Source organism: Falco biarmicus, chromosome Z (genome assembly GCF_023638135.1).
Source record: "Falco biarmicus isolate bFalBia1 chromosome Z, bFalBia1.pri, whole genome shotgun sequence".
In the NCBI taxonomy this organism is placed as follows: domain Eukaryota; kingdom Metazoa; phylum Chordata; class Aves; order Falconiformes; family Falconidae; genus Falco; species Falco biarmicus.
In genome coordinates this window covers 79,624,694-79,868,486 of record NC_079311.1, presented here as the reverse complement: position 1 = coordinate 79,868,486, position 243,793 = coordinate 79,624,694, and the positions used below count along the sequence as shown (strand labels likewise).

At 43.0% G+C, this 243,793-nt stretch overlaps 2 protein-coding genes across 3 annotated transcripts; both read left to right on the top strand.

Moving 5' to 3' along the window:
• Positions 1-6,831: 6,831 nt before the first annotated feature.
• MYO5B (myosin VB) lies at positions 6,832-154,670 on the top strand. Of its 2 annotated transcripts, XM_056323651.1 has the most exons (39): positions 6,832-7,013; positions 36,217-36,327; positions 39,891-40,059; positions 42,294-42,438; positions 56,127-56,283; positions 59,151-59,294; positions 60,234-60,315; positions 64,288-64,395; positions 66,549-66,658; positions 68,247-68,512; positions 73,456-73,537; positions 75,058-75,198; positions 82,769-82,891; positions 84,179-84,262; positions 89,895-90,044; positions 90,712-90,809; positions 96,234-96,320; positions 104,850-104,961; positions 106,114-106,325; positions 108,882-109,038; positions 111,289-111,528; positions 116,710-116,949; positions 121,652-121,736; positions 123,150-123,298; positions 124,094-124,213; positions 126,271-126,333; positions 132,885-133,136; positions 133,945-134,042; positions 140,175-140,252; positions 143,480-143,678; positions 144,516-144,609; positions 145,842-145,985; positions 147,085-147,236; positions 147,578-147,667; positions 149,654-149,804; positions 150,962-151,247; positions 152,344-152,518; positions 153,487-153,567; positions 154,382-154,670. In XM_056323651.1, exons 1-39 carry the CDS (start codon positions 6,987-6,989, stop codon positions 154,532-154,534), a joined length of 5,415 nt encoding a protein of 1,804 aa, XP_056179626.1. In that variant the 5' UTR covers positions 6,832-6,986; the 3' UTR covers positions 154,535-154,670. The 2 variants fall into 2 exon arrangements, with proteins under 2 accessions (XP_056179626.1, XP_056179625.1); XM_056323650.1 differs by lacking the exon at positions 140,175-140,252 and having other exon boundaries at positions 6,833-7,013.
• A 6,138-nt stretch (positions 154,671-160,808) lies between these two features.
• ACAA2 (acetyl-CoA acyltransferase 2) lies at positions 160,809-179,362 on the top strand. Its single transcript, XM_056323652.1, has 10 exons — positions 160,809-160,952; positions 165,632-165,798; positions 167,813-167,941; positions 169,749-169,865; positions 170,802-170,949; positions 173,374-173,549; positions 174,522-174,651; positions 176,861-176,931; positions 177,572-177,726; positions 178,658-179,362. The coding sequence occupies exons 1-10, from the start codon at positions 160,937-160,939 to the stop codon at positions 178,740-178,742; spliced, it is 1,194 nt and encodes a 397-aa protein (XP_056179627.1). The 5' UTR covers positions 160,809-160,936; the 3' UTR covers positions 178,743-179,362.
• The last annotated feature ends 64,431 nt before the right edge of the window (positions 179,363-243,793 follow it).

The window sequence follows — 243,793 nt, the reverse complement described above, 5'->3', positions numbered from 1 at the left end:
AGTGGGATGAGATGTACAGCAGCTATGGCCAAAAGATGGCAAGAGCCATGCATGTGTGATGTGAGCCCTTGATATGCTGCTAATTTTGGCCAGAAAACCTGATTTCTCTGCATCCTTTTGTAGGAAGAAAATAATGAGCTATCTTGGTTGGTGGGGCCACAGTGGGCTCCAGCTGCTCAGCATGTTGAATTAGTGGCAGAAGCACTCAAATATAAGGCCTTGTTTTGCTGCAGTGACAGCCTTTTCAGCCTGTGATGAACAACCATCATATACCATCTTCTCTGGAGAGAGGCTTTTCTTCTTCCTTCCTTTCACAGCTGACAGTTGCATGGGATTACACAAGGAAAATCTGGAGGCCCATCCAAATAATTTTTAACTGTTTCCAGGAGGGTTGTCTCTTGTTTCTAGACCTCCCTGGGGACTGTTTATCTACATTGAACAGATGGCAGCTGTCCACATGTCCATTTTGCCTTGCCTAGCCTTCCTCACACCTTGCTGTGCCAAATGATTGACTCTTGAGCCCGAGGAGACCTTCTCAGTTGAAGATCCCCAACAGCCACTGCTTTAGGGACTGATGAGTCATCCTTGGTAGAATGCAAATGCTGCCCATCCACAAACACAATTAGGCTCATCAAACTCCTAAAAATATGAGCTACTTGCTCAGGGATGGAATAACTCAAGTATCAATCACCTCCATCAAGCTGAAAAAGTGGATGATTTCTATGTGGACAGCTTGGATCCTCTGTTCATTTGCTTTGTGATATGCCAGGCTCCTGGTGGTTTTATTCCTACAAGAGTGCCAAAAGGCTTTCATCATGGAGAAGGAATTCACATCTCCAGAGGCAAAGGGGCCTGAAGAGATATGGCTGAGAGGCTTTGTTATGAGAGGGAAAGATGGAACTACAGGGATGGAAACAAACCTTTCCAATCCAGAGGCCTGATGCAGAGTCTCCCTCAGGCACTCAGCACATGAAATGCGCATTTCTGTATGTGCGTACGCGCACAGAGGGTCTGTTGTGCCTGGCTGAGCCCAGTTCATGCACATGGCATGTTTCTTTTCACCTTCCACCTCCTGCAACGCTGTTGACTGTTTTAGAGAAGGACTAACCTGGATGACTGGCGGCTTCCCAGCACCCAGCCACTCATGAGCACAGGTCCCTTGCAGAACAGAGCAAAAATGTTTCAGACTGAAACCATTTCCTTCCCTGACTGCATGTTATTGCTCGGCAGGGGAATTTCATCACCTCTGTATGCTCACATGCTCTCTTCCCCACCCCATCTCCTGTTGGCAGTGTGTTTTCACTGTCCTCACATGGGGAGATACAGCACTGAACTTGTGTAGGGCAAGAAGCTTTTTACTGTGGCTCTGTCTTGGGCACTCCTGCTGGCACTCAAGTGGCTAGCAGTGGCCATCAGGATTTAGGGGCAGACAGCATATATTTCTAAAGGAAATTTTTCTTTATTAAATTGTCATTCCAAAACCTATTTCACCCCATCCATCTGACATCAACTCACCCTATGCTTGCTCCAAGAGTAGTAGGGTGACTGCATGGAAACACAGAGGCGCTGCCTGTCCCATCACCCAGTCCTGTTCACAGCCAGATGGTTACTCATCCTGGAGCTCGACCTCCCTTTATAATCAGACCTGGATGAGTTCAAGTTGTTTCACTGATCTCCACTACCCTCCTGAAGTGCCAGCAGGACTAACAGAAATGTCCCAGGATTTTGCAATAGTTACTGCAATAACCACAGAGAAGCAGCCAGCCTGGCACTGCCTGCTCTGTCCCAGAGCCCCATAGCTCACTGCCAGAGGTACAGTGTTCCCAGGGTGTTTGCTAACCTGGCATTGCCCTGCTTGAGCTGAAATGTTGAATGTGCAGCAGAGGAGAAATGGCAGGGGAAAAGAATGTGAACATGGTCGGCATTGCACCCACATTTCATAGTATCACAGAACTGTTCGGGTTGGAAGGGACCTTAAAGATCATCTAGTTCCAACCCCCTGCCATGGGCAGGGACACCTTCCACTAGCCCATATTTCTCCAAGCCCTGTCCAACTGGCCTTGGACACTGCCAGGGAGGGGGCATCCACAGTTTCTCTGGGCAACCTGTGCCAGCACCTCACTATCTTCACAGTGAACAATTTCTTCCAAATATCCAATCTAAATCTCCCCTCTTCCAGTGTAAAGCCATTCCCTCTTGTCCTATCACTACAGGCCCTGGTACAAAGCCCCTCTCCAGCTTCCCTGTCAGCTCCTTTAGGTACTGGAAGGTGCTATCAGGTCTCCCTGGAGCTTTCTCTTCTCCAGGTTAAACAACCCCAACTCTCCCAGCCTGTCCTCACAGGAGAGATGCTCCAGCCTTTGATCATCTTTGTGGCTTCCTCTGGCCTTCCTCAGCAGGTCCATGTCCTTCCTGTTCTGAGGACCCCAGAGCTGGACACAACACTGCGGTTGAGGTCTCATGAGAGTAGAACAGAGGGGTGGAATCCCCTCCCTTGCCCTGCTGGCCATGCTCCTTTTGATACAGCCCAGGATATGGTTGGCTTTCTGGGCTGTGAGTGCACATTGCTGGTTCAAACTGAGCTTCTTGTCCAATGCAAGACCGTCTCCTCAGAGCTGCTCTCAATGCATTCTCTGCCCAGCCCGCATTGATACTGGGGGTTGCCTCGACCCAGGTGCAGGACCTTGCACTTGGCATTTGTCAAGTCAAAAACCAAACTGGTTTGCGTACAGTTAGAAATGTAGACTGGCTCCTTTTAATTAGTTTTAATAAATGCCCAGCTGGTGCCTTGATGGGTTTTTGTTGACGCAGAAGGCTTGGACACAACTTATATGACCAATGTGATCAAGTTAGTGCCACTTGATTAATAGACTCACACCAATTTATACTCTACAGCTAAAAAAAAGCCACACACGCTTTGTTATGTAAAAGGTGATAGGTTAAAACTACTCGTTCACACACTTCCACCTCCTCTATGATTGGTCCCGGCGTGGTGCCCACACACTGCTCCCCCCTTGTGCAGGTATCCTGTTTTTTCTCATCTTTCCGTCCAACTCCCTTATCTCTCTGTGGATACACAGTTTCTTTGTCTCCCTTGGCCTTGCATATGTCTTTCATAACACCTGCAGCTTGTTAGAGCTGCAGCCTGCTATTACAACCAAGTTGTTCGGTCTGGATTGCTCATAATATGCCTGTTTTCTTCCAGCCACTCCACAGGTTTTGGTGGCAGTTATGGAAGGAATTGCCATAACAGCAGCAGTTGAAATGAAACAGTGGTGATGAAAATAATGTTTGGAGCACATACCAAGAAAAACTGTCACTTGAAAGAAAACATCGATAACTGTTTACTGCACTGAGCTTTCAGTGTTTTCTTGTTTAATATGGAAAATAAACTGTTGCTGCATCAGAGGTCAAATGCAAAAATAACATTTCCAGATTGTTTTACCAACACTTTTTGCAGTATCCTCAAGCCATCCACTAGAACTGGAAGAAAGGATGGAAAGAACTGGCAAGGGATGAAAAAGCACCGGCCATGGCAGTGAGACAGGGCATTGCCACCTGCTCATTTCCTCCTGCTCCCCACGCACCCTGGCCAGAGCTGGCACTTGCTAATGGGTGTCTACAGCACTGCGGATGAGGTGGTAGCAGCTTCAGGTGCCCAAGCAGCCTGTGCCGGTGGGGGATGCAAGACAGGGGTGAAGGCTCTGCAGAATTTGAAGATTTTGCATTTTTAGCAGCTGTTTTGTGACAGTGGTTTTAGCCAAGCTGTGAGGTTCAGGCTGCTTCACTGTGGACTGTTTTCATTAGACTTAGCACTAAACTTAGGCTGTTCAAATCAGTTTTATAAACTGTCCTTCTAGCACAGAGCTGTATAGAAATAGGATATCATGAGAAACTCCTTAATCTTCAAAAATAAACCCCAAATGTATCACAGGTTTTCCCTCTGCTATCCGCCATCACAGAGCCAATCCCCCCCACCAGTTATTCTTACCTGCTCCATTCTGCAGACTGGACTATCAAAGTTTTGTTTAATTACTCCATATTTTGCCCAGATATTTATACCACCAGCAGTATGACCTTAGTAGGGATTCCCATGAACATGAGGATAGAGCTAGTGCCCAAGCATTAAGCAGTCATCAGATATGCCCTGAGTGGTTCTCACGCCTGGACACTGAAGCACAGAGAATAAGCAGAGTTCAAATCACACCTTGAAGCACCTTTACATACATCTGTTGCCATTTTCTGGGAGGCATGTTATATTGCTTAAACTTAAAATAAAATACTGTGTGTACACACAAACATTTCATGCAACAGTGACACATCACAGGGGTTAATTCTAATTTTTAGGTATAGTCTGTCCTGTCAAAGATGTACTTGGGTATCTTCACTGAAAAGCTTCATAAAAATTTATAGACTTCCTAAAACACCTGCTTGTTTTCACTGCAGCATCTATCAAAGCAACCCTTTTATCCTTTTGTTGCAATCTATTCTGCTGCAACCCAAGAGCCAGCAGAATTAAGACCCCATGAGAAAAGCTTGCCTTTTTAAGACAGATTCTCCTTTTTTTGATAAATAAAATCATACTCTTTGAATTTATCAACATGATTGTTATAAACCAGCTCCAACAGCAGCCAGATGGCAGTTCAAAACACTGTGGTGAGCATGGACTTGGAAAACGAAGATGCACTTTGAGAGAACTACATTCACTCGAGTATTGTACTACTTCAAAATCAAACTCTGCCTTTGAAAATGTCAAAGGCAACTATTCACGAGCAAACACCATATGGTATATTTGTCCTCTTCAGTTCCTCTTACAATCAATAGGAAAAGAAAAGAACATTTCAGACATGAAATGATTGCATGCCACACTATACAGCGTTCACACAGCAAGCTCTCCAAGGTAGATGGTGACATGAAATTGCTCAAATACATGTTTTCTGGATTTAAAGGGACAGAAATAATCATTAGCAGTCCAGTCTCCAATAGAGGGATTTTGTATGTGGTTTTGGGTTTTTAGTTTCTAACTTTAATTAAAGTTTTAGATTAATGGAAGATCACATATGGCACCAGCCGGTATTTCATGGGAATGGCTGTGCTTTGCCTCTGGGCTATCACTGCTACCTAGGCTTCACTGAAAACTTTGTTCCTGGTTGTGCTGGTACTTCACATTTTGCTTCTACAGTTGATTTAATAAAAGGAGTGGAACAAGTTTTGTTTGCCCAACAAAGCTATCTTGGAGGCTTTGCAGAGATTATGCTGTCAAATGTGTTACCCAGGGTAATTTCCAGACAGGGTGCAGGTTTTTCTCCCCTTCTTTGCTCCATCCCAAATTTCCCCCCCAGTCACCTGCTATTTACTTGGATTCATCAAGAACATCAGAGCTGGAAAATAAAGGTATCTGCACTGTCGGCTGTACTCCCACCAAATCGGTGCTGTTCCCTATCAGGCTTTGGGGTGGCTAAAGGAAATATATGATGAAGGGAGGGTTTCGCTGCCCAAGGGATGAGGAGCAGATGGTGAGATGCCACCTGTGATGACTTTAAAGAAAGGCTGTGTGTGCCCTGCGGGCGGCACAGCCCAAAACCACAGGAAGGATCCCCCCTTAAGGAGTGAATAACTATGGCAGAGAATAAGCCACAGTCTTCAGGATTATGATTCTTTCTGCACAGTCTTTAAGGAACTCAGACATTTTTTGCTTTAGGGCTGGCTTCATTTCATGCTTTGCTATAGCCTTAAGGTGATCCCATGATGCTTTGCACCGTCTTTCCATCTGACATAGAAAAGACATTTTTCTCCAGAAGTGATTTCAGTTTTAGGGAGAAAAAAGTTGATTATTTTTACTGTGCCATGAGTCATGTTTTATGCCTTAGTTAATATGCAGAATACCTTGAATGATAATAAATAGTAATAGTGATTAATAAGGAATACCTTGTAATTTGCATCATCCTTCTTGGGCTCAAAAAGCGCTGTATAAACATGACTTGAAGCACATGGTGGTGACATGGAGTGAGGCAGCGTGGCCACAGACTGACAGGCTGGCGACAATTTTTGGCTGTTTTTGCTGAAGAAACCATCCCAGCCATTGGTGTAGGGTGGAGTGCCTGACACACAAGCAGCACCCAAGAGCACAGTGTTGGTGGGGGAACCCAAACCCACCTCCTGGAAGGAGATGAGAGAGAACACCACATCCCTGGTGCATCGCCAACGGGCTCCCGTGGGCAACGCTGCCAGTCCCAGGCACAGGCGTGCCCTGGCAAAGGGCACCCGTTACAGCCGCTCCTGGCACCCCATACACGGGTGATCCCCAGGCAGGGCCTCAGACCAGCGAGGGGCACCTGCCTCGGGCTTAATTACTCTTCTTGCACGGGAAAGGATGAAAAATAGAAAAATAAAAGGGAAAAAACCCTACTGAAGACCAAATATGGTGTGTTTCAGCAGCTCTGGTGAAGGGAGCAAGGCTGGGAGGGCCCTGCCCGGAGCCTGGTGGGGTCCTGAGGATCCCCCACCGAGAAAAGGAAGGAGAGATAAGTATAAAAAAAGGCTTTAAAAAAATATAACAAAAGCTTACACAAGCCATGAAGAAAAGTGCTGGTCCCGCCGCCCGAGCCCGGTGAGAAGCTGCGCCCGCAGGCACCCAGCAGCGCGGAGCGGGAGGGCCGAAGCGGGCCCGAACCGAGCCGAGCCCTGCCCGAACCGAAAGGAGCCGAGCCGAGCCGAGCCCTGCCCGAACCGAAAGGAGCCGAGCCGAGCCGAGCCCTGCCCGAACCGAAAGGAGCCGAGCCCGAGCCGAGCCGAGCCGCCCCATACCTGAGCGGGGCGCGGCAGAGGCGGAGCCGCGCTGCCTCCTCCTCCCGCTTCTCCCGCCGCGCCGCTCACTCCCGTGCCCCGGCCGGCGGCGGCGAGTGTAAAGGTCGGTCGGTCGGTCCGGCGGCGCCGCTGTCTGCCTGCTGATCCCATGCCCTGCACCTAGCCCGCCCGCCCCGGCCATGTCCGCCGTGCAGCTCTACACCGAGGTGAGCGAAGCGTGTGTGTGTGTGTGTGTGGGGGCTCCTTGTATTTTCGGGCGGTTGTTTCCCAGTCCTGGAGGGACCCACAACTTTCCCCGCACCCCCCGGAACGGCGCTCGTGGAGCGGAAGGGACCCCCCCGGCCGCCCATCGCCTCACGGCGGGCACCGGCCCGCCCTGGCAGCCGGGACGGGTGTGGTGTTGTCGTCGTCGTCCCCTGGGGTGAGCGATCTCTCCCGGGGTTTCACCCGCCCGGGTGGGCGGTGTGGCGGGGGTTCTTCAGGGAAGGGTGAACTTCGCCCCTGGGCTGCGGCTGTGGCAGCGTTGGCTTCTCCTTTGCGGGGTCTGTCACCTCAGGGGGCGAACGCGCAGCTAGAACACGCTCAGCTCCCCCAGATCCTCACAGAAAAATTTCCCCCCCTCATATTATTAAAGCCTTGGTGCGGAGAGAGAGGTGAAAACAGCCCGTACAAGTGCTGTAACTAGCCGAAATGCTCTCAAGGCGCCCGGTTTTGAGAGTCCAGCGTTCTGAACGCGATCCCCGGGTGGGGGCGGGAGCGAGGCGGCCGCGGGCGGTGGCGGGGCAGGTGACATGGCTGGTGGCCTCGCAGGGTGCCGCGCCGCCGGGCCGGGGCGCCCTGTGCCGGCCGGGGGGCAGCCGCCCGCCCTCCCCGTTGCTTCCCGGAGAGAAACCCAGATTTGCTTCTGAAAAGTGTTCCTTGTGGTAATGGGAGGCTCGGGTGGTGATTTTTAAGCAGAGCCTGGGATCTAGGCAAGATACCACTTTTTCAAATTATTTTTTTAAATCATTTTGTGGCTGTGGGATACTGAGGGAGCAGCGGCATTCCTGGCGCTGTTCGGGCTTTTCACCCCTTTCCCAGTGGGAGGTTTGTGTCCGGAGAGATCTTTGCTGGTTGACTTGGCCTGATGAAGGAGCTCCTCGCAGGCACCCGGAGGCCACCCGGTGCGGGCTGGTGCGGAGGGAGCCCTCTCCCCGCGCTCCGCGGCTTCCCGAGGCTACTGGGAGTGCTGCGGGCAGCCGGGATCCAGGGAATGTGCTTAGTAAAAGCCATCAATAACGCTAGGCAGGGGCTCATCGAGAAAAGTGCTTGGCTTCAGAACACTTTTTGCTGAAAGACTGTAAAGTGCCAGCATCATCTACTGTCATAATGAGAATTTTAGTGTTTTAAATTCTTCCTTTGACCATGGTCAGTGTAGAGATGCTGCCAGATTGGCACCAGCCCTCTCAGGAAACTGCTTTTTGTCTCCGTGCCAGTCTTCTGGGCTTAACTTTGCTGCAGATGTCTGCTTCTGTAACTCGTTTCACGGACAGCTTTTATGTAAAATTGGGGGGTGCCACTTTTTTTTTTTGCCATCGAAATCAAACAGATGAAGGATGAATTGTGAATCTGGTAGCCCCTCCTTTGAACCTGTGGGAATTTAAGAAGCCCTGTTGGATTGAGTTGGGCTGTCTGTGAGTGAGCTAACCCTTGTCCTTCTCAGGAGCTCTTCAAAAGCAAAGTGTCAGGTTTGGAAAACGTTTTTCCATGGGATAAGTCTGAAGTGGAGCACGTACAAGCCATGGTTAAACTGCTTAGATGTGCTGACCACAGTGTCTCATTGGATGAATGCGTGGATGCAATGGCAAGTATCCCTGGGGAGGAGGAAGGCTGGCTGCAAGTGCTGTATTACCCCTGTCTGTGGGCTGGTTCTAACAACCAGGTTAATTGATTCTTAACTCAAGAATCAGGTAATTAACCTATGTTGTATTTTTATGCTAACTTGGTTAGGTTTATGTTCCCATTCATCTGTTGAATGGGTATAAGGTGGCTGCTGGGGCACTGCTTGTGATCCTGGCTGCTGTACAGGGACTTTTTGATGAGGCACTTGAGAAGCGATGGGCATTTGGTGACAATCTGTGCATGCTGTTAATTTTTAATTTATTTTGAATAATAAAAAAGACCTTTTGATGAGAGCTGATGTTTCAGTGCTGGCCCTTCTGCTGGTGTCTGTCTGTCATGTGATGACACTTTAGAGACACAGCTGTGGTGGGGCCGTGGATGGTGCCTTAAACCCATATGAGTCTGTCATCTGTGGGGCTGAGTGGTGGTGTTGCGGTGAAATTTAGGGCTGTCGTGCTGGGCTTAGAAGCAGCAGGAAAGTGTTCTCTGTGACTTTGAGTATATAAGAAAAAGAGCACAGAAGGCTTTAAAAAACCCCAACAAACCCAACAGCCTGAAGATGCCGAGTCTGATGATGCCAGTTGCTGACGAAGGTCCTGAAGATGAAGCAGGTAAGTTGCTCTGTAGCCTGCTCTTAGCATTAAGGAAGGTCCCAGTGCTGGCTTGCACGTCACCTCTGTGTGCATGGAGGTGTTTGGCCCTGTGGCCTGTAGCTCTGCTGGGTGCTTACAGCTTGTATATGGTAGAGGCTTCCAAGAGTGTGGTGTGGAGAAGACAACCTGCTGTGGTGGGCTGCCCTGCCCTGATCAGTCGGGTGCTGGTGCACCCTCTGCACATGGCTGCTGGAAGATGCTTTCACGGAGTAGCTGGGCAAGGGAATGAACAGAGGAAAGGAGCGGGGAGGAGCAGGAGAGCTTCAGTGGGGTGTTACCATGCAGGAGATGGCTTTCCGAGTGCAGAGGTAGGGCCTCCTGGATCACCTTGTTGGCAGGATGAGGATAAGTTTTTTTGAGGGAAGGCGGACAATCCGGCTTGCTGGAATCAATACAGCTGTTTTGCCAAAAGCCTATTGATCAGATGTGCAGTGTTGCGTTAGCACAGCCACAGTGGTACCTCCCTTGGAATCCTTCCTTCTCCTGCTTGAACCAGGAGGAGAGAAACTGTTGGGGAGCCACTTCAGAGTGGCTGAGTGAGGTCCTCGCCCCTCTCCTTCCTGCTGGGCTGTTATGTGTTGTGTAGAGAGCCCTTAACTTCCACTTGATGCTTACAGAAGATCTCCAGGGACATGTTGTATTTTCTTGGTGCTTAAGTTCATGTTTGTTAAACCATGCTGATAAATTTGCTGTGTTAGACTCAACGCTGCCCTGAGGAGCACTTAAACTGGAGAGGAACCCATCCTGGAAACACCAGCAGCTGTGAATTGCTGGTGGAAGCCCTTCCCATGTGATGTCCCATCTATGCCCCTTTAAGGGCAGGGATGACTGGTGTTTAATAGCCCCCATCAAATGAGGTAATTAGCAGCTGTACCTAATTACAGGCATGAGAGTAGTTCCAAAACTGCATCAACCTTCAAGCATGTAGGACTCCACTTGGGTAAATAGTTATGGGGAGACCATTGTAATACTCTTCTCACTCCTGATGCAGTACCTGGGGACTTCTGGATTACCTGGCTGTGGATTTCATTCTGTTGCAGAAACAAACAGGAATTTAATGTGACTTGTGTCCCAGCAGAAGAGGAGCTGTATGCTACAGGGTGCAAACCTGGTCCTGGAAGCTGCCAGCACCAGTGCGTGCAAGAGGAGCAGGGGAGGTAGTGGCATTGAGGACTCCTGCTTACAAAATCCTGTTCCAGATAGAGAATTGGTGGAGTTTTGCATAACCTCTGTATCACCTGGTTACCCTGAGCAACCATCTTTCTAAGGCTGTCCTGCTGCTGCCACCATGTTCCCAGGGTTCCTGCTGGAGCATGGTAGCGGTGGAACTTGCCCAGCTGCAGCACTGCCCAGCCAAAGTGGTTGTAGCTGGGCAGGGGAATTTCTCAAACCCTATTTAGCTGAGCCAGGAGGCAGAGGCAGCTCCCTGTGTGCAACGATCTTTCTTTCCTCTCCAGCCGGAGAGCCCTCTAAAGAAACTTGTTGCTGATGCAGCTAAACTACAGTCAAGGTAACTGCAGTCCAATCCCTGTAAGCCTGTGCAGATGCCAGCGTTACTCTGTAATGAGATAACAGGGATGCTCTGCTCCTGTGAGCTGAGTTTTGGGTGGGATGGAGGGAGGACATTGCCCCTGGAAGATGCAGCCTGCAGCAATGGCTTGATTTGCAGCATTAAACTGGAGATTAGACTAGTTTGTGTAGCTAGCCTTCGTTACTATAAGGTGAGGCTCTTCATGTTACTAAAACAAATACAATTGCTTTTGCTTCTGGATGTTCTGCTCTCTTAAAGGCACTTCTTAAAATATGTTAATTGTTAATTTAAGTGTAGCCTCTGAACTTCATGCAAAATAGTGCTTCTGCCAGGCTAGGGAATCACCAGTGCCTTTCTGCTCCTGGGGTGTTATGCAGCTCAAGATATGCTCTTGAGAGCGTTTGCAAGCTCTGGATGAGTAAGAGACCAGGGTATTTTTTTTTTTTTTATTTATTTTGTTTCCTCCTGTTGTGCTAAGTGACTGTTATTTGCCAAGTATTTTTTAATAGATGATAGAACTGAATGCATTAAAAAAATCCTAATGGCTAGTGTTGGGTATAGAAAACGCTCTGGTTTTTACTTAAAGTTGTTGTATTAAATAAAGTAGCTGGAATGACTTGGTGGCTTCTTTCCCTGGGAAGAAAATTTTCAAAAGCGAACAAATATTGCCAGTGTGATCACACACTGATTGAGTCAATGAATTGGCATAAACCTTCTGGCATAAAACCTTTCTGAAAATGATTTATTATTCAAGGCTCGGGGAGGATTCATCCTTAGTGAATGCCTATGTGCTGTTTTGGGGTTGAGGGGCAGCTGGGAAGAAGAGAGAAGATTTTGTGTGTTTTGTGTAGAGAAAAATTTCCAGGAATAAGTATGGGGCAAAGGGGAAGTTTGGGGTTCAGTCCCAGGACATCATGGGACCTTTGGTGCAGAGCTCCTGAACTCCTGCCTCTGCCATTTGCAGCTGCTGGTAGGAAAAGCAGGTTATACTTGAAGGGGATTGGTGGTTTTTTTTCTGTCTTTATTTTAGATTATGAGAACACGTCTCGGTTGTGCCACAAAGGACAAGGACGACTCGGAGACCGTGCTGGGATTTTTATTTAAAGATGGGGCTGTCTTGCTGAAGGAGCCAGATCCATCGGCATCCCTGGGCTCCTCCTGATCATGCCTTATTACTAGCTGCAGTAGCAGAGAGAAAATAATTGAAATGTACAGCAAGATTGCTCCAGCCAGCTCTCTGCACCTGCAGAGCATGCCAAGGGCATGGCCACCTCCACAGCACCTTGGGGACTACCTTCACTTCCCTGGGGACAGCATGGAGGAGAGAAAAGCAGAGCCAAACTTGGGGGGTTAGATGCCATTCAGTCCACCCATTATAACAGCCTTGAGTAGATGCAAGGGAGGTGTGAGATGTGTGTTGGTGTCTTTGTGGGTGTTTCACTCTTCTGAATGCGCAGGAGATGTCCGGAGGTCACCCCATGGTTTCCTGGTGCTGTGCAGATACATACCCTGCTGCAGGGAACGGCGTACCCGTGGCTTTGTGCTGCAAAAATAACTGGTTTTTGTTATTGCAATTGTTCATCTCAGTTGTGCATTTAATAGCGCCTGTGTTGAGGTTAGATTAGAGCCACTGAGCTATAAGAAACATGGAGCTCAGTGCAGGTGCTGGGGCACAGCCCCAGCAATGACTCTGGCAGGCTTAATCAGCTTGATTCCTGCTATATGCCCTCTTGCTGGTAGGGTTTAGGTAACTGCCTTTTAAAAAAATGATCAGGGGAGGAATTCTTAAAAATACTGTTTAAGGGTGTGAAATCGAGGGAGGAGGCTGCAAATCCCAATACACACAAGCCCAAGTTGCAGCAATTTGCTAGTTTAGTTCCTAGGTGAAGGGTGGAAACCTGGGGACTGGTAGGTCCAGAGCCTGAGGTAGTGCATGGCTTGTGCTGGTTCTTATGGGATGAGTTGGTCCTACCCTTTTCTGCCCTGTGGAAAGAGTGTGTTTGTCACAGGCAGCCTGGCTGCTGCTGAGGAGTGCATTTACAAGGTAGGATTTTTGCTCACTTATTCTCTGCTGCCAATACCCAGGTGTAGAAAATGGTGACCCTGAACATGAATGTGCACGTACCTTCTGATGACCATGAAAGAAGGCTATATATGTTTGTATCTATATTTTTTTATATATATACATGTTTGAAGCTGGTTTCAGTTTGCTGTAGGTGCAGTGCAGTTCTAGGCATGTTGGGCTTTTAATTTACACATCAATTGGTTTGTAGCTCTGGCCAAAAAAGGAGTAGTGTACCCTTACTGTGATAGCTGTCTGGCAAGGAAGCCACAGCAGTAGTCTAACTTCAGTGTGAAGGTGGACTTTGCACCTTCTGAGTTAGTCAGCGCTGTAATAAATAGCAGGTAGCGTAGGTGAAGCCCTGGGTTGTTTTTTTGTTTTGTGGTTGGTTTTTTTTTTTTTTTTTAAGGTGGTGTTATTTTCTGCTCTTTGACCTGTTCTGCAAACAGAGGCATTTTGTGGCAGTTAAAGGAATACCAGTATGAACTACAATTCAAGTCAGGAAAATGACTGCTTTTACAGCAGCGAAATCTCAAGCTTTGGCAGGCACTGAAATGTTTGCAAAACATTTTAGTGAAGAATTTGCTATTTAGCGAAACTGAAAAAAATTGCTGTGAATTTTCCGTGTCTTGTATTGGTTGTGTAAAGCAGTTGCCCTTGTATGCCTCTGGCCCACTGAAAGACACATCTCGTGGGGTTGGGTTGGGTTTTGGCTTAGCCTGGTCCTCCAGAAATGAGCAGAGACCTGTCCAGAGATGATGGTGGGACTGGTGAGTAGTGGGCTTCACGTAGCCTTTCTCGTTTGAACAACTCGAGTCATGGTAAACTCATCGGTTTTACTAATGACGCTGTTAAGGATTTGGTACTTCTGCTCTTTGCCTTTCCTGGAGTATTCAGAGGATTTGGAGAGGAACATCCCTGCAGGGAAGAGCTTGCACCTTGGAAATGTGACTTTTCAGCTGTGCTCTCCTCTTGTCCTTGATTTGTCTGTGTCCAAAGTCTTCTCCAGCCAACTGAAACCTGTGAGCCATGGGAATGGGTTAAATGTGTCCAAGGCTGAACTATAGGACTACAAGAACTATAAGCAACGCTGGTCTATAAACTCTTACTATAAGGAATATAAGCCCTTAATTGCAGGGTATGGCCCCGAACCCGCAGCTTGGTGCAGGTCCTCCAGAAGCATGGGCTCCTGCTCCTGACCTGCTGTGCCACCATCCTTCACCGTTGTTGATGAAATCCCATTTGATTTTTTTTAAAAAAATAGATTTATTTTCTCCTCCATGAGAATTTTTTTTTTATACTGGCATTTAGTCCCCTGTACTCGTCCATCTGAAGCTGGTGGTGCTGTTAGGACATTCAGACCCTGCTCTGGCAATTACAGCAGGTCACCAACGATACTGTGTAACGCATCTTGCTGCCCTCCCCAATACTATTTAAGGTGTAGGGCAGGCTGTAGGGGATACCCTGGCCATGTCCTCCTTAATGCATGGCCATCACCACCTCCTTCGGTCCATGTTTCGTGTTCCCATATGGGCATTGGTGGTGGTACCAGTGGGGTGGTTTTGTGTTGGTGTGCTCCGGGTGTTTGGTGCTAATGTGGCTTGGCTCCGCAGGAGGAGGTTTGTGCTGTGTCCACCTGTCCATCCTGATTTTTGGATCTTCCCATTGGCTGTCATGTGTCCTTCTGCCCATGTGTCCCTGTTTACCACATGCTTCCAGCTTAGCTCTCCCTTGAGAATTTCTCTGTGCCTGAGATTGACCTTTCCACCCATGACTGCTTCCCATCCTGCTGAACCTCAGGCAGCCCTGTGGGGCTGGTGGGCTCCATGAGGTGGTAAGTTTCACTTGGTGATTCCACTGAGGTGTGGAGCTGGTGCTTAAACCCAGATAATCCTTACTCTCACCCTTCCCATGAGTCATTGCCCCAGCTGCCTTACAATAGTCTCACCGAGGTGTGAGGTGCTGGTAGGATGTGCTAACCACCATTTACAGGGCTGTTGGAGCAGGTTGTGTTCTGAATGAATCACAGCCACTACTTATCAAAATGACATGTTGCATCTTGGAGATGCATTCTGGAAAGTTACCACTCTTCAAAGTAAAAAGACCCTTAATATATTTAAAGATGGGTTTTTAAAATCATGGGGAATGGTGATGGGAATGTCCGTTTTCTTCTGAAAGCCCTGCAGGGATGATTTTAGGTGGCTCAGGCAAACCTCCAGCTGCCAAATCCCTGAACAGGCTGGACATGGGCAGGCAGCTGGGGCTGCCAACGTGTGTGGTAGCAAATGAGTGTTGAAAACTGTTTTAAAAAAAATAAAATAAAATTTGAATCCCTGTGCATGCTGAGAAGCCGGTCCTTGGTGCTATGCCCCACGTGAGCAGAAAGTCAGCGTAAGCATATCTCAAGGCAGCGAGTGGATGCAGAGATGCAGAGATGATGGAAGCTATAATTTTCAATCTAATTAAGCTGAGTAACTCCCTTGTGTATTTGTGCTTCTTAATTACTTTGAGCTCTAATAACATGGGTGCTGTGGGTATTGCTGTTTCTTGAGCAGTGAGTGTGATGTCCAGCTGGAGTGGAGGAGCAGTACCCACTGAGTGCTTTGGGGATGGCGTGGGTCTCGGTCAAGGACAGTTAATCTCCTGGTGGGGTAGGGATGGGGAGCTGAAGGTGGCTTTCACGTGGCTGTGCTGGCTTACTGTGGTCTTGGATTGGTCCCACATCTCCTGATAGGACTGTGTGTCCTGTTTCAGGGACAAAGTGGAGGTGTAGGAGAAGAAGGTCCTGCCCCAGACCCACACAGACCTCAGCAGGAGGTGGATGTGTGAAATAACAGTGTGGTTCTTGCCAGCCTTTCCCATGGTTGTGGAGAGCCTGTTTCTGGCTCAGCTGATGCCTGGTTTCACCACTACATTCAGTGGCAAGAAATAAAATAACAAAGGAGGTGAAAGACCAGGTGGTCCTCATCCAGTGCTTGGTCAGTGTCTCCTGTCACCGTGCTGTCCCCTTCTTTCCTGTCTCCACCTGCCCTTGTAAGAAATGACTTCTCTGCTGGATAGACCATGAGCACCTACCTGCACTGCCATCTTGTAGCACCAACAAGGCATGTTTTGGCTGAAACAAGAACTTTAATGCTGCTAAAAAGTTGTGGAAGCCACATCTACACAGGGTGTCAGCATTTCACTTTGGGGCTGGTGGAGAGCTGCCCTCAGGGGTGTCTGCCATGTCTTCCCTACTCTTGAGTACTGGGGTTTTCTCCCCCAGGTTCTGGTGTTGCAAGGAAGGAGAAAGAAGGGGTAAAATTTGGATGTCTTAAGCATACAAATCTGAATTCTAGAAAATACTTGTGCTCAATTTTAAAGGGCTGATGCTTTGGGTGCAGCTTGTGGCAGAAACAGCAGTGGATTTCAGCCTCACAGTGCTGCTGCTGCCCTGGGGGTGATTTCTGCTGCCCGGCCCCTCGCCTGCTCACCAGGAGCTGCTTTGAAGCCTTGTGTGCTCTTGCTGTGCCAAAATAAACTCAAAGAGTCGAGGCTGTCGGAGCTAATCTTCATCCTTTTGTGCTTTGCCCTCCCTGGTGCTGTTTTGGTGAGCAGTGGCTGTGCTCACGCCTGCTTGTTTTAGGGAAATCCCTCCCCAGCATGGGAGCATGGGGGCTATCCTTGTGGCAGTAGATGGACGTGAGCAGTGCTGCCCAGCTTTGAAACACCTGAAATATCCACCTGCTTGACCATCACGGTAGGCCTAAATCATCTTTAGTAACAAAACTTGCTTGAATTTGCCTTTCGGCACCTGACACTCCATGCTGGAGAAGATGAGATGGCTGAGGCTGCTTCAGGCTGGGAAACTCCTTGCAGCCCCAAAGAGCAAGCTGTGAGCAGGCTTTTCCTCCCCAAGCACTGCTGCACTGATGGTTACATCCCAGAATTCAGCATCAGGCAGAAAAACTGCTGATGTTACCCAAATGCGGCCTCCTTGAGGCCCCTCTTTTTGTCCAAGGAATAGTGTGGTGCAGAAGGCTGTATTTTTAAATAAAAAAAGTCAATTCTGTTTCTGAGAACATCCTATTTGGCAATGCCAAAAAGTCTGTAGACTCTCCAAGATTTCACTGGGGTTTTTTTGGTTTGGTTTTTTTTTTTTCAATTTTTGGCTGAAAAGGGTGCTGTCTCCTAGCAGTCTTTGCTCTGGTACAAAGTTTCAGCACTGGAAGGCAATGTGAAGTAAATCAGCGGAACGCAGACCCTGCTGTTGCTTGCTAAAGTTTGCCCGGATCTAGTCTAATTGCCAACCTGGTAAGTACTTAGAAACTCCAGCTCTTTTCCTGCAGGGAAGGAGCTCAGCCCAATATCCAATCCCTCTGGCAGTGCTTGTCCCAGCTGAGCATCCTGCTCAGGTCCTGGCATCCTTCTGCTCCAAAAGATGATATTTTTGAATCCTTTGGATATAAATTGTGCCTGAGCAATTTACTTGCTGTTGTATCCCAATTTTAAATGGTATTTTCTTTTTTAAGTAGCAGGTTTATTGTTTTTTTTTTTCCTTCTTTTTCCTTTTAGTCTCAGATGACTCTGCTTTAATATTCATTCATTTGTGAGGTATTACCCAGATTTAGACTGTCATTAATTTACAGCACAATAGTTTTTGGTGTCCCTGCTTGAAGAGCAGACTGGATGCTGTGGCTTACAGAACATCCCTGGGACTTTAGTGTGCAGAATCCTGTGTATCAGACAACACATAAGTTAGCTAGGTTTTAGCCTTTTAGCAACTCTGAAGGCAGTTTCTTGTCTCTCCATATTCAGTACTAAAGGCTGAATGTTTCTAAAGGAAGAACCTTGCAACAAAACAATCTTAATTTTCCTCAGTAATATTTTGGGGACAATCTGTTGGTGACTATTTTATCCAGCATGCCATCTCTTGGCTTATAACCCTTTTTGATGTGGCTCATTCAGGGGAAAAATGGCATTACACACTACCTCAATCACTCAGATGTCAGAGAGGATATCGCGTTTGACTAATCAGGGGAAATTTGGGAAGATTTAGTAATGCCAGGAGACATGACCCACTTTCAGATAAACGCTTTTCAGACAATAGAGGTTGTGCTACATGGTGGGGGAGGGAGAAAAAGTCACAGAGTAGAAATAATTAGTAATTATAATTTTGAAATTTTTATTTTCTTGTGCTGACTCTTTCCCAGGCTTGGGATGCATGTTTGCTTTCTTGTTATGTTGTTCCTCAACCCCCCCTCCACCCCCCCCCCCTTTGGTTATTTTGGGGGGTGTGTGTTGTGTGTGTTTTTTGTTGGTGTTTTGTTGGTGGTTTTTTTGGGAGTGTGTGTGTTGGTGTGTGGTTTTTTTGTTTGTTAGAAAAAGAAAATATTGGTACTAACTGGTTGTCAACAAATATGTGTTATCTGGAGATGGCCGTCTCTGGGCTGCAGATGCCAGTCACCTTTGGGATGCCCCTTTGGGCACAGGAGGTGGCTGATGGCTGTCATGATGGAGGGTGTTGGGAACTGTGGTCTAGCATGATGTGGCTCTGGTCTAGCTGTTGGTGACCAGCATTGACTAGGGATGGGGAACCTGGTGTGGGAGTTTGCCTTGAGTGTCCCAGCTCAGGAGGGTGACCACCCTATAAAGTGTGCCTTAAGTACATAAAGAGAGAAGAATATTAATTTGTAAAGCCAGGTTTCTGTGTTTTCTTCACACCACAAACCTTCTATGTGGTTCATCCCTATACCTGTGTTATTGGGGACTTCTGACCAAAACAGCAACAGAAATTGCAGAGGTGTAGTACTATGATGCCTGTGAGAAAGCCATACCTGATGCTTGAAGTTGTAGTATATAAACTTTTTCTTCAAAGACAATGAGAGAGCATTCTTTAAGTAGTAGCTGCATGATTTTCAGCACTGCAAGTTCTGTCAAGCAGCTTGTTGTGGCTGTTCCTTTGTTCAGGGTTTTATCTTTGCAGCTGTATGAGCTGAACAAAAACAACAAAAAGTCTGCCTAAAACTTACTATAACCTCTTATTAAACATAGTTTTGTAATCCTTCCAGAGTACAGCAACAACACTTCTGTCTTAACTTCATATTGTAGGTAAACTCTGGCAATTTCTTGAAATTTGCCTTGCTGGTGTGAATATCTAACACAAGGGAGCAATGTCAGAGCCCACCTGAAAATGGGAAGATGAGTTGTGCTGCATGGGCAGTGGTTTTTTTGGGGGAAACTCCACCTTAAGGCTGTGCTGGAACTTCTGCTGGCTTCTGGAAGGGGATCCAAGTATTTAAAACTTCTATTGTTATTTTTGAAAACAATCTTTTGTATGATCGTTCAGCTGTGGCTGGTTTTTAATTTTTATTTTTGATTTTATTTTTGCCTGTAGCCGTGACTCTGTTGCTGCTCTTCTACAGTAAAAAAGGTGCTCATTTTCTAAGTGTTGCCCAGATTCTCTTGTTTTGAGAGCCATGCTACAACAAGCTTTAAGCATCTTTACCAAGCAAGTTAGTGCCTTCCTGAAGTTAAAGTCTTGCTTCTTCTGCCTTTAAGCTTCAAAGCTAGTAGACTTAACAGTTTTTTGGGTGCATCTCTGTTGGTAAATGCTGATTTTGTGTGCTGTTGCTGTGATAGCTGCAAGGTGTGTAGCCCTGGTTCTTTTCTAGATAAATCCATTTCCTTTGCACATATCTCTGGGTTGTTTGGTGAATTGATCACTGGGTATTCATGGGGGCTCTGAACTTCAAATTATCGTTGTGTCCCTTGAAATACTTAAGTGCAATTCTGAAGCATTAGCAGCGGATGTTGAAGCCTGGATTGAAGTCATGCGTGATGCTGAGAGCTTGTGTGATCTTTGGATGACTCAGGAGCGATGGTACGTAGTCAGGCAGGAAGGTGGTCTTGCTGCTTCTGTAAGCACCGGTGTTGCTGGTGCCTGCCTGCTCACTCTCATGTGCCTACGAAGCAGATGGAAGGTTGAGAAGAGCTAAAATACATCTGGGATCTGGACAAACCTGTCCTGCAGTCAGGCTAAACTTCAATATAGTTAATTTGTCTGGGAGGGAAGAGCCCGTTTTGGAAGGACTTGGCTCCACTCCTCCTGCTCACACAAAACGTATGTAATTTAGCAAGTCAGGACAGAGCAAAGTGTGGTGGTCAAGGCTTGAAAGAGCCAGCCCAGCAGCTGGATGTGCTGGAAACAAATGCAGGTTTGAACCATGGCTCGTGACTTGAGAGCTGCATAGCTTTTGAAACGCTCCAAGAGACGGAAGGGCCCTGGCTGCATTTGCCTTACCTGCTTTAACCCCATAAACAGCACTGACCCTTGCCTCTTACAGGTTTTTTGTCTGATTTATGTCTGCTTTAAAGCTGACTGCTGTGTTAACACAGTTGTCCAGTGCCCATGATTGAGGCTTGGAGGAGTTTCTTGGGAGTCACAGCACTCATCAAAAGGATTCATGTTAGATGGTTGAGCTGGGTTGTGTTAAGGATGTTTTAAGTTGTTTTATGGAAGCAGGCCAGTTAAAAATGGAGACTTAGCTTTGTTCACCCTTTATTTTCAGGTAGAGCTGAAGAAAAACTAAGCCACCAGAAAGCCATGTGTAGGTCTTGTGCTCTGGTAATACACCTGCAGCGAGGGGGTGGGTGGAGCTTCCTTCATCCCATCAACACTTGATTGCACTGAATGTGGGCAGTCAAGGCAGGTGTGAAAGTATGGTAGTGTCATTTAGCCACTAAATCAGCCTTGAACATTTGTGGGGCTGAAGTGGCATGTGAAATCTCGATCCGTCTCTTCAGGGTTTAGGTGTCTCTTCAGTAACCAAATGCTACTTGTGCTGGTGGCAATGTCTTGCAGCTGCATGCTGGAACAGCATCCTTTTCACCAGCATGAGTCTCACTGAGAGCTTCTCTGGTCCATGAGGATGCTGTGAGCCTGTGGAATTAGAGAGCCCTGAGCTCCCCTGTGTGTGTTTAGAGATTGCTGATCTCTCTACTTATATTGCATGTCCCTTCCACATGCTCAGAGAACTTCCCACTTCAGGAGATTTAAACAGTTTCTGGGGATGTCTCTTGCGGATTGAGCATATGATGCTGGGGATAAATTTGCTGTAGCAATTAAACATGTGTTAGGACCGTTGATAACATTGAACTGCAGCAGTCTGGCTACTGGAGCAGCCCCTACCCTTTCATATCTTGTGATAGGGAGAGACTTGTAACTTGTTTTCCCCTGTGTCGGTGCAAAATGGGATTTGGGCTTTCTTCTGTGCTTGTAAATCCTGAAGGGAGTTCAAAAGTGTAGGAAGAACAAGGAAATCCCAGCTTGTGAGCTTTCCCAGCCAGCATTTCTGGCTGGAAACAGGCAGTGGGAATGCTGAGGTGTGCTGGTTTACTTTCAAACAAAGCCTAGCCTTCTGACAGTGCTTTGCTGGTAGCTGATGGAGAGAAAACCTCTGAGAACAGGCTAAAATATCCTTTAAACAGGTTAAACTGCTTTCCTATGAAAAGAGCTCTTGTGAAAACCACTCCATTGGGTTTCTCAGTGGAATATCAGTGCTGGCAGCCAAAATGAGCTTGGTTCGTGGCTGTGCTGTTCCCATTGGTGATGGCCACTTTGTCCCCTGCTCCTGCATTGCTGTGGCCATTGGTGTCGTCTTTGCAGACATTGCAAAGACTTGGGCAGTGTTGTGTTTTGACTGAGGTGGCTTCTCCAAAACGCGTTAGGCTGGCACTTCGATCCACATTGCTGTGGCTAGAAATGCCAGAAAGAGAGGGAGCATGGAAATGTAGGGATTCTGCACCACCTTTGTAGGGGAATGATTGAAATCATCAAGGAAGATCCAACAGGAGGTGACCAGCAGGTCCCCTGGGCACTGGGTCAGGCTGGTTTTGGTCCGCAGGGCTGCTTGACAGGGGGCTTTCCAGTGTGGTGCAGTTACTGCTGGGAACATCCTTTAGCTTTGCATCTGGAAGTGACCCTGTCTTGCAAATACAATGCAGGGAGGAAAAGGAGGACAATGCAGGAGAGGAGGGGAAAGCAAATATTTGCATTTCTGCTGTTTAATCAATCTTGCTGATGCTTTGGTAGGACCTGTTCCTCTCTCATTCAAGTCTCTGCTCTTACTCAAGTATTTCTGAATGTACTGTTTATTTACAGAAAGTGGGTCTTATCTCCACCGTAGCTGGGAATAAGGAGGCTGTGCTCCAATAGTAGCTTTAATAATGCTCTGATAAGGGCTCAGCACTGGCTTATCGGGGAGCAGCAGGGTGAGAGGTGCCGTGGGGAGAAGGAAAACTGAAATGGTGGCAAAGGCTGGTTGGTATTTGGTAGACAGCTTGGCTGGTGCATGAAGGAGGTGAAGAGTTTGGTCCTAAGTTTGGAAAGCACCTATGCACTGCTTATCTCAATATACTGGGAGGAGCAGAGGCAAGGGCATGATTTCTTTGATAAAAACTGAATCTCAATGACTTTTATGTTTATCAAGTCAGTGGTTTGAGGTTATTTTATTCCTTAAACATCCCATACCCCAATTTGTTATGCCTTACTTTCATGAATTATAGCCCAGTAATTAAGGTAACTTGGGGCTTGCATCTGATGTTCTGAAATTTCTGGGGAAATGGGTATTGATGATACCTCTGTGGCTTTAAGGGGAAAAGGGAGTTGATTCAAGTGGAGAAGTCTGGGATGTGATGGAAACGTACTTTCAGCTGCTAGCTGAGCTTTGGGTAATTCTGCAGTTGGGTTCCTGGTGCTGCCTCAGTGAGGCCACTGTCCCTGTGATAGTCACTGAGCTCTGCCTACCCTCCTGAGGTGGCCTGAAAAGCAGAAAGCTTGAAATTACAGCTCTTCCGACAGGATAAGTTGATGAGAAATTAACTCCAAATTCTGATTCCTACTCTTGTGGCTTCATTTTATAAATATATATTTTTATATATATAAATAACCTTTTTCTTAGAATTTCTACTTAAAACTGCTCTGAGTTCAGCTGAAATTCAACATTTAATACCTTTTGCTTGAGTAAAGGCTTATAATTGTGCTCAAAGCACAGTAATACTTCAGTTACTTCTGATGTCACTTAGGAGAGCTTTCGTGGGATGCGAGTAGTGGAAAAGTGACTCTTATCTGCGCAGCTGTGTCCAGCTGGGGTGGGGGAACCCTTTTCAGTTCCTCTAGGCAGTTTTGACATGGATGGAGAATAACTAAAGTTCAGATCACGACTTTCAGCTTAATCCTGCAGTCAGGCTTGATGCTTGTGTGTATTCTCAGTAGGCTGGGTGATGGGATCACAGCACAGGATGCTTCTACAGGCAAGAGGTGTCTGTGTTGTATGCCTGAAAAACTGTCTTGATTTGGGGCAAGAAGTCAAAAAGTGCCTTTAACTGTCCAAGTTGAAGGTTAAAATACCTTGGACCTTTGCAGCCATGGTGTGAAGCAGGGCTAAGGTTGCTCTGGGAGTTTTAACTCTGTGTTTCTTAAGCTCTGGGAGTTCAGCTATGTGGGTCATGTTTGGCTTGGGGATAACAGCATCATCATCCCTTTCATCTAAATTATTCATTGACTGTAATTGTCTGTGAATGGAGGAGTCATTTATACTCTGCATATATGGAAGACGCTGTCTGCTGGTCCCTCCAAAAAGGACCTGTATTTCATTTATTTATGGACACCAAAAATATACCATGCCTTGGTGATGTCTCTCCTGAGCTGCTTCCCAGTGCCGGCTGTGCTGCTGAAGCCTGTGGAGATGTGGTCCCTTGTCTGGTGCCATTGTGTGCTTGTGCCCTTGGCTTTCAGACAACGCCGAGGCCCCTGCAAAGGGGAGGTCCTGCAAGGGCATCTCCTGCACTGGCATTTGCTTAATGCTTCAGAGCTTGCGTGGCACTTAGCACTAGGTATGTGGGGGAATGGATCTTCAGACAAGATCTAGATCAAGTTCTAGACAGTTGAAGAAAGCTCCTACTAAAAACATACATGAGACATTTCATAGACAGGAAAGAAGCATTACAGCCTACTGCATCACGTTGCATGCCTGAATGTTGCTTGAGGTTTTAGTTATGTTGATACGACTGCTTCTGACTAAACTGTTTAACATCCACGCTTATGCTGAGGCCCTTATGGGATGAGGAACCTTCATCCAGCAAATCCAAAATTGAGAGAAGTGAAAGGCTGGACATGGCATCCACTTGAAGATGCTGGTGGGTGCCTTACCAGCAATGGCTTAACAAGAAATGCCTATGAACAACATAACATAGAGTATTTCTCTAAATTGGATGTTCCTATTGAGGAGGAGGCGGACGAGTGTGATTTCTTTTCTTGCAACCTGTTGAGCTGACAGCCATTGGCTTGCAGCAGCTGGTTTTCCCGTTAGTTGCTGGGAGGGAGCTGGTGTGGATGCATCTCTCTGGGAAAGGCAATAGTATTTCAAAGGCTGACTGCTGTGGAACTTGAAATGCATGTCATTAAGGGGCTATTGGCAAGGCGGGGGTGCTAAAGGCTTTGGAAATTGTTCCTAAAATACACATTTGGACTCATTGCATGCTTACTATTAGGCAGAAAAGTCTTTGCTGATCTGCATATGAGGTTTGAAAAGGCTGGAGCGGTTTGGGCACCATGGTGATGGTGAGGATTGTGCCTTGCCCCCCGTGCCCGCCTGGCTTCCCACCAGGTGTGGGCAGCCCCAACACACTGTGCACCTGGGTTTTTCCCAGGACCAACGTGCTGATATGTGCTTCACAGGTTGGGCGGCTATAAATGATGGCCAGATGCAGTGATCCAAACAGGGATATTTTTTTTTTTTCTTAAGACAGCACTTAAAAATACCTTTTTGAAAATTTACAGCAGACTACAATTTCTCTGTGGTGTTGGACAGGGGAAAACACCTTCTAGCCCAAGGGGGAGATAAAGGGTGGCCAACTGGAAGAAGGAGCAGCTATGAAGGGACATGCATTGCTTCAGCATCTCTCTGCTTTTTGCCCCGTTGTGAGCAGGGTCCTAAATCACTGCTGCCTGCATGGATGTGCAAGACCACTCCTCTTCTGATGCGTTTGGAGGTCCTGTGGGACAAACCCATAATGTGAGTGATGCTGTGGGTTATCTGGGGCCTCATGTGTGCCAGTTTGCCCATGGCAGTGGCTGAAGGTAGCTGCACAAGTTCAGGTGTCCCCATCCAGCCTCTGGCCCATGGGAGTTGCAGGTCTTGGATGGAGTATTTTGTCAGAAAAGGCAGAAGATAGTGGGCATGTATGTTATGAGCCGGGAGCTAGCAGCAGAGTTTGAAAAAGCTTTGCTTTCACAGAAAAGTAAACTGGGTAGCATAATGTTTCTTCAATTCAGTTTAGTTTTTTTCCCCTTGTTTTATTCAGCTGCCTAGCAAAACATGAAGTCATTCCCTAGAGGAGATGTTAACTAGTGCTGCTTGAAACAAGTTGTAGTTCTTAAACTGTGCTGGTGGTACCCGGTGGCTTCAAGGCAAGTGGCACTGGCCAAAGTGTGACCATAAATGCATGTCTTTCCCAAAAGGAAACACATTCCTTGAGTGGGAACTGGGTTTTCCAGTCTTGGAGCAAAACCCTCATAAGCTGGGTGATGTGTAGTGGGATAGAAATCCTGTAGCTGGGATGTCCCTGGGGTGATGTGATGCTGGTGGTGATGATGGGAAGAGCGAGAGCTGGGACTTACCTGCATTGAAACTCTGCACCTGCTGTCCGCTCAGTGCTGCCTGTGCCCAGAGGTAGCGTGTAACTGCTTGGGAGGAATAAAAAAAAAGCTCCTGTAAGACAGGGAGGAATATATAAATGAGTAAATACATCTGCTGGGTTACAGATGTTGTCCCGTGTGTCGATCCAAGAGACACACAACAGAGAGGTTTTGTTGTGGGAATGGGGAAGGAAGAGACAGCACCTGGTGACTGTGATAGCTTTTTTTAACATTTATTTTCTCCTTCGATTTTCGGTGCTTTGCTGTGTGGACACTTTGATGTTTTGTGATAGCTGTGTTTGATCTGCATAGGAGTGTGTGTTTGTGTGCTGCTGTGGGTCATCTGCCCTTGCGAGGGGAAGAGATAACATAACCTTGGATGCGCCTAACACACAGAGGAAGTTTCCAAGTCAGGGGAGAAATTCAAACCAGAAGGTGAAGGCTAGAAAAGACGCATTTAGATTTTAGATTTTATTTTATTTTTTTCATTTTATGTGGGTGCAGTTGCTCTTCTTGCAACCCTCCCTCTACTTAGGCAGTCTTCTGCATTTTGATCTCGAGCCCTTCCTGCAGAACACAAATGCTGTTTTGTTAGCGGCATCACCCCTCAGATCTCCTCCTGCAATTCAGAATTTAGGGGTTGGTGGAGGTGTTTTTTCCTGCATCCTTCCTTATCTCCACTAAATTTGTTAGAGAAAACTGTATGGGATTTAGGGGATTTTTTCCAGGGAGCTGCTGTGTGGTATAAATAAAAGGCTGCAGGGTATCAGTGCTGGAAGTTCTGGAAAGCCAAAATGTCAGTATTGTGGCTGGACAGCTGAAGTTATTAGAAGGAATAGAGAGGAAAACAGGTGACTGTCTAGCCATCCTGTACTTTCTATTTTATTTATTAAAAAGGAAATCACCTTTTGTTTGATTTTTCTTGGAGATGTGATTTGAACCAATTTCAGCTTATGTCTCACTGGGGAGAAGAGGCAAAGTTCATATGCTAATATAGAGTAGCTCATTGCACAGCTGCGCACCTGAGGGTTGGACATGCAGACATCCTGGAAAAAGCAGGGCTGGGTGCAAATAATGTTCCCAAAGACCTGGAAATTACTGCAATGAAATGAAAATGCAAGAGAGTCCTTCGCTCCAGGAGACATTTTCTGTGCCACCGCCATTCCTAAGCAAGTGGGAGTGTGTGTTTGATCACCCCTTCAAATAATTTGATGAAACTTACTTATATCAGCTTCGTGTCTTGATCCCTGGTGCTGTTCTCCAGGTGTCTAATGTGTCCTTGCTAACAAGCCTTATTGCTGGAATTTCTTAATTATAACCAGTAAAATGTTGCTTACTTAAATCCCCAGTAATCAGTTTGTTTTCCTTCAGCTGCTCAGCAATGAAAAGGATGTAGAAAACGGCCTGGGGGTCTTGCAGCACACCCCTCTGGTTAGAAAGTACTGAAGAAATGCCCCATAAATAAAACTATAGGTCAAAACTCCTTTGAATTAAGCATGCATGGAGTGATGCTCCAAGAGGGTTTTTTAACACATGAGTTCTAGAGAGGTGAGGGATAACTATATAGGTTGATTAATCCAATTACTTCTTTCTAATAAGCTTGAAAATCCGGTCTGATGGAGAGGTTGCCTTGCAATTAAATGTAGATTTTGGTGGTGCTGTTTGGGCATAGCAGTGCTTGGTAGGGAGGATAGCTGAGCACTCAAGTGAGGGCTGAGGTGACTTGTACCCTGAGTTTTGGAAGATGCTTGTGACACCGTAAATGCCATGTGTGTTACTGCAATTACAGCCTAGAGTCGGCCACGTTTTTTAACGTTTCCAGTGGAAAATGTGTCCCCTGACTGCATCTTGTGGCCAGGGCTGCCCTGTGCCACTGAGCCAGGCTCTTCACAGAACTGTTTTCATATAAAATCATATAATGGAGGGTGGTCACTGCACTGGGGAATGAACATGCTTATGAGTTTCCCTAAAGCATCATGAGGCTATGTTATAGATGGAAGACTGTGAAAACCCGGAGTGAAAGGCCATTTTTAACTACTTAATTGAAACCCAGAGGCCGTTTTAAAACTACTTTATTAGTGGTCAAATGTATATGGTGTATATCGAGCATGTTTTGGATCCAGTATATGTTCATCAGGGTGCTTAGGTGGAGTTCAGATGGAAAAGGGAGCTGGGAAGACAAGATTATACCACAGCACTACTCAAAGTTTTGATTAATTGAGAATTATATGAGAGAAGGGTAATTAATGCCAATCAACAGGGATTTGCACAAAGTAGCCTGGAAGGATTTAACTTTTGCAATATGACAAGCTGTTTGGTAGAAGTCATGCTAGGGAGACGCTTGACCCCTGTGTGGGGTTTTTAATTAAAAAAGCAAAAAAAGAGAAAGTCTGTAAACCCCCAGTAACCCTTAATGGAATAAAGAAACCTGGCTTGCACAGCTGAGTTAGGACCACAGGTCTCATCCTGATTCCCCTTGGACACTGGGTCAAGGATTTTTTTCTTGATCCTTCATGGTGTGCCAAGTTCTTAATCAGTGGCTTGGAAGAAGAGGTAAGGAGCACTGGAGGAGCAGGGTTGGGTGGGTGGTGCTGGAGCGTGGCTGTGAGTGCCCCGTGGGTGCCAGACCCAGGGGAGGTGCTTGGGAAAGGGGTGTTGAGCCGCCTGCTCCAAACTGCTGCTGCCCTGATGCCTGCAGCTCTTTCACAATGAGCTGCAAGTCAAGTGCATGATTATTTGGAGTGGCTTTATCGCCAGACCTTTTGTGCTTCCCCAGCGACTCTGTAGTGATTTAGGGGGGTTGCAGAGCATTCCTCTTTCTGGCAGTGGGGCAGAGGTGATGGTCAGCGTCTTGTAGAGCAAGTGGTGAGTGTCTCGCAGGGCTGCACTGGGCCTGATAGAAGAGAACCTTGGTGCTTTCTGTGGCTCACTGGGGTGGTGATCCCCTCTCCTGGCGCTACTCCTGGGACATGACCTGGGGTGAAGTCTCCCACCCAGCAGACCAGTTGCTGGCATCTCTTGGTGCAGCTCTCTAATGCTAGTGAATATTAAGTTTTGTGGGGGCTTTGCCAGGCTTTGTAGCAAATTTTCCTGTGCAGCATGTGCTTTAAATCCAGGCTTAGACATCCAGAGGGGCAGCCCTGCCTCGTACCCCATGTTTTCATCAGGCTCCTGGCTGCGTCCTTGCAGCCAGGCAGCAGCCTACCTGTCCTGCTGGCAGCTCTCAGCCTTTGCTATGCTAATGCTGCTTCAGAGCAACCAAAGATGAAGGGCTCCTGTGCTCAACCTGATGCAAGGCTGGAAAGGCAGTGCTGCAGAAGGAGATGGACAGCGAGACCCCAAGTGCTGCCAGCTCCAGCTAAACAGGCACAGTGCTCCTCCTGTAGCATCTCAAGCTGCTGTGAGATGGTTCGTTAGCGGCAATGCAGGTGATAATGCACATCCCCTGTGGGTGAAGTCTTGTTGACCCTGGCAGAGAGGTTTGGTTTTGTTGTTTCTTAAAGAGTAGAGGAGCAAAGTAAAAATACAAGAGTTGTTGCAGTGCCTGGAGCAAATCCTGGTCTTGCAGCCTACAAGGGGATCACTTCCCAGCCCAGGAAAGGGACTGCTTTTCCCCCAAAATTAAAACAGAATGGTTTGTTTGCACTGTCCCAAAGCACCTAGGGATCTCTCTGGTTTTGCAGCATCTAATGACTTAATGCACGAGGGGTCTTACGTTTCAGCCCATTGCTGCAGTGAGAGCAGGGCTGTGTGTGTGCCTGAGACCTTGGCTCTGAACTTGTCAGTCTTAATTAAGCCTGAAGTAATGAGCACCGCTGAGACACTGTGGAGGAAATGGTAGGGGAAAGGATGGGAAGACTGTTGGTTACATGAGACACTTGCTTAGCCCTGGAAATTGTCCTGGAAATCATGTATTAAGTAAAGCAAAGCCTTCAAGGGTACCCCCAGTATTTCTATCCTGGTGTCAGGGCTTGCCTGCAGCCCTGCTCTGCTCAGTGCCAGTTTTACCTCTGCTGGTGGTGAGGTGAAGGCAGTGCAGTGATGAACTGAGGACTTTTAAATGCCCCTTTATTGGAAATGCTGCTAACGAGCCAGTGGATAAATGCTGCAGAGGCTGCTTGTCCGAGCAGCTGAGTACTGCTCAGCTGCTGTGACACTTCATGCAAATCATCATCTTGAGTTAATTTGGGCAGGGGAATAAAATTCAGCAAAGAGAAATAGAGCAGATTTAGTGCTGGTGGGAGACGTGGAGCCATCCATCAGTGTGACAGCTCTTTGGGGGAAGGAAAATAGCCCTGTACCTAGGAGACATCAGCGAAGTGTGTGCATTGCTAGCTCAAATCCAGCGACCCCTACAGTGCTGTGGGATGAACAGAGATGCTTCCCAAAATTCAGGAGCCCTGCCTTGATGTGGCCATGGTCTGGGTGTGCATTTACGTGCTTTCCCTGGGTCCGTCTCTGCACTGATAGCACAAGTAGGATGGGGAGTTTGAGGCAAGATGTACATATGCTTATCGGCCTTGGCTTGACTGTTTGGATTTGTGCATTTTTATCAGTCCTGGAAATACACAAATTGCCTGTTCTCACGCTGAGGAACCAGAGATGTTTCTGCAGCGTGCTGTTGCCTTCCCTTTGCATTTGACACTCTCAGCAAGTTAGTGTTTGCATTCTGTAGCTCAAAATGAGGTGTTTTTTGTTTTTAACAAGTAAACCACTATTATTTTTTTTCCCTGCTCCTTGAGCATGATGTTGGGGTAGTGTGTGTTCCTTGCTGTGTGTTGAAATGCTGATTTGGTAGTCATGACCTCTCCTTTCAGCCTTTTTGGGTTCTTATGGTGAGGAAGAAGTGGGTCTTTTCCTGTTAGAGGTCTTTGTTATGAGCAGATGCCCTCTGACTGTGCTGGGGGTGCTGGGCTCATGTGTGGTGTCCCACCATTATGTACTGGTGTAGAAATGGCAGTGGAGAGGAGTACAACATGAGTGTCCCTGCCTGCTCTGTACCAAACGGTGAAACTCTCTGCCATCCCCTCCTGACCCTTGTGAGGGTTTGCCGGCCAGTGGTACCTGACAGCAAATGAAGAAGCCAGCCTGGGGTGAGATGCAGGGGTCAGTGGGTCCTCGAGTCGTGGTGCAGCTTGGGGAGCTCTGACCTAAATATGGGCTTTGCTTGTCTGTCGGGCAGGGGAGAAATCACTCCTGGGATGAAAAGTCTTGTTCGGAGGATTGGAAAGGGAGGATTATGGTTTGCCATCTGCCCTGATGTTCAATATTGTGAATAATAATAAAAAAGTTAATGATCCACAAGTCCCTTACCAGAGAGGTTTTTGCTCTGCTGCTGAAGAACTTGCCTGTGCCTTGCTGTGTCACAGGCAAAGCAGATTTTTCTCCTGAGGATCTGCCAAGTGGGGTAGAATGGATTTTTAAGGCTGCAAGGCACCCAGGAGAGCCCTGGAGCTGATGCCTTTCCATGCCCTCCTGCTGACAGCACCCATCGAGCGGCTTTTCCTAGCACCAGCAAGCATGGTGGTTTGCACAAGCACATTTAGCACAACTAAACAACTCCATAACCACCTGTTAATCACAAGGGATGTGGGATCCCGCTGCAGTAGGCATAATGCCAGTGGATGGACAAAAACACATGTGGCGGTGACCCCAATTCAGCCCAGGACTGCACACCCAGTGCAAATTAATGAAGAGAAGTTTGTTTGCTTTAGTGCAGAGCTAGAAGCAGGTCTGTTAGCATCCATGTACAGTGGCTGCAAGGAGAGTCCTGTTTTTTTGCTGCAAGAGTCTCTTAAAGATAACTCCACAGAGATCATTTAAATAGTGGTTTAAAAACAAATAGGGAAAAGAAAAATTATATCCAAACCCTGAGTTGTGCTGCTTGATATGATCACTTTGAGGTAGAGTGTGTATTTTGCTTTTTTACTTGGGAAAAGCAAAGTTGGGGAAAACTTTTAATTTTAAGTAATAGGTGGCTTGTAAGAGCTGCAGGGTGATGGTTGGACTGTTTCAAAGCAAGCTGCTTAACCATTCACATGCTGTATGTATAAATGCCAGTATTCTGGGGAAACCAGGACTGAAGCTCATGCTGGTTTTTCTTTCGTATGTTTTTGTCCTCTTCAGGAGCATACAGTAATACTGGACCATGTTATTTCTTTTAAGAGTGTAAAATAAGGTTGACAATAAGCCTGAGCAAAGGGGAAAAAGTAGGAGTGTGCTTGCTTTATGAAGAAAAATATCTAGGTAATTTTCCTAATCTTCACATCTTTCTTAGTTCACATTTGTGTGTTCACCTTTGATTTTTCTAAGGTGCACATCACTGTCTCTGGTTGCTACTGAAGTCCTTTTGTAAGTTTTCCTTAACCTATGTGGAAGAACCTTAGTCATGAGACACTGTATCTTAATCTTTGTTACTGAATTCCTAATAGCACAGGAGGTTGGTGTTGTTGTATTGACAGTATTGTGGGTTTTCTGTCGTGCCCTCCCTCTTGCTGCAGTCCTGTTGGAAGGATGCTCCTGGAAAAGTGCCCTTGACCCAGGAGCAGTGAAAACTTCTCAGGGTCAGCTGTGAGTATTGCCATTCCTGAAATAACTCAGGGGATTAAAATCCAATAATAATAAAGACGGATTTGCTGACTTCCAACTTGCCACGAAGACTTGCAGCCACCAAACAGGCTAAACTGAGATAGCTAATTTTTAAGCATTTTTCTTTTCTTAATTTAATGGAAGGTTATACTCTTTCAGTTTAATGGAAGATTATACTCGGTTCATACAGACGTGTCTCCTTCCATGCACACCAGCATCCCTTCCTGATGTGGTGGAGCATCCACCAAACACATCACCCAGAGTTTGTTGGGAGTGCCTTTGGCTAGCACCAATGGCTTTTGAACAGCAAAACAAAACCTGCCTCTTCTAATTTAATGTTTGTTTTAATCTGCATCCACAGCAGCATCCTGCTAAAATCTAAATCAAATCAGAAGGTGGGGACTGAATTTATTAAGCTTCTGCTTAAGCTGGGTGGAATAATGCAAGAGGCTTCAAGAGCACCAAATCACTTTGGTTTTATTTGGAATCTGGTTTAAAAAAAAAACAAAAACAAATGCAGATTTTATTTTTTTCTTGAGAGGCTGGACATGCTGAACTGTTTCTGGTTAATGCTAACACATCATTCAAACATGTCCTGCAGGATTAAAGAAATGCTTTTCTTTCTGTCCTCCTGGATGGAGACACTGGAGTATCGGGAGGTTAAGTGGTCTAGCCAGGGTTGTGTCTCCTGAGCCCGAAGTCCAGCTAATTCTCTGGTCCAAGGACTTCCAGATAGACCCACTTGCCCTTTCCCTTTATAACAAGCTCCTCCAGAAGTTAAATGGTTAAAGCTAATGAAGCCAGGACATGGCATATAAAGTGGAGTAATTACTCTAGAGGTGATATTATGGAAGTGGAGGTTCACAGAGATTCTCTGTTCCTGCCTGGATGGGTACCTGCCTGGGGACATGGTTTTGGTGGCCTGGTGGCTTTCATCCATGTGAATTTAATTGGCTAATGTATGGTGAGTGAAGTCGCTTTGGAGGGAGCAGGTTACAGAAGTCAAGAGTCAGGGAAGGCAGGCAATGATAGCATGGGGCTCCAGCATGCCCCCAACATGGGCTGCCTCCAAGGCCTGTCGGGTTTTAATTAAAGCTTGCCTTGTAAAGATCTACGAATGACAAAGTGCTCTTATTTCAGCGGTCTATGGTTTAATATATGTGGGATTTATGGAGGAAAGGGAAGGGTTGGGTGCGGGTTTGTGTAGCCACCTGCCCTGCCTGCAGGGCTGAGCACTTGTATCTCTGCTGGAGCTCTCTCAGCAAGGAGGGGAGGATGGTGAAAACACAGGCCAAAAAAAAAAGGGCTCCTTGTTTTGGATGTATGTGTGCATGCACGCACGAGATGACAGCATTATAGCTGCTTGGGGAAATGCATTCATAACAGCCTGTTCTAACAGCCTGCAGCTACTTAGGAGGATGGGAAGTGCTCGGTGCGGGGAGTGTTTTTGCTGGAGCTGCAATTGCATTTGGGATCTCCCAGCTGGGGAACAATTTACCCCAGGGCTCCTGAGACCTGACAAACACTTCGGTCTTACTGCCTTCTGTACTGTGTGGTCCTCTGCCCCTGTGTGTGTGTACAGAGAGTTTTGAAAAATCAGTTTTATCATTAAAATTCTGTAGTTTTCTGGTCGGGGCGGCTGATGGGATGTGAAATCTTCCACACCACGTTGTAAGTCCATCCCTGGGCAGTGAGTGCTGAGAGCTACTACCCTCCACCAGCAGTGGCAGAGCCTTGCATCTCACCCGGGTGTTAGGTGGCTCTTGGCCATGGTTGGTGATGAGTTGCCGAGAGGGGCCGATGTGACCTCTTACTGCTGCTGGAGGTCAACCCAGATTTTATCCACCAAAGTGTGCGCAGGCATCATCATGGCGTTTGGGTTGCTTTGGCGTCAGCGTGCTGCACTCTGCATCCCTCTGTCCAGGCAGGTCCATGGCTCAGCCCAGCCCTGCGCACAGGTGGTGAATTTGCATGACTCCAGTCAAGACCAGCAACATCTTGTTTTTGAAGCTGCCTTGGGCCAGGTACATCCTGTTCCTTGGCTATTTTGGGCAGTTCTAGAACGTGTTTGATAGCTCTTCTGCCAGGAGAGAACTGGCACTGGATGAAACCATAGGGATGGGGATGAAAAGGCAAGCAAGGCACTTTGCAGGAGGGATGAGAGCTGCAGCAGTGGTCTGTGAAGCCCTTCCCGTTGGAGCCTGGAGAAACTGGGGTGAGGAAAGCTGAGTGATGCATTGCCATCTTGCCAGCTGCACCTGCTCCTTTTATGGTCCAGCCAAAGATGGGGCTTCTGGCTATGCTGCAGGGATGTTTTGTTTCTTGCAACACTGCTTGCTGGAGGGGGCAGGGGCGATTGGGCTGGGGGTCTCAAACTGGCCCCTTCCTTGTGGCAGGGAAAACACTGAAGGCTCATGGGGTGAGAGGTGATATGCTAAGAAAAATCTATTTATTTATTTATTTATTTATTTTCCCTTCTATGATAAAACTGCTGTTGTAGCAATGCATCTGTGGAGCTCCATTAACATCTAAAGGTTCCTGCTGCTGTAGCTATTGAGCAGCTCTAAAAATAATCACATGCGATACATATAAAAATCTATTGCTCTTCAGCTGCAGAGCGGGCTGCTGCTTCTGCTTTAACTCTTGGGTTGCTATGAGAGTTATTTGGCTGTAGTGTGCTGGGGTTTTGGTTTTAAGATGAGGGCCAAACCCATCTTTGGTGCTATGGTACTGGTGTTGCTTGGATTTGCTAGGATTTCCCCCAATGCTTTGTGTTTTGTGTAACAGTAAGTTTATATAGTTCTTGCTGCAATCAGCAGGACGAGTTGGGAGGAGACATGCCACCCCAAATACCAATAAATAAGTGATTGTTGAAGGGTTCCTGTTGACTGTGTTGGCTGGCTGAGTCCAGCATCAGGCTGGCTTTTATGGGTCCATGTCTAGCAACAAAAGCCTGGCTTAAGGTGACTCCCTGCAGAGATGGAGCAGTTTTGCCTTCCTTGTTGGTCAGGATCTTGCCCTGGCAGCCTCATGAGCAGGGAATCTGGTGCCTGCTCTGGCAAAAAGAAAGGTAGAGGGTGAGGGAAACACATGGATGGAGGTTGCAGGGTTACTGCTGGGTCTGCAGTGCATTTGTCCCAGCTCCTGAGGGTTGTACTGGAGGTCTTGGCACAGCAACAGTTCCTTGCTCTGCATGGGGGGGGGGGGACGCTTTTATGCAGTCTGGGCAGAGTATTTATCTCTGCATCATAAAAGCAATTAAATCTCATTAGCAGGAAGTGTTGCGGCTCTTGAGTAACGCCATAATCTTGTTACATGTGAGTGGTGCTACTTGCTTTTGGATTTTGTCCCTTCATGGACAGTTTGGCTGGGCTGTACAGGTCTGCCTTTGGGATTTCTCCTTGAAGGCATAACGGTGGCCCTAACTTCGGAGATGCTAAAAAGGTTGAACATTGCACCTAAACATTTTCCTGGAACCTTGAAGCCTGTTTGCAGCTTTGCCTCCAACTGAAGAAATTGGCTTTAGTGTTGTCTTTTGCCTGCTTAGCTCCACAGCAGTAGGATTGGGTTAGGGCTTGCTGTGCGGAGAGCAACCTGTTGTTGTTTTGTGCAAAAGAAATACGCTTTGGTGTACGGTCTGCTGGGGGTGAATTGTGTAACTTCATAAAGGCCTCTGGAAGGCTGTTCTGTTTAATTTTTTTCCCAGGGAAATTAAATTCCACATTTACCTTGAGACTCTATGTTACTTTGTTAGATCGATTAGAAGCCAGTGTACCCCTTGTCCGGGAGAAGCCTGATTGAATATCAGACTTCTGGTCTATAATTTGCCCCCAAACCTAAAATGAGAATATTTTTTTTTTGGCCTGAAATAAATGGTTTAGCTGCGCTGACATTACAATGAGTGTGAAATTGTATCCGTGGTGAATTATTTATTTCTGATTTAATTTCTTGAGGTTTTCTTGTGTTTAAGTTTTTTTTTCTTTCTTTCTCTGCCCCCCCTCCTCCCTATCCCCAGAACACTAAGGTTTGGATTCCCGACCCTGATGAAGTTTGGAGATCGGCAGAAATTATCAAGGATTACAAAGAAGGAGATAAAAGCCTCCATCTGAAACTTGAAGATGAAACTGTAAGCTTTTGAACATCATTATTCTTTTCAGTAATTTAAAGCTTTGAATTGATGTGTGAAGAAGACTGAGCCATCTCATATTTTTTAGGAAGTATTTTAAAATATGTTTTATTGCCTTAGCACTTCCAGCTTTTCCTTGCCTGCTGCCTCCCCAGACGCTTGTGTTATAGTAGGTTATGAGAAAAGCCCTTGACCTCCCTCATCTGTCTTCATCCCCTGGCAAAGCTGTAATAGTCTGTGATATCAGAATGAATTATTTTTTTTTTTTAATAGCAGCGGTATGTTAGAAATATCAGTTTGTGCTTTTTACTGCTGAACAAATTGGAAAGAGCAGGGCTGGTAGCATCTACTCAAACTTGGGTACCAATGGAAAAAAATCACATAGAGCGCAGAAGTGACTGCTGTGCAACAGCTTTCTCTACACCTTAGTTTTTCCTCTTTAAGTATAATCTTATTTAAACCCCTTTTTTCTCTATTTTTTAAAAAATTAAAAACTCTAAAAGACAGATATGAGAAAACTCATTTAAATGTAGATGTTTTTTAGCAAGTGCTGCTTTCAAATGCACCAGCAGCCACGGCTCATGGCATGTGTGCAGCCAGTGATAAATCATTTCCAAAGCATGACGGAGGCTGGGGAAGAGCAGTTGCTTTCTGTCCTGCACAAAAACCTCACGTGGTGGGATGTTAGGTTAACGGTGGGGGATTGCAGATGTAGTTAACCATGGCATTTGCATTGGCTGCAAAATTTGGGTGGCTTATGGGTGGGGAGCAGCCGTGCTGCATACCCACCACGAGGTGCATTTCCCATGTGTGGTGCCTGGTGTAGCGAAGAATAAATATATTTTTCACGAAGAATTCCACCTAAGCCAGCTCTCTTCACTGAGCAGGTACGGCTTTCTTTATTATCTAGAGCGTGGTCTGGTCTGTTGCTTGGAAGAGTTAGTAGAAGCCACTTTCTCCAATTTGAAAAGACTCTGAGGAGAGTGAGTAATTCACATCCCCTGCCAGCCAACCATTTTGATGCTGTGGGGAGTATTTTCACCATATTACTTAATGAGAAGATGGAGAACAGGAATGAGAGATGCTTGATTAGACTGTTCATCAAAAGAATTCTTTCAGAGCAGCAAAGCATGGGCTGTATGCAATATGTGAATGTGCCAGGTTTGCAAAGAAAGTCATTCGTGTTGAAATCTGCACCCAGTGCACGGTGCTGTTGGCTATTCCCAGGTCAGCCTCGACTGGATTTGATGTCCTCCTCAGTTTGTCCTTCCAGCACAGGGCAGCTTTCCGAGGAGGGTGTAGAGTGTGGATGGTGCTGCTCTTGAAGATGCTCTTTTCCCCTCCATGGTAATAAATCTAGATGAGGAGATTCACAGATACCACCTCACTGTCCCTTGGAAACAGCAGGCAGTTCTTGTAGGACCATGAGTCACTGCCCCTTGGTTCTTGGTGGGCTCCCTGTCCAGTAGCCCTGTGGCTGGACCTCGTGGACCATCCTGTGTCTGTTACTTCCTGTTCGAAGTCATATCAATCATCATTTGACCATATCTTTTTCTTCAGTGACATGATGCTTATGATGGGCATGCTTCCATCATTCCAGTCAATGCACACAGCAGCTTGTTTCTGCCTTCCAGTGGCATCAGATACCACAGGGATTACCCTTGTGGCAGGTTTTTACATATTTTTTTCTTGGCCTTGAGGCAAGAAGATAGAACCCTTGGAGAAACCAAGCACAAATGCTTAAGGCTTTGCAAGAAACTTATGAAGGGTGTGAAAAGCACTACGGGCTTTGACTCTGAGGCAGGTTTCATGAGCAGCCCTAATGGGTGCCCAGCAGAGATGGGTGCCTGGGTGCAGGTGGGTGCCCATCTCATCCGCAGCAGCTCTTACCTACCACTTGCTGTGCTCAGGCTGCCAAAGTACATCTGCATGTATTGCTGAGTACTGCACCCTCCATCCTTCTTTTCTGGTTGAGATGTTTAGCAGTTCTAGTACTTGAGAGGCAGGATAGGTCTTTACCTTTTTTCCTCTTTAATCTGGATATCTCCCCAGAAACCAAAGGGGCTAAGAAGTCCTGCAAGATCTGGCCTTTTTGTACAGCAGAGTTTAGGGTCAGCAACATGAAAGAACAAGTTGATTAAAGGATTACTAGGTGTTGTAGATAGTAGCTTAATAAGCATGTCGCTGTCATGGTGAAACACGGGAATGGCTCATTTTGAGGTTGTGCAAGAGAGCACGGCTTAGTGTGGGTGCTCCCAGAGACTTGTGTGATGCTTTTCAGTATTAAACCCTGCCTGAACCCAAATCATGTTGGGCTGAAAATATTTAGCAAAGAGGAATGGCGCACATGTGCATCAGATGGAGATACTGAGCATATGTATCTTCGGGGGATTTGAAGCTGTTGAAAGCCTTTTATTCCTGACAGCCAACGTGCATTACCCAACTGTTTAGTGCTTCTCCTTTGTCCTTGTGCTTTAAGTGAATTTTCATGGTTTTTGTCATTTCTGACTGTACCCTGTATGCAAGAGTACTCTCTCTGAATGAAGAGCTGATTTTTAAATACCACAAGGGATCCCTGGTGTGTTTTCCATTAAGATGCGAGACTGAGTGCAGACTCTTGAAAATTGGCATGGGCAACATGGAATTGGAGTATAAAAGAAGCCTGAGGTTGTCAGAAGCTCTTGAGCCTGTTCTTGTGGACTTGGGTGGGTTTTTCTTGGTCTGTTTGCATGGGCAGCGATCCAGTGCAAGTGCAATGGTAGTGATGCCCTTTTGCTTGCACACTGGGATTCCTCCCTTCTTCTGGGAGCTGAGCATTGGGATCCCTTCCTGAGACACCCTGTGGGAAGCAGTATTATAGGCCATTTCTGTTTTCCTTTACTGTAAAGGAAGAAAATTACGCTTTTTCTTTAGCTTTTGGGTCTGCTGTTCATTTGGGGATGAGTCAAAAATTGTTAGCATATGGGCAGCCATATGTTTCAAGAGCATAACCTGGCTCTTCAGATATTGAAGCAGCAGGGGCTCTGTGCTTCTCCATGTCCTCTGCCTGAAGGGGTGTAGGATTTTGAGTATAAAAGTAACTTGAATTAAAAATGAGTTGAGAAATTGCTCTGATGGGAAGAATATGGTGTAGTTTGAAATGAAGCTGCTTTTCAAAGAGTGTGAAGATGCTTAGGTCAGATGAAACTGTGATTTTCTATATGGTACCTATTACTGCTCAGAGCTGGCTAAAGGCTATTTGCCCCAAGGCTGACCTGAAAACAACTCGGGTATGCTCAGGTTGATGCTTGCGGACCATCAGTGTCCACCAGGACTGTCTGTTGGCCAGCTCAAAGCCTAGGGTAAATACCAAGGGGATGATCTGTTACCTGGTAGCATGTCAGCCAGGTCCCTATAGCATTTAGCTCAAAGGGGCTTTCATTCCATTTAGAGTGGGAGGTGTAAGTATTTTATAGTATCAGGATGGAGTTATGCTTGGATAAGTTAAGTTATGAATAGGTTGTAAGACATTGAAGGGGCTGTTACTTTTTGTGTTCTCATGTTCCTCGCGTGTGTCTTTTCAGCTCTATGAATATCCTATTGACCAAGGAAATGAGCTGCCTTTCCTGCGCAATCCAGATATCCTGGTGGGAGAGAATGACCTAACGGCCCTGAGCTACCTGCACGAGCCTGCAGTCCTCCACAACCTCAAAGTCAGGTTCCTTGAGTCCAACCACATCTACACATACTGTGGTGAGTGTCCAGGCCACACGTTCAGCTCCTGGGAAGCAGTAGGTTAGAGCATGTCCACAAAGAAACCCCTTGAGACCACAAGCCAGGGGCTGTGAGTTTGGGGCATGTGGGACAACATGAGTGTGTGCCAATAAGCTTTAGGTTGGAAAACCAGAGGTGGGTTTTGAGGGTGGGTGCATTGTGAACTTCCTGAGCCTTATGATCCATGTATGTAACTCTTGGTGGTAACGTGTTGTCAGATGAGTTTGAGGCCAACTTTGTGTGTGCTTGCCAGCCTGGGGGGGGGAAAAAGTTGGACCTAGCAAACCACAGGAGAACAGCAGTGTGCCAGAAAGGTGTGATCAGACTGAAGAATGTCCACAGCAGGTTTTCTTTCTGAAAGGCTGCAAAAAAAGCCCCTTGCTGCGCTGCTGTTTCTTTCTTTTTCATGATGACTTTGGGCGTCATCTAACAAATTCAAAGCAGGAGGGCAGGCAGCTGTGAACTTGGGTTTGTCATTGTCATTCCCCAGGAAAGGTGGCCTGCCAAAGCCAGTCAAGACAGCAGTTACCTGTAAAGGGATGAAAATAAATTGCAACCTGGAAAAAAAAAAAAAAAAAAAAGAAAGAGGAAAAAAGGTGATTCAGCCACTTTTATTCAGTTACATTGAAGAATATTGAACCCTCTTGCTGGCACTCCAGATGACCTTGTTAGCAGTGGTATAGACTTAATGATTCTCTAAGTGATGAGTTGCAAGATTTCAGCAAAACGCATGGGACTATTTGCGTAGCAGGGTTAAGGCTGGTGTGTGCAGCTATGATTAAGTGTTGCAATTTAGGGTTGTTGAAGAAAAGCTTGGCGGGATCTGACTTCTTAAAGTAGTGCCCTTGAAATACGTGGCCTCAGTGGCTGGTAAGCGGTGACTTTGCTTTTCATATTTAATGATACGTAATGTTAGACTATGGGCATGACTTGCAGCCTTTTGCAGGTACATGTGTGCTCCCAGTGAGCTGCCAGCCTGCCCTCACCCAAAATCAGTGAGGTTTCTTTAGTGCAGCTTTTTGTGAAGGTTTATGATAATCTTGAGCACAGCATTGAGCTAATGAAGATACATGAGTTTAGGCTTAGCTGTTTGGGCTTAGCTAGTGTAGATTTAGCTACAAAACTCTGTGTTGGTGCAGCATACCTTGTGCTTTGGTTATAAAGTAGTTGAGAAAAGGCGAAAAGTGCTTATCAGGCAGCCAGTGCTGAGGCAACTACAGCCCTTCAGCTTGACTTGCGTTGTGGCTGCAGGTGTGTTTTTGGTTACTAAGGGAAAGTGATGCATGACCCTAAAAGAACCGAGCAGCAAACAGGAGCAGGGCACAGTGAGGTGAAGCTGTTGGGTTAATATCCCACAGAGGCAGGTAATGTGACTTAGCTGAACTTTGCCTTTCGTTGCGCTTTAACTCATGTATCCTGTGATTTGCTGTAACTTCAACGTGGCTGTGCTGGGAACGCAGCACCCACTCCCACCGGCCACGTGCTTTCCAGAGCTCCTTACAGTAACATTTTAAACTAGCAAAACCTGAAGGTACTTTGGAGGTGGAACTTGTAGTGCCTCAGTTTTTCAGGGTGCAGACCAGCTCTCTTGAGCGTACAGGTAGCACCACGAGTGGCTTTGCCCCTCAGTAAGTCCTGGGCTCACTGCCTCTTCTGGGCGGGCATGGCATTCCCAGAGCTGAAGAGGAAGACATTAAAGCTTTAATGCAGGCTCTGGCATTCCTTTCCTGTGATTTATGCATTTCATTTTGATTTGAGTACCTCCTTTGTTATGAGCTTTTTCTCAGAATTTAAGCTGAGGAAAATCCAGGATATCTGTTTGGGTCTAGCAGAGCTTTGGTTGCATAGGTACTGCTTTTCTGAAGTGGTGGCTCAGGCACTGTTAGCTCTTCTCACTCCCCTGCAAAGTCTGGTTCCACACAATGTAGGTTATATATTTGCTCTTTTCAACAGTTTTGTATGCCGCCTCTGTAGCTGTACGGGAGCTGATTGCCTTGCTATCGAAGCATAGCACTTTGAAGGAAATGCTGAGATGAGAATTGGGAGTCTATCCCCATTCCTTTGTCCTCCTTATTTTTTTCTTCTTTGTTTCCTCCAGTCATCATGTTTAAGAAAACGACAAATATTGATCAAAAAAACTAACGCAGTTCCTGAAAAGCCTGAAGTAGTAACTCTGTGCTTGGTTTGTAACATGTCTATTTATCTCTTTGAAGGTATTGTACTAGTTGCCATCAATCCATATGAACAGATGCCAATCTATGAACAAGATGTCATCTATGCGTACAGAGACCAAAACACGGGGGATATGGATCCTCACATCTTTGCGGTGGCAGAGGAAGCCTATAAGCAGATGTCAAGGTGAGTGGGTGCACAGGCATTGGGATCGGATCGAACTGTTGGATCAAAAGCAGGTAAATATGCAGTTAAATACTGCAAATATGCAGTTAAAGTGAAGTTGTGGAGAGGAGTATGAAACTTCCAGATTTTCATCTCTGCTGAGAACAGGGAGTCTGCTATCATGCTTTTATATCCCTAGATTGGTATGACATCTCCCCATCATGGTGGCTGTCTTCACCCATGGGTGCTGTAGCTCACTCCCTTTTCTGTGAGATGCAAGACTTGGTTCTTGCAGCAGCCTTGCTTGCATGGTGCAGAACTGCTTTACACTGAAATCTTTTTGAGGTCAGGTATTTCTAATTAATTCTGTTTAATGGGCTGCTGAGACTGCTCGGGATCTCTGTGGTCCTTGGTAGCTCATGGGCTTGGTGCAACTGTGATTCAGATAGGGAATCTTCTGTTCCTGCTTGGATAAGTTTCCTGGAAGAAATTCAAACCACTCTGCAAATGTCATATTTAATATCTTGGAGGAAACCACATTTCAGATAATTTGGCGAGATAATCAGACTAAACCCAGGAGCTTAATGTTAGTCATTTTTATGGGGACGCTGTGATTTTGAGTTAGGAGGTGACTGGCAGATATTTGTAGATACTTAAATCCTTTGTAGATACTTGGATCCTTCAAAGCAGTGTCTTCACCAGATGAATTAGTATGACTTGACTTTATTTCTGTCTGTGGTGTTGCTGAGGACAGATGCAGGATTTTGTTCTTACTAGGTAAGCCACGATCTAAAAGAGAATTTGAGAGGAAGCTGAAAGTTGTTGCATCAGGGATCGTTTTATTACAGTTTTCTGGACTTGCACACTGTTTAGATTTGCTTGTGGGTTAGCTGTGATTTTTATACGGCCCTGGCTTTTAATAGCAAGAGTCAGCACTGAACTGTTTACCAAGGGCTGCAGCCTGTTTTCTGCTGTGTCTTGGCTTTAAGTAGTGAGTTAGGATGCATTTCTACTCAAGTATGAGCCAGAGTTCAATCCAGAGGTGACCTGGAGGAGCACTGCCATGGGTGGAGATCAGATGGATTGTACCCAAACGGACTCTGGCTTGCGGTTCAGACCACCTGCAAGTGTTTGCGCTTTCAGCAAAACCGCTTGAGAAGAATTTAGAAATGTGGTGAGCTGTCTGTAGAAGAGAAGGACTTAGGACTGTGTCCTTTTTACGTGGCTCAGCAGCAAGCTGCATAGTTGTTTTTAGAAGATGTCAAGGTTTTGCTGACCGGCGTGGACAGGACCCATGGATTTTCCTGGGCATGTTTCTTAAATACAAGGCAATTACTTGCTTTTCTGCTGAAGTCTGTGCTGGGGAAGACTTGGTGGTTTCTGGCATTCCTGTGTAATTTTGCAGGCAGTCTGCTAACAGACAGCTCTAGCCAGAGATGCTCATGTCTGCTCTCCTCCTTATCAGAGTAAATCTACTCTTGACAGCCACCTGTAATTGGTAACTGCTGTCTCTGAATGGTTAGGACGCCTCTCTTTGCAGGGGGATGTGGAAATAACCACCTTCAAAGCTCTTAAACAAGATGCTTGCTGTTCACTGCTGCTCTTGTGCTTTTTGTCTTGGGATGATACTATGGTAATTGCAGGCTCGGGTACAAAAGAGGGATTCAAATGGGGTTGAGAGGAGATTGGAATGTGGATTATAGGAATCTGCCTGGTTATTTGTAAAGTGCCTTAAAATGTAGCACACTATTTTCAATCTGAAAGCTTCTGGGTGGACATTGTGTTCTCCGGAGTTTGATTTGGGCTTTTCCCTCTACAGTGCCACAGTGAGGGTGGTGGAGCTGCTCAGGCAGGGTGTGTGGACGGCCTGTCCCATGAGTGATGGATGTAGTGCATTGGAAAGTACTTTTTTCTTTTTCATTTTCACTGAATTACTGACTCTGTGGGGTGTGTTGTCTGATCTCTGCTTTAGGCAGTTGTGGTGCACGTGAGCATGGTGGGGCATGGGTACTTGGGCAGTTCAGCCATCAGGATGGAGGTCTGTGAGCATGTTAAACCTAAACTGGTGCAAAAACATCACTTGTTTTGCATTGTCTTGGCTTTTAAAAAATTGTATTATGTCTGGTGCATCCGATAGACCAGGAATAAAACTCAAACCTTCAATCTCAGAAGGTCAAACTTGCAATGTGACTGAGTGCAGGCAAGCAGGTCTCTAGCTAGCCTTCTGTTTTGCTTTCTTTATGCAAGTGTGTACTTGTGTATGTATATGCACATATAGGCTTATATTTTTTTTTAAATGGAATTATTCTAATATTAAATGCAAATCACATCATAGAAGAAAGATTAATAATGTAGATGTGCATTGTTTGAATTTCTCTGGTTTTCTTTGAATGATAGTGTCTTCAGTGTAAGTAAGAAAATCAAACAAGTGAAACAAGCTTTCTTCATGGAAGGCTGCTTGGAAAGAGCTGATGTTATTTGCAGCATCACTGAGCAAAAAAGGTGCTGAGTAAATACCTTGCTGGAGCCATCAAGCAGTTGTTGCCGTGTGAGCTTGTCTGGTCTTTGGAGTGTCATCTCCAAGTTTTGTAATGAGTGGCTTCTTCATTTTCATATATGTCCGTAGGATAATACTCGTGTGGTTTGAGTGGCAAAGCAGAATTTCATTAGTTGACTCTCAGTGAACTGCTTCCTTCCTATCAAACACTGCACTGGGCTAATAAACGCTTCAAAAAAAAAATATTGCTGAAATCACGCTCAAGACTTCTTTTGGGGCCACAGGCAAATAGTGTGAACTTGGAGCAAGTGCCTGTGAGTGGGCTGATGGTGCCGTCTTCTCCCGTGCTGTGGGGAAGTTGCAGTGGTAAGGGTAAACTCCAAGGGTAAACTCTTTGTCCTTTTCATGAAGACCTGGATAAGGAAGGCTGCAAGGTGTGACATGTTTTTATAGAACAAACAGGGCAAGGACATAATCAGGAACCATGCAGGCACCTTGAAGAGCTCTTTTCCAGTACAGAAGGCAAGGTCATATATATAAAAAATAAATAATAAACATACATATATAATTACATAAAATGCATAATAGATATATGTATATTTTAGCTTTATTAGTGGCCTAGAGCACACTGGGAAGATGTAACGGAGATGACTGAATGGCATTGCATAGATGGCAAGGAAAAGGGGCACAAAGTCCAAGATTAATTGTTAAATGAGGGAAGTTGGAGACAATTAGATTTTTACTTCTCTGGGCTTCTGGTGTACCGTTGCTATGTAGGTACAGGGTGTCAGGGCAGAGTTTAAGACATTTGCTGGTGTACAAGTGTTAGTGAAGTTGTCCTGTGCTTTCTTACCTCCCGCAAGCCAACAGTATCCAGAAGATTGGACTGGAGGAATCTTCACAGGTGGCTGTAAAGCTCTGCTGGGTCCTATGTCTGGTGTTGTCCTGTCATCAGGAAAAGCCAATTTAAAAGGAGGAGGGGGGGGGGGGGGGGGGGAGGGGGGGGAAGGATAAAAAGCCATGGGTGGGCTGGACAAGTGGCTGCAGAGAATGTATAACAACATCTGATCCCTTTTTTGGGACAAAATAGTTCACAAAGCATCTGAACACCTACTATGATTTGGGCATGTGTTAAAACTCTCCTCTAAATGAAGGATTTTCCCAAAGAGGGTGCTTTGCAGAGAGTTGCTTTGCAGTACTTGATGTAAAACAGCTTGAAAAAAGGCAAGTGCTTAAAATTCATATGTGACAGCCTCTAATTTTTGCAGTGACCAGCTCTTTAGATAAACTCCCTGCGTATTCGGTAGGAGACTGAGCATGCTTGGGTCATTGAAACAATACCGGTTTAGGCAAAATACACAGCATAGAGTTAATTTGCTCCATGTGCTGCTACCAGAGGTGGCAGAGTCAGGTGTTGGGGTGGTGGAAGGATGGATTACTTAGTGATTGCTAATAGCTGGCGGTGTGGGGTTTGAAGTAATTTGTGCTTTGGGACACACATTTTCTGCAGGGCAATGCAACTGTCTCCTCCTGTGGTCTTTGTCTCTGTCCTCCTAATGCTACCTGGTGAGGTGTGTTGGGTGTTAGTGCCTTTTACACCTTTGGGTGCTGTGGAAGGCATTTGTGCTCCGGAAAGCATACTGTTTGGGGGAACATCCAGGACTGCTTGGAGAGCCAGAACAGCCGCCAGTGCCCTGGCTGATTGCTTCTTGCTGTTTTTACAGAAGAACAAAAGAACCCTTGTGTGCCTAAATCCCAGCAAGCGGCTCTAATTCCTTGTGTATCATTGCTGTGGGCAGAACCCTGGAGTTCAGCAAGAATTACGCTTGAAACTTTATTTCTGCTGAAGTCAGCCTGACCAGCAGCTTTCCGTGCACGAGCAGGGATTGTTCCTCACTTCTTGCCCTGACCTACGTTCCTCTTGATGATACATCCCATTAGTTAGTGCCAGCTCCATGGAGGCACCTGAATTTTGCATGGTGACAGTGTAACACCAGCTTCCTATTCCCAGCCTTTGGGGGCTTTAGTTAGATATTCCCCTTTGTGTCTGCAGCCCCATTTTCCTTCTCCCCAGCTATCCTCAGCCAGCTTGGCTTGTCAGTGCAGACACAGCGTTGTCTCCTGGTGCTGAGCTGAGTCTGTTGGGAAGATCTCTGCAGTGTGCCATAGTAGTGATTATATTTGTGTGGCTTTTCTGTCTTTGGCCCCTGTCTCTCCCTTTTGTACCATAGGGTTCACTTTGGACACGGGCCAGGACTTGCTAGTCCAAGTGAGGGTTTTAGTGTCTTTTTTTTAAAGTCACACGTTATAGTTAATAAAATGCAAAATTGAACAGCACTAGGGGATAAAGATACGTGATTGTGAATAATAATGCTATGGGTGATAGGGCAGGAGAAAGGCAGGAGAACCTTCCTAAGGCTGTCAAATACCTTTCAAAAGCAGGGAGCAGGTAGTGAAGGTGGCTTTTGCTCAAATCATAAATCAAATGTCAAAAGCATCCTAACCCCCTTGCTTGTATATTCTATGTGTTTTCCAGTTATCATGGCAAGATCCAGATGTGCTATCAACATTATATCCCATATGTGGGCCTGTTAACTGACATGACGTGGCAGCAGTCCATGTCAGCTGATAAATACAAAACAAGTGCAATGTTCAGATCGTACAGTGAAAAAGATCTTGGGTAATAAAGGACTTGCAAAAGCCTCTGAAGAAGTGCATGGACTCTGTGAAGTGCCACGCTCTTTATTCACTTGTGTATCCATCAGGCTGATGCTTTCACAGATGCATGATGTGTGCAAAGCTGTTTCATGTGGTCAGACAAAAATATCTTGATCTGATCCATGTATAACTGCTAAATTGGAAATGTGGACCATTTCAGCATTCTGCCAGGAACGTGAAAGGGCTCTGCAGACCTTAAATGACCCTTGCAACACTGGTGGGCGAGCAAGTATTCTGGTAAACTGTTGGTTAGACTGGAGTTTCCTTCTTCTCAGCGTGAGGTTCTCATCACAGTGTTGTTGATAGCTCTTGCAGAAGAAATAAAATAAGAAATGCAAGAGTGATTTGGTGGAATTGTTCAGCTTCTGTGTATCTGGACTGCTGGTCTCACCTGCAGCTCAGTGGGTACTGGATAACCCCTGGTGTGTGCAATTCAAACCAGGGTCAGAAGCTACTGTGTGATACCTAAATTATAAGTTACATGGAAATAGCATGTCTTCCCTTTTCAGCCCTGCTGCTGGCATGCTGTTTCTGGCACAAAATGCTCAAACACCTGGAGTGCAGATGGGTAACTACTTAGTAGTGGCTTTCCATTTTTGTGGGAAGTCAGTGCGCCCAAGTCTTGCATTGCACTGGCAAAAGCATATGTCAAAGTGTAAAAATCACTGCTTGGCTACATCAGCATGCGACACAGATGGTCTGTGTCTTGCAGAAATACAGGTGCTGGTGGAGCTGTGCATGGCCATGACTGCTGCCTTTTCTGCTGTGGGGTGTGATGCTGGAGCTGGAAAAGAGCAAAAATTGCAGCATTGACCCTGCCCATAACCTAATAGAGGCGGGGAGAGGTATGGGCGTGGTTGGGGGTGTCCTTTGATAGCAATTCAAATGTAAAGCTTTACAAGAGGATTTAAAACCATACAATGAGAGAGCGGGTAGGAGTTAAAAGAGAGATTAACCCCCGACAGAGATGCAAGAGGAATCAGACTGGCTCAATAAATAAGGCTGAATGCTGTGCTATATTAATGGCAGGGAAGGGTTTAGGTCTCCTGGTGAATGAGGCTGGGTCGGGGGTTTGCACCGAGCTGCAGGGCTGATCTGTGCTGAAGCTCAGCAGGGCTTTACAGCAGGTACCGTCTCAAAACTGGAGCCCTAGCCTAAAGAAAGGGTCAGGAGGAGAAACAGTGAACCTCAATAACCTGAATTTAGGAAGGGGAGAAACTTGAGGGGCATCTCTTCTGTTTAGTTAGAAGTGGGAAGGGGAGGAGGAGAGGTGGTTTTGGAAGTGCAGTGCCGTAAACATGCTGATGGTAGACCAAAAGCAGCTGGATGCAACTTCTCCAGAGGTGGCATAAAGAAAATAGGAGAGATTCCCAAGGACTGGAGGAGAGACCCTCTTGTCTTACTAGCCCTGCTATGGGAGGGGACAGAGATGCTCTGAGGTTAAGTGGTAAGTGGCCAACTAAATGATCTCCCCCCCCCCCTTTTTTTTTTTAAGTTTCTTGGTTTTTTCTTTTTGGCAATTTGGAATGAGAATGATGCTAATTCCTAGCAGCTTTAATCATAAATGAGACATCTCTTACAGGAAAATCATAAATACTTACAATGGGACAGCACTAGCATAGGAGAGCCTAAGATACAGAAAGGTCAGTACTTGACTAAGAGTAATGATTGTGCGTGTGAAGTATCACCAGCTTGGATGGAGTTGTAATAGGCTACATCAGACACGTAATTACTGCCGTGATGCAGGAGAACTGTTCAAGCTCTGAGGTGTGAAAGCTGTGACGCTATCGTTAAACATTCAAAAAAAGTGTTTACAAGCTTCATAATTGCATCAGAGCACAAAGACTTAGGATTGCCCTTGCCCACCTTGTGTTCAGTGATTGCTGTCCCACATACTTGGTGGAAGTGTTGGAGACTTCAGGATGGAGAACCTAGAGCGTGCACTCAAAAGTCAATGGTCCTGCTGGTTTCTGAAAATCTTTTTGCGGTTTTCTTGATGTGTATAAACTGTAATTAATTAGATGGTAGTGTAAGAGTTCTACAAGCATCAGTGGTTGATGATGGTTGAAGTGATGAGGTCTGTAGGAAGGACTTTCTTTCTGGGACTGCCATGGGGTGGAAGAACAACTGACTTGTGCTGGTGCCAGCGGAGCTGAACTTCCAGGCGTAGCATCTCACAAGCTTGGTGGGAAGAAAGTCTGCTTGAATCATGCCCCTGTGTGATGCCTTTTGGGAGGGGACAGTACAAAACCTCCTCCATCTGCAGTGCTCTACGGGGGCCAGCTGCTTGCAGGTGGTTTGGGCCAGAGCCAGTGACACTCTGTAGTGTGATCCCAGTGCAGAAAAGAGCATCAGGGTGCCAGAGAGCTAATAAAATTGGCTGGGTGCATGTTTTGCTCTCGTTAGAAACAGAGCACAAAAGAATTGCTGACCTCGTTTTAGCGTAGCTGAGGAGCTTGTATTTTTCCCCAATGGGGTATGCAAAGCATAAATCCTGGGAGAAGGTCGTCCTTCCTGCCTGCCCTCAGGAATAGGTGGAAGGACTGGAGACAGCACAGCGTTTTCCAGAAGCTTTGAGTATGCAGGATTTTCCTTGCTATTGAAGGGGCATTTCCAGCTGGATGCACAAAGCAGTCTGGGGAGAAAGTACCTTAATGAGCCGAGTCCAGTGGGACTCCCACCTCTCTCACAGGAGGAGTAACTGGTTTGCAGGAGCATCGCATAAAAGGTGTCTGACCTCTGCAAAGACATCTTAATTTGCACCGTGGTATTTGATCTCAGCTTAGAAACGTAGATTGATAGGCATGTTAACTAATGGTGTATGGAGGGAAGGTAATGCTTTGTGCTGCTGGTGAGTGCCACAAAAGATAAGGTTGATTTGCATATTCCTTGTTCTTTGAGCATCATGCCACATGCTCATCCTTTCCTGTTCAGGGCCAAACTGGTACTTTTAGGCTTTTCCACAGCACTGGGAGATTCAAGCCTGTATTTTCTCTCTGGCTTCTTGCTGAAACCCAGGGGTGTGTGAACAAATTGTCTCCAAAGCTGCACAGGATGGATGCTGAGGAGTACATCATCCCTGATGCATCTTCTCGACGAAGACCCTGGGTGGGCTGTGCATGATCTAACATCCTCAGGGACACCTGCAACAACTGAGTGAGGTTACACCAGGCTTTGGCGTTGCTGAAATCGGATATTGCTGTTTTCTTTCTCTAGTTCGTTGCATTAAGGTGCAGCATTACCTTTACAGTTGCAATGGTACCAGGATGGAGAAGGGTTACAGCAGCTCTGGAGTGGTTCTGGCCAAAACGTGGTTTTGAGCTGTGATGTAGTCCATGTGGGTGTAGGTTGCTGGTGAGAAAACTCACTCTCACCCATTCAGTATAAGCTACTGTATAAAACGTATCATAGAATCATTTAGGTTGGAAAAGACCTTTAAGATCAAGTCCAACTGTTAACGCAGCACTGCCAAGCCTACCACCAGACTGTGTCCCTAAGCACTACTTCTACACATCTTATAAATACCTCCAAAGATGGTGAGTTATCTCCAAAAGAAAAAAAAAGAAAAAGCAGTTTATAGGGTAATCCATGCTATTTATGAAACATACAGTGCAAAAAAACCACCCGGATGAATATATAGCCCTTGAAAAGCTGTCCTTATGTCGCTGCTGACTTCAGCAGCTGCAGCATAAAACAAGCATTTGCAGCCGAAGTTTGATAATGCAAACAGAAAGTATGCCCTTAAACAGTCTTGTTTGCCTGGATGATGAATTAATATCTTCAGGTTCCCTGAGGGGAAAGTCTGACTACCCCAAAGTTCTGTCCTCATATTTGCATTGAGTGACAATGCCAGGCGTGGTATTCAGAAAAACCCAAGTTAAAACCAACAAGAATACCTGCTGCCACTCTCAGTAGTGATGCTGCTCCAAATTCCAGTTATCCTGCTGAAATGGGATCAATTCCTGGTGTCAGAGGGTGTTTCAGTGGCAGCTCTTCCCGTTGTTACAGTGCTACAACACTCTGATTTTTATCTTCACAGTGTACAACTTCTGTTTATTCCTTTCAAGGCTGTGTTAGACAGCCCCAATTTTTCATCACTGTAATTACCGTTGGATTGCATCCCTCCAAGTGCTAATGAAATTATTGCATTTTTATGTTTCGCTAACAATGCAGTACAATAGCCATGTTCGTTTTTAGCTTGCCCAGCTCTGTCAATACAGAAGTGTATTAGAGCCTGCTGTGCTTTGGGGCTTTGTGGGTGTTCTTGTTGTGGTCAGGCTAAATTCAAACTATGGTACTTAAAGCATTTTTAATCTTCAGATTGCTTTATGGACACTAATCCTCCAAGCATCCTGAAAGAAGTAGGTTAAATATGATTTCCATGGTGGAGGGACTTGTTCCACGGTGTGGAGAATTAGTGTCAGACCCGAGATTAGAGCTGGCGTGACCCCTGGTAATTATTCACAGGGTCTGGCTCAGCCTTCTTTTGCTTCGGGTATTTTTCGGATATTTTTCTCTCAGTTGAGCCATGTTTTCAGTGCAATTGGTTTTGCTCTCACCATTGGGATGAAGATGAAATTGCACCATGGTTTGCTTAAGCTGCTGGTGATGTTTTTGGAAGAGATGACTATGAAAACAAGTCCTATAAGTTCTGGGTCCCTTCTTGTGCTTTAGATTACTGCTTTAAAGAAAGCTGACTTTGGAAAAACTCTGAATTAGGTCTGGAGAACATTTGGGGTATGTTTGTCTTCAAATTCTCTTGCTTTCAGGCAGTGTTAGTGAAGGCTAGGGATCTTGGATGTATACGTGTGTGCTATGTCCCCTATCTCTTCCTGATAGATGGAGGTGGTGGGAACTGGTGGTGGGAACCATCGCTGTCCTTGTGTTCAACGCCTTTGCTGTTGCTGTGGCTTGACCATCCATTTTCCTGCGTTGAGGGCTTCCAGGGATGTTCAGCCCTGACTAATCAGGTAAATGAATGGGAAATCATGTATTACAGTGACTAGTGACGTTTCCAGGCTGAGAACCACGTATTGAAATACGGAGCAGTGTCTCATCTCTGATTGCTCTGATGCAACCAGAAAGGGGGCAGCTTTTAGTACAGTTGGAGAGCTATGTCCAGCTGGGCGGGCTTGAAGTTTGGACTTTTATACACACCTTTCCCAGGCTGTTTGGAGGCACCTCCAAGGGTAGCAGTATTCTTTGCATTGCTGCAGATGAAGGACTGACTGCTTAAACAAGCAGGGAAATCCATTTCCTCCATGTAAAGGCTGGTAATTAGCAGCTAGTCCTAATCAGCACAGGTATCTGTTTGAAGTGTCCTTCCTCTTCATAGACAGCTGATTTTATTGCCCCAGGCAATTAATAAAAAAACCTGGTATCTACTAGACTTTCGTACTAAATAGAAGGAAGAAATGTTTTACGCTGAGGGTGGTGAGACACTGGCACAGGCGGCCCAGAGAGGTGCCCGACGGCCCATCCCTGGGAACATCCAAGGCCAGGCTGGACGGGCTCTGAGCAACCTGATCCAGCTGAAGGTGTCCCTGCCCATGGCAGGGGGCTGGGCTGGAGGGACTTTGAAGACAGGTTACAAAATACTATCTTGTAGCAATGCTGACTGCATGCCAGGTAATGCGTAGTTCCTCTTTTTTGAGCTCTGTTGGCTTCATTGGGGCTGTCTAACACAGCCTTGAAAGGAATAAACAGAAGTTGTACACTGTGAAGATAAAAATCAGACTGTTGTAGCACTGTAATGCTGGCTTCATTCAACTGGACAGTCTCTCCCAGGCTGGTGTAGTTTTCATTTTCTGGCTTAAAGAAAAAAGTGGTAGCGAAATGTATTCTGAAATGTGCCACTTTGACAGTACCTGTCATGCTGAGAAGGGTAAGAAGCAATAATTCTCAAGTAACTTTTAGGCAAGTGTAGCTCTAAGCCAAGCCACCTTTTGCAGAGTTCCATTTGCTGGGCCAGCGCTTGCTGGCAGAGGTCTTGGTTGTCACATCTTCCTTCTGCATTTCCCTCACATCTGATGAAGGATAATCTGTTTATCTGCGCTTGCAGCCCATGCCAAAGCCTCTGTCTGCCCCTTTCTTTTAGCCAACATGAGTTTTATGTGTTGTATGCTACTGATGACCAGCATGGGATGTTCCTGCTCGAGCTCGGCAAGTGGTTGTCCATGAAGATGATCAAAGTGGAGGTGAAGCTTCTCAGCCTCAGAGCTGGAGAGGTTGGAGGTTCCTGTTTCCTTCCGGCTGGTTCATGCCCAGGAGAGCGGTGGAGCTGTCTTGGGGATGTACTTTGTCAGTAGGTGCCTGAAAAATATAAACAGAACTGGAAATCAGCTTGCCAGTCCTTTCCTGCTGGAAGTGTTGCAAAATTGTGGTCTGCACCATAATGTTACATGTTTAACTTGACTGAGTTTTTTTCCCCTAAACCAATTATCTTGAGCCTAGAAAGAATTAAGAAGTGTATGCCTGACGGCGGAGGAAAGTAATGGTGTGATGTTGCAGCACATTTGTATTTTTGTTGAAAATGTGAAGTTGGTATATGGCAATTATTTAGTCTTTGTTTTCATCTCTTGCTGGTATAAACTTGAAGTGAGTATCTTAAATTGAAATGCATTTTTATGGTCTTTCTTGATGTCAAGAAAAATGCAAGGTGTAAATTTATTGTTGCACTCGTATATAGGATTTTGTGTGCTTGCATTCAGCTGTAATTCATGAAAGCCAGGCAGAGTCTGGGCAGTTTAATTTGATCTTATTTAAAAACACACTCAATAATGTACTTACAGCTTACCCCAATAGCTCTGGTATTTTGGGAGCTTATATGAAGTCCTGTAGTGAAAACTCTCTCCTTCCCAAAGCCCATGGTCAAATTGCTGAGGTGCTGGGTTTGCCATGTGCCAGTGATGCTCTGGGGAATGCATCCCACTGCAGCAGAGGTACTTGCTCCCACTGCTGGCAGATCTTTGCCTAGAGAGGTGTAGCTCTCCTGGAAATGAGCTCCTCTTACTGCCTTGGCCCTTCATCTGCCTTGTGGCTCAAGCATGTTAAGCTGGTTAACTGTTGGGATGTATTTAGTGGGTACCATCTTGTACACCTGTGATGGGAAGGGCTGGGTATTTAATATAGCCACGATGACTTGTGCAATGTTTTTTTGTGTTTAAATGATTAATTTTGCAAGTAGGAAAAGGTATTTGAATGAGTCTTGTGCTCTGTGCAAGGCTCAAAAGCTACGTGAGGTGGCACACCCTCAACTTTTCCATGCAAAGTCCTGTGCCCTGGAGCTATCGGGTGGTCTTCTCTGGCTCTGATGGCATGAGCAGCCCGGAGAGGCAGAGCTGCTCCCGTGACCCAGCACCAGCCCAGGGATGGGGCAGTGGCATCTGCTTCCATCACAGCCAGAGAAGGGTTTGCACCAGCCCCTCGGTGCTGGGATAATGCTTCCTACTCCTGCAAAGCATTTTCATATGTGCAGATAAAACTGGTGTGTATTTGCTTGGATTTTGTTACCCTGGTGCTGGCACACCTCTGTCTATCTGTCTGTAAGCAAATTTGGTGTGTGCTTGGAGAGGGCAAGGCTGCCTGATCCCTCTGTTAATAAATGAGTCCCTCTTAGAAACTACTTTGTTTTGCAGGGCTTCAGGAGCTGAACAAACTTGACCTAGTGCAGTCTACCAGGAATTGCTTTTAAACTCTTTATTCTCTTTTTCTTACCCCTTGGTCCCAGACGTACCTCTGTGTTTTGGAGCAGTGACTCAAGGTTCAGGGGTGAATAGACGGTGCGAGTCTGATGTCGGAGAATGCTTTGTATTATTGTTGTCAAAGTTTTAACCAGATGTTGGGTTCATTTAATTGCATAGGGAATCAAATGACTTCTGCTATTTCCTAATTTCAGGGTGCTTGATTTCACAACTTCAATATTTTTAACATATTTTGAGCATTAGAGGAACCTTTCTGGGTATCTATGTTTTAATAGCTCAGCAATACTCTACTTAAGTGAATTTCACAACTAGTTGCCCTTTTTGTTGAGCAAAGTTTCAAATGCCTGAGTGAAGACCTTGGAGGGGAAAATTAAGTATATAATATTAGAAGCTGATATTCAGCCAATGCCTGTTAATAGTTGTCCAGACAAATGTCAAGCAGCAGAGGTTTTGTTATTGCAGCATGTAAGCAGTGGACTTCCTAACGCTGGGCTATGTGCTCCAGGGGTGAAGAAAGCACCAGTGCTTCATGCAGGGGTTCATCTCCCGCTGCCTTGGCAAGCCCTTGGAGATGTTCAGTGTCCTTTATGTTTTAGCTGAGATGTGTCACGATAGTGTGTTATTCACTGTTAACCTGGTAGAGTCCAGAATAAATCCACCATCCATAATGTAGGTGGCAACAAGGCAAGGGAGGCAGACATATGAAGATGGAAGATTGTTACATGATGCAAATGAACTGTTAACAAGAGAACAAATTAATTTACAGAAGCTTTTCTTCTGTGTCATGACAGGGATGAGAAGAACCAGTCCATCATCGTGAGTGGAGAGTCGGGTGCTGGAAAGACAGTCTCTGCCAAATATGCCATGCGCTTCTTTGCAACTGTTGGTGGTTCTGCCAGCGAGACCAACATTGAAGCCAAAGTCCTTGCATCAAACCCAATTATGGAGGTAAAAGCTGCATAATTTCCTTTGTCCTGCTTGCAATGATCACTGTTTCTCTCCAGAAGTCACAAAAACAGTGAGAGCCATAGGGGCTTGTGAGCCAGACCCGATTTGCAGCCTCACAGCAGCCCTGAGCTGGAATGAAAATGCAGAAATACGTTGGTAGCCTCCATTTAGCCCACCCCAATTGCTCCTCTATTTGATGGTCTTAAAGCTGAGCCTGTCCATCCCCAGCATGGCTCCAGGAGCCAGGCTTTGAGCGGGCTTCAGAGTCGAGAGCCTGAGCAGTGCTGCCGGACGATTAGTATTTTATAGTCTTCCTTGTTCTTTTGCCACCACGTGGTACCTTCTAATCTTCTTTAATTATACAGATCTGAAATAGAAAAGAAAGGGATTAATCTGAGATATTTCAACAGTTTTATTTTTGTTAATTTTTTGTTGCTATCCATCATGTAGGAGAATAACAAGTCCCGTTAGAGGGAAATCCCTGCTCTGATGGAAAAAAATTCCTTTTATAAATATAAAAGAAAGGGAGAAAGCAGCTTTGTTTCATTGCACTGTGATCAGATGGTGAAAACAAATTTTTGAGTGCCTAAACCCCATTTTTCCAAACAGATTTTGGAGTCTGAGTGCCTTCATTTGCAAAATATCCAAGTCAGCATGAAGACAAGATTTGGGCTTTTCCAAAGTCCATTAAACACTTCAGACCTGTATGACTAGCAGTGCTGCTGTAGCAGAGCGTAACATTGTCCTGTGCTTAATCTTAGGCTTGGCTTAACCTCCAGGGAGGCTTCCTCAGTGCCTTGTGGCCAAATTGTCTGATAGACATGGAGGTAGTGGCTGATCCAGGACAAAAACCCAGCCCAAGAGGCAGCACGCACGGTCTAGCGCTGTGCTGCCTGATGTGGAGTACAAGCTGGAAGGATAAAACAAGTGATGGTGCAGATGAGCAGTAAGAAAAGCCACACAGGTGTATGGCTGGCAGAGAACAAGGATACTTGATCTGCTGCAGTGCGGGCTTCACGCTGTTTTACTCCTTTCCTTGCTCATCTCCTGTGCCTCTGTGAAATGGCTGCAATACCTGGGAACACTTAAAAGCATCCTAGGAAAAATTCATAGTGCATGCTATTTTTCTGTATGACCCCATAATTTTATTGCTCTAGTTTTTTTGCCTGTGTTCAGTTCTGGATGTAATTTCCAAGTGCTGGGGACAGGGAACCTGTTTGTCTTTATTGGAAATAGATGAGAATGTTGCCCACACAAAAACAATGAAAAAGAACTGCCTGGTTTGCAAAACCCCCTGAAGTTACCACGTGAAGATGGAGTAGAGCAGGTGTGTGTCATGAAGGAGTTCTTACTACTGAGGTGCACTGTGTTTGTGTGGGGTGCATGTCCCTGCTGAGAGATGGGGCAGGTATCTCTGCTTTATAGACACGGAATTGAAGCACACAAGATGATGATGATATTCTGGATGCTCAATTCAGCATGGAAAATATCTATTGCAGTGTTTGTTGTAGCAGTTTGTGAACCCCTTTATTTCTGGGGAATCAGCACTGGGCTCTAGGCAGAAATGCAGTGTGTGTGCTCTGCCTTGCTGTTTTTATGTATGGTCTGGGATGCGTGCTGGAGGGTTGGAGGTGGGAACTGGGGGCTGTGAGTCTGGAAGCACTAAACGATGGGAAGGGTGAGCTGCGGTAAAAGGGTACATAAGTGGGCTTTGGGGAAAGGAGGTGCATTGGCTAGTGGAGGAGTTGGGCTGGTGGTGGATGGATAGGGCAGGGAGCAGGCAGGGCTCGCTCTAGGTGTGATGCTTTAATGGAGAGGTGGAGTGGCCAAAGGGGCAGGCAGCAAACAGCAGCTTTGCGTGTGCAGCAGCCTTGGTGTAGACAGCACCGTGCTGCACAGAGTCATTCCCTGGGGGTGGGGTGTCCACTACATGCAACTTGAGGTATCAGGTCCTACAATCAAAAGTTTCGGGTGATGTCAACGTGATGCTGTAGGTAATACTGTGATTCTTGCTAAGTGTGCATGCTTGACATGTTCCCCAAGAGCTGTGCTGTAGGTAGAGGTGGTCTGCAAGGAGAGTCTGGGAAATGCAGCCAGCCTTCAAGAGGTGCCCGAGGGCTTTTTCTTGTACATGTCCATTCCCTTCCATCACTTCTCCTGTGCCTGCTTGAGGCTCATCATCTCAGGACAGGGGAATGGTGGTAGAAAATAAGGCTAGTGTAGCTATGAAGTAGAACATTGTCTTTCTCTGGCCTTCTTGCATCACCACGAGTTGCTCCTTTGGCTGCTTGATGGTTTCCCATGTTTGCAGTGCTGCACCCCTGATGTTTGCATGTCGCCTGGTTTCTTTCTGCTTCCTTCTGCCACTGTGTGTGTCAGCATTACATGACCATGAGGTGACAGGTAGGTGCTGGAGAGCCACAGAGGGACTCTGGCCCCATCACCAAATCCATGGACCAAAGCCCAAGCATCTGGTGACATATTGCAACTGGTTCCCTCCCTCTCGCAGGGCTTCATTGCCCATGTCCCCTCGAGGAAACCTGCCAGTGTTGACTGTGAACAAAGGTGGGGGCATCCTAAAAAAGAAAACAGGAGTACTGTGGCTATTGGTGTGTAGATGGTCTAATTGCTGCACAGATTCTCATTGCTGTTTATATGGGTTTTTCTTCCATAAAAATCCTGGAGACACCATGTTTTCAGTGAAGAGTCCTCCCCAAAGTCACATTGTTGCTCTGCCTTCTGCACCTGGGAAGGGGTTTCCCTCAAATTCTCCCATGACTGTTTACATAAAACTGATTACAGACTTAAATATTTAAAAACTTTTAAAAATTAAATTTAAAATTAATGTTTAATTTTGTTTTATGCAGGCAATCGGAAATGCTAAAACAACGAGGAATAACAACAGCAGTCGCTTTGGGAAATACATTCAGATCGGCTTTGATAAGAGAAGCCACATCACTGGTGCCAACATGAGGACATATCTGTTGGAAAAATCACGAGTTGTATTCCAGGTGAGGAGTTGTGCTTTTTTCCTTCTTTTCTTTCTTTTGGGTGCTGTACTCCAGGAATTTCATAGTCAAGGTCTTCTCCATAGATAAATTACTTCAAAAGTAGCTTTCCTGGTGGACATGGCTTCCAGAGATCTTTCAGGCTTAGTTTTTTGCAGTTGTTCTTGATGATCCCAACCTGATGACCTCATTCTGGAGGAATATGTATCTGAGAGACTTGTTAGTTGGCCTCTGGTTGTTCCCTACATCTGCCGGAAGCTGGAGCCCTGATGAGGGACTGTTGCTTCTGGCCTGGATGCTCAGCCCAGATGGAAAGCTTTTCTGTGGGCAGCTGCTGAGATCTCTACTGCACCTTGTAAAAACCCAGGAAGAATAAATTGCAGGCAACAGTCTTCAGGTTTGAAGACAGAGGAGAGGCAGGAAAAAGGCTGAGGAGGCTGATGTATCTGCTGCAGCATATCCCATGGATTTTTTTATGCTTAGAGTCCATAGGGCTCAGCTCAGGCTCTGCTGGTTTGTGCTTGAGATACAGCTCAAAAGGACCTGCAAACATTTTGTCCTTGCACAGAAAAAAGCAAACAACCCAACTACAAAAATCCTAAAAACGAACAACGCTGGGAAGCCGCAAGTATAGGCCACTTCTTTTTACATTACTGTCGGTTTGCAGTGCCGTGCTTGCTAGCTAACTTAAGGCATGGAAGGTAGTAAAGCTGTATATTACATTTGCAAGATGGACAATGTACATTGATCAGGGCAAAGCTTAGCACCTCTGTTCTCCTAGGTGGATAGAGGTCCCAGTCTTTTTGCTGGCACTGAGGGAGTCTTGATGGTGGGACGCAGGGGATGGGGTCAGGGTGGCCCTGGGCTCATCTGGCACTGGGCTGAGGGTGGGAGCACTGCTGTAACCTCTTTGTGCCTCTGGTAACGGTGCTTTCCCCGTAGGCAGAGGCTGAGCGCAACTACCACATCTTCTATCAACTTTGTGCCTCGGCAAGTCTTCCAGAATTCAAAGACCTTGGACTAAGTAAGTACTTCAACCTCCCTGTGCTCCTAGTTGTGATGGCAACAGGAAATTGTGGTGGGGTTGGAAATGCAGGTCAGTGATGGGGTCGTGTGTGCCTGTTCAGTGGGAGGAGGTAAAAGGAGATGTGTTTGAAGGGCTGCTTCTCCCCTGTGGTGCCAAGGTTTGCTTGTGCCGTCTTTGGGGATGTGACACCTTGGATGAGACACCAGTGCTTATCACCTCTGTTGTGCAGCAGCATGCTGCATAAAGTGCATGATGTTTGTGTTGCACTGGTCAGCACTGTTAGGCTACTCCAAGTGCTGCTGGTAGGCAGGAGCTGTTGCTGGAGGTTAACCGTGGTGGGAGAAGGGAGTAAACCTGTGTGTTTTCTAGAAGCTACCTGCAGAGCCACGGTGCAACCACGTGTGATAGATGCCAGATGATGCAGGGAGAGCATGTGTTAATATTGTACGAAACTTACCTAAAGATGTGTATTTTATATCAAGTGTGAGTGTGGGTTGATCTGGCCAGAGTCTTGGCAGGAGCAGTTGTGTCCTTTGAATCAGTTACGTTTTTTCAGTGGTTAACTCCTGGGTTGTATCCAGAGTTGTGTTTTTTTTCCCCAGACTTGGCAGCAAAATCTCTGTAAGACATCTGATTAAGAGGGTTTGCACTTGCAGCAGGGGGTGCAGAGATGTTTTGTAATTTATTTATCTTCAATATCTGCTGTTGCTTAAAAGAAGTAAGGCTTAAAACATGCTTTTAAGCATTTAAAATGGTGAGCAAGGCAGGTTGTGATCCCAATGCAGAGCATCTTGCTGCTACAGTCTCACGGAGACTATGTGGCTATAGAGGAGTGGCTGGTCAGCTGGTCAAGAGAGAGGCTTTCAGTTTCTGGGTAATTCTGGGTTTGTCTTTGACTTTTGGGTTGCCATAGGCACGTTGGTCACAATTACTGAGTATCGGTGCTGAAATGGAAGCGTTCCTGTTGTCATCCTGTTGTCACCGGTAAACCTCAGCATATTACCAAACTGCAGTCCATACTCTTCCCCAGTGACACCAGACCAGATAACCACATCCAGGAGTTTGCTAAGGCATAACATAACTTCTGAGACTGTCTAGATGTAAACCTTAATGTCTGTCCCAGGACACCTGGGTGGGATGTGAAGGTTTTGTGTGATTCACTGGGCACTAGCCATAGTATAAAACCTGGCTTGTGATGGACCTGAGGCTCCTTTCAGTCTGTAGGGGTCCCAAAACGAAGTTCTGACAGTGGCTTCCCAGCTACAGTCAAAGAGCCTGTGTTTGGTCCTCTTGCATGCTTGTATGACCCCAGAGCACATCTTTTGGCCACTTCCAAAAGTTTCTGCTGTGGGCTTACATGCTTCATTTTTGCAAAGATACTTTGAGTATTGATGATGTTGTCTGCTGGCATCTTAAAATTCAGGCACAAATTATTTCAACCCAGTCTGGCAGATGAGCTGATGTGGCAGAGCTCTAGCTGTGAAACCACCTTTCTCTTCTTGGGAACATGTGGATCAGAGGAAATACCAGTCTTGTTCAACATGGCTCTCTAAAAGCATCATCTGTATTTGAGGTGACTGTAATAGTGAAGGTTGAGAGCTCTGCGCTCCTGGTGCATCACCCAGGACATCTTTGTGCTGTTGTGATTGTGGTTCTCAACTTCAGTGTCTCAAGCTGGCGGTGTAGGAGGTGGTGGGTACCAGTGTCGTTAGCCCACAAAGAAGTCCTCTTAGGTAATTTCTAATCAAAATTTGATGTGTTGGTGCATGTCAGTCTGCAGCTGCACTTTTCTGTAGTGCCTGTGCATTTCCTGTGTCGCGGCGTGTACATGTATCCACTCAACCCACTGCTTGTGCATTCAGGTGAAATGCAACAAGGGAAAAAGAAGTCATGCTCTCCAAAATGAAAGCTGTGTGTCTTTGGTGTTTCCTGCACTGTCACCTTGCAAAAGCTTAAAACTCCCTGAAGTGTTTTCGTAGCTGGCAGATGCAGTGTTGCTCACATTGCTCAGTGGGGATGGCTTCTGGGGCATGTGGATGCCATGAGCTGCTTTTGTTGGACTGAACAAGGCTCTGCTTTGACCTGTTGAGTTACTAGTGCTGTGAGTGCAGAAGTGCATAATTCACTTACTTTCCTTTCTTTTGAGGGATCTTTTTCATTGCCACCTTCACTTCAGATTTACTAGCCTGTATCTTGAGATGGTTAGTCAAAACTCAAACTTACTTTGTCATGTAAGCTGTATCTTATCTGTCAACCTTGTCTTCCCAAGGCTTATACAGAACAAGAGGTGCCTTGATGTGGAAATCCACTTTTTATTAGACAGAGGAGGGTGTCTATTTTTCCATATCAAAAGTAGGAGCTGTTGCTTCTCCCTTGGGTGTTGTGCATAGAAAGAATTGTTGTTACTTTCTTTTGTATTGCAAAATGCTGGAAAATAGAGTCTCTAAAATTATGTGAGCCAGCAGAGCAAACCAGTAAATGTTGGCTCCTCAGTCAGAGTGATCCAAAAGGGTTGATTTTAAACGAGAAAGTAAATATTTGACTTAAGATGTGGGAGCCTGTGTGTAACACAGTGCCTTTTGAAGTGTGGTGTCTAACTTAACGATGCCTGGGCAGCAGCGCAAAGCAGGAATACATTTTATTTGCTTGCAGTGAATCAAAGGGTTTCTGTGGTTGTTAAAATTATTGCACACATATTGAAATATAAATATTGGAGTCAGTTATATTGGCGTCAGGGATGACTTGAGGCAGAAACGGATCCCATTGTGGATGATTAAAATTGGAGGCTGATGTCTTGGTCCTATCAACCACTGCCAGACCTGGATGCACCTTGCAGGGCAACATGCAGCAACATCAAGCTGTTAATGCCACACGCTCTGTTGTGAGCTGCTGTTGTGCTAGCAGGACCAGGATGGACGTTGGCTCTCTGATCCCAGTCAGAATTTTCTGCCCCTTATTCCTGATGCTCCAGCAATGAGCAGAGTTGCTGAAACCTCTGGGTCCCAGGGCTTTGTATGCCAAAAAGAATTAAATGTTTTTCTTAGAGCCTGAAAGTACAGCTAATGCAAAAGCCTGTGAGAGGGCTGGGAAGGGTTGGGGACTTTCTGGTAGCACTGTGAGTCAAAAAAAGTGCAGATTGTAGTGATTTTAAAGATTACCAGCAGGCTGATGTGGAACACACAGTAGGCTGTTTTTCTCATTATTTTTGTGATACTTGGGAAATGTGTTTCTGAGTGTTAACAGTCTTTCTGAGTTTTTCTTGGCAAGTCACTCCTACCCATTTTGAAATGAGCTAAAGCTGGTGCTGAGAACGGATTCTGGGTGGGATGGGGCAGCTGTCCACTCCTCGGCTACCCCAGCCATCCCTGGGACCAAGCCTTAACATATCTTAATGGTTTTGGCCTCAAGTAAGCACTTGTTTGAAGGGGAGGCAATTGTACGTGCAGCTTTAAGTGGATATAAATCCTGCGACCTCTTCTTGTATCTGTGTTTGCATGCCTCTTGGTTTCCGTAGGTTTTAGCTTTGTGTCATCCTGAAATAACTTTGCTAAAGCACGGACGCTTAAATGGAGCTATGCTTCATTCACTTTGCTCCCTGGGTTTAAAGTGGTAGGTGAGAAAGGTGTTAAAGTGTCTGCACTGGTCATGGGTATGTAAAACAGGATAAAATCCCCTAAAAGTAGTAACCTCAGTATTTGAAATAGCCTGCACCCATACAATGAAGCAGTTATTTGAATCCCAAATATACTATAGCTCTGGGGAAGGGTTTCATCACTACAAGAAGTAGTTAAACGGTCACTTACCAAGGTTATACTTCATTTCTAAGTAAACTATCGTTCAAAGGAAACAGGTGCCCTTTGAGGTTGGGCAGGATGGGGGACGGGGAGCACCCCAGTGCATGCCTCAGGGAGTGGCTGCAGCAGGTGAGTGCTGCTTGCTGATGTATTTCTTCTCTCTTTTCTCTCCTAGCATGTGCTGAAGACTTTTTCTACACTTCTCAGGGAGACTACACATCTATTGGTGGTGTGGACGATGCTGATGACTTTGAGAAAACCAGACATGCCTTCACTCTGCTTGGTAAGGGGTTGCTCTTCTTGGAACCTTCCCAGCAGAAGTCTCTTGCAAATGCTTTCAGAATTCTGTCTGAATTACATGGCTCTCCTGTAACACTAAGAGGTATAAATCCATGTTCCTATTGACTGGGTTGACTTTACCTTGTTCTTTCATATGAGCTGCAGAAGTGTTTTTTACAGCTGTCTGCAAAGCAGCAGTGAAATGGAGGACACTGAATTCAAGAGACACCTAAACAAACCATTCTGGAGTCAAAGCTGTGCTGCAGCTTTGACTTGTTATTTTTTACCCTATTTACAAGCAGGAAAAGAGCTATTTTTCTGCAATTCAGTCTGTATTTTGGTTGAGGGTGACATCACTTCTCAGACCATCACAGTATTGTATTGAGTAGCTGATTCCTGGGAATAATGAGTCCGAGTAGATCCCTGCTGTGCAGAGTCTGCATTTGCATGGCCAGCTGCAAAATCTATTGCTGCAACAACCATCTGTGCATGCTGCAGTTGAGCAGTGCCATAGCCTGCCTGCAGCAGCAAATGTTTGAAAAGAAAAACAATTTTTGCAGGGAAAAGCTTTCCCAGTTTATTAGTATTCATCTGAAACCAGTTTTTAAAATCCTGGTAAGTCTTGGTGTCTCTGCTGCATTTTATATGTTGGGAGAGGAGCTCATGGTGTTCACAGCCAGTTGTGAAATCCCCCCGAACGCTGTATCGCATCCACTGTACTGTGCCAGCAGCAAGCGTGGGGAATCATTTCAAGTTTTGTAACTGCAGGTGTTTCCCCCAGATTTATCCTCTTTGTGTTTTAGATGGGCTTGATCTCTTTTTTGAGGGGGTGATAGTGGGGTCTTGTGTTTATCCTTCTCTAGTCTGGCTTGTGTGACTTCTAACTGTTAACTACTCAAAGAGAGACTCCACTGGTTGCTCCAGACTTGCCTACAGGTCTGTAATCACCCAGGAACACTCTCCTTATCTTCTTGCCAGGGTCAAGTCTTTCTTTGTCCCCTTCTCTGCCTCCCCAAGCAGACTCCTTGTCTCCTTTCCCTGTGAAGCACTGTGTGAGCATCTTTGCTGCCAATTTGATGACGTTTTTCTGCTCTTCACATGCTTCCTCTGGCTCTGCCTTTCCCTGTTTTCCTTCAATGTTTCCCAGCTTTGTCTGCTTCTGTTCAGGGCCTGGTGAAATTGCTGCTACACTTTCTAGTCTTGCCTTTATGTGTAACAAGGAGAAATCAGATGTGTTTTTAAATCTCCACCCTAGCCAGGCTTAACTCTAATTAGGAGAGCCAAGTAACAGCAGAGCATTGCTCCTTTTAGTAACCTTGAAACGTTTTTCACTGTGCTGATAACAGAAAAGTCTGGAGAGAGAAGAGGAAGCTCTTGGTAATCAAAAAGCCAGCAGGTGATGCCTCAGACTTTGGGTGGATAATTAGGGCACCAGTACTGAACACAAAAGGGACACACAAACCCAAATGGGATGTAAAAATGCAAGGTATGGCAAGAAAGCCCTGTGCGGGCTGCTGCTGAGCAAAGCTTCTGCTGGGAAGGCCTGCAAAAGTCTGCCAGAAAAAATATGTAAAGAAATAACATCTCACACCCCCAGCAAAGACCCACAACTTGTGGCTCCTGTTGAGACACTGGGGGGACAGTAAGGCAGAGCTCCACATCACCTCCCTGGTGACTGGCTGCACCCAGCTGTAGCACTGGTCTGGAGGCGTTGTGCATCACCTGCATGGCTTTAATTTTCTCTCCTGTTTGTGGGGCACTGGGAATAAGTTGTGATTTTTGTGCTTCAGTTGTCAGCTAGATCTCACTGTTGGACTATGATTGTAGAGAAGCAACTCCTTGTTCTAAAGAAGCTGCAGAGTCCTTATAGCTCTAATCCTGTTTGATCATTACGGAGTAGCATCCTTGGTTTCATGCATGTTCGCAATAGTACTAAACCTGTCTGTGATAAAATGGCAAGCAACAGGGGTAAAGAAATTACATGAGCTCCTCTCACAGTCTCTGCTGTCATTTTTTACTTTACTGAGAGTTTATGATGTGTTTACTAGCAGAGGTCTCTCTACCTACAGCCTGGGAAGGAAATCGAACACTGCAAGCATTTTCAGTGAAGACTGTTTGTGTTCTGTTGTGACAGTCAGCTCTCAATTGTTCTCATAGGAGTGAAGGAGTCTCATCAGACAACCATTTTTAGGATAATTGCTGCCATTCTGCACCTAGGGAACGTGGAAATCCAAGTGGAACAAGATGGCGATGCCTGTAGCATATCGGTATGTCACCAGCAAGAGTGGGGCATGTGGGGAGCTTTGTATGCTCATAAATTAAGCCACATTGGGTGTGCTGGGCTTCACAGCAGTGTCCTTTGATGGAAAGCCCTTTTTTCCCCCTGGTTTTCTTTTCTTTTTTTGAAAACACAGTGTAATTTCCTGGTTGCTTGGTTTTTCCTGGAAGATAGTGTATTATTTCTCTGCTCTAGCCATTCGATAAGCGAGATGATTCAAAGGTTGCTTGCCACCTTTCATCCCAACCCATCTTTTAACTTTTCCCGCTTTCTTGAAAGACTTGATACACATTGGGGGACCTTGGGGGAACAGTGACTCCCCCAGGAGAAGGTGAGATGCCCTACAACCACTTTCCTATAGGCAAAGCCATGTAGCTGCTGCTTTTAATCTGGCCATGCAGTATGCAAAGAAGGACTGCACAGTTAATTAGCCGGAATAAATAAGACCAAAGATGCCTTAGTGGTGTTTTTTCTCTTTCTGTGTTTGTTCAGGGAGGGCAAAAATAAAGGCAGTTATATGGAAAATACTGTCTGTCCTATCAATTATCACCGCAACCTAGACTGGGTCGTTTGTTCCTAATTAAAGTATTTAAATGAGTTCTGCACACACTTTTAGTGTTGCCCTTGACATAATGGAGTGCTCAATTAGTTAGATGCTGGGGGTAATTTACTTGATATTTGGAAACACAGATATGTGAAAGTCGCGTGCTCCGACAATGTTGAGTTCTGTAATGGTGTTCACGTTGTTTAATTACTTTCAGATGTAATTGCAAGGTATTAAATCAATCCTGTTATGACTTTGAATCCGTGGTCAAAAAGATGTCATAGTAATAAAGCATCCTAGAGGTCTTCTAAAAGGCATTTTTCTCTCCATCCCCAAACCCATGCAGCTTCTGTGCATGCTCGTATCTAACTGGAAACAATTTACTTCCTTTAGACATGTATTATTACACTGAGAAAAGGGAAATTGATTTCTCATTGTCCAAGAGGCAGTGCCTGCTATCTTAGCATAATAGAGACTCAGAACTGCCTTGTCTGTCTTTGAGGGGGGAAAAATACAATGCACTAGAAAAAATGAAGTTCATTTTATTGATTATGCAAAACACGAGCCCTTCTGGTAATGCACATTTTGCAACTTTGTGATTCGAATTAAGTTGGTTTGTAAAAGGCATGATGTAATGGCATGCCCTAAGCTTTAACTTAAGGCTTATTCAAGGTTGCTCTGAAGGAATGTGTAGTTGCAGCTCAAGGAGGGGTAGAGTGCTTTCTCCTGTTGCCAGTCATTGTGGAAATCTGCTCTTTCTGAAAATCAAAACCTTAAGAACAGCCGGAGCAAAGCCATATGTGTACCACTGTTCAGAGCTCTCTGTAAGCAGTGTTACCCATGTCCATGAAAAGTAGTGCAACTGGATGAGTGCTCATTGCTTTTTTTGTTTCTTACCAACCAGAGGAACAGAGTATTTCCCTAGATAGTTAAGAAATACTGCTAACTTCTTGTGCTGATCTGGGAACTCAGTATTTAAACTGCAGTTTTGGAGTGTCACCAACTTGCTGACTTTGCTTCTTGTTACCCCTAGAGCGAGGATGAACACTTGAACAAATTCTGCAGCTTGCTGGGTGTGGAGTGCAGCCAGATGCAGCACTGGCTTTGCCATTACAAGCTCGTCACCATGGCAGAGACCTACATAAAGAGCATGTCTGTGCAGCAAGTGGTGAATGCCAGGAATGCCCTGGCCAAACACATCTATGCTCAACTCTTCAGTTGGATTGTGCAGCATGTCAACAAGGCCATGCACACCACCGTCAAGCAGCACTCCTTCATTGGTGTGCTCGATATATATGGGTATGCATATTTTTTGCTTTTAAGGCTGTTTAATTAGTCCTTTCTGATTTGTCTCACCCTTGTGGCAACACATGCTTGACCTTGGCTTGCAGCAGGTGATGGGAATAATAGAAAGGAGTGCAAAACAGTGCAGTTGTGTGTGTTTTTCAGTTTTGATCCTCCTTTAGGTTGCACAACCCTGACCTTGAAACAGCGCGTACAGATCTGTTTGATGTTTGCTTTTGGGATTTAGTTCCTGTGCCATCACCATTCAGGATTTGTATTCTCCATGCTGTTGAAAGCATCGAGCTTAAAGATAAGCAAGGAGTAAAGGTGCTGATGTGGAGACCAAAGACTGTGCTAGGCTCTGCTTGGGGTTGCTGTGGGATTTGAGGAAACTATTTTGCTTCTTCAGCTGTGAAACTGTTGCTGCAGGGCCCTTGTGCACCAAGAGCTTTCAGAGCACTTTGGGAGCCTGTGGCAGGGAGTAAGGTGCAGAAGGCTCTGCCATAACTGAAGGCAAGGCTTGCAGCCTGCAATCTCTTTAAATTCAGACTGGGTACCAGTTACCGTCCAGTCTTTCATCCTGGCACCTGAGCATTGGTAGAAGAGGGATGCAAGAGTTGGCTGTGAAGAATTCATTTTAACTGAAGAAGAATTCATTTTAACTGAAGAAGCAGAAGATGTAGTAGAAAGGAAGGGATTCTGTCAGTGGGAATGGAAAGAGGTTTTCTGGGTTTGGATTTTCACCTCCCCTCTTTCAACACCATCCCTTTTCTGTCTCTCTGGGGAGCAAGGACAAGAGAGAAGTCACAGGCTGCACAGAGAGGTGCCCGATGCCCCATCCCTGGCAACATCCAAGGTCAGATGGGACGGGGCTCTGAGCAACCTGATCCAGCTGAGGATGTCCCTGCTGGTGGCAGGGCGTTGTACCTGATGGTCTTTAAAGGTCCCTTCCAATCCAAACCATTCTGTGAGTCTAAGTGGGACAGCAGTGACCTGCTGTGCTCCCTTAATACATTAAGATTCTCAGTTGCTCCTGTTTCGGAGGTGGGATGGATCAGTTGTAGATGTACCAGGAACCAGCCCCTGACCCAGTGCAGTTGCTGTCCTTGCTGAATCCCAAATCCCGTGTAATGGCAGACTCCTTGTAAGGTGTGTCAGATCTAGATGGACCTGAAACTCAGCATGAGATCCTGCCGAAGCAGCTCTGGGTCAGCTGCAGAAAGCTTTGATATCTATAATACTTACACGGTTGCTGGAATTGGATCTTGTGTATAAAACCTCCCAGGGAAGGTTCTACAGCTCCTGGTGTTTGGGATGTTGATTTTAACATCCACTGGACAGCCATGACAGCAGAAAGGATACCAGAAATTGCTGGAGCATCAGCATAGCCCACTGCCTGCTCATCTCCATCAGTGATTGCTGCCTATGGCAGGGTTTACAGGAACACTTGTGTCAAGTATGGTAAGAATACAGTCCTCTGGTTTTGGGGTTTCAGTGGGAGGGGTTGAGATGGTGAGATGGCCCTCAGAGGTTTGCAAGTGTCTGGGCTTGGTAGATAGCATGGGACCTGGAATATCTTAAATAACCAGATGGTATTGGCACAGTCTGGTTTGAAGACTGTATGACATGGAAAAGCTGTTTCCCATCAGTGTCCCTACAAATAGAGATTTCTGCAGGCTGGGATATGATAACTAAAGCTTTGAGATGGAGCCATGTGAGTGATGGTGGGTCAGCACAGAAAATTGGATGTCTGAGTTAAAAAATCAGATGTGGCCTTGCAGAAACCTGAATAAAAGGAGACTTGAGGATAACAGTCATGAAAGATTAAGCTGGACTTGAAAACCTGTTAGAGTGGAAGAAAATCCTCCCTTAGCTGCAGGTCTCCTACATCACATCCAGTGTGTGAGCTAGCAGGTGCTTTTACAGCACCAGTGTCACCGTGGGGTACAGCAGGGGTTTTTCACAGGTACTGGCAGGTCCTGTAGAAATAGGCAGGTTTGCAGGGGAAGGGTTTCTGCTCTGTGGGCTGTAATACTTGTGTGAGAGTCCGGCCTCCTCAAGAGACCATAAATCCCTTTCAGAAGGGGGTTTTGCTGTGTAAATGCCAAGTAACTAACAATACAGGGACTTTGGGGACTGACAACCTGACTCTCTGCAGTCCTGGACAGTGGTTTGTTCCCCAGGCTCGGGTTATTTGGGAGTTTCAACGCATTCTGCCGAATACTGGAAATTAGTTTGGTTTTTTTCCCTAAATGCTTGTTGGTTTTCCTCTAGGAGAGGAATTAAGCTAGAAAGGCAGGGAGCCTGCAAGCAGCCTTCACCACACATCCCTAACATCCTGAGAGCACCTCTGTCCTGGTGCTCCTGGGGGAGGACTGTCCCCATGGGTGGGATTTCTAGGGACAAAGTCCAAATGGAGATGGTCTAGAGGCTGTGGAGTTTCTTTCCGAATTCTCTAATACTTAACTCCACATCCTTAATTCTCTGTTAACACTGAGGTGAGAGGGTGCCACACTAAAAGCCTTTATGCTTTTATTGAAATCATGTCATTTACTATACTAGCAATACCCCAGTCCATCTGAAGAGTGCGTTCACGTGGCATTCCTGGACTTGGTGGGGATGGCTTGTTTTTCCTCTGTTTGCCATGTGAAGAGAAGTGTGAACATCCAGGCATCCAGCTGTATGCTGGACTTATTTATGAAGTTTAAATATTTTAGTATAAACCCTGGTGCTGCAGCAGATTTAGGAGATACCAGTCGCACAGCAGAAAAGGGAACAGAAGAAAAACCAAAATGCAACATTTGCTCCCAACATCTGCTCACAGGAGCTGTCCCCAAGCCTTCCCGGGAGTCATGATGGTGGGTTGGAGCAGTGAATATGCTTATTTTTTGCACCAAAATATAGTGCCCTAAAATGAATAGAAACCAAAATGGCCATTGGTTTCCTTTTCCCAATAGGATGTCATTTTAGTGCAGTCACTGTGTGCAGGTAGGACCTCCTGGTGAATGTGCATGAGGAACTGGTGATCAAACTGCTCTGTCAATGAGCAAATTGCACTGGCAGAGTCCCGTAATCAAAAACTTCACAAAATCTCCCTTGGAGTTGATATTGTACAGCTGCTCTGCCCCCGGCTGGCCCGCACTGAAGAGGGTTCGTAAATCACATCTGGTGTTTCTCAAGTGGAAAAAGTTTCCACTCTGATATCTTTTCCTCTTGTACCCTCGCTCTCATTGCGTTTTCCCACCTAGCTCATTGTGCCTCTCCATCTCTGTTTTAATTAAGTCTTTCCTTGCCCTGTGGCTCTAATCATGAACCTGCAGGACTGGGATTTCTGAGGAGTACTGGGAAAGTAGAGTCCCTTTAATTGCAAGAGCTGAAGGCAGGGATCTGCTCGGTGTGATGGCTGTTGCAACCAAGATCCAAGCGCAGCAGCAGCTCTTCAAGGACACATTCATCATGGAGGCTCTGGCGACGTGTTTAATATAAACATTTGTGTGTCCCAGCCACCAGATTTTGCTGCATTAAAGATTGTAAAGCTTGGTTCCTGGCATGGGGATGGATTGAGAATCCTCTGCTCAGCATGGGCTGCAGTGGCTCTGGGAGCAATGCCAACCTTGGGTCAGGCAGAGGGGGAACAGTCCTGGCTTTCCTGGAGAGCTGTGGGGCTGATAAAAGCACCAAAATGACACCTTTTTCCTATGCCCCCTTTTCCTTTAGCTTTTTTGTATTGCCTTTCCTCAAGGGCTGAGGCATTTTGTATCGTGAGGGCTTTACTGCATGGCACTACCTGGGGAATAACTGCATCGTGTAGATAACAGCCAGGTAGTCCTCAGAAAGTACAAGAAATGCTGATTTTAATTTATTTTTTCTTTTGAGGGAAGGGGGAAAAGGCTTCACTTGTTTAGCGCTTTGAGACTGTACGGCCAGCTCGTACAGCACCTATTACCTGAGTAAATATTTTGCCACGCATTTATCATTACAGCAGCCCTTGCCGCTTTTTCCCTTAGTTTAATCCTTACAGTCATGTGTCAAAGACTTTTTTTCCCCCTCTCCCTTCCAACTGTGCCTTAAAAATAGAAATCACATAATTCCCTGTGGTAGCTGAATTTTTTTTTTTTCTCTTTTAAGAGTAAGCCCAGCTCCCTGTGCCTGTTCCTGGACATTGCGTGCTTCAGCCCTGACCACCTCTGGGGCTGTGCTGGCTCTCTGCTGCTTGCCTGTAGTTTGTGTTATTAAAACTGCATTTTTAAAATTTTTTTTTTTCCTAATTGTGACTAGGAAGCCAGTATTGAGCTCAGTTTGGAGTTGGCCTGCAGAGGGGTGGGATAATATTTTGGCGAGGGGAGCTTTGGAAGCCCTAGTGAAGAGGGGGAATCACAGAGACTAACACCAACCTCCCTCTAAGGAATGTGTTGGAATCAGAGCTGAAAGCACCATTTCTCTCTCTGCCTCCAGAAGTCACTTGCTTGCATGTATCTAATTTTTGTGCTATCAGGGATGCAATACAGAGACTATAATTATGAATTTAATACCTTCTTTTTCTGCTCTATTGAATTGCTTTAAAAATACCACGTTGGGTCTTTTAAGACAGCAGTTAACTGTTTCTCCATCACCTTTGCAGTGAATGTATTTGGACTTGGTATTTCATAATATTTTTCCCCAAGAGAGGCTGTTACATTTCGTGCCTTAGACAGCACTTCTGCCTGATGGGCAGGAAGCTACAGTCACGCTGAATATCTCATCTGTGTAGCAGAGAGACCTCTTGAATCCCTTGAGTTGTTGCGAGGAAAGATACCTGTTTTGGGGAATGAGGAATAAAGTGTAGATCTAGGATAGGAGGAATGCGAAGACACCGTGTAATAAGTGGTGTTATCCATCACACAGATGACGTGGTTGCAAACAGAAGTTGATTTTGAGACTAAGCAAGGCTTAATGCTATTTTATTCATTGCTTTGCAGGTTTGAAACTTTCGAAGTGAATAGCTTTGAACAGTTTTGTATCAACTATGCCAACGAAAAGCTCCAGCAGCAGTTCAACTTGGTAAGGTCAGCTTGGAAATGTTCTATAAAACATAGCAGAAAATGTGTCAAAGTGGGATTATTTTATGTTTGGTGCCATTTACCTGCAGCCTGGCCAGATCATGTGGCCAGCATGAATGGGATACAGTCTCTCCCAGGTAACGATTATGCATTGCAATTGTGCTAAATATTCATATGAAGTTGAAAATGTTGCTTAGTTGACTTATAAGGTCAATACTGGAAGCAGGTTTGCAAATGGTTTATGCAAAGGTTCACTGGTGATTTTGAGTAAGTAGATAGTTTGCCAATATATTTTTTTTTTCATAGTTTCAAACTGAAACCTGGATGATCTTGTGCAGAGTCCTGATTTCCAGTGTGAGAGAAAGCCTGGGTAGAAACCTGCCTATTAAGTGTGGCTTAAGCCTCTGCAACAAAAACTGTGTTATAAATAGCAGGATTGGACACGCTCCCCATTTTTCACTTGGATGTGCCCCTCAAAAACCTGGGATTCTTGTATTTTATTAGATATAAGTGCTTGCCTGCGTTGGAAGTGTAACCAGTAAGGGGCCGTTTCCTGCTTTTGTGGTAAGCAGGGGAAAAATTACTGTTAGTTTCAGGATACAAGAGAAAACTTGTTAAATTTGATCAGCTAAGTACTGCAGAGTAGTTTGGCACTTTGAAACAGTTTTATATGCATAGACGTGAACATTTGCAGTATATCTAATATATCAGATCACTGCTACTAAAAATGAAAAGTAAATTATGGATGGTATTTGCACTATTCATATCTTACTTAGTATGTCCAACTATCACTTCTGAAGCTTATAAATTCAAACTCTGAGATGATGTGTTTGAAGAGATTTTAAAAAGCTATCTTTGAAGAAAAAAGTGCATTTGAAAAATCATTTTTTAATATGCTTAGAGTATCTCAGAAATAGTCAGAGACAATTTATCTGCTTGGGCAGAGGTCTGAAATACATAAGCCATGCAAAGATTTTTTTTTTTTCTTTTTTAATAGGATGTTTAGTTTTTTTTTAAAATAGTAATTTGCAATAGAAGTGTTCCTGAGTCAGTCAGATACTACTGCTGATATCCCTTCTAGGATGATGGGTGCTCTTTGTGAAGCACAGATGGGGGCACCTGCACTCAGCTTCCAGCGTATGAACCTGCTACAGGTCACTAGTTTAATCAGCAGAGTGCTAAAGGAGAAGAGGGATTTTTGTCAGCCCAAGAGATAAGTGCCATTTCAGTGTATGGCTTCCACCAAGGTGTAGTGACAGTTTCAGTCATTTTCCAGTGAAAGTAATTTAAAGCCTTTTTTTCTTTTCCCATGGTGTCCTACTGTAATACTTTAATTTTCCTTGCCAGAAGTTAGATTGTATAAGTGGTAGAGGCTGTACAAAACTGCACGTGAGGGCATCTAAAGCTTCTATGGCTTCTGGATGTGCTGATGGAATACTCTGCTCCAGCAGGGACAAGTGGGTGAATGGGGAAGGGGCTGGTTAAGGTCACAGTCAGTAACTGCTGTTTTTCCACTCTCAGCATGTGTTTAAGCTGGAACAAGAAGAGTACATGAAGGAGGGAATCCCTTGGACTCTCATAGACTTCTGCGATAACCAACCCTGCATAGACCTTATAGAGATGAAACTTGGTATCTTGGACCTACTGGATGAAGAATGCAAGGTAAAGAGGATGACCCACCTTTTCACTGGTATTTTTATTTTCATAAAAGATTAAAAGAGCCGGCTTTGACCTGTGGTAGCTTGCAAGAGGGTAAACATCTCCTTTCACATGCATTGCTGGGCTGCTCATGGCTAGGGTAGGCTTTTGACATTTGCTTTGCTCTAGGATGATTGAGAACCTCCTTGGCAGATGTTGGCTGCCAGCCTGGGTACCTGATCTCACCATGTGTTACTGGACATCATGTTTCTGACCTGGGTGTACTTAGGAACAGCTGTTGCTTGTGACTCTTGATTTCTTCAGTGTTACCCAGGAGCTGGAATTCCTCCCTGTCTCAAGCTTTATTTTGTCTTGAGGGAAACCTGTGTCGTCTTGTGGTAGCTATTTGGTGTAAAGTCGATTGCATTTAGTGTACAGACTTCAGGTGCTTGTAATGTTGGGAGAGTAGTTTGCTGTCTTGTACCCTCTCTCTCTCATACCAGCCTAAATTTAAATCTTGCTTAAAAGTTGAGAAGAAAGGCCAGAACCACAGACCTTTATGAGAGTCCATAAGAAAGGCTGGACTCCCAGTTCAGTCATGAATTAAGAGCATCTAGGAACAGGAAATTTAAGATGGGAGATTTTTCTTGAGAAGTTGGGATGCCTGTTTTGAAGGTCTTTGGTGCAAAGAGTACGTGGAAGGTCTAGGGTCTTCAGGTATGGTCATCTTGACAGCAGAGCTCGGTGTGATGCTGTGGTGAAAAAGCCTCTTAGGCTGGGCAGAGCAGCTCGTATCTCTTGATTTCTGGTGTCTGCACCGCAATGATGACAAGGAAATACTTGAGAGAGTGTTACCAGAAGAGGGCTATAAAACATTATGATACTGAGGATAAAGAAACTTGAGTGATACACAGGAGCGATTGTAAGTCATAGTGAATGGGAGGGTGTTCAGACCCTTCAGTACAAAAAAGCCTCTAGTGTGTAACAGCTAAAAGTTGGACAGATTCAACCATGAAATAAGCCTTTTTAATACAGAGAACAGCCTAGTGGAAGAGCATGGTGACTGCCTTCCTGCTGGATGAGGCTGCCATGTGGAGCCTCAGACTGGTTTTGCTATGGTGTGATCAACAAGTTGTCCTTGGGAAGAGCTTCCATCAAGATCTGGATGTGTTCTGTGTCAGGAAATGTCTTACTGATTGTGGAAGGGCTTTTGAGTGTTTTTGAACGAGGGCAGGGAAGGATGAGGCAAGGGGATGGTGGGAGAGCTGAAGCCGGGAAGAGTCCCCCCCACCAGGATAGCCAAGGTGATACAGAAGGACACAACAGATTCTTGTTGGCTCTGTGGAATCCATGGGCATGGAGTGCAGATGCCGTGGCCCAAGGGCAGGAGTGTCCTGTTGCATTAGAGGGAAAAGTTTGGACCCATTATTTAGACTAGTGTCCCTGTTGGGATTTAAGGAGATGTGTGACCTGTCCGTGTCTGGGAGAGAGGTGACCTGTCAAGTGACTGCTCTCTTCCTGACAGGGCTCCCTTCCCAGGCATGACGGCACTGCCCCAGCTTGCATGTCTCACGAGCTCAAACCTTGTCTGGGGTACAGGCACTCTGACTATCCCTTTGTGATGAGCTGGAGTCGGGGTTTTGTCCTTCTTCAATCTGGTTTCAGGAAGACTTCTTAAAAATGAGAACAAATGAAACTTAACTTGATTCCCTTAAGAACAGCATCATAGCCAGTGCTGGCTCATAAGGAGGTCAGATTATTTCTTTGATATTCAGTACCATTTAATTTGGTCTCTGCGCTATTAAGCCTGTTAAATTCTTTAGGCTCGAGCTGGCTCCTAGGTGTTGAGGACCGTTGTGGGAAGTTTCCTTCATGCCATATTGACTGTAATGCTCTTTGCTTCTCCCTGAAACACCTGGTACTGGTTGCTGCTGGTGACTTTGCATTAGACAGTGACTCATGCACCAGCAGTAATTTGGGCTACTTTTTTCATTCATGCTTTTTTTTTTTTTTTTTACCACAAAAATGAAATGCAGGATCTGTTCCCCCCACCACATCAAATGCCAATTATCTGGGTATTTACCTGTCAGTGGGGAATGCTGTCATTAGTCACAGGCCCTTATTATGGGCCCTGTAATTGACTCTTTTATAATAAAGCCGGAGAATGTTTCCAGTTTATGAAAATTTCAGCAGAGCCTGTCAACTGAAAGCATCGGTTTATGGGTGAAAACCTTTACCCCTGCAGCAGCATTTCAGCTCTCAGGGGGAGCTGGCCATGATGGGCGCAGGACCACGATAGGGTAATTGCAAGCCATCTCATTAGCACGTACAACAGCAGATAAATATACTCTGGGACTTGAAGTGTCATCGAGGGGGTCCTGCCAACGTAATGGAACAACAATGCAAATGCAGAGGGTTTGTCGCTAATGTTCTTGCTTCACAGTATGGATTTTATTTTTGTTAAATCTTTAATGTGAGGTTGAGGAGGGGGTGTCTGGGTATGTGCTGAAGCAGTTCAGCTAAAAAAGGTCATATGAGAGTCTTGCTGCCGTTTAGAGAAGGAGGGGGAGCAGACAGGGTTGAAATAGGAATTGACAATTAAAAAGAGGGCTCTTGAATTGAGTTCAGAATTTTAAGGACTAAACCTGTCTCATGGAAGCAAATAATAAAACCCCTAGCTCTGAAAAAAGAGGGCTTTATGATATGTTTGGGTCTGGAGTTTCTTAAACAGCTTTGAGGTCTTAGGAATTGGAAGCTGTTGTAGAATTAAGTTGGAAGCAGGCTTCTGGAGGTCATCTGGTCCAACCTCCAGGTATGTCCCTGGTCTGCCTAGAGGAAGCCTTCTAATTTCCATGGGACTGTGACCTGATGTTCTCTTCTAAGTGACCTTGGAGTCCTCTAGGTGCCTTTTCCCTGCTTCCTGCACTAGAGTGTCATTTGCCCAGATTGGGAGCTTTTAGGACCTCTTGATTTTTGTTTTGACCTAAAAAGATGCCAGAGGGACAGCAAGAGTTTGTCACACAGACAGAAATGGCCTTGGCTAGAAACCATGGCCATGTCAAGGCTACCATGGTGTGCACAACATTGAAGTCCTGTAGCACAAACTGATAAGCCTGAAGAGAATTGGAGAAGGGCATCCAGGAGAACCTCCCTGCTGGTGAGCTGTGACGTGTGCATGGAGTGACTGTAAGGCCAGCGGTGGTAGGAAATAATCTGGGATAAGGGCGGAGTCCTTGAGGAGAGCAAGAAGACAAATGTAGAGCCTATGAGAAGAGACGGGTGTTAAAGAGGGAGGCTGTCCCCTGCAAATGCAGTTGTGGAAAGTTGGGAGGACATGTGGAAGATTGCTTGGATGTCTGGGATGGCTTTAGGGTGTGGTTGGCCTTCTTGTGGAGGGAATTACTTTGGTGGAAGGGACAGCGGACTTTCTAGGAAGATTTTAAAGGCTTTGAGGGAACGTGAAGAGTGACTTCTGCACTCTGAAGAGGAGCAGCCATTCAGGATTGATGTTTCAAGAGACTTAAATAATGTTCAAAGAAAGGTGAAAACTCCTAGAAATGTTGTCAAGTCTCTGTGTCAAAGCTGGATCAAGTGTCCTGCTTTTCAGGCTGAAACTACTTGCTCTGCTTGTCTTCCATATGCTTCCCAAGTGCCATTTGGGAGGACAGTCAGAAGTTTCTATGGATGTCCAGGATTCTCTGTAAGGTATCCTGCTGCCTGGCTGCTTTCTTGCTTTTGCCTATGCCATTGGAATGGGAGCAGGAACGGAAAAATTAATGACAATTTTTTTTGCCATTAGCATGAAGTGCATCTAAAAGGGTTTGACCCAGAATGGGCTGGTTGGAAGAGTTGATGTATCAATCTCGGCATTGTTGTCCAAGATTTATTAGGGATCTTAGTGAAGTTCTTTCTGCTGAGGAGGAAAGTGACCCCAAGGCTGCCAAAGGGGGGAAGTGTCCAGCCAAACCCACAAACTCCCTCATGTTCTCGAACTCTCTCGTGGCTCAGTTTTGTGTTTTATGGCACGTTGCCATCATGTTAGGCTGTTACTGTGCCAAACGCATTTTCTAACGCTGTTCAAAAGATGCTCTTTAACCTTTCCTGTGTCTTTCTGTCAAGTGCTAGAAATGTTGAAGTCGGCTTCTAGCAGACCTGTTTTCAGTCCTGCTTGTCCCTGTGCATCACTGTGAACTTGGGTATCTGAACAAATGTGTGTTCCTTGTCTGGACTTGTTAGTTTTTTGAACATTAGAAATTAACATGCTGCCTTCCTGTGCCGCCTTGTCCTGTCGAGGGGGCTTTCAGCTCCACGAGCAGATACATGGAGGTTGGACCGCTGGGCTTTCCTTTCGGGCAGACCACCTGATTTGATGGCAGAATAACCTTGCCTACATCATGGTTTCAGCTTTTATGACTTTTAAAGTCAGGCAGATCACTTGTAGTGGAATGTGTCTCTGCAGCGTGGAGGAGGCCCAGGCTCTTCTCAGGCTTTAGTATGTGTTGGAGTGATAAGGACAAAGGAAATAAAATGTAAATAGCTCCCACTGTGTTTTCAGAGGGTTGACATTTGGGTCATTACATTTTAATGGACCTTTGTTGCTTTTATCCATTTAACTGTCCTTCTGCTGGAGGTGATGGTGGTGGGAATCTCACCCTTTAGTCCAAGCAGCTCTTAACATTTCCTCAGCTGTCTGGTGGTTCTTGAAGAACAGGGTGGGTTCTTGGCCATGGGATGCTTCTGATACAAAAGTAGCAGACTGGAGCCTGGGGGCTGACCCTGGCTGAGCTGGGTGGGTTTGATTCCAGTTGCAGTAGTTCCTGGCAGCTCAGAGGGCAGTGTATGAAAATGGGAGATGACACTGGCCAGAATTACACTGCCTGACCGATTTTATCCAGAGTGATGGGCAGAGGGATGGTGAGGGCAGACAAGCAGAAGCAATGACTTTGTGTAATTAGTGGATGAAGGTTTTTCCTGTTAAGAGACTTCCAAGCAATACTTGCATCGGTTTTCTTCTTCCCCATCCCCTAAAGAACATCTTGCACTGATGAGTGAGTCTCAAATAACTTCCTCAGTGGCTCTGAAGGCCTTAAGCTGCCAAGCCAATACCAAAAGCTGTTACAATAGTACAGATAATGGCCCTGTTAGTTTAGTTTTTATCTCTGAGACTTGGTCCCTATCAGGTGCTTCTCAGGCAGCTAAAAATACCCAGGCTGCAAAACGGTGAGCAGGGAGCAGCGCGGGTACAGTGAAACCCTCTTTCTGGGAGGCAGGAGTGATACCTTTGAAGTTCAGCTCTGAGATAAGCAGGTTTTTCAGAAAAGTGAATCGCCTAAAAGAGCGCTGGTGCAGGACAAATCTGCTCTCTGCAGCACCTGGCAGTTCAGGTTTCTGCAGTGCTCCTGCTCTGTACCCACAGCTCAGTCCTGAGCAGGAAATGCCTAATGGTACCTCCAGAAAGGATGTTGTTTTGCATATAAATATTAAATATAACTGATGAAAAGAAACCCATCTGCATTTATATAACTCCATAGCTGGAACATGCATGTCTGTCTTGCATAATAAAATATATCTATAATTGCATAAATAAATGACTTCTAATATTTATATATAATCTGTTATTTCTATGTGTATCCATAATTGACTACACTTGCACCTGTAATATTACAGCTGTAAATATAATTTATAAATATAAAACATCTGACGTAGCATGGCTTGCATGAGTGGCTGCTGTGTTTAGTTAATCCACATTTTCCAGTTAATGGGGGTGGGCAGGAGATGCTTGTCCCAGTGTCCAGAACCCTTCTGGCATGTTTTGGCTTGCTGTCATGAAATCAAAGGCTGTTTCAGAGGAGTGTAAAGAAATACTGCTCTTCTGTCTCAAGTTTTCCTTCTTACTGTTTGCTGTTCCTATTCCGCTGTCACCTTTCTTATAAAGGTCTATGAAAAGACCTGATGGATTACCCAGAGTTTTCCCTGATGCTGCACAATTGTTCCGTGATTTCTCGGCTTTCAGCCACCTGATTTTAAATATTGCCTAACACTTTTCTCCTGACTCCTCTTTTTCTAACCCAAATAATCCGATCAGCCATTTTTTGTTTAGAAATTATTTATGTGTATATATGTGCAACCATTGGTGTTCTGTTGGGAGTGATGGAGAGTCCACCATCCCCTGCCTTTTCCATCCCCGGCAGGCAGGCAGGAGGGATGAGGACGAGTCCCATTTACTGTGGGGCTCACAGCTCTCAAGTGTAACTACTTCACTCCTTGTTTCGTTTGGTTTTCAAGAATTTTGCTTTATGGCAAACTTGTGCTGGAAAAGTACAAAATAAAAGATATTTACAACCATGGTGCTTTCCTCAAATGCCCTTATGTTTTTTGGAAAGGTTTGGGGGTTTGGCTGGTTAGCCTTAGAGGGACCTAAACATACCCTAAAAAAAAAAAAAAAAAAAAAAAAAAGAATCTTTACGGGAAGTGTAATCATGAGAGCATTGAGCATTGGAATTTACAATATATTGTTACATACTGCTATACAGCTATACGCTTGCAAAATAATCAAAACCAGAATTATTTTTTTCTCTCTAATCTTGGCAGTGTATTGCTTTAAGTGAAGAAATTTATGATTATTTAGTGGGTAAAAACTGCAGGTGCTGGGTGGGAAAGCAAGCTCAAGCCCTCCTTATAACTGCTGATTTGTGAGAGGTAGCCCGTTCCCTTGCTGCACAGGTGGTGTTGTGAGGTATTTTTACTCATGGCAGTTGTTTAGGATTTCTTCATTCTCTGCCCCATCCTACCAAAACAATGTCTTGGGCAACACCTGATATCTTGGTGTACTGTGGTCAAATTCTTTCAACGGCAGGTCTGCATAGGACTTGGACCCTGATTTTTGTGTAAATAGGGTGCAGGAGGAGGGCTTGGCATCCAGGAGGTTTGTGGTCCAGGAGGCTGGGTGTGTGGGAGGGGGATGTGGGAATCATTCAGCTGCGGTTGGACAGGTGTGTGGGGCTGAAGTCCCAACTCTGTGTGCAAATGGACTTAATCATCCTGTGTTTGGGATCCAAGTGACCCCACCCCAAGCCTACTGAGAGGCAGAAGTTTCTTAAGAATTACCGGTTTTATTATTAACGTTATTTATTATAATATTACTTTTTAATATTTTAATATACTATTGTATTATCATTATTATTTTAAATTAGTCTCCCACATGTTATGTTGGATGGCAGTTCGTGAAATTATTTGGTCACCAAAAGTTGCTTTAAGAAAGTAATGTTGGTGTCTCAGCAATTACTGTAACTTAAATGCAAAAATACTTCTTTAAATTTTTTTTTTCCTGCAAGAGTTGTTCTGGCTGTTGGAGCAGAACCAGCATCTGGGTGTTTTTCACTGGAAATGAAATTCTAGCATATCTGTCAAGTATATACATGAAAATAAAATAACACATGCTCCTAGAACTAGAGGGTGGACTGCTTTTTCTCAAATATTCCTGTAGCTCATGTGGACTACAGAAGGCCCGTAAGGAGGGTTTCTCCAATACCTCTGCACACCCCCTTTGCATGCCTGACCTTGACTTTTTCTGGTCCATTTTCTCCCCATCCAGGTTCCCAAAGGCACTGACCAGAACTGGATGCAGAAGCTGTACGAGCAGCACGCTGGCAGCCAGCACTTCCAGAAGCCCCGCATGTCCAACTCCTCCTTCATCATCCTGCATTTCGCTGATAAGGTAACCAGGCGTGTGTTGCATGCGCTGGGACTTGAATGCAGAAATGGGAAATGTATGGAGAGGAAAAAAGAACTTCACAAAGGAAAACTAGTTTATAGCACCGCTGAGATGCTTTTTTGGTGATAGGGATGCTTGGTTGGCAGTAATCTTGGTTCATGCTGCAATCTAGATCAGCTTGGAGGACTTCAGCCTCCAAACTATCGTGCTAAGCTTTAAATAGTTATGTTTTCTAGAGGAGAGAAAATCCTTTTTCTCAAAGCTGCAGCAAAATGAATTTCTGTAAAGGGCAGTTTGACTGAAAATGAAAAATTTTCCAGTAAAGGGAATTATTTTTCAAGAGCAGGAGCTGTGAGCATCAGCAAGGTACAGTGGGGAGGAGCATGTGAGAGGTGACCCTGGGCTGATCTCACCCTTCCAAGGGAGAAGATGCCAACTGTGGGACTCTGAATCCCACTGTCTGGTGCTGTAGGGTCTTGTCCATGGGCTCCAGCTTCACTGAAACCCTGATGTGACAGGTGTTACTCACAGCAAATAAGAATCTTAAGAGCTTGCAGTTATCCAAAACACATGTTTGTTAGAAAGAAAAATGTAAAACCAGCCTGGAGATGTGTCTGCAGAGCCAGATGACTGCAGGTGCTGTGATCCCACACAGGTGCTTCTTCTAACCAGGTTTGCCTTGGATGCGAGTGACACTTTTCATGGCAAAGGATGATGCTTCCCTTTCCTCAGGCCTGTGATTCTGCACATGCATACTTCGCAAATGATGTCTCTTTGCGAGTTTTCCTTTTTTTTTGGTGTGTATATGGTCAGTTATTTTAGCCAACTTCAAATGTAAAACATAACATAAAATTTTCTCCCCTCTGAATTCTTCCTTTGCATCCCAACCCTCCGCAATTTGAAAAACAAGAGACATACAGGGGATGTAGCCAGGGTGTCTTTTGAGATTTGTTGATTACCTTACAAGTTATTCAGGAGTGGACAAAAGAGCATATAGAGGTACTGATGATTGTTGCATTTTTACCCCTGTTTCCGTGGAAGTGTGGTTGGGTCCCATACAGAGCAATTTAAGGACTAAGAAGCAATCTGTGTTTGCAGTAAGGATTTTTGCTTTAATTTAATTAACTTTCTTTGATAAAAAGTGACCTTTAAATTCCAGTTGTTCCCCCATCCTCCTCCCTCTCAGATTTTTCAGGTGAACTCCTGACACTGGGGGAGTGGTGGGACACAGCACCTTGTCCCTGTGTGGTTGTGCTTTACCCTCTGGGCTCTTCCTTTGTCTCCTGTTAGGTGGAATACCAGAGTGAGGGATTTCTGGAGAAGAACAGGGATACCGTGTATGAGGAACAGATCCACATCCTGAAAGCCAGCAAGGTAAAAGCTAAATTGGCGCTGCCACTCTCCAAAACGTGGGCTCTGTACATGCATCCCTGTGCCGTGACACAGCATACTGTGTATGTGAGCATGCAGGTGCCTCCAACAGCTAACAGCAGTGAAAGAGGCAAATAAACAGTGTGTGGAGGAGGGAGTAAAGGGGCAGAGGAGGGTGCTGGGGGTTATGGTTGCACCCAAGTGTGGATGTGCATGGTCCTCTGCTCTCCTCCACCCTGGTGCTGGTATCCTGTCAAGATGCATCACAAAAATCCTCTCCAAACCTGCTGATGGTCTTCTTTCTTGGTCACAGCAAAAATTTGGAACAGCCAGTTATGGGGCATTGTAAATCCCATTTAACTCTTGTTCAGAGCTCCCCGCCCATCACCTGGGCACTGAAGGTGTTCTTAAAGACATGTGGAGCCACAGGGAATCCTGGGGTTAAAAGCCATGATCAGCAGTGTAGTTTGTGGTGCTCTGTATTTGTATATTGTATATGCTGACCCTACCACCCTTCTGTATAAAATCGGCTGTTACCCTTACTGTAGTCCATCATACTTGGCCCTGCAACTTTTAATTACTTTAATAATTAGTATGCAAAAAAAATAGAGTCAATATATGATTCTGGAAATGTAACATGAACTCTGAGACATTCTCACTGCTGTAGAGGTATTTTACACTACTGCCAGTATGTAATATTAACAAATTAACACATATTGATGGCCATGCTCACTGTCATTTCTGTATTACAAGATTTTGTGCCATGTACCTTTGCTCTCCTGAGTATTGTGCAACCGATTTGTTGACTTGTCATTGCATCAAGTGCCAGCGGAGACGTATTGACTGATCTCAAATACCAAGTCTCCTGGTAAAGAGCTTTTTGGCACCTGGGGTTTAAAGTCTCTGTTAGTCCTGAGGGCTGTGAACTCAGTGGGCTGTTGGAAGCAGAAAAGGAGTGGCTGCGGGGCTCTGCAGGCTTTGGCATGGGTCGTGCCTGCAGTAAGTGAAGTGAGCACTTGGCAAGTGGGCTTCGCGTTGGAGACCTTACAGTTGCTTGTATGACCTGAGCAGATTTTACATTGACTTCCTTACATGGCACTCTTCTCCATGAGCACTTGGGTGCTCCATCTGCGCTTGAGGTTGGGTTAAAAGTGTCAGTAACACAGACATCTAAGGAATTTAAAGTCCTTGTTGTTTAAAAGCAGACCAAAAGTTCCTCCCTGCAACCTTGAGTCTTTCATTGTCAATTAATGAGTTGAGACTTCAAACAACATTAACCCTTCCGGGGGCAGCTCTCTAACTTTTTAGGAAGTTAATATGAAAATCCAGCCCCGTGGAGTCCAGCACACCATCCAGCAGCCAGAATCAATACTGCATGACTTTGGGGCACCCTTGTTTCCACCAGACCTTGTCTGTGTTGTAGGGAAGGAATATATCTGCTTTTCTCCAAACCATTTCAAAGCCTCACCCAGCATGGGCCAGCTTGTTAACTTGCATTGATTATTTTTTAATTATTTTTTTTTTGCAGTACAAATTTTGAATCCCCTCTGCATGTTGCAAGCAGATGTCTTGTGTATCCAGATTTCTTCTCTTCTTGTCACTCTCCCTTGAGTTTACTGCTGGCTGTGACCTTCCACATGCCATCCTAAACAAGGAGCGTGATGAGGGGAGATGGAAGTACTACTTTTAGGAGCATTTTAAATGGGAGTTTGTTCCTGTCAAAGTTATGAGAGATGAGAATCGGAAATTAATTGAGTATTGTCAGTGGCTTTCCCTTGTCTCAGCAGTGAATTCATATGAAGATGGCAAGATATGCAGTTTTCTCATCTCTGGGGGTAGTTGGGAGTCTAATAACTGTGGAGCTGGGCTTTCATAACACCCAAATCAAGATCTCTGTGCATTTGGGAAGCTCACAGCTTTCCTAGGGTAAAAACTGGGCATGATTAGAGCTTATTAGAAATGCCAGGTAACCTGCAGGAATAATTGATGCTGTACAATTAATTATTTAGCCAGTGCTGAACATGCTGTTGGGGGTAGTGCTGCAGAACTGGCGGTGCCTGGTAGGGATTTCAGTTTGACTTCTCTGCAGGGGTGCAGAGGGGAGCTGTAGCTCACTGGAGTGGTGTGTTGTAGAGTGGTAGGGACGGTGCTATTCCTTAAAAAAAGAAATGGAAAAAAAAAATACTGACATGGGTATCTCACTTAGGGACCATAATATAATATCACAGCAGGCTGGGTTTCAGTTTAATTAAAAAAAAAAACAACAAAACCCAAACCCAGCTCCTTGCAACTGGCTTGCCTGACCTAGAGAGCCATTAACGCGTGTGCCTCAGGATCAAAGATCTGGGTTTACGTGGCCTACAAACTAAGCTAGTGCTCCTTGGGACCAGGCGTTAGGACCTTCTGGATTCACAGTGGTGGCTCTGTAGGTGACACCAACATCTGCATATGTGATCCAGCTTAAAAAACTCTCAAATGCACTTGGTTTGAGAGTTTTTGGTTTTTGTTTGATGAACTTCTGCCTTTGAACCATTTCCTTAATGATGTGGAAGCGGTGGCTGTTGTCAGCCTGTGGCAATGCTGTGCTGTCCTGGAGGGAAGGGCAGTGCTTCCCTTGCCAGTAGCATCCTCATCCTCTTCATCTTCCTGCAAAACTTCCAAAACCTGATCCTCTGCTCTTGCTTTCCCTAGCCCCGTTGGCCAGTAGATTGAGTTAGTGTGGGGTTTTTTTTTCTCTCATCTATCATGTGCCCTCCAGGTGATAAAGAAATAAGAGATTTTTTTATTTTGCTGTAAAAAGCAACCTGGTTTCTCTGAACCAAAAAAAGTGGCAGTGCCAGTGCTGAGTCTGCTGCTCAGATGTGCTAATTTGACTAAAACTTAAACATCTGCTGCAAAAGGCTGTGCCACAAGGACTTTGTCCTGTACTCAGGATCAGGCCTGCATACAGTATTCACTGCCACCTTCTTTATATTCCCATTAAAACAGTACACAGAGGAAGGGGAACACTCCGTTTAACATGGCAAGGACTTAAAGTGCATTGCTGATGAAGTGTTCTTCCACCAAGGCAGAATTGCTTTCTGCTAATTAGAATGCAATTACTGCCATTAACAAGATTGTGAAAGAGACTTTATAAAAATAGCAAATTAGTTTTGTTAGGGCTGGTCAGCTAAAAGAGTTGAGAGTTGATGTTCTTTGAATTAAGAAAACTGATTTGAATACTGATCAAAACTACACAGGCATGCTGTCAAGATAACATATTCCAGTTCTCTATAATGCGAATAATGCACCAATGGTTTCAACTCCGAGTTGGGAAGGAGGGATCCATCCTTCTTGCTTGTCCCCCTGCATCTGTGGAATAGATCCTGGGCTGCTAAAGATGCAAAACTGGTGTAACTGGGATCATTACACAAGGTGAAAGCTCACCTCTGCCAATCTTGTGGAGCGTTTGCCTGGAGGCAAGCACTGCTATTATTAATAGCAAGTGGATGGAGGGGTCGATGGCACTTCCAGCTATGTGCTGAGAAGATATTTTGAAACCTGAAATTACAGCTGGGATTTTGCTGCGTTATCAAGTGTGAGATAGTAGCGTGTGGAGGCTGTTGGATGACTTCCAGCATCAAGCATGTGCCCCCCAAACATCCCATGTTTGCAGGAGTCAAAGCACCCAAGACAGTGACATGTCATTGAAATACAGCAGCTGTCAGAATGTTTTTTTTGGAGGGGGTGTAGAGGGTTAAGCAAAGAATGCACAAGCCTTTATTCTGGTGGGAGTTGAGTGAGCTGCAGAGATAAAAATAAAAGCTGTGAGTTTGAAGGAGATCTTTAGTAGGTGCTGTCCTAGAGTCTGCAAGCAATTTGCTAATGCAATGCAAACAGTTTCCTTCCCACAGTGTTATTTAGGCTGCTGTTCTAGGGAGCTGTGTGAACAGCCTGCAGGGCTGGGGCTGGAAGCATTCCTGTCGTAGGCCAGGGATGTGGCAGAGCGCCAGGCAGCTCTTCACAGCAGGCTGTCTGTTAATGTCTACAAAACATTAAAACACTACAAAAAACCTGCAAGCCATTAATGGAAATACAATCAAGTCTGGCTTTTGTAAAAGCCTGGGACGGAGGCAAGAGCACTGTGCAGCACACTGCTGCGTCATGTCAGTGGTTTTGCATGGAAGTTTTGGGCATAGCATGCCATGGACAAGGGAAAGGTGATGCTGATGCCCTCTCCTACAGATGCTCCAGAGTGTGTGTTGCTGGTGGTGCATGTGCCACTGGTGTGGCACTGGGCTGGAGCCCTGCTCAGCTTGGTAAGAAATGAAGTTCTACCTGGTGAGAGTGGTTTTTCTTACATTTCACAGAACCATAGAATGGTTTGGGTTGGAAGGGACCTTAAAGGCTAGCTAGTTCCGAGCCCCTGCCCTGGGCAGGGGTGCCTTCCACCAGCCCAGGTTGCTCCAAGCCCTGTCCAACCTGGCCTTGAAGGCTTCCAGGGATGGGGCTTCTCTGTGTAACCTGTGCCAGCACCTCGCCACCCTCACAGTAAGGAATTTCTTCCTAATATGTAATCTAAATCTACCCTTTTTAAAGTTTAAAACCATTAGCCCTGATCCTATCACTACAGGCCTTACTAAGAAGTTTGTTCCCTACTTTCTTCTAAGCCCCCGTTAGGTACCGAAAGGCTGCAGTAAGGTCTCCTCAGAGCTTTCACTTCTCCAGGCTGGACAACCCCAGTTCTTTCAGCCTTTCTTCACAGCAGAGGTGCCCCAGCCTCTGATCATCTTTGTGGCCTCCTCTGGCCCCGCTCCAACAGGCCCATGAATTAAGAATTTAAGAATTTACTGTTTGTATGTTAGCGCAGCTGTGGCGGGAGCCAGTGTGGGTGCATAGATGGATTAGAGATGTGAAAATTTAACAGCCTTGCTGAACAGATCAGGTTTATTGTGACTTAGTATTTATGTTCCCCATGCTAGTGCAAAATTGAATATCTTATCCTTTACAAAACAAAACAACAAAAAAAAAAGCATCACTGCATTTGCCAGCTCACCTGTTCTCCCATTTATGAAGTGGAAATGCTGTTGCTGGCTTGCCAGAAATCCCAGACTTCAGGGATCTGAGGCGCTAAATGTAGTGTTTCCAGGGCTGCAGAATGGTGGTCCTGCTGTCACCTTGCTCATTCATGCTGAAATGCAGGTAATTAGTGTGGAAGTGCTGGTGTCTCTTAACTGGAAAAGCAAGGGTGCCTCTGGGGTCCGTGGTGGGAGTGGGTGCTGCCTGTCCTCACGTGGAGACCCCTGTTCCTGGGGCGTGCACTGTGCTGGCAGCATCCTTGCTGTGGTCAGGACTGGATCAGTACTTTGAAACGAAACCTGGGAGCAAGAGTCACCTTGCGTTCATGAGGTTTTGTGTCTTGGACAACACCTCATCCTCTTTTTACTTTTTTTTTCTTGTTTGAACTACAAAACAGAATGTCCAGTGGTCCTGCTGATGTGGTTTATATAGGCAACGCTTCTTCCTTTCGCTTTTATTTTCTTTTTCCCCTTCCTGGTTGAAGATGGGCAAAAAATGACCGGAGCAATGTGACTTGGGTGGGTTCATTCAGCAAAGCACAGGGCCAGAGGTGCTCAGGCATTGTCTTTTGTTTTAGGATCAGATGGTAGCAGACTTATTTCAAGATGAGAAGGATGCTGCACCCACCACTTCCATGGGAACGGGAACATCCAAAATCAGTGTCCGTTCTGCCAGACCAGTGATCAAAGCTGCCAGTAAGAAGCACAAGAAAACGGTGGGGCACCAGGTAACGTATGACTTCAGTGGGGTCAGTTAACAGCAGGAGAGCTGGGCAGGGGATCCAGATAGATTTTTACAGTTAAGATCTCATTTCTTCAGTGTGAAACAGATAAATAAAAAGTTGTTTGGGGGTGGGGAGCAAGGAGGCTTTCCTGTGACCTGTCTTGTAGGGTAGGGACAATTTGGCTGTGGCATTTTGGGCACCTTCTAGCAGTGCCTCTGGAAGAGCAAGCTTGAGTAGTCTTGACTGGAAGCAATTGAAACTAAGGAGGGTGGAAGCCACTTTGGGATTCACCGGACGGTATCCCAGTGCACTATGGTGCTCATAAATCAAAACAATTTGAGAAAAAGAGCGTTTTTCCCCCTGTGTGGAGAGTCAAGCAGTGTAACAGAGACCCAGATAGGTTGTGCAGTCTCCACCCTTGGAGATTTTTTAGGACCCAACTGGGTAAAGTCCCAAGCAAATGCTTATTGCTTGTACCTCATTGAGCTGGAAGCCCTCAACCCGCCAGGGTCTTCTCTGAATTGTTCCTGTATATGCTGGGCTGATGGGGAGGTTCACGCTGTGTCACGTCCAGAGGCTTGCACCGCAGGTGGCTTGCAGCGCCTGCCAACTTGGGTTGCATGGTACGGCACCTTCATGCCTCCTCAAAACGAGTGGTTTTGTCTTTCAGTTCCGCAACTCCCTGCATTTGCTCATGGAGACTCTGAATGCGACCACGCCGCACTATGTGCGCTGCATCAAGCCGAATGATGAGAAGCTCCCCTTTAAGTGAGTGGGCTTTCAGATAAGCAAATGTGTTCAGCCTTGTAGCAAGAGTGTGCTTTGGACCTTTCCTCTTGCCAGAGTTTTCCCGCTTGTAAAGTTGTTCCCGTAACTGGAAGGTCCCTGTAGTTTGCTGGAGTTAGTTCTCTTGGGTTTCATTCATTTTATCATTATATCATTATTATATATTTATTTATATATTTAATTTATGCAATAAGAACTAATGCAGGTCCTAGTAATTCATAGATACACTCTGCTAATTCTGAGCATCCTTGCTTTGCAGTAATAGGGTCTTTGTACAATTTCATCATAGAATCACTTTGATTTAAATAGTTAGAGTACTAAACCGTGAAAAGTAGTAGAGAAAGGTGTGAAAGAGTGGAGATAAGTAGTGTGCTTGCAAAATGGCTTGTAAAATTTATTAAAAATGTCTTGGTGCTTCCAAAATAAATGTGGGAAAAGTAAAGATGTGACTTGTATCAACTTCAGGCAGGTTTCCAGATGAGTGAACAGCTGAAGCAAAAAGCTAGTCTTGATCTTCCTCTGTAGTTCAGAGCTGTATTGCAAGCTGCAAACACTGTGGTCAAGTAGCTGTTAGCCTTTTTTGACTTCTTGGCAATGTATTTTTACCCAGTTTTGTGCCCTGTAACTCCAAAAAAGCTTGGCCATTAGTATGCAGGGACCTCAAAGATCTCATTGTGATGTCTTCTAAAGACCCTGGCATAAACTGCAGGTGGTGACATTTAAGAAAGTGTTATGATTGTAACTTGTAAGCAGTGAGGCATTGCCCTCCAGCTGATCCAATGCAACCTGAGTGCTCCCAGTGAGCATGATGCCACCTCAGAGTGAAGAGACGGCTCCAGCATTGTCCTGCAAAGCAGGACTAAGCATCCCTGAACAGGCTTACCCTTGGCCATGACATGCTGGTGGGTATGTATCCTCCAGGAAGCTTCCCTGGCTCCATGCTTCTCCTGCTGCAAACAGCAAAGCAGAGGGTATTAATAGTTAGAAGAGATTCAGGAACTGGCTTGCAATTAACTGATTCATTAGATGATTAGTTAACAGCTCTGGAGAAGGCTGGCAGTGCTGGGATGGTGGTTTCTGTGGTCTGTTGTATCAGTTTCATGTACCATTTTGTAGATATTGGAGAAGCTTAGGGCCTTAGTCTCATGTTGCCTATTGCAGAGGTTGTCCACTTAAATGAAATTCAGCATTACACTTTTTGTTTGATTGCTTTCTTTAGATAAAGCACAAAAGTATTTTCTAACTTTCTGTAGTGGGAAGTGTGGTAGATGCTCTGCATGGTGAAATGGCTTCACCTTTCCAAAGGGTGTTTCCAAGACTCCGTGTCCCAAACTCAGTTCTACCTTCAGCCCATCCTTCTTCACTTCTTTGCCTTTAACTTTGCAGTTCAGTTTTTCATGTGATGCTCAGGATACAGTGAACATAATTTTATAAATTTGCAACCTCCTGCTTGTCAAGGTGCAGTAATTACCTAAATTAACAAAGTTGTACTTCTAAGATGTTATGGGTAGCAAATACCAGGAGGGTAATTCTGCTTGCGTCTGCTCGCAGTCTGTGGTAACTTGGTCCAGTGCGATGCTCCCCACTGGCAAATGTCAGGATTTGGGGAACAAATAGCAAACAAAAATAGACCTAAGAATGGTCTGGAGGTGCAGTATGTAGGTGCCTAGCCAGCAGCATTGCAGGAGTCACTGTGGTCTGGAAACTACGCAAGAGTGCTTTGGGTTGGGGTGGTGGTGTCACATCCCCATCTACAAGCCAGAAAGCACTGGTTTAGGTGTCTTGTACTGGGGGCATTTCTGCAAGAGGTTATCTCCCTCCTCACTCATCATGGACTGCTTAATTGAAATTATGATATAGAAATCTTGCTCAATGTTGATCTTGCTGCCACCAGCTTTGAGGAATTTGTATCCTTAGCATGGTGTAGAATTGTACGGCACAGGGACAGTGGGTTTTGACATTGATGATGTGCAGTTTTGGCCTTGCTTCGGCAATGTGCAGCTGAGATCCTGCAGCAAAGAGTTAAATAACTTTGAGGGAGTACAAGAAGAAACTAGGATGAGACAGAAACAAAGCAGGAATGTGATCTCGCCTCTAGAAGATAAGGAAGCAGCATGAGCAGTAGAGAGTAGCCTATAGTGAACAGCGCTAAGGGAAGCATTGTGTGAATTTGACTGATTACTCAAACTCTATTCATAAGCAGCTTGCTGAGTTGAGAAAAAATGTACAGGCCATAAAGACTGAGAACGGGTTAACGGACTGGCTTTTAAGCCTTGGGTTAGGGGTCTGGTTACAAACCATAATCGAAGGAACATTGATGGTATTGACAGTATTGTTAGTATTATTTGTTCCTTGTTTGTTTCAATGTTTACAACAAGTGATGAGTAACTTGATCAAACGCATGTTTAAAACAAACAGGATTTGGATTGCTCAAAAACAAGAAGGGGGAGATGCAGGAGGGGGTCTGGGAAGCAGGACCACAAGTAACAATCAGTTAGTTGAAAGGAATGTGCTTGAGCTTGTGGGCCGCAAGCCCTGGTGATAAGGGACGTGAGAAATTACTGAAGGGTATAGAAACAGGGACTAAGTATCAAGTTGAGACTATACAAGGAATAAGGCGGTTGGTTTGTCAGCTCGCTCAAGGACGTGGCGCAAGAACAGCAGAATTGTTGTCTTTAACTATTGCTGAATTGCTAAATACCTAGCGTGAGATCCTTGCGGGAGTTGCCACACAGTTATAGAATAAGCAAGTTTTTGAACCGATCAAAATAAGATGTAACAATTGCTTGTGTGTATATGATCATGATATTAAGCTAATTAAAGTGACATTTGCTTGCATCAAGCTGTGTCCTGTCTCTCAATCACGGCAGCGTGGCTCCAGTAAAGTCTATTTGTTTATATGTACAATTCAGAGAATATGGGGCTGGCTGTGAATGAGTCTGCATTTCAGAGGCACTTGTGCTGAAAAATACACGATGCTAGGAGGCATTAGTGAAGAAACATCAGTGGCACTGCTCTAGGTTAGCACTGAAGTATCTTGTAGCATGCAGAACAGTTGGTATTATGTTCACTGTTCAGTAAAAAAAAACAAATACCTTTTTCTTTTTCTAAAACATAACATTTTTCAGCTCACAAGAGCATTAAGGTTTTGCTAAAATGAGATTTAGCCCAAGAAGAGATGGGACCTAACAGCAGCCTTCTGGTACCTACAGGAGCTACCAAGAGGATGAAACCATGCCCTTCACTGTGGTCTGTGGTGGGAGGACGGGAATGGATAGCTACAAATTGACATGAGAGGTTCAGATGGAGATAGGGAAACTTTTTTTTTTTTTGCCTCCGTGAGGACAGTCTATCAGTGGAGCAGGCTGCCTGGAGAGGTTGTGCAGCCTCCATCTTGGGAGGTTTTCAGTCTTTGACTGGATAAAGCCCTGAGCTATAGGTCTGCCTCTTAACTGCCCCAGCTTTTGAATATAGGAGGTTGGACTAGAGACCTCCTAAGGTCCCTTGCACCCTGTATTACTCTCATTCCAACTTTAAATCTTGGTGCAAATGTAAGCTTTGTTTTGTAGGAAGGTGAGGGCTATCAGAACTCCAGCCTGGAGGAAGGATTAGCACCACACAGTGGCATTTGCTGCATCTCACTGCAGGCTGGCTGCGTCTGAGGTTGATCCCTTGTGGAGGGAGAAGACTTCAAAGAGAGAGGTGCAAGGGGAATGCCTGACTTCAGCTTGTACCTTTGACAATTTTCCTCCCAAATTCTGTTTCAGGCAGGGTTTATGATCTCTTACTTGGGTTTCCAGGCCAAAAGCAACTTGTCACGTGCTTCTGTCTGCCATGGCAAGGAAAAGGCGTTCATAATAATGTGTATTGTCCTTTTAAACTCTTTTTTCAGCTTTAGTCTGTAGCTGGAGTTGTGGCTAGAGAAGGTCTTGGCTTTCTGTGCTGATAAATGACTGCAGCCGCTCTGGTTACTGCATTTCACCCCACTGAGCAGGGCTTGGCTGTGTTGCGGAGAGCTCCCCTTGTGTACAGTACAGATTGCCCTGGGATCTTCCAGGACTGAAGCTTCTCCATCCATCTACCAGTCCTGTTTCTTATTTATTGTTATGGAAACTGTACCCTTGTGGGTTCTTCCTTGAAGTGAGTGACAGCCAAAACTGATTTTCCACTCTGTGTCACGTTTGTGGTGTTGTAGTGAATAACTTACTGTAGACTTGACAGATCCAGGGAATTTGGAAATGCACGAAGTAGCAGGGGACTGTTTCTTATGCTGCTTTTGCACAGCAGAGGCTGGGCAGAACTATTCATTCAGGTTGGGCTTTCAGGAAAGGACAAGCAGGTACCCAAGATGCTTTTGTTCCTCACCTTTGTTCTGGAAATCTGACACAGTTACGGACATCTGCATCATATGAATCTAAGCTTGATCCATCAACCTCTTCCAGGGTCCAACATCTCGAGCTGAAGAGCTGGGACCTCTTTGTGCCTTCGATGTCAGGGGTGGAAGGGCGGATAAGTGATGGGGGATGCTGGTACTTGGACTCACTCACTCTCTGCAAAGATAGGCTGATCTGAAAGTGGGTTCATGCCAGGAACCAGAGAGAGCACAGCTCAAGTACTCAGCTGGAAGTTGGCACAAAGTTTGTTGGCACAAATTGCTGATGGAAATGAGATGCCAGTGGTAAGGGGTTGTGCCAGCTAAAAAGAGGAGGGCAGGCAGCTGGGAGCAGAAATACCTTGAATTTCCACATGATGTCTACTGAAACATTTAGTCTGGAACATGAATGCTGCTGTTCTTGGTAAACTTAAAGATTGCAAATCTGTGGGATCTGTTAATTACTCTGTTTTGGTGGAAATGTAATAGGTCAGATTTATTTTGCTGTTGAATGTGATTTTATTCTGGAAATATATTGTTGCCCTTATAGCTGCAAAAGTAATACTGTCTTGCTCGTCAAGCAGCTTGTGGTGGGGTAACCTCTTCCCTCCTTAATCATAATTGTGTTGCTGTACACAGCTGGGTAGATTATGGCTGTAGAGACTTAATTGTAACAAACTGTTCTCTCATCCCAAGAGTACCACTTGGCATTGATAATAGGGCAATAGCGAGGTCTGTTGCACTTGAAAAGCACAATGTCTTGTGACATGGAGTGAAAATGTGTGACATCTGTGCAGCCTGTACCCAAAGCAAGGCATGGGGTTTGTGGTTATGCTGAGGTTTGCAAGGGAATGGCTGTGGACAAAAGCTATCCATGGATGTGTGGTTTCTGCAGCCCCTGTACTAATGGTGAGGACAGAGCTCTCTACCACAAATCAGAAAACAGTTCCTGTCCCCAGAAGAATCATTATCAGCTTGGTGGTTGACGTGGTTCCTTCTCACTGTGTTAACCTCTATCCTAAATATAATTGCAGGTTTGATCCGGTGAGAGTGGTACAGCAGCTGAGAGCTTGTGGAGTGCTGGAGACCATCCACATCAGCGCAGCTGGCTTCCCGTCCAGGTACTGTGCTGGGATTTGGTGAGGCGTGCTACTGGTGTGCTTTACTCGGCAGGTTCACTCGTTATCTGGGGAGAGGGAGGGAAAAGAAAACACTAGTGTTTTCAGGACAAACAGGTTTTATTTACATTGGTTTATATCCAGTATAGATTTTTCCCTTTTTAGTATTTTTTCTCGTTTTGCAAGACCCCCATTAAGTCCTGGGTTCCTCAAGTCAAAGAGATTTGTTATCAAGTGATGAGCTGCAGAGTGAGGCTGCTGGAGGGTTTGTTGTGTTGTGTCCAGCGCTTCAGCTGGTGCTTTCAGTTTGGTCCTCAGAAGTAATTTGCTGTGGTGAAATCTCTGAAAACACTGGTGCATGGCAGATAAAGGAATCCAGCCGTGATCCCATATGGAGGGGGACAGCAAGAAGCAAAATAACAGCTCTATATCCTCTGCACTCATCTTCCCTGGAAGCAAATATTGCCCTAGAAGACTTCTTCACTGCTTGCCTGAAGCTCCCCATACATAAGCTCTTTGCAGTGTACAGTTTGCTTTCCTTTCTGTGGTTTGGTTTTGGTTTTTTTTCCCTGGCTTTGGACACCTGCTGCAATAATCATTTCAGCCAAAAAAAATTTCATTATATTTGCAGAGAAGGAAAATAAGGGTTGTAAATTATTATTGGAGACTTTCACTCTGCACATCCAAAATACATCAGGTTTCAGACTCTTGCATCTCAAATGGAAAGGTTATAGGTGGTGTGGCTCTTGCTGATCGCGATACAAAATTCAAAAGAGGTTTTTAGGGCCTAATAAATCAGAAAACAAACTATAAATAAGCCCTGAAGATGACAGGGACAAATAATTCTAAAAAAAAATAATGCATCAATTGCATTTTAGTGCAGGCAGCTTTGTGTTAATGTCAGCATAGCCATCGGCCTTTTTATAAGGAACAAAGGAGTTATAAATATGCTCAGTAAAGAGTTGGCTAAGTGTGATGCTGAACCTCATGAGAAACTCCCTGCCCTGGTTTTTGGGCAGGTGTGTGCTGCCTTACCAGTTACTCTCATCTCCAGCGCAGCTGCAAAGATCCTCTGACAATTGATGGCAGCTTCTGCGCATTGACATGAGGTGGCTTTGCTGCACCAAACCTCTGTTGGCCAGTGACCTCCATGGATGGGCAAAAACTGGTGATGGGGATCTCCTTAGCCAGCTGAGCTCAATGCCTGAAAAAGAAAAAAAGGGGGAAACAAAAAATAAAAAGTTTAATGGAAACCAATTTCTTTCTCTCCTCTGCCAGCGTGGGAGGGTGGCAGAGGTGCGTGGAGATTTGCATCCTCATGTTGGAGGTCTGGCCCTGTTAGAGGACCCAGCACCGCCTTTGGCTCCCACCTCTGCAGTCTTCAGGGCATTTGCGGAAGTAACAAAGAAAAAGATGCTCTTAAGTTCCACGGCAAAGTAGTAAAAACCAGCCCATGGGCTGGGTCTTCTGTTATCTCTATTGGAGTAGCTGCAGGGCCGGATCTGTTTGCCTACTTGCAGTAAAAGCCCTAAAGCAGTGCAACAGCTGTGGTTTCATTTGGAAGAGGCCACAGAAAGGCAGTTTTGTGCTCACTAAGCCAAGTGGTCATGTTCCCCTGGTGCAGTCTGCACTCCTGGCTCTGTGGCGGTGGGTCCTGGGGAGATAGGGGGAGCTCCGGCTTGAGGGTTGTCTCTAGGTTTTGCTGCTGGTTTTAGCATACCTGCAGGGATACCCTCTGTTCCTCTCCATTCATTGTTTTCCTACAGACTTGCAGCATTTTCCCGTATCTGCTCACCTAACTGTATTTTAGACCCTACAGTACTAAAATCGACATGTAATTAGTAACTGGGGAGGGGGAGCAGAGAGGAGGAACCACTGCAGCACCTGGAGACCAGACAAGATCTATTTATGGCAAATAATTGACTGGTACAAAGACTGCTTCATCCTGAAAAATGCAAAAGTGATGCTTTCAGCTCTGCTTGCACATGCTTTTGGTTATGAGATCTTTTTCCCAGGACACTAAGAATAACAGAACTCTTCCATCACCGCAACTTGTCAGCTTTCTTCCTCCAGGGCTAAAAAAAAAAAGGGTGCAAACAGCTATTTGAGCCTTTGAGAGTGACCTTCTCCAATTCAGTGTTTGGGATGCTTCAAGGAGAGGTTTGGGTTTTTTTTCGTGGGTTTGTTTTTTGGGTTTTTTTGTTTGTTTTTAGTTTTAGTGTTCCTAGAAGATAATTTTATTCAGGAACAATTCTGCACTAAATAAGATACTCACTTTGGGTTCAGGTATTCTTTTACCCTCTTGGTCATAGAATTCCAGTCTTGAAAATCCAGACCTAGGAGATGGACAACTTCATTGAAAGATTCTGAATACTTGGTATATTTGAATTTGCTTTATAAACCAGCTTGGGAAAACCTGCTTCCACAGGATCTTATTTAGTGGGAAATGTAATAGATGTTTTAGTTCCTTCTGCATTTTTACATCCATGCAATCTGTCTCAGTTTTCGTCACAGTGAGCATTGATTATTCCTCTGTATTTCCTTATATTTTACAGATAAGTCAGATTATCATGATTGATTAAGGATAAAACCAAAAAGGAGGGTCACTGCTTTAAATTTTAACCATGCATGAAGGCTGTAAATTTAAACCACTTCAAATAATAATGGGAAACTTAACCTTTGTGAGTTTTGTTTCACTTCAGTGTAAGCAATTCACCTGTAGAGAAACGAGGATTTTTCAAAATGTTTTATCTCAAGAGGAGGTTTTTTTTTTACGGAAATAGGAGAAAATGTTCACTTTCATCCTGTAGTATTTACATCTAAATATTTTCCAGCATACTGTCACTCTGAGTTACTCTTCTCAGATGTGGCCTTGGGTCAGACATGTCTGGGTAAAGCCACCTTCTGCTGTTACTTCATGCTTCTCCATCACAGTTACTTTATGACTTGAGGAACTGAGTGTTTTGAGGCTTTGGTAATTTTTATCTTTTTTTACCTGGTTCCTTTAAGAAAAAAAAAAGTTTTAATATAATTTTTAGTGTCCTTCAACCCATGTAAGTCATGATGTATTCCCACTGAAAGATGAAGCCTCACACTCTGCACTTCGGGTATGCCTGGCTTTATTTTATCATTTCCATGGTATGCTGTGCTTTGCCGCTATCTCAAGTAAATGGGAATGAAAACGTATCATTTGGTTTGAAATGTATTTGTTCGCGTGTACGTAAATGACTGTGATGAATGGACTGTCTCAGATGTGTAGATAGTAAATCTGTCAGCTTGCATGGGTAAAGTATGGAAGATGTCTCTGTACTATAAAACCATTCATCTTCTTTATAGAAACTGGCTACGTAAGGATTAGTCTATAGAGAATTGACTGGTGTAGATTGCCATTAGTAACAAAATATTCTTTAAAACAAGGTTTTAACTTGCATTTTGTCAAAACTCTCTGGTTCTGATGGTTTCCAGTCAATGGTACCACATCACTAGACTCCCACTGTGCTGTCACTCTCAGTAATGTGGTCTTTGCAGTCTTGCTGAAACACTCTTATTGTAGTTGTTATGTATGAAATTTATTGTTGAAGTATTCTTGGCCTTTGGCTGCTTCCTGTGGTTGCTGGAGCTGACTGTCAGATGCAGCATCTTTGTATCAATTCCATATAAAATCACAGCTGTTAAACTCTATAAACATTAAACATTCGTAATTGAGATGTATCGTGGGCATCCTTGGATATAAATTTATTTTTTGATAATGTGTGTTTAGCTGTTGTGCAATTATTTCAGGGAAATACAAACTATAAATGACTGGCTACTAGCAGTTCTGTTTACCCACTCCCCCCACTCGCAACAAAGGTGTAATATGTAAATAGCAGGTTTTTCCCCCCTCATTCAGCTCTTTGAATATATTCCAGCTAATTTCAAGCCATGCCAGTGTGCATGTTTCAGAGCTAATTGAAAGGCAAATCTGTTCTGCTGCAGTAAACAAGGCAAGAGACATTTTCTCTATGAACCACAGATTCTAAAATAATTTAATGTCAAATCTTGGCTCAGATATTCAACCTGTGTGCCCCCAAATAGGCCTTGGCTCCTATAGAATGACCCATAAAGCCCAGCTCCTTACGGAGATTACTAAAATATTGATCCCTTCAGAGGAAAGTACCACGTGATGCTGGTGGGATTTCTTAACGAAGCCAGGTTTGCTCAGCACACAGTTGCTAAGATGATCTTGGGTGATGGGGGGCAATGGATTTATTTTCCCTTAATGGGAAAATTCTGCATTCAGTTATTTTAGGCCAACGAAAAAAGCCATATTATGGTGAAGTCATAAAAGTGTCAGACTCTTACTATATTCCTTTCAGCTCTTCATTCAGTGCCGCTGAAATAATGTTACTGTAATCACCCTAAAACAATAGGTTGGAGATGTTTTGGGCAGTTTCTGACTGCTTGGAGAGGTGCTTTTCAGAGGCTTCCTTGGGAGTCAGAATTTCACCCTGTTTCTTACTCAAGCCCTCCCTTTAATTGCATGGTTGTATTAAATCCAGCTGGCTCTACAGCACGAGAGCTGCTCTTGGGTTCGTAGCCCTGTGATTTTGGGCAGGAGCAGCTTGTTTGCTTTGTACCCGGTTGTGGCTTTGTGTAAAGCATCCAAATCTTGTTTTTCAAACTGCAGATAAAAGGCTTAATCTGTGGGATGTGTTACGGTTTATTCCCTCTGTCTAATTCCTAGAGATGACACAGAAGTAGGTGAGCTGACCAAGTCTGCTGCTCCTGCCCAAGCCCTCAAGCATCCTGCTTGCTGCTCAAGCCCAGGGAGGTGGTTTTTTCCACAGGCATAAGTTATTTTCCTGTGTCCTTCCATTCCTTATATTGCCTTTTCCCTTTAGTGACCTGTGCTGACTTCAAAGCAAACAGTGTTTGAGTTTGACAGTGCTTGACCTTAGCTCTGAGATTATTATTATTTTTTTTTTCCTCTTGGGAAAGTTGAGTAGTATCTGTCTCATCTTTCGTGCGTCTTTCTTCCTCTTAGTTGCACAGGTACGAAAATTCTCCTGTTTACAGCCCTTTGCCTACCTGTCTGGATCTTATAACTTGATAATTACAAGGTATTGTATTTATTTAGTGGTCCTTGGTGGTTTCTGGCCTCCCAGTACCTAAAGGGGGCTTAGGAGAAAGATGGGGACAGATTTTTTTAGTAAGGCCTGTAGCAATAGGACAAGGGGGATGGTTTTAAACTCAAAGAGGGGAGATTTAGATTAGCTATTAGGAACAAATTCTTCATTGTGAGAGCGGCAAGGCACTGGCAGAGGCTGCCCGGGGCAGCTGTGGGTGCCCTGTCCCCGGCAGTGCCCACGGCCAGGCTGGGGCTGGGACCCACCTGGGCTGGGGGGAGGTGCAGGGGGTGGCCGGGGGGGCTTTAGGGTCCCTCCAACACAAACCATGCTGTGATTCCAACTCCTAGCAATGAGAGGTGCCCATGCTGTGTGTTTTGTGGCAGCATCCTGAAAACCTAGTTTCTGCTTTTAATTTAATACCTGTCATCGAGTTGAACCAAGGTGTAACCTTCCTGTAATCTCTCCTGACCTGCTAAGTGCTAGGGTAATGTGGCACATCTTCTGTCTCATGCTAGGAATCACTTTGTGAACAAGCAGGAGGGAAATATATTTTCTTCTTTTTTCCTTTTTTTTGTTGTTGAAGATGTGGATGTTGAACCTTTAAAAAAAAAAAAAAAGTCATGTATGCAGAAGAATGGGGGGGGGGGGGGGGGGAAAGCGTGTGTACCAAAGCATTCAGCTTTGGTATTTCTGCATTAGAGAGATCTCCTGTGTAGGGTTGGGGGATCATGTTTGTTTTTCTCAAAGCACGTAGTTGTAAGGTAATTTTATACTGCTTTGAACCTGAAGTTGTTTAACCAGGCATGTTATATTAAACCTGAGTGCTTTAATTGTTCCTTTCTCTGGGAGGGATCCTGTAACAGCACCTATGAACCCATGCAGTTTTCTTTTGCTTGTGAACTGGGACTGCAAATATTCAGTGAAACTCCTGAGCCCCCATGTAGCAGAGCTTTTGTCTTGATGTTCTGTGGACAGTAATACAAGCAATGTGATCTATCTCAGGACTGTCTTCTGCTAAATCAGTGAGAATGGTGAGAGCAGCAAAACAGCCTGACAGCAATCAGTGAGCTTATTCCCTGCCACTTCCAATGTCTTGTGTGAGACCTAATCCTAATAAGTGAGTTATTTATATTAAAGATGGACTCAGATAGAAACAAGTAGAAAATCAGTTTTTACCACCTTGTGAAATGAGAACAGGCTCCGAAGAAAGGCCCTCTGTGTAGTGACTTATGATCTGTTTTTAAGGAACTTCTGCAGGTGTCTGATTCTTGTTTGAAGCAGCTGCAGGATTTTGCCACCTCTGTCTTGGGGCAGGAAGGTGATGGATTTCGATGCTTTCTGCCCAGCTTGGACCTGTGTCCTCAGTTACATGTTGCCTACCCACCATCTGCTCTTTGCTGGAGGAGCCTGGGTGGCACTGCAGGATGGTTTCTTCCTCTGAATAGCATCAGTTAGGAATATCAGTCCCTAAACTGACTCTTGCAGGTTAATGGGAATACCCCTTCCTGGCGTTTTTTTCCTCCCTGCCTGAAGCTCTCCCTGGCCTGAGTAATACCTAAGCCAGGCAGGAGGTCTCCAGCATCGCGTGCTTGGCTGCGTGCCTCGGGAACTGTGTGGTTCGCTTCTCCCATTTCATTTGGGTTTGACTTGGAGCTGCGTAAGCCTCAGATGTGCTTAAAATGAACGTGGGTTTTATTTGCACAGTGCGAAAGGATGAGGTTGCAGGTACAAAATGGGAAATGTAATTACAAATCCAAGGCACCTAGAAGCAAAGAGAAAGCACATTAAAGCTTAAACCCTACATGCCACAAGCCTGTAGTCTTGCATGTAATCTTTGTGCTTAGTTTTTCTGTACCTCTCCCCAGAGAGAGCTCCCCCTTGCAGGTTTTTGTTGGGTTTTTCAGGGTGATAATCCAGTACTTTTAGTTATTTGAAGGGTGGGTAGCCTTGGCTGTCCAGCCCCAGGGCTAGCCCATGTAGACAGGGGTGAAATCATCACTAAATCTGGCTACTTGGGAGCTACTCTGACCATGGGAAGTCCTCTGATTACAGTTTTGTCCTTGCTCCTGTCTCCAGGAGCCCTCCACCTTACCTTGCATTGCTTCAAGTGCAATGCTAAGGACTCTTTCTAGTCTTTGCCATTCCCATATATCTTTGCAAGTGGTGTCCTGGGTGCTGTGTGTCCATGCAGGAATTGTGTGGTACTTCCCAATTCTTAGCAGTTGGGGTTTTTTATTTTTTTCTTTGTTCGGGTGGTGTGACATCTCACCCAGCCCCACCACTGCAAACTAGGCAAGTGTAAGGACCCATTACAAGCATCACTGTGGCCCATTGCAATTTGTTTTGTCTTTCTTTACCCTCTCTGTCTCTGGAAGTGGAAGAATTGGTTTAATAACACAAAAATAAAGGCATGTGTGGGGCTGCTGGGCAGAGGATGACATGTTTCTATGGCTCCTTTTCATACAGTTTTGGCTGCCAGAACATCCATGTGGGTGAGGATCAGGCTCACAGATGGTTTAGTTGAGTGAAGGCAGAAGTAAAAATATTTGTAATCTTCTTCTGTCTTCCTCTGACATTTGTTCTGTGTGTTTTTTTGAAATAACAGTGGCCGTACTTGACATTGCTGGACATGGCTAGTGTTTTAATTAAAAACTCAGGGTTTTGAGGGGTTCATAACTCACTGTGTTCATTTGGAGGAGGTTGAAACTTGGCAGATGCTGAACCAATTTCAGGATCTGGTCTGCAGGCTCCACATCTAACAGTAGCAGCAGGAGATGATATTTCCTAGCAATACTCCAATTCCTGCAAGTACTGTTGTGTGTTTGGAAGCTTGACTACTGGTGATGGTGAGGCATCTTCCAGGTAGCTGCTTTGTCTTTTCGGAGTCTTGGTTTTTAAGGGTGTCAGCGACAGACCTCAGCATGGAGTGATTAGTGAATTAATTGATTCAGATTAATATTCAGCAGAGTTTGGAAAAGCAAAACAAGGAAGAGTTTCTATTTGATCCATTCTCTATCATCTTATCAAAATTTCTTTTAAAATTTTATTTGCCATCTCAGGAGATCCGTGATATCTTCAATTTAGCATATCCTTTCTGAAGGGAACAGCGTTGTTGCATTTGACTGGTAAAATGCAGCAGCCTGGGAAGGACATCAGGAGTGAAAACAAGGTGGTCTGTGGCCTTTCTGTTCCAGGCTAGAAATGCACTGATAAGGTCACTTGGTGGCAGGGGAGGGCTGAGACTGGGGGCAGCTTTTGGGTGACCAGACTTCTTTCAGGTGGCTTTGTTCCATACTGAGGGTGGTGGTGAGAGATCCCTCAGTATATGAGTTTCATATTTTGAGTCCTCTGTGACTCCAAATGCTTTATTTTAAGGAAATAATGCCCAGCATGCAGACTAATCCTGTGTATTCTTTGCTTTCAGATGGTCCTACCATGACTTTTTCAATAGGTACCGTGTTCTGATGAAAGAGAGAGACCTCTCTAAGAATGACAAGAAGCAGATCTGCCAGACCCTGTTGGAAGACCTCATTACGGTGAGCTGGGACCAGATCTTTGGCAATGATTCTTACAGCATGGAAGCTTGTGGCATTGATGTGATCTGAATTGCTCTTCCTGCTCCTGCTTTACCTGCTACTTGTGCAGGTGTTTCTTCAGTGTAGGCAGCTTGGGGCTTTTTCCAAAGTGAGATAGTCTTGTAAGGGTGTAGCCGAGAGGAAGCATGACATGGGTTCTCTTGATTGCAGTCAAGCTGAGTGTGCCATTTCAGTGCTGGAGAAGTCCAGAACTATCACTGACTGTATGTGAACAACGGGCCACATTTAGAAAATACATCCCCCCAACCCCTCCTTCTGGTTTTGGCTAGCTGGAGCTGGAGCACATTTTAGAGGTCCAGCTTTGGACAAAACCAGGAACCTTAGTCAGTCATTAAATGGCTCTTTGCACAAATGAGTAAGAGAAAAAAGCAATAAATGCCCTATCTTGATATGTGGGAGACTTTTAATAGCTATTAATGTGCAGAAAAAGCATCCCATAGATTGGGACTTTTTTTCCCTTAAGCAAATAAGGAGTCTTTGCCACCTCTCCTCAGCAAAACCTTACTGCTCAGACTTGTGCATTATTTTAAAATTGCAAATATGCATACAAAAGTTTCTCGCTGTTGACCAGCCCAGAATGCGCACAGCACTTTAGCCAGGTTGTAATTTTTGATTTCTTGTTCTCCTTGTGGGATTTTGAGGAATTTACTCAATTGAGTTCCTCTGCAAAAGTCGTTCTCTGTATGCACCAAGTGTTTCCCTTAGCTACAGAGCCAGAGTGCTTGTATGATTTTGGAGATGTAAGCCTTAATCTTTTTGAGAAAGAACTATCTGGCATCACATTGCTCTATTTAACTAAAAAAAAACAACCCAACAAAAAATCCCAAACCCCCAAAAACATTCAAAATTTGTCTAAGTGTATCAAACTTAAGACTGAATCCTAGTGCTGCATTCCTCAGTTGGTATATAGAAGCTTAAGTTGTTTGGAATCTAATAATATCTTCATCACCTAATTAAGAAGAGATGTGAGCTGAGCTGATAAATTTGGTTCAAAGTGTTTTTTTTTAATATGTGTCTACTGAGCAGCATAGACTGAAAAAAAAATAAATGTTTGCCTTAATTAAATTTAGTTTCCTTTATGTTTTTGAAAAGGATCCAGACAAGTTCCAGTTTGGACGTACCAAGATCTTTTTCCGTGCAGGCCAGGTGGCATATCTGGAGAAACTTCGAGCAGTTAAGTTCAGGGCTGCCACAATCATGATTCAGAAGACGGTGAGGGGCTGGCTGCAGAGGGTCAAGTACAAAAGGCTGAGACAAGCTGCAATCGTCATCCAGTGCTACACGCGTGGGCACCTGGCACGGAGGTGGGTCCTGGGAAGCCCTCTGAGGAAGAGCTAGCTCGGAGGTCAAGTGGAAAAATGCTTTTGGGTACTTTGTGTTTTCAATCTGTTCCATCTCATAGACTTTAAACTTAAGGTTTCATGTGAGAAGCATTGAAAATGCTCTGCATGGGGTGTTGCCTTTCAGCCCTGTGAAAACAAGACCCATATTGTGCATGTAGGTACTACTGTGGTGGAAGTTTCTGTGCTGAAGTCGGGACTCGTTCCTGACCACTCTCTCCAGCTTTATTTGGGGGCAAAAGATGAAATTTCTTTGCCTCAAACTGATTTCATATTGGTATTAATTTAATTTCTAGGTGCTGGGCCAGGGTTATAACATAGGCAACTAGGTTATAATCAGATGACTAAAGTACTCTGAGGAGTTTAGGTGAAAGAGTTTCACAGAACTGATATTTTTCTGGGACTTCCTTTGGCAAAGGGTGTTTGGATCAGCCAGGGAGCAGTTTGCCTAGTTGGTATGTGTTCCTCTTCTGCAAGGACCAAGTTTGTGCCTCCTTGGTATCCCAGGGGAGTTCTCAGAACTGATTTACTGTATTCTTTGTAACGAGAAAAATCAGTCCAAATTGCTGGCGATGGGGCTATTTACAGTACAGAGTAATAGAGCTCGATGTTTAACTCTCTGTGTGCAGGAACCTGAAGCTACCTTGTGTCAGTGGCTCATTGGGATTTCTGTAGAGAGTGCTGTACTGGAGAGTGCTACTGCTAGTAGGAGATGTGGGGTTGGTGTAATGTAATAGCATCCCAACACACAGCTCACCTTGCATCTTGTGCCCCATATTGGTGTCAAACACTGCCGTTCTCTTGCATCTAGCCAGGCTGGCTTTGGGCAATTCACAGGTAGGAGTAGATGTGGGTCCTTTCAGATTTGTTTCCCTTCTTGTTTTCTGCTCAAAGAAGCTGTGGTGTGTGAGCTATGTTGTTTGGTTTTGAACAGCAATGTTCTCCCTTGCTCTGAGTCAGCATCTGCCCATCAGAAGTACTTCTGCCTGATCTGCAAGCCCAATTAACTCTGCTTGCACGTGGGCAATAACAGGTGCTGCCACTATGCTACAAGGCTCCTGCACAGTCACTTCTTCACTCCTGATTGCTGAATGAATATCTATTTCTATCAATTATTGAAGCGACTAAAGGTGAAGAACTTCCATGTTCTTCCAAAATACAGTACGATTTAGAGGAAATCCTTGGAATGAACATCAGAGATGCTAGCTGGATTTTTGGTGTTGTGCTTGTGAAGGAATTCAGGGATGTGAAGATCTCAAATAAGCAAAGCTTATTTGACACAAATAAGCACAGGGTTTTCTTGTCCTTGGAAGTTTAGGTACTTCTCTAGGCTGGTGGCTGCAGGTCCCTCTCGCAGTCTTATAGCTGACTTGAAGATAAGGCAGGTGATACCTAAGCCGTGAGAGGATGGTTAAGAAAAAGGGAGAGTCGGTGATTAACTGCCCCTCCCGTGGGCTCTCCACGCATACTTACAGGCTTGGACTCTATATTTGACTTCGCATCAGCCATCCATCCTTCTAAGGAGGGGAGGAGGAATCCCTGGTGATGCTGAAGTGATGGTGTACGAGCTAAAAGAGTGGTTGGAAACAGATGTGCCAAAACCACGTGCTGCAGTGTTTCTTCAGTGTGATTTTTTTCAGTTCTCATCTTTGTGCGGGTTTTGTAGGGATGGATGTCATCTAAATAACTGCTTTCTCCTCTTTTTGGAAACAGACCATCGCTTGTCCTCTTCTGTAAGCTCTAGTTCAGTGGGTTCTAATGAGAAACCATTAGCCTTGACAATAAGAATATATAAACCAATCCTATATGGCTCTTTAGTTTTGATCGAGGTGGATCAAGTATCTATATGATGCCTCATGCTGAGAGCAGTAAATGAATCATAAATTCAGCAAAATGAGCTAATTACCAAATCAAATGGAGGTTTTATGGACATATATTAACTAGTGTAACAGCAAATTGAACATGAATTCAGTTGGAGAATGGGGAGCAACATGGCATGGAATTGACCACATCCCTTATTATTTACTCTGTCGAGTTGCTTCAGGCTCTGCTCATGAATGTTGCCAAACCAGTGCACACTGGTTTAAATGTCAAATCAATTTGCTGCCGTTTTCACTGAGTTGGTAGATACCCTGCGTGATGCTTGCTTTTTATAGTTAGGGAAGTGATGGAGCCAACCTGGACACTGTTTGGCTGAAGCATGTAAGGCAGAGAGATCAAACCAAGAGAAAAGTGGGGAAATATTTGGGTTTAATGCTGTTTAGGAGTCATGAGGTGTGTTGATTTCTGATCCCAGTGCTCCTGGGTGCCATGGACGCTGATTGCATGCGTGTTCCCATAATTCTGGCAGACATGCTATCAGCTGCTCTTTTCTCAACCCTGTTGCTGGGATGGTCTGTTTTGAATACTGTCAAGCTACTTCTGGGCAAAAGGTTTTTCTTTCTGCCCAGTTTAAAACTTACTACAACGGAAAGAAGGGGAGTTTAGTTTTACCCCTAATCTCTTTTCTGTGCTTTGCAGACTGGCTGAGCACCTGAGAAGGACGAGAGCTGCCATCATTTTCCAGAAGCAGTACCGAATGCTGCAGATCCTCCGAGCTTTCCAGAGGGTCCGCACTGCAACCATCACCATTCAGGCTTTTGCTCGGGGCATGTTTGTCAGGAGGATTTATCACAAGGTACAACTCCATGGAGCATCTTTGCGTTAGAGAAGGGTAGGAAGAGCCTTTATATTTACCTCCACTGGCATAGCACGGTGGTGTATTTATTGCGGCTGTTTTGATGTTTTACAAAGCCGACAGCCCTCTGGTGTTTCTGGAGAGCACGTGGTGACGGCAAGCATTGCCATTTAAAGCAGTGCAAGAAAAAAAGATTTTGGCAGCAGCACCTCAGTGGAGCAGCTAAATTAAATTAGTCATTCGGCTGCCAGGAGGCACTGTGCAAATCTGGAAATGTCATTTGATCTAACTCATACTCAGCAAAAACCTCCTTGGTAACCCCAATTTGTGTCTGAGCTGTGCTGCCAGTGCTGTTTCTAGTATGGTGGGAAGACCAGTAGGGCCTGTCATGGAAGGTATCAAGTTATTTATTGATATAAATCCCTTTTTAATTAGTTCTAACCACTTAGTATTCTGTGTTGGACCAGGAGCTGAAAGCAAGGAATTAAAGGTTGATGACAGCAAGTGATACAGTGAGAAACTGCCTGTCAGGAAAATGAAAACAGCTTTGGGGAACCTTCTGTCTACTCCTCAGGTCCAGCCTTGTTTTGGTAGTTACCTGAATTTCTGCCTAGATGTAGTCACGAGAATACTCAGAGAATATCAGAGGCACAATGAGCCGAGAGCCTGTTCCTGGAGATGATGGAGGTTACCTGGACTCCATGTAACCCATCAGAGAGAACAAGGTTGTCCTCTGAAACAGTGCATCTGGATACTGCTGATCAGGAATTAGTGCTGCTGCTGCTTTTTCAGCATCTGTTTTTCAAATCGGAAGCCTCTGCAGGGGAGACAGCCGGTCCAGCATTTAAACTGTCTAAGGCAATGCAAAATCTTAACGAGGTGTAGAAGTTGGCTGAAGTTCAGGCCTCTCAAATCTGAACATCCTTAATCTCCGGAGCACCCAGATACAGGTGTTGGACATTGGTGTTGGTTCACGTGCATGCTCAGCAACAGATGCAGGGCTGCAGGTGATGCTCCGTGGGGTCAGGGCATGCCTTGTGCCCACCAAGACTTTGCTGTAAGGCTGCAGTCGGCCTCAAGGCAATTCAGTAGGGTTTCTTCTAGCTCTTTGGGTACCCCCAGTGTTTTCCATCTAAGACTGCCAGGGCTGGAGACATATGAAGCTCGTTACAGAGTAACTCCTAGTGCATCCTGAGTTCACAAAATCCCTTTATTCTGAACTAAAATTTGTAAGTGCAAAGAAAACCTTAGGGTGAAACAAAGGATTTGTAAGAGAAGCTGATATGTTATCTTTTTTGAGACAACTTATTCCAAACTTACAACAGCAAAGTGTCTGGTAATCCGTAAATTCTCCTGCGATTTCTTTCCTCACAATACTGCAGCATAAATCAACTTAAAATTATTAGCAGCATGCTGGTTGTATCTCTTAATATTCAGCCTTCAGTTTTAGAGGAAGGAATTAAACCACCACCTACTGAAAAGATTGCTGTAAATTTTTGGGGAGAAATTGAATGCAAAAGTACCAGCCTTTTCACAAAACCAGATAAAAGTCTGTAGAAATTGAATCATGCAAGAGAACTGGCTGCAGACTGTAGTGAAAGGACAGGACTTGAGGATTTTATTTGGAGGTTATTTGCATGGTAAGAAATCCCACTGGGGCAGTGTTTATCTGCAGTACAAATTATCATAATACAGGGGTGCGACACAGGGGAAAAAAATCTACAAACCTGTTCTGGTTTGAGTTATATCTGATGCTGAAGGGACAGTAAACTTATTGCTAAGTGTTGGTGCATCTGTTAATGGCTATTTATTCTGCTAGCTGTGGATCTCATGGGTCTGAGTACTGGTCCCACTTGAGCCAAGATGTCCCCCATCCCCATTGAGTCTTCTGCTTGCCAGCCAGGCTCATATCCCCCATTTCTCTGGCCTGACTCTAAAAAGAGCAGCATGGCTCCTAAGGGAGGACTGGATGTGTCTTGCCTGCATCAGTTGAGCACAGTGACTAGAGAAACCCCCCAGGAGTGGGGTTTGAAGCAGTTCTTCCCATCTATGAAAGAGGATGTGAAAGAACAGTCTCTATCTCCCGCCGTCGCCCCCTGTACCTACCAGGACATTCCTTCTTGGAGGAGAAGCCCTTTCAAAGGCAGATTGGGAAGTGCTGAGTGCCACGTCGCAACCAAGCTAGGGCTGCTGCTACCTTTACAGGTGACTTTTTCCTTTGATTGTCCCGTTTCTACCTGTGTTTTGTAGATCCTCGCAGAGCACAAAGCCACCATCCTCCAGAAGTACACCCGTGGCTGGCTGGCCCGCACTCGCTTCCGCCGGGTCAGGGATGCTACCATTGTTCTGCAGTGCTACTACCGGCGCATGAAGGCCAGGCGGGAGCTAAAGGCGCTGAAGATTGAGGCCCGATCAGCCCAGCACCTGAAGAAGCTCAACATTGGCATGGAGAACAAGGTGGTCCAGCTTCAAAGGAAGATCGAAGAGCAGGTACGTCCTGAGCTGTGCTGGGACAAGCATGCTCCTGCTTCAGCTTTGCCTCTCTTCTGTTGTCCTTCTCAGGAAGGATTTTATCTTCCTATGATGTCTAGGAAGGATGTCATGGTAGCCTTCTGCTACTGCTGGCCAGCCATTTGTAAGGGACACTGCCGTGGAAGTGCAGATGCACTTGGATCTTGGGTCTCCACCTTGTCTGAAGAGCTTGCTCAGTAAGCTGCAAGCGCTGCATTGTAATTGTTGTGAGAACTGCCCAGAAGAACTCAGAAGAGGAAGGTAAAATGGCAGTTTTGAAAGGTGTTGCTTCAAAACCCAGGCCAGCTCCATGTGAGATCCCAATGTCAAACAAGCTTTGGGCTGGATTGTTCCATTGTGCTTTCTGCTTTGCAAGCACTGAGGATGCAGTGTCTGCCACAGTTTTTTTCTTTTACTGAACTGTATGTCTTAGGAGTCATGTTACTTAGAAGGTCAGCAGTAAATTGGGGGAATACTCGCTTTGCAAAGTAGTTTGAGCATATTTGTGTTACTAGACATAACAACTGTGCAGAAGTAAGCCTTGATCAGGGGTGAGATGGTACCATGGAAGCGACAGATGCCTGTGCGAGTGACTTGATGGTCTTACTGTGACTACTTGACCACAGAGAGGTCTTCATCAATTGCTGCTTGTCATTAATGAGCTGCAGAATAATAGTTTGATTACACATGTAGGAGGGTTTTCCCACCTACTAACGTGTACAAGTTACTCTGATAAATACCCTCTATATTCCTTCCCAGTGCTGTACAAAGATTTCAGGGATGAGTATAAGAAAAGCTGAATAGGGCCCCATTGTATCCACCAGTATCAGTGGGGAAATTCATATCCACCTGTATCCTTAAACAGCCTTTTTACGGGCAAGAGAAACGTTCTCTGTAAGTCAGGAGACCTAGTTATCTGTAATACCAGTTATTGGCAATCGTAGTTTACCAGTCTATATGGGATGTTGACAGGGATGCTTATATATCACACTTGGTTTCCTTGCTGCCTTAAATCTCTCCCATCCCTATGTGTATGTATGACACAAGAGTTCCTGCCGTGAAAATGATGAGAAATGACTCTGCGTTGGCTCAGATACTGCAGAGTCAAGACACCCAGGGATTTGCATTACTGCTGGCTGCTTTCATTGCTGTATTAATTGGCTGCAAAGTGTGTACCGCAGTAGAGTCTGACTTTGAAACCGCAGTGTTTCAATTTAAAATGCCTGATTGCATCCTTAGATTTTGCAGACAAGCCATAGCTTAGGAATGGAAAATGTTGAGCGTAAGGTTTTCTTTATATATTAGAAACCTGTTTGATATGACCCTTCATCTGGAGGGTATTCGGTTGGATTAATTGGGATGAGTCATTTCAGGTCCAGGTATTTGAGCTGAAGTCATGCAATGAGCGTGAGCATCAGTGTTAGGTCTGCTGTCTGCTGGAATTGGCAGTGGAGCAGCAGTATTAATTTTTTTGATCGCCCCCCCCCCCCCCCCCCCCCCCCCCAATTCCTTGCCATTTACTGATTTACTGCTAGGAAAAGTGCAGGGGTGGAACAATAAAGAAAAAACAATCTTTGGTTAATGTTGGCTTTCCTGTTGGGACTTACGAAAGCAGCAGAAAGCTCTACTTTAGGGAAGGAGGCATCAAGAGCTTTTAAGTAGGCAGAAATAATGGGCTGGAGCTTGTCTTGATCTCTGCACAGACCATTTTAAAGGAGTTTGCTGCTTTGTGTGTAACTTCTGCAGGAAAGAATTACTGCTCTGTATTACTCGCTGTAGTCTGTCCAGTGAGATAATTTCAACCCTTGTTTCAAGACTGACAGGTTTCCCTGGGATGCTTTGGAAGTGCTAATAAGAAGTGCTGTTCTAGTGGAATTTCCTTTCAGTACACTGAGTTTTTTTCTGGCAGCAGTGAATTTGTTGCACCGTCATTTCCCAGAAATATCTTTATTTCAGTCCTCACTAATCCATAAACACAACCTTTCAAAATGCCAGTGAAATTTGTAAGAAAAAAAAATCTGCAGGTAACCTGGAGAGCAGCAGTTGTATCGTTTTCTGACTAGCCATGAAAGAAATGCTTCCATTGCAGCTGCTTTAACTCATGCGTGAGTAGAGAGATGCGATACTCCCTGTGCCCCTGGGGAAGAGAAGATCTTTCTTTAAAAAGATTAAAACCTATTATTGTATGTCAGCTTCATGCACTCTAGTATCCGTAACTGGGCCTATTTAATGCAGTTTCTGAATCAGGTGATGTATTTTTTGCACACACGAGAAAGGTTTAAATCTGTTTTGCTGCAAAATATCCATACTGGACCACTTTTATCTATCCATGTTGGGCCACTTTTTTCTTTTTTCCTCTTTTCAGTTAAGTGAGTTTCTGTGAATGTGTGTGTTGTAGCTGTGTGAGACGCTTTTAAGGCTGTTACCTAATTTAGTGTTGTGTTCACGCAGCCAATAATTAGACTCACAGTGAGCTCCCCACACTGTCTCTGCAAGCGGCAGTATCTCTGGGAGTGTTTATTGTGACTAAAGCTAGTTTGGGTACCAGCAGTGATGAAGTTGTTGTCTCTGCAAAATAAACTCTAGATTGCTTCGCAGAGCCTGGGTTGGAACCGGGACTGTCATAGCTGTGCTAGGCTGGATAATGATTTAAGATAAAGCAAGTTCAGGTTTAGTGGAGTCTGTGGAGCAACCTCCAGCTGCAATGGAGACCAGCCATTTTGGTATGAGACACTAAATGCTCTCTCCTGTCTCTAGCAGCCTATAACAAGAAAAAATATTCCTGTGCATTTGTCTTGTATCTGGGTTGAAATCTCAGTTGGCTGATGCTTAAAATTATATACATAAACCTTGGGACACAAAGCCATGAAACGTTGTGTGTCGGAAAATGAGCAGAGACTGGGGGAAGCAGCAGAGTTTCATGAACCAGAATGATTATTGCCATTCTCTATAAAGCTTTTCTCTCTGAATGGTTCTCTTTGGAAATGTCTTCAGTCATGCAGAAATACTAAGTCCTTAATACTGTATGAATGCTGAATTTTTATGTTCACTAATAATTCTTTACAAGGAGCAAAGGAAAAGATGTTAATATCCCTTATTTACTTGTTTTTCCATTTGAGATGTCTTTATCTTGCTTCAGAGTGCTGAGACTGCAGGGAGAGTGGTGTGCTTCGGGAGGTCACCTGTAGAGGGGCCACAAGGATGGTCAGTGTGGTAGTAGAAGAAATAGTCCTGTGAGCCACATTAGGAATCTAAGAGACTAATCCAGAGTATGGGTGGGGATTTTGGTATTTGCCCACTCACCATGCATTTGTACAGGGGCCTGTCTGGTCTGGAAGAAGCTGTGTAGACCTAGAAGATAAAATTATCTACTTTCATGGGGTTTTTTTCTTTTTTTTTTCTAGGCTATAAAATTCTTTGAAAACTAACTCTGTTGTACAGGAGCTATTGGGAGCCTTTGACCCTATCACAGAGATAGATCATACCTTTTTTTTTTTTTTTTCATTGAAACTTTCTCTTGCTTACTTGACTCCGGTGAACGTCTTGGAGGAAGAAGCTGCATCTCAGGATGTGTGACTTTGCACCTTTTCTGCTCATCCTGACCAGTCAAAAGCTATAAATGAGGACTTCCCTAGTCCATTGACTTTTTAAAATGATACATTTGTGTCTTAAGACTTTTGACTTCTGGCTTATTCACTTCAGCTTATCTTGGCCTCCACATCAGCTAAAAACTTCAGGACGGAAGGAGCATTTTCACATGAGCTGGTGTAACAATGCTGGTTACTAGAGCTCTGAGAAACAGTGAAAGGCTGAGTTCATAGACTCACCGAATGGTTTGGGTTGGAAGGGACCTTAAAGCCCACCCAGTCCCACCCCCTGCCCCGGGCAGGGCCACCTCCCCCCAGCCCAGGTGGGTCCCAGCCCCAGCCTGGCCGTGGGCACTGCCGGGGACGGGGCACCCACAGCTGCCCCGGGCAGCCTCTGCCGGCGCCTCCCACCCTCACAGGGAGCAATTCCTTCCCAGTACCCAGGATAAATCTTCCTTTTTTCAGTTGAAAACCATTCCCCCTTGTCTTATTGCTACATGCCCTTGTAAAAAGTCACTTGTTAAAAAAAAAAAAAAAAAAAAAAAAAAGTTAACAGACTACTGTGACACTTACCTGGTCTGAACAATGAACTCTTGTCAAATGTTTTCCAGCAAGACCAAGAAAGGCCCAAACTGGTATCTGTGATACATAAGTAAAGTATCTACCAAAGCCCCATTCAAGAAAGGAAAGCCTTTTGAATCTGTTGTACAGTGAGTGATAGGAGCCCCGATCTTTAAAGCTGTATTAAAAGCTTTCAGAAAGGGAACTCTAAAAACCAGACTATACGTTGCAAAACACTTCATTTGCTCTCATGATTGTCTCCCTAAAGTTATCAAAGCTATGTCGTAGGCTCTTTACTGAAGCTCTTGGTCTGTTGTGAATGTCGTTTCTGGGGCTGGTTAATAATGATGCTGTTTTATTAGTCACTGTGTAGTCCCCATTGACTTTGATTTGAACCACAGAAAAATCAAATGAGGCTGCTGAATTTTAAGGTCTCAAACCTTGGGAGCAAATCCTTGCTAAGTGCTTTAAAAGGGAAAATCTGAGCAAATAAAGAGGTGATTGAGCTGGCACATGGCTTAAAGCTGGGATTTAGGGAGCTTTTTGTGCTCGAGGCTGCAATTATGCTACAACTCATTGTCACCCCAGGTTCCTGCAGGCCTAGGAGACAGGAATAAAAGGATAAGCTGCAAACCTGACGTTACAGACAAAAAAAAATTGCAAACCAATTGCATTAAGCAACATTGTGTGGAAGCTGTAATATAAGTAGGATTTTTGGTTTGGTTGCCAGCCGCTACCAAGCATTGTTTGCCTTTGCTTCAAGGTTTATTTAAAATTTAAATTAACATCAATTTAACAAATGCTTGTATAATTGTTACCAAAATATTATTGAGCTTTTGTCACAGTTTGGAATTGTCTTGAGCTTTTAGCATTTTCCTGGAAATGTTTGTTATTGGAAGTTTATTACCCACCATGTTCAAGGATTTTTAACAGTTACTTTTGTAGTGCATCAGGTGCATGCATTGATCTTGCTTATGGTATGTCTTTCTTCTTTTGGGGATGTTGGCTGCAGAACAAGGAATACAAACTTCTGAATGAACAGCTCTCTACGCTTATGTCATCCTACTCCTCTGAGGTGGAAAAGCTGAAGAAGGAACTGGCACAATATCAGCAGAGCCAGTGGGGTGACAGCAGCCAGCTTGTGAGCTTGCAAGAAGAGGTGGGGCACCTCCGGCTGAAGCTTGAGAAAGCCAACAGTGAGAGGATGGTTATGGAAGACAGCTACATTAAGGAGCAAGACCTATTGAGAAGGGTATGTCTGTTTGTCACATCTCATGTTGTGTAGGACTCCTGCAGGTGGTCATACTGGTGAAAGTACATGAAAAAAATAGGTCTGAAGGGGAAAGAATTACTACTCTTTAATTCAGATTTTTTTTTTTCCTTTTTGTTAATGAATGCCCCTAAATTTTGCCTTTGTAGCTAGGTCACAGGGCAGGAAGGGCAGGTGGATATCCCTGCAGGAGCAGCGACTGCCTCATGTCAGGAGGATGCCCCATCTTGATGCCTTTTGTACTGCCAGCCATGAAGAAACTCCACAATTCCAGTCCCATCTGGAAATAAGGGTGGTTAATAAATGTGGATATGCAAGAGCGTTGTGTATGTAGTGATTCCTCACAGTATATAGTACAAAACACTGGAGAAGGCTGTTGCCGATGCTGTAAATATTAGGAAGATGTCATTCCTCAGCCCAGCCTGGTATGGGACGTGAGGGCTTGGTCTCTGTGGTGCAGTCCGTGGCTGTTGCAGCTGGTTGTAGTGGTTGGTGTTGTAGGCGTATGCAGAGTATGACCTGTGTGGGGACCAGCTTGTCCCACCCAAGCAGAGGCACTGCTCGAACACAAGTTAGGCTGGTTGTTGTGAGCCTTTGTAGGGTTTGGAGATGTGATGCAGACTGAAAACTTTTACTTTTTTTTTTCCTCCTTCATGCAAACTTCTATGCTTTCTGGACCTCTTGAGGTGGAGGTGGTCCAGCATTGCCACTGTTGTATGAGAAAGTGCTCTAGTGGAAGAAGCAGGCTTCAGAGTGTGGAGTTTTTTTGCAAGTAGTAAAAATGGACCTTTTACCCTGAACTTCTTTGCTGATCAGGTTCATTCTGAATAACCTTCATGTCCGTTCTCATAACCTAAAGCACTAAGGTATGGGTTTAGTTTTCTGCTGCAAGTGCATGTGACTGCTCAGGTTAAATCTGTGATCTTTCTTGTGCATCAGCAATTGAAATGGTTTCTTTAATCTGCTGTTGGAAAGAATTTAGGGCTTTTCTACTTGATACGTTGCAGAGAAAAAGCTGGTTTGCAGCTGTTACTCTAGAATACGCTTTTTGTGTGACAACCTGAAGATGAGTCACTTCTGGAGATTAGGGAAGAAAAGGTCTTGGATTAGCCATGTTTTTATTATGATGGAAGAATGCCCAGATGGGGCTCTTCTGTGGCACTTCACTCAGCAGCACCTGCCCTGGCCAAGCTCCTCTTGGGATAAGCCACCAGATGGTGGGTTTGGGTGCAAACCTGTGGGAACTGTGTGGTCACGATAACTTAATCTGAATAATTTAGTGCAGCTGAAGTGCATTTTTGTATGTGCTTCTCAAAAGGGCGTTCAGCCTGTACCCATGTTGTCTTCTGGCTGGACCAAGAGCTGTCAGAATAGCAGTTACTCTGCTCTTTGCACCTGTATCGTACCCACACAGAGATGTATGAAATCAGTGATTTTCTTTTCTCCAGCACCAAATTAGAAGATCCTTTTTGGCACAGGGCTCAGTTTATCAGCTGGCTGCAGCACAAGCTTTTAGAGCCTGAAAAGATGCTTTATTTTGAAGGTGATGCAGCTGGGGAAAAACCGCTTCGCTTTGTTCTTGATTGCAAATCCCCTTCGAGCACTCAAAAGAAAGGTTGGCTTAATGACCAAAAAAATGCTTTCAAAAAGCATGAAAATAAAGCAAGAGCTTTCCCTTGTTGTAGAGGTGCCTACAGCAGAGCAAATACTGTGCACTTTACCGTGACAATAAATGGTTTAATTATAAAACATTTCTACTGAGCAGTGGGAGCTCCCGTTGCTGACAGCAACTTTCAGTAGCTCCCTTCAGTTCCTTGTCAGTGGGAAGATGGAGAAGACCTGTTCCCTTCCTTCCTTCCTGTTTAGCCAAAACACTTTCTGAGAAAATTCTGGTAGAGATTTTTGAGGAGTTCTAATAACCACCAAAATCATGGGAAGTGTCACAAAACTGTATTCAAGTGAGAAGCCCTTTTTGCTTTCAATATCAAGATGGCAGTGGCTGTGGTGGGGATGCATTCGCTCTAGAGATGATACCCAAAGTCGTCAGACACTTCTGAGTGAGACAAATGACAGCCTTAAATTTTATCAGCTTCAGCTGGGGCTGCAGCTTCTGCAAATTTGTATTAGTTATGATTTTGTTACTGGAAAAAGTCCTTTAATCTCTTCCTTAAAGCTTTTCTCTCTGACTCCTTAATTTTAGAATAACTCTTCTTATTTTAAAATGTCAGATCTGGGTGAGTACAAGCAGCTCTTCTTAGGGCTTTTAGTAGCACCTAATCTTTTCACTTGGTGAGCTAAGGTGATTCAAAGCCTGGCCAGGAGTTTTATTTGGAAAATCTTAAATGCCGTCATCTTTCCTCACAAGGTTAGGGGGACAACTGGAGCCAAATCTCATAAACAGGTAATTCCAGTGTAACATTTCAAAGGGTTAAAGCCGTCATGAGTGCTCACTCAACACTTTCCATAGAAATCCTTCAAACCAGGTGCTGTTGCATTTGAAGCATCTTCAAAGATCTGTTTCTATGGCAAGGTGAGCAAGGGGTACAGAAGGTACCAGTGTAGGTACCAGAGATGGAGTTTGTGCTGCTTGACTGTTGTGGAACCTGCTCGGCTTGCCTCTACCTGTGTTTAAGGGACTGTTTTCATTTTCATTAGGTTTCTGTTAAACACAAATTTGAATTGCAGCTTGTTTCTGTTTCACTGGAAAGGAATGCGATAAACAAGCTCAACCACTTACAATCACATCTTAAAAACATCTATACCCAATGTGGATTAGAAATTTTTAAAACCTGGGAATAATTGCAGATTCTACCGAGTCTTTCAGTTCTGAAATACCCCCCAACACAGTTGAAAATACTCCAAATTTTTGTCTAGTTTTGTTTTCCAGCCATCATAGCTTTGTCCTTTGGGCTGAAGGGTTCATTATCAGCACCCATTAAAGAGAAGTGGTAAAATAATCCCATTACCTTAACTCATTCCATCAGGGAAAAGATTTGAATTCCTTGCTGTCCCATTGCAGTGCAGGTTTTCCTTCCCTTCTACCACTCTTGTAGCTTTTCACCTATTTTTTAAGAATTCTTCCGAACTCGAAGACACTAGTGCTGATTTAATGGCTGCATATCTACTGCGGTATTTATTTCAGTGATGTACAAATGAGGGAATGTGATTGGTTTTGGTACAGAATATTAAAATCGTAGTTCAGTTCAGAGCATTTAAAAATACCAGTAGCTCTGTATACCTTAAATTGTGTTTTCTTCACTCTAATTGTTATCTCCAGCCTCCAACTTTCCTATTATATATATGAGATGCAGGAGATTATAGTCTTGTGGAGACAGCTGAAGCAAATGAGCAGATCAGAGAGCAAGGGGTAGTGGGGTCTTCCAGTTTCTGTGTGTGGGATATGGCTGCTTCGGTCTTGACTTACAGTAAAATACTTGTTCTGCTTTTATCTTCACCATTTGTATGTATCTGGTACTTGATAAAATTCCTTGATTTGAACACGTTGGTGTGGAAGACTGAAGTCTGTGCTAGGAATGCATGCCAGATGGGCTCCCTCTAAATTTTGTGTAGTGGTGACAGCAAAATTATTACTCTTGAGCACTGAAAACTTTTATTATGGTGTGTACAGTGGTGTTTATCTTTGGCATCTTGAGATTCTTCTGTTGTGTGTACCTGTTTTCTAAGCCATGCCTAGAGGATGTGATGCAGCAGCCGTAGAGATGACATTGTGCTGGGGTGATGTGTCAGTTTGTTCTCCTGTCTGACAGCAGCAGAATCATCCTGCTTCACCGTAGCACCATATTTCACTTGATAATGTGATGTTTTTGTGTTCTGAGATAACACTGTGGAAAACATCAAAATTCCTGAGGATGAACAAAATTATAGGATTGGTTGCTGTCAGCATCAGTCCAGCCTTATAGCTGTAGCAAGTGGCCTTGCTTCCCTTCATCTTTAATAAAGAGGTAGTTAAAAGAGAATAATAGTATTTTGCAGGGTGTAGTTTCTGTTCTCACTAATTTTTGCTAGGCAACTGTTGGTGTTAATTATTACATACGCTCCTGTTTTATTACCAAAGGCCCCAGTACATGCCATGCATCACCATGCTAGAGGTTCTGCAGTAGTGTGAAGCATTACAGTGACAAATCATATTACATTAATTGGGTACAATACACATGAACCTGGAAAAGCCTGAACTATTTAGTGTTGTTGCTGGCATTTGTAGTGTCCACCTTAACTGCTAAGTGCTACGTTGCTCGAAACGATTAGCAGATTGGGTTTTTTCCCCTCCCAACAGCAGTCAGTGCTGTGGTTAAGATAATGATGAAGCCTGTTGAGGTGCGGAAATAAACCTCTGATTTGATGACCTGATCACTTGTAAGAGTTTCATTCCTGCAGATTGTGGTCACCATATCCAGCTGCTCAGTGTTTTACGAGATTCTGTTGAAAACATGAATTTAAGGGAGAAATGCACCCAGGGAAGAGTTAGGCTCTGTTGTTTCAGCACAGTTCTCCTGCTCTTCAGCTCCTGATGTACAAAGAAGAACTGGCAAAGCACAAGGGGATAGATCTTTTAAATGGCAAAGAAAGCCCGAACAAAGCTCCCTGGCTCCAGCCAGGTGAAATGTAATCCCTCTGCAGAGGCTCTGACCTGCAGCAAGCAGTAATTCTTTGTCTTGTTTTGTAGCTCATATCCGACTTGGAAGAAGAAAATGCTCTCCTGAAGCAGGAAAAAGAGGAGCTTGACAGCAGTATCCTGTGTCAATCTGAAAGTAAGAAAAAATGCTTATAGCATCATTATGCCTCCACTGAGCGAGGAGCTTAACTGTTCTCCCTTGAAGGTTGTTTTTCCTGTGTGCTTTTCCTACCTTGAAAAGTGCTAATCTTCCTGCAACCCTTTTCTGGTGGTTTTTGTCACTGTTTTGTTGTGCAGGTAGCTCTGTTCATGCTGTCCTGCTGGTGGATGTTCAGACAGAGGCTGGTTTAATTGGTGAAATATGGAATAAAGTACCTAAAAGGGCTTTTTAGTTTAGCTGTGTTGCAGCACTTGCTGCAGGCGATGTGGGAGGCAGAGGGGGCTGCTGGGAGTGGAGGGTAGAGAATGACAGTGTCCCAAGACTGAATAAAGGATCCAAGGAACTGCACAGTTAACAACACTGAGCTGTGACAAAGGATTTCTGTAACGTGACAGGAGTCTGGGAGTGTTTTTTAAAGCAGACACTTAGATGGTGAGGCGTCTGTAGAGAAAAGCAGTCTGGGAAAATCCCAAGCCACAAAAGAAACTCTCATGCGTGTATTGAGCTTTTGTATTTTTTATCATCCGTTTTGGCTTTGATTTGGTTACAGGATTTACGAAGAACATCATGCATCATTCTGTATTGTGTATCTATCAGTGCTCCGTGGTACTCGTGAAGTACCTCTTGCTCTCAGCCCAATGTAAAGGAATGAAAATAACATGTTAAAAAGAAAATCGCTGCAAATGTTTCTTTGTCTCTTACAGGATGCATTCAGAGCATTGAAGCTTGGGGGAAGCAAGTGGAAGGGTTTGTTTGGTGCTCACCCATTTAAAAGGACGCATGGACTATATTCTCGTGGTTCCTTAGAAAGAGGAGGGACCAGATTTGCTTCCAAAAGGAAGTCTGTAACAAAAAAATTAATTTATTTGGTTGTGAAATATTTCGAACCCCCACTGTCTTAACATGGCAAGTGTTGATGATGACATGAGAAAAAGATGCTGCTGTTGATGGGCTCCTATGCCAGATCTGGTGGTGGGAAGCAGGCAGAGAAGTCTTTAGCTGCAGCAAGTACCACTTCTTACACATGAATGTATTTCCATACTGTGCTGGTCTTTTCTGAAGTGGGTTTATGGCAGGCCCATGGGAGCTGGAGTTGGCACAGCTGAGTTAAGCATAATATGTCTGATGGTCTATAGGTGCTGGAGACCTTTCATTAACTCAAAAGGCAGAGCAGTGTGCTTTCCAGGCAGAACAGCTCAAGCTGTTCCAAGTGGCAAGGAGACAGATCTAGATTATAATAGTCTCTAAATATTAGAGAATGCTTACATGTATTCTAAAGGTTCCTGGCAGAGAGCATTTTGTTAATTACTTGTTGTTATTGCACATATTTACAAAAGTTAATTTTGGCGATGTTGATCACAATTTTTTTTTCTTTTTCATATTTTAAAGATGAATATGCACGAAATACAGTTGAGGAAAATATCCAGATGAGGAAAGAGCTGGAAGAAGAGAGATCTCGTTATCAGAACCTGGTAAAAGAGTATTCAGTGCTGGAGCAGAGATACGACCGCTTGTGGGATGAAATTATTATTATACAGGTAATAAAACTGGAATTACCCCTATTCTGTTGTGTCCTAGACCTGGTGATGATGGCTGGAACACCAGAACACTTAACAGAAGTGATGTTATTGTGCCATTTGTGCTTGATATTTCTAAGACTGAACTTCTGTGCTGAAGCCAAACCATATGTGTGCTTTTAAAAAGAGGCCTGATCTTTCACACTTCTCTGTTAACTACTTAGAGATCTCTGTGAATCTCAGCAAAAGCTGGTTCATGCTTCTTGTTTTGCTTTTTGTTTCAGCAATGTTCTAGTGTGTTTGGTTAAAGAAAATAAAAACAAAAAACCCAACAAACAAAACCATCAACGTGACTTCAGGATTTCAGAAGCTGAAGTTTTTAGGTTCAGCTTTGCTACAGTGGTAGAACTGTTGAAAATTAGATAATTGCTAAAGGGCTACCAGATTAGGTGGAAGGTTGAGCGTTTAGAGGGAGGCCCACAGGGTTCTGTGAACCGTGAGCGTAATTTTGAGCTCAGATTTGCATGTTTGCACTTAACAGGCATCTGGTGTCATGAAGAAACATTTAATTAATGGAGAATTTTTAAACTGAGATTCTGTATCACGTCATGTTTTAAAGTATTCCCTTGTGTTAATGTGAATGTTACACTAGGGCATAAGAACTAGAAACTGGAATTCACTACAAAGTGACAGTCAGGCCTTTCATAAAGGTAACCTTACTATATAGACAAATATTTGCTCTAAGAAACTAATGCTTTGTGAAGGATCCTTCCTTAAACCCTGAATGCTCTACATATCTGCACCGCTCCTTGGCAGGAAGTACCAGGGCACAGAAGAAACTCATCCAACCAGAGCAGCTTGGAGTCAGATTCCAATTATCCATCCATATCAACCTCTGAGATAGAAGACACCGAGGATGGAATACAGCAAGTGGAGGTACAGTACATGGGGCACGCTCAGGGGGAGGTGGAGAGCCCTGCTCTGCAGGGGTGATTGAAGTGGGCCTTGGAGCACATGGGAGGAATGCAGGTGGGATGGTAGGGTGTGATGGATGAAATTGATTTCGTGCTACAGAAATACATTGTTAATTGCATGAGAGGGATTGCAGAGTTGTGGTGCTATGGCAAATGCTTACTTGTTCGTGGTATCAGGCTTAAACAGGGCACTGAAAATAATGAAGCTCCCAGACAGACCCTGAGGGGCTGGAGCGTGCCCAGAGCCGGGCAGGGGGCTGGGGAAGGGGCTGGGGCACAAGTGCTGTGGGGAGCGGCTGGGGGAGCTGGGGGGTCAGCCTGGAGAGGGGGGGCTGAGGGGAGACCTTCTGGCTCCCTGCAACCCCCTGAGAGGGGCTGGAGCCAGGGGGGTCGGGCTCTTCTCCCAGGGAACAGGCGACAGGACGAGAGGGAACGGCCTCACCTTGTGCCGGGGGAGGGTTAGGTTGGGAATGAGGGAAAATCCCGTCACGGAAAGGGTGGCCAAGGCTGGCACAGGCTGCCCGGGGGGCTGGCGGCACCCGCCCTGGGGGGATTTATAACACCTGTAGCTGTGGCGCTCGGGGCCAGGGGTTAGTGGTAGCCCTGGCAGTGCTGGGTTAGCGGTTGGACTTGGTGATCTGGAAGGTCTTTTCCAGTTAAATGATTTTAGGATTCTGTGATTCTGTTTGGAGGATTGCACATGGACATGATGCTGCAGCCTTATGGACACACAGATACCGCCTTTTGGCTGGATCAAACCTAGAGCCATGTCAGTGCTTGGGAGCTGTGTAGGCAAAGGCCCCAGTACCCCACATCTCCAGCAGTCCTTTATTTTGGTTGGTTCAGGTTATTCAAGCATTTCTTTGCAGTCCTGGCTTCCCCTCCATCCATCAATGTGCGGCATGAACTGTTAAATACTTCACAGGCATGTCATGCTTGCATCCTCAGTTTGGTGGTGTTACAATCTGTGTGGTGGGGTTTTTTTCACCCAATAACAATCATATAGGAATGTAGCTTAAAAAACAGTATAATAAATCAAAAATAGCACTATAGCTGTTAGAAGAATGGCTTCTTCTTTTCTTTTGCAGGACAGGGATATTGCTTTGATATATTCTTTATTATTTATGATTATTATTTGATATGTACTACAGTTTGAGTAATTTGCTTGGAAGCAAGTGAAAAAAAAAAAATACTTGAAAAATTCAAGACTACTAACAGCCCAGGTCTGCAGCTAGTCTGGAAATACAGCTCTCTAGCTGCCAGTGAGCTGGTGTTTGGCATGGGGAGCTTTTAGTAGCAGATCTCCTGTATACATTTTAGTCTGCCTTCTGTAACTGAGGCTTTGTGGCTTGTTCAGAGTCCAGAGTGTGGGAGATGATGCATGCCATGAAACAGCAGTGCTGTGTGCATGATGTCATGAAGCAGTAAAGATGCTTTTGTATGAAATGCTGAGCAAATGGCATCACTCTTGGATTTATATTTGAAATTTCTGGGGCTTCTGTTGCTTTGTCTGGGAATTGTTTCATTACTTTCCAGTGTGAGATCTATACATCTTTTGATGAACACAATAAGAGGTTCAACAAAATCATCAACAGTAACTATTTACTTGCTTCACTAGATATTCTTATGAATTGTCTCTAGCAATTTGCGGGAAGCACATGAAGTAGAAATACTCCCCAGGCTCTCCTCCTTGCTGCAGAAGCAGATGGAAAACCTGGTCTCCAACTGCTGTGTTGAGGATTGTTACCCTGATGACTGTCATTGTTTGAAAGCTGCAGCAAGCCACAGTTGTCAAGATACTAATGAGAGATTAAACCATTTTCTCCTTAAGTGACCCCCACCCCACTATGTGTTGCTGGGACTCTGTCTAATGGCAATTAATAACATTATTTCAGTTGAGCTGGCTGGCAGCGCTACAGTGGGGCTGGCTGTAGATGGAGGCATGCCTAGCTATCCTGTGCCATGTGCCTGTTCCTCTGGTTGCTTTTAAATATAAATTTATCTCTTTAATCCATGCAGGAAATCGATGTGAAGACTGAAGTTTCTTCAGACTATGAGGATTTTGCATACAACAGTCTGAAGGTGAGTTCGTACTTGGTCCTGTAACATGCTGCATGGCTCCAAGAGCCCAAAGAATTTGTCTAAATGTGGTAATAACCGCAAGTCTCCTGTAATGTCTCTATTAGAAATGGCAGCTGGAAAGCTGTAGCTCTCCATTGGCTTCTGGGCCTGAGGTGGGCTCACAGGTGTTTCTCTCTGAGTAACATCTGTTCTCTAGTGGGCTACCAGTTTGAGTCATTCGTGGTGGTAACAAGCCCCCTTATGGTGAAGTGTGCTTTTTCCACTGGAACTTTTCTTGGGTTTCCTTTGACATGTGACACTTGGAGGCCTCAGCAGTTTGCTCTGCAGTAGATGTGAATTCTCATGGCTGAAGCCCTTAACGTGTTTCTTATTCCAGGCTCCAATTCTGCCTCTTGTCTGCTTTCCTTACGTTCCCAAAAGTAAAAGTGCCACTCAGGTCAAAACCAAATAAATCTGCATGAGTTGCAGTAACAGCCTCCATCTCCCTGCAGAAGTTCTGACTCACCATAGTCATCTTGTGTCTTCCCAGCTATTGTCCTACCCTACAATTCTTCTTGTCCCTAAGCTCCAGATCCTTACACTTACGCCTCTGTGATTTTCTCCCCATGACATACAGTGTGACTGAAGCCTGCTAGGCTCCTGTTGTGGCTTGTGTGTGTTGTGTCCTCCAGCTCTAACTAGACCCAAATACTTCTGGGCTTGACTTTTAGGCTAATTCTTCTGTCCTGCTCATCCTCAGAAAACCAGTTTCTAGGATGGGCTTTGTAAAGGATTTTTTTTTTATTTATTTGTTTATTTTCAGTGCACAACTACATTTCAGATGTTCATTCTCTCCCTGTTCCCTTAACAAATATGGCAATACAACTGAGAAATCCAGAGGAACCTGCATTACCCAGAATAATATCATACCAAACCATCTGACAGTAGTAATACCAATTTTTGCTGTCATCTCCTCTGAAGGATGCAAAAAAGCAGAAATTAGAGATGGAAAGGAGGTATGTTCAACCCCCACTGAAAGCATACCTCCAGCAAAAGCTTTTTCTGGCACTTAGTCCATGCAATTTTTAGTCTCAAAGCACAGTATTTGTGTTGCATTTGCTAGATGTGCTGTTTGTGATTGAGAGAAACCCTGCTGAGTTTTGTTAGTATCTCTGCACAGCCTGCCGGAGTAGAAGCGTGGCACAAGAAATTTAAGATCATTGCCCAAGTGTCTTCCAGCTGGTTAAATGTGGCTGTGGAAGTTTTAAGTTTCTTGATCTTGTAAAGCAAAGTGAAGTTGCAGTTTGGAATGGGAAGACTCAGCAGATAAGAACTGCCACCTTCTTAGATGGCTTCTGGAGTTCCGACTTCTGTGTGAGTTCACAAATTGTGTTTTCTTTGAGTTTCAACCCAGGAAGTTCAGAATGGAAATACTCATTTTGGATTTTCCTACTTTCTGGTTTCCTAACATAACACACATAGTCCTAAATATCTAACAACCTTAATAATTTCCTACCACTACCATTTCATAACAATAGGTAGCATCTGTTACAAAAAGAGCAGGGTTCATTAACCTTTAGCCTAAAACTAATCTAATTTAACAATTTAAATTAAGTTCATTTAACCTTTAGCATAAAACTTAATTTCATTATCCTAAGGTGGAAAATGAACTTGCAAGGAGACACATCTCAGAGTTAGTTTTTAGTGGCATTGCACCGTAAGGGTTTCTCTTTAAGGATTTTCCAGCACAAGGATCTGGCTGGAACTTCAGGAAAGTGAGCTGAGAGTTGCAACAAGGAACAACGAGGTCTATGAGCTGCTCGGACCAGCTGTAGCATGTGGTGTTTTGGGTACTGGCATGTTGTGTGACTGTCAGTCTAGGAAGAGCTGAGGACCCTGTGAAAAGCAAGGAGCACTTGCTTCCATTGCCAGAGTGAGAGGCAACCCCTAGCCCTAAAGGAAAGGATTTTGCCTTCCTCATAGGTAGGTTGGCCTTAGGAACCACTGAAAAAGAGAGAAATACAACTCACTGATGTTTTCCCCACTTCTGAATATAGGGCACTGCCTGAAGCCTCCCTCTGCAATGAAAGTGACTCACTGCCGATTCTGAGCACTGCTTTTCCCTCCTTCCCCCATGACAGCTGCTTCTGTGACTATAACAAAGCTCTTTCTTCTCTCTATTTATTCTGCAAACTTCTCTCTCAAATATTTGTATGATCTCTGGCTCCTTCAAGAGTCTTGTGCAATTAAATTATTATTTATTTCTTTTTGCCAGCTTAAAAAGTCTTTTATCTTGGGGAACTAGGCTGAGGTGTCTGAAAGCTTACACGTGGCAAACTCTTCCTTTGGATGCTCTTGAATGGTTTATGAGATACTGACAGAGGAGGAAGGAATGTTGGTTTTGATGAACCACTGATACACTATATTTTGGAAACTGAGAATCTTTAGCCAGGTTGGAAGGTCAGAAGGTTTTAGAAAAGGTGGCTGCAGTGTCTTTTCAGAAACCAGTATATTTCCCTGAAATTAACCTGAATTTTGACCTAGGTGAGGTGTGAAGACTGTTGCTGATGCAGCCAAACAGCTCCTCGTGGTGTAGGAGTCTTGCACTGGATGGGGAAAGAGATATTTGGATAAGGTCATGAACAACCCAGAGTTTAGTTTGGTTAAATATGAGTAAAAATATATAAATACAATAAAAATGTAAATGTATTTGTAAGTACATGCATTATTTTAAAATAATGCATACGAACAGCAGTTTAGGTAAATGTAATGAATGTGGTTATTGCTGAAGAGCAGGTTTTATTGGGGGTTAAGGGTGTTTCTGGGTCTTGTTCAGTACTCTGTGTCGTGAGTCTTCACTGCCTTCTGTTTGCTTTTGGGTCCCATTCAAGATCTTTTTGACATGCACAGCCCCTCGGGCAGGATGATACAAGGTGTGATTGTTAGTGGATGGCCATATAGGCTTGTTTTTTTGCAAACAGCACATGATGTGCCACTTCATATTTGTCTGCTGTCATCCAGCTTTGTGTCTCAGTGTAATTGTCCTGTACCATCACAGCACCCACGATGGCAGGGGTTTTGGGATCAGTTTTTGGTGGGGAGCCTGTTCTTGGAGCAGCTTTTGATTGAGATGCGAGTGAGGCACAACCTTTCCTTAGAGAGGCTCATTTGGATAAGGGTGGGTTGTTTGTTCTTCTGACACTGCAAAGAAATGTGAGAAACTTGGGCTAACACTGATATATTTACAGTAGGTATGAATTATGCATCCTTTGTGATGGATACATTGAGTTTGCAGTAGATGCTGTCCCAAAATATGCCCAGCCAGGTGTTTGGTTAGCCGTGATGCAGGGCTGGAAGGGTGTAAAACATCTCCCTGGGAGGACATAAGTCCCCATGTCATGCCTGTATGACAAAGTTCCCCAGTGAAACATTATTTTCCAGCTTGTTTCTTCAGGCTGGGGAAGTGGGAGCAGGAATGAAGGCAGGAAGGAGTCCTTGCCCTGACTCTATGTTCCTTAGCAGGAGCACAATGCAAAATTCAGTTCCTCACTTTTCACGTAGCTGGGATGTTTGTTTCGTCCCTTGGACTTGGAAGCTTACAGGAAATGAGCTTCTAGAGGATTTTATTGTCTTTTCCTATCAAGTACTAGAAATGGAAGAGATGGCAAATTCCCAGCATGGCAGTGCTAACCTCTGATTTACACAGGCTCATACTTTACCCAGTGCTGCTATATAAGCCCCTTCCCAAAGAATGAGGCTATTTCCATCACGGTTAGTGCTTGGGTACCCCTTTCACACCTCCGTAATGCTGTACATGTTGGGGACAAGTGCGAGTTCAAGTTCAGGATGCCCTGACTGGATAATTTGTCAAATAAATAACCGCTATTCGACTATGGCTGAAGAGTGAGCATTTCTTGCAGCACAAGTAGAAATCTCCCTTTCCACATTCAAAGCATTTTATTTAGGCTTCTGTTCTGCCATCGCTGATGCTGGTGCAAAAAGGGCATATGGGCAGGGGACAGTAAATATCTGGCCCATATCTATAGGTATTTTAACATTGCTCCACGAAATGCACCAAGAAAGGAATAGGGAATGGATTTATGTGTGTAAACTCTGAAAAGAGGCAAGGGCATGGGCTCTTGGGATAGGGTTGTTGGTTATTGCTTTTTTCCTGATCTTCCCAACTTTGTTTCTAATCAGAGCACAGCCTGAGGTGACCCGTCCCTGGATTTAGCAGTGTGGCTGACCCTTTCATAAAAACAAAGGAGGAGGAGGAGGAAGGGGAGGGAAAGAAGAGGAAAAGGAGGGAGGGAAAGAAGAGGAAAAGGAGGGAGGGAAAGAAGAGGAAAAGGAGGGAGGGAAAGAAGAGGAAAAGGAGGGAGGGAAAGAAGAGGAAAAGGAGGGAGGGAAAGAAGAGGAAAAGGAGGGAGGGAAAGAAGAGGAAAAGGAGGGAGGGAAAGAAGAGGAAAAGGAGGGAGGGAAAGAAGAGGAAAAGGAGGGAGGGAAAGAAGAGGAAAAGGAGGGAGGGAAAGAAGAGGAAAAGGAGGGAGGGAAAGAAGAGGAAAAGGAGGGAGGGAAAGAAGAGGAAAAGGAGGGAGGGAAAGAAGAGGAAAAGGAGGGAGGGAAAGAAGAGGAAAAGGAGGCAGAAGGAGGGGAAAATAAAAGCAGATGTCTTACCCAGAAATAACAAAAATCACGGTGTCATTGTGTAGAAAAGCTTTCATCTTACCCTTCAGCAGTCTCAGCATGATTAGAGAAAAGTGGAAAGCAAGTCGATGCTCTGGGCACATAGCAAGAAGAGTTAAACCCAGTTTGGTATCTGTTTGACACCATGTGCATGCTTTTCAAACTCTTGTTTTAAAAAACAAATAAAATTAAAAAATAAATAAAAAGGGTTGTCTCTTACAAACTTCCTGTGCTGAGCTGTGATTAGTGTGGATGTGGAGGAATTACTGGGTCTAATGCATTTATTATACTTTTTTTCTCTTAAATGACAGATGGTATAAAGTACCTGAATATGCTCCGTTACTGATGGTGTTTGTTCAGCTAGAAGTATGCTGGCTGTCCACATGCCAGATCAGCTATTCTGTTCACACCTCTGCTGTGATAAGACATGCTATTTATAATTTTTAAGGATTTATAATTATAACACCCATTTCCTATGGAAGCGAGGTTTACACAGCTGTGCTAGCTACACACTGTATAAATTGTGCAAATTGCCCATCCCCCCCGGCCATTTTTAGATTCATTAGCTCACCTCAGCTAAACTGATAATGAAGCAGATCTCCCATAGATGAGAGAGATTGTGCAAGAAAGCTGTGGAAAGGCTCAAAAGGCAGTGGGGGAGAGGGGGAAGCACCTGGATCTCAGTGGGGAAAGAGCTTGTGCTATTTTAGACACTAGAGAATCCACATGGATGGGGGTTGTTCCCTAAGAAAGAGCTTGGCCCCAAGTCAGCCAGGCACCAGACATTGTCAGCTCACTTACAGATGTCTTGTTTTTCCCATGCAGTAGTTGGATATGGATCCTGTTGGGTTTTGGCGTTGTTGGAGAGGTCTAGGTGTGTGGGGACAGGAGGGAGCAGTCCTGGGTGCTACCATGGATGGCACCTGGTGATGGAGGATCTCGTGCAAAGAGAAGGTGGGTTGTTGGGATTCAGGCTGTGAGCAGAACCCCGGGGGTCTGGCTCCCCCCTTGTCCATGACCCAGAGCAAGGACTGCACCATCTGCAGGAGCGAAGCTGCTCTTGATCCAGCTGGGATGCTCCAGGCAGGTTTTGGGTGCTGGTAAAGAGCTGCCTAATGTTCTGTTACCACCTGCAAACAAAGCTTCCTGGTAGAATACTGAAATAAAGGCTGTTGCTGCTGCCAGATTTTTATTCTTCTGTCTTCTACTGTCATACCAAAGCAAATAAGCCCTTCAGTTGTCTTGGCAAACACAGCGATGCTCATGCATCGTTATTCAGGAGAAGCAGTTGCCGTCAAACTTGTACGGTGTTGCCCCTGCCTGTCAAATGCCAGCAGCTGATGAGACATCGGGTGAGAAAATCCTCCAACTGCAAACATAGCACAGGGGTGGGAGAATTATACAATGTATGAGAAAAGAAGCTGTAGTGGGAGTTCACACAGCTGTAGCTCACCTAATGGGATGCCTGCCATGATGAAGGGTAATGCAAATTGGCATCTTTCAGCTTATCTAATGAATATGAAAGTTAAGCTAAACATCATGGGGTTTGTGGTGACTTCTTGATTTAGAAGGAAAAGGGAGGGAGAAAAAACAAACGTGTTTGGCTTCTCTAATGACTTGCTTTTGTGTTTAAAAACAGTGTCACTGAATAAAAAAATCTCCCTGTGTCACCTTGTATTTTGTTACTAAGTAGCAGTAGGCTACTGATTACAGCAAAAATCTCTGAACCACTCATGGCTGGCCTGGCAGCGAAATCCAGATCCTGCAATGAATTGATTGTTCAGCTGTGATCATCAGTAATTGAGTTACCTTACAGGCCTCTCAGAAGAGGATGAGGCTCTGCAAGACAGTTTATCTAAATTGGTTAATGGCTTGGTGTTTTCCAGAGGCAGGAGCTGGAATCAGAGAACAAGAAGCTGAAAAACGAACTCAATGAGCTGAGGAAGGCTATCGCAGACCAAGCAACCCAGAACGACTCATCCAGCGATATTCAGGACAGTTATAACCTCTTACTGAATCAGCTGAAATCGGCCAACGAGGAGTTGGAAGTACGGAAGGAGGAGGTGCTGATCCTGAGGGCACAGATTATGAAGACAGCCCAGCAAAAAGAGATGGCGACAAACTTGGTAACTGAGAGGGTAATGGATTTTGTTTTCCTTTTCCCACTCTTGTTGCTGGGAATTCACAGACTGCCTGAGTGATGCTGTTTCTGCTTTGGTAGGCTCTGGGCAGCAGGATGGCACGGAGAGGTTATAGAAAGTTCTGCCTATGGATGAGTTGTAGTCCATGACATCATTTCAGACAGCTCAGGGCTGTATGTCCCAGGGTGATTTTTACTGCTGTAGGGTGCTGGAGCCCATACCTGATGAGGTCTAGCGAGCCCATGGTAAGGAGCGACTTCTTCAGCCCTGCACCAAGATACGATGGTCTGAGATGTTCCCGGTGATGTTTTGTGACAACTAGCTTATTCTGCAAAGAAATGGGATGGGGGGAGAAGAGCCTCTGGACCAGATTTTGCTCACTTGATGCTGGAGCAACTGTGATATGTTTCTACTGACATGTAGGCAAGAAGAGAGCCTGTCTTACCAGTCATTCAAGGGCCTTTTGCTTAGATTCGTTCAGATGGAAGAGTATGTTTTCTGGAAACTCTCACTTGGGCTTTTTAACTTACTGCCTTGTCATTCCTCGAGGTTTTGGTATGTTTTGTACTTCAGACCACACACCCACTTGATCTCCTTCCCAGGTTCACTGCATCCTCCTTCCATCGCCTAATCTCTGCTACTGTCTGTTTTCATGTGTGTGAATTCATAGAAACTCTCTAGTCAGATGGATGCTCCGAGAAAGCTCTGCTCAGGATTGCTGGGATTTGTTCAGTATCAGGGACTTCGAAAGGCAGGAAGAGATGTGCAGGATGTCACGCTGCTGTGTTTTGCATGTTGAATTTAGGAAAGCATCACTACCAGTGCCAGCTCGCCGAAGAGTGACGGGCACACTGATCAGGAGGATGTGACTGAAGCCTACCAGTGCATGCGCGAGACGAACCGGTAAGCATGGCCCAAGTATTTCCAGCAGCAGGAGGGGCTGACAAAAGTGTGAGGGATGGGATCCAAACTAGAATTAACGACGTGTTTTAGAGAGTTACCAGCTTCTGGATTGTGTTCTGGGCCTGGGGTCAAGAATGGGCCATAAAGATGAGACTGAAGGCGCATGTCTTGTAATGGGTGAGGAGCCCTGCTGGGGGCGGTGTGTCCCCAAAGGGAGGGGAGATACTGGGCAGGTAGAAGAGACACCATGGAGGTGAGCAACACTGGATTTTGACTTTGCTTCCAGTACATATATAGTAGTAGGACTAGGATTTGGGATATATTTAAGAGTTACTTATTTCAATTGAGTCCTTATACTGTGCTGGGAATACAGCTCGGTTCCCTCTTGTTTTCCTGGAGAAAAAGACCGTGGTGGCAAACCAAGCTGATGAACACACACTGTATTCTCTGGCAACACCCACATTCTTGATTTTTCTTGCATCTAAACAGAGAGTTGGGAACATCTGTTTGGTTACAGGTTTACCATAGCGAGGTTTAATATTGTGAACATGTGTCTGTCCTTACAGTAACAATGGGCTAGAGCAATCCCTGCAGCTATCCAGGAGGACATTAAAAAAAAAAATTAGTATCGTGCAAGAAGACAAAATGATATGGCTTAAACCGCAAGATGATATATAAAGCAAATATTTATTTTACCGCAAGGAAATCGAATGTTCATCATCTTTTGTTTTGACAAATACGATGTTTGAGGCTTTTTTCCAAAATAATTTGCATTCAGCAAGGTACTCGGAAGACCTAGCTGTTGTGGATTAAGGGCTTTTGATAATACAGTATACTTTGCCACTTTGGAAACTGGTTGCAGAAGGCTGTTAGCAGACCAGGCTGGGAAAGACCATGACTTAATTAGGATTTTGTTCATGCCAGTACGAATATGAGCAAAGGCATGCATGCGCTCTTTGAATGCAATATGAAAAAACATGAAGAGTTGATTAACCCTTTCAGAACTGGATGGCCAAAAAGGTGCAATGGGAAATCCGCGTGCCTGGATTGATGTGCAAAAATACAACATATATAGCTGTACAGTCAGCTTTGGTCATTGTGCCTGTGCTATATGTCCCCCAAATTCCTGCCATAGTATGGGCTAGATTTTTCTGAATTTTCATCTATTTTACTTCTTGTAAAAGCTCTAGGAAAACCTTGGAGAACTCCTGGTGTATGTGTACAGAGACAGGCTTCCTGGAAGGGCTGGGTTCCACATGCATTGCATTTAAAGATACTTTAAAACCCTGATGGCTGGACTGAGGTGCTGCCCACACTAGTTCCGCCAGCTTTCACTTCTGCCCGGGGACCTGGAGGGGTGGGGATTGTTAGGGTCCAGGGCTCTTGTGGCACTGGGTTCTCACCTGGGCATCATGTCTAGCTGGGTCAGGACTAGTGTTTATTTTTTTTCGACTTGTTGCCATTGAATATTTGCTTTTCTGAAGTGAACTTGCTGATGAAATTTCTGCCCTTCCTGCAGTAGAGGTGATGAGATTGATTTAAACATCACCTTTTTGTCAGTAAACCGATGGAGCTCAGTGTGCTTTGTACTGCAAGGTGTGGGGTTTGGTCACTTAATGAATTCTGTGGATTTCTCCTGTTTCCTTCCAACTTCCTCCTGGAGCTGTGGGCACTGGTATGGGGTGTGAAATCCCACTGTTGGGCACAGCTATAATTACTCCCTTAACTTCATTTTCCAGTGTGCACATCTAGGGATGGTTAGTTTGTGTTCAGGTGTTGGTAAAGGAGCTGGAGTCAAAGTAAGAGTTGCTGCTTCCATAGGGCATGTGTCTGCCCAGGCTGTATCACCAGTCCCCAATAGTAATTGATATTTGGTCATCCTGGAGTACATGTTGTCCACTTTCTCCGAGCCTGCCAGGAGACTCTGGTCCTTCTTCAGGTGTTCTGGTTTCCAGACTTAACAATTACTGCAGGGAGAATTGAATCAAACACAGGAATCATCAAAAACAATCAATCATAAAAAATGTTACAATGATCTAATTTTCCTCAAGAGTACAGCTGTCTCCCTTGCGATTGCGCAGGTGAGTTGCGATTTAAGAAGTTCATGTGATCAGGTCTTGGTGGTTTGTGGCCTCTTGAGATCTGAGAGGGGCAATTTGCGGTTTCCAGGCTGTTCCCTATTAGCTCTCTCATCTGCCTCATATGAAGCTTGGCTGGAGCTTGGCTCCTGTAACACAGTGGCTCTGTGTACTATCAGCCTGATTTTCTGCAGTGATTTATCCAGTGGCTCATTAATCACCACCTGCTTCCCAGTTATATGGTTCCCTGTGCATTTGTTTGTATATTGGATTGGTTTATAAACTGTAGGCTTGAGTTGATGGCAATAAAACAGATGAAAACAAACGCTCAGGGAGCATGGATTATTGTATTTGTGGCTATAAATTAATATGTCCTCCCCCCAGTGCAAGTTTGCATTCATTCTTATGCAGTGCTATACCCAAGTGTGTCAGCATGAGAAATAAAACTGCTTTGTCTTTATAATCTTGATCAATAAATATTTTAATGGAAAGCTTTTCTGGTGGGATTGCAGTTCTGAATTGGGATTAATAAGCAAGAGCCACTTTTTCTCCCACCTGCGCTGCAGGAAGTGCTCTCATCCCTCTTTACCCCGATAGCTCTCATTCCGCGGGCTGTTTCTAACTGAGGTGGATGCTCTTCCACTGGTCCAGTCTGATCAATGCAGTAAAACCATGGTCCACCCATGGGTCACTCCTAACTTGAAGTCATCATGTCTTAGCTATTTAGGCTGGGGAGAAAGCATGGCTTTATTTTGGTGGGAGACAGACCTTTTATTCACTCTTTGTCTAGATATATATATAAAAAGCCAGGACTTTTAATTACAGCAGGAGGAAATCAGGAAAACTGCCAGGTGCCACTAACGCTGCCCACATTGAGATTCTCTTTCTCCACGCTGCTCTCAGAGGAAAGCCCTTCGATGCCAGGTCAAGAGGGAGTTTGAATTAAAAGCAGCCCCTTATAAATGCAGCGAACTCAGCTTGTTTTCTTTTGGTTTTTTTTTTTGTTTGTTTGTTTGTTTTTCCCTGCCGACTTTCAACTGCTAAAGGGAAAAACATGAAGTTTCCAGCTAATTTTCTGCTTCAGTAACTGAATGTAAAGCTCAGTGGGCTTTTTGTTCCCTGTTTCGGTTCTTGGGATCTTTCTTTCAAGCCTGTTTGATCTTGATGGAAACGTAGAGCCAACAAAAGAGCAGGTGGTGATGTTAGAGATAATAACCTGGCAGCTCAAAGCAGATCAGGCTTAGTCTTTGAAATTAATTTCTGTGCTGACTTCCAGGTGATGTCGGTAGAGTGCACGGGGATTTTTGTGCTGCTGGGTAAGTCCCACCTGCAGTGCAAAGTGAAGGGCTGATGCTGGTTTCCCATGGAGGATGCTTTTGCAGCTGGAAGAGGCCATAGCATGGAAAGGGTTCATATCTCTGCTTCCCACTCTCCAATGTGTCTCTTACCGCTGCTTCCCACTCTGTCTTATATCTAATCTGTGGTGTGCATTAGTTTTCCATTTAGTTAAAATAAAAAAAAGCATATCTGTGTTTGAAAATGAAATGCCCCTTCTTTATTAAGAGATGATGATTATCTGAAGATGTTAAAATTAGCATCTCTGGGGTTTGGTGTATGTGCATGTCCTTTAAGCTACTTGCATCAGGCTGCTGGGGGAGGGGAGGGAGGTGTTTGGGCAGGAATTTCTCTTCGATCATGGAGGCACTTTGCCAACGGCAGGTCGCCAGCTGCTCCCCCAGACCTGTACCTCCAAGATAAGGATAAAGGAGAAATGAGGCTTTGCAAGTCATGCCCTTTCAACTCCTTTCAGCCTTATTTGAGAGAAGGTTTTACTCAGCATTTTAGGAAATTATTTTGGCGCATACTAATTAATCTAATTAGCTTGAAAGGACCCCGATTGACTTTTAATGTCTTGGTCAATATGGGCTTCTGGGAGAAGGGGATCTCTGATTTCTGAGGCACTGCTGTGTTGACGGACATGGACCAAATGCTTATTTCCCAGGGCAGTTTTCCCTTAGTATAATGGCACCCCCTTGAGCGGATTTCCTCATTTACCGCAACGCATACAATTAAAAAAGGAAAGAAGGCTATTTTTCAAAGGAGGCTATCCAGGAAAATGCATCTCTCAAAAATCCTGCTCATTGTGTTACTTCCCAGGTCACTGACTTGTAATAAATAGCAAAGGATCCTTCCTGCTTTCTTTCATGGTTCTCAGTACATCTTCTGTTAAGGTTATCTGAACAAACAAACAAAAAAACCCCTTACTAATAAACCGATCCAAATCAGACCAATAAACCCTGTATCTGTCAGCCTACAGACCCTTTTGGAAATGTGCTGCGCATGGGGTAAACCCCAAGGTTTTAATTTAAATTTGTATATACAGCTTTAACAGCTGAATTTTCCAAATGTTAATGCATGAAACTTTTGCTAGTTTTGAGAAATGCTGTGCTCCTACACCAGGATGGAAGGGATGTACAAGCTGTCTGCGGTGGTGAGACATCTCTTGAGCCCTTTGGTGGGAGTGCTGCAGCACCGCACCTCTCACGGCTTTCCTTGTGTGAAGATTTGCTGTAGGAAGTTTGTGTCTTGTGCTTTTCCACTTAAATATGCGGAGCTTTCACTGCCAGTGAATGGCATCTGCTACATCTCTTTACAAAATAGGAGATGTATATTGGCTTGGTGGTTCTTTTTTTTTTTTGTCTGAAAGTTTAATGATCTATTAAGTGATTATTTTTTTTGTGGTTATTTGATTTTTCTATTATTTTTTCCAAAAAAACCCCTATTTTCTAACTGACATCGAAGCCAAGTGAAATCTTACTGTAGCAAGTGTTCCTAGTTAGGCTGACCGCTCATTTTTAATGTGTTCAGCACCTCATTAAAGAAGATAAATAAGCTTCCTGCCTTTTATAACATTTTTTTTTTAAAAAAAAAAAACCAACCTATCAAAAGGAAACTTTTAATATTAAAGTGAGATGAGGCTTTTCTGGGCATTTTTCTGCCTGGATGCATACGGCGGAGATTTGATCTCATATGGATGGAAGGAAACAAACATCCAAGGGGTGTTGGGACCGAAGGTTGCCCTGAGGAAAGGCTCATGTGTTTGACTTAATGGCTGAGGAGAACCTTAACTGAAATAGAAGAAATTTATTTTAAACTGGTGGAAGTTGCTGCAGAAGAAAGAAAATGGAGAAACTGGTCTTTAAAATGTCTTACTGGTGGAATATGCCAGAGCACAGAAGGTCTGGGACGGAACTGTGCCAGGCTATCGGTGTACAACAAAATACGGGGTTGGGTTGTGTTTGCACTGTGAGTTGGAAGTGTCTGGGTGCTGTTCCAGCTCAAAAATAGTTCCTTTTTTTTTTTTTTTTTTTCGGGGCGGGTGGGGAGAGGCAAGAAGACTTTTTTGGAGCTGCTAAGGATCACTCTGTACTTTTCATTTCACACCATCTGTGTTTGGACAGCTTTTCCTTACCCCTCATGCAAACTTCTGCTCTCCTATTTATCCCCCATGGTCCTTGTTTCTCCTCCCTGGGTTTAAGCATAAGGTTTTAATGAGGATCTGAGCTAGCTCGTGTTGCCTGGGCTCACCAGCTTTTCCTTGCTATCATATGGGAAACAGTTTAACCATACAGAATCAAAAACTCGGGCCTTGGCCTCCAGGAGTTGGGCTTTTTGGTAAAACCAGTAACCACTCAGGAATGATGTTAACCTGCCAGGAGGTTGGATTGGGTGATCTGGAATGATCCCTTCTGACCTGCATGATTTGGGGTTCCTATGTTGGCTGCAGTGGGTTGGGGAGGAGAGGGCTGTACGAGGACACATTTCACAGCTGGCAAGGGAGGAGAAGCTCCACTAGCCAGGGGTGTCAGATGGGGCATGACCAGGGCATGGTTCTCCTTCACTGTGGTGGAAAAGTAAATGCATAGTAATGAAAGTGTGCTTTAAAAAATAAAACCGAATTAATAAGGGTTCTGTACCTTCTCCTCTTCCATTGCAATTGACCTTTTGTCTTTCTCTGTCCTCTTTGTTTCCTTTTTCTGTCCTTTATTTCTAGCAAGACTGAGGACTGGGGGTATCTCAATGAAGATGGAGAGCTCGGCTTGGCTTATCAAGGTTTAAAGCAAGTTGCCAGGTCAAACACTTTCTTTTTTTCCCCTGCTGCTTCTCCCTTCTCTTCCTTTCACTTGTCCTTCTTGTTTCTTTCTCTTCCTCTGCTGTTGTTCTCTATAAGACCTGTTGTCCTCTATAGGAGCAGCCAGAGGTAGGATATCCAAACTGGAGGAATTTACATCATAGTGTGGTTTGGGTTGGAAGGGACCATAAAGACCATCTAGTTCCAACCCCTCGCCATGGGCAGGGACACCTTCCACCCGACCAGGTGGCTCCAAGCCCCATCCAGCCTGGCCTTGGGCACTGCCAGGGACGGGGCACCCACAACTCAATAGTTGTGGATGGAATTGAGACCTTCCTCTTAAAATTAGGGAAGTCACTGCAATTCTAATTGGGCATTGCCTGGTGGTAGCTGTTGTGACTAACGTCAGAGCTGTGATTCAGTAAGAATTATGTTAGGTTAATGGGAAATTGTATGATAAAGGTGGCAGGAAGCTGTACTCTCCAGGAAGGCACACACACACACACACACACACCCCCCTTTTTAGATGTGGGGTTTTTTTCCTGAATTACGCTAAGATACGGTACCTCCCTGAACTGTTTTCTCCCAGTCCTTGACATGTCAGAATTGGAGTCCCCATGCTTGTGTTGTGATGCTGTCTTCTTTGCATGCTTCTGGGGATTGTGTGCTCCCATCCATGCATTGTCTATAGGTATAAGGAGGAAGGTGCATGGTGGATGCCACAGTGCCATCCTTCCAAGGCTTTCCCTGTGTCCTGGTCTGGTGGGAAAATATCCCAGCGGGACACACCGGGGCAGTACCTGCAGCCGCTGTACGTCCTGAGGAAGCTGGTGATTCTGTAATGATCTCTCATCTCCAAGCTAATGAACATCTAGAAACACAGCTAGGCAGAAGGACTGCTGGGTTCTTCCCCTGGTTCAGCCTGGTGCTTGGAAGAGCAGATAATTAAATGTTAATCAGCCTGTGTTCTCCTTGCAGGGTGGTTATGAGGTGCCGATGTATATGGTTTTTATAGAGGATGAAATGAGCTGATTAAGGATGCTATGGAGAGGAAAGTTTAAAATATTTTTTATAGTCTAAAGTGGTTGCATCTCAAGATACCAGAGTAAAACCAGACAATAACAGGAAAAATATCAGCGATGATTCATGTGGTTTTTCAAAGCAATGTAGGAACTCCAGTTCATAGAAGGAGCATGTTTTTCTGAGGCTGGCTCATGGCTAATCTGAACTTATATGAAGAAATAAAATGAAAATTAAGTACTTGATGCTTACTTCATGGTAGGCAGGTACTTCCCAAGCCTATTAAGAATATAACTCCTGACATGATTATGAGGCTGTGTGCATTATTTCCCGTGTTTCTGTAGTTGGAAAACATGCTTTTCTGTCTTGCTGGAATGTAGGAGTAGAGATAAAACAACAACAACAAAAACAAAAAACCCCAAAATAAAACAACCCTGGAGAATGATTAATACTATGATTAATACTTTTCATCCTGAAATTTTTCATAGAAGGCATGTGTTCTTTTATGCAAGCCCTGGAAAAAAAAAACAAACCAAAAAAACGACAAAAAAAACCCACAACAGCAACAACAAAAAAATGCTTAATTGTTCCTGCAGGGAGACAGTTCACAGGCATGAATCTCCACGAGTTTCCCAGTGGACCCAAAAGAGTTGTAGCTTTCTCCTCACTGGCACAGCTCTGTGTCTGTGCTTGTCCTGGGTGTCCTGCCAAGCTGTTGACACCAGAGTCTTCCTCGTCTTTAAGGATTGCTGTTTGCATCCGATACTAGAAGAGATGAAGCCCCTGAGCCAGGTGTGTGGCTGCCCGTAGCTCTGCTGAGGAGAGCACATCCATGAGCTACAGCAAGGACATGGGCTTGGTTATCCCCCTGGATCATTCCTCCTCCTTGCCACCATTGCCCAGTGTAATCTGGGAGTAATACTTTGCAGTTTCTGGCTTGATGGCCCTTCCTCTGCGTGTCATACCTTCTGGAGTCACTTATTTTGGTCTTCTTGAAAGAGCAGGTGGAGATTTCTGTTAAGCAGAGGGTAGGAGTTACCCTTAAAAAATTAATTACTGTGTCACTTGCCAGGTTTATCAGCATGCCCATCAGCATGAGTGTGTGCAGGAAAGCAGTTAGCATCTCAGTGATGAATTATTCTTCTGCTGGATTAACAAAGGCATGCTGGTTTAGCAAATGCCTGGGTAATACATTAACTAAATGTCCTAACCCTTTAGGCCAGCGTTTCCCACTCCCCCACCCCCCCAGGGGTTGACCTTGTGCACAGGCTCAGGGCAGGGATGGAGGGAGAGCTGCTGTAGGGGAAAGATGGGTGGGAGAGGATGGTAGGGCAAATTTTTAGAGAAAAAATTGGCTACTCACTGAAAAGTGGGAGAAGGGCTAGTTTTGGTGACTTCTGTCAGCTGTGTATCATGGCATTTGTGTTTGTATATCATGGAGTACAAGGAGAGAAGTCTTCTTTCCTTCTGGTGAAGCCAGCAGCAACAATGAGAGCAGGAACTGATCAAGATGATGGAAAACTGCCCTGTGCATTGTTTTCTGCGGGTAGTTTATGAATGAAAATTGAGAAATACATGAATATACTTCTTTTTAAGCAAAGATAAGTAGCAGCTCTACAAACGACTAGAAGGAATGATGGGTTTCGCCTTCTACCTTTCTTGAAACTCCTAGCAGTAGCAAATGAAGCCTGTGGCAGTCCAATTGAACAGAGTCATTTGCAAGACATACAGTTCAGTTTTCAAGAGTAAGAACTGATGTTTGAAAGGGGGTGAGCACAAGAATAAATGCCCTTCAAGCTGAGCTTTCAAAAAAAAGCCTGTAAGTGTTGATCTGTACCGCTCTCTTGCCATGTATTTGCTTTTTGCTAACGGGAAGAGTAAAGGAACCCAAATTTGTGATACAGTTACAGAAAAAAGGGAGTTCCTGATTTTTTTTTCTCCCTTTTATTTAAAAAAAAAACAACCCCAAAACAAAACCCACAAAATTTTGATCTCATGTCTCTAATTTCAAAACTATTTAATCTGCAGCATAGCAAATGACAGATTAATGTGGCAATAATAGCTGTAGCACCACTTTGTGTCAGTTTTATAGGGAGGTTGACCAGGAGCATCTCCTGAGTTAGCCGACTTAGAAGGATCTAAACCCAAACAACGGTTACTATCATGATGCTGAAATCACAGTCTGATCAATGTGGTCCTTTTCTCAGGTTGCTGGAAATGCAGCTCCAGGATCAGAGAAGAGAGCATGAGCAGGAGGTAGAAGCTCTGAAAAACCAGGTGGATGTAATGAAAGAAGAGCAGGAGAAACAGCAGCAGGCTTTCCTGCAGACCTTGCAGCTGTTACCAGAGGCCCAGGTGGAGTTTGGACTTCAGCAAGAAACTACACGTCTCACCAGTGAAAATCTGGTAAGAGGCTGAACTGAGTGCACAGCCTAAGGAAGAGGGGAAAAAAACCAGGGTGAGAGAAAGGAGATGGGAAGCATGAAGGGAAAGGGGAAGTGCTGGGGTCTCCCCCATCCCTCATAAACTCTCCGCAGAATCCTTCAGCATCTCCCACTGGTGCACTTGGGAGCGCTGGTACTTGGCCTTGAACCATTGTTCAATGGCTGTATGACTCTTCTGACTCCCTAGGTACTTCATTTTTTAAATTTTTTTTTTAAGCCTGTCTACTTTGTGGCATTGCCTACCAAATGAGATTGCTGAGGACCCCCGTACTCTTAATTATGCACAAAAAGACAACATGATCCTTTTTTCTTACTGGGATTTATTGGGAATGTGGAGGGGCGGTTGCCACTCCAAAAAGTTGGCCTGGATGATGATAAATTTTCCCTTTCTCACTCCTGTACCTGTGTGCAAGGTCTGGAATGACTGTTGTTCCCTCCTGAGTTCAGGTTAGGGCTTTTTGCCTTTCTCAACAACTCCGGTCTCTAAATAGTGTTGGAACTGTTTTAAACATCATTAACAGCCAGGAGTAAAATGGATTGGGTGGTGTTTTGTATTGCCTGCTGTAGCCTGCTTCTGGAAAAAGCAGGCAGACGACATCCACAGTCTTTGTGGTTTCGGTGAAGGTCTCTCTGAGTGATCCAGGGCCAACATGGCTTTTCTACCAGGATGCTCACACTGTGCAGTAGCAGTGCATAGACCAGACTGCCAAGTGACCCCAGCCTCAAACTCACCCCAGATGAGTTGGTTTTGGGTTTAGTTATTATTTTTTCTTAACCCAATGCATCTTCTGTTTTTCAGGCTCTTAAAGAATTGCTAGAGAAGTTGGAAAAGAATGAAAAGAAGCTGAGGAAGCAGCTGAAGATTTACCTGAAGAAGGTCCGGGATTTTGAAGGTGACTTGGCTGTGGGTAGACATTGGGGTGGGGGAACAGCACTCTGGTTTTGCTTTGTCAGCCAGCTTTGGAGAGCTGCAGGATTTTTCTTTTTCTTTCTATTAAAGTAAGATTTTTGCTCATTCTGGCACTTAACTTGCACTAAGCTCTGAGCTCATTGTTGGCACGACAGCAGGGACCTGAGAGTCCAGATGAAGCTCCTAGGTCATGCTTCGGCTGCCTTTGAGCAAGTACAGCTGTGCTGCAGTAGCTTTAGCTTGTTGATGGCGTTAAACAAAACATTGGAAGAGGGTCCATGAAGTGATGCAGGGTGAGCGCTTGCTGGAGGTGTTGATCTGATGATTGGCGTACCAGGGTTTGGAGGGTAATTAAAGAAACCTTTTTGCTGTCATTGCTGTTACTGCTTTGACCCAAGCATGCATGTATATGTATGTCATATAGAGAAGGAGACCAGTGGCTAGCAGGCAACTGTTCTGATCTGGCAATTTTTGAGGGGGAATTAAAACCACTTAGGATTAAAATACATATGTATATTCTGCTTGATCAGAAAAAAAATCTTAAATGTCACATCTGTGTTGTATAGAAGGAGCTTCCCATTCACTGGAGATGCCATGATTAATCAGAGAATCCCATTCTCAGGAGCTAATTTTGGAAATCTAGGCATTAAGTGAAATCAAGCTGAATAACTGGAGGATTTCCATGGCTAGCACAGCTGGTCTCTGTCAGCATAATTTGCATGCAAGCAGCCTGCTGCTTACTGCAGTATTTGCATGCTGGTCTCTTCTGTTTTATTAAACTTTTATGGAAGCGCAACGTTTGACGGTGTGTCACCGCAGTTTTTGAGCTTTACAACCAGGCAGAAGATGTGATGCTTAGGTATTTTTTCATTGCCTGGCTACCTTTTTTCTCCTCTGTGAAAATCATACACTAAAAAAGCTTCCTGTAAGGTTACTATCTTCTAGCCTGTGGTTCCTTGGAAAATAAACGACAACTTCATCTTTTCCTCGTTAGGTCCACTTTTTGCATTCTGTCATTCATTCAGAGTCAGAACTACTGCTGACTGGTAATTCAGGACCTGGTTCTTTATATTTTTGTAAGTCTGTCAAAGCTGATAATGTTATTAGGAATTTAATATATAACGCTTTGACCTGGTGTCTGCTCTAAGGCCAATGAAGGGCCTGAATAGTCCTTGATTGCCAGGTGCCACCTTTTGTGCTCTTTTCTTTTCGCAGCAACCCAAGCCATTGTACCGATGAGGGGGAGGTGGCATGAGCATAACATACAAGTTGCTGTCCAGAGAAAGGAGAAAGATTTTCAGGGCATGTTGGAATATCACAAAGAAGATGAGCCACTCCTCATCCAAAACCTTGTTACAGGTGAGGAACTTGCTCTGCTCCTGTTCCTGGCTCCTCCTCCTCTTGCCTGAGAGAGTTTGTAAACTTGAGAGCGCAAGACAGGCAAATAGATTGTGTCAAATTAATCCCTTTGGGGGCTGCCTGTTTTCATTGGAAGTGATTTTGGTATGTAAAGCAGCGCAGCACTAAGCAGATAGACCAGCATGGATATTATCCTTAGGAATAGCAAAAAAATGGAAAATGCAAAAAGGAGGTTGCAGTTTTTACAGCAGGCAGTAACTTGCTGAGCTTGATACAACGTGGTAATAGATGGGGAGGGCACAGCAAGGGATAGACCACAGGGATTTTGCACAGCAATGAAACAAAGGTAGTTGGTTTATGAGATAATAACAGATAATAAACTTGTGAGCTCTTTCACGCTGAAAGTTCTGATCAGAATTGCTGCAGCATTCCCTTACTCAGCGCTATTAGAGAAGTCAGGCTTCCCTGGCTGAGTGTTGGTATTTGCCATCACTCCATAACTGCAGCAGAATCTAGTGAGGATCTAAAAAGTGCTCAAAGAGCAGTGTTAGCCCACTGATGTGGTCTTTGATGTTCCCCTCATCAGACAGGCTTTTTCTTTAGGGGCTGCAAATTCCCACATCAGCCATTAGGATTCAGTAGCTTGAGGGAAAGAGTGATTTTACTATGTTGTGAATTTGGAGGTGGGGGTTTATGACCTGTGAGAGGTATTCCTGAAAGCTTCCTGGAGCTTTTTTCTAAGGTTATTTGTGTGCTGCTTGGGTAGGCTTTTACATGGTAGAGAAGATCTAATGCTACCTGCGCATCCGTAAGGTGTAACAGGACAGTGTCACAAACTTCAGTGCAGACGATGCTACCCTCCTGAGCCTTAGTCCTGCGGCTCTGCTGCTTTGGCTGGCTCCAGCAGGTCCGTCTGTCCTGCAGTTGGGCTTCTGGTTATGTGTCTGTGCTGCAGGGAGGGATGCAAGCTGCAGAGATGAAATCTCATCTTCCACAGGGCTGGGGGGAGAGGGGTTTGCCTGGGTACATCTCCAGCTCTGGTGTTCCCTGCTTCACGTGGCAGTTGGTGAATTTTAAGATACTTTAAAAAAACTTCTAGATCTCAAGCCTGAGGCAGTGTCTGCTACTGTTCCCTGCCTTCCTGCCTACATCCTTTACATGTGCATCAGACACGCAGATTACATCAACGATGACCAGAAAGTGCACTCCTTGCTCACTTCCACTATGAATGGCATTAAGAAGGTGCTGAAGGTAGGTGTCCATCTGTTCTCTCTTGTCTTGGGGTTGAGAATGGTGCAAGATGGTAATAACCATGTCAGAGTATGTGATGTTCAGCTCTTATAGCGATTCCCAAATCAAGTCAGTCTTACGGCTTCACTTTATGTAAGGAGAACTACGATCTCAGCAAGAACATTTTGCATTCACAGATTTTTAAAAAATATTTGCAGGGAACAAATGGCTAATACTGCACATTCTCAGAGAGAGAGCTTCCTGATTCTGGGTGGGGAAACTCAAAAGCACTTTGTCTTGCTATGTCAGCAGCACCTGCTGAAGGGGGGGTGGTCTCACATGTTTTAATTTTGTTCCTCCAGAAAAACAGCAATGATTTTCAGATGACGTCGTTTTGGCTGGCGAATACGTGTCGCCTCCTGCACTGTTTAAAGCAGTACAGTGGAGATGCGGTAAGAAACTCGTTGTTGATCTTGAGTATGTTGGCATTCCTCCAGGAAGGGTCTTCAGGTCTTCTGGGTCTAGTGACTTCCCTCTGGTAACGACATGGGGTCATCTCTGCCTTTTCTCTTTTCGTTAATTTGGATATAACGTGAGGCAGTTCCTAGAATTGTGGTATCACCGAATGGTTTGTGTGGGAAGGGACCTTCAAAGTCCCTCCAGCCCAGCCCCCTGCCATGGGCAGGGACACCTTCAGCTGGATCAGGTTGCTCAGAGCCCGTCCAGCCTGGCCTTGGATGTTCCCAGGGATGGGCCATTGGGCACCTCTCTGGGCCGCCTGTGCCAGTGTCTCACCATCCCTAGCGTAAAACATTTCTTCCTTCTGTCTAGTCTGAGCTAGACTAGAGGTTCATGGGCCATTGCACTGAGACAAGACATTTGAGAGCTGAAACCAAGACCCTTCCAACAGAACATGTACCAGAGTATTTTGAATTTCATAGCCAACCATGCGCCTTGATTTGCCTGAGCAGGGGATTTCCTTCTGGTAGGCTGTTTTGAAGGCTGTTCCCCTGGCTTTAGTAGGTCCCGCAGCTTTTCATTACCCAAGATTTTTAGACAGGTGAAAACTGTTCCAAATTTTGTGATTTTTATTCTGATTGTTTCTACTTGACTTTTTTTTTTCTGTTCAGTTCAACTAGATCAAAATAACCCTTCAAGAGAGCAAAAATGCATAACCACAATGTGTGATTTCAGAAGGAAATACTCTCATTTCTTGCTGCTTCAGTAATATTTCATAAACTGAAATACATTTTGTTACAACTGATCCCTTCCGACAAAATCAGATTATCGTAGTCCTCTTAGTATGTTACGCGCTGTCATCCTTACAGTCATATGTTCTGGGTATCAAAATTTTCAGCAGAGCCAAATTATGTCATTTCTCATTTAGTCTTGATTTGTGTTAGATATAGTAAGCAATCAAGCTTTAAGAATAAGTAAAAAAAATTTCATGGAATCAGTTTAACTACTCAGGTCATTCACAAGATGATGGCTTGTGTGTAAAACCTCAGTGCAGGACCTGAAAAGTTAAATTAAAAAGAAAAGTTATTTAGACAATTCTTACTAATATATATGCTCCTGTTTGCCCTCTTCTGCCTGAGTGACAACATTACATTTAAAGAAAATTACTTACGGAAAACGACAGGGTAAAAAAACCAAAACAACCCAAACTTAAATTTCACATTCTTTGCCATTATTTACTGTGTTAAATGAAGCAGCTATTTACAAATTCAGTTGATAATTTGGTGCAAAAAACCGGGGGTGTGTGTGTGTGTGAATCTTTCTGAGAAGTTTCCAAAATAGTGTTACATTTAGTTTGAAATCCAACCAATTTTTAAGAAAACAGGTTAAAAAGAAAATCCCAAGTCTTGCAGTGCAAAAAGCACTTTTTCATTGGTGAGGTAAATATAGAAATTCTGAAGTCAACTCAAATTATTCATGTTGTATTTTTGCATTTTACTGGTTGGCAAACAACGAAGACGGTTGCAGAGTTCTCATTTTGACACCAAACTGATAACACTGTATGAATAGGCAATTAAAGCGTCTGTGTTAATTACAAAATTAAATCATTGCAACTCACAGGGATAAATAAATAGCTAGAAAAAGTTTTTCAGGGACTGAAATTTTCTAGTTCATATATATATATATTTTGCAGTTAATACAAAGGTTGATCCTTGTGGAAGTTAAAATGAAAAACTTACCGCTTAATGATGCTTTTCTTCAAAAAGCATCCCTCTAATAAAAATTTGTGAACAAATGGCTGAGTAAATCAAAAGTGATTTATGAGTCTTGATCTTTTCCATAATAGAGTAAAAATGTCCTTTGGTAACATACCTGGATATATTGTATATTTTAAGTTGTTTTTTTTTAACTAATACAGTGACTTCACTGGACTAGAAGTGGAGTAATGAAACCGGGTGTTTTAATCTCCTCCTGTTCAGGGTTTCATGACACAAAACACACCGAAGCAGAATGAGCACTGTCTGAAGAACTTTGACCTGACCGAGTACTGCCAGGTGCTGAGCCACCTCTCCGTCCAGATCTACCAGCAGCTCATTAAGATATTAGAGGGCATGCTCCAACCCATGATCGGTAAGTTTGTAGCACATTAGCTTTTAGGAAGGTGTTTTTTTTTAATTACCTACTCAGAGTGTTCTTCAGACCTTTGTAAGGTGCTGGCATGACTTCTCGCTGAAGGAAAAGCCCGCAGCTGCTAGAGAGAAATATGCTACACTAAAAAAAAAAATTTAAAAAAAAATCTTGGTTTGAAGCAGGTCCTGGTGTAAGCAGTGACCTGGAGTTAGGGAAGCAAACCTGGATGAGTTTTTATTTTCCCCCATGATATGCAACTAATAGGGATGAGGCTTATTTCCCCCATGATAGAAAATACCTCCTTCCTTTCTGTGAGGGAAGTGAGGTGGTGCTGGTGGTGTCTCTAGGAACAGTGTTCCCCTCCAGACCAGGTTCATGGTTAAGTTCTTTATGTGGAAGTGTGCATTATGAGGGAGGAGAGAAATGGGAGGAAGAAAAAGCTTAGCAAAGACCTTGTTTTGCAAGGGTGAGTCAGTATAACAAGAGTTACCTCCCCAGCTACATCTGTCCTCCTCCTTGCTAAGCTAATTGAGGGTCTGTCCTCAGTGCTTTGTATTTTCTAACTACTGGTGTTTCCCTTGAGCTCCCAGCCTGGACTCCTGTCTGGGACTGTTTCCCTTTACCCTCCAAATGTCATTGCGCAAATTCTGGCTGCATCTGGTGGCATCACTGCGTGTACCTCCTGCTCCTTGTAGAAAGTTGTCCCATTCCTCTATCAGTCAGGCTGTAAGAATTTTATTACTTTTAATCTATCTTTATTTCTCCCAATCCTTTGAGCTAGTTAATCACTTTGACTGCAGAATTTAAGGCTCTGTGGTGGGTATAGAGGGAGAATTGATTACAACTCAAAGGAGAGCTGTTCCCTGTTTCTGCAGCATGGTAAGTGATTTCTGTGTAGTAACACCAAGGGGCAGGGGGGGAGGCAAGGCATGATCTTACAGATATTTTTGTGTGCTTCAACTGTTTCATATTTTCATAGTAAACTAGTAATCTGTGGATCAGTTCTGCTTTCAGATCTCCCAGTGTCCATCGTGGTGCATCACTGAGGCTGCTGCATGTTTATGACTGCCCACGAAGGGACCAATTCTTACCTCTAGTGACTGTTAGGTGGATGCAGGCTTTTTTAGCTCATTTCCCCCCCCCTCCCCCCTTTTCAGTGTCTGCGGTGCTGGAAAATGAGAGTATCCAGGGGCTTTCGGGTATCAAACCGATGGGCTACAGGAATCGTTCCTCCAGCATGCCAGATGGTGACAGCTCCTACAGCTTAGACGAAATCATTCACCAGCTGAACACATTCCACAGTGTCATGTGTGACCAGGGTCTGGACCCAGAGGTTGTGCAGCAGGTCTTCAAGCAGCTTTTCTACATGATCAATGCTGTCGCCCTGAACAACCTCCTGCTGAGGAAGGATGTCTGCTCGTGGAGCACGGGCATGCAGCTAAGGTGGGACGGGGATGTACCTGCTTAACGAAGTTTTGTTGATTTTATAAGGTAGTGGAAAATAGGAAAATAAAATGCAATAGTGTAAGTGAGGGGAGAAACTGGATTCAGCAGGAGACCGATGCAGTGCCCGTTAAAGCTAACGCCCATTGTGTAATGTCTGTGCAATGCAGTTTGCTGTGCCACTTGTGAGTTAAATGCATGTTACAGTAATTATCTCTGGGGTGGGCTTTCCCCACCCTTGCCTGAGCGGGAAGGCTGCACAAAGACTACACCAGGTGAGGTAGGATGGATTGCACGTGGGATGGAGAAGTCTGTGGTGTTCTCCCACTGCCATGTCCGCGAGTTTCAGGTAACAAGTGCTGTGGTGCCGAAGGCTCCGATTCCGCAAGTGGATCTTAAACAGAAACCCCTGTTGCTGTGCGCCTCTGGCCTCCTGTGAGCTGCCCGCAAGCGGCAGCACAGGCATCTGCTGGGCTGAGATTAGGGGCCTGCCTGCCCCGTCACTGTCTTAGTGTAGTGTTGTAATAAGGATTAAAAATTGAAAGGACAGCTAGCGCAAACCTGCCAGAAAGGGGCAATGAGTATTTGTCAGCCCTGGCATAAATCTATCAACTTACTTCTCGGAGCAAATTATTTAAACCTTCCTTCTGTTGTCCTCTGCCCACAGTGGATCTTTACATGTTCCCCTTGAGCCTGAGAGTGGGCACAGGCAAAGACATGTTTTGTGTAGATGTTTTCAGAGGTCCTTGGGTACCTTGTAGGATTTTGTTAGCATTTAAAAGATTTTTAAAAGTGTAATTTTAGTTGACTTTGGAAATTTGAATGAATCTGAACGCTGTAGAGAAGCGCATCCCTTGTCCTGTTAGCTGTTACATGGCTTGTCTATTTCTAAGGTACACAGAGTATGAATTTTGCCAAGTTGTTGAGTATTAAGCTTTGGTCTGGTTGTCTCTTGCCATGGGTATTGCAAACGTGCATCACAAAAAGCCACGTATACCAGCACTGCTACATACCTTAAGTCTCAGAGAGGATTTTTGAAATGCTACATCTTATTTCTTGACTTTCAGCTCACATCTTGTCTTGTTTTTTCACCCAGGTTTAACATAAGCCAGCTGGAGGAATGGTTGCATGGGAAGAATCTGCAGCAGAGTGGAGCAGCACAAACTTTGGAGCCCTTGATTCAGGCAGCGCAGCTTCTGCAGCTGAAAAAGAAAACCTCAGAAGATGCCGAGGCCATCTGCTCCTTGTGCACATCGCTCACGACCCAGCAGGTAGGGAGCAGGGCAGAGATTTACACCAGAGGGTACTGCTAATTAAAGGAGAGGGAAAGGGTGGTCTCCTGGAGCCAGCTCTTCACTGCCCCAACTCAGTGTGCCATTCGCACAGTGGGGACAGCTTGTCCTTTTCAGGACAGATGTTAGGTACTGAACCCTGTCAGAGATGGTCACCATGGTGGCTCCTCTCTGGCAGCGCCTCTGATGGTGCTGGAGCTCCAGAAGTCGGCAAAGATGAAACCCAGCCCTGAGGAGGTCATGGTATAACTCAGAACTTTGGGATTTTAAACCCACCTGTTGTTTTTTGCCAGGGTCTAACCTGGCTAGGTCTGCAGGATGCCCACCAAGGATTCACATTCGGGGCAGGAGACTGAGAACTGCCCACCTAGGCTGGCTGGCTGGGACCTCAAACTTTGAGACTCTGTTCCAGGAGGATATAAACTCAGGGGTTTTTGCTGCTGGATTGCCTGGCCTTAATTTGATGATGTTGTAGGAAGGGAGAAGTGAGAGGTGTGAGCTGATCTCCAGTGGTTCGTGGAGATCCTTTCTCCTGTATCTCTCATCGCCCTGTCTTGAACATGTGTTCTTGAGAGAAGCCAAGGGGTGGTAGGGGAGGAGCAGGAGTGAGGGAGCATCAGGAGAAGTGTTGTAGAGGTGACATCAGAAGTACTGGGAAGTGGTCAGCTGTGTCACCGTGTGCCAGCCAAGTGGAGTTCCTGTATAAAGCTGTTGTTCAAGTCTATTCCCAATTTACAAACGTTGCTGTAAGAAGTGGCTTTGACAGGTCCACGGAGGCTTACAGCAGGCAAAGGAACACCAGGGTGATACTTGTGCTGCTTCTGCTTCCCAGTAGTGTCATGGGACGCTTGTTATGGCCGTATCAAGACAAAGGGTTGGTGGTGCTTTGTATTCTGAAATAGTTTGGCTTCTCATGACTGTGTGTAATCCTATTTTGTTTTCAACAGATTGTAAAGATACTTAATCTCTACACTCCTGTGAATGAGTTTGAAGAACGTGTGACAGTAGCTTTCATACGAGACATACAGGTAAGTTAAAGGGCTGTAACGTGGAGGAGGTAGTGCTAATGACATCTGTATTAAAATCACTACTAACTCAGGTGTTTTGTAATAAGCATGCTGCTGCATGTTGTCCTGAATTTAGTTCTCTGTATGTGCACACACTTACTTGCAACATAGAGCTGCAGGGATAACCAGGCTGTTAATCACAAAGAGCAATAAGCACCTACGCTCCCAGCTCAGCTAACCAGCTCTTTGGTAGCAAGGTGACTCAGAAGTAAGGTTGCAGCAGTCAGTGAAGCATTGGTGAAATGGAGCTGCTTCTCTGATACAATCAGCTACTAAAGGAAAAATAAATAAATTAAAACATTTTTTAATGCTCTCAAGGAGGAGGCAGGAAAAGGAAACAGAAATGTGTTCAGCTACTCCTGGAATGTGTCCCCATCGCTGAGCGGCTGAATCAAAAGTGGTCTGCGGGTATCATGTTGGTTAATGGTTGGACTTCACGATCTTAAAGGTCTTTTCCAACCTAAACAATTCTATGCTTCTGTGCAGTGCTGCTGCTGCTGTGCAAGGGGATCATGTCATTTCCAAGTCCTGTATCTTGCTTTGTGGTCATGTAGAAAACATAGCCAGGTTCTTCTGAAACAGTTTCTTACCACCTGTGTAGAAGTTGCTGTAAATATTTGCTCAGAGGTAGGCTGCTGCACCAGAGAACAAAATAGTTCTGTTTTTTGCAGTATCTCTAAAATTGTGTACACTTCTCAAACCTTTGATGACATTAAACATGACAAATGCAAAGGCAATAACTGATACTAACTTTTTCTTCTCCCACACCTCATAGAAGCACTTGCAAGAGCGCAATGACCCTCCACAGCTGCTGTTAGACTTCAAGCACATATTCCCAGTTTTGTTCCCGTTCAACCCATCCTCCATAACCATGGACTCTATTCATATCCCTGCTTCCCTCCACTTGGAATTTCTCAAGAAAGTTTAATTAAGCCCATCTGTCATACCCAGAGACCTCCAGCAACAAAAGAAAAGTCATGAAAGGAATTTAAGGAGCTCTTTAAATGTGGACCAAACAGGCTTGCGGAAGAACCAATAAATGGATGTGAAACTGTACAGTAAAAAAAGAGACTGATCTCTATGTGATTTTTTTTTTTTTTTTTTGCTAATTTGCAGCTCAGAAATAAGGATACTTGAAATGTAGATTTATTTTTTACTGCTTGATTTTACATTGACATAGTTCAAAGCCCATAATCACTAACAAAAAAGAATGGTGAGTGGGAGACAGCTTTGATCTTTGCAGGTGTCTATGAAGAAATGAGTTAAATCTAAAATGAAATCTGAAACACCTATGCTGCCTTGAAGGATGTAGTTTGTCTAATAGCTGGGTGGGTTTGGATGTATTAATAATGGGACATGCAATTCTGCCTCCTGTTCTTGCTAGTAACTGCATCATGCTAGTGAGTGGAGAAAGTGAACTGCAGAAGGTGCAAATATGTATTTATCGTGCCATTTAACGTAACGGGCTTGGACGCTGCTTGTTTCCACAGTGTCAAATTTGTCACCAATTCTATGTTTGAGAAATGCTGTTGCTCCTCCTAACTACACTAAGTACATCTGCTTCATAAGAATTTGATTAGATTGGCAGTTCAGACTTTCTTCCTTTACCAGATTTGCATTAGTGACTTGTGAAGGTTTTGTCCTAGTGAAATAGTATGGAGACAAAGGGACTGCCTTAGGCCTCCTGCTTCTAGTGTAGGTGAGTGTCATCCTGATCCCTACTGTTGGCTTTCCCTCTGCTTTCAAAAGTGAAAAACTTTCCTCCAGTGTCTGTCAAGGTTCCTAGACCTCCTGTGTGGCCTGTATCAGAATGTCAGGTGTAGATAAGATGTGCTAAAGCAGCCCAGTTTAATTGTCAGGTCCCTAGTCCTACTTACATTGAGTGGGTTAGTCTTAGCTTATAGCAGTCCATGGAAAAATTCGATTCAGTTCAAAAGCCACCCAAAATTTTACCAGTTGTGAAAATACAGGGCTTATAAGTGAAGAATACTTTAAAAAAGAAAATTTTAAACCAAAAAGAGAATGGATAAGCAACAAAATCTTTTAACAAAGAATGATCTTTTAACAAAATCTTTTAACAAAAGAATGATAATGTGTTAGTAATGTAATCCATTTCTTTAAGTGTGAACACGAACTCCTTGTCTACAACAACCTTCAATGAATAATTGCAAGCAATTCAAATTCTGTTAGGATTTCTTTTTATCTGACTTACAAATAAAAACAAGCCAACCCTTTGACCTTGCTATGCAGCCATGGAAAGGGGGCAGCTACTCACAAGTGCAGTTGCTGATTTTTCTTGGTACTTGCTATGGCATGTTGAATTCTCCATTACAGCAGCACCACTCTCCCTGCCGAGAAGGGGAAAAGGTGGCTTCCCGAGGCTGAGGGATGCTCTACAAGGACCCCAGTGCAGATGCGGCGATGCTGCTGCCGTAGCTCAGCATGCCAAAATGCAGCTAAGATGTTTGTCAGCAGCAAAAGTGCCTCTCGTCTCAGCACTTTGTGATGAGCTTCCTGCCCTTTTGGCTTGCATAACAGTTGTTTCTAAGTAGATCTTAACTCACCTGCTTTTGTGGTTCCTGAAGTCTCAGCAATACCACAGTGATGAAGGAGCATTCAAAAACACCTCTCTGCATCTGACTACTTTTAGTTGTTGTAAAACATATCCAAACAGCAAATTCATGACCAGGTACCCTATCTGGTCTGGGGATTAAAATAGAATGTGGAGTCTTTTAAAAAATAAACTAAATCCCGCCATGCTGCAATCACCTTTTTAGATCAAGGAGTGTGTTTTGATTTAAGCATCATGTATATAATCTATGTATATACCAACTGTAATAGTCCTGTATGTACTATATATGTATATTACTATCCAAAAAGCACATTTTTTTAAGAAAAAGTCAAGTGTTGTGAAGAATTAGATTGGTCTACACCAGTGGGTAAACACCTTGTTTCAGATGGCCCATGGTTTAGCACAGCTGTTACTACTGAAAGACAGACTTGAGGCCGTTCCCTAGGGAAAAGTTCTCTTTTCCTCTAATTGTAGAAGATAAGATTCCCCAGCTAATTATAGAAGATTTATTGCTTGTATAGTACCTGCGCTACCTCCAAGCTAAAGTCCTTGAGTATTTGCATGTACTGCGCATATTCAGTAGTGCCTTCATCTCCTCTTCATGCACAAGAAGGATAACGCCACCGTTTTGCTGTCTGTGCCCAGCGAGCCCACGCTCTTTGGTCACTTGCTCACCTACAATATTTTTATTTATTGTTTCTACCTCTTTTCATGTTTTGCAAATGAATGTTTTTGCAGTGCTCTGAATTTCATCTTTTAGTTGTATCCTATCACTTTTATCCCATGCTACAGTAGTTAATGACAGTTTAAAAATGTAAAAAAAAAAAAATTCCACGCAGAATTCAGTCTTTCGTTTTAACACATAGCTAGTTCTCACAATTCACCTTAGGCCAGCAGTTTCCTCTCAGGCTCTTCATGTCTCTACCTCTTTCTGATGTAAATTATTCAGAGTACAATTCCCAACAGATTGATTAAACCAATGCTTATTGTTCAGACTAATGACAGTTGCTGCTGAATCCTATTCTATGACAGTTTTGTTGCTGATCACAATTACAGAATGTGGTTAACGGTCTTCTAGGGGATAACAGTCTTTCACTGGCTTTTTAAGGATCATCATTTATATATACAACAAAGAGACTTTCTTAAAAACTCTTGATATGTATTAGATGGAAATGGGGATTTAATGTCTTGATCTGTGACAATGCAGTTCCTCCATAAAAATCCATCTGGAAGAGGACTCTGTATGAAATATCTTTAATATATATATTATTTTTTCTGTTAGCAATTTTCTAGATTTGTTTTTAAATGTTAGTTTTGTTAAATTGCTATGCTCAAGCATGCCTTTTTTCCTCAGATCGGCACTTCTTTATCGAAAGAGCCAATTTAACACAAAGCATGGCTTTGAGAAAGCTGGCCGTTTTCCAGATCTGTCATTATTTTTAAATATTGTTTATTAAGTTGAGCATTTTCCCACTGTGTGCCTTTAGCTGTTACTAAGGTAACTGACTTCTCAACCGCTGTTTCTCTGAAACAAGCATTAAAATGTGGGAATATTTTTATTGTTCTCATAAGAAGTTGGCTGTAGATTTATACACCTGCTTATAAAATCTCACTCTGAGGAGGTCTTGCAAAAACACTTTGAAGTTGCTAGAAAGAAAACAAGACTGACCTATACCGATTTTTGTATGTATAATGTATCTCAGAGAGCACTATTGAGAATATTGGAGATAAAAACCACCAATGAAAACCTCCAAAAATGAACTCCCAAAAAACCCAAATCACACAAACCACCACCACTACGCGACCAATGCTTCCAAGTGTGAGTTCAGTCATGTGCTCTCTGACCTATGAGAACATCCACAACAACCTCTATGATTCATTTTACCAGAAACTTGGTTTGATTTTTTTTCCTTCTTTTATTGTTTATTGGTATTTTGTAGCTGAGGTTGCCTGTCTTTGGGCTAGTAAAGCTGTTGTGTAGGAGTTGACTAGAAAAGAACATTAGACCTCAAGACTGAATTTATGCAATCCTATATAATGACTGTATTTTGCTTATGCAATTTATTCCACTATCTGAGAGGACCTCTTCATACAAGCAAGAGTAACAAAACAAGGGCATGTTTCAGAGTTCAAGCCTAGTGGTTATTTTTCCTGATACTGCAACTTAAACACTGAAATCACACCACCACCTAAAGTCTTTGCAAGATATGACCCTCCATTTGTGTGATGTGCAAAAGCCGCACCTGAAACAACACATCATTTTCCTCCATTTTCAATAGTAAATGAGCAAAACTGCAAACTTATTCTTTCAGACCATATTTAACTGAAAAATTAGCATTTTTCCATTGTATATAAATATAATCTAATTAAAATGAATTGCCTAAACAGCCATGAACCTTTTTTACTCCAACTTTATTCATTCACATCTATATTACAGTCATAAATCTTTTTTTTTTTTCTTCTTCTTCTTCTTCTGAAAGAAGTTCTAGCACTGTCGATGTTAGGTAAAACGATCTGGAGGGCATATTCCCCAATGAGTATACAAATTATTTTAAAATGTAAATGCCACTGGGCAAAGACTTTCAAATTAATTTGAAATTAGAAGGAAAAAAATTATCAAAAAATGTGCTACTACAGTGCAATGTCTATTTTGTTTGTTTGGGGGTTTTGGGGGGCTTGTGAGGTCTCATTACCTGAACAAGCAGAAGGTATAGCTGCTGTCAGAGAAGCTGAATGATAATGGGAGTGAATAATGTAGGTGAAATACTACTGCTTATATAAGATTTTTCCATTTTGAACAAATCTGTAAACTACACCTTTGTTTGTAGAAAATGCTTGTAATGGTCACTGTAATATTCAGCTGGGGATAAAAAAAATTGTGAAATAAACACTTCTAAATAAATTGTGACATAAACACTTCTAAATAAATTGTGACTTTTGGTCAAAAATGGGAATGTGGAAAATACATCTTTCAATATTTGCTTCTATATATTGGAAACATCTATTTTCAAATTGCCAAGTACTTTGCAAACACAAATGAACAGTCCCAAAGCTTGTACGGGAAGGTTTGAAAGGTTTAGAAGTTACAATAATTTCAGAGGTACTGAAGTACTGCGAGCTAATTAGAAACCAACTGAGTGTGGAATCCTACGGCCTCGAAGGCCATTGTAAATTGATGGGGAAGAGGGCATGCAGTGCCAGCCCTTCTGCGTGTGCTTAAACGAAGTCAATGGCAGAAAGAGAAAATACAGTGAAACCCTCTGCTTACTTTTAAAGACAAAGTTGCATCTTGCTGTACGTTCACCGACCTATAGATCCAAGAAATCACTAGAATTAATGTGGGAGAAGCAGTTGAAAGTTGTGAGTTTTTTAATAAAAAAAGGGAGTCTTCACAGGAGAACATTCTTCTTCCAGAAAATTTATAAAACTTAAATTGCATTAATGAAAACATATGGCAAATTTTATTTGTACGTGAAATGTTTTTAATGATCCTCTCAGTTTCTGCCAGACAGTGAACGGTTCCACTGAAGTTTTTATACACATAAGTCATGCCTTGAGAGGCGTTTACAACCACCAGAACTTTGAAAGGTTCCTGTTGTGTAGAGCATTCTGTGGATTGGTTTCTGCAGCTAGGGCTGTGCTCCCACTTGGTTTTCAATCAGCTGCAAGATACCACCTACCCTGGCAGGCTCTTGGACATTTTTTTTTTTTTTTTCACCTGGTAGATAGCATACAACACGGTTCCACAGTTCACAGAGCTGTGTTTTGCCAAGTTTAACACACTTACTATGGCTTAATGAGACCACATCCACCTCCAGCTCTACAGAGGAGGATCCTGCACGAGTTGGATCCACTTGCACTCACTCTGTGTTCAGATTTACATGGCATCATATTAGTTGGTTTTGCTCCCACCCTTCATTAGGATAAAAAGCTTCCCCAGTCCGCAGTAGTGCAGCTGAGGCCTCCACCCCCCCTTTCCTGTGTATCATCCGTACAGTGCAAATTATATCGCGTTTCAGGATGATAACAAGCTGCTGGAGTCGTGCCAGTCGCAAACCAACCAGAGCAGCTTTTAATCTCTGCGTAAATAAGAAGAAAACCCGTCTCTGTGCGCGGGGTCCCCTGCCGGCCTCATGGGACCCGCTAACACAAACTGCTGCAAAAGATCCCTGGCACCGAGCCCAGCGTGCAAAACCTGCTGGCTTAGAGCACAGCACCTGCTAGAAAACCTACGGCTGATTAAAAAAAAAATATAAAAATTAGAAATAATCAATGCCAGCCTACAGCGGGGAGGTTTCAGTGCCCGGGGAGACCCGGAGGCAAGCCCCACTCCCCACCCAAGCCACCAACGGCGGCCCCGGCCTCCGGGGGCCCGGCCCTGCCGGGGAGCGCGGCTGCCCCCGGGGCCGCCTGCCGCCGGCCTGCGGTGCCTTCCCCAGCCCAGGCCCCGCTCCCGCGGAGCTGCGCTTGGGCACCGGGGGCTCCGCACGGCCGGGCCGGGGCTGGGCCGGGGCCTGCCCTCCGCCGTTACCAGGGCAACGCGGCGGCGCCATTTCCCCCACCGCCGATTCGCCAAACCCCCGTCGTCCTTTCCAGGCACGGGGCGGGGGATACGGTAAGCAGAAAGAAAATAGGCGCCAAGTGAAACAACAACGTAAAACTCCACAAGCAAACAAAGAAAAAAAAATTTTAAATAGATCCGCCCCCAGCGTGGCGAATGTGCGGCGGCGCAGGCGCGGCGGAGCGGTGTGGTGCGGGATGGCGCTGCTGCGGGGTGAGGCTCCTGGCTGCGCGGGGCTAGCGGGGCCCGTGTCCCCCTGAGGGAGCGGGGTGGCGGTGTCCCGGTGTCCCCCTGAGGGAGCTAGGGAGCGGGGCCTGGGGTCCCCGGCCCGTGTCCCACGGAGGGAGCCGGGTGGCGGGTCTGAGGCGGCGGTGAGGGGCAGGCCCGGCTGCAGGGGCTCGCAGCCCGCCGGCAGCTCCGCTTCTCCATCGAGAATCCGGAGTGGAGCCGGGGAAGCCGTGCCTGTCCCGCCGGGGGGATTTTCCTCAGCTGGAAATAAACGGCGTTAGGTGCAGAGGGGTAGGGAAGGGGCGCGGTGTCGGCCCGTTTTACACAACGGAACGGCCTGTGTGTGGCTCTCTGCGGTGCTTAAGCCGGGTCGGGTGCACGCAGACCCGTAGCAAAGGGTATGCCTGCCCGTCCAGTTCGCCTGCAGTGACCCGGAGTCGCTGGAGGTGCTGCCTGAAGCACCAGCGACTGAAAATTTCTTTTCTCACATCCAACCCCTGCCTGTGTCGGCACTGGCAGTGCAGGCTAAAAAGTCCACAAGCACCGGTGGCTCCCGGAGGTGTTCTGTGTGAAGGGGTGCTTCATGCTCAATGTGGTTTAAATTTTCTCTTAAAAAGGAGATAAACATGCCCTTTGATACCTGTTCTTGTTTAAAAAAAAAATTGAAATTGATTGAAATAGGGCTTTTATCTGTTTGACGGTGCTTTGCTGCTTGACAGACTGTGCCTGTCTTGTGTTGTGGTTTGGGATTTCGGTGCCAAAGCCTGTCTAATCAGTGTCGCAGTAATATTGCATTGCTCTGCCGAGCTGGGTGATACAGAAAGCGGCTTTGCCCATACTCCTTTGTTAGTTTTCTGTGCCTGTTTCAGGATCATCTTTAATCCTTTGCTGCAGTGGTTTTCATACATTGTTGTTGCTCCTTAACTTTTTTGGGGTTAACGATTGTTTTTTAGGTCTTCAAAGTAGGATCTGACTAAGAAATAGTTTCATACAAAGTACATTTGAGAAATGTTGGAGGGTTAGGGTGTATTTCAAACCTATAATAGCAGGTTAACAAAACCAGATTAAAAGCTGTCTTGAGTTGAGTGTTTGATAAGGATTCAGAGTGATCTTTTGCTTTCTAGCCCCAAAAGTTTCCAGATACCTATGCGTTTGGTAGCTCTCATGCAGTGTTTATCACCTTGGAAAACTGCAGAGTCTCTGGAAGTCTTGCCATGGTAATGTTGCACAGTACTAATTAATGGTGACTTGGGAAGAGCTGTCAGAGGCCGTAGAGTTCTTTCTGGCTCAGGGCTCCAGCCATCCCTTGTTGCCCCTCTTGAAATTCTGTGGAGAGAGTAGCACTTGTAGATGTCTCTCCAGTTAGGCAGGCTCTGAAGTAATATCCCTTTAGGGGAATGGCTCTGTGGTCAGATTAACACAGCATAACTCAACAGAGGTTGCACTGCTGCTTCTTTTCCTGGTTCAGTCCAGCCTTCTCTGTTAGTCTTGAATTACTGTGCAGGTTTTTTGAGCAACCAGAAGGTGAGCTCAGGTACAGAACTGATCCAAATGAAAATTAGCCCCTTGTTTTCTGCTGACTCTGGGTTGGTCTTCAGCTGCCTCCCTTACATGGTCTGCTCTGGTTTATGCTTTGGCCCTGCTGTTGGGAAGGAGCGGGAAGCAGTGAGCAGCCCCAGTGAAAGCAAGAGAGGTGTCGTTATTGTGAAAGGAAGGTTTAAGGGCAAAGTTCCATCCTCGCCCCTAGAGTGTTTGTTTGTAAGGCAACCTGGTGTATGTGATTCAGCAAATAACATGAATAACCAGCAACTTGGCCAAAAGGGAGGAGAACGAGTTTTTTTAGCTTGGTCAGGTCCCTGAGCTGATCTGCAGCAAAGCCTTTTCATCAGCGGTTGCGGCACAGTTTTGGAAGGGGCAGAAATCGGTGAGCAGGAGGAGTGGTGGAAGGCAGAGTGTCCAGTCCTGCTTTGCTGAAGGGAAGATAAGCTTAGGAATATGAGATAATCCTTAAAAGAGCTAAGGGTCGTTTTTTTGCAGGTGTTGTTAACATTAAATGAAGACTCAAACTTAACATTCCATAAATTATTGTTAATACAATATATCTTGGCTAGTTAGATGAAAAACTACTGGTCTAAACTTAAATCTGTTACCTGAATACTTAGATCAGGGGTCCTCAAACTACGGCCCCCCAGGGTCCTCAATCCGGCCCCCGGTATTTACAGAACCCCCTGCCCCCCCCTCCCCCGCCGGGACTTGGGGGGGGGAACCAAGCAGCCGCAGATGAATTCCTGCCACTTCATCTGCGCGCCGGTCCCTGTTTAAAAAGTTTGACGACCCCTGGCTTAGAGAGTCCAGGGGCTAATTCTGCAGTAACTCTGTTGAGCACATCTGTTTTCCATAAACATTAATAAGTTAAAATATCCTCACCTTTGTAAAAACAAAACTCGTAGGCGTTCACACCTGGTGTCTGTTAGCAGTTTTCAGCTTTTTTTTTTAAAAAAAAAATGTGTACAACCGATGTAAAAAACATTCAGTCAATGGATTAAGAATTGTTTCAGGTTAAATTGAACTACTTGCTGGTATCAGTTCAGTGGTGGTTAAATCAAGAGTGAAAACCGATGATGGATATGGCGTACACTGTGTGTACAAGGGGTCAGTTCTGAGCATTTGTAACAAACCTGGGCACAAGACCTGTACTGCAGGACCAGCCTTGTTACTTTTCAGACCGCTGGATATACGGAGGCCTCTTGAGATAGGTATTTGTAATGGCTGTGATGTTCCCTCTACACGTGAAGACCTGAAGAGCAGGCTTTTTGGATGTATAATAGTTAGCAGCTGTTTATTCCTTTTGAGGAAATCAGAACTGTGAGAAGCAGAATTTAATAGTTACTGTGTCAGCAGTACATTTTAAGGGAGCAGGAGCAGCAGTAGCATGCTTAGCAAAGACTTCTTTCTAAGGTCTTCTGGGTACCCAGAAAGAAGCCCATGGGTGGCATCCTGCTGCGAGGGTGTTACTCTGTTTTGCTATGAATGTTTTTCACATTCATAGAATCACAGAATGGGTTAGGTTGGAAAAGACCTTTAAGGTCAAGTCCAACTGCTAACCCCTGGCCCCGAGCGCCACAGCTACAGGTGTTATAAATCCCCCCAGGGCGGGTGCCGCCAGCCCCCCGGGCAGCCTGTGCCAGCCTTGGCCACCCTTTCCGTGACGGGATTTTCCCTCATTCCCAACCTAACCCTCCCCCGGCACAAGGTGAGGCCGTTCCCTCTCGTCCTGTCGCCTGTTCCCTGGGAGAAGAGCCCGACCCCCCTGGCTCCAGCCCCTCTCAGGGGGTTGCAGGGAGCCAGAAGGTCTCCCCTCAGCCCCCCCTCTCCAGGCTGACCCCCCAGCTCCCTCAGCTTCTCCTTATCAGATCTGACCCTGTCCTTCAGGCTGCAATTTTTGCTTAGTCTGCTTCAGGGTATTTTGCAGGTGATCTTCTGAGCACATTCATTGCCCAGCCCTGTGTTCAAGGCTCTTGCCAGTGGGGTGAGCCTTGACCTTTGCCACTTTGGAAGGTCCTTTTCTGTGATCACGTAGCTTGGGATCCAAATACATGAGGGGCAGAGGAGCACCTTCTCTCTGACAACCCAGCCAGAGAATACGGCTCTCACTGCCTTGACAGAAAAGTCTGAATGCAGCTTTTGTGAGCAGCTTCATGAAGAGGCATTTTCATTTGCCTTCATCATTGTATCTGTATGTATCATTGCAGTGTTACTTAAAATAAGGGTGGGTGCTGCATGGCAGCTGTAGGAGAGAGGTATGCAAGCTCTGTTGTTCAACTGGAGGAAAGTTCACAGGCTGCCTCCCGCGTGTTCCTGCACACAGAAGCAGAGGCGGCTGTGACAGGCAGTCAGTACGTGTTTGTTTTCGTTCGGACATGGCTTCTCCCAAGCTGGAATTCCTGTATAGACTGCTGCTGGCCAGTGCATGTGTACGTGGACGCTTGCATGCTATCTCCTGTCAGTTGAAAACGGAGTTTGCTTTAGCATCAGTCTACCAGTTTCTGAGAAGTTTAGATGACTTGTAAAATTCTGGAAATAGCATGAAGTTTTTGATTAGGGAGTGGTTTTCCTCTTAAGTTAAAGGAATGAAGATTAAAATGCATATTAAAAGTTTTTTTGTTTTGCTTTATTTTTTTTTCCCTTTGTATAGACTGTTTCAGAGCATAAACCAAAGATCTGCTCACTTTTCTAGGATGAGGGGCTGGCTTCTTTGGTTTTGTTTTTTTGAAGAGCTGTTCCTCATCTGATTATTTCACAGGTATCCACTATGGGATTTCAGGGATGTTGCTTCCATGCTTTTAGTACACCAGCACTGGTGTCTGATGTGGTGTGGCAGCCTCCTTTGCTCGCTATCCAAACTGTTTTTCTCCAGACTTGTTTGTGGAAAGGAAGTATTTCTGAAACATTCCCAGCTTTTCTTTCTGACTGTTAATTCTGCGTGCCTTCCCTGTCTAAAGCATTGCTCCATCCTACATCTCCTTTATCTTGGAACTACGTAGCTTCATACTGCCTATGTTTACAAAGCTTGTGAATTTAGGATGTTACCCAGTTGAGGCTGACTCAGTGGCTTTCTGCCTGTTAGGTTCTGTGCATCTGGATAATTCTTGCTTCTGTTGCAGGTGTATTCATCGTCGCAGCGAAGCGAACTCCTTTCGGGAGCTATGGAGGTTTGCTGAAGGACTTCACAGCCACTGATCTGACCGAACATGCTGCTCGAGCGGCCTTGGCTGCTGGCAAGGTCTCTCCTGAGATCATTGACAGTGTTGTTGTCGGCAGCGTCATGCAGGTTGGTAGCATGGAAAACTTGCTGGTCAGTGATATGATTTCAGTGTGGTCCTATAGATAGTTACCTCTGTTTTGCAGCCAAGAATAAACCAAAGGGGTGGAAACAAAATGGGTAAGTAGCATCTATAGTGTAGTGTTTCCTGTTGGTGTTCAAGGGACATGCCCTGCGTGATTTTGGTATTGTTGGGAGCAAGGCTTAGCTTGCTTTTTTTTTAGTACCAAAGGCAGTTTAAACTAGGACAAGCTGATTTTCCAAAACATGTGGATTCATTAAATGGTTCGTTGCTCATCCCTGGTACATTTTTCGTATTTTAATGACTTGAGCTGCACTCAGTGATTAGTAGGTTTTCACTGGATTGTGTAAATCCCTTTCTTTCTGGAGACTGTAACTGACTTGAGTCCATTTCCCTTGAGTATTTCTGTTCTATTTTCTATGGAACTTTTTCAAGTGGATATGAGTTTACCCTGAGCTGGAAGGATACAAGCCTTGATTGGCAGAGACGTTTGGACAATCGTATCTTTTCCAAAGACCTTGTGATGCAGATGCTATTGTATGTGGGGCACCAGCACTGGAAAACTGGAGTTATCCACATATGTAGATGAAGGTCTTTGTTTTAGGCAAGACAGCAAACGGCATTTCTGGTTTGGTTTTGTTGTGTATTCTGACTTCACTGTTACTAAGGGTAGGCACTCTAATTTTGTACTGAGTGTTTCAAGGGTGCGAAAGAAACAAATAACTGAGAACTTTTGTGATAAGTTAACAAAGGTGCAGTATTCCTTCTTAAGGATTTTTGGCCAAAAGAGTAGCTTTTGATTATTCTGTCTCCTACAGCTACCATCTCAGCTTCTTCTAATAAATATTTTAGGTTTTGTAAGAACTGTTTGCGGCCTAGAAAACAAAAAATTGCTGCATCCAAATCTCTTGTAATGCTTTTGCATAAAAAATAGTATTCTCCTAATAAAATGTCTTTTCATGTTGAAATTACATTTGTTTTCCTTTGCATCATACTCCCCCACTCCAATAGATCTTCTGGGTTTTTGTCCTGGATCTCTTTTAAGTATTACTTGATCAAGTTTAGATAACTATGAATGTATGACCATTTTAAACTCCCCTTCTTCAGCAGAAGTTGCTTGATGAATTTATTTATTTTTTCTGAACTTGCATTGGCACATAGCATTGCGCACATGACTTTGTGTTTGTAATACGTACTGGCTTAGGGCATGATCCCCAGGAGCATAAGTGTTCTCTCTGTTTGGAAAAGATCCATTACAAACTTATAGCAGTGCGCAATTTTTTTTCCTGTACCTGTGTCCATCATCATCTGTTGACTCAGCAGTTGAAACGCAGAAGCTGAATTGTTTTTGTTTCATCTCCTGTTGGACCCGGTTTATTGAAGGAGTGGGTTCTGAAGGGTGTGGCACTTTGCTTTGAAATAGAAATGTGACAGAACTGTCTTTGAAAAGCTTTGGAGGAATGAGATTGCTTTGTTAGAACAGGCCAGTGTCCAATTAGAACGTCACAGTGATGAAATTTCACAAAGTGGATATGAAGCAGCAAAGCAGTCTCATTTTCCACACTGTCTGGTTTTTGGGGGCCCTTCCCCTGGATGTCTGAGCAATTTTAATCTACCTTGAAATAATTGCTGCTTGCCAGTCAGGATGTGGTCTTACAACAGTCTGTTGCCTGTGTGCTGCTTTGAAAATAAGGGATAAGGGAAAATGTAAGACTAGTAAGTTGCCAACTTCAGCTTTAACATCTGTAGTCCTGTTTTTTGCCTAATATCGAGCTTTTATGACACACAGTTTCTTTAAAGTGCACGTTAAAACATTGGCCCTTTTTGGTCATATGGGATGGTGTCATTTTAAAGAGAATCAAAGTGCTCCTTATGACTAGCAGGATTTCTGCTGAATATACACTAACTTTTTTCAGTGATGAGATTACACCATTTCATCAAGACTTTTGCTCTCCAAAGAAAATAAAGTGTAACAAAACCTCCTATTTGTTCTGTCTGCAGAGCTCCGCAGATGCGATTTATATTGCAAGACATGTCGGTTTACGTGTGGGAGTCCCTGTCCCAGTTCCAGCCCTCACTGTCAACAGACTTTGTGGCTCTGGTTTCCAATCCATTGCCAGCGGATGTCAGGTACAAAGCTCTGTATTTCTGGATTAGTCGTAACTTTTATCAGACTGCTAATGTGAGAGATGTGTGTGGAAATGTGTACTTCATGTTTGGGATGAGTCTGAACATGGATTTTTAGCTAGCACTGGTAGAGTCTTCCTGTTGTCCTGCATGGTTTTGTGCAGGAGTTCAGCCTCCACAGTGCCGTATTTTGTGGTTGGTTTTAAAAATCATAATTTTAGCTATTTTTTTATTTAATGTAAGTTTTTAATAAACTTAAAAGTAAGCAGACTTACATTTATTTAATGTAAAAGTTTAATGTAAGGAATGCAACAAGTGTTAGCCAGTGAATAGAGCTCAGCTGTGAATGTGGTTGCATTCTTGTGATCCTGTTTGCATGGATTGGAATTACTGGCCATCCGAATCACTACAGCAGGCTTTCATCTTCTGATTGTTGTTTATATTCTCTATGTAAGCAGCAACCTGTGCTTTTAAGTGTGTTTTTGTTCAAAGATCGAAACCCTTTCATGGGTAAGATAATTTATAGCATCACTTCTTTTAAATTAGAAGAAAATCAACTTCTTTTTGAGCGGCTGGCCAAACCCACTGATTAAAATGGTACAATGAATTTTATTTCATTTGCTCATATGGACCAGTGGTCTACAACTAGCAGTGGTCTAGACTTAACAAAATTAAAGGTTATTTTATGAATAACCTTATTTATGAGCAACCGTGTAATTGGGGTTTGTTTGGTTGGGGTTTTTTGGGGATTGTTGTTTGGGTTTTTTTAGAGTTCCCCTTGACCAGAGAATTGCTTTAGGTCTGATTCCTTAGAAGAAAAGCATGTGGGAGACAATGTAGAGTTAAGGTTACGTGTTTACAATAATACCAATCTGACTGTTTTCTAGCTCTTTCTGCAAAGGCTGTAAGATGTGTTGGTCTACGCAGAAAAAATCTGTTGGAGAATTTGACCACCTGTATCAAAAGTATGGTTGTGAGACCTTTTCCAAAGACAGCATTTCATCAATGCAGTTAATGTTTCTGTATTATTCTGGCACACAACAAAGCTGCAGCTTCTATTCTGAGCTGCTTAAATGTGCACAAAGTTTTTGGTAACTGTAGGAAGCATCTCAGCACATATTACTACAGATCATTCATACTAATTATTAACGAGTTGTCTCAAAGGCATATCATTTCATCTGCTTCCATTCCATTACACAAATAACGTTATCTGTCCAACTGAGTGATTCATTTTAAGGAAGCAGAATTTTTTGAGTGGTCTGATGGCACATTTAGGAATTGGGGCTTTTAGGTTCTGTGTGCTTTGCCAATGATGAATTAGTGTGTTTCGGGGATTTCTTTTGTCAGCTTACCTGGCTAATGTTTTCTGAGATGATGCCTGGTTTTTTTAGAATTGTAAGGTCTAGTTTCAGGCTTTGAAGTTTAATTTGTGTTCCTTTTGAGAAGATTGGGAGCTCAAAACAAAAAAAATAAATAATCTAAACCATCTGTGAACCTAACCACACAAGCATGCAGATGTTTAATGGCTTTGTTCCTCTGTCCTGTCACATGTGTGCACTCTTACTCTCTTCCTCCCTCATTGATATAATCATTCCTGGCTGAAAGAAGGAAGAAGGAACACCTAATGAAAGAGACGGACCCCAATCTTAATAGAAGGCTAAACCCTTCGTAAATGTACACATGGCTGAGCTTGAACTCATTCGGTGTGTGTGGCTTTGTAGGTGATGAAATCTTTTTCTAAAACAGTTGTTATTGCCTTACAAAACCAGCAAACTAAATCCTAGACCTGTTTTATTTTTTCTGTTAACAGGAGATTTGCCTTAATGAATCAGAAGTTGTTCTGTGTGGTGGAGCTGAAAGTATGAGCCAAGCTCCTTATGCAGTTCGAAACATTAGATTTGGAACCAGATTAGGAGCAGAACTCAAGGTCTGGTACTTTTTTTACTTTCCTCTCTGAACAAAGTCACATTTACAGAACAACATAAAGTATCAGGTCTGTAGACGCTGTATCCTTGCAAACGAAATTATTGGAGATCAGATCCAGATTTAGTTGTTCAAAGCATTTATTCAGTATTCAGACATTATCAGAACAGTAGCTTCAGGCAATTTTGTTAGGCATGCTGGTTTTCTAGGTTTTCCAAAACCATGTTTGAATTCTTGTTCCATGTGACACGTTATCAACAAACTCTTAGACACAAAACTTTGTTTGCTTGGTACATTCCATCAGAGCCTGTATATAACATAAAAACTTGTCAGAGGCTGTGAAATAGAGCCTTTTTTTTTTAATGGAAGGCTGGCTGGTAAAGAACATGTATACCTCCAAGTTACAAGCATCTCTCACTTAAAAGTAGGAACATGAAGTTAAATCCATTGACAGACAAGTTATTTTTAAATTTCTGATGATAAATCCTCGGTGAAGTGTGGGAAACCTGCAGCAGGATGCAGTTCAGCCCTGATAATTACAGTTTACTCAGTGGGTCATAACCAACATAAGAATGCTAAATTAGGCTATTTTAGTGCTTCAGTCCTTTGGTTTTTCTATGCTATATTGGACTGACTGATCTTGCCTTTTATCTGGTTAAGTGAAGTTAGATTTGAGTGTTTTCTCACCTGAAATGTTTTACCTACAGAAACCTTTGACTCTAGACACTAGAGTACAATTCTTGATTAAATAAAATAACACATAAGAACTTGCATACTCTTTTGCAGTCTGTTTGTTCTAATTTAAATAAATTATCTGTAGGTAACCTGAGTTAATTTTGACAAAAAGGCATTAGTTTCCAAGAGGTTGCAGAATAATTAGAAGTAGTAAATGTTAATGATGCTGTGCTTCATAATTTTCTTTTCATAATGTTTCTTGCAGTTGGAAGACACATTGTGGGCAGCTCTGACAGATACATATGTTAAAATACCTATGGCAATTACAGCTGAAAATCTGGCTGCAAAATACAATATCACTCGAGAGGACTGTGACCGATACGCATTCAAAACACAACAGAGATGTAAAGCTGGTTAGTAAATTTAGGAATGGAAGTGTTTATATGATACTAGTTTCAAATCTAGTCAGTTTTTAGCATAGAGTCAAAGTATTTTTAAGTTTTGTGTAGCTCTTGGTGTGATTTGCCTTTTGATTTGCAGATACTATAGTTCATGGTTTTGCTTGCCCTGTGATACAAGTAGCCCGTTCCTGGGGGGTTTGGCTTTGAATATACGGAGTCAGGTGTTGTGTTTATCAGCAGGTTAAGTGATGAGCCCCTTTCCACTGGCTTGCTGTGTCTTCCTAGTGGACGTTCAGCAGTCATCCAGGCAGCAAGTGCCATTGGCCTGTCACATGTAACCTCCTGCCTGAACAGCATTCATGTTTATGGATTACTGGAGAGGGGCCAGTGATGGCTACCAAGATGATGAGGGGACTGGAGCATCCCCCTGATGAGGAAGGGCTGAGGGAGCTGGGGCTGTTCAGCCTGGAGAAAAGAAGATTGAGAGGGGAGCTTATCAGTGCATACAAGTACCTTCAGGGCGGGTGCCAGGAGGACGGGGCCAGGGTCTTTCCAGTGGTGGCCAGAGACAGGACAAGGGGCAACGGGCACAAACTGCAGCACAGGCAGTTCCGTCTGAGTATGAGGGAAAACTTCCTCGAGGGTGGCAGAGCCCTGGGACAGGCTGCCCAGAGGGGCTGTGGGGTCTCCTTCTCTGGAGATACTCAAAACCTGTGTGGACACGACTGAGCAACCTGCTGTAGGTGAACCTGCTCTAGCGGGGGGTTGGACTAGATGGTCTCCAGAGGGCCCTTCCCACCCTGACCATTCTCAGATTCTACGAACATGGCTTGTTGGTGCCCCTTTGGTGGGATGCCTTGCCCTTGTCTTGCCTGCGACAGAGCAATGTTGTCCCCAGCGTGCCTCACTCCCCCTATTTCTTTCCTCTCAGCTGCAGAACGGTCCTGTCCCACAGCAACCCCAATCCTTCTTGCATACAAGCATGTGCTATAATTGATCTAAATTATTTTTCTTTTGGAAATCATATGCTATTTGACAACTCTTAAACGATTAGAGCAGATGGAATCTGAAGAGGGGTTATTTGTTGAGGACCTGTGTTTAAACTGTTCTCTGGGTGGTTTAGTGGCCAGAGCCATCAGTGGGAGGCATTGGGTTGCTGTGAAGTTGATGAATAGTGTAAACAGGATGGTACTTCAAAAGACCAGTAGAATGCGTAGGGATCATCCTGGGAGTTCAGCCTCTGCTATAACCCAAAAGTGAACATAAGAGGCAAAAATATAAACATGCTTTTAGATTCTAATGATGGTGCTATTTAACACCTGCTACTCTTGAAGGAAAACTTTATATTTTCTTCTATGGATGAAGCAGTGCTTTTTCTAACTTCTTTTAGTCATGTGTTATCTTCCCTGCTGATCTTGTTAGCTAACTCCTGCAATTCCTGAAGCCTTTGCTAGAAACTGTGCCCCTGAAGAGGCTTTTGCTTCTTTCTTGTTTTCTAGAATTTTTGCCTTGCTGTTTTTATTTCTGCTTGTTATGACCAGGTCATCTTATTCTCAACTAAAGGGAGTCCTGTGGCTAGCAAGGAAAGAAAAACATTTTGTAGAATTTATTGAGAAGTTCAGAGGTAGCTAAACAACATCAGATATGGAAGTTTCAGTGCCTTAGTTTTAAATCCCTTGGAGCTGCATTTGTGGAATGATTTGAAGTGGCTGAGAGTCTTGGTTCAGTTATGTGAGATAGGATACATCTGTGTGTTCACAATAAAACATGGTGGATACAAAAAGTAGCATTTAATTACCTGAATATTGGTGTCTAAGGTTATGGTAGGTGATGTGGCCAGATGCTCTTATGGGCATCTTAAATACCTACAATGTTTTGAATTGTCTCTGGTTATTTAGGCAGCTGAATCCCATTCTGAGTTTGTAACTTGACTGTGAAATCCTGTGGAGGAGCACCTTGGACAGGATTTTAATTGATACACAATAACTTATGCTCGTTATCAACAGAGAAGAAATGGCTCAGCATTTTTTCCATGTTCCTCTGTAAGTGAGATTTAGTTTCTTGGCCCGTTGATAACTGACAGAGCCGTAGAATAAACCAACAGTATAGGGGGATGTGTACCAAACAGAAATCTAGTGGTTAAAAAAAAATAAAATCAGTTATTTAAAGCTGAAATAACACTTCCTATTAGAGACTTTCTTTGCAGGAGTTTGAGAATGTATATTTGTAGAGTTTTTTGCCCAGTTTCTAAAAAAAACAAACAGTAAACACCAACCAGCCTATTTAAGCAAAATAAAACATAAACAGTACTGTCCCTGGACTCTGGTTAAAATAGAGCAAAAAATGTGTGCACATGAAAATAGCATTATTGGTCATGCTGCGCAATCATCTTGATATTTTTATCAAGTTATTTTGTTTTCCTTTTTGTGGTTACAGCTCATGATGCTGGTTACTTCAATGCTGAGATGTCACCAATTGAAGTGAAAACAAAAAAGGGGAAAGAAAGTATGCAAAAGGACGAGCACCCAAAACCCCAGACCACTCTGGAACAATTGGCAAAACTCCCATCTGTCTTTAAAAAGGATGGAACGGTCACGGCTGGGAATGCTTCAGTGAGTATGTCAAAGCCTTGGGTTGTGCACGTGTCACCTCTAAGGTTCTCCAAATGTATTGTTACTGTATTTATGTCTCACTGAGCTGCCTTTGGCTGTCAGCAGTGCCTCCTGATGAAAATGATCTCTCATTCTGCAACAGAGTGCCCCTGGTTGACTGTTCCAGCCCCAAGATGGCAGGGGATCCTTCCGTCTGCTCCCATGTTCTAAAATTTGGTTTTGTGGACTGGCACTGTTCTTTTAGCGAGGCACTGACACTTCCTCCTCAGCCTGCAATTATTCCCGTAGTGGCCGTGTAGAATTAGCCATTCTGCTTTCTTTTGGAGGGCAATGATTACTGAACACTTGCTTTACAAATCATGTATTGCATTAGCAGGCATACTGCTGCCTCTCATCCTTGTACTGCAATTAGTATCCTCTCTAGTCCAAACCACATTTTGCTCTTGCGCAGAGCAGACTTGGTGCTTAGCAGCATGTCATTATGGACTGTTCCTCTTACACTTACTTTCTTAATCAATTGATCCATGTTCTTTGGGCCAGAAGGACCACTGTGATCGTGTAGTCTGAATTCCTGCCTGAAATAGATTGTAAGCACAGTAAGTATGGGTGTCTGTAAAGTATCTTTTTTTAATTAATAGTACATACATTATCCAATATTAATAGTGGTTTTGCAAGTTTACAGAATGACATTTCCAGTGTAAGGGAGACTTTAAGTTGGCAAAGATGTGGTTTACCCTTCTAAAACACTGAAATAAATTGAACAACTATATTTAACTTTCTTTTGCGGTCCACAGAAAAATGAAAGATTGTGGTTTGTTGTTTTGAATTAACACTAATACAATTGTCTGTTAAATGCTAGTAACAGTGTCTGGGACTCAAGGGGTTTTTTTGAGAGGCATATTTAGTTTGAAGTGTGGGGGTTTTTTGTTTGTATTTTCGTGCACTAAGAATGTGTTTCTCTCTTATTGCAAGGGGGTGTGTGATGGAGCTGGTGCAGTCATCATTGCCAGTGAGTCAGCCCTTAAAAAGCACAGTCTCACTCCTCTGGCAAGAGTAGTAGCATATCACTCATCTGGCTGTGACCCCTCCATAATGGGCATTGGTAAGTTGCAATAAAGCATGTTATTTTATAGCATCAAGCAGCATTAAAATACTCATGTGTTGGGCATTCTAGAGCAAAGAGTCTGCAGTGTGCCGAGTCTGGTAGCTCTGAAGACTGTGTGCCTTACTACAGAGAGACTGTCCATCCCATGGTGTCAGTCCATCCCTCTTTAACCAGAGGGGCTGACTCACCCCTCGGTTCAGCTGAAAAGGGCACGTGCAGTGCCTGACCTGTAGCATGAGCACTGAACTGTAGTCCCACAGACACCTCTTTATTTTCCTTTTTTACTCTGTTAGTAAGTCAAGAAAATTGGCACTCTCAGTGTTTTCTAAAACCGATTTTCTCCTGAAATTCAGTTGTTTCCTGTAAGCTTCAAATCCCGTTATTAAATGTGTAACCGAGTTGTCTTCCTTGCCTCTTGCTGAAGGTGTATTGGCTGTGTGTACACCTTTCAGCAGTTACTTAGTTGCCCAAGCTAAGATTGGATTCCAGAATACACATCTATTCAGGTATTATTTTGGCAAACCAGCTACTTCTCTTTTTTTTGTTAGTCCCTTTCTTTATGCTTTCTAATAAAGTAGCTGTTAACACAGACAAACCCTCCAAGCCAATCCAGACACCCCAGGATTTTTCCCTTCTGTTTAGTTTGTAGACAGCATTGTATCCCAGCATCGCTTTTCCTTTCTGCCATTCTGTTCAGAGAAGTCATTGTTGACTGGTTCCATGTGTCAGTAGAAATGCAAATGAAGCATTGTCAGGTTTGTTTTCTTGATCAGACTATCTGACTAACACAACCTTCAAAGCAAATGTAGAGGGAGGCTTTCTTTCACTAGACTTCATGCTGTCATTGTGCTTTCTAAACTAGCCCATTCTTTCTAGGTCAGGCAACTCTTTTAGCTTGTTTAAAAACTTCATAAATCACATGGAGAAACATTTAGTATCCTAACTCCTTACCACCACAGCTTGTCCCCAGCAACTCAAAAAGACCAGATGAGATTCATTGACTTGACAGCAACAGATCTGAGAACAGGAGCTCAGTCTAAGCAACTGCCCTTTCACATACTGATAGTGATGGGGAGTCCTGCCTCACAATATCTAGTGAGAGAAGTCATTGTTTTTAAAAAAAAAGGAGAGAGAGAAAGAGGGGGAAAAAAGTCTACTTGGCTGTCACTAATGGTCTTTGTGTTGTCCACATGAGACCCTCCCATTACTCTCACGCGTAACAGGCATACTAAAATCCGTCTGTAATGAGATGCATTTAGAGTCTAGCATTAAGCTGCCTGAGGCTTTCTAATAATCCACTGAGCTTTGAACTGGGCCCTTCTTTTAATTTTTCTGTCTCTTCAGTCATTTACTTCTCTTTATGGTTGTTTTTTTTATTCTTTGAGCTATGAGTTTTCAAAACCCATCTTTTGGTACTGAGATAGCATTTAGGATTGGGGTTTTTTTTTGTCAGCTACCATCTAACTTCTCAATATCTTTATCCTACAAGCACATATCTAATTAACTGTTTCAAATTCTCTTTGACTGTATTTTCCCTTAGGTAGCTGTGCTTTGAGATTAATCTCCTCTGTAGTGTATTACATTAGGTCATAGAAGTCCGCTTCCTTCAGAGAACAGTTTTACTGCCAAACTCAAATATTCTCCAAAAATAGTTGTCCTGTCTTCAGTCGGCTGGGACCTGGTCCAAGGGAACAGTTTATTGGTTTTTTTACTAGAAGATTTTCAGATAAAGTATATTAAGAACACCAAAACAATACCCTTAACTAAGCACATGACTGGCAAACTCTAGAACTTTTTCTTTTTTGTATACCTGGAGGCAGCAAGTTGTGAGGAAAGAATACACTGAAGCAAGAGTACTGGGAAGGAGAATGCCTCAAAAAGTGTTGTGACATTTTTTTATTTGGCTGGGGACTGTCAGTTCTCTTGACTTGAAAGCTATGTCTGTGTTTGCCAACATAGTTGTGCAGCAGTACTGACACTCTTAACTTTCCCTGGCAGTGTGTTGAGAAGGCTGCCAAATAGTTTTGAGGTTTACGGGTTCTCTTACCACCTAATAAAGCAGGTGAGTGGCATATCCAGAATTCATTGGCTGCACAGAAGCTTGTGGGAGGGGATTTGATGAGACTTTATGAAGCTATCCTATGTGTAACGTGTTTATAAGCCTCTATTTTTTTAATTTAACTAACTACATAAAATTTCCAAATAGGCCCTGTACCTGCAATTACAGAGGTTCTGAAGAAAGCAGGATTGACTCTGAAGGACATGGATTTGGTAGAGGTAAGGAGTTTTAATATAAGCAGTGAAGTTATTCCTGATCTTCATAGCAGAAACATACCACTCATATGTGTAGCTTGCCCTCATGAGGTAAGTGTTTCTGCGTGTCTGGAGCCCACCTGTCTTAGCTTGCCTGTCTGACCTCTGTCCATCCAGCTTCTAACACACAGTTGCACAGTCATCACAAAAATCCAAGGCACGTGGAAATTGGAAACGGCACGATAGCATTCCATGGAACAAATAATACCCTCATGTGACAAGAAATTTTACTCTGTTGGCTGGACTGTTAATGCTTTAAGTTAGTGATACTTCTCCATTTGTGAACAAGGCCCTTTTTTGTCAGAGCTGTAGGCTCTTCACAAACACACGGCATCAGAATATGCCATGCCTGGTTTTATATAAAACATACTACATTCTTGGTTTGTATCACATGTTCTGGAAGGATTTGAATTTGAATTGGGTTGGCATGACAATTTTTATGTTGTCAGAGTATGCTTTTATAAACATAATGTTTAATACTTTTCGCAATCAAAATGACCTAAAGAAGAAGCGCACCTCATTTAATCTTGTGTGCGCACATGCTGCTGAAAGCTTGTGTGGAAAGTCAGACATGAACAGTGGTATTGTTTCTCTGGTGTTGCAGGTGAATGAGGCATTTGCACCTCAGTATCTAGCTGTTGAAAAAGTTCTGGGCCTTGACCCTGAAAAAACCAATGTCAACGGAGGTGCCATTGCTATGGGTCATCCTTTGGGTGCTTCAGGATCACGGATCACAGCTCATCTGGTCCATGAATTAAGGTATGTATGTGGCCGATAGCCGCTGGTAAGTCGATGCAGTGCTGATGTAGTTACACCTGCAAAAGATTTTTGGTCTGGATGCTGCGTGACAAAAATCTTCCAGTTGACTAGCTTTCAACTCTTCTCACTGCAGTGTAGCAGTTCCTGTATGAATTTGTTAACTTTGTGCTGAGCCCAGGTCCTGCACCTTGCCTCATATTCCAGTCTGCTGTCATTACAGGGTTTTTTGCTTCCTCGAGATCTGATCCAAGCCTGCCATAGTCAGTGGGAAGGTTTCCTGTTTTGAAATGGCCTTTGAGCAAAGCCTGTTCCCTTATTAACAAGGTGTATTTAAAAGGTGTTGTCATCACCTTCTTTCGCTTTTAGTCAGTTTTCAGCAGTTTGAAGTCTTTTGGCTTGCTTGATACGCTTAGCCCCATTTCAGTCTGAATTTTCCTTTTTTTTTTTTTTTTTTCTTTTAATGACCCTCGGGGCACGGATCATTCTACCTTTTCGCTTGGACCTGCAGCACGATGTTAGTGTCCAGCCATAAAGCCACAGTTAATTTGCACCTTGTGGAAAGCTGTAGAAAACTTAGCTTTAAAAAACTACCTAGGCAATAAAATTGTATTTTACTTCTGTCGTTTTTATTATGTGGTGAAACCACAAGTATTTCAAATATGTCATTCTTTGCCATTTTGTGTTCGTAAGAACAATATAACCTACTGTCTTTCAGATGGCAAAAGACTCAGACCTGCAACTCCTATTTTTTCTACAGAAGTATTCCAACATCAGTTCAGGCCTCATGATGTTTTTCTAGAAAAAGAACATACACATTGTAGAACATCGTCTTTAGTAGTACCTAATTGATAGCTAGTTTCAGAAAATCAGGACAACAGCTGCTAGGGTTTCATAAATAGAAATAATTCTCCCTGTTGTTTTTTCTGTACAGGCGTCGTGGTGGGAAATATGCTGTTGGGTCAGCTTGCATTGGTGGTGGACAAGGTATTGCTGTTATCATTGAGAACACAGCCTGAGCAATCCTGGGGACTGCGCTCGTCACCCAAATTACTAATTCCTCGAGAAAATTCTGCCTTTTGTGACAATAAAGCATCACTGCCTGCCTTCCTTTTGTGCCATTCCTGCCAGGTAAAGGAACAGCTGAGGAGTCTGAATTCTGAACAAAAAGATTAATTACTATCTTTCTAACTAAAGGAAGTGTAGCATCAATGTAATTGCACACTGATGAAGTATTTTCTAAAAGCCTCTTTTCAATCAAAGTTAATGTATTTCTGTAGCAAAATTCTTTTCATTTCCTGAGGAAACTGCTTGTCAAACTTTCACCAAACCTGCCTTAAAATAGCAGTCAGAGCAGCTTTTTAAGCAAGTATTGCTTAAACTGTTCTTATTTCAGCTACTGCTGGCACATGTGCCTCTTTTATCATTAGGAAATGTGAAAATTTAATTTGAGACCTTCTGAAGTATATACTGATTTTAGATTGGTGGCTATAACCATCTGTTTTACAAGGGAAAAGAAAATAAGCAAAAGTTGAAATTTTCATTGTGCCCCGTAAAAGAAAAATAAATATAACAGGGGAAATAAAAAGGCTTGCTGTTCGTTTGTTTATTTTAAAGTAAATCACTGTGAGAATTGTTACTTTGGGTAAGCCTGTGTTTGTTTTGGAGAGACTGTTTTTCCTGGCTGAGGGCTTACTGGTGTTTACTAGTTAGTTTCTAGATAACTCTACCAAATCTGCTAGCCTTCCAAGAAGGGGGATTGGTGCATCTAACTGTTGCTGCATGGCAAATGTGTATATACAGCAACTCATTACTTAACTGCCTCTGATAGGATCATCTATGTTTCTCAGGTCGCTTAATGCAGGACTGTTGTTAGCTAATTTGAGAATCTGAGCAAGTTGTCTTGCCTCTCCCAGGCAGTGGAGTTCCAGTTATGAATCATTTGATGTAATGTCCGTGACATTTGGCTGAAGTGAGATCTCCGTTGACTGTGCTCACTGAAGTCATGTAGGCTCACTGTACTGTCAAGAGCAACTTGCAGCTTGCTCTGGCATAGATGTCTACATCAGGTACTCAGTTGGACACATCCCATGTCCGAGACAGCACATGCTTCTTCATAGTCTGTACTATGCTACATAGACTAAAATAGCAGCAGACTTCAGCCTTCACTCTTCCTCATCTTCTACCCACTGTCAAAATATTGCTTATCTACAATTTCTTGCCAATCCACTGGCATGAGGTGTGATGATTGTGAAAGACAGGAGGTTATTCAAAACCTGACTGCCTAGCCTAGCAGGAAATTCAGGTCAAGGCAAGTATTAGTGCAACTAGTGGCGAACAGTTGAAGTACACTCATCACTGTTCCTGGGGTTTTATGGTTGTAGGGTCTTTAATTATTGTAGAAATATTTACCGCTGCTTGTGCGGATTGAAAAAACCCCACCCAGCTGCCATAAGGCAGCAAACCACATGTTCATCTAATACAGTATCTCGTTCCCTCTTTCTACTGTATCTTAGTAAGTTAGGATTACTGAGGTTTTGCTGTTGAAGATGCAGTTGCCACATGGATTTTGTAAAGCAGGATGATTTCTATTCTTAGTTCCTTCCCTAACAACCAGTAACTAATTTCTCTTCCTTCTTGACTGTGGATAATCATTGAACTCTTATTTTCAGAGAACTAGCTGCAGTTTTTCCAAGACCTCATCCCTGAGTGATAGCAGTTCTTTCAGAGCTCGTGACTGTGTATGTAAAGAATAATCCCTTTGTGCACTTTATTTTGCACGTAATGTTTCATTTCCCCTTTTTATCACTCAGTTTTTTGAGATCCATGTGTAATTGTAGCTGTCAGAGTTGAATTCGGTCATCCTGAGTAATGGTGTATTTTCTGCAAAATGCATCGTGATGTCCACCTCGTTTTCGAGGTAGCTTATGAACGTTACCAGCACAGATGATTGTATATCCTGCTCATAACCTTTCTTTGCTCTATGAGCCAAGTGCTTATTATCCTGTTCATTTCCTGTAAGAGCCTCTGGTGAGGGGCTTTGTCATACTGAAGTGGAACAGTGAAATCCTTTTCTGTGAAGTTACTGGGACTTAATGTATTGCACTTCTAAGGCATGCAACTTCTTCCATAACTTCCAGATTTTACAGTTCAGTGTCCACTTTTTCAGAGGTGGTAAGTGACAATGCTCTTGTTTTAGGAGTAAATTTAATCTTTCTCTTTTTGCCTGTCTGTGGTCTCAGGCTGCAGTGCCCGGTGGTCTAAACACTCCTTAAGGATGACAAGGTCAGTTTGGTTAGGGAGAATGCAATCCCTTCTCTAGGTTTAAAACCAACCTAGGTGTTCTGTTTAGGCGAGTTATATGTAGGTTATCCAAACATACTTCTGCTCTCTGTTGCCGATTTGAAACATGGCTGCTTTTTTAGGCTGTTGCCAGAAGAAGTACTTTGTGTCATTTAAACGGTTGAACAGTTGACACCATTGACAATCGCTCTGTGTAGAATAGCCATCATCAACTGAGTTGTCAGTGTCTGGGTATCCAGGGGAAAATGCTTCTTCTGAAAGGTGCATAGATAGTCTGGGTTTTGGGGGAATATGCTTCGTTCCTGTTCTGTAGTTCCTCATTTTACTTTTAGGCCCAGAGCATGGTATTCTGAGAAGTGCAAAACCAGGTCCTGTGCTAGGTTGTGCACAAACACAGTTGGCACAGTACTTTGGATTGTCGACTTTTTCTTACTAAGTTACTATTAAAGCTGAGCACAAGCGCTGAGCCAGTTTCCCACAATACATAGGGGTGCTGAGCCTTGAAGATTTGGTCTGAGCCCGTCTTTACTAGCAAATCAAATCATTTATTACAGAATGACAGCAGTAATATCTGATCCTTGTACATCATTCCAAAGTATGTTCTCCAGTTTCCCAGATATAACAATGGTAGAACTGTGCTTTTGCCTTTGGGAAATGAAGGCATCTCTGCTGAGAGTGACTGGGATTAGCGGAATTTAATAGTGTCCTGGAAGGAACAGAAAATATGGGAGAAATGTGCTGGATTTTAGAGGCATAATTATGTACATTGACTGTATCAAGTGCATACTTTTTCTTTAGGCTCAGTTGTGTTCTTTATTTTTGTGTAAGTAATCTTTGTTATACAGGATAATGAAAATGTTGATTTTTGTCTTTCTTGAAATATGTGAGAAAAGAAAGCATTTGAAAAGTATGCATTGCCTGTGAAAAGCGGTGTGATATTTACTCATACATGTAGATGTAGCTTACTACCACTTGGTGGTGTGTTTTAAACACCCTGGAGACCTCACTGTGTTACAAAGGCATTTCTCCTCCTCGTAGTAGCATGGCTTTTCTCTTAAGTGCAGGCTATGTTAACCGTGAAACTGAATCACCTAAAATTTCAAGTCTCTCCTTTTGTGGATTTTAAACAGGCAGGTGCCATGATACCAACACTTCTTTGCTACTGTAGACCCCAGAGTCTTTGGTGCTGCTTGATTTCAAGTGAATTAGAAAGCATTCATTGTTTTGTGGAGTTGATTCCAACTGCAATTTGAGAGGACTTGTTCAATACGATGATGACTGGAGTACTATATCTGGCAGAAGATGAAGAACTGAATAGATTGTGATTCCTTTGTCCAGAAAAAAAAAGCTATTAACCCTTAATTATAAGCAACTGTATGTGAGAGGGAGAAGCTACAGAGACCTGATGGAGATAGATTTACCTGTTGCACTCCTGGATTATACATAAGCAGTTCTGTTATGCTGCTGGTGGAACTCCAGTAATTAGGACGGGACATTGAGTAGCATTCTGTTAAAAAAAACCAAACCCACAAACCTACATCTTGAAGCTCCTAAAGTGCACAATTTCAGGCAAGTCTCACCTCATTATGAGAGTATTTCTAATAAGCTCTTCCTCCATCTGTAAATCCAGATGTTTTCCATCTGGTGTGATGCTATTGAGCTGGGCAGGCCTCTGTCTTGCCTCTCCACCTAGCGAAGTTGTCCGACTGGGTCAGCTGGATGCTGCACAGGGATGCTGAGAAGGGTCAGATGGGAAACTAATCCTGAGAGTTCACGAGCAAGGGTTTAGTAACAGGGGTGCAGTTTCCCTCTTCTGAAAACAGCTACAGGGAACTGGTGCTAGTGATGTCTTTGCTGACTTAGGTACATTTATGTGAAATATTAAATTGAACCCTGAAATGACTTAGCCTGAGTTAAGTCTGAATTACATGTGTGATTATTGGTTTTAGTTTTATAATGAATAAGTATTTCTTATGGAAGGTGAGTTAAGATAGAAAGTAACATTTTTGAACTTATTTAAGGCTGCTGTTTGATAATAAATCCAGCTGTGTAGCCAGTAGTGCCAGGTCAATATGCTTGAATATTTGAATCTCCAAAAGCCATAGGAATTACAGGGGAGATCAGGTGTGAACTCAGGCTACTAATCCACAGCTATTTGGAGTTGTCAGTATGATAAATTCATCCTGGCAGGCATTAAGCCAAAGCAGCTATTGTTTTTCCTCTGGTGGTCATGCTCTTACTGTTACTGAGCAGAAGCAGGGCTGCATGTTCACACCCTACCTGTGCTGAATCTGTTTTCTGAGAGATTAGGTGTTGCCCAAATGTGGCATTAATGATTGTGAAACCACAGCTTTAATCTCTTCGAAAATCAGTGAGACAGTGAGCTGTTGCACAGAAGCTTAAGGCAGCAAGTTCAGGACAGTTAACGTGCCGGTCCACGGAGAGACTGTGGTACATCACCTAGACACCAAGAGCAGGCAGACTGAATTCCTGCCTGTGCTGCGCTGCTGTCAGGCTGGCTGGTCATCGCTGTCCCAGGTGTCACTGCAGGTTTGCTGCATTAGCCCCAGGCCACTTAGATACTTCAGGTTTTTTTTATTATTTTCTGTTGCTTCTGTGAGCCAAAACCTATGAACTATGAGGGTTAAAGAAGCAGGAAAAGGGGAAAGGTTTTGTGCTTTTGTTTCTGTGTTTCTGCTTGATAACTTATGTGAAATGCTTATCATTCCTGTGTACTAACTAATCAGTTAATGAAGCTTGGAAACACCATCTGACTGCACCTCAAAGGACAACTGACCCGAGTCTTACTCTGAGATTTCAAAACATTGGCAGTAAGCTGGAGCTCAGAATTTTTATGGTGTTAGATTCTTCTGCAAGTTCTTTGCAGTACTGTATCCAAACATGTTTCTTCAGTGTTGAGTTAATGTCTTCTATTTCACATGTTTTCTCTAGCAGTGTATTTTTTGTAGCTGTTGCCAGGGAGAAAGAAAAAACCATATCTTAATCCCTCTTTTTAAACATTTATCTCTAGTATAAGATACACATGATAAAGTCATTGGGCTTTTGGTTTTGCTTGTAAGAATATTTTGCAGTACAATGTTTTTCACCTCTGCTTTGGTTATTTATAGAGATTTTTCAGGCCTTGGGAAGGAATTTGCAAAATCTAGTGTGTGAAGCAGAAGACAACATAATTTAAATACAGAAGGGGAAACTTAATGGATGGCGGAATATTGAGAAGTTGTATTTGCTGGACCTCTAATAATTGACTTGACCATTAAACAACTCACTTGCAGGAGTTTTTTCTTACGCTTAAGGCTGAAGTTTCTCACCTACACAAAAATAAAGGTATGCTCTTTTTCTTAAAAAAGTACACTCACCAGACTCAAACTTCTAAATCATATTTTAAGAGATAATAAAACTGAGATTCAGCAAAGTACATTTGGTAGAAGAGTAAAAATGTGACTAATTTAGAGAAAAGTGTGTAAGATTGTGGTGAACAAAAGACAGAACTCAGCATTTGTGACTACTCCAACAGTGGCAAGTGTCAGTCTTCAAATACTTAAGATTCAAGGGAAGGTAGCAAGGAAGTGGAGTATGGAGTAGAGTATGAACTAGACTGAGTATGGAGAAGGTTGAAGTTGAGGGAAAGGAAGGTGTGGTTATGAACCAAGAACTCACTGTGGCAGGTGCTGAACACAGAGCAAAACTACCCTACACAAACACCGGTATTTCTTCATTACTCTTACTAAAAAATAAGTAAAAAAAAAAAGGTGAGGTTCAGGTGCTGTATGCAGGGACCAAGGGTATCCTGTCTCTGGCCTCTGTCCCTAGAGCATTACATCCTGGAGATGAGGAACCCCAGGTGCTCTGTGTGTCAGTCTCTTTGCTTCAGGGGAAAGCTGTGACCAGCTATGTACCTAAGCATAAGCCTAGTTTCAGTGTGATTAGTCCTGTTGAATTTAGTGCGATGGCTTGCCTGCCTGTAGTTAACACGACTTTAGGTCAGTGAATGCAGGCCGGTGTGACCGCCGAATGAACAGCAGCCCATGTCCTTCACTGCGGTACGTCTTTCAGCCTCCCCCAGGTGCCTTCTACCTTAGCAGCATGCACAGCGGGAGTTCCTCTAGGAACTTCTTCCTGTGGTTGCAGTAACATGGTGACCATGCACTAAAGCTGTCAGAAGTCATATTTCTCAAAGCTGATGCTCTTTTAAAATGGCCTCAGATATCTCAGTGGTGGACCTGTGAGTCTTGTACTTCAAAGCAGGTTTGCTCCCTGCTCAGGACTGTTTGTTTTCCGTGCTGGAGGGTTGGTCTCTTCTTTAGCCAACAGTGGCTGCCTTCCCTTGCTCTGCCCAGTGCTGGAGTAGGAGGCGGGGTGATTGAGTGCCATGGAAAAATGCAATTGCAGGCCTAATAATAGATTGCCCAAGAATCATTTTAGAGCAAATCAAACCCAAAGAATTCATGGTATGATGCTGCCACCTGTGTAATTCCACTGTAAATCCCTGGCTTCTGAGGTGGGAAGGATGTCAGTGTGACTCCTGGGAAGGAAGGGGGAGTGTCAGTGACTCCCATCAGTGCACATCTGATAGAGGAGAAGCGTAGAGTTCTTAGCATATAGGGATGTTGTCTTTTTCTTTTCTTTTTTTCCTTTCCTTCCCAGTTTTCCCCTTGTTCACAGTACCGCTTGCTTAGACAGTTGTGCAGTTAGGTGGTTCAGCTTCTGGAGATAGCTAAGTAGCTAAGGTGACAGATGTGACACCACTGGAATGGACCTCTCGAGTTTGCTATAGGTGCAGTGAAGTTGCTCTCATACCTCAGCCTACCTCTCGAGGACTGCCAGCAGAACCAAGATTTTATGTGTCAGGAGATCCTTTGATTTGGTTTGACGTTGCAGGTGGCCCCCTATCACTCTTTCCCATCTCCCATTCATAGATCTGAAGAACATATCGCATAAGTACAAGGGACACTTGGAAGCAAGATGTAAAACTGCAGAGCACAGCATGGCCACCCAAAGGCTGGATTCCAACCTCCCCCCTTCTCACCCCCCCTCCTTCCCACCACCTTCCTCAACCTATTCCCTTGGGCAAAGCTTGAGCTCGAGTCGGTAGGTTGTCTTTGAGTCAAGCCCTGAATAGAATCCAGGAGCTGTCAGGTCAGCTCTTGGCTGAAAGTTGAACAGTAGAAAATTATTCTTCTGTGAAATGAAGTACATTAAAGATCTGAAGTGGCTCCCTGTGTGAGTTGGCTTGTTAAACTGTTATATACCACTGGTGGTGCCAGGATAGATGCCTGATACGATGCTGTAGCACTTTGCGTGAAATAAGTGTCAGAATCCAGCATATTTTAAATAATTAGTCAAAACCTGACTTTCAAATTCATAGCCCCGATCTTATTTTCCATTCCAGCCCTTCTGCTTATTCTGGCACCAGGCTTGCTAGATGGCTGTTTCCCAATGTGGACCTGAGCAGTTGAGCTCTGCTGTTGACATTGGCCAATAGTAAGTTGCAGGTGGGGAGCTCTGTGGTGTGATCCAACATCTGACATTCAAATCGGTCTCATGCAGCATCACCGGCTGAAGCAGCTCCTGATCTGCTTGTGATAAAGGGTTCCAGGCCACCAGAGGAGGTATTTAATGCCCAGGATCCTCAGCTCTCAAAAGTGGGGATGTGGCTCTGCAGTGCAGGTTTAAGAACACCTGTAGGTCCTGAATGTTTTGTGCTACTGCTTGATTCATCCTGACCTGGCACTTGAGCCCTACTGTACTTTGCATAGCACAGCCGCTGTGTGAGCGCCTAGTCTGAATCCCAGATGAGGTAAAATAAGGTTACGTTGGTGTGTGCCATGTTCACCAAGTCTGATTAAGAAATTAGTGTTCTCGGCAGGTGCTGAACAAATGCATTTGTACGGTCTGTTGTTTGTCCTAGGGGAGGTTTTATTTCTTACATAAATTTATGATTTGTGAGCCCTGTTGAGGCTGGTACAGGGACCGGTTTGGTATGTTTTGAAGTGACTATCAGCTGTTTAAAGCATGTGTTTAATAAAAAAAAAAAATCTTCTAGGTCAACAACCACCATAAATAAACTGAAATTTATCAAGGTATTCATTAAAATGCTAGAAAATTTGCCACTGGAGCTCCCTCTGCTCCTTCCTGGCCATGAAAGTTTGTGGTTGAAAACCAAAGGGAGGACTCTTCCTAGGGAAAACAATGTTCTAATAATGGTGGCTATATTTACAAAAACATTTTTTGTGATACATGGTGCTGCTTGTCATGTGTATATACAGTGCTGATAGTTTGATGGCCATGCAGCGTATGAGCTGAGGCATCGCTGGCTCTTGCAGGCTGCTTGGTAGTGTTCTCCAAGTTCTCCTCATGCCGAGAAGGAGTAAAGAAGATGCCCCTCCTCCCATTTCAGGTCTTGACGCCCAGATGATAGAAGCACAATAATGCACGCAGATGAATGTTGTTGCTAAAGATGGTGGGACCCATCCAGTCGCAACCCAAATGCTACACGATGGGAATACAGTTTAGTGCTAGAGTAAGGAAAGCTGTGTATGTTTTTAAAGGACAGTTTAAACAACTAAGCAACTTGCCTGCTCCCTCCTCTTCCAGGGAGATGTCAGAGATGGTGGTTGTACTTGCGGTGTGCCTTAGGATGCGAGCCCTTCCAGCCTGCTGTTAGGGCTAGGGTTAAACCTGCCCATCTTCCTGTGGGACAGCCAAAAACCCAGAGTGTACCCTTTGTGAGGAGTGGAGAAAGAAGAAAGGCTTACTCCTCTCTTTCCTGTGAGACACAGAGTTACACTCCTGTTATACTCAGAGCTGGATTTGTGGTAGTCCCCTCTCGCCTAAGTGTGAATACTAAAGATGGTTGGCGCCATTAGGTTCTTGAGAAGAAAGACGATTCTGCTATCCATGTTAGACCCTCTGCCGTGGCCTAGGATAGAGCTGGGCTGGTTTTACTAGAAATGGAGTCTCCTGGCATGTATACTTTCCTCTGGATAAGCCATTTTGCCTGTGTAGCGTCTCCTAATCCAGTGTCTGTAATGTGCATAGCTTTGAAAAATTGTAAACACTATTTAAAAAAAATCATACACGAAAAAAACCTCCATCAAATTAAACAAACCCAAAACGAACGAACCCCACCAAAAAGCCAAAACCCCCCACAATGCAAGTATAATATAGCTGATGAAAAATGGTGTGTCAGCGTAACTGTCTGTTTTTAAAACTGTTTGCAGTTACTTCTGCACTGTAATAGAGTGTAGGAGATGCACCTATGAGTCCTCTCTCTGCAAGTCTGCTCGAATCTTATCTGGACAGATTCACCCTTTACTTATTTTCCCCAAGGCTTTACGCATGTCTTTGATCCAAATATGCGATCTATTAATGTGAATGAGTATTGTGTGTATTGTCTTTATCCTGCTATTGAAAAAGGCATTGTTTATGAAAACACATAGTGTTCCATGTTTATAGCTCTCTCTCACGTTACAGATTTGGCATGCATCCGCTTCATTGTCTTGGCAAGACAAGAATTAAACAAGAATGCCTGTGCCCCAATGGGGAAAAGGATACATTAATTATTGTAACTGAATGACATTGATTACAGCAATTAAGCTTCTTTTAAAAAAAGAAGAATAGTTCGAGAGCAGAGCAGGAAAGACTAACATCTTCCATTCTGCGTGATTGTGCTAACCCAGTATTTTCTTTGTTTATCTTGATTATAGTGTGTGTGTGGGACAGCCCTCTTTCATGTTCAAATAACATTATTCTCTCTTCGAATAAGTTGTGTGTATAGTGTGGTGTGAGAAATGATAGTCTTAAAATGCACTCACTTTTTTTCATCCTTTTTCCTCTCTCCTCCCTGTTCTTGATTGTCAAAGGGAAAAAAACTAGGTACCTTTTGGAAACTAATAGCAGTCTACAAGCATTTTCTAGATTTAGAAAACTTTAGGAAACAGTCACATTCAGGTTACTTTGGAATACATTATCTGGGCTTCATTATTGGCTGTGGTTTCTGTGTAAGGTTAAATACTCCTAGCAGTGCTTGGTTTTTACTAACAGGAGCTACATTGTGTTGCTCATGGGGGATTCTATATAAAGGAAACCATGTTTCCGTGATAACCTTTAGAATGTGCAGTTGACTAGGTGACAATTTTTAATGTGCTTTTAATAAACCAATTGTGGAAAGAAATAATTTGCTTTATTGTGAATATTCCCTCTCGTGTGCTTCTTAAAATTGAGTTCTGGATTTAAGAACAAACTTGGGTTAAACAGAGTAACATTGCCATAACCTGGCTATAGTGTTGTGTTTATTGCAAGACACATTTATTTGAAAATACAAAATAAACAGGCATTTGGGTAATCATTGTGCTGCAGTGGTGTAATGTCTATCAGGTAATGCAGAGGGAAAAGCTATGCCTGCTCTTAGGCTGGTCAGCACTATAAACCCCTACACTTCTTTGGGCTGTAGGTTTCTCTTTATACATTTATTTTGAAAGTGGAAAAAATCCTGATGAGCCAAGAGACCTGTCTGCTGGTTTTTTAGTATAATATGACAATGTCAAATGGTTTAATAAGTTTTTTCGTCAGTAAGTCTTGCAAGTCTTCTGTTACAGTTGCTTTTAAAAATTGCAGTACTAGTGTGAAATACCACCTGTTTTATCACTTAGAATAGTTGCATTTTTTAAATAATTTTTGATCATCCCATGCATTTTGTCACATTGTGTGTGAGTAGAGAATCATTTCTGCTCACTTTCATGTGCTTTGGAATGTCATGAATCCTTACTTGTCATTTAAATGTGTAATACCTCTTCAATAAATAAATATGTATTCATGAAAAAATAGTGTGTAGATTTAATTGCTTAAGAGCACCAGTGTTGTGTACAGTAGGCTGCATTCATTTGATAGATCACAGTTTAGAATATTGCTCAGCGTATGTTAGACAAATGAAACTGTTTCCTATCTGTCTCTGCTTATTCTTCAGTTGGGGTTAAAAAAAGGGGTTGGAAACTATGCAGAGTGCAGGGAATTTTGAGAAGAGATGTGTGCCAGTGAGAAGTCCCTTGTGATCAGTTCAACTTTAGTAATAAGGCCATTTAATAGGACCTTAGGTAAGTAGTAAAGTAAGGCTTGATGTACTTAATAGCATATTCCTAGTATACCAACATCTCAATCTGTCTAATTGTTACTAGTTATTTGTTTTATATATAAAAGGATGAGCATCATCATTTCCTCTGGTAATAATCCCAAGTGCTTTGTATTTCGGGAAAGAGTGTCATCTCCTTAAGCAAGTAGAATTTCTCTTCTAGTGTTTGTTCCTTAATTAAAATCATCTGGATCTGTGTGATTAAATCTTTGCTTTCTTTCAGTACTTGAAAATCTGGAAAACTTTTGATATGCTTCTTTTCAGGAACAGAGTGTGAAGATCTCATAGAAGAGTTGCTGTGTTGCCTCATCCAGCTCATTGTTGAAATTCCTCTCTTGTGAGTTGGCTTTTTTCTTTCTTTTTTTTTCCCAGCCTCCTTGTATAAACTGAGCGTTTGAGATAATCTAAAACTTAGAGTGATGAGGTTATAATGCTTAAATACTTGATTTGAATGCTCTGCGTGGTGGTACAGTACTGGTAATGAGAACCTGCTGGCAGTAGCAGCCCTGAATATGCTATTGGAAGAAGTACATGATGAGCATCTCACACCCAGTTCAAACCATCAACAGAAGTTACCCTGTTCTGTTTTGTTTTGGGCAACCTGTGTTGGTATTGCTGAGTTTTGGCTGGAAATGGGTTGTGCTAATTGTACAGGGAAAGGTATGCTGTAGTTGTCATTTCACCTCTGGGGAATGCAGCAAGGTGCAAGCAAAAGTTCCTCTTCTGCAGCTCTCTGGGTTCTTGAACTGCATGTGCATTAAATGAGTCACATGGCTTATTTAATACTAATTTCTTAAATACCAGCAAATTGGTGTCTGAGAGAGAAGAGAAATGAACAAGTGCAATGTTTCTGTCGATCTCCAGATTGGTTTACATGGCTTTTTTCATGCATCTGCTGTATTTGGGATATGTTGATTCTGCATCTCATTAGGATGTGTGTCATGAAACATACTTCAGTATTATTTGAGGAGAACTTAGTTCTTGGGGGAAAAATGTTTTTGCACACCTGTCCTGATAAGTTTTAATTTCTTTTCTCCCAAGGTAAACTTTACCAAAGATAGTATTAGCAGTATCTTTTGTCTTAAATTGCATTGTAGCTTGTGCCCAAAAAGTAGTACCCCAGTTAAAGCATCACAGTTTTAAAAGTTTCAGGTTATCTGTTGTCCTGTAGTAAATAGCTCTGATGATGATTCAGTTTCTGTACTTTGGATTGTTCTTTTCATTGGAAAGCTGACAAAGATGCAGTGTTTTTTGAAACATAGAACTCTGTCAACATTACATGAAGGTTTTGTGTAGGTACAGTGTAATGAATTAATGATATGATTTAGAGTGTCATTCTGCAAAGCTTGTCGGGACTTCCTCAAACAGATACACTTTTTGTTTGGAGCAGGTTAGAGGAAGTACAGAGGGGTGAAAGGACTGCGAGATATGGGCAAGTTCATAAATCCTGCAGGGTTTTATTTTTCTTTCTTGGAAGACCCAATGTGTGTGTGTGGAGTCCAGAATCATTTATTCTGTCTTTCTGGCAGAAAAATTTTTATGGTCATGATTATTTTAACCCTTTTCAACAACTGAACCTGGCAGCATCTCTGTTTCTGTGTGAATGTGGTTGCTGGGAATGGAAGCAGCTGTTGAAAGCACTTGCTTTACTCTGTATTGTATTGATAATAATGGCCTATTAAAAAAGAAGTTAAGGCCTGTCTATAATGTCCAGCTGTATCAAAAACATACTCACTTATCATAAGATAAATGTGAAAGGTTTTGGGTTTTTTGTCAAATAAGTTTTCTTAGCTAATTTTTTCCTGAAATAGAATGTTACTGAATTGTTGGTAAGATAATAACATTAAATGATAGTGTATATTACTGTCATCTTTACCAGTATAAGATGTTTAACAATAATGTGATAATGCCTTAACTAGTGATTTTATCCCCATGCCATTGAAGGGGAAGTAGGGTGTGGGAAAGTAGATACAGAAGAACTTGCTTTCTCTAATACAAAATCCATTTCTGTTCTACATAAAGGTATTATAAGGCAGAGGCATTTTTGCTTACTGCGATAATAGGTGGTTTTTTTTCACGAGAATTAGGTTTGTTTTAGTAGTGAGTTTACTTTTTTACTTCCCTCCCTCTCCCTGGTCAGGCTTACACTATAAATTCTTTCCCTACTTTGTATCAAGGGAGTAGTTAATTTCTGTCTTTATCTGAAATAAACCAAGAAAATTACAAGCCTAATATGTGAATTTTGGGAGTAGATGATACATGAAATATTCAAACTTGTAATGATTTCTGTAGCAGGATTTAGGATTGCTTGCCAGAGGATAGGCAGCTTTGGCAGCTTACAGTGGCATTGCTAGCAGAGTGTCTGTCTGTAAAATGGCTGTTAAAGATGAATTTTTGTTGTGACAGACCATTAAAATCTCCATGCTGAGCCTGTCTTTGCTATTCTGAATGACACTTCGAAGTTTTTGTTAGGAGTGTTTAAGAGCCTTAGCAGAGGATTGTCACAATTAGTGTATCCCTTGGGTTCTGCAGATGCAGTTTCATGAGGGAGTGAATACAGCTGGCAGCTGCTGTCTAAATATATTGCTTCCTTACACCCCAGTTTAAACCTTTTTTTTTTTCTCCTTTGTTGAATACTAAGAATAGTTCTAAAGCTTGGAAAACCATCTGCCATGTCCAAAATGCAGGAGCAGAGGTACCTGTGCAACAGTCCTGCACTCTTTGCTTTTGAAATTGTTCTAAATGTTGCATCAGGTGCTTTTTGATGAAAGCACTATGCTTCAGAAGTATAATTTTTGCACCTTTCTCTCTTAATTTCAGATGTACTGTCTTTAATTTTTTTTCTTTGCAAATGTGTTACTGAAGAGTGGACAATGCAAGAGCATTGCTGGATGTTGCTGTGTAGATACTGCTAAGGGAGTAGTGAGAAATTTGCGATCATAACATAGATCCTATTTTTTTTCTGTTGAGTATCGTGTTGTGAAGATGTACAGGTAATGTAAGATGACAAGTACCTTGTTCCAGGCTGACCAAAAGCAAAGTTAAGAGTTTTGCCTTTGCAGGGGCACTGAATTTACAAAGGCTCAAGTCTTTCTTGAGCACAGGCAGAGCTTGTTCACCTCTGAGCTTGTTCTGCTTGAAGCCTTGGCAGAATGAGCTCATGTCTGCCTACAAAATAACCTATGGACAGGCTTAGAAGATGCAGGTGAGCAGTCTAGCTCAAAATCAATCAGGCTGGTGTGAGATGGGGAAGACTACAAATGGCAAGTCTGTAATCACCTCTCTGTATCTCTTACTATGAAATACAACCGAAGAACTAAAATGTGTTGGCTTTTATTGGGAAAGGCTGCAGAGATGTACAGCAAAGCATATCTAGGAGTGTCTCAGAATTGGCTATGATGAATTTAAGAAAATGATTCTCAAAGTTAGTCTGTATTGGGGAAGGCAAATGTGCTTTAAGGCAGTTACACTCAGCATTGCTGAAACAGGTTGTTTAGTAAGGGTCCATGGGACTCTCTAGAGTTGTGACTCCGTATTGTAGAGTTATTAGTAAGATCTTGAGTTACCCTTTTGGAAAACAGGCTCTGCTGTGTTGTACAAAATGCCAAGGAAAAAGGTTTCATGTTTAATTTTAAGACATTTTATAGAAACTACAGCGTTATTATTTTTCAAGAATTAGACTTGTGTAGTCCCTTAAAACACTTGTGTTATGGTATGTTGGCATTTGATTTATGACTCCCTTGGGTATGTTACGGATACTCTGCTTTTTCTTTGGTTTTGTTAATGTTAGCACTCCAGAGTGTACGTTAATGATTAAAACTACACAGTCAGCAAAAAGATGCAACTTCAATATTTAACTGTATGACTTTTATGTAGAAGCTATTGCTAATGTTTTGTTGCAAGATAGAGCTCCCAAAGCTTTAAATTATAAAGGCTTCTTTCAGCAGCTTGTTAAGAGCTGGTATACATGACTGAACATCTGGTTGTTATCAGTATATTTTCACTTCATTAAAAACTATAAATGCATATGGAGGAAAAATGAAATACTGTGATCTACTTGCATCACTGTTAAGTAGCACCCTGTGGTGCCAGTAGAAGTTGATACTTCTATTACATTCCGTTATTTTCTGTAGTTACAATTGTTTTAGGTTGCAATCTTAGTTCGGCATTCAAATGTTAGCAATGATTTCACTCATTTAAGGACATTTCCTGGGAGCTTAAAAGTCAAACACAGGAGGAAGAATGGCAATATAATTGGTTATAAAGCTCTACAGAATCATTGCAATGTAGGAATGATGCCATGTACAGATGATGAGAAACGTGTAGACTTTTTTCCTTCCTAATTTTGAGCAGTGAAGAGGTTGAGAAATGATCTCTCTCCTATTTCAAGAGTGCCATATTTTAATTTTTTTGGTGCTTTCAAAACAATAGGTCAGGATTAGTGCTTTTGTAAAAAGGACTATTCAAAGAGCTTTTGTCAAGGTTGTAGTAGCTTCACTATTTGTAGAGCTATTTGACTTAAACATTTTTGGCAACTTTGTCTAATCATCAAAGGAAAACTTCCATCTGTTGAAACTTAGGTTGAATGTGGCAGAAAGACCCAAACTGACAGATTTGTAGTGCTTCACTTTGAAGATCCTCAAAATTTAAGACTATTGTGCTCTGTGTAGGAGGAATCTGATGAATATAAAGGGTATTTTATTGTACTACTGCACTTTGTGGTGGTGCATCAGATAGAGAATGTTTATTTGGAAGGTATTCATCATCACTTGTATGTTTTTCTCTTGTCTGATGGCAGATATGTAGCTGCTTAAATGTCTGAAGGCCCTAAGCAGGGGAACCTTTCTCTGTATCACATTCTTCTTTCTGTTCTAATTGTATTCTAATTTGTTTTTTATTTTAGACTTAGATTGGTGTTTCTCTAGGACCTGTCTTTTCACTAGGTGAGCTTTAATTTACATTGAACTTGTGTCATACTTTCCAATCTCGGAGCATAGTATCACAGGTCTGTACAGTTTATCATGGAATCATAGAACAGTTGGGTTGGAAGGGACGTCAAAGGCTGTCCAGTTGCATCCCCCTGCCCTGGGCAGGGCCACCTCCCCCCAGCCCAGGTGGGTCCCAGCCCCAGCCTGGCCGTGGGCACTGCCGGGGACGGGGCACCCACAGCTGCCCTGGGCAGCCTCTGCCGGCGCCTCCCACCCTCACAGGAAAGAATTTCTTCCTAATACCTAATCTAAATCTCCCCTCTTCCAGTGTAAAGCCATTCCTCCTTGTCCTGTCACTACAGGCCCTTGTAAAAAGCCCCTCTCCAGCTTTCTTGTCAGTCCCTTAGGCACTGGAAGGCCACAGAGCTGGATGCAGCACTGCAGGGGGCGGGTCTCACCAGAGCAAAGTAGAGGGGTAGAGTCCCCTCCCTTGACCTGCTGGCCATGCTGCTTTTGTTGCTGTCATATGTTGTGCTGTATCCAAGCTCCTAATAATCTGCTTTCTGTTATGGTTTTGGGCCTGTTTTCACAAAAGATATTTGATGTATCTTGACAAACACCCGCTTGGTAGTATTTGGTCTTGTTCTCTGGTCCAGGCAGCAAAGATACATAGACACTGAAGTTGGGCACATCTCTTTTTGACTCCCTAAGAGTCTGCAGACTGTTTCAAATCAGTGACAGCAGCCATGTTGACAGGCATAAGCCTTTTTTGTCTATTGCTTAGACAACCATGAGACCCAAAGAGATTATTGCAGCCCCTACCTCAAGGTGGCTCTGCCTTGAAACCATTGGCTCACATTTGAAAAACGGTGTTCCAGTGGAGCAGGCCTGCATGGCTGGACCAGAGGACGTGATTCTCATGGTCTGGCTCTGACCAGATGTAGGTTAGTGGATATTGCTAACAAGCCTTGATGGGAAGGTAAATACAGAAGATTATAGATTCTTTGTGCAACACTTAATAGTCCTAGCCTTTTTCTAATGATTTTAGTCTGTGGAGGGAAGAACTGAATGTCAGTGAGGTGAAAAATGTACGCAGCCACGTAGTCTCAGATGGTTTAGGAACAGGTCTGGGACTAAAGGATATTGAATCCAACTGTCATTTTAATCCTTTAGATAACTCCCTTTAGAGTAGTTTCATCTCTTCTGTTATCTCACTCTCATTCTGTCTCCCAGTCAAGAATACCCAGTGAGTGGGAGATGCACTAAGAAACGTCAGAGATGCTCTCAGCTTCCAGTTGGTGTTTCCTAAGTGCCCCTTTGGGACATCTCCCAAATGTTTGGAGTTAGCAGTAATGAGTACGGTGCATTATCGGCTGCCACAGCGCGTATGTGCCATCAGTGGGTGTAAAATTGGGAGTGATTCCAAGAGGAAAGATTATGTTCACTTTGAGTTGTTGTACTTGTATCCTGAGACTGATAACCAGATATTCTACTTGCTTTTCAGTTTTCAAAACTGATCCTATTCTCTGTGGTGACTCCTCTTTCACCTTTCTGGTGGGCCCTCAGGAAGCAGGGAAATGAAACCTGGTTCCTGTATGATTTGAGAGTTTTTGTATGAATCAGCCCTTTTGGCAACTCTCCTAAATTAGAAAATAAGTTACCTTTTAACCTTTTGATACGCGGAGTAGACAGCTCTGGCTGGGTGAAAGTTCAGGAAAATATTTAAACAGGGAGGGGGCTTGGTCTAGTGGTGTGAGTTGGAATTCAAGAGTTTTGTTTCTGACTGTTCAGGCTATTTGCTCTGTAGGTGTGAAATCATTTATGAGCTCTCAGCCTCTGTGTGCTAAGATGTAGAAATAGCTGTGTTTCATTGAGTAATTAAAGTGTTTACAACAGCATGTGCCTTCAGAGTGGTAATTGGAGTTTCTAGGTGAGTTTTTTCATAATATATTACCTCTGTACCTCATCTTGGTTCCTCTTTCACAGACCTCTCGCAAAGGCAGAGGTGATGTGAGCACAGAAAGCAGTTGTGAGCGGTGCTTGGCATTGGAGAGAAGCCAGCAGCAGCAGGATGGTGACACATAGGCAGATTGTTGAAGTTCTTGGTAGATGATGCTGATAGAAGGACATACACATGGTTTTGATTGGAAAAAGTGAGTGCTGGGATACTGGAGAGCTGAGGTTTTAACAGAAGTGTAGTTCTTGTTCTGTGGGGGGCATTTAGAAACAGTAGTTAAGCTGATACTTCTCCCCTTACCAACTTACATACATGAAATGCTGCGAGCATCAGGCTCCTGCAATCTGCTCCTGTTGCTTTTATTTGAGTCTGCAGGAGCAGACAAGTGTATTCTGGGTTTTGTATTTTCCTACAGGCTATGGTTGACAGGTGACCTTGCTGTTGTGATCTCCATGTTTTGCTCTGCTTCAGACTCCAGCATTTTTGTTACAGCTCAGAAGAAATCTGCTTTGAAACCTGGTGGTGTGTTATGGTGTGGCATGTGTTTGCTACATGGTACCATTTAGTGCCTGCACTTGGCTGAGGGTGCAAGCAGGTAATGGCAAGTGTTCAAGCTATTGCAGTGCGGAGAGTTACTGCTCAGGCAGGTTGACTTAACTGGCTTCTTGTGCGTGCTCTTCTTGTGTTCCTACCACAAAGAAGATCTTTCATCTTTGTTAAAGATTACTGTTTTGACCATAGACCTTTTTTCAGACATTTGGAACTTTTCAAGTGCAGTTTCAGCTTTGTGATATATTTGAAATAACTGTCTGTAAAAGGCAAGGTGAAATCTTGGTCCAGTTCAAGGAGACTGATCTGTATGAGGGTGTGATATATAGATAGATGGTCTAGCACTGTTCTCCAGCCCCAAACACATGAAGGTTGATAGCGCTGATGGAATTTACAAGTCTGTCACCACAATTAATAAATAAAAAAAGAATCAATAAAAATGTACATTCTTGATTGAAAGCCAGAGGAGAAGTGGTATCCTTCCCAGTTTGGTAGAGTAACTAATTCTTCCAGGATGCAATTTCTTCTAAAGCAGTACTTCTTTAAATCTAAATGCAGCAGTGTTGCTTTAAAGCAGTACTCCCAGGGCCATAGATCTCTCATAAAGGAGCCAGGATCTCTGCTATGTACCTGACAACTGGGATTAAGATGGAGAGTGTCTCTGACTTCCTAGCATTTTTGTTATTTGATTTTAATGAGTTGTCTGAAGTTACCTATAATACAAATTGTACATGATTGTTTAACTTAAAAGCATTTGTTGAAATGATTTGGTATCATTGCTTTTGACAGGAATTCGTTGATGTGTCAACCGTTTCTCATTGAAGTGTAGATAATAAAAGGTGTGTTAAATATGTGCACGCATTTATGTTATGCTAGCATCTAGGAATCTTGTGTTTTGGAGCTCAAGTCAGCATTCTCTGAAGAATTCATAATTTATGATTATCACAGATATGTATGATATGTCTTTACTGTAGAGGCTAAATGTGTATATATAAAGCTTGTTGCCAGGAATCAGTTTTAACTTGGGTGTCACAGGCAGGAACTTTGACCTATTCCATCTGGTTAGAGAAACAGATTCTTGCTTTGTGTCATCATGCAAGAACTGTGATACCAAGGAGGACACCTACTTATAATAGTGAAAGAACCCAAATGCAGGAGAGGAACAATTGCCATGATTTCTAGAGTTCAGTCTGTGTCAGAGTGTTCCCTCATGAAAGAAGTACATCTTAAGAGGGACAAGAGAGTAGTATCGGTTGGTTTGTCTACTGATATGGGAATATATCCTCCAGAGGGAAGGAGGGAGAGAAAAGGAGGAAAAAAATAAAGCGAGGATAACTATTGAAATTTTCAAAAGAGAAAATCCAGAAGGGGTGGGTTAAAAAACCCCAAAACCCAGTGTATGCTTTGGTATGTTGCTCCATGAGGTCCATTTACTTGTTCTGTGGCTTTTTTGTTTGTTTTATAAGACACTTGGGAAGGAAAACAAAACAAAACCCACAGAAACCCAAACCAACATGCAGTTGTTCTGGTTTTCTGAAATAGCTAAATAATTTTGACGTGTAATTGATACCTGTGTTCATTATTTCTAGTTTCCTCCTCATCTGCAAGCAAACAGTTTTCAGAGGAAGTTGGAGATCGGCATAAATTCCATGTAAAGTCATTCTATATGACGGATAGCTTTGAATAAATAAAAAAAAAAAGTTCAAAACCAAAACCCCCTATTCTGTAGTCTCTCAATATAAATAAACAGTATTTTCTTTGAAGTTAAAAGAGGTTCCTAGTAGTGCTTGTGACCCTTTAGAAATGCTTGAGTTTCTGAAGACTGTAGGTTTCACCCTTGGTGGAGAAAATAATTTTGCTCTGAAGCTTTATCATTGTACTTATAAATTAAGGGTGACTGTAGCTGGGGGGTACCCCAGATATCAGGACTCTGGTTGTGTTTATGCCAGGGCAGATTTAATTTGAACAGATTCTACAGGTTGAGTGGAATGTTTCTGCAGTTAAATGTGCCTAACTGGGTTTTGGATAGAAAGAAAATGAGGATAACTCACTAAGTAGAACTGCATGAATTCAGCATTCTTTCTATTTTTTTCTTTTAGAGTTGTATAAGGGTATTGAAATCAGATTTCCACCCCTCCAACCCCACAGAAGAAAATTACTTAGTACATTACAGTAACCTCTTTGTTTATTTCTTTACACTGAGTCTTAGGAAAAAAAAAAAAGTTTTGTAATGTCTCCTCAAATTTGCTGTTCCACTTGTATTGTTTGTCAGAAAAGTAAATGAATGATTGAAGTGCAGAAAAAGTGTACTAACTTTAAAATTTGTTGCATCTCAGCAAAGTGATGCAGTGTGTGTTGTAGTGTCATGAATTATCCTTCTCATTCATTGACCCAGGCTTAGAGACATTATTCTTGTATTCACAGCCTCGGTACTGGTAAGATTTAATTATTTTTTTTCCTGTAGCTAAAAAGTATTTTTTCCAAGCTGTTGTTTTTATTTTGATAGGAAAAAAAAGTTTTACATTTTTTGCTGATGTCTAGACCTCTAATAATTGCTATGTGTAGATCTTCCTTGCTTTGCTTAAGATGAACATGGGTAGTAGATTGCAAATCATCTCTGTTCTGGAGAGGCAGTGGGAGCCGTTCCTAGCTCAGCCTTGCTTCTGGCTGAGATGGATTTGCAGTGGAACCAGATCACAAGTGTAACCTCTGGCCTGATCTAGTTGTCAGCATTTACACTGGCTAACTTCCTCAGTAGTGGGCAAAAAGTCAGGTAACTCACTGATACTAGAAGTAATTAAAACTGTATGATTTTGAGGAAGAATGTTACTCAAGCAGTACGTCTCTTCCTGACCTGTAACTTAAAATGTTACGGTTTCAAATACTTAGATCATGTGAGAGAAAATGAAAACAGAGTTTGCATAACCTCTGCTTTGGAAAACATTTCTGTATCAGAGGTAGTGTGGTTCTGTGGACTGTGATCCAGGAAATTTTGATTCCAGTTTGCTATTGACTTTGAGCAAATAGCTAGCGCGCACTTTTCTCAGAAACTCTGGCCTAGATCTACTGCAGGCGAGCTTAATTTAAGCTGTCTATAAACCATGATGCATGAAACTCTTCTTATGCTTTACAGTAATGCATGTTACTTACAGTATTTCTAGAAGCACGCTTGAGAAAATTAAAGCATTTGAGTGTGCTAAAAATCAGTGATTTCTGCTAAATGAAATCCTGTTCATTTTGGTAAGGACCACACCAGTTCTGATCCTGACACTATGAAGAGTTTTAGTCAAGTCAATCTTTTTTGTGGTTAATATATTTTATTTCAAGAGAGATTGGACTGTAGTATGAGTCATTATTGTGAAAGAGCACTTAGTTTTATCTTTATACTTGTTTTAACTGTTAAGAGTAAAATTTTTGGAAGAAAATTTTGCATTGCTGCTTAAACACATGTTGATGCTGATATTTTTTAAATTATGTATTTCAAATAGAGATACCATAAAACCTTTGAATTTGAGAAGTATAAATATATTTTGAATTTCCAGTAGGTCCCAGGTCAAAAACCTGTGGTAATTGATGCTGGACACCTGTTGTAACTTAATGTTGTTGGGTTGTGGAAATCATATAGTAACAGTGGAAAAAAACATTAAAAATTCTAAATAACAATCTTTCTAATAGATTACAGGATGGTACTGTTGCACCAAAGGAAGTATATCCTTACTTTTGAAGGAGGTAAAAATGGTCTTTGGTTGAAAGCAAGAATTATACTGGTTCGTTTCCAGGCTACTTCATTGTGTTTTACAAAGTTTCTTGTAGTCTGCAGTTTATTGCTGACTAAGGAGACAAATGCTGTTTTTTCTCCCCTTTTTAAAAATAAGTTATATAACAAAGTAATGATAGGCAGAGGTGGGAACAAAAAGCACAAGATGGCCCAAAGAGCACGTTTTTCTCTCATCCATTGTGCTTGGCAGCCTTTCCTAATTAACCTTAACTTCATGAACATTGCTACACTATCTGGTGTCAGTATTTAATCATTGCAGCGCATTCTGTGGGATTGGCTGTAATATCTTGAAACTTTATACTTCACTGTTACCTCAAAAATACTACTTAAAACTGAAAAATTCTGTGTAGTATCCTGATGTCCTGAGCATTTCTGACACTTAAACTATCATTTGTGTATTATATTCCTTTTTTAGGGGTCCCCTTGTCCTGGCAGATGGAGCTGCGTTTGGCTTCGCTGGACATTTCCCTGACTTATCTTGATGGTTTTGTGACAACTTTATTTAACAGGATGAAGGATAAACTTTTGAGATATATTTATTGTTTTTAAAATGAAGTGTAGTCTGAAAATTGCAGCTGGCATGTTCTGAGCAATACCTCAACGTTTTTAGATTGTTTTCTCTCTTGACATATTGAAAAAAAAATGCTTATGTCTAAGAAAACAATCCATTGTTGGTATGAAGTGATTCTGGGTTTTTTGAATTTGTTGTTTACGTATTCCCAATTGAAACTTACTGTGCTAAACCACGTATAACCTCAGGTGAAGCTACCAAGTGTTCTTGGAAGTCAGCTGGTAAACAAATCCAGTAGATTAATCTTTATAAATTTTTCTTTTTTTTCTGCAGAGATATTACATACAGCATTTCTTTGGAAGCTGTGACAACTCTCATTGTCTTCCTCTCCTGCCAATTATTCCACAAAGAAATTCTACGAGAGAGCATCATTCACAAATACCTGATGCATGGTCGATGGTATGTTGTATTCTGGAGTGGTACCTAATGGTAAAGCAAATGCTTCTGATTACTTGTTTAGACTCTTTGTATTTGAAACCAAAAGGTAGAGAAATAAATTTTGATAGAAAACTTGTGTTGCTCAAAAGAAAAAAGAACATAAAAGCAAACATTAGTAAAGGCTGTTGGAGCGTTTCAGTTTTAAATCTCACAGCCCAGACTTCATTAAAACTATATTGGAAGCCATTTTTATTTGTTGAGGGTAATTTCATTAACTTAAAACAGCTTTTACTTTTCAGGATGGGTTTTGAGGTTTTTTTTCTATTTAGCTATGGTCTTACTCTGTACCACTGCAGTCTAGAGAACCTGCATACCTCAGAAATGCTAAGGAGCCTTCTTGTGATATAAATAGCAGCTCCTTGAAGGACGGTAGATATGTGCTGCGCTGAGTTTTAAGCTGCAGTAGTGGAAATACTTAGATGGTAAACTGGGTTGTGTGAGTAATACCACTTGTACTGGCAAGTCAGGTGTTTTGTTTAAATGCTTTGTCGTAGTTGCTTATATGCATTTTAGTCAGGCTATATGTTCATCCTCTTTCAATTTTAAATTCCATGTGGGTAGATTTTCGGTAAATATATCTATTGTCTGGTTTTCTGAAATCTCTACTGGATATGAGAGAGGTCCTGCATGCGTTATGACATGCAGGGGAATGAGGGGAGGCTCATCTTGGCTGTGGGCAGGAGGAAGACAGGGCAGGCCAGCTTGGAACCGCAGCAAGGTAGAGGCAGAGCCTCAGTATGTGTGGGGTTTGGTGGTACTTAAACCTCTGGACCAAAGGTATTAAGGGTTTGGGGCAAAATGGGGGAGCGTTTGGGAGAAGAGGTAGTATGTGGTCTAAGAGTCTGAGCTGGGAGTAGCTGGTACCTGGCCTTTGGAGACAGGGGTGGGAATTTGGTGGCTGGAAATCTGGGGCAGTGGGAGGAGCTGGAGGGGTAGTGGTGGCAGGGCACTGGAGTTCACCATAACATAGCCCCTCTCTGTTCACCTCTAAAATATACAGGAATGGGAACCAACTGTTTGCTTCTGTGGAAATGATCCTCTGTTTTGGAAATACTGTAACCTTTTATTTAAATCCAACAAATTCTGTGTGCATTTGTGAAAATCACTGATGTGAGGTCACATGTTTCATGGGTCTTTGCAAATTGGCCCCAGCACACACAAAATCCTGGGAGGGGTGGGGAAATTCTATTGTTACCTGTTCTATGTAACCAAAGCATGGAGCAAAACCTAAACAAATAGAATTTTTCTCTCCCTTGCATAAATATTTTCCCAGTTCTGTCTTGAGGTAAAAGAATACAATGATCCCACAAATTAAATGACTGATTTGGAACTAGTATTGAAAAATGAACAAAACATAGTTTCCGTGATCCTGCTGTTGAAGGTGTTCCTGCAGAGCCCTGCTGAAGTCCATGCAGCTTTGCGTGGGCAAGACTTTTGACGTTCTTTCCCTTTCCAGTCTGCTCAGCAGTGGGAGAGTTCCTGTCTGTCTTTAATCTCAAACACCAGCCTTTGCACCCTGCCTGGGCTTTGCTGTGCCGATTTTTGCAAGTTCTGAGTCAACTAAAGTTGTTTTCTTTCTCTTTTCAGTCTCCCATATACCAGCAGACTTGTGAAAACTTTACTATATAATTTCATTAGACAAGAAAGAAGCCCTCCTCCAGGGACCCATGTCTTTCAGCAGCAGACAGACGGAGGAGGACTGCTTTATGGAATTGCGTCTGGGGTGGCAAGTGAGTCTTATTCTCTAAAAACTATACTTCAGACCTTATGAAGTAAGGTTTGCCTGCTGTGTGACCGCTTAGAAACACACCTGTAGCCCACTTCTTTTTCAGCAAGTGATACCAGTGTGCATGCTCAGTATAGAAAAGCTGTCCACTTAAGGCTTGCTTGGGTTGTAATCATATAGGGTCCATCTTGAGATATATTAGAATCTGAAGCAGTTCTATCTGCAGGGATACCTGAAGGACAGCACATGGTAAAAGTAGCACTTAGTCCATACCTTTCTTCTATTGAGACATAAAAACCCCCCAGACAAACGAGTAGCACCCCATTTGATAAATCACATGCTTAGAGTTACTTAAAATGTTGTAAGAAGTACTTTTATGTGCATATTTTCTTCTCTGTAATTTCTTGATGAATACGGTGACGTGCTCTGTGGCTCTGCTTGAGCAGAAGTTGGAGCAGGTGGTCTCATGGGTTCCCTTCCAAGTCTCGAGGATCCTGTGATGTAAGGGAGTGACCTAGGTAGGACTTTTTCGTACCGTACTGTAGCATATGCCTTTCCTGGTAGGCAGACTACTGGCTTTTTCCAGAATGGTATGACTAGATTCTGACCTGTTTGCTAGAGAGAGGTGTTGTGTGAAGAATATAAAAGACTTGATGCTGTTTTTTGTTAAGGAAAAGAGTTCTTGTGTTTGTTGTGCTATACACTATGTTTTGGTTGGTACTTGCTCTCTACCCCGCACCAGGTGTGTTTTATTGGTGTATTGCATATTAAAATTCATCCTGAACGTGTGTGTGTGTTGGTTTTTTTTTTTCTGTAGAATAAAATATAATATATTGCTGATAGTAAAGGTATATGTTATTTTCTTTTTCCCTGATAAACTGAAATGATACTTTGCAAGTAGGTTGCTGTTAAAACTGATACTATTTATTTTGCTCTTTTGTGAAATCCTTTCACTGGCAGCATCCCTAGGGGATGTTAAAGTTCAGGCCACAAATGGTCTGCCAGAAAATATTTCACAGTCTGTGACAGTGTGTGTGGATCTCCTCATGGAGGCAGTAAAAGAGCGTGTCTCTGTAACTTGGTGCAGCGTAGCCTGAATACATCGTTGCTTCTGGGTACCGTGAGGTTATACGCAGCTGAGCGTGCTGCTGGGACACGCATCTCCATTCTGGTTTCTAGTTTACACACTTATGGGTAGACCACTGTGATGTTTGGGTTGTGCCTGTAAGATAAATGTGTCAGAAAACCATTGCTTGGTTGCAGTTTATTTAAACAGAGAAGAAATTAAAATTGTTCCCCACAACGTTTTTATTCAAGAGTCCCAACAGGTACATTCTTTTCCTTCTTTTTCAATTGCTAGAGAAAATTGATCTTACAATGTTTTTCCAAAGCAGTTTTCAGTACGTTGTTTGTGCTTTTGCTTGTGACTGGAGAGCAGTTCTCCCTGCCTATTTTGATACCTCTACTTACCTGATGGTTTTATTCTTCTTGGTTCTAATTGCTTAGTCACGCTTGAGTGTTGTTTTAGTGCTGCCACGGGCAAAATAGCTTTTTTTTTTTTTTTTGTCTTGTCCTTACTTGATTGATCTGTAAAGTCCATCCATATTGCCACCACTCCTGCCTTCCTCTGTAGATCTCTGATACCATATCCCCCCACGACTTTTTACTCCTTGTATTTAGAGTTTGCACTACTTAATGCAGACTTTTAAGGTTTCAGCCTACGTCTGTTCTTGTCTCTTCCTACACTTCCACCCCCTTCACTCCTCTTGAACCATTCTCCTAACAACTCCCTTGGCATACTCCTACGCTTATTTTCTTGCTTCTTTCATGAGTACCTGAAGTGCCATCTCTTCTCCAGTGAATTAAGTGTATTCGTTTAAAGCTTTAAGTAAAAGAGCCTTTATAAAGAGCTTTCTAATGACCTGCCTGGGAAAGGGAAAAAAGTACCACATCCTGTTAGAAAAGTGAAATATTTTTTCTGTTTGTGCCTAAACAGTTGGCTGATGTTTTCTGTGTCTAATTATTTGCCTGTATATGATGTTGGCCTATAGATGAAACTTGGACATGATAGGTTTGGTAGAGTAAATGATATATTTATACAGGTTGCCCCGTCCCTAGCAGTGCCCAAGGCCAGGTTGGATGGGGCTTGAAGCCACCTGGGCTGGTGGGAGGTGTCCCTGTCTGTGGCAGGGGGGTGGAACTAGATGATCTTTCGGGTCCCTTCCAAACTAGACCATTCTATGATGGCCCATCTGTAATTACTTTTGAATTAATCCTTTGCAATCCTTTGTTTTATATAGCATCAGGTACATGGGTAGAGTACAACACAGATTTGAAAACAGCAACACAAAGTGGTAGTTGTTATGGTACAGAAGCAAAGTTTGAGCAATGAACAGATGTGGAAAACTTAGACATGGTTTCTGTATTGTGTTATTTTTGTGTATTTTGAAATCTTTACAGGGTAAGAATTGAAAGAAGAAAGGAGAAATTGAAAATTCACTTTTATATTACTTAGTGTCTTTAAATACCATGTAATGCTTAAAATAAGTTTACTGAAGTAGTCTAAATATAATCTTTTTAGGATGGAAGGATGTATGAATCTGGCTTTAAAAATCATTGATTTTTCATATGAAATTTTGAGCCCTAAAATAATTACTATGCTTGTTAATTTGAAATTATTTAACTTGATACCACAGTCATCTGTTACCATGGATTACATTGTTCATATTTCGTAGTCACTTGCACAGCAGCAGTAGATCAACAAACTGTTACAAGCACATTATTTTACTTCACCCCCCCTTTCCTTCCTTGTGATTCAGCGGGAGTGATAATTATACACGATATGAGCAGAAGTTTGCCCTTTCTCACAGTTAACCTTCTCCTGCTTCTTGTCCTTTGTAGCCTATTTTTTTTCCCTCTCATGAGCCTGCTGAACCCTGAAGCCATACAGCCAACATCCTCACACCGATTACTTCTCCTTGGTTTAGCCTGTGATTGCGTGCAAGTTATCTGTGTGCAAGTACCTTTCTCTATCCTATATATGAAATATCCTGATTAGAATTGTGTTACCAAATATGTTATCCGGCAGTAGTTAAATAAACAGTTGTGGGTTTGGAATGAGGGGGGAGGTAATGATGTTTTGCAACTTCATAAAGGACATTCTTCTATGCTGAGTCTACTTTTCTTTGCTTTTGTAGTCTTTCTGTAGGTGTGCAAAATAATTGTAAAGTACTGCTGTGGTGTTGATGTGGTGTGAAGGCATAAATGACACAAAATGCATGGCACTAGAGAGTAGACCTCATATATTTGAAATTCATTTTTCTTGGGTCACAAGGTCCATTGAATCAACTTAGCTTAAAAAAATATTTTTTTGTTTTTTAAATCCTCTCCTCTCATTTGGGAGTACTATTGGCATTTGCCAGTTCATGGTCCACAGTTAACCAAGTTGAGGGAACTTCTTGTGGGCAAGCAAAATTTTTTAATTAGTCATTTTATTTCATGCAAAATAAAATCCATGTTACAGTGAGGAACTGCCAAACAGATGATATGCTGACAGGAAAATGATAGTGCTACTCAAGACTATTGAAAAACAAGTCAGTTTAAATGGTTTCAGTTGAAATAGTTGATCCAGATAATACTTTTGCTATTAAAAGCACTTTAATGCATCTTGCAGTATATAAGAATTACTGCAAGAGTAAGATATAATTGACTTAGTTTATGCTGTTTAGATGACTATAGATGTAATGGGTACAGTGTTGTAAGAATCTAATGAAAAGGCAGGAGTTGGATTCATCTTCATTGATCACCTAAACAATCATCATAACTAATCTGGCGCACAAATGTACTGTTGTGGCATTAATATAAATTGCAGAATTCAGTGTATAGTGGTCAATGATGACTTGTTTTCTCATGTCTGCACTCTTTGGTTGGAACTAGACAAACATTCCTGACCATTATTGACTTTCTGTCATGTAAGTATGTACTTCACTCTGCATTTTGTCATTCAGCATTAGTGTACTTGAAGGCATCTGATGACCTGTGGTGTACATTGGTGACTTATACTATAGCTTATTCTTTTTTTCTTTTTTCCCCCCAGTGCTATGTTCAGGTTAATAGGAGCACTTGCATGATTAACTTTACAAGAAAACTATTTATTCATATTTAGCATTTCATATTAATACATTTTTGTCTTCAATTTTATGTAGTTTTATTTGTAATATCTAGATTTAAACATGTCAAAGTGGAGAGACACAAAAAGCTATTAACAATGTGTCTGTTATTTCTTATGATTCCATCAAGCTTTTTTTCTACTAACAAATATTTCAGGCTGGTTGTTTCTACCTTCCAGAGCCTTTTCGTGATGTGTCACAGATCTGGTGTATGATCTGCTACATGACTACAGTCTCGTCTGTCTCCCTGGTGCTTAGTCAGTGTTTAATTGCCTGTTCGTACTCACCATAATGAAAATGTAGGTCTGAGACTTCTTTCCCAGTTCTGTCTGTTCATATTCCTTCTTGCTTACAGTCTGTAGCAGTGTCATCCTCTTGCTGCTGTAATCATGGCATGTTGACCTGCCTGAATGTGAGGATTTAGATAGTGTCTAGATCTTCAGCCTTTCTCTTAATTTCTCTAAAGATGTGTCTGAACTGGAGCAAAATGTGTGGCTGCAATTCAAGCACACGTTCTTTGGGACTAAGTGTAGTTGAGGATTAGTAGTGATGTAGCTGTGGCAGGCTCAGTCTGCAAAAGCTGCCCAGCAAACTGGGTTCTAGAGCAGCTTCATCCTGACTGAAGTCTGTGCTTTGGTGCTATGAGGACCGTAGGAGCTGATTTGAAATTTGGTTGAACTAGTGTCAGAGCAGTTCCTGAATGTCCCCTTCGAGAGTCTTCATTGCCTTTTGTCATAAGATAAAATTAATCTTCTGTCTTAATCACAGTAGCACAGAAAAACATTGCCTCTGGCATAAATCTCTGCAGGCCAGCGATGTATTCGCTATCAAGCTCTTACACACTTCCTTTGACATACACTGTGGGTTGGTTGTTGGGGTTTTTTTGTTTGCTTTGTTTTTCTTGAAATCTAATTTATCTCTGTGGTATTGAATGACGTGAGAGTCTAGAACAGTTAAACAGCAGTAGCACTTCTGGTAATGTACCTTGGGCCCAGGTCCGCCAGAAGCCTTGGGGCTTTCAATCACAAGGATCTGAAACCAGAAGAGCTGTAGTATTATAATTATTTAATAAGTTCTTGATCAGTCTTATGTTTCACCAACATATTTGTGATAGTAAATAGCTGTACAGATAGCATAGACTTGCACTGGGACCCCTGTTTTTTTCCTAAGTGCTAATGGCAATGAGAGCAAAGCATCCTTTTCGAGAAGATGAGTTTATACTGTAAGGTCCTGGTTTCCTGATAGCTCTCAGAAGTGTTCCACTGACTCTGGTGAGAGTTAGACCAGGGAGCAAAGGGTGTTAGGGTATTTTTTCTTTCCTTCATAGAGGTTGATGCTCCTGGGTACCCATGGCTACCATCAATCCAGACTTACAGCAGTGACAAAATATATCATCTTACACATTCTGGTTTTAAGTCTTCTGTAAAGCTTCTTTTTATGTCATATCTGCCTGACATTGTCTAGGCTTGTGGTGTACTGGGAGCTCTGCTACCATGATGACTAATAATGCCTCTTCTCCAGCCTCTCTCTGTGCTGATCCATCTTGTCTCTTGCCCTGTCTGTAGATTGGAAGTTGTTCGGGGCAGGGACCATCCATGCGTATGTACAACACATAGCATAGGGAGGCTGTCATTCATGACTAGAGCTTCTGATTTCTGTGGTCATACAAATCATAATTATAACCATATGTTCCAGCTTGTTTACTGAGAGTCCTGCAGCAAGTTTCACGAGGTGTGTTGGTGATTTATCTCCCTGACATTTACCCTGATATTCCAAAACCTGAGCAGCTTCAAATAACCCATTATAAAAGAAAAAAAGAGAACGGATTGGCTCAAAAATGATTTTTCTTCTGTAATTCTTCAGGGGAAATTGCTTGTTTAAAGGAAACCAAGAATCAAGCTGATGTATTGTAACAACACAAGTTTTAAAACTTGATATTTTGCAAGGACTAGGGCTAGAAAAAAGAAATTTTATATGGGTGAAAAGAAGGAGTTTCATGCTTTCCAAACTCTTCTTATCTCTAGAGGTTTACAGAAATTGAAATGGAGATAACGGAAACATCTATGATTATGGAATTTCAATAATCAGTTATTTAAAAAACGAAAAACCCCAAACAAAACTGCTATACTTGGAGTTTTCTTGAAGTCCGATAAATTTCAGCTAGGGGATGGTAAGAAATCCATACCTCTTCAGCTTACAATTCAGCATCTACAAGACTGTTCATCTCCTACGTAGCATTTATTTTAGCAATAGATGTGAAAATCCTTTAAAAAGATTGTAAGCACCATCATTTCCACTTCTTTTTTGAACACAGTGCAAATGACAGAATGCTTGACCACACCACCTAAGGAATAGACCAAAATCTGGGAACTGAAGTCTTCACATTCAGCATCTTCTTCCAGTAGAGCACAGTGCTTCTCAAAGTATTAACAGATCTTTAACTTTTCGATGACCGTCCTTCTGGATGGTAGGTACAGAGTATGTATGTGCCTGAAAAGATGGGTTTTTTGGCGCCAATATGGAATTTTAAAGTAACACCGGTGACTTAAAACTCCATAAAGAATTTTTTCTTATTTTTGAAAATATCTACCACTCAGGATGTGGTGTCTGCTGCACATTTTCTGATGAAAATGCCTCAGTAGTTCAGGAAAAAGGGTGGTCTGATTGGTCTCAGATGTGCTGATACCTTATTACAAATGGGTTTATAGTTGATATCTGATTACTGACACGTCCCTTGAGGGGGTTGGAAAGGGAATGGGCAGGAGAAACAGCACTGCCTTTCAGGCTGGAGTGAGGAACACTAATAAAGCACCACAAAGTCTTTTTTTTTTTTTTTTTTTCTTTCTTCTTCTCTCTCCTTAATGCACTGTCAGAATTTGGTTTTCAGGACTGCTAATGGATAAAATTCATACAAAGCTGCATTTGTTATTAAACTACTCATTAACTCGTTTCCCTTCATTCTCCTGTGAGATGTCTGTACCATCTTTTGGGGTGGAAGTAGGGTTTTTTTTTAGTATGTACAAGGTGAAAGAGAAGTTTATTCACATGATATCTATTATGTTGGCTATAGAACGAACTACTGATGGGAGCAGCACAAGCCAGTTGTGGAAGTATTGTGTCATGATCGAATTGGTTCAAGTTCTGAAACAGTTTTATTTGCCTTAACAATTTTGTCAGGGGAGAGGAGAAACTACTTCAAAGCTTAAAATAAATTGCAACGGCTGTTGCCTTGGAAGGGGAGTGGAATTTTAAAATAAAAACCTAAAGAGTACATTTTCACAGTTACGGATCTAATCATACATGGCTGGGAGATGGAGGCAACGTCTGTCACTTAGGTGGACAAGAGGAGCAGTGAGTTTGCTTACCTATTAATTGCATTAAATCCTTAAATTAAACCCTTAAATGAACACAGCAGAACTTCCCAAGTATACGTCTTGCAGATACAGCAGAGCTTATGATTTTCCAATTAGTACACATTTTGATTTACGTAACAGATCAGATCTAGTTTGTGAATTTGGGGTGAATATAGCCTTAGTCTGTGGTGTCAGTTTACTCAACTGCAAGGTTTAAATATGAAGAGTAGATTACATAAAGAGCTTGCAGATGAACTCTTATTTTGATACTGGTATTTATGAGACAAGAATGTTCCTTGCAGAAGATGGTAGCTGTCTGGCCAGTGTTTAGAACCTGTCCAGAAGGAGGTGGATAATTAACTACTTTGTTAGTTCAGTCATTAATGCAGGCGGAGAGATGTTATTCTGGCTCTATTCATGGTGCAAAGGAATGCTGTGCTTTTAGAATATGAAGACTGTGGTAGGTTTTGCAGGGGCTCTAAGGGAAATGAAGCAAACTCTTTAAGTTTATAACAAATGCAAAACTTTCACTAGTGCCAAAACTCACAATCAGATGAGCACTCAAATCTGATTGATCTGTAATGAAAATATTGTGTGCATTAGGACATCTGTAGTTCAAAATTCATACAGAAATTCTCAGCCTTCACGCTGATAAATCTTTAATTTTTATTTTCCTATGCAACATTGTTTTTAACTGAGTTTTGTAATCCATTTTTCTAACTGTGGTGAGTATGCAAAGAGTACATTGAATTTGCATAATGTGAGACAAAAATATTTTGGAGGATAAGTGGACATGCATGAAAATCTTTGCTGTAAGGAATCTTGTAATTTTGAGGTAGTACAACCTTGCTGGAGCCATGCTCTATCTGGATGTGGCTCTTAAAATGTTTTGTCTTGAGCCTTGTGGGTGTGTACTTCAGAACACCTATTTACAATATTGCCTTTATGGACTGAAGTGTTTGACTCTGATTTTGAGGGTTGATTTCACAAATAATTTCGTTTCAACAGGTATAGTTTCTAATGAACAGTCTTAGTTTGAAAGGGAAAATGTGTCTCTTTACATTTGAGCATAAAAAAAGCTTGGAATTCTTTCCATCTTTCTTTTATTTCTATGGATTATAGTTGTACTTCCTTGTTTTTGTAGACCCATGGAGGAGCTAAGCTCTGCAAAGAGTGATCTAAGATTTAATGAGGCCTTGGACTAAAATCTTTGTCTTAAACCAACAAAGACAAACCCATAATGCGATTATAACAGTTATTTTTTTACCTAATGTTCTAGAAGAGCCAATGGTAATTAAGTATGTTCTGCCAAACTGTAGTTTCCAACACAAGTATGAGATTTTTACATAACCTGATAAATGGCTATTTTTCCTTTTGAACAAGCCATCAAAAACATTTTCCGTCTTTCTGTGAAAGACTTGCCAGCCAAATTAGAGCAAAGCCAAATAGATCATGTGCTTAGCAGTGTATTAGTAGAAACTATTTTAACAGTTGCAGATTGAAATTATATTTCCTTGTCCTGAAGCCAGTTACTATTGTTGAGTAATTTGGAACTTTCCTTTTCTGATTGAAGTTTAAATTATTGGTATGTGGTAGTTGTAGTATAGAGCAGTGAACATTCGTTTTCACAACAGTTGGGTTTGTTTGTCAATTTTTCTCTTTCAAGTGAGTGGCGTTTTCCAGAGTGACTCACTTTGGGGAAAGAAAAATACTATTAACAAGAAAAGAATGTGGCACCTAGGAATAGACATCCTGGTGAGAAGAATGGATTTCCATTATTGAAAAATAAATTTCAGTATTACATGGAAATTCAGTTATTATCCTTATTGGAAAGTGTGAATTTTTATTTGCTTCTCAGTAATTACATTTTTATTTGGATTTTGAATTTGCACCAAGCCCAGAGCTGTGCTGCTGCCAAGCTGTGTCAGTCAGTGTCTGGTTGATGGCTGCAGCTGTCACAAGCTGGGGGACGCGGCTCAGCCCGAAGTGACATGCTGCTTTTGTGCATGCTCGGCTGCTGACTGGGAAGGCGCAGCCACATTAGGACAGGCTTAATGACAGAGATTCACCCTGGTTACTCTGCCTGTCCTGTACTGTGGGTGAAGTGCTGGAGCAAGTGCGAAGGAGTGGCATTTTGTTGCTGTCTGCTGTGCTAAGGATGCTTTACTGTTGACAGTCTAGTATTGTGGCGTTCTAGAAGGCGAAGACCAAAAGAGAAGGTCTTTGAGTCTTAAAAGAACAGTTGTAAAGCTGGCATGGTGCTGTTGTAGTCGCAACGATCTATAAAGGGGAGGTTTGTAGGGAGAGGCAGGATTTTTCGTTACTGCAGTTGGAAGAACACAGTGATGTATGCACAGTGCATATGTGTGCTACCCAAACCATCCTCGGGTGGCACAGCTTCCAAGAATTTAACCTCAGGAGGTGGCTTAAAGACTTCAGCTTTTGCACCCAAGGGAGGATTTCTGTGTAACCATTTTACTGGGAATGGTATTGGGATCCTGCAATACAAATTCTGTTACATAATACACAATGTAAATTGTGTTCCAGCATGATAGCTGGGATACAGCTTAATTAATTTAATCTTTCACCAACTTATATTTGAGTTTATTAATGCTAAGCATTATAAACTCATAGCTCATATCTCACCGTGGAACGTAAGGGAAGGACTAGGTAGATGAGAGGCTTGAGAGGAAAGCACAGAAGCAAATTCTTTATTGCACAGCTTTCCTCATAATATCTTCCGGTCCTTCCCATCTTCTCTTTCTGTAAGAAAATATATCTGTATGATAGAATGGGGATGGCATGGAGCTGGGGAGGCAGAGTAGGGAGGAGGATGACTGATACCTTTAACTCAGGTAAGATTTGGCTGGCTGACATGAAAGCTCTTGCCTATGTGTAGATTACTGTTGTGGCCATAAAACATTCCTCATGTGAATGTATGTACAAAGCAGTTAGTGGTAAACAAGCTTTCTTTGTTGGAGTATCATTAGGGCCTTGCTCATGCAAAATGGAGAGCACATTGGTCTGACAAGCTCTTGCATGTTATTTTTGTTTAGCCTGTTAAACAAATGCTTTCATGTTTAATGTTTCTAGATCTGTCTGTGGATAGAATTTCTTCCTTTGTACCAAGCATTGCCCTGTTTCCCACTCATTTTGGAGCATTTTGTGAGGCTTGAAGGAGTCTCTTCTCAGGGGAACTGCTGCAATTCAATAGACAGATTTTCCTTGGCTGAAATCCAAACCTTGTCTTCCTGTTGTGGATATTAATAATGACAGAGTTGAGACCTTGTCACTCCTCTGCTGAATAGTGTAGGTAATAAATCTGAAACTAGGTTTCATAAGAGAACTGTGGTCAGGAACAGGACAAGGTTTTCTGACTAAATGAAAAATTTCAGAATGAGTCTAACTTTGGAATAATTCCTTGTAATTGTTAAAAGACTAAATTTCTTAGCATTCCTGCTGATACTTTGGATTTTTACTCAGCGTTCTGAGAATCTGTAGCTGGTAAATACACAGACCTGTAGTTTCAGTCTGGCCAAACTGAAAATTATTGCTTTCTCAGTGATCTTAATTCACACAAAACCCTCACATTGTGAAATGATTTTATGCTGCAGCTAATATTCAAAATCAGTTTAGGTCTGTTTATTTCTGCCACACACATACATGAGTGTTCTGTATTAAACAGTTGTTGTAGGACTTAAAAGTTTTAACGTATGTTGGGTTAATGTGCATGTTCAGGGTGCTTGAGGGTGAAGGACTTGTATCAGTAGGCTTTCTCAGGTCAGCTTCAGCTGGCACTTAATAATAAGACTTCAATAAGGTATTTAAGGTTGGCTTCTCAGATTTATTTTGTGCTTCATATCTTGTGAAGAGTGTATTTCAAATGTGCTGACATTGATCAGGAACCCCATTCCAAGAACACATGGTGATTATGACAGGATGCACAGGGCTGTCAAGAGGATGTTCTGCATCAGATCTTTCTTTCTTTCTACCACGACACCTGTACTCGCCATCCTGTGTCATTTCTGTCTATAGCAGGCAGGGTCTACACCCGTGAGATGTGCTGATGGATTCTCATGGCTAGTGATGTGGCTGACTGGTTTTAGGAAGGGGCAGCAGGCACATCTTGCATGGTTTGCTTTTCATTTTCTTTGGGATTTTTGTTTTCTTTTCCTCCTTTCTCTTTTAAAGAATTGGGGAGTGGGAAATTGAAGTCTTGCATTTCCTTTCAAGTAAAAAATGTACTTCTCTTACAATCCTGTGGTAACTCCTCCTCCTGCAAGACGTAGACATGCGTGCACACGCACCCTTCCTCCTGGTGCTGAGGCTGAGGGGAGGCTGCCTGGGAGACTGCCAGCACCCTCTGCTGCTCCATCTGAAGTAACTGAATCTGCTGTGCTCTGCCACTCAGTATATTGTCAGTATGTAAACCCTAGATTTACACTGGAGAATTTTAACCATTAGAAACTCTGAGACGTTTGTGGTATAGCTAGGTCTGAACCCTTGGGAAAAGGTGGATTTATAAATTATTTTGAGCCTTTAGAAGAAACTAGTTTTCAGCAGGTCTGAATTAGAGATTAAATGAACTAGGACTTTGCAGGCAATAAATGGCTCTTTGGCATCTGATTCTTACTGCAGCAGTCATTTAATGTCTGCCTGAATACGTTGCTTTCTGAAGTGAAATTCAGAAAAAGTGGGGAGAAGAAATAGCCTATAGAATTCATGAGAAGTGAATCATTTGTTGAGAACCATCTTAGCTATTTTTTTCCTCTGTGTTCTCAAGGAAAATCCTGTATTATAGTTATCAGGCTTACGGACTTTTTACTTTGGACTGGCAAAGGAACGTGTTGTTTCTTTTAACAGAAATTTAACTAGAGGCTGCATGCCTGAATGCTTGTCGTCTTTCCAACTGCATAAACTGGTCTTACATTACTCTGAATAATTTGCTTTTGAAGTTTTTGTGTAAACATATCAGAAGCTATGTAGGTCTTTCTCAAAAGAGGACAGACCCTGAGGATGGCCATTAAACAGACGACAATGGTGAATCCTAGGATGTGTAGTATAAAAGCCTTCCCATTGCTCTGCGTGGCAAAGGACATGTATTTATAGCTTCAAAACTGGGTACAATGCTGATTCTGGGGTATGCTTATGCACAGAGACATCGTGTGCTCATGCAGCATCCCAGTGGCTTCAGTGGAATTCTTTTAAGATGAGAGCCTAAACTTTCAACCCTTTAGCTTTAGAAAAGGTACTGAATGTCTGTAGGGAAGAGGGGACACTTCTTGATGATGTACTGTAATTTATAGTGATGGAGGAAATACAGGAGCATTTCATTTTTCTTGGTATACCAGGTGGAGTATGTTGTGTTTTTTTATTTTTTAAAGAATTGTGTTGAAAACTATTAGAAAACCACAATTATAATAAATGTAAAGTCACAATCTTCAAGCATTTGAAGAATGAAGGTTGTGTAGCCTTCCAGTTATAAACCAGGTATGGCATGTGATACATCATCTGTGGTGCACCTTGATGTCTGGTGGGAACATTGTGCTGAAATGTCTTCAGCCACTTTGGGTCCTGAGGCTGTACATTACACCTTTCAGATGAAAGAACTTAAAGCTTAAGATGCAATTTCAGAATTTCTTGATCTCTAGATATTTAAATAATCCTGTGAAGAGCTTGTATTTCTATAGTTAACTGCAAACACTTGTATCTTTTGTCTTAAGTGCTGTTTCTGATGGAGAAGTGTGGCAGATGGAACACAATAAGTTTAAAGAGTTTCACTGAGCAGATGACATAATTATTTTCCAAGTACAATATTTGAAACTCCGTCGAATTTCTGTAGTGCAAGGTCAAGCAAGATATGATGGCGTGCACAATAAATTACCTATACAAGAAACTGTTCTTTTAGAATTTCAGAGATTCTAAAAAGTAATAACTGCTATAAAAACATGGCTGGAAAGTAGAATAGTAATAGGCAGGTTTTGAAATGTAATGATTTGAATAACAAATTGCTTGAAGGGTACTTGCTAAGATGTGTTAGTAAACTGTTTATGATCTTGCGGGGAGTGGCAATCGGGCACAGCAGCTGGAATGCATGTGACAGCTGTACCCACCACAATTTGGCATCGCACTTCTCAGACCTAGTGACTACCCCAGAAGTGATTTGTGCAACTGCATGTATCTATCCAGAAACAACACCTGTACGAGGTAACAAAATAAAGATTCCTTTGGGTTGGAAAGTTTCTCTTTGGGGACGAACTAGTTGTAAATCTAAAAGTACAGTGCTAAAAACACATGATTCTCTTCATCCGGAGGATTTCCTAGGAAGCTGTATGTCCTGGTATATATACTAAATCCTGGCAGAAGGGATTGTTCCCAAACATGAATTTCAAGCAGCTGATCAGAGGAAGTGAAGCAGCTGCTTGCAACTCCATCACCTGCAGTCTTCTGGGGGAAAAAGTAAAACTGAAAATTCCTTTTCATAATAACCCGATGAAGAGATCCAGCTAGTTGGCCTGCGTTTACAAAGCCAGATAATTTGACATACCAAGTGTTTTAAACACTGATTTTGAACTTCTTGAAATTAATATTTGGTTGAGGTTGTGTAGGCTTGTCGGACTGGGATGCTTTTCTGGCAATGGGAATGAAAGCAAAACTAGTCCTTATCCTGCTAAAGTGCGTGATGCTTTTCCATTTCACAGTGTGGAGAGCCAAGACCAAGAGAGGCTGCATTTCATCCAGACATGCATGTGGCTCACTTCAGAGCTTCCCAGAGCACTAGTCCAGACTTATCGTAAAGTCATACCTTCACTGAGGAATCTTAATTCGCTTGAAATGATGGATATTGGAAATAAATTCTGTCCTCAAAAGCTAGTAACTTTCTGAGAACAGAAACAGAATGGTTGCTGTTCATGGAGAGTCACTCCAAGTGTTAGTACGTGCACATGAAGGACTTGGTTCAAACATCTGTATCTCCATACAGTAAAATAAGTTATCTGTATGTTTCCTCAATGATCCAGTTGTTTAGTCTCAAGAAAACAAATGAACAGTAACAAATCTAGAGTAGTTTTTTTTTTTTTAATTAAAAAAACCCAACCAAACACCAAAACTCATCAGGCAGATCGATTATGAGAATAACTGCAAGTCTGGGCACTACTCCAAGCAGACACATTCCTATACTTTATAAGGAGGGGACTCTGTTGCTACAAAGCAGGGCCTTTCTTGAGATTATCCATGGGTTTTCCAGTTGCCAAACATTTGGTAGCACGAATCAGATGACTATAATCAGAAAGTTATCGAGATGACTTTTCTTCAGCTTCTGTAAATTATCTTGCCTGTCACCAAGAAGGGAGGGGAGGCAAACTGTTCTTCCCTTGACATTTTCAGAAGCAGCATTGGTCTTCTAAAGGTCTCTCTCAAACAGCACTGGAGCATCTGCTCCCAAAGTCAATCCTAAGATCTGCACAGTGTAACTTTTAGAGGTAGGCTTGCTGTTTCCACTAACCTCAGTAGCTGGTGATCATTGAACAGAACTTGCCAACAGGCTTAAACGTAATCTCACTTTGTTACAGAGAAATCTTTACTGATTGCAGGCATTCCCTTCCCCCCCCCCCCCTTTTGACCTCCTCTTCTGTTTATCAGTTTGGGGATTTTGTATGCTGTCATTGCTCTTAAAAGTCAGATTAGGGATTTGCTGCATAACATAGTCTTCAAGGTGGTGGTTGTTGCTTCTAGGTCGGAGCAGCCTGGAAGACAGACAGAAGCTATAGAAGCTCTGATTTTTGTAACAGTTGTTCTTGGTTAGGAGTTACATGTAATCTAGGTTAGAGAACTGCTTATTATGTAAAGGCTTTATGCAATTCAGAGTGCAGCATTTTACATTTTTGCAATTAAGTCGTCCTGAAATAGTCTCAGCATAGATGGAAAATGTGCTCATTAGCCACATTCCTATTCTTGCCCAATGTTCTGTTTAATTTTTCTGTAAAATTCCAACTTGCAGTGGCTGCTGTCACTACATTTTTTTGTTGTAATTGCTGTATTGGTTAAATTGCTTATTAATGCAGATTTATAAATTTTTTTCCTTTTTTGAGATGTTTACTTTCTCTATCTCGGGTTCTAAAACACTCTGAAGCTTTGCAAAAGGTGTTGTACTGTTTCCCAAAGAAACAATTTTTAGCTGCTGTCTCAGTCACAAAACAACGAAATCTCGGTGACAGCACTTGGTGGAACTGAGTGATTTAATTGCAGCATTAAAATGAAAAAATGCAGGGAGGACTATTGAGTGTGGCTGGTCTGCATTTGCCATTTATGCTAATGCTGCTTCATGAATTGAAAATACATTAAGTTTAATATGGGCTCTCCTGGGACTATATGCGTTTACTAAATAAGTGCATCAAGTGATACGAGAAAACAAATAGGAGACTGTAAGAGTCTTGTCTCTTCCTACACTGTTTTTCTGTTCCTTTGGTGCACCCTGTCTACTTGTAGAAGTCTCTCAGAAATGCAGGTTTAGGTAAACTTACTTTAAAGAGTATATAGAGAATCGGTCAACTAAAATGTTTTAAACCTAGTCCCGTGTAGCTTGTCTAGTCAGGTTAATGACTTGTCAGGTAATTTGTAGCTAGTTGTGGGATTTTTGTTCTTACTAAATAGAAATTGTTTATCTTTGCCATTTGTCCTCTTAGCTTTTTCACTGAAAGAAGAAAAAAAACCCTTGTGCGCTTTTGCTGTTTATATATTGGAAAATAATGTGCTCTCAATCACTGTTACACTGTTTCTCATCCTGTCTTTTTAATAGCATCATTTTTCCCCTTCTGTGTTTTGCACTGCCTCACCCCACCACAACCACCACCAGTCTCTTAAAATTCATGGCATGCTCTGATATTTGAAGTAATTTTTTAAGTCATTTCAACATCTTATTGGTATGTCAAGAACTGGCATATTTGCAAGTTGCAGTAGTCAATTCGTCAAGCATACAAACTGTGCAAAAGTTTGCTTCATCGTATATTTAGAGCTCTCCAGTTAATTAATTTTAAATTAAATCTTCACTGTGGTTTGGCACATGTTTGAAATGAGCAGAAGGGAACTACTAAAGATGGAAACCTGAAATACTTGTAATTATTGCACCTTATGTACAAATTAATCCCTTTGTTGTGTAGAGCTGACATTTTCCCTGTCACTTTTTCCTCCTTAGGAGGCAGACTTTGAAAAGAAATGATGATTGTATAAATTAAAATTTATAGTTCTGTCTGGTTAGTGTGGGTGTCATGCTAGACATAATTCCTTATGAAGTGTGGTGTCAGTTATGGAAATCGGCATTGTATCCTTTCTCAAGCGTAGGAAGGGGTTTTATAATCTGCTAGAATGCCAAACGCTTTTAACTAGAATTGAATGTGGTCCACTATCCGTAAATTATAATCATGCATGTGTGTGGGTGTCTTATCATTAAACTCTTATGTCTGTGTGAGAAGTGTGGGAGGTAATAAAAGCTGGGTGCATAATAGTTGATAGATTGTACATTTTCTTTTCAAAATTAGTTGTGAATGTATTTTGGAGGCCTTAAATTCACATCTTCCTTAAAGAAATTAATGCTGTGTTTGCTTAAAGGGATGTTAATTAAGCAGCACAGTGTTCTGTGGTTTTTTGTTGGTTTTCTTTTTCTTTCTTTTGGGTTTGTACCAGATGGTGATTAAAAACTAGTTAATGAGGTCCACAGCCCTGCTTGAGTATGTAAGGCATGTTTATGCAACTTTATACTGATTTTAGGTATTTCGAGTTAGAGCTGAGGCTTTTACTGCAATAGCTACATCAGGGCATTCCTTATTGTGGAGGCAGGTGTGTCTGTCACTGCTTATGCTTTCCTTAGTCGCATAAACTGAAGCAAGAGAAGCTTGACTTAGCTGTAATTTTATCTATGGTGAGGATTCCTAGGTGTGAAATTAGTAGGAACAGTACCAAGTGAAGGTGTGCATCACTTTAGTTATACAGGTGAAGCTGCCTAGTCCAGATAGACAGCTGCTGACAGTCAGGACTTGATGTGGATATTGAGTCTTGTGGGACAACCTAAAAATGTCGCATCTCTTAAAAATAAATGATACAGTTTTGAATCTTTGTCTGGTGTGCTGTTGCAGCAGTGCTAGCCAGCTGTAGAAATGGTGCTGGTTTAGCCACAGCAGTCAGATGGCTGGAGCAAAAGTACATTGTGCTTGACCAGCTGCATTGTCTTGCAGCAATAAAATGGCAACGCTTGTGGATGAGGGTAGAATGATTGATGTTGTCTACCTGGCTTTGCTAAGGCTTTACTAAAGGTGTTATGATTTAGGTGGGTGGACTGCTGTGTGGGTGAGACATTGATTTAAAGAGTTGTACCCCCTCCATTGCTCTCAGTGATGTTTCTGTTTCCCACTGTCAGAGTATCCGAGTGTCTTCCAGTGTTTTTTCTGTGACCAGCTTTAAATCAGAGGCATGGGGGAAAGCATGCTTGTACTCAAGAGATCTGAAGATTGGTCATTTTGTCTTTTGTGTGACTGTAAGGTTTGAGCTGACACTTTCAGGAGACTGTCCATAATGGTTCTGAGATTTCTTTCTTGAGTGGGAATACTGAATTAAGAATTTGCTATGGTGTGTAGTTTAGGCTTCTTAGCCCACCATGTGTATATATGTCCTATCTTGCATTTATCACGTTAGTAGTTAGCAGGCTTTCCATCAGGAGGTTATGCTGTGACTCTTAGTCACTTCAGATTTGATGATCTGCATTAGATTTTTGTATCTTCAGATTTAAACCCCAGAGTACTCTGTTGATTTCCAAGACACGTATGGAAAATCAGAGGTGTTAGTACTCAGCTGTATGGTAACCTACAGATAATAGTCCTTCATTACTAAAACTGACCATTTCTTCCTTTATTTAGTCCTTGTTAAATCATGTGAATGCTTTTTTTTTATTTTTACAGAAGTTCAATTTTTTTTTTATTTATTGCTTTTAAATAAAGACAAAGACTTAGAAATCCAGTTGTAGTGGGTGCAGTTCTACACTTGCTTTCAATCCAGCAGAAGTATGAGTATGTTGAAAGAAGTTCAAACCACATGCTACCACTTTTGCCTGCATGTCTTTGCCTCTGTTTTTTGCTCATATTTGCATTTGTGTGACCACATGATAAGCTGTCGCAGAGAATTGAGCTAGCTGAAAATTGCCCTTCCCCTCAGCTTGGCTAACAAATTTTCCTGTGTGGCTACACAAATACTGGTTGATTGTGGTGTGTGTGGGGGTTTTTTTTTTTTTTTTCAAAGGGGAACAGAAAGTGGGAAGAAATGTGCAGAGGAAGGGGGCTGCTGGGTTTGGTGGAAGCCATATTAAAAACTCCTGTTACTCCTCTTTCTTAACTCTTTCAAAAAATTTCGAAAGGTCTGTGAGATAAATGTGCAGATAAACGTTAAACAAGTAAGAAGGCTCAATACAACTTTTGTAATAGATGTGGCTTACCTATCTAAGAGCGTGATTTCAATCTTCTGCAAAAATCACAGTTTATCCATTTGTCTGCTGCTTGTAGTCACTGCTCTGTTTATACATTGCCTACAGTGGTGGTACAGAGCTGTCGTGTCCTGCATGCGAAGGAGCTCTTCAGACTGATGTTGCAGTTACCAGCTTATGCTTCTCTATTAACAGACTCACTATATTTGAGGACTTCATAGTAGAGTTGCTTTAGCACTACCAAGTGACCACTCTGGTCTGGCTGTTCTGAATTGCTTCCTAAATCTTCCCTTGACCCTTCATTTGGAGGCTCTTTCTCCAGAGGCAGCCTCCTGTTGAGCCTTAATATGATTTAAGATGACCCATTGCCGAAAGAGGCTGAATAGGGACACGACAGCAGTTGCTCCTTCCACTGGTCTTGTATCAGATCTGCTGATGGTATATCCAGTATGTGCTGGAAAATGCACACCACATACTTAATTTAGCTCATTTGCTAGAGCCTGACCTTCTCGTAGTGCTCCTGTAACACCTCCATCACTTTTTGGTTTCTCCGAGGAGCTGTCTACTTCACATTGTTTGAAAAAGCTTTTGATGTTAATTTTTATACCTTTAGTAGGCTGTTCCTAAGTTCTTTTTGGCTTGACTCAATATGGTTTAGCATTGAACTTGCCAAAGCTTATGTACCTTTTCCTTTCCTGATTTGGGAAAGACTTAATCTCTTTACATTTAATAGCCTCCTTCCTCTGCAGTTGAGTCATGGTGTGTTTCTGTTCTGCTCGGGACCTCTAATATCTGATATATATCCTCTCTGAGCCCTTAATGCGGTGACTAAGTTGTCTTACTGCCATCTACAAGTAATTCATAAGCTGAACCTGTTTTCTTACCTGTTTCTTAATCTTTTGGATAAGTGCTATGTCAACACTGAACTTGCTAACTCAGAAAATTAATTCCGCTTTGATAAGATACTTGGAAACTGGAAGAATCCTCTGAATGTTTTATGGTTAACGGACTTCAGTTAAGAATAGTTGTGGAAATACCTATGAGGGATGTTGGTGGGGGTTTTGGTTTTTAGAAAGAAAATCAGATCATGACCTTGAGCAAAGATCTTTTTACTATTATTATTTTTTTCCTCCCTCTTGTCTGCAAGAGAAGGGAAAGTAAAAATATGGGAGGTTTCAGCAGAGTTTACTCTCAGCTGGAAGGAAAATCTGGGTCAAATTAATTCTGGTGAGAATGGGATAAGATTTTAAGCACCACAGCAGTTGACAGTTACTTGATACCCACTAGTTCTATGTGTATGTGTATAGTAGAAAAACTATATAATGGAAATAAAATATGGTGACTGTATAAAATGTATAAATGTAAATACAGCTTTATAATATAAATATATATGACCTCATATACTGTATCAATATATATTTAGTCGATATAAATATATACCTTGCAGATATCAGAATACCTAGAGCTATAAAAATTAAAATGGGTGTAAATTTTATGTAAGGATAATTTTTGCATAATTATAAACAAAGACACTTAAGTTATATAAATATAAAATATATGTAAACATTTAAATATAGATGAAATGTAGCTAATATAAAAATATTGCTGGGAAAAAACCTTTTTGGCTTGCATAATTTCAAGTTTGGCTTCAGGTTTATCCACATAACGCTGCTGACTTCTGACGTAAGCCTCAGTAGTTTGTATTTATGGAACTGCTTCTCTCAGCAATTGGCGTTCTCAGAATGTCTGTCAATAGAAGATTTGTCTTTATTTATGTATTTTTACATGATATCTATGTATTTGTATAATTGCATATACGTGTGTGCATATATGTACACACACAACGTGTATATAATCTATTGCAATGTATATATAATCTATTCTGACTCTTCAATGAGTCTGAGATCTTTTAGGTGATTGGGACATTAACTCAGGATTTGTCGCCGCAGCCATTGGTGCCATCTCTGACTTGCACCAGTCTGGCATTGGTTTTATTTCCCAAAGCAGTAATTGGGAAGCTGGGTAGTTTACTACTTGTTGATAATTGTTCTTTGGTCCAGGTTCAGGAATCTCTTATAAAACTAAAGGATTGTTTCCAGAAATATTATTTCACTCCCTGCCTCTATGGGAAACTGTAATTCTGAGAGTAGTTTTGGTGAAGCCAGTGAAATTGCTTTTGTGCTCAAGTACCTTGCTGAGCTGTGACGTTGGAGGAGATGAGAAATGGGATATTGGCCAGCACCTTAACCAGACCAAACAGGGCATGCTCGGGCCAAGGGCATTCAGAGGTAAATACCCTTATTAAGTAGAAAATTCTCATTTTTACAGATAGGGGAAATAGAGGAAGTAACATGGTTGCAGCTTGACAAAAATTATACAATGAGTTGACATTACAACTAGGAATAAAATTCCAGTGTCCTGATCTTTATCCTCATGATTTAATAGCTAGGCCTTGCTTCAAGGTTAATAAAACATGCTGTTTATATGTGATAACTTGTGTAAGATTTGCACTAAACTAACAATTTCAGGTGATTTTATAAGATGTTTATACAGCATATATGTGTCTGGTTTTGTCTGGTCTTGCTAATTATAATTCTTTGTTTTGTTAAATGGAGCTTAGGACATAGGCAATCAATATCCATTTTTCCATTCTGAGGAAGCATGTTGTCAATGTTCCTGAAGAACCCATAATAGGGTAATTAATGTGAAACACAATCAGTTCAATTGTAATTTTAATAATTACAAATACCATTGAATATTTTAGTGTATGATCATTTAAGTTCACAGAGCTTGAAATAAGTGCTTAAAAATGAAAGTATCATCAACCAGCCTCAATAAGGGTCCTTATGGGAGGTAAGAGGGTGGCTGAGCAGGAGAAGAGCAGGAAGGGGAGCTCGGCTGGGTGTCCAGGCAGTTGGGACACGGCCATGCCCAGGCTCCAGGGCAGCCCAGAGGCCAGCCTTGTTGGTGTCAGCCCTGTGCAGGAATCGTTGACGAGGTCCTGCTGTCAGCTCTCTGTGCTGTGGCTTGCAAGACAGCATACGTACCGAACACCTTGGCAGCATTTGTGATTTTGCATAAGGTTAGCTGAGTAATGGTTGTATGAATATGGAGTGAATGCTGGGGATAGTGGAAGCGTTTTCATGAAATATATTAACAATATTCAAATTACCTACTTAAAACCAGGTAGCCTAAAAAGGATTACTCTGTGCAAGTGGCAGCTGCTGATGCTGAAGGCCTACAATGCTTGTGTACAGTGTAGGACTGGCCTGGTTAGGTAGGGCTTGCCAAGTAGTTTCTGTGGAAGAGATCTTTGTGAATATCTGGAGCACTTGTCAAAAGTGAGTGTAGTAGCCCTGGAGGCAGTGGCGCTGTGTCACCCTCAAGGGCAGTCAGTCTGCCCACATTGGCTTTTTTAACAGCTATGATGGTCTTGTACAGAACAAGAATTCATTGTAGGTTATATTAAAAAGTTAAGTTAACTTCTCTTTCTCAAGAGTGGCCATAGACCTATTACGGATGATAGCAGAGAAGGCAGTGTTCTCAGTATGTCCTAATTGCGCTCCCAGAGAGCAAGCGTTTTACTCTTCATGGCTTGGCACTGTTGCAAAATCCTTATGAACAGGAAAAAACTAAAGGAATCCCTTGCCCTGTGGTAAAACATTTTTGGGTACTGAAGATGAAACATTTTGGAACTGAACATGCACGCTAGAGACAAAATAAAGTGCCTTTAAATGTAGCTTCTCATATTGGGATACATGGAAATCTATGTTATTCATGCCATAAGGTAGATTAATAACAACTGGCAAATCAGTATTTGGAACCACAACTTCCTTAATATGTTAAATGCCATTTTAGTCTTTCATAGTAGAATTGTTGAGTGTTAGCACATGTTTCTATATGATTTCAATGTTAACTATAAATTTTTGTTGGAAGAAAAAAAAATCTCTTTATAAAAACCCTCTGTGTGTACAGGCAGTGTCAGCAATACCTTTTCTTCCCAGCCTTTTTCTTCCCCCATAGTGCTGAATTTTTGTAGTCAGCAAACTTGATACAGCAAAACTTTTCCCAGTGCCATTCCCTCCACACTGGCCATCTAACCTAAAGACAAGCAACTTAACAGGTATCAGATGCGTAAGTGGACTTCAAATAGGATATGGTGTATTGCAGCTCCATTTTGTTGATTTGAATCCAACCATGGTGTCCAGTGACAGAGTCTTGTTACTATCTGATGCCTCTGGAGTTGATTGCAGTTCAGAAACTGAAGCCAAAGGGCAGGTGCTAACATAAAACAGCTCGTCAACATTGGTGGTAATTTATGTCCTGCTCTGAAGAGTGAGCAGAGAGACCATATTCTTTCAGCTGAGGAGGCATTTTCTGCTGGTCAAGGTAATGAAAAATTTTGCCCTGATTTGCCTGTAGTATGTTTGTTCTGGTGACAGGACTTGATTCTTCAGGACTGCCATTTTTCATAATGCTTTATCATTAAAAGTACCATTTTAATAATGCTCATATGGCTGTAGCTGGTATTGATGCCTGTAGATAAGCTTATATAGCACTTTCTGTAGGGAAATCCATTTTTCAATTGCTCATTTTTTAAAAAAAAACAACTTCAGTTGTTTGTGATAAAACTTTTCATGCTGAGTATCTTCCTTAGGCTGATTTTTTTTTTTTTTTAAATATTTCTCTTTTTTGGCTCTGCTTTAATTGAAAACAGTTCTTCTGTTTCTGAGAACGAGGTTAGGGAAAAATGTTACTTAACCAATACTGAATTCTTCATCTGTTTTATTGAGGAGTTTTAGAGCCTTCATGCCTTGGAACAGGCTCTTGAGATTTGGAAAGGGGGGCTTAGGGGAGTGAGACTGCAGACAGAGATGTGCCATTTGCAATCCTTCTTAAAGTTTACTAAATTTGGCCAAGTTACAAGGTCTTGAAACTTGCTGTTTTCAACAAGTTTCTGCTAATGTATGCAGAACTTGCAGCAAAGTTAAATGTTGAGTTTTCACGAAGTGCATTCCACAGAGCATCATGCCAGTGAGCCTGGGGATGCGATACCCCTTGTGAAGTCTGTGAGCCCATTCCGGGATGCGAGGGGGACTTTCCTGCAATACCTTCACCCACTTGCTGATGGATGCAAGGTTTCAAGCAAGAGAACTAACACTCGGGGACTTTCTCTTCTTTGGTACAGCAGGTACTGTGGAGGAGGAGGTTAACTCACTGCATTACAAAATGTTACAGCTTAGAGCCAAAAGAGGGACAGGCTGGGGTGGATTTAAAGCCAGCATGCCCGTTGCATGTGTGCGTCAGGGAGAGGTGGCAAGGTCCAAGGAGCAGAAGCAAATCTCAGAAAACATGGGTGGCAGCCAGAGCACTCCCAAACTGTGTAGCTGAGTTTTCCAGCTGTACTTATATTTGGAGTTTTGTTTAGTTGCTTTTAAAGTTGCTCTCCTCAAGGCACTGGCTGAGAAGCTGGTTGGAAGTGCTGCAGGTACCCATGCTCAGGTGCTTCACAAGTTTGGAGGAGTGAAAGTTAGGCTCAGCATGGAAGCAGCAGATCTGTGATGGCTTTGCTGTGCTGGCTATTCTTTCTTAGATTCGTTTGGGACAAGCAACAGGAGATTGGGATCTTTATCTGGCATTTATTGCTGGGGAAAGGAGCAAGGCGGCATTTATTTCAGTAGAAGGAAGGGCGTGAAGAAGCTGGGGAAGATGCTGAGGCTCAGCTGTCGAGATGTAGTTCAGTGATGGGGTGGAGGGAATAACGAAAACTGGGACCAGGAGGAGAGGTGGATCCTCACAGAGCCAGGTCCAGCACCTCTGCTAATCAGTCCGCTTGTGATTCAGGCTGTGAATTCACCCCTTACCTCATTGTGCTCCATTGCAATTGCTTTGTTCTTCCCTGGTTAAACACAAATACAGAGAAACTGAGTTTTGCCGTGGGAAAGCTGACCCTTGTTTCCTGAGTACTGGACTTAAATGTAAGTCTGGATTTGACCCCTTGAGTTATGTCAAGAATGGGCTCTGAAGTCCTCCGACAAGGGATGTGTCTTGTCATGGAATTGGGATATGTCTTGTGATACTTGCCATGGAAACTGAGTTGCGTACGTTCAACAAGTACAGGAACAGAAAGATGAAAATTACCTTGTATTTTAGGGAACTGAGTCCAGAAAAATATTAGCTCTCCATTGCCTCTTTGCATGTTGTTTATTTTTACTTTTTATTTGGGAAGTTAGGCAGATCATTTTAAAGGAAGACTTTCCCAGGAGCCACTCGCTTGTGTTCCTCATGTTCTTGTCTCACTTAAATGGGTTCATTTAAAATTTAGTGCCTGCAATCGCCACAAGTCAACAGGAGCAGTGTGTTAAACTTGGTAAGGGATACAAATTTGTAACTGCTCTGGAAAAGTCTGTTGTTGGATGCCTTGATCCGTCTAGCAACATTAGAGGTCACTCCTGCCAATGGCAGTCTGAATTTCTTCTTCCCCCTCTTACATAGGGATGAAGTTCTTCTGAGGGTACTGCTTCAAAAGCATTAATTAATATCGATACGCTAATTAGCACTACTTAAAAATAATGCTGGAATCTAAGAAACAAAGATTGGTGGTAAAAAGGAAAATTTGAGCACGCTCATTTATGGTAGGATCATTTAAGGCATAGAAAATGTGGACAGTGCCCTTGAGTAAATGTTTTGGTATCATCTGCATGAACAAGAGAAGGGAACTGAGGCACAGCATGGCCAACTGATTTTAACAGTTGTCTGAAATTGTGACAGTCTGTGTTGCTTGTGTATCTCATGGTTCGTGATTGGAACAGGTTGACATTACATTAGGGGAAGAATGATTGTGTTACGAAGTTTTATTGCAGATTGTTTCGGTAACTGAAGACCACATTTTTAAGTTTGGGCTTATGTTGTGTTTAAAGTGCAGCAGAGCCTGTTTGCATGGAACACCAGCAAATTGCCCACAGGAGAAGCCCTTGTAGTTGGAGGAAATTTGCACTTGACGCATGCGTTACAAATGTTTTTATAAATGATGAGTAGTTCATGATTCTTATTTATATCTTTATAGTTGATATAACAATATATATTTGGTAATTTATGTAAATAAGTTATGTTTAATTCATAGAAAATGTTATTATGTAAGAATCATTTGTACGTATATATAAAAGCCTCAAATGTATCTATTTACATTAAAAAAAAAATAAAGTAATATTTGCCTTTTTCCTATGGAAGAGGAATTTGTGCTGGCAGCCCTGTTCTTTAAATACGCTTTAAAAGGATTTTCTTCCCTCTTTCTGAAAGGGAGGTTGTTCAAGGTGTGCATAAATTTGTGATGGCAAATGCTTGCAATTCTCTGGTTGCACAGTAAAGCAAAAACAATTTGAGGACAAGGTTACCAGGATAAATGCAGAGAGTATTCTGCAGTATGCTGGGAGCTATTTGAAAACTTTTGGCTGCAACTGTGCAGTAGATAGCAACCAGACTTTCAGAAATGTCTGGCAGTCAGCAGCTCCAGTTGTTCTTATGGTTCATACTTTATGTTCTACCAGGATCATTACTTGAGGATCTAAAACTTCTGCGGTGCATAAATGGGAGATGGTTTCTCCTGGAGATGTCTGTGTGTGGTGTATGGAGCACTTTTGGACACCCAACCCTTGAAAGACTTCTCACTTTTAATTTTCCAGAGTTTTGTTGAATTTAGAATACTGTCTTACCATTACACCATCTCCAGACTTAAAACACTGATCACTTCTAGTAAATTGTTTCTGCCCACCATTGACATGGCTGCATAGGCGTTAATGGTCTATGGTGTTGTGTGTGTGATTGTTGTTGGACTTCTTTCCAAGAAGAATCACATTTTACTCTGACAGCTCTCTCTGTCAAAATATTCAAGCTGTTTATAGCTAGACCAATACATCAATTCACCTTGATGGATTACACTGTACAGTCTTTAATAATTAACTGTTTTATAGTATACTACATGTAATTGCTGCCTTCATCTGTTTTGTTCTCTATACCTTTCTTTCAGGGTTTATACTTACTCTTCTATTCTCTATTATAAACTCTTAAAACAGCTAACGTGTTTCCTTCTATGCATATTACAATGCCTTGTGCAGAGGTAGGTGTAGCTCAGATTGTGGATAAGTACCTAGCAACTTCATTGCCAAAGAAATAATGACAGGCAAGTACAGCTGATGACTGTTTGCTGGTTTTGTGTTAGTAAAAGTAACTTTGATACTGATAAGTAAAGCTAGTGGTTTTAAATGTGTAGGATTGGAAGGGGATTTTTGTTTTCCATGTTATAAATTAAGAATTAGTTTGAAAATAAGAGATTCTGGAATCCTTTGGAAATATTTGTGTGTGAAGACCATGTGGACAGTCAAGAAGTGGAGCAGACTGCCCAGGAAGGTTGTGCCATCTCCATCCTTGGAAGTTTCCATGATTCAGTTGGATGAAGCCCTGAGCAACCTAGTGTGACCCCATAGCTGCCCCTGCTTGGAGCAGAAGGCTGGGCCAAAGTCCTCCTGAGGTCCTGTCCAGCCTGAATCATCCTGTGATACTATGCTCTGAAAAATCCTTTCTTCCTTTCTACTCAACTTTTAAAGCTTCTTTGTCTTTTCAGTTGTCTTCATCTGGTTTCTTTGAACCATTGGTTTGATCTTGATAGTGTTTTTCTTCAGTGGACTAGCTTGACCATTTTGTTGTAAAAATCAATGCTGCAAGTAAAGGTTTCTCTCATATAGCCAAGATATTTTTTGAATGTGTTTCCATGTTTGTTTCTGTCCCCAATTTTTTCTGATTGTGTTGACAAAAAGATGGTACTGAAAATCCCACTCTTGGTGGAATTACACACATTCCCTATGCCCCCTCCCATTCTGACCACAACAATAAAGTACCAGGACAGTGCCCTGGGCAAAAGCCAGAGGAGTCTTCTATTAAAGTAAATCCCCCAAACAAAAAAAAAGACCAAAAAACAGCTACTCCGCCCCTCCCCCCCCCCCCCCCCCCCCCCGAAACATCAAGAAAAACCAATCCAAAAAAGCCCAGAAAACCTAACATGATGCACCAACTCCTTTTTCATGCCTCAGTATGCTAGTTTGTTCTTGGCTTGAGGTTTGCTGTTCCAAGGCTGATAGTTGAGTCAGACAGTTGTTGTAAAATTGAATCCAACACTAGGTGGATTTTCAGTTTTTCCCACATTTCTCATACGTTTTCCTCTCTCAGGCTCTTCTTTTCTAGCTTGCACTTAGTTTCCCGGGTTTCAAATAGTCATAATACTGTAGTATCGTGTTCTTATATAATACCATAAAACTTTTATTTTATTTTTTTTTATATTGTGGTCACATTTGCAGCTTCAGTTCTACTGGACAGTCTTCAAATGCGCAGCAGAAATATTGTTCCATCTCAGAAATGGTATTGCTTGTGTCCAAAGGAGTTGCAATAGGTGTTTCCAGCAGTGGTTCAGGAGTGGAGCTAATAAAAATGTGAAGTTTTCCTTCCTTGTTTAAGATGTTCCTTTTCTATGGTTTTTTTTTTAAATTTATTTCTTGACGTGAATTAATAGTATATTAGAGTTATTTCCAACTTTACTTGGCAACTTTATAGGCTTTTGATTCAGGAATGTGGTATGTAATTTGCTTTACTTAATTCTTCAAGGTGCCTGTCACTAGGTCTGTCCGTTACTTAGATTTGTGTTACAGATACTAAAAATGTCCTCAGAGATTTCCAAGTAACAAAACTATCCCATTCTTCAGCATCTCTGTGCAAGTAAGAGAAGTAGGCCCCATCTGGAAATGTTAAATGTGTAACTTCAGTGAGACAGTGTAAAGATGTTAGCTTTGTTTATAAATATTTCTGTAGTTTTTCAGGTGAAATAATTTTTTGAGGGAGTGGTCTTTGTGCATTTCTGATACAGCTGTGGTGTTGAAAGCTTTGACAGGAGTGCAAGTCTCCCACTGAGCTTCACACTTTTGGGAGAAGGTGATGTCCTTGCTTTGAAGTTTAAAACAAAAGAAAGTTAGGAGACCTAATGGAATAGATGGGGGGGGCTCCTGCTCTGAAAAAAGCCTGTATCATTTCGGGTATCACAGTAAAGAACTCCTGAGATCTAGTGATAAAGAGGGTAAATAGTTTAAAATTAAATAAATGCTAATTTTGCACTGAATTGAAGAATATGCTTGTTTATTGTATTAAATCTATGCAGTTTAGTATTTGTAATCTTTTTCAGTGCAGTGATGATTGAGAGGTCATGCAAAGTGTTGGAGCTGGGATTAATCACAGGAAGCAAAGTGGAAAAGACTTCAAAGAAGGAAAAAAATCTGTGTATATAATTTGGCTAGGCAACAAAGGAGACATGGCTGTGCCTTGTATTTAAAGGCTGTAAACCGTGAACTAGAGAAGAAATGTTTTATGGTATTACATAGAACCACTTACAGAAATAAGTACATGAAGTTGAACAAAGTAATGCTTAGACTGAATATTAGGAAAGAAATCTTAATACTGAGGTTTATTAGGTTATGGAACACTCTTCCCAAAGGATGTGCTTCAAACTCCATTACTAGTCCCTTAAAATTAGACTGGATAGAGTAACAGAATGTACTGGAGGGAACACTCTTGCATGGGTAGGGGATGAACACGGTTACCTAATATGTCTTTGCATTGCACTTGCTTCCATGATTCATTTCCTGAAAAACTGCTTCCAGAGTGTGTTAATGACATCACGGCCCCGACCTCCTCAGACACGTTGGTGCTTCTCGGTGCTACAGCTTTCAGAGGGCTTATTTGCAGATTTGCTGGGCTCTTTTTTTCCAGTGGCTCCTATAGCTCAGCTGTTCTTCGCAGCTTTCCCGTTCTGCTGCAGCATCGCCAGGAGCAATGGGGATGGGCAAAAATCAGGTGCCTGGGGTGCATTTTAAAAATACAAAAAATACAGATACACACACATATATGAACTGGGCTGTTCTGGAGAGCCTGTGATCAGGAGTGGGCAGGCAGCAGAACTTGTATTGCAGAGCTTGGCTTCACAGAAGTAACTATCTTCTGTTGTTCTTGGCAAGTAGGATGAAATACTCGTCTCCTTTAGAATAGTAGTATTAGGTGTGAAAAACCTCTAACAGGTAAATTGTACATGGTCATATGTATTTCAGTGAGCCAATCTTAATGGTTCTGTTGCGCTGATTTGATGAGAAGAATATAACTTGGTTTTAAAGTGTCTACCACAATTTTTTTTAACATTTTAAGACCTCAACTAAAACATGCTTTTAAGCTTTCTATAGCATTGCAGTCACTTTTCTGTAGTAATTAGGAATTAAATACTGAAAATAAAGTATAACAATAATAGTAATAAAGCACCTGAAGTGAAGCCCATGGCAATCTACTACGTACATTTTTGAGATCTGTTGTGTAAATTGCACGTCACTTTGCACCAAAGACTAAGTGGTGGCTTGGTAGGATTTTAAGCCTAGATATCTGTTTCACACATTTACTCTTAAACGTATCCTTTACTGTTCCTATATTCCAAACAATAAATAGAGTCAAGATGGACTGGTACAGAGCTGTTGTCTCGAAATGCTTACAGCACTGCATGTAAGCTTTTAAATTTAGTATCTCTCTGTGTGAATTCTTGCTGCAGCCTGCTGATGACTTAGAAACCAGCTAGCCTACCGGTATTTAAAATGTGAATTTATCTTGCTAGACTGTGTGTTGCCCATAAACTATTCATTTATAGTTGTTTTAAAATGTCTTTCCTTCTATGTCTCAAGCTAGCTTGGGTTAATTCTGTTAGTCTAGTGCCAGAGGGTGGAGACCATGAAAAATATGGCTGAAAATTAAAAATTGTTACTTTTGTCATGTGTATTACCATGCAGACATAAAGTTGCATTTAGGGGAACTTGTGGCAGCTGAAAAAGTTACTGCAATGAAAAAGTTAGTGCAAACAAAAAGTTACTGCCGTATTTAGGGCAGCCATTTTTATGCTTCTAAGTTTTATAATTTCCCTACCTAAAAAATTGGCACTAATCAGACCCACTTTTTCAATCAGAGGTTGTAGTTTGTGTATCCATCAGTGTGGTTTTATGCTCCTTAGAAGTTTAATATTTCTTCAGGGTGGAATACTTAACATGCAAGTTCATTAACCACATAAAAATTATTCTGTATTTTCTATACTTCAGCTTTGCTAGTTTCTTGCTGTAATTAATCTTCCAAAAACTTGCAGTGGGACTTCCCTAAAATTAGTGTAGCTGATGGTTTTATAGTCTTCTAATCAAGTATACCCAGTGCTCCTCACAATTAGCAATTTTAAGTCGCTTAAATGAAGACCTGAAGTGTTAAGGACATGCTTATAAAGTGTAAAATGACTTTAACTTGAAATATTGTGAACTGCATCTTGATATAGCAATTGCCTCACTGATCCAGCCTCTCCTATTTATGATTCCATGGACCACTTTTTCCTCTCCCATTCATTATCACATAACATCCCTGTGGCAACTTGAGAAATTGCTTACATGGAAAAGTAATCGTAGGAAAGTATTTATGTATTTTTAGCTTTCTTCTAACACAATGTAGCAGCTGGAAACAAGGACAAGAGCCAGCGCAACATGAACTGCCAGCTCTCCATAGGCCACCAGAAAAGTGTTCATCAGACCACGATGTGAGAACCATTGAATTGACTTAAGAAATGTGACACACATAATAAGCATTAAATAAAAAAAAACCAACCCTCAAGTTCCCAAAGATGCTGCTTGAATCTAATAAGAATGGAATAGTAATTGTGATGTTTTTGAATAATGTTAGTCACTGGTTTTGGTGGAGGAAGTACACGATGGTATCAATTAGATGCAAGGAAAATCACTTTTGCTTTAGGTCTTTGTAATCTTTATTTACTGCTGTCTTAGATGTTGTTGCAGTATTGAGCAGTCTTCTGGATACTGACAGTTTGATAAATAGGAAAGCAGGCTGTAGAGCTAGGACTTGATTTGAACAGATTACCAAAACATAAGTTAAGTCTGTTCAGTTGTGTGTTTAGGGTTTTTTTTTTGTGGTTGTGTGGGTTTTTTTTTTATATTTAACACTTTTTTTTTAGGGACTTCTCCAGCCTCATCTACTTGTGTTCTTTCCATTTTTGCAACAAGGGAGCAGGACTGTAATTTTTGAAATGTTAAAATGACAGGAAGAGATCAAGAAGATCTTTTGAAGGTTTTCATGTCTAATGAAACTCTTATGATTTCCTTTTCAGTCTCGAAAGCAGCCTGGGGCTGCACATCAATCTGGTGCACTTTGCAAAATAGTTTGAAAAGCAATAAAACTCACTGGCAGGATGCTAGGGATGTATGATAGAACTGAATTGGTGCGTATGGGGCAATGAGAAGAGGATCCGCTCTGTTACCAAGCCCCAGTGAGGAGAGAAATGAGCGTACTTCAAAAAGGCTATGCCAGCATCAATTGAAATTTAATGCCTATGTTTAAACTTAATGAAGGCTAGGTGGTTCAAAGGAAATCTTGATTAAGTTCGATTATTAATATGACTGCATTTGCAACTGCTATTAAATAAAAAAAAATATTCTACTTTTCTCAGAAAGATACTTTGAAATAGGTAACACCAGTTTTCTCTCTATTAGTTTAATGCTCATTCCAGGGAGAGAGCTCAGAGGGTTTATTTTCCAATCTTTACACTGAAGATGGTAAAGATGTGTTTTGTGGAAGAATTACAGCTAGTTTATTAAATACCCCAAGGAAGCTCACAAATCAATAATAGCTCACTGTTTGTTGATGCACTAACTTGAAATAATGGTATGCAGTGCTAGAAGTTCAGTTGTATATAAATGTCAATGTTTTGTAATGAATACATTTTTAAAGTACCCTCTGTGCTTCTACCGGTCTTTTGGTTTTAAAATATCTTTAAAATCAAGCTCTTAAAACTTTGCTTCATCACATGGAGCTATAAATAAGTGCATTTAAACTTTTCTCCGAGTAGTACAAACAGGAACCTTATTTGTATCTTCTTGTTGTGTAACAGAGACCAGACCGTTAGGCTGAGAATTCTACAGAATTGTGCTTAAATAAGTCTGGTGAAAGTTCATTTTCGGTGAATGTGTCATAATTTCATTTTTCCATTAAGTGTAGTTCCAAACTATCAAACCAGATTAAAGTCTGGAGTTTGTTTTGATGGCTATGAACAGTGTTTCTAGCCATCTTACAGAAGACCTCAGATTCTCTATAGAAAAAAGCCATTCCTTGCTCTTAAGCAAGACCTTGCTGTGCCTTCTGTAGCACTGTATGACCAGGGGGGAAAAGAAGCTGTGATGGGTAGGTTTTTGAAAAAGAAGGGAAAAATGGATCTGCTCATTACGTTTGAAAGGTACAAGTAGTCTGTTCCTTCTGAAAGGATCTGTGTTTTTTTCAAATAATTGGCAAAATTTTAATATTTTTCGAACTGACAAAAATTCTGGTGATGTGGTTGCATGTGGAACTGAGTCAAGAAATAAAGTTATATCGGAGAATTATAACTAAAAATAGATTACAAATATTTTGCAGAAAACAGTAAATTGTATAGATGAAATAAGTGATCCAAATACCTAAATGTTTGTCCTGGTTTTGGCTGCAATAGTATTAATTTTCTTTGTAGTAGCTGGTACAGTGCTGTATTTTGGATTTAAAATGAGAATAATGTTGATAACACGCTGGTGTTTTATTTGTTGCTGAGCAACGCTTACGCTAAGTCAAGGGCTTTTCAGCTTCTCATGCTCAGCCAGCAAAGAGGCCGGCAGAGGACACAGCCAGGACAGCTGACCCAGACTGGCCACAGGGATATCCCAGTCCATACGACATCATGCTGAACAATCAAACTGTAGCAAGCTAGCCCGGGGGGTCGTGGCCCACTGCTCACAGTCTGGCTGGGCATCGGTCAACAGGTGGTGAGCAGTTGCACTGTGCATCACTTGTTTTTTATATTATCGCTATTATTTTTATTTTCCCTTCCTTTCCCACTAAACTATTGTTATATCAACCCGTAAGTTTTACTTTTTTTTTCCAGTTCTCTCTCCCATCCTGCTGGTGGGGGAGTGGGTGAACAGCTGTGTGGTGTTTAGCTGCCTCAATGATGTCAGAGACTCTTTTAGGATTATGGATTATTAACTTCATCAGGCTTTAGATTAGAATTAGCAAGAAATTCTTTACCCTGAGGGCGGCGAGGCGCCGGCAGAGGCTGCCCGGGGCAGCTGTGGGTGCCCCGTCCCCGGCAGTGCCCACGGCCAGGCTGGGGCTGGGACCCACCTGGGCTGGGGGGAGGTGCAGGGGGTGGCCAGGGGGCTTTGAGGTCCCTCCTGACCCAAACCATTCTATGATAATTGGCACCAGAAAGGTGGTGTTTGGAACGTTTTCAAGAGTTTATCGAGCTTCAGAAGCACTTTGTCATGATGCTATTACAGGTAGTCAACCTCCTTCATCCTTATCACAGTGCAGTGGTTTAGTTTTGTGAGCTCATCTTTGCCACTGCCCAGAGATACAGAAAACTTTAAGGAAACTTCAGTAATTTGCATTTCCTTTGAGATGTATACTAAAATGGCAAGAGAATAGGAGTAAATGAAATTTAAAGTGAAATTCAAATGTGAAAGAAATCTGAGCACTGTATGTTAAAAGTGTCTAGGCAAACTTCATTCCGTGCTTTTAACGATGCCAGGCAGCACTAGTGCAGTTACAGCTACCTACGGCTATCCTATGGACTTAAACAGGAATTTTAAATGTGGGATTTTCTTCCTTTTATTCCGTGGGGTCTTTTTCTGTGATGTTCTGAAGAAGATTAATCTGAAATATGATTCTGGCTACTCTTTCTGTATCAGTGTATATTCTTTGTATGTTTTCTGTTAACTATTAACTTCAGATCTGAAAGGAATGTAGTGAGGAGAGCTTCTCAGGGGTTGCAGCATAAATTGTTCTGGTTTTGCTTGCTAAAAAAGTATAGCTAATACTTTTGAAATACACATAAATGTAAAACCAGCTGTAGTGAAGTGATATTTCAGATATTCATAGAACCATAGAATGGCTTGGTTTGGAAGGGCCCGTAAAGACCATCTAGTCCCAACCCCCTGCCACCTGGCCTTGAGCAGTGCCAGGGATGGGGCATCCTCAGCCGTTCTGGGCAACCCATTCCAGTGTCTCACCACCCTCACAGGAAAGGATTTGTTCCTAATATCCAATCTAAATCTCCCCTCTCTCAGTGCAAAGCCTTTCCCCCTTGTCCTATCACTACAGGCCCTGGTACAAAGACCCTCTCCAGCTTCCCTGTCGGCCCCTTGAGGTGCTGGAAGGTGCTCAAACGTGTTCCCAAAGCCTTCTCCTCTCCAGGCTGAACCACCCCAGCTCTCCCAGCTGGTCCTTCCAGCAGAGGTGCTCCAGCCCCTGGTCATCTCCATGGCCTCCGCTGGACTCGGCCAACAGGTCCATGCCCCATGTTGTGGGCCCCAGAGCCCCATACACTGGGAACATACAGAATACAACTACAAGCATTGCCTGCTTGTCTCTCTGTGCTCCCAAGCTGTTTATCTATTTAGAACTTTAATCTGCTGTTAATGATTAGAAAAGATATTTTCCTTAGAAATGTCCCTTTAACTTGGCTACGTTGATAGCACCGACCAGTATTTAGCACCTAATGTGACGTGGCATTTTGGAATGGAAAGGAATATTATGAACCAATTAGCGTGGGATTGCTTTTCTGGAGTAATGCGCTTGATAACAAGAGAGAAAACTTCAGGAGGTTACTTGGGTCATAGATCAAGATGCAGATTTCTCTTGGATGTAGTTGCTTCATTCTTCCCGGTGGAAGATTCAACTTACTCGCCAGTATTTTAGTCATATCCCTCTTTTCCCAACTATTGAGGAAAGGTGTAGTAATAGCAGGTGCCAGACACAAGAAGGCTGGGGTGGTAGAAAATGAAAAGTGAGAACTACACTAAACGTCAAGAATGGGAATGTGCCAGATTTGTATTTATTTAATGTACGATGATAAATATATGTTTGGTTTTTTTTTTAAAGAAAATAATTTCTTTCATGTTACCAATCTGGGTAACTCATGTGAGTTTAGAAGCTAAGTTCATGGTCAGCATTTTTATTCAGCTTCATTCTGATTTAAGGACAGTGGATCAAAAATACAGTGATAAAGTATTATTAAGATAAAGGATTATTAATGTAACATGAAATTTTTGCTAAGAAGGCTGTAATTATTGTGCTTTTTATTACAAGAACTCCTTCAAGCTGCTTAACATTGAATGGCATTGGTTCCCTTGCCCTTGACATGGCAGTAATTGCCTTGCAATTGTGTTGATGAAGGGAGAGCTGGGTTATTACAAAATCTAACTATATAATTATGTTTGAAGAAAAATACTCTTCAGCTGGCTTGAAATTTTGTAGGGCTAAGAGTACTTTACATTCTTTTAATTGGTTGTGCTATACTTAATTTTACATTCAAATGGCTTACAGGTTTTTATCCTTTGCACCTTGAATCTCTCTGGCTAGAAGAGTGAAAATTAAAGTTTCTCATTTTTTTTCTGTCGTCTTCAAGAAAGTGTGTTATAATTAATTTTTACTTTAGGCGTTAATAAAAAAAAAGAGTTTTTAAAAGTTTAGATTATTTCTTTTTGTGCTGTATAATTCAAGACTTTGACCTATTAAATGAATAATTGGATTAAATGCTCACTCTCTGACATAAAATTTTAAGGCACACTGAAAAATAGCTGCTAAGAGGCATCTGGGGGCAAATATAATCCAGTGTGGTTGGGGGGGGGCTGCTTCTTACCCCCTGGAATGTATCAGGAGTGATAAATGTGATAAAGGTAGAGGCCCAGTGACACTGAAGAAGTCATATGCCACCATAGTCATGGAGGGGGCAAGTTTTATTCTTTCCCCAACTTTTTGCCCAGTAATGCTGACCCTGCAGCATCTCTGCTTCAGTTTTGGTGGTAGATTTTTTTGTTTGGTTTTTTTTCCTTCCCCGCTGTGTATTATAGTCTCATGAGTAGGGACAAGGAAATAAGGACTTACGGACTTGCTGGAGAGGGCTGAGGGGACTTCTCTAATCCTCCCCTGCTGCTCCTTCTCCCTTCCAGTCTCCTTTAATCGGTATTTGGGCACATAGCTGGTCAGCTTGGTTCACAAACACTGCTGTAATTAGGAACAGGAATTTCAAATACAGTAGTTAAGTTTTGGAGGTAATTTTTGTAATGCTTTAAGGATTAAATATGAAAATGACTCTGCATCTCAGGCTCAAACATCAAAGTTTAAACAGTATTATAATGAGAGTTTTAACGAGCAGCCTTCAGGTGCTTTATACTGGCTTTATACTTTATGCCTTAATACTGGAGCTGTATATGAACCATAAATATACACCTAGATAAAGTGTAAGGTATGCTAACACGCATTCTTATTGTAGTTCACGAGCAAAGAACTGAGATCCGGTGTGGAATGATGAGCTGTTTACATTTTTGTACCTAATAATTTTCTGTGGGTGTAAAATGAATGAAGTTTTGGTGCTTTTGTTACATGTGTAGTTTCGAGGCAGTTGTGAGACAGCAAAAACTTGCTTACCCAAGAGGAATCGATCAGACTGTTTTTGACAGCATCAATAGTGATCTGTCACTTCAAACTTTTTATTTCTTTTTAACTAGATTTTTAACTTCAAATTATTGTAAACAGTTTGCACTTTATACCTTTATATCTTACCTGAAACCTCTTAAAAAGGTGTTTCAGAGTAGGGTAAGTACTTCCAGCTGGAGTGCTTTTTCAAATTGTTTCGTCTTTTTTAGGAATGCAAAAATATGAGGCTGAGTTTAATAATACCTTAAAATTTAAATTTAAATTGCTGTTGATCCTGTCTTTTTTTCCCAAGAGGTTTATTATTTACTATTATGTTGTATACCTACAATAATGAGCAATGATGATGATTTCTACAGGACTCCCAATTTGGATGTTCTAGTTTTGCAATATTAGTTTTTGTTACTGTGTTTTGTCTAAATTTTGCTGAGTTTATGAAAAATAGAATATATCAGAAAAATGATGCATGATGGACCAGGCTGGTTTTATTAAGAAGGTAACATAAAAGCTCATTTTCCTCTATTAATAAGTTAGCATTATCAGGATTGCAGTGTGAATCCTTCAGCTGGTATCTGCTCTGTGTTTAAGGTTTTCCCCCTCACACATATGCTTGTGTTTCACTTCTCCTAATTTCCTTTTCATATATTCCTGTGACTTAATTTTCTCCATTTCCAGTAATCTTTCAATTCCTACCTCTCTGTGTCCACTGCTGTGTTACTCCTGATATTTTCATATGGAGAAATCAAGTACCCAGACCCATCATCTCATTGTACAGGGGCGATTTGTTTTTCCCTCTTCTTTCTACCTGTGTGTCAGATGCTCTTTTCCTTTCAAGGAGCTTTGTTCATTAAAACGGGACCAAACACGGTATTCTTTATCTTTTCTTTCTAGCTGGCCTGTGGACAGTCTTTACGCTAGGTGGGGTTGGGAGTAAACCAGCGCCGCACCTGGAGCAGTGCTCCCCTCTAGCGAACCAGAGTCTGCTGCTTCTGCTGGTCTTGGCTAATCTGACCGATGCTCCAGATACACCGAACCCCTACAGGCAAGCCATTATGTCCTTCAAGAACACGCAAGGTTTGTATTCCTTCTTATTTCTAAGCATGAACTGATGAAAGTGAAGTGTTAATTTGCTGCAACTACTTAGAGGTTCTCTTTCCAAAATCTGGTTTCCCTTCAGCCAGCCCATGGAAGAGCTGCAATAGTATGTTTTCTTCTGGGAGTTTTGAGGTGGAGTTCCTCAGCTGCTGGAATTTAATGGAAGGGGCAGAGGGAGAAGCATGCTCTTTCCTTCAGACTTGAAAAATTTTAGAAAGCATAATTTCATAGAATATAAATTATACTGACCTCTAAGTAGGTTGGTTATGTAAGAATCTGCAGGAGTCCCCTCAAACTTTATAGCACTTGGGGAAATTCTGTTTATCTGGAGTCATGTTCCTGAGAGCCAAGATAAGCAATTGAATTGCAAACTGGACTGATTTGCTAACTGCATTCTTGTATTGCAAATGTGTGGAGAAACTGGTTAATGTAAACACTTTGATGAGACTTGAGTACAGGGAAAGTTTCAGAGCTGTTTCAGTGCTTGCCTGGTTTTTGAGAAGGCTGGTTGCAGTCTGTGTATCAGGTAACTGCAGATGTGATGCTGGACTCAGTCCCCTGCTGCAGAGAGTCTTGCTTGCGATGCAGTAATGCCCTAACACAGCTTGGACTACTTAGCTCAGCTTTCAGGCAGCGTGCTTCTTTTCATATGTATTTTATCCATACACTTAAATCTCTCTGAGTTTTAGCCATGGGGTTTTACCTTTCCTTGGCTTTACAGGGTTTGACAGTATGCACAGAGCTACTTGGCACAGCTCAAGTGCTACATGGTAACCTGTGAAGCCACATCAGTGCCTCTGAATTACTCACTTTATTTGTATGCCTTTAACCATTAAGTTTTTAGAAGGTTGAGCTCTAAATTCATTCACGTTTACCTAGGAAGTTTCTTTGGGTTTTGAGGATGGAGGATTGTTCTTTTAAAGAAGAAGTCTTAGTTCTGAAATGCCCCTTTGATTTATTGGATGCTGTTAACAGGCAGTGGAGTTCAAATTCTTCATACAGTTTTTGT

Coding starts and splice junctions, on each gene's coding strand:
- MYO5B (XM_056323651.1), top strand. CDS start 6,987: ATGTCCGCCGTGCAGCTCTACACCGAG. Junction 60,316..64,287: donor ATTCAAAGACCTTGGACTAA/GTAAGTACTTCA, acceptor TTTCTCTCCTAG/CATGTGCTGAAGACTTTTTC. Junction 123,299..124,093: donor ATGAAATTATTATTATACAG/GTAATAAAACTG, acceptor GCTCCTTGGCAG/GAAGTACCAGGGCACAGAAG.
- ACAA2 (XM_056323652.1), top strand. Junction 170,950..173,373: donor ACAACAGAGATGTAAAGCTG/GTTAGTAAATTT, acceptor TTGTGGTTACAG/CTCATGATGCTGGTTACTTC. Junction 177,727..178,657: donor CATCTGGTCCATGAATTAAG/GTATGTATGTGG, acceptor TTTTCTGTACAG/GCGTCGTGGTGGGAAATATG.